This window comes from Catharus ustulatus, chromosome 2, assembly GCF_009819885.2.
Source record: "Catharus ustulatus isolate bCatUst1 chromosome 2, bCatUst1.pri.v2, whole genome shotgun sequence".
NCBI classification, from domain to species: Eukaryota; Metazoa; Chordata; class Aves; order Passeriformes; family Turdidae; genus Catharus; species Catharus ustulatus.
The window spans coordinates 57,368,096-57,601,902 of NC_046222.1; the positions used below are offsets into that span (position 1 = coordinate 57,368,096).

General features: G+C 42.4%; 9 protein-coding genes across 23 annotated transcripts; 6 read left to right on the forward strand and 3 right to left on the reverse strand.

The window, feature by feature from the left end:
* The first annotated feature begins 6,846 nt into the window (after positions 1-6,846).
* LOC116992561 (fibrinogen-like protein 1) lies at positions 6,847-17,003 on the forward strand. Of its 2 annotated transcripts, none has more exons than XM_033052323.2 (9): positions 6,847-6,966; positions 7,265-7,322; positions 8,574-8,658; positions 9,386-9,596; positions 10,554-10,713; positions 12,860-12,957; positions 13,039-13,127; positions 14,520-14,710; positions 15,658-17,003. In XM_033052323.2, the coding sequence occupies exons 3-9, from the start codon at positions 8,584-8,586 to the stop codon at positions 15,845-15,847; spliced, it is 1,014 nt and encodes a 337-aa protein (XP_032908214.1). In that variant the 5' UTR covers positions 6,847-6,966; positions 7,265-7,322; positions 8,574-8,583; the 3' UTR covers positions 15,848-17,003. The 2 variants fall into 2 exon arrangements, with proteins under 2 accessions (XP_032908214.1, XP_032908215.1); XM_033052324.2 differs by lacking the exon at positions 6,847-6,966 and adding an exon at positions 6,988-7,079.
* Positions 17,004-17,443: 440 nt separating this feature from the next.
* Positions 17,444-47,091, reverse strand: THSD1 (thrombospondin type 1 domain containing 1). 3 transcript variants are annotated; one of them, XM_033052320.2, is made up of 6 exons: positions 47,002-47,091; positions 46,586-46,744; positions 40,766-40,904; positions 34,536-35,501; positions 26,484-26,642; positions 17,444-22,182 (listed from the first exon to the last, which is right to left on the reverse strand). In XM_033052320.2, the coding sequence occupies exons 3-6, from the start codon at positions 40,821-40,823 to the stop codon at positions 20,807-20,809; spliced, it is 2,559 nt and encodes an 852-aa protein (XP_032908211.1). In that variant the 5' UTR covers positions 40,824-40,904; positions 46,586-46,744; positions 47,002-47,091; the 3' UTR covers positions 17,444-20,806. The 3 variants fall into 3 exon arrangements, with proteins under 3 accessions (XP_032908211.1, XP_032908212.1, XP_042634960.1); XM_033052321.2 differs by lacking the exon at positions 46,586-46,744; XM_042779026.1 differs by lacking the exon at positions 47,002-47,091 and having other exon boundaries at positions 46,586-46,803.
* Positions 47,092-55,750: 8,659 nt separating this feature from the next.
* Positions 55,751-75,993, reverse strand: VPS36 (vacuolar protein sorting 36 homolog). The gene is made up of 14 exons (XM_033052008.2): positions 75,841-75,993; positions 73,992-74,060; positions 70,574-70,644; positions 69,417-69,531; positions 67,933-68,022; positions 66,553-66,639; positions 63,996-64,028; positions 63,804-63,881; positions 63,272-63,406; positions 61,591-61,656; positions 60,978-61,042; positions 60,449-60,533; positions 57,987-58,063; positions 55,751-57,903 (listed from the first exon to the last, which is right to left on the reverse strand). The coding sequence occupies exons 1-14, from the start codon at positions 75,934-75,936 to the stop codon at positions 57,810-57,812; spliced, it is 1,161 nt and encodes a 386-aa protein (XP_032907899.1). The 5' UTR covers positions 75,937-75,993; the 3' UTR covers positions 55,751-57,809.
* Positions 75,994-76,144: 151 nt separating this feature from the next.
* Positions 76,145-86,351, forward strand: CKAP2 (cytoskeleton associated protein 2). Of its 6 annotated transcripts, none has more exons than XM_033052060.1 (9): positions 76,145-76,217; positions 77,777-77,864; positions 78,644-78,722; positions 80,426-81,237; positions 82,170-82,335; positions 82,840-83,007; positions 83,555-83,627; positions 84,344-84,734; positions 85,539-86,351. In XM_033052060.1, the coding sequence occupies exons 1-9, from the start codon at positions 76,157-76,159 to the stop codon at positions 85,768-85,770; spliced, it is 2,070 nt and encodes a 689-aa protein (XP_032907951.1). In that variant the 5' UTR covers positions 76,145-76,156; the 3' UTR covers positions 85,771-86,351. The 6 variants fall into 6 exon arrangements, with proteins under 6 accessions (XP_032907951.1, XP_032907953.1, XP_032907957.1 ...); XM_033052062.1 differs by having other exon boundaries at positions 78,647-78,722; XM_033052066.1 differs by lacking the exons at positions 76,145-76,217; positions 77,777-77,864 and adding an exon at positions 78,193-78,213 and having other exon boundaries at positions 78,647-78,722.
* A 371-nt stretch (positions 86,352-86,722) lies between these two features.
* NEK3 (NIMA related kinase 3) lies at positions 86,723-100,957 on the forward strand. 3 transcript variants are annotated; one of them, XM_033051803.2, is made up of 16 exons: positions 86,723-86,851; positions 88,051-88,267; positions 88,681-88,774; positions 89,010-89,107; positions 90,146-90,229; positions 90,865-90,932; positions 91,052-91,138; positions 93,830-93,884; positions 95,443-95,643; positions 95,990-96,059; positions 96,635-96,681; positions 97,573-97,672; positions 98,094-98,216; positions 99,243-99,377; positions 100,017-100,143; positions 100,719-100,957. In XM_033051803.2, exons 2-16 carry the CDS (start codon positions 88,151-88,153, stop codon positions 100,783-100,785), a joined length of 1,473 nt encoding a protein of 490 aa, XP_032907694.1. In that variant the 5' UTR covers positions 86,723-86,851; positions 88,051-88,150; the 3' UTR covers positions 100,786-100,957. The 3 variants fall into 3 exon arrangements, with proteins under 3 accessions (XP_032907694.1, XP_032907695.1, XP_032907696.1); XM_033051804.2 differs by having other exon boundaries at positions 88,078-88,267; XM_033051805.2 differs by lacking the exon at positions 91,052-91,138.
* An 835-nt stretch (positions 100,958-101,792) lies between these two features.
* Positions 101,793-129,365, forward strand: NEK5 (NIMA related kinase 5). 3 transcript variants are annotated; one of them, XM_033051801.2, is made up of 23 exons: positions 101,793-102,192; positions 103,452-103,592; positions 105,319-105,415; positions 106,806-106,903; positions 108,170-108,253; positions 108,362-108,432; positions 109,686-109,772; positions 110,809-110,863; positions 113,840-114,040; positions 114,128-114,209; positions 115,726-115,862; positions 120,091-120,290; positions 122,191-122,257; positions 122,595-122,714; positions 123,001-123,084; positions 123,185-123,286; positions 124,151-124,231; positions 125,040-125,108; positions 125,882-126,005; positions 126,200-126,325; positions 127,332-127,469; positions 128,131-128,242; positions 128,621-129,365. In XM_033051801.2, exons 2-23 carry the CDS (start codon positions 103,476-103,478, stop codon positions 128,814-128,816), a joined length of 2,448 nt encoding a protein of 815 aa, XP_032907692.1. In that variant the 5' UTR covers positions 101,793-102,192; positions 103,452-103,475; the 3' UTR covers positions 128,817-129,365. The 3 variants fall into 3 exon arrangements, with proteins under 3 accessions (XP_032907692.1, XP_032907691.1, XP_032907693.1); XM_033051800.1 differs by lacking the exon at positions 101,793-102,192 and adding an exon at positions 102,279-102,342; XM_033051802.1 differs by lacking the exons at positions 101,793-102,192; positions 127,332-127,469 and adding an exon at positions 102,279-102,342.
* An 812-nt stretch (positions 129,366-130,177) lies between these two features.
* On the reverse strand, positions 130,178-135,210 carry ALG11 (ALG11 alpha-1,2-mannosyltransferase). Its single transcript, XM_033051806.2, has 4 exons — positions 135,118-135,210; positions 133,977-134,207; positions 132,345-133,276; positions 130,178-130,572 (listed from the first exon to the last, which is right to left on the reverse strand). The coding sequence occupies exons 1-4, from the start codon at positions 135,153-135,155 to the stop codon at positions 130,301-130,303; spliced, it is 1,473 nt and encodes a 490-aa protein (XP_032907697.1). The 5' UTR covers positions 135,156-135,210; the 3' UTR covers positions 130,178-130,300.
* A 5,048-nt stretch (positions 135,211-140,258) lies between these two features.
* Positions 140,259-180,262, forward strand: ATP7B (ATPase copper transporting beta). Of its 2 annotated transcripts, none has more exons than XM_033052528.1 (21): positions 140,259-140,322; positions 157,594-158,821; positions 160,321-160,557; positions 161,640-161,803; positions 162,631-162,792; positions 164,190-164,266; positions 164,629-164,803; positions 165,351-165,584; positions 165,772-165,863; positions 165,979-166,106; positions 167,180-167,334; positions 167,519-167,653; positions 168,516-168,710; positions 170,181-170,363; positions 171,903-172,101; positions 173,280-173,426; positions 174,535-174,677; positions 176,209-176,412; positions 176,528-176,645; positions 177,420-177,522; positions 178,824-180,262. In XM_033052528.1, the coding sequence occupies exons 2-21, from the start codon at positions 157,642-157,644 to the stop codon at positions 179,086-179,088; spliced, it is 4,296 nt and encodes a 1,431-aa protein (XP_032908419.1). In that variant the 5' UTR covers positions 140,259-140,322; positions 157,594-157,641; the 3' UTR covers positions 179,089-180,262. The 2 variants fall into 2 exon arrangements, with proteins under 2 accessions (XP_032908419.1, XP_032908418.1); XM_033052527.1 differs by lacking the exon at positions 140,259-140,322 and adding an exon at positions 150,306-150,847.
* Positions 180,263-191,665: 11,403 nt separating this feature from the next.
* TMEM272 (transmembrane protein 272) lies at positions 191,666-233,532 on the forward strand. 2 transcript variants are annotated; one of them, XM_033053387.1, is made up of 5 exons: positions 191,666-191,711; positions 212,153-212,232; positions 219,733-219,792; positions 225,164-225,246; positions 228,407-233,532. In XM_033053387.1, exons 2-5 carry the CDS (start codon positions 212,175-212,177, stop codon positions 228,767-228,769), a joined length of 564 nt encoding a protein of 187 aa, XP_032909278.1. In that variant the 5' UTR covers positions 191,666-191,711; positions 212,153-212,174; the 3' UTR covers positions 228,770-233,532. The 2 variants fall into 2 exon arrangements, with proteins under 2 accessions (XP_032909278.1, XP_032909277.1); XM_033053386.1 differs by lacking the exon at positions 191,666-191,711 and adding an exon at positions 208,442-208,704.
* Positions 233,533-233,807: the final 275 nt, after the last annotated feature.

The window sequence follows — 233,807 nt, forward strand, 5'->3', positions numbered from 1 at the left end:
GTGTTTCCCATGCATTTCTTGAACTCTGTCAGGCTTGGTGCTGTGACCACTTCCCTGAGGAACCTGTTCCAGTGCCCAGCCATGTTCTGGGTGAAGAACCATTTTCCAGTATCCAGCCTAGACCTTCTCAGACACCTTCAGATCATCCCATCAGATCCTGTCACTGGGCATCACAGAGAAGAGATCAGTGCCTGCCTCACCCCTTCCCCTCATGAGGAACCTATAGACAGCATTGTGGTGTCCCCTCAGTCTCCTCCAGGCTGAACAGACCGAGTCCCCTCAGCCACTCCTCATGTGGCTTCCCCTCAAGGCCCTTCACCATCCTTGTCCCTCCTTTGGACACTAACAGTTTAATGTCTTTCTTATATTATGTCACCCCAAACTGCCCCCAGCACTGGAGGTGAGGCTGCCCCAGCTCAGAGCAGAGCAGGACAATCCCCTCCCCTGCCCAGCTGTGATGCTGTGCCTGAGGCACCCCAGGATAGGGTTGGCCCTCCTGGCTGCCAGGGCACTGCTGGCTCATGTTCAACTTGCCATCGAGCAGGACCCATCCCCTGTGTAGACTTTGACAACTTGTCTTTGTTAAACTTCATGAGGTTGGTGCAAATATGCTTGGTATAATCAGATAATTATGTATTTGAGAAGCAGCTAAATGAGGATGGAAACCAAGTTTGATGATGAGAAAAAACATTCAATTAATTTTCTTTTAGTTATTAAAAAAAATTACACGTGCAGTGATGTGTAGGGAAAGAAAACAAAGGGAACTTGTAATTGAGAGAACAAGAGCATTTAGGTAGAAAGAAAAACTATTCAGTCAAGGCAGGAAATATGTAATAAAGTTTTAAAAAATGTAACAAGTAGTAGCGGCACAGTAATTTATAGAAAGAACTATTATATAACCGTCTATCTTTGAGAGAAAAGTCTGATGTTTCTAGGGAATTGATCACGAATATTATTGGTTAGCAAGCTTATTAATACTATTGGCTCTCCAGACTCATGCTATTCTAACCCAACAATGAAAATATTATAAAAGCTATGTAAACTTTTAATAAACTGGTTATACCACGACTGAGGACTGTGTTTCTTTCATGCACTTGCTGTGCAGGTTACTTAGAACAGGCTTGATCCCGTGGACTGGGTGGGGATCCTTTGAATTATTCTCAGCAGAAGTTTATGCCTGTGGAGCACCTTCGAGGTGGAAGCGAGAGGGAGGAATACCCACATCAGAGAAGAGTGTAGACGAAAGTCCAGTTCCCCCTGTCCTGGGCTCTGGAAGCACCAAGGTGTGAAGGCAGTTTAGGTATTGAAGTGGACTTCTCACAGAACAACCTGTAAAACCACCCACAGGAGGGGCTGGAGATGGGAAGCTTCCAGTTTGGCCCGGGTTGAGTTCCAGGAGTGGCCTGCTGAAGGTTGCAGGTGCACTTTAAAAGGAAGAACAGCTCTTCCCAGTTTTCATCAAATAGATAGATGCTGCATTGCCAGTGATACTGATTGGTGCTGACTGCTTCTTTCAATGTTGCTCATCTTACAGCATTGGTGATGCTGTAGAATCACCAGCTGTTGCCAGCTGTCATGTGTCATCATGAGTTTCCTAGTGGTTGATCTATTTTCTTAAGACCCTAACTTCTGGACTCAGATGACTAAAATAAAAATGTTACCTTTTTACTAATAAAATTAAATTTCTATCTCTCAGCTGGTAGAGAAAATTATAGGAACAAGATCCATAAAGTTAAAAGTAAAAAGGAAGCATTGAAAATGTTCTGTTTTTTAAATTCAAGACTTGTAAATATTTTTCATTATATTTTGCTGGTTAAGTCATGATATTGATATTTAATAACCCTTGAGAATCCAGTTCTGATCCTCTGACAATATTTCATCAGTATAAAATAGCTGAATTGTCATAAAATGCAAAAAAGATTTAAATATTTAGTAAATAATCCAGTTACATACTGGCTAAAGAGCAGGATTAAGTATGCATTTCTCAGAGGGGTGATGACATACTTTGCATTCCAAAAATAACAGAGGAGGTGGTAAACAGAATCTCTTGACAGATTTTAAAATTTGTGGGTATTGCTCTTCTATATCTGATTTTTTAAAGACAGACCAGAAAAATAATTACATTTTTATTACATCTTGAGATAGCAGAAGTATGAAGATAAATGGGTAAAAAATTAATTATCAGCCAGTATTAAAACCAGGTAGATGAGAAGACCTGATGGTGATAGTTTATTAGCTTGGCTCTGCTCCCTGAGAAATGAGAGCAGATTAGACTGAGGGTTTCAACTAATAAAACATTAAAGAAGCTTAATAGTGGAAGCAATAATAATAATATTAATAATAATTGTAAATCAACATGCGATTAAGGAAAATAATTGTGTCAAATATATTTCTAAAGCAAGATTGTAAGTTTTACTGCTAAAATAAAAGTATTTTGTTGCTTCTGTAGGCAACTTGCTGGCTAGAAAATAACTTTGATTAAAAAGGTTCAATCAATCTGTTTCACATTGATGTAAGCACAGTGCACTAGTCTTAAAATAACTAAAAGAGAAACCATCCTTAAGCAATCCTTTTCCTGAGAGATTCTGCAAGGATTGGGTGTTGTCTTGCACTGTTTAATGTCATGTTGTTTTGTTTTAAATTACGGCCTGGATAAAATCCTGAGTGATGAAGTTTGCAGCTGACACAGAGTTTGTAACCGTGGTCAGATAGAGTAAGAGCAACTGCCTGGCACTGAGTGAATTGCGACTTACATCCACTGTCAATCTCAGAACACAAGACCTCAGGACGATGTTTGGTACCCTTGGTACTCAAAGGACCGTGCAACCTGTGTTAAGAACATTCTTGGTCTGCTTACAATCCCTCTAACTCCCAGCAAGGCTCCAGCCAGCTGCATGGCCTGTGCGCATGTTGAAAAGCTGTCAGGCATTTCTGGACTAACTTCTCAGGTGTTGTGTATCACAGTCATCCTGACTGCACCGGGAAACACCATGCAGGTCAGACTTGGAGCATCAGTGACAGGACGTCAGGTAACACTGACAAGTCCTGGAGCAGCAGTGGGGATTAGCACAGTGACAGATGATTGTGGCATGTAGCTCTGTGACAAAAGGAGTGAGAGCCTTGGAACCACAAACAGGAAGGATTTTGGAAATATTGCCTGAGCTCTTTATATGGCTCTTAAAGTAAGTGACTTAATCACAGTCAGACAGGGCTGGATCTGGAAAAAGGACAAGGTGCCCCAGAAGGGCACCATCAACACTTAAGTCTAGGAAGGGACTTGTTCAGCAATTGCCTAATGTTTGAGGCAGTTAAATTGTTTTGGCACCTCTCTGTTGGGCTGAAGAGATCCTTCCAGAACCTGCAGTTCTGTTCCTGTCCTGACCACATACCTCTGCTGCTTGCCCCTGCCTGGGGCAGATCAGGCTCCCAAATCTAGGCAGAGTATTGCAGTTCCTGGAGTCCCCTTAACATGCCCAGTGAGACCAACTCTACCACACCCTGTCATACACCATCCACAGCTCTTCTCACCTCTGTGTACTTGTTCTACATTAAACTGCCCTGACTGAAATCTCTCCAGGAGCAAAACTTGTTCCTGCCCTTCCTCTCCGTGCCAGTCAAGTGCCCTACTCAGGAGTGTGATGTGTTTGTGCTGTGTTCTTCAGCCCTACCTAGGAAAAGCTCTAAGGAGCCCCTTGCTCCATGACCCTGCTGGGTTTCCTGCACACACACCCACAGCCAAAGCAGATGGTGGAGGTTTGGATTCCCAGCCAGGAGCAAGCACACAGCTTCTGTGTTTGCACCTAGCCTTTAACAGGGAAAAAGGCATTTGGCAGCACAGGGCTCTTCCCCTTCTCAGAATAAGGCATCATGAAATTAAAAGGCTGCAGGATGAGACCTGGAAGATTCAGACTCAAGGCAAAAAAACCAAATTAACAATGCAAGTAATTAAAAAGTGGAAGAACATGCTAAGGTTTGTGACTGGTTCTTCTGCATTAAGTATTTTACAGCAAAGCATGTTTTTCTCAAAGGGATGTTCCAGTTCAAATTGGGAGTGAATTGGGTCAGGGAAGTTCTCTGACCTGAGGTAGGTAGAAGATCATGGAATCCACATGCTCCCTCTGGTCTCAGGATTAATTAATTGGTACAGCTATTCTGACATGGGATTGCTGGGACTTGTGTTTGCCCTCAGGAACTTATAAACTAATTACATTTGTTGTGTCAACCCGTTAGATACTCATAGGCTGCATGCAGACTCATTAGTTAAACTAAATTATGTATTTGCTCTTTGAACGTTATCAAAATATTCAGATCTAGCATGTTTCATGGTCTGCCACCATTGCTGCTTCTTTGTACACAGATTTCTGTGGTTACTCCTTGCTTACCAACCACAGACTTTTCATAAGCAAATGCCGGTTTCGGTTATTTCACAGGTTGAAACTATGGTGGCTGATGTAATCCTTCCAAATTTGTCTTACTTTTGATGAAACCCTTTATTGTTAGATTAAAAAACAATAAATATTTGTTTCAGATCTCATATATTAACTTTGTTTTTAAAAACCTGGCAGCCCAGATTCCTGCAGAGATATATACTAGCTCAAACATCAAGCCTGCAGGCCCCTGGTAGGTACCTGTAGTGCCTGCAAAGGAGTCTGATCTGCAGTCTCTCCCAGTGAGCAGGGTGTTCATGGAAGGTGGGATGTGGTAGGAAAGTATAGAAATAAGGTAAATGCATAGAGCGCCTGGATTCACTGCAAGTCATCTCTTTGGCTTTGAGCTGGGCCCAGACTACCCTGTATTTCCCTGGAGCACAGGCAGGCAGTCAGACTTGCTGTGAAATTCTCAGGTCTCTCTACCTCCTTTGGAGCCTGAAGCAGTCTGCCTCATTTCTTGCTTTTCACCTTTAAGAACAATCAACAAGAAACTGGTCTTGGAAGAGTTTTGAGATCCCACTACTGTCTTCCAGCTGCAGTGATGTTCCTTTGGGCTCTAAAGGTGTTAATATCCATCAGGTGTCATGCTCCTGTCTTCATCCCAAGCCATTTTTTCGCCATAACTGTAGGAATATCAAGAGCTACCCCAAAGCCATACTCTTCAGTCACATTTATGCACCAGTTTGCATGTGATGGTACTTAATTTGTGAATAATTATTTTTTGTGACAACTATTCAGCACCTACATACTTTTCCTGGAAGGAAGGTAGAGGACAGCAGGGTAGGAAGGTTTTTAGTTAATGAGACTGTTATTTTTTGCTGACAAGATCACTGAGTATCTTAAGAAAAGGGAATCTGATCTCCTTCCAAGTAACTAAACAGGAATTTGCCTTCCAGAATATTTGTGGAGCATATGTATTCCAGGAAAAAGCCCAACCCAGCATTTATTGTCACGCTGCCTAGGGATTTCAACATCTGGGAGGAAACATTGGTGATCACACAGTGTCCACATTCCTTATGATGACTTGATTATTTTAGCTCTGAGCCAGTGGAGCAGTACCTGAAGACACTCTCCTGCTGGACCCACCTCATGTGAACTCAACCTCGCGGCAACCCCGCTGTTGTGCTTCACATATTCCTAAAGCTTTCTCTAGCCTGGGAAAATAAGTTAATCATGAAACAGGTATGCAAGAGCCATGTTCCAGTTGAGTGGGATTTTCACATGCAGATGTTGCTGAGACGAACATTGGTGGAGGCTAGAGGCAGTGTGAGAGTGCTCCAGATGTCGTGGCTCTGAGAGATGTTTTGGCAGCCACTGAACGAGGGTTGGAGATTGAGCCCTGTTCCTGCAAAGCTGCAGTGATAAAGCACACGTGTGAGTTTCACACACTGCAGTTTCACTGCTGCCTTCTGCCCTGGCACCAGCAGAACTTAATGTTATGAGGCCTGATGCTGCCCAATCACACAGCCCTGCAGAGAGCTGCAGGCACTGACTCTGCCACCCACACCATGACTCTAACACTGACACCACAGCCCTGTCTCTGATCCCACATGGGATGGCTCACAGGCCAAGGAGATTTTTGGCCACCTAGACAAGAGCATAATATTGTTGCTCAGCATCTTGAGCACTGCCTGGATGGGTCCAGCTGAGAAAGAGTTGCTGCTGCCAGTGAAATCCCCAGGGGATGATGTGCAGCCTCCCTGTGCTCCAGTGCGTGGCAGCTGAGCACCCTGCTGCCAGCTGCAGTTCCTGGCCAAAGGGGCAGAAAAAAGGGCCAAGTACCCACTGGGGAGAAGAGGAAACATTTCACTCCATTTCATAGCTGTCAAACCAGTCTTAAACTGGGGCTAGAAAACAAGTGAGAAGAAAAGCACTGCTTACATAATCCTTTGGCACTGAAATGAATCTGGGTTCTTGCGGGAGAAGAGGAATGCAGTTTTTAAGGAATAAACAGCATTGCTGTAGTTGGTAGTAGCTGGATAGTCCTGCTTTCCTGAAGAGTAGGACAGACATTTACCATGGGTTTATGTGCTTTGTCTTTTGTGCCCATGGTTTCTTCACTGAATAAAGCTCTGTAAAATGGAACATTCCTGCTGTTTTCTTTAAAATAATCTGTAATTCCTTGGCCATAATGCAAAGGGAGGCACCCATCTGTTTGGTTTTGTGGGTTTTTTTCTCTTTTCCACAAATGTCCTTGTTTGTGTTAACTAGCAAATCTAATCATACAGCTCACAGGAGAGTTACACAACCCTCCTGAGATTTCAGTCTAACAGCAAATCTTGCTTAATACCCCCACATTCGCTTCTTGCTTCAGATTTGCAGCATTACAGCTGTGCTCTTATAAAACAGATTAAGCAGCAAAAGGAATGCTGAATGGAAAAGCTGGGTTATTTCCACCTTGCAGAACTTACTGAAATGATCTTGGCTGTGTTAAAACACGAGCCAAAACTCCCACTAATGCTCCCAGGGAGCATTAGTCTGAGTGATTCACATAAACACTCAAAGAAGTCAGTCTTGGTTGAGCTTCCTAGTCAAGGTAGGTAATAGTACACAAGCAGCAGAGCCCCTCTTCCCTCTCCTTTAGAGAGCACTGTTGATAGAAACCTCCTGTTGTTTATTCTCACTGGGAAGCAGCAAGATGAGTACCGGGTAACAACAGAAAACTTGGGGATTGGGTAACTTTCACACAAGGAATTGCAAATACCTTTTCTGTGAAACTGCCTAGTGCTGTGAAACATTATTCCTCTGTGTCCTTGATGTGGGTCATCTGGGGAGGAAAATCTCATCAACCTCTTGAAATGCAGCCAGGTTGACTGCATCACTTTCTTTTGCAGTTGACTTTTAAGGGAGACAATCTTTCCAGGAGGAGGTCTGAAGAAAGGCAAGTTACAGGTATGTGCATTTCATGTGTCTTGGTAAAGGTGTAGATGGAGTTGCTTTCTTTTTCTCTGCTCTGCACTGTCTGGTTTCCAGGAGCTGTCACTCATCCCACCCTTCCTGGTAGCTTTTTGCCATCATCCATGGGCACCGTGTGGGGTCTGACTCTGACCTCAGCACCAGTGCTGCAGCTGCCAGCACCACTGTGGGGTGGTGTGAACAGCACCACTGGTCCTGGGCTCCCCGGGTTCCCCTGCTGCAATATTGAACTCTTCTCTCTATGAGCTGAAAAATTTCCAGAGACCAGGACACCTACCTGCTCATCATCTTTTATGGGCAACTTCTGTGGAGATCTTCTTCCCTTGGTTTGCTTTGAGCCCTGCCTGCCCATCTTGACAGAGGACTCCTCTGTTGCAGCAGCTTTGGTGGTTTGGAAGCAGCTCTAGCATCAGCTGCTGAGGGGATGCTGATAGAGCCATAGCTGGAACAAAGCACATCACTCAGAGCACAGAGCTGCGGAGCCAAGTTTGTGCAGCACTTCCAGATGTGAAGAAGGGAAGTTTGGTTTAGCCTATTTTTCATACTTTTTCTTTCCGGTTTTGTTTTTTTTTTTTTTTAAAGCACCATGCAAGCACACTGCAAACAATTTGTACTGTTCACATTCAGCTGCATGTTCCCAGTGGCAGTCACTTAGCACGTTTTCTAGCTAAGACTCTCCAATCAAAACCACATCTACGTGTTGGGGCAGATTGCCAGTAAACATCTTTTCCCCTGAAACCCAAGGAAAAACTATCTCATGTCCACTCTGTCACACGTGTAACTTGGCCTCCAAAGTAATCCCATCCTCACAGACCATTCCAAGGACTGAGGAGAGGCAAGGTCTACAGTCACTTAACCAGGAGACAAATTCCTCTTAATTCCACTTTGACAAAAAAATCCTCAAGGAGACATGATTCCTGAGCAACAACCTATCTGTGTGGATATCTGTGAAGGAGAAAGAGGCTGCTGGAAAGTCACATAGAGTATTTATTTCAGTGGGAAATCAGGAGCAGATCTAAGTCTTTATCTCTGTCAGCATACTGCATTGGTGCTTCAGCTTCTCCTTAATATACATCTTACCCTGATTTTGTCCTGCCTGTAGTTTCAAGCAACCTCCTTAACAAATTCTGCAGCATCTCCTGGGAAATTAAACTTAAGTGTGAGGGGAGATTAAGTTGTGAGAGGAAGTAAAAGCTTCCATTACAGTTTGTCCATGCCTCTTTTCAGGTGATTAGAAATGAGTGTGATGATGCACTGGTTGCTACTGGTCCTTCTCCTGGTCAGCTTTGGCTCACCTGCACCCAGGTTTTCGGTGTGTATCTTTTAGTTATGTTTGTACACTCTCTCAAGGGTTCACCATTCCCAGTCATGCAGAGATAGATACTCCACCACAGGAGGGATGGAGTCCTGCAAGAGCAGAGCAAAAAGGCATCTGGCTGCAGCTAAAGGAATGTCATCCTGATAATACAGGATTTTCATAGCATTAAGGGCTGTGCAGCTGTCTGGGAGACTGGACTGACATTACTAAGAATTCAAAACAACAACAAAAGCAACAACAAAAATCTATTTTTTAAAAAATGTATTTACATAGCTAAAATATGAGCTCTTTTTCAGTTTTATACAAAGCGAATTCTGGAACCTTGCTGGTTTTGCCCATCTGCAGTGCAAGAGCCATGTTTTCCCTCTCTTACCAGCCTGAGCACTTTCATAGTTTGCAAACCTTCCCTTTGAGCTCATCAAGACAAGGGGAGTCAAGACAAATTATTTTTGTCCGAAGTAAATTTTTGTGCATCTGATCATATTCTGGCATGCTGTGATCTATGCCAAGTTGTTGCAGAAACCCCTTTTCCACTGGATTCAATTCAACAGCTCATGCTGTGCAGGATTTGGACATCTTAGGAAGAGATCACCACGAAATCATGTTGATCCACATAGGGAGTGTGAAATGTTAGGGTAAAGAGGAAACAGATACTCCTTTCTCTGTGTCTCTCCTTACCACTAACTGAAGTGTGGGGGGTTTTGTTTTATTTTCTCCATAGGACAAAGATATCTGCCTCCTAGACAACAATAAATTAAGACAAAGGGTAAAATATCTTCAAGACTCGCTTTACTTATATGAATTGCAGCTGAAGGACATACTGGAGAACACTTACCACAAAACAAAAAGTGAACTGTTCTCAGGCAACAGGAGCGTGCAGCATGAGACGCTTTTACCCACCACCAGTGGAAATTTGATAGTGTATGACCAAGGTACAGTTTGCAGTAGTGTGCCACAATGATTATTTTCCCCTGCAGTGTCCCATTTTATTTCAGTGTCGTATTTTATTTCTGCTAAAAGTTTTAGATTTTTTTAAAGTGGATTGTGATATAAAATATAGATACATGGGAAGGAGAAGAGCTGACTGGTTGCCATGAAGAGCTGACTGTAAGATATCCCTTGGGGCTAGAGTCACTTATCCCAGCTGTAGGCAGCTATTACCCAGATACAAAATTGACATCTTCAGCTGGGCTTCTTACCTGCAGAGATGAACAGTCACCTTGCATGTTTTCCATCAGATTTACTTTAGGTGTCTGCTTTAGGAAGAGATGGGTCCTGTTCTTGAAGAGCCCATATTCTCTGAGTGACTTAGGGGAGCCCAGAGTGCCTGGCTCAGCTGCAGGCACTGAGACTGTTTGGATGAGCCAAGCCTCCCTGTTCCTCAGCTTCCTCATTACTTCTAGAGGGGAGGAATAGGCATCCATACTTTGTTCCTTAGTGTTACTTTGAGAATATGGTAATGAATGACATCATTTCCTGTGGCCAAGATTTTAGCCTTTGGGCATTACATTGAAAGTGTGAAGTACTGAGATCCTGAAAGGCTGTCTCCTGATACAGCCCTGGTAGAGCTGGACACAAGAGTTTAGCCTGTTATTTTAGGAATATTGTTCCCTGATCTTATCAGAAGTACAGCTGAGGTTACCTTACCTTCCACATGGAAATTAGCTTCTCTGCAAATGATCTTGCTGACAGATAAAGTTTTGTCCCAGACTGGTGTGGCTACTACATTGCTGCGCCACTTCCTTGACTTTACAGGGCTTGCAGAGTTATGCACAGGCTGGCCAAGTGTCCTTATCCCATAGACCCTCTCAGTGGTGTCTTCTCTTGGTGGCACACAGCCCTTGGCTTTGCCCCCAGCCCATTTAACAAACCAATACTGTTCTGCCCAGATTGCTCTGCAGTGTATAGCAGGAAGAGCACCACAAGTGGCTACTACCGGATCAGGCCCCGAGCAGACCGAGAGCCTTTCCTGGTGTTCTGTGACATGTCTGGCGGCGGGGGCTGGACTGTCATTCAGCGGCGGAGTAATGGCAAGGAGAATTTCAACAGGTGGGTGCCTTGTTCTTGCATCAACAGGGCCTGCAGTCAGACCACCAGCTCCTATGCCTGTCCTGCTGCCAGGCAAAACCCCACCCTTGAGAAGCAGGATATGCAAGACTATATATTAGTGATGATAATTTAGGATTAGGACAATCTGGTGGTACCTATTGGCAGCAGGGCACCATTTTCAAAATGGATCTATAACTTCTTTTCCATGGGTTGTCTCCATTTGAATATATATTTTATCATTATTGAAGACTGCCAAAGGCTCCGAATTGGCAGGTATCTGCTACCAGTGCACAGACTGAGACCTGTTGAACAGATCTGTTCTTATATCAGGAATTATGTTCAGCATGTTGTAACATTTATTATCGTATTCATTTATGATCGTATATCATTCTAAAACATGCCAAACCAGATTGTCCTTTTCCTAGGCAAAATCCCAGAGAGGTGACTTTCATACTAAAATTTGCAGGAGAGATGCTCTGGTAGCACAGCTAAGAGGAAATGTCCCCAAAAAGGTAAATTCACTATCATAGCACACACAATTTCAGGGCATATCTAATGCCTCCTAAAGTCTATGCAGTGCATTGCAAAGTTACCTTAACTGACTCTAAACCAGCTTGCCCAGAGAGTGGTAGCTATGTAGCCATGGTAGTTCATCCTGAAAAGGAGCGTTGACTAGTATGTAGGTCAGGCAGAATGAATATCCATAAAAACAACATGAGAGAGGGAATAAACACAGGGTAATTAAAACTGGAAATGATGACACACAAGGAAGTACATGAGAATATCAAAGGTAATACATAGATCATGTGAATTATGACTTGCTGAAGAGCAATATCAGATGTTTTGCTGAAGACCAACGTGACGACTGCTGCTTTCCCTTTCCATTTAACTGGAAATGCCAGTCTGCGAGCACTGCCTCTGGCAGTTGGAAGGTTTGACCCCCATATAGGTGTGTGCACAGGTTTAGCAGGGGAAAAAGTAAACTCTGAGTTGTATTTACAGTAATTTCACGAATACAAGCCGCACCAATTTGACCAAAATTTTGGTGGAAACCCGGAAGTGCGGCCAATATTCCGGGGCGGCTAATACATTAACAAAATTCTAAAAGCTGCCAACACGGAAGTGAGAGCCCGCGGCAGCCCCAAGCCAAGCTGGAGCCCGGCCGGCCCCGGCAGAGGTGGGAAAGCCTGGCAGAGGCGGGGCCTGCAGTGTGGGGGGCGGGCGGCAGAGCCTGAGCCAGCAGGGCGGGGCAGGGGGGGCGGCAGAGCCCGGGCCAGCAGGGTGGGGGAGGGGGGGCGGCAGAGCCCGGTCCAGCAGGGCGGGGGAGCCCGGGAGAACTGGGGCTAGCAGTGCAGGGGAGCATGGCAGAAGCAGGAAGGACGACGGGTGGGGCTGCCTGGCAGCGGGGGAAGCCCAGCAGAATCGGGGCCAGCAGCGTGGGGGAGCCCGGCGGTGCGGGGGCCTGCAGTGCCGGCCAGGGCGAGGAAACGCGGCGGCGGTGCAGACGGGAGGGGGCGGCCGGCGAGCCCAGCGGCGGCGGCGGCAGCCCTGCCGGCAGGGCTAGCAAACGCGGCGCGGGGTGGCCGGCGAGCCCGGCGGCGGCAGCCCGCCGGCCGGGCGAGTGAATGTGGCAGCGGGGCGGTGCTGACGGGAGAGGGGGGCGAGCGAGCCCGGCAGCGGTGGCAGCACCACCCGGCCAGCCCCGCCGAGCCGTGGCGCTGAGCTGGGCCACCCGGCCCCGTCGGCAACCATGAGCGGGCCGAGCCTTCCTGGCCCCGCCCCGAGCCAGTAAAGCCCGCTATGCCGTGATCCTGTTACTAATTGGCCAATTTGTGAAAGCTGTGCATGGATTCTCGCGATGAACGAAAGTGCGGCTAATATTCGGGGTGCGGCTTATCTATTGACAAAGACAGCAACATTGTCGAGGCACCGGAAGTGCGGCTTATACTCCGTGCGGCTTGTATTCGTGAAACTACTGTACTTCTAAGATAGAGTGACAATTCTCAGCTCAGTTTGGGATGAGTTGGATACTTTTAGGAAAGGGTGTCTAGAGATACAGGTGGAGTTTTACTTGTTACCATACTCTACTGTCACAAACTGTCTAATCCCCGCTCATGATGAAATTGATATTTATATCTCTCTGCAGAAAATGGGATGATTACAAACTGGGATTTGGAAAATTCCAGGGCAAGAATGATGAATACTGGCTGGGCAATGATCACATCCATGACCTGCTTGCTAGAGGTTTGAGTATTTTTTTCTCTATAGATTTCTTTCTAATTTGCATGAGGTTGTTCATCTAACATGACACAACTTTATGTTTAGGAGAGAACTCATTAAAGATTGACCTGATGGACTGGCATGGGGAAAGACGTTATGCAATCTATGAAAATTTCCAGCTTGCAAATGAGCAGGTAAGAAATGGGGAGAGCAGTGATTTCCTTGCTTTGGTCTGTGAGGGTGGGGCAGCTGCACACATAGCATCAGACCGGTATCAGGGTTGTATCTACAGCTCTGCAAAATGTACCTCCTCTGGTTTCCTGGGCTTTGTAGTTTGTCTGACTGACAAACAGCCCTGGGGTCAGGGGCATAATCCTGGGACTTTTTCCTTATGACTGAGTGCCCAGATCAGTGGGTGACAGGATCATGTATTTGTGCCCTCTTGCTAACTCTGCTGCTAAACAGGGGTTCAGGGGTTCCCACATGTATTTGTGCCACAGGGCACAGGGATTCCCATGTATTTTGCCTCTGGCCTCATGATTAAGAGTCTTCTGTGAGCGAGAAGACCCTTAGAGTTTGAACCTCTGCAACTACATGGAACCCTGTTCTGCTTCCTAAGAGAGTGTTTCTGACTGTCACAAAGAAGGCAAGTGCCAGAGCAAATCCTTTCCATTTCATTTTAAAATAAAACAGGGAATTCTAATCAAAGCTTTGAAAGAGCAGTTGTAAGTTTCTGTCTTGAAGAGAGGTACCTGTAGCACTACACCTACTGCTACAGACACAGAAAGCCCAGAGACAGACACATCCTGTATTTTCATACTGTGCTTTCTAACTGTAGACAGTGTCGGGCTGCATACAGGTGCTGTTCTTTGCAGGCTTGCCTTCCTGAGCACCACATGTAAGTAGCCCAAATAACTAAGGATATTGCATGGGCCAGTCCTAGATCCAACTCCATCACCACTCCAGAAATGTGCACATTACACCCAGTTTTCAATTAGAGGTTTCTTATGAAAAGTTTGAACAGCTTCATTTTAATACCTTACTGACATTTTTCATTAAAAAATGAGGACAATGATGACAGCAGAAAGCCCACAACATAAAAGTGATCATCCATTTAATATCAAATATCTCTTAGACCTATCAGCTGTGCATAATGGAACTATTATTCTAAGTATTCCTACCAAGATCAGACCATAGAAATCAGATGGCTTCTAGTCCTTGGAAGAGCAAAATGCCTAAGCATTTATTCTAGCTGAAGAACTGATCTGTTTATGAAGGCAATTGACATTTGGCAGTTTTCTGCTAAGTTGTTCTTGATTGGCTAGAGTTTTCCATCTTGCTGTAAAATGTATTAAATAAACCTGAAGCCCTTTGTAGCAGCAGCAGTAATTACCACTTCCTTCTGGAAGTTTAAATCCTACATTGACCAACACTAGGATCATTAAACATGGAGACGAAAGTCACCCTTGGGTTCAACAGTCATGCCTTTGACAGTGGATGAAATGTCCAGAGCTAATTTGACCTCAAAAATGGGAGGAAAGGCAGAAAGAATGGATATAAAATAAAGGTTTCACATATTCTTGCAGGACAATTACAGGTTATGGTTTGGCACCTATTCTGGTAATGCTGGCGACGCTCTGTCTGGTGGGAGCAATTTTGAAGATCAGTGGTCAGCCTCTCACAGAGGGATGCAGTTCACCACATCTGATAAGGATCATGATCGATTCCTGGCAGGCAACTGCGCGTCAGAGAACAAGGGTGGCTGGTGGTTTAACAGGTATGGAAAACAGTTGATTCCTCTTGAATGTGAAGGGTGTGGGTGGCTGTACAGCCGAGAGGACTTGCCTGGACTTACAGCAGCTGGAGGTTGCTGTGTGCACTTGCCACCTCGCACAGCCAAACCTAAGATGTTCACACCTATAGATCCTCAAAGGAAAAGAATTTGCTTCTTTTGTTATAGCAAAGCAAGTAAGTTTAATTCACTTTAAGAAAATGGGTCAGAACGAATGCACAGGGGACAATGACCTGGAAGGAAAAGAGGCCAGTTAAAATTCCTGACAGTGCTTTGTGTTATACTCCAGTGAAGAAAACAACTGCAGCCATGGTAAGGTGAAGTGTGTACAAAGGACATTTCCCTAGAGTGGAGCATGTCAAAGGGCAGAGCTACCCCATAACAGTTATGATGGTATATTTACTGTTTCGGCATATGCCACACATCAATGGACAGGGACTCATGTGCAACAGCTCTGGAAACAGGGATATAACACTCTCAGATTTTCTCTGCTTTAGTGCAGGATGAGCCTCTTAGACCAGATTCTCATCAGATGTCAATTGAAATTGGTAGAGATACAAAAATGTACATCAGTAGTAGGATTTAGCTCGATAATAAGACATCTGCATTTTTAGATGTCAATATGGAGCTGCCAACACTTGAGCTAGAGTGTACCAAATGGCACTACACCCCTTTGTTCCTGCCATGTAGTTCTAATGCCCATAGTTAATACACCTGAAGGAGTCAACAGGCGGAATTATCCGACCAGTGTGGTGTCTGCTTTAGGACAATCCTCATATTCCTCTGTGTTTCACTAAATGCATAAACCATTTAGACCATTCTGCCCTGGTATATCTAAATATGTTGTGTGAGAATGCTACTTCACTGCAATGATGCAACATCTTCTTATGCTAGACAGAATTCCCTTTTTGTCTTTCCTGCATTGTTTCAAGGTGCCATGCTGTGAACCTCAATGGGCGATACTACAAAAGAGGGAAGTACGATGGATCCCATGATGACGGCTTGGTTTGGTCTACATGGCACGGGATGTGGTACTCACTGAAATACTCAGCCATGAAAATCAGGGCTCCGTTCTTTATCGACAGTGAGAGTGGAGATGGTGAGAACAGTCAGACCAGCTGAAACTTGCTGCTTTGGAAAAAGAATGGTGTAAGTTGATAGCCAGTGCTCTGCTGCTGCCAATCGCCATACCTGCACTTGATGGCTGGAGTTGCACCTGCTTCTGCTACCTGAAGCTAACAGCATGAGTTGTTTGAGCACAGCCAGACAACATTTAAATAAAAAACATATGGATCTCAGTCATGGCATAACTAGAGATTTCTTTTTCAGCAGCTTTCAAGACTTTGTTGGAGAATGTTTACTGAAAGTTCTCTGGACTTCGAAGGATAAAGCATGTCCTTTAATCAATCTATACTTTTAAAAATCAAAACCTTTCTCATACTGATTTTAGCTATCAGTGTTTCAGTCATGAGAACATCAGGACAGAAAGAACAAGGGAATGGGGAATTGGACTTTATCTGGTGTGCCTCTGTTAGTGCTTTGTTCTGCATCAGGAGAATGTTTTTAAGCAACTTTCCCTATGGTTCTAATAGCCACACTTCAGTTGGAGAGTGCTTCTGGAGTGTGTGAACCCAAACCTGTGGATGGACATGCTCCAACTGCTAATGTGCATCCAGACTGAGGCTGCTTCAAAGTAAACACCCACAATACAGACAGTGTGGGTTCCATTCCAACAGCTTCCCACTGCAGATCCACTGCTAGAGTATACCACAAGGCATTAAAGCAGACAAAGACAATCCTGCCAACCAGATTTAAGCTCCAGACTAAAATTAGGCATATTTTATTAAAATTAAGGTGAGCACAGGTATTCCTAGGAGTTCCTAAAATGCTGTCACAATTCATTTGTACATTCTCCTGTAATTTATCAGATGATTTTGCATTAGTGAAGGGGAATCAGAAAGTGGTTGAACTACAATCACATTGCCTTCATTGTCTCACTGGGGTGAAATGAAAGAGCAACACAAATGACTGAAAGAAGTGGAATACTGAAAATTTATTTTCTACAGCTGTTAATAACAACAGTTAAAAATGACGAGCGGTATCAGCTTGATGGAAATCATTTAACTACCACGCTATAGAATAAACCCGTTTCCTTTTTTTCTGATTTATAATAATTTTTTAACTGGTATTTCTTTTCCATTTACTTGCTTTTATATCCATACATATTGTAATTCATATGCATATCAAGAAAGAGTGAAATAAAACCATCTGAGTAGGACTTAATATTTTTCTCTGGTTTTCAACAATAGGATTGGGAACAGAAATCTGGATCAAAATCTTGGAAAGCTCATAATATGAGAAATTTATTCTTTCAGTGTTGGCTCTGGTGCTTTTTCACCTTTGTCCTGGGTAGTTTAATGGGTCTGCAAGGTAAGTTTAATTTTCACAGCTCAAGCTTTCCCAGAGACAATGCAGAGGCATGAGGTGAAGGTTCAGTTTAAAACTTGACTGCAAACACAAACATCCCAGTGTAATGGACTCAGGGAACTGTGCTCCTAAAGCCTGTGCCTTTGGCCAGACTGCTCTCCTGCCCTCTTCTCAAGCTCACTCTTGTGGAATGAAATGTGCACCTACATATCTGAAACAAGATTGCCCTTCTGAAGAAAGGACTGCAAAAAGGCAACGCTTACTCTTTCCCTTCTGATCCTTACTTCTGTATTTTGATATGGTAAAATCTTAGTACAAGGTTGTAACTGCATGTTGGGACATAAGGAAGAACTTTGCAGACATTATAACTGTACTGAAGGCAGAAAGGATAATTTTTGTCTGGGTGGAAGACACTGAGAAATGTGAATGAAATAAATTCATGTCTTCTGGTAGGTGATGCTCAATCCCATTCTTCACTGAAGAGAGAGCTAAGGAAGTAGGATAAAGGCCGTGCAAACGACAGCACTTAGGGGACAGCATTTGTGGTCTGGCAGTTCATTAAGCAGCTGGTAATCCACCTGATAATGGAATACCAAGCTGGAGATGAAGTCAGCAGGGCTTAATCAGACAACCAGCACCCAGTCCAGTTCCCCAGCAAGTGAGCAATGAGCGATGTAAAGTCCAGACTACGTAACCTGTTTCCTTGTGTGTCAGTATGGAGGGGTAGGCATTACAGCTGGACTGCCTTCAGCCAGCATCAATGTTAGAGTGCCTTTTCCTGTCTCCAAGAGAGAAAGAGGAGGCCAAGGTATGCCAAGCTGGCAGGGAAGGGGTCTGTCCTGTTGCCTTTGACGTAAAATGTACCTAAGAACATCTAATGCATAAGACAACCCAACACTGGGACAACTTTGCAGAAAGCAGCATCTGATTTAGAGCAATGTTTCCCCCTTTTCTGTCCTCCTGTGGTAAAGGAAACTCCCTCTGAGATGCAAGGGTCACAGGGCTTTGTGCAGAAGCCTGCAAATCCCACAGCAAACCCCAGGAAGCATTTCAGAACCTTTAATCTTAATAAACAGGGTAGCATGCCACTAGCTGAGTACTTATTGGATCTGAGGGCTACCGCCAAGCTCAATTCACTCCCGCTGAAGCTCAGGGGAATGCTTGCTGAATGCTGCTGCACTGCACATTTGATCTGCCAGGGTCTCTCTCCCATGCTGAGAGACTCTATAAAGCTTAAACAGATACTGTTGCCCTGCAGCTCCAATGTTGATGGATTGCGGCTTCAGGGCGAAGGTACTTACACCACAGACCTTGCCTTAGTCCAGGAAGGGTGAGTAACCTGAGCAGCAATTGTTTCAGAGGTCTGGTTTCCAGCTCATTTAAGTCAATTTAAAGACTCATTACATTTGATTGCCTTTGGATAACTCTTCAAGCATCAACATGTCCTGAAACGCTTTGAACAGCTTTTCAAGCTGACAGTTTATGGGAATGCATGGCTGGTACCAGCACCACACTGGGCCAAGGGCTGAACATCGGCATCTTGGCACGGCTCCTGGGAAGCAGGGAGCTCACATCACCCTGTGAGACGGATCCCTCACTGCAGCAGCAGCTGCAAAATGTTACCCATTAAAAAGGCCATTCAAACAGCCAGATTTGACTCTGGTGGCCAAATGCTGAGGCTTGCTCCCCCTGTGTTGTCACAGCAGGTAACACTGTGTGCCTGTTAAGCCACCTGTGCCAGCTTTGGACACTGCAGTGGGGTGCCATCAGAAACCGGCAGCTAACACAGCAATGCTGCTCTTCCTTTAAAATTGCTGTTGGTTTGTGGAGGAGCAGGGAGGAGGAAGAAGTGTGGGATTGGGAAATCTCTCTCTCTCTGCTCAGGAAGCCAGTTTTGAGAAAGATAGCAGCCTACTTCCTGAGAATGGAGCATATGCTAATTTTGGCTTCACACCCACAAGGCAGGTTAAAGGGCATGTAAGGTTGGGCTCCTTAGGGAAGAATTGATTTAAGACTAATAGTCCACTGCCTAAACCCTTCTTCTTTTACACCAACCTCCATGGGCAACATCTCCTCTTGTTTTTGCCCACTAGCACTCTCCTGGTCTTTGCAAAGTCCTCAGAGAGATGGTTATCCTAATGGCAAGAAAAGTCTCCGTCATTCACAAAGGCCTGAGCTCTGCTTCTGCGGTTAATTGGGGCTCCAACCCAACTCTGAACACTTACAGCAGAATCTAATGCCAAATTTGTGATATCTGGTTTTAAAACACAGCAAAAAAGCCCACCATGAGTTTTGTAGTTCACTGTTACTGCTCTCTACAATTCCCTGAAAGGAGGTTGTAGCAAGGTGGGGGTTGGTTGGGCCCTTCTTCCAGGTAACAAGTGACAGGACCAGAGAAATGGCCCCAAGTTGTGCCAGTGGAGATTAAGATTTGATATGAGGGAAAATTTCTTCACTGAAAGAGTGGTCAGGCATTGGAACAGACATCCCAGGGTAGCAGTGGAATCACTGTCCTTGGAAGTGTTCAAAAGGTGTGTGGATGTGGCAGTTAAGGGATATGGTTTAGTGGTGAACACAGTGGTGTCATGTTAATGGTTGGACTCAATGATTTTAGAGGTCCTTCCCAATGTAAAGAATTCTATAAGACTCTCTGTGAATCACCAGATATTGTCAAGTAATTTTATTCCTTGTTTCCAGAACAGGTATTAATCAATCTTGTTGTTTGCTGGTTTTGTTCATAATTTATTTTGAGCTTGCTGTAGTATTATTGTCAATATATTTACACTTAAAATTTTTAATAAAGGAAAAGATGACTATGGATAGGATGCATAATTCAACAGTTCTCTCACTGCTTTTTACAGGTAACATGGAGTAACATTTGAATGTAAATGCAGTAACATTTCTGTGAGGACTAAAATCTGATCATCTGTTTCCTTTGCCCTCCCCAGAGCACGCCTTTGGTACTAATTTCCTGCAAATATTTTTACATTGTTTTCTTGATATAAATATTGACAGTAAGAAAATACCAAAGTCTTAAATGATGAAAATGCCTCCTCAATTTTAAATTCACTCAGGAATTCAGCATCAGCTGAATTTAGCACTAGCTAAAACCCTCCTACCATATGAGTTATCTGAGCAACAATGACAAATCACCACAGTTCACTGATGACTATCAGAAAAATGATGAAAACTGCTCACAGCTTGAGCTTTGTGCTTTCTAGATGGGAAATAATTCACTAATCAGGGCAGATGATTGAAGGTGCTGGACAGTGGATGCTTCAGTATCTAACAGTCTACCAGTACTGAGTCCACAAGGTGGGAAATGTCAGTGGCACTCATCATGTATGATGCACAAAACATGACTGCTTTACACAATAAAATCTATTGGCTATTCCTGTGCCACACCTTAACTCACACGTTCTTTCCCAGGGTACTTTGTGTGCCTTTTACACACATACATACCAAAAATAATTATATGAAAGAACTTTTAAGTAATTAGAAAGGAATATGTTCCCACAAGCCAGACCTGGGGCATTATCCCCTCCTGCTGTGTATGGAGGTAACGTGATTCCTGCTCTTTGCTCCACCAGAAGCCAACTGATCCCACAGATCCTCTCCCACGCACGCCACTCCTGCAGGGCCGCAATGAGTCACTCAGATCACCAGCTTCTCAATGCTCAGAGTGCTTGTTTCATCTTCTTCATTTGAGCCAAAATACCCAGGGAGGTCGATCATCTGCTGCTCTGCCTCCGTTAAGCCAAAAGTAGAATTGTCATAAAAGGCAAACTCAGGGTCCAAGGGGAAGCTCTGGCACTTGTCCCTTCGATACTGGCTAGGGCTGACACTTAGGCCTCTCTGGGAATTATCTTTGCCATTTGGGCCTGTTTCTTTCCGCCACACACCTTTGGGGTTAGGTGAAGGGCCCCTCTTACTTCGGCTGGGCTCAGGCTTCTCAGCTGCCTTCTCCTGACCAGCAGGCTGCCGGTCTGTGATCAGGTCCAGCTTCCTCACCGGGGGCCCTGCCCTGTGGTGCGGCTTTGTGCCATGGCCCTGTGGTTCACAGCCCAGCACAGTGCTGTGGGGCTGATCCAGCTTTTCACAAGCTGGATTAGCGTTTCTTGATTTTGGCCGTGTCCTCTCCTCTAGACCCTGGTCCCACGTCCTGGTCCTGGATTTGTAGAGAGGAGTCTGTCGGGGTGTGAGAGTGGACATGCTTCTCTCTCTGAAAGGCCTGGCCTTTTTAGTTTCATGGAAACTGGCTGTTCTTCTGAACTGCGAGTTTCTGTGACAGCCCCTCTCAGGCAAGTCCACTCTGTTATCCTGGTGCTTGGAATGACCTCTTCTTACCAAGGTTTGCGTAGGGCTCATTGCAGGATTGGCCTGTGAGAATGGAAAATCCAGCCTAGGGTGAGAGCCTTCTCCCTGGAACTTGGGCTGACTGGTTGGCTGGTCCAGAAATGGAGATTTGATCCGAAATTTGTTTGCCGCTGCCTCCTCTTGGTTTTCCCCGCTCAGGGGAAGCACTGTGGTGGCACCAAGAACCGTGTCCGTGAGAGGATTCTGAGAGACATGGTACACCTTAGTGGTTTCTGTCAGGCCTTTCTTCTTCATCTCTTTCAGCTGCTGCTGTGCCAGGCGGTAGCTGAAAATTGGAGGGATTATTTTTTGGGCATTTGGCTGAAAGTTTTCACTTCCAGAGACATCATCTTCTTGGGCAAATTGGAGGCTTCGCCTGTAGGTCAGGGGAATGTTAACAGGGGCATCCCCTCCTTCAGCAAAGCTGTCCCGTTGCTTGTTGCCTTGGCAGATGTTCTCCTCGTCAGAGTTTTTCCGGAAGCCAGGGGAATGAACAGAATTTCGTCGGACAGTGGTGCTGCATTTCTGAGCTCTGCAGAGCTTCCTCCAGAGGGTGATAAGAACAGTGGCAAAGATGATGAACAAACATAGTGAGATGCCTGTGATGGTAACGATATTATTTGCTTTCTGGTCCTCTCCTGGCTGAACAGAAGGTGGGGTGGGAGGCTGGACAGCTGTAAGAAAGAGCACGCACATCTGTCAGAGTTGCACTGGCAGTAACATTTTGGTATTTGAGGATGGATACTTTACTACCAAGGAAAAGAAGCCATTAATACAGAATAGGAAGCTGTCTGCCATTAAAATTTGCTCATTGGAGATGACTTACTACTCAGTGACTTCAAACTGGCACAAATACATACTTACTTTTAAATGTAAACATTGTTTTTCCCTGCTTTGCCATTTCCATAAGGTATTCCTAAATCCCTGTAAAATGGAGGAACTCTGTTTGCCTTTCTTTATGAAGTACATTTAGATTCCCTGTTGAAAAGTGACATAAAGGGGGTAAAAATAATTCAACCCAGGCTAGTACTTCAGGTATCACTTTAAAACTATTTTTAGGAGAGCTCAAGTGGGTGTGAGAATTGAAATGAGTTTGAAGAGAGAGGCAGCATGAGGAGAGGCAATGTAACTTTTTCAAGCAATCCTCTGAGGATGCTTCTACCATTGTCTGGTGCCACAGTCCCAGAGGACAAAACTTTTCCATGCCACAGCAAGCTTTCGAAGTGCCATTGCTCTTTCTCCAGCATTCTACTATTGATACCCTTCTGTTGTGGAATGGAGATGGGACTTCAAACACAGAAGAATACTTGCAAACCTTTCTTCATTGACAGGATAATTAGCCACTGGGACAGGTGTACTAGGGAAGTCTTCATGGCCAGAATTCACAGACTGTCTGGACAATGCTCTCGGTCACATGGTTTAGCTTTAGTAGTCCTGGGGGAGCAGGGAGTTGGATTCAATGCTCCTTATGGGCCACTTCAAATTTGAGATATTCTATGATTCTAACCTGTAATGTGACAATCTCAGAGCTGTTCACAGCCTTGTTTAAACCTCTCACTTGCCCATTCCATCCCATTACAGATGGCTGAACCAATGACAAATTGGTAATTCCTTTTTTGAATGAGGTCTCAAGCATTTCAGGTGCAATCTTGAGCAGAACACAGCATGGTTGAAAGTGGATTAATTGGTCCAGTAGCTAATTTTAGCAACTGTTAGTACTGCCCAAATTCTTCTGGTCAGACATCAGCTCCATAAAGCCATGAAGATTGTGTTGGAGGACAAGGCTGATTAGTAGCAGTTGATAAGAGCTGGCCATGGAGTTGTGAGTTCAGATGAAACCACCGAACAACCTTGCCCTAGTCTCCAGTTTTATCCAGAACCCAAAGCCTTCCATCAGACTGACAGTCAGCTGTAAGACTTGGCAGGTGCTCCTGCCTTCACCACAGTGACTGTGCAGGAATAGGAAATGTGACTGCAGAATAACAAGAACTGGACACTATGTACTTCCCATAATTCAGAAGAATACACACTCAACAGCAAGCTGGTAGTGCAGCTGTTAGGTGGGCAGGATGTACAAATGCACTGATGAACACAGGCCAGAAGGTCTTGGGCTGCTACAGAACAGACATGCAGGGTGCTGCACTGGAGATCCACTTCCCTATTTCAGGGCTACCTAATCCCAAATCCTCTAAAAATCCTAAAAAGCCATTGGATTAACTTTGATCTTTGTGTCACTCTGGGAGCTTGAAACCAGCTTAAAGCAAGACCACTGCCTGTTGAACCTTATAGGAGGATCTCTAAAACTCGCATTCAGTCCAATAACCCCATGCCAGAGCCCAGAGCACTGCTCTTCTGGATACCTGGGCAGGGAGCGAACAAGCTGACCTCAGGGAACCAGGCAGGGCCGCTGTTAGGCACCACTGCAGCAGAGCAATTCATTAATTTCTCATCCTCGTCTCAGTCATGTTTGCTTATGGATATTTTCCAAATACTCCATTCTCTATTTGTAATGCATGCTGTGCTGCATTGTTTGGGGTACACAGCAAACAGCAAGGAACTGCAAGCTTCTAAACAAGACTGGGTCCCTATGGTTTGCTTCTCCCTGCACCTCTTTGGCCCCTGCACCACATGCTGGCCTTGCTCACTCAGCCATTTGCTCCATCTGCTGGACTAATGACTGCAGAGTTATGCTGGAAACAGAACTTGTCTTCTTCCGAAAGCTGCAGACAGCCGGAGTAGGAAGGGTGAGGGTAACACTCCCAGCTTGAGATCAGACAGTGGTTGAACACTATAAAGTCACAGTGTCAAATCACTTCTCGAGCAAGTTGAGATTCGATGGGATGAAATCATGTATGTGATTCTGTAAAGGAAGCTGCCCCATGTGGGAGCAGGAGGATTAGAAGCCATGTACAAGACAAAAGGGAGGTATTTCCTCCAGATGATCCCACAGCAATGGGTGCAGATGCAGGGCTCTTCTGCATCTGTGCTCTCTATGTATCAACCTTCCTTATTAACCCAGAGACCTCACTGGAATCTAGGGATTGTGCAGACCTGCTGAGTCCAACCAGACTGCCACAGGTGTGTGCACAGTCTATGCGTAGGATGGCTGGAAACCATCATACACCTTTTACAGCCGCACACCTGCACAGGAGGAGTGACCCCTCCGAGAAGTACCAGAAGCCTGTCACCTCCTTGCATGCAAAGCAAGGTCCACACACAAACTATGTTTCCAGCACCTGCTCTTCCCGCAGGGAACCTCCTCCAATGACCTCCCTGCACCTGGAGTGCTCTCTGAGCTCCAGAGGTGGGGAGTGAAACTGGCTAGCAAGGAGCCAAAACAGATTATATACTTACAGACATACCTCTCCAGCAGATAGTCAGAAGGCATGGGATACCTCAGCTCAACAGTAGCTTTGGAAAAATGCTAACAACCCCCCACTGCGTTTTGGTGGTGGCATTACTGTCTACAGCAGCCTCAGAGAGTCTGGCATAGAAAAGACAACTAGAGCAGGGCTGTTTTAAGCTGGGGGCCCAAAGCATCTAAGTTGTTCCTCTCTGCTTTCACTCACAGCTTTACTAAACAAGCAACATGGTCAGCATTTTCAAGTCATTAAAGACATTAGACCTATTAAAACATTCCCAGTGCTTCATGAACACTGACAACATGCAATACCTGGCTTGATGGAATATAATTTTTAGCATTTTCCATTCACCCAAACTTTGGCTAAATACAACCCACTTCCTGCTGTGTTCCACAACACATTTCAGTCCTGCCAGTATACTTCTGAGGCCTTCATCCTCAGACACCCTGAAGCTGGTTCAAGCCAACATTTCTATAAAAAACATAGTTCTCCCCTCTTCCTGCTCCAGCTGCACGTTCTCTCCCCCTACTGTCTTTTCCTTTTCAGTGGCATAAGTACTGCAGTGACCATGTACTAAAAAACTCGCCACATCCTCTAATCATCCGTTTTTTCGCTGCCTCCATTCCAGTTCTACACACTGCACTTTTGCAAGCAGAAACCAGTGCCTGCAAGCAGCCAAGGCAAGGAATAAGGCATTGGTCACTATGTAATAGCTTAAAATACCTGTTAAATTATAGTCTGAGATCCTAGGAGCCTGCACAGTTCCTGGGCATCTTTCCTTCCCCATCCCTGCCCCCTGTGGCACCTGTGGGACACAAAGGCACTGCAGCATGTAGCTTTTTGGTCTCTGTGGTCCCTTGGGATCAGCATGGAGTTTGCAAGAAGCAAAAGTTTTGCACATGCTAAGGACCAGCACCCTGCTAAAAGAGGGCACTTCGCACACCCCCTCAATGGTGGCTGTCAGCACCCACTTATGGTGCTGGCACAGCCTCATCCAGCCTCACTGGGAGCCATGTGGCTGTTGTAATCCACCTATCATTTTACAGAAGGCTCAAGTCTCTTGTATCTGCACCCACCAGCCACCAGTGGCCAGTTGTTACCAATAGGTAAGGGTTTACAAAGGTTCTATAATAGCCAGCCTGCCCTGTCACAGGCCAGCCGCAGTGGCAGGCTGGAGCAAGGGGAGATTTGGCACTGCCAGCTCAAAAAACTCACACCACAACAACAACCTCACACCACAGGTCCCAGATGGAACCAGCATCCTTTTTAAACTGACTTTAACTTTTTAATAGGTTTCCACTGGAATCTATTGCTTTTACTACTGAACATGTTCTGATAGTCCCAAGACCTCTCTCTCCACTCCCTGACCTTCCTGAGATTTTAAACTGCTTTTATTGCACCCACAGCATTCAAAAACATTATGCCTTGGAGTCCTATCTCCAGTGTCTCATAATCAAAGACGCAGAGGTTCCTGCCCTACTCCATCCACCACAGGACTGTGACAGCCCCCCAAATCAGTATGACTGATAGAGAGATGGGATGTTTCCATTTTACACTTTGCTTTTGCCAGGGCAGTCACACAGCCAGGGGAAGAGAACAGCAGAGCTACATACACACACACTCCTCCAGCGAGCACAGGGAAGTCTCCCTCGGCGATCCAGTGCAGCCTGATTTTGCCGGCAAGGAGCTGAGGCACTCGCGGAAGCGCTCCCGGATGCCGTCTCCACAGGTGACACTGCACGGGCTCCAGGGCTGCCACCGGCTCCACACTTCTACAAATACACAAGATCACAGCAATGAGGAATGTCTGCCTCCTTACCTTTAAAGACACAGCCATTTGTCTTATTTTTGATAAAAACAGCAATAAATAAGCAAACAATGCAAACAGCAAGACCGCAAAAGCAAGTGGCATCCAGGGATGAGCCAAAGCTTCCATTTGTTGTTTACCTTTTTTCACCCCAGTGTCAGCCTGCAACACAGTGGTCAGTCAACCGGCAGGCAGGTTCTGCCTGGAACAACAGCCAAAGGAAATGAATCCACAGATTTGTGAAGTGGACTGGTAATTTATATATTAATCCAATTCCTGCCTGACAAACAGTGCATTTACAGCAGGATAACTCGATTGACCAAAGTGCAGTTACTGCTGATTTATATGACTGTGACAGGATGATAAGCCTATAAGGCCTAATGAAATAGCAACACTGGTTTACTCTATTTTCTTCTCAGCACACAAGCATGTTATTGAATTCATTCATCTGACAACTTACAGGTCTCTATTGTTTTGTTGCTTATGATTAGGCAATTAACTCAGGATGAAATTTATTTAAGTGGAGGTAGACTTCGGTTCTAACACTATAATTTTTAAAAGTGTAATCAAATCTTTCTTTTTCTTAGACAACATCCTCATCCAGTGACCTCGACATTAGAGTTTTACAGCAGTGAGAACCCAGAGAGAGAAAGATGGGACCATTCCTGACCCTATCTGACTGCTGTGACACTGACGCAGGGCCACAACTTTAAATTCCAAACTAATGCATGAGTTCAGGTCCAATCTTAGAAAATAAATGCCCTGGGGATGCTCCTATAAGTCAGCTGACTTTGACAGAAAGAAGAACAACAGACTACTTAACTCCATTTCACTGCTCACAGAGAAAGTAGAAAAACAGCCAAATATTTTTAAAAATATGTTATTAATTAAATAATAAATTAGTATTATTAAACTTTGCTCTTTTAGATAATCTATGGTGTTGCTACTGTCAGCACCAGCCATGATTTTTAACTTTATTACTGCTACTAGCATGCCCCAAGCCCTTAACCAAATTATGTCAAAGCACTAGAGAGTGTTGCATGACTGAAAACAGCTTTATGATTTCATGTTTTATTGATTGCTGTATTGTTCCTAGTGTGTTATTATTTTTAAATGTCTCTAACAAGAATAAATACAGCTGTGTTTCAATAAACATGAAATTGTAACTGCTTTGGGCCTTGTCCCACACAGTTTTGTGAGCATGTCAGCATTAATGTGAGCAGCCTAAGAGGACCAGTGGGGCTGCCCTCCCAGTGCAGGTCCCCACCTGCACTGCAGGATGAGGCCTCACAGTTTGAGCTGACACTCATTCTGCCAGCCATATATGTGTGGGCACACACTCACACACATTTGTGTGCCTGCCTGCCCCAGGACATCTGCCTGGCCTAACACAGATGAGAGATGAGCATGGCAAGACACCCAGGTGCTGCTGCGGTTCTAAGCACACAAATCATCAAGTGACCACCCGGGCTGTCTGTCACTGACTGCACCACAATACTGCAACATCCAAGATGCCAGGCTGTATTTCACTTTGTGCTCTTCGTGCACCTCTCCACTTTCACCCCTCTGTCTCTGGAGCTGGTATTGAGCCCAAAGGCAGGCTGAGCCTTCAGACTCCTCCTTCAGTTTGCAGCCCTGTCAGCTCCCAGTGAAGTGCAAAATGGGGCAAGTGGATGGTGTCATGGGAAAAGAGAATCAGGGGATGCCAAAAAGCAGGTAACTGAGGAAGTTTGTTGGGATAAGGAGCTTCACAAAGACCATGGACAGCTTGCAAAACCACATCAGTTAGTGAGCAAAGCTATTACTGAGGGCAGGAAGAAAAAATATTCATAATCAATAGTCAGTCAAGGGCTCACTGATGCCTGCTCAAAAAGACTTAATGGCATCATAGTATCATATACATCATAGGATTTCACAACAGTTTTCTTCATATTAGGATCATGAAGGACTCCAGCAGCGTCCCTCACCACTAGCTGAAGGGCTAGTTGAAGGACCTACCTCCTTGTAGACCTAGAGACTCTTTGTGTGAGCAGCTTGGTGAGTTCCTGTCATAATTTCCAGTACATGAGCTAACTTGTTTCCCTCTCTCCACACTTCCTGCTCATTTAAACTTCTGTTAATTACAGTCAGATGCAGAGCCAGACTCAGGAAGGTTCTGGTTGCCTCCAGTGCTAATACTGGTGATAGCAGAAGGTGCTCAACAGTCTCCACATTGATGCCTGTGGGTTTCAACATACAAGAACATTTAGGACAAGTAATTTTCCAACACTGACGTCAAACCTAAGATGTGCCCATTGCTCCAGGATACTTTTCACTGACTTGGACTTTGGCTAAAGGTATAGAGTTCCTTAGTAAAAACACTTGGCATCCATAGCTTTGGGGCTAAGAAATGTGGCTCAAACAGCAGGAGACCAAGAAATGTTCCAGTTCCCATGAAAGATGGGAGATTTAAACTCCTGCATCTTGCTCTGCAATCTCCTGCAATTGCCAGAATGTAAAAGAAAATGAAGTATAGTTTATTCTCCCCCAAGGAAAGGAAATTATTAACCTCCATTTAAGACAAACAGATTGAAAGTGCCAGGGGAAAAACCAGAAGGTACGCACTACAAACTAGCTCTAATAAGTGTGAGGTTTCTTCACACACAATTGAGGAATCAATTATCAACGTGAAAACATCTAACTGATGAGTTATTTTGAAAGAGCTGACAGTTGGCAGATCTGCCAACATGAAAGATAAATGCAATTAACTGTGTTAGTTATTGCTTTGCATAAATTTCTCCCCTCAGATTTCCATGTTCACAAGATTTTGCGCACGCAGTGCTGTCCATCAGCACAGTCAGCAAGGGACACTCAGCATCATCGTTCCAGCCTGACACACATGACAGTCCTGAACACTTCAACCAGGCAGTGGTGTGGGACAAAATCACTGATTACTGACAGGTTCATGCAAATACCTGTGCTAGCCTAGAGGACTTCAGGATATTTTTGGAAGCGGAGATCAGCTTTTAGGTCCTGAGAATGTATTTACACACATTGTATTAGTGTTTAGACAAGATCTTGGAGAACAACCTCTCATCTTTCCAAGGACAAGGAAGCCTAGGTGCACTGAAATGAAATGGTGACATGTTTCAACAGGTGACTAATTTGGACAATGAAAGGACAAGGATTCCTTTAAAGAAAGAAATCCTAGACTCTGGGAAAATTGGAGTCTTTTCCCCACTAACAGGCATTGTTAAGAAATGGGGAGACACAGCCTAAAAATATTTTTTTTTCCAGAAGCTGATTCTGTAAGTGTGTTAAACCTGATTTATTCCTAATGTGTGGAGATGAAGCATTTACTGACACAGGAAAAGTGGATGGCGTGCAAACCAGCCCTGGCATATCCAGATCCCCTGCATATGCATATTTCTAAATAAACACCCAACCCAGGTACACATTCAGACAACAGAGCTAATTGGTTCCCAGACTTTCTTACCAACAAGCTGATCTGTTTCACGCAGTCTTATTCAAGAAGCAAAAAATTTGATAGAAATAGTACATCCCTTCCTGACCTCTAGATGCTCCATTTACTCCTCTCCTCCCTTACTGACCACTTTTCCCTCTAGAAGGTCATCCCACACCTTCCTCTTTCCCTTTTCAGGCAATGGATGCATTTCTTATGCCCTGCCAACATCCCGATATTTTTTTTTGACAGCTAGCAAAAGTCAGGTGAACAAAATTCATTTGTGCTGTAGGCAGCTGCAAGAGACTTCACTGTAAGTCTCACCGAAGTTGAAATTGGTCTCTGGAGTGTAACTAAGAACTGGAAAATAAAGTAAATTAACACCAGAAATATGGCAGGAAAGTGCCTTTTTTATGCTTTAGCATTACTGATTAATATTATCAGTCTTGTCCTGAATGTTTCAGGCAGGATACAGGCTACAACATGGGACAACCTTCTAAGGAGAGCAGAAGTCTTACTACTGGGGACACTTAAATCCCAGATGAGCAAAGCACAGGATTAAGCATGGAAAAGAAGGAGCCTGCAACGCATCTGCTGCTGTATAAGACGATCAAACAGTTTCCTACCTCAGACATGCCAATAATCCAGTCAAACACTGGAGAAAAAATGAGCTGTATATTCCTCTGTCAAACAGTAAAGAGTCCACGAAGATGAATGAAGTGACTCACATCTCACTATTAATTTTTTCACAGATTCTCCAGTTAGGGTCTACAGAAAACTGCACACATGCTGTCTCACAATTAACAGATGTATTCCTCACCTTTAATAGATATATTCAATCTTGGATACCATAAGTTTTTTGTGACACTTTCCGAAGCTGATGGCCTGGGCTCAAAGAGCAGCTGACCTGGCCCCTTCAGGGCCACTAGGAGCTTTCTCCTTCCTACTCCAAACACAAATCAGATTCCCGTTCCAAAAGGTTGTACTAAACTTGGCCTGAATGAGGAGTAAAGAGCAGGATTGCCAAAGCATCAGGAATATAACTCATGTCTGATTTATGGAAAATAGGTATGGCAAAATCATTTTTTATCTCATCATCTGTGGTTTGGATCAAGACCATTTTAATGATTTAGGAACTTTGATCTTTCACAAAACAGTATCTCTGCTTCATAACAATAGAGCATATGCTAAATGAAGTAAGAACTGGCTGAGTGACAGATTGGATATGCAACTGTCAACAGAAAACCATCACTGAGTGAGAATGCACTTGGAAAGATTCCAAAGGGATTAGTATAAGGCTCAGTGCTTCCCTAGTTGACATGAAAATAAATATAAACCATTACTGAGAAAATATGTCACTCCTGTAATGACATACGCAGATAGTGCAGTTGTATAGAGCAACACAAGGTACTTGCTAAGTTAGGATAATTAAAGGAAAATAGATCCTAAATCAGCAAAGTGAAAAATGTAGGAAGAAGGAATGAAAATTGCACCTGCAGGATGGCAAACGCCATACTGAAACAGCTCAAGAGGAGTTTACAGGGCAAAAGCTATGGAAAATTGCATAATGCAATCAGTGGAATGAAAGCAGAGGTAGGGATTGGGTTGGGGTAGGGAGAGTGCTACTGACCCAGTAGCATCAGTGAGAAGGATGTCTGAAGGCAGCACACAAAGCTGGTACCCTGGCCATCAAATAAATATGAGTGTTTAAAATAACAGAAAGGGAGCCAAACAGAATCAGTAAATTAATCAAATCCTGAAGAAAATGCCTTCCAATCAAAGACTCAATCTTTTCAGTTTGTTAAAAAGAACACTGAGAAAATCTGATAGAAATGAGATGACCTGGATGTGCAAATGTCTTTATAAGGCAAAGACAGTACATAGGAGACAGCTATCAGAAAGCAGCAGAGTAAAATTCAGTCACCAGAGGGTGAAGCTAAATTAGCTTTAGTTATGAAACACACAAAGTTTCCCTTTTCAAAAGAATAAATAAAACAGAGCATAGTAATGAGAGAAATTACCAGAAAAGTCTGTTGTTGTTTTGTTGTGTCTTCAGCAGAAGACTGGATTACTCTTTGGTGGGTAAGTCGCAGTCAGATGCAAAGATTAGCTATGGGGCTCCACACCAGGGTAACTGAATGAAAAATGATGGCTCACATGCACAGGAGCCTAGACTAGAGGTTTACCAGCTCTCCATGCCTTAAACTTCAGGAAGTCCAAAGCAGAAATTAGGAGACTTGAGGAGAGGCACCTGTTCTGCAGCAGTCACAAGCAGTTTTACACAAGCAGATATTGGGGTCTGCCATAAGCAGGGCACCTCACAGTACCCTGCAGCAAGATGAAGGGCTCAGAGGAGCCCCTTCTGAAGGAGCCAGGAGGCTGATGGCCATCACAAGCAGCGCAGGTTCACTCTGTCTGTTGTGGCTTCAAGGCTGATGTGCCCCTCCCAGAACACCCTGCTCCTTTCAAACGCTGCCTGCAGGCTTTGAAGTCTCACAGATACAGGCACAAAGTCAGATGTGCTGCAGTCTAATTAATTTCAGGTTGACATTTTATTTACGACTTCACGGTGTGGCTTCGCTTTCATCGCTTTGTAGATGCGACACTCTTAACTTGGCAGCTATTGACCTAACTCTGCTCTTCAAGAGGCATAGCCTGATTCTTTTGAATGTGGTTGTAAGGATGGGGCTACTGAGGAACCCAGGAAAACAGAGAAGACCGCAGGGAACCATTGCTTAATGCCGATCTCATCAATTAAAACAGTTAAATATTGGGCACAGAGTCATATCTATATCATATGCTATGATTTATCTGTCAAGGTAATTACCTAGATCTTATCAGTGTAACATACCACCCAGGTACAGATGAAAAACTAGAATTCTCTCTTCCTTTTTCCTTGAGAATTACCTCCATTCTTTTTTAGATAGACTTTCTTATGCCAAAGGAAGAGAGGGAGTGCCAACAGAGAATGCAGATGGGAAGTTAAGATGAAGAGACCTACGCACTGGATTTGGCATGTGTTGAAAATAGAGGGCTTTTTTACTACAGAGAGTTAATTAAATAGCTAACAGTTTTAGAATTTCTGAAATAGCACAAAGTAAGACCACATGATGCTAGGAACCTCATTAAGGTAGGCTGTGTCTCCAGGCTGTGTGCTCTGGAGCATGTCCTACACTCCTGGTTTCGTCATGATCCCTCTCAGATATCTGTCCATGAAGCACAACGGCTGTTTTTTGGCTAGAGTTCCTGCACTTTGTTTTCGGGGGAACCAAAGTGGGAAGATGAGGAAAATGATGCACATCTTAAACCATTCAATCCGAACTCTTTGAAGTGTGCAGTTGGAAAAGACAAATTCATTACCTACAGACACAAGTCTGCTTCAAATGAGAACATTGACCTTGCAGGGTGTAGGCAGCGCAACCTAACCCTGTCCCAATTCCCTTGTGCACATAGGGCCCATCCCTCTCTGTGGCTGCCTTCCACAAATGAGCAATGAGAAGGGTATTTGGTTCATCTGCTTCCTCTGCCATGCAACTGTTTGTAGACTGTCAAACTATGGACTGCCACTTCTAAAGCTATAGCTGCATAACACATACATGGTTTTGGCTTCTGCCAACCAGCACTCTCTCAGACCATGATTGATCATGGTCCAAAGTTGCCAGTTGGCAGATTGTACTATTCTAATATTTCCTATAAGGAGAGGTTTGGCTATATGAATATGACCCGTGATCTGCCAGAAAGCTTCATGGGTCAGAAAACGCACCCTGATCTGTTTTAAGCAGCAGACACATCTCTCAAAACACTACTTAGAAAACCTGCCAGATGTTCAAGTGGCACAGCTTTGCCTTTCACTGTAGCAAATCCTGACTTATCTCCCCAGAGTTTGTGCATCTAACAGGTAGAGCTCTAAACGTCTACACCAAATGGGTAGAGAAAAAAACACCTATGTGAGGTTTCAGCCCCTGTATGTTCAACACCCATGAATCACCCTGGTAAGATGCCTCTCAAAGAGCTACACAACTACTTAATGTTGGGCCCCTGGCTTTTAGACACTTAAATGCAAGTAAGACTAATCCTACCTTTAGAGTCTCTAGTGGGCCAGACCTACTGCAGTAGCTTCTTACCTCACTGAGAGGGACACTTTTCATTTTCAGCCTAACTAGATAGGTACATCATTGAGAATGCCCTAAGTGGTTTTAGTTGGTACCTACAGTTAACACAGTGCAGCCCTAAGCTACCACAGTAGCACTTCTTACCAAATGTCATTGCATATTCCTGCACATAACAGTCTCTCTTGTTCCCACCTCCATATGATATTATAACTATTTTGTCTGGTGCAGGAGACCCAAAATCATTACCCATGCTGGCTGGGAACAGTGCTGATTTAGACTAAAAAGGAAAAACATCAGTACAAACCCATATTCCTTTGGATCAGCATACACTCCTTAACTCTTGCTGGAAAATAGCTTCGGTTTGAGAAATTGAGGAGGTCAAAGCAGTATTTGTTCTTCCCCACATCAAACAAAGTGCAGTTAAATTCTGTCCTGTTGTCTCCTGGGTGAAGGATGTTTTCATACAGCCAAGTTGTTCTTTGACTTGAATGCTTGAGAGCCTCTTTATAAACAACGATTTTCCCACTGACAGAAGTGCATGGTGGAGAGATTACGAAGACCTGAACCAAAGTTTTGCATGTAGGTTCTGCTGCCACAACAAGTCTGTATCCAAATTTGTGGAGGAGATCTACAGGTCCTATGGAGGCAATGATGGAATGTGTTTCTAATGATTTCAGTAACACAGTGATGTATATTTCTTGACTAACGGGTGGGCAATCAAACTCTACCCACTGGGACCTAGACAGGGGGATTCCTTTGCTAGTTCTAACACCTAGAGTCTCATCAGAGCTTACTCTTCTGAATTCATAAAGGGTGCTCGTGAATATCACATCCAGTGAAATCACAGTCTTGTTCATGGCACATAATTGCTCATTTGTAAAAAGTCCAACCTGAAGAGAGCTCCCAAGCACCTCTGAACTCCTGTTCAAATCAATGTGAAATACAGGCCATTCCACATGGAGGGTGGACACACTGCTTCTGCTCCACTGGGCAGCACTGCTATTGTCACTGGGAGAGACCATTCTGAACAAGTAATCACCAGCACTCTTGAAATGGAAACACTCAAACACCACCATCCCCTGGGACTGATTTCCTGGAAGCATTTTCCTTGCAATGATCTCACTGGTGCTGGCATCCAGTAAAAGGATGGACACAGGCTCTGCTGTCACATTACCACCACTGTAGTACTGATATTCCACAGACACTGTGTCATTGCTGAAGGCTACATGATCTGGGTGCTCCAACAGGAGATACTCCACTTCACCGAGAACTGAAAGGAAAAGTTCCACAACAGTATTAAGAAACAGATAAGTGATCACTCCTATGGAAGAAAAAAAAATATTTTAAAAATTGATATTAAAAGTGGTTCTCAATCTTTTTCAAGTGAACCAGGTCACAAAAAAGTAAAGGTCCTAGCTATAGCAGCTAGAGCTCAACAGCTCTGTTCTGTGGAGGGATGGGATTTAGAGCAGCTCAAAGTCCACTGCAGTAACATGTTCAGAAAGATAAAAACCAGTATTTTAAAGTGAACCACAAACCACCCGAAAGATTAACAGAAAATTTATCAGAATAGATTCTCAAATTTTCCAACTTCTTTCACTTACAGGTTCTTAAACTCCACTTCAGAGGACAGCTGTTTTTCAGCTTCAGCTGTAATTTAGCAAAAAAAGGACAGTGGTTTCTTATACAGACAGATGAAAAATATCCCCCAAGTTAGACAGAATAGGAAGTCTGTATGATGCTTTTTGAAGCCTTTTCTCTTGCTCTGTCTTATGAATCTTTCATTTTGCTCATTTGCATCGCAGACATTTGAGTGAAAGAGCTGAAAATAACAGTGATGGTGACTGCAGCACTTTTCTTGTCTCAGATGTGGTGCAACATGTCTAAATGACATCATTTCATTATAAATGGCGCAGTCTTTTCAAATTCACTTCTTGCATGACCATGTTTGTGCAAGTTGCCAAATTATCCTGAGACATGCTGTAACTAGTGATGATATCTAAAGCAATAAATTGGGAAGATCACATTTCCGTTCTTAGCTCAGCTACTTTCTCTGTGTTATTTGAACCTTAAGGATTTCAGACACAGAAAGGTTATCTAAAAAATGGGAACTGCATACATCTATTCTAGATACAGAATGTGCTGTAAGACATCTTTATTTAATTAATTATCTGGAGAAAGGCTTCTGAGTCTTGGATGGAAGGTGCCACAGAAGTGTAAAACTTCAGTTAAAGCAATCCTTTCATAAGTAGTATCAACTAACAATACTTTGACTTGTTAAATCTGTTACACATGTCTTAAGATTACCTCAAAGAAAGCATTGCTAGAAAAACACTGCAACTGCCAAGGCAAGCACTCAGCAGTCAGGAGTAGCAGGACTCATCTCATATAATATTAGACTCCTACTACTCTAAGCTTCAATTTGAGTTAGTCACCTTGGATTCACTTTCTTCTCAGCAGGAAAAATTTTCAGGAAGAAATTCATCTGACTGGGTATAGACATTTACATCTGGGCGGGGTGCAGTATGCAGTAGAAAAAAAAGAGTCTATTACTTGCCACCAGCTATAACATGTCCTTAAAATAACCAGCTCCAACCACATACATAAAGTCCAAGTAAAGGTGGCATGCACAGCCTTACACATATAAATCATACATATACCCTCCTTACACGTATATACTATAACTTGAGTCTTTCATTTGCATTTCCACGAGACACGGCTTCATTTGCCAGATGGACAGTGCTCATTACCAGAGGGTTCTTTTGTTCTCATTCTTCTGTTGGTGGTCCTATGTATTATTGACTGCACACCATCCAAAATCCATCCTGATAACATAGAATTATTCATTTCCCCTATGGACTCTTCTATTATGCTCTTAATGTAGTGTTTTGGTGCATTAGAAATATTAAGGACTTTATCCTTCTAATATCCCTCAAATATGAGAGGAGGTCACTATTCTTATTTAGTATGTTAGAAACCAAGGCACAGGCACGAAGGTAAAAACTGTCAAGTATCAACTAATTGTGGTGCCCTGTGAAAGCCAGGATCTGATTTTAAGTACAATGGTCCTTCAGACATTCAAAGCAGGATCCCGTTCATCGCAGTTGTGGTGAGCACATAGCACTGCAGCAAACCTCATCTCAAACCCAGAGAGTAAGAGACACACCCTAAACACCTGTGAAAAATATTTCCCTGAACTCCCCAACAACACATTGTCTTTGCTCTTCATGTTTTGGCTCTGTCTCATGTGCCTGCCCATATTTTACAGTCCTGTTTCTATCACCATCTACTTTCAGTATTTCTTGGGTACTAGCCTTACTCCATTACTGTTACCACACTTCTTCAAACTCCTCCCCTCATCTCTTTACCTTATAGCTCTTCCATCTTCTGCTGTTCCTCGGGCCTGCAATTAACTCCGGCACATTCCCACCTTCCTTGCTCAGTACTAGAATTCCATCAGAGAGCACAGGACAATCAACTCTTACGTCCAATAGTATTGGGGAGTTCTTGCCCTGGGCTGGAGCACACACTGTTGTGTAGGGCTGGCAAGAAGAGCCAGCGTGGGGAGTTGGGGCACACCTAACCCCTCAGAGAATCTCATCACTAAGTCATCTGCAAGGATTTAGATCTGCACCAGGTCTAGGCAATGCTTTAAAAGGACAGCAGAAAGCATGTTCCAGGCCACTGTGAGCACTCTAACAAAGGTAAAGTTCCCACAGCTGTGTCAGAGTTTCCCAGTGAAATGGCTGTGAGTTGCTGGGGCTTTGTTTCTTTGATAGTGGGCAAAACCATGCATTTCTCTACATGGGAATCAGCTAGATTCAATGTAGCTGAAACATTAAAGGAAAAGGAGATCCGACCATGGCAAAAATCCAGTACAAAAAATTTCAATTTTAAGCTTTAAACATAAAACATTCAAGTGATAGCAACGAAAAGCACTGATGTTTGTACCTACTGCTTTATTGTCCTTACCCTCTTTTACAACTATCTCGACCTTCTTGCAGAGTTTTTTATTTGGAATGGCAGAGACAAAGAGTAACACCACTCTGTGTGTTGGGAGGAAGGACAGGAGGGAGGGCAGGGGACTGCTGTGGAGCAGTCCATCAACCCTAAGTGCAGATCACTCAGGAAGTGAGGGAAGTGAGCTCTTACAGCACTGCAGAGCTCTGACTGGTACACGCCAGTTCACAGCATCCTTTCCCTCAGTTTGGTAAACAAGAACTTTGCACTTTTGGATAGCCCACATAGCAGTTTTTCATAATGCTCCAAAAAACACCTGTCAGAAGGAGCCAGCTTCCACTGCAAGCTCCTTTAGCTGCCCTCCAGCCTACTATGTGCCCATGACTCTGCCAGGTGCCAAAGTTTGGTCCCAATCATTTGGACAGCCAATCAGGGGCATCTTTCAAGGCGTTTGTGTCATTTTCGTTGTCTCCCACTAAAAGAAGTCTGGCTGCGGTACCAATGACCTGCCAGAGGAGTCTTTGTAAGAATTCACACTTTAAAAGACTAAAAGAAAATCCTTGTTTTCACTGAAGAGCAAGAATTACTTGAGGGTGCTATTCAGATATTTATTTTTAAGTTGGGTTGTGTTGTTGTCTTGTCAGCCATCAGTAATACAGAACTAAGTAGAACAAAAACATCAGTAAAACTGGTAAGAAATGAGAATACAGTTTAGTTGGATGCTAGGGCTTTTTATAGCACTTCAGTAATTTTCCAGAGCATACTGGATCACTTAAAAATAGTGAGAGAACTGTATAAGTGAAATAGCCATCTAAAATCAATGTACATAGTAATATTCAAAGATACATATATGCACAACTGTTTGGAAGCAATTTTCTGAATTATGGGCTGCCCTTTAACTTGAAATAAGGTGAAAGCTGATGCACTTGAAGTTTGCTCATTAACTGCACCTCATAATTACTTGCTGTGCCATATTCTATAAAGTTCATGAATAATAGCTTTTACCTCTGAGTCAACCTGTTGTGAATGGCTACGGGACTGGCTCACCAAGAACCAGTGGATATTGTAATCATCGCACGTCTTGGCTCCAGTGAATTCAATATTTACCTTCACTGTGTTACCCACTCAGTGCAGTGCTTCTACGTGGACTGCTCAGCTGTCTTATTAAAATAAGAAATGGTACTAAAAGCCATAGACAAGAGTCTTTACTTCCACTAGAACCAAATTCATCTAAAAGATGGCAATTCTAGATTCTCTACATCTTTTAGGGATCCCTTGTTCTGCAGCAGAGATGGAGGACGCACGGAGGAATGAGTAGCGTATTTACTATTCAGTCATTACTATAATCAGATTTTTCTCACTTATCCCAGGACAGCAAACTGCATAGGTTTTTGTCCATTTTTCTCTTTTGTAAGACATCTTCAACTGTTTGATGCAAGAACTATCTGCTACAGCTCATTCCATAAGTGGGGATTAACCACTTCTTTTTCCATGTTTTCCACATTGTACTTATTTCTGCAGTGCACAGCTTAATCCTTCAGCATGGTTTTACAATGTACTGCAGCTGTCAGAACAACGCTGACTTTTAAAGTAGAAATGAAATTTTCTGAAACATATTAATAGCTTAGGAATTAGAAGTCCCATTTTCAGAATTTCTAATTCACTCAGCATTAAGAAAGTAATTTGCAGACCTACTTCCTACTTAGTACATTTTTGGAAAGGATAAGACACCATATATATGATGCTCCCCAGCTTGTAGACATCTTGCAGGTTTCTGACTTGAACTCAGGATGTCTAACTTCCCTCTTTGACAGCTGATGGTGAGAAGGAGGTGCACTTTTTCATTCTACACATCTCAGTTGCAGATGGTTAAGAGCTGCTTTCAGTATGGATTTGTGCAAGGACTACTCAAACAAGACTGATTGTCTCTGACTACATGACTAATTTTATGTGACTAAGATTGAATGAGTATGAACATCATCCTCATCCTGTGGCTTCCTATAAAATCAGAGGAAAGAACATTTCTGTTGTACTCAAAAGTTCTCTGGGTGGCAGCTTAGATCCTTCAGATGGGGCCTCACTCAGCCATAAGAGGTTGGTTGTACTGTAGATGCTTACATATGAGCCAACCACCCAGGTTCCTTTCCTAGCAATGGAGAAAAACAGTAGTTCTGTGCACATTTCCACCTATCCTACTAGGGATACCTAAACCAGGCCTATCATCCATGATGTTCATTAAATATCATGAAATGTAAGTCTTACAAGAGAGCAGAGTTCCAGTTACTGCTTCTAGCGCAGCCAGTTCCTTGATGCTCATGGAAATTTGTTCATTTATCTCATTTATTTCTCTGAGCAAATTTGTATCAGGAAAAGGTCCTGACACTGATCTAAAGGAGCAGTTCATGCAAGTTGTATTTTGCACTCAACTATTGCATAAGATCTAGACTAAATTCTGTGCCTATCAGTGGTGGCTTCTGTAGCATTTCATCTCCACAGACCACCATGAAACATCACCATTCAAAACCACCTTGTGAATGCACATCACAGTTTTTCCTTGACAGCTCTAATACTCACCATAGTCACAGAGCACTACTAACAATAGATTTGAAAAATCTTTCAACATCTGTTTCATTCTGACCAGTGAGATCCTGGGTCCTTTTACTCCTCATGTCCTTTTTCAGCTCCAAAGTGCCAGCACCTTTTCCAAGAACACCTAAAAGTTAAAAAAATTACAGCTGTGTCAGCTTCGCTTCATAAAATACAAGAAGACATACCATTAATAAGTTAAAAAAATAATAAACTATTAATTAACATTTCTCTCATTTACCTAACATTGTATCAATGCATCTGAATAAGTACAGCTACAACTCACTGTACAATAATTTTCCATCCTGAAATGCAACTCCTGAGCCAGAACAACAAAGGCAGATAGCAACAATTTTATCTTTGCACTGCAGGAAGTGCTGCTGCGGATATATTACGACTAAGGTTCACAATAACAAAATAAAGAATATTTTATACAAAATATATCTCTGAGCTCAGCACATACTGATATTAGAGATTTATTGCTGGTACACAATTCATATCATTTATCAGCTGCTTTCAAGTAGGAAAGCAGCTCAACAACAAACTACATTTGTGGTCACTGAACTCCTCTGTTATTCAGGTCTAGTAATACACTTAGCTCTCTTACCAGATTTATAAAAGATCTATAACTGCTTTTTATGTCATTCTGACTGATCAGATGGAGAAGGTGCTAACTTCCACTTTTTCCTTCATAGTTTTTTTAAGTTTGCACTCACTACAGCCTTTGCTAAGCCAATAGAAATATACTTCTTTTTGGCAAGTTCCCCAGTTTTATGTCCACGTGGTTTAAACTAGCCTTTATGAGTCTCGTAACAATTAGATAAAACAGGTTGGAAGCACAATGATAGCAGCAAAACAAAACGGTTTCCCTCAGAAAGTAAGAAGAAGGGAATCTAAAAAAAAATTCTACTTAGAGGCCATTTCAAAATAGAAGAATTGCTCTCCTGTGTTTCACAGGAGCACCTGTAGGTCCGTGTCGCTGTGCTTACTGTCACACAAATATGGTAGAAAGGTCTCGATCCATTAAGTTTACAACCTAATTTTATGAGAGAAATCTGGCACTGGAGCAGGCAGAAGTTAGGAATGAGCAAAACTGTGGAGGACAATGGTAAAACATGGGAACCAAGTACGGCAAAGATCATGTATCTCTTTAGGAATCACAAATAAGATATTTCAACAATTACACTGCCTGACTTGTTGAACTAAGAGGCAGCAGATGTGTTACTTGAAAGCTTTTTGAACGGCTCTCTGTGCCAAGTGGCTGGAGAGAATAATTTCTAAGAAGAGACTAGGAGCACAGCCTTGCTCAGTAAAAGCCCATTACAATAATAGCTGCACATATCTGAAAGGAATAATCATCATCTGGCCCAGGAACTTGACAGGGTTCCAGAAAGCACTAGATAGGGACAAGTGATACCGCCACCACCCTCAATTTCACTTGATACGCTGTAAATTACAGGAAGACAAACCTTGTGCCTCAGGAGAGGGGCGGCTGCTGACGGAGGGCGGCAGGGAGCCAGCCTGCCTCCAGGGACAGCCGCTCCCGAACTCCCCCGGCTGCCGGCAGCAGGCGCAGCATCATAGCAGGAACATCGTTCCTTGCCTGTGTCGTTATTGATCACTAACCACTTAATTGAAACAAGGAATCAAAGTAGTCCGGAGAAGAAAAAGCAGGTTTTGTTTAAATAAAAATAATTGTGATAGATGTCTTGGCCTCTCTCGTTAACTGCTCAAAGAAAATAGAAGATACGTGGCATTGCTGTAAACTGCCCTGGAATAAAGTGGGGGAAAATTGATTAGTGTGCCACTACTGTGATTGTGCTGGATGACTTTAATGGGTCCTTTCTATTCCTAGCTTTCCTAGCTGCAGATTTTTCAAATGGCTTATATAAATACTTCTTTCAGAAAGTCACACACTGATGGATGATATTCAAATAATCCTAATCTCAGTCTAATGAGCGACACACTGCACAGAGGAAATGAAGCTATGGAAGGGAGAATAAATTCTCAGGAAAAAAGAAAAAAGCCTGTGTAGGAGAGCACTCTTGAGGTAGTTGCCTTGTATCTTAATTTGCACCTCAGCCCAACCGAGGAAAAAGCAGCGTGGTTCATGAGACAGCGCACCAGCGGGAGGCACAGGGACCAGACCTGACTTCTGTTCCTATTCCTGCCACTGCCAGACATAATGTCAGCAAACTGCAGCATTAATCTGTTCTCCTCCTTTCCACCCCATCTTTCACACTCTGTATTTATAGCAAAGACTTTTCAGGACAGAGACTCTTTCTAACCAAGCCTGTGGATGGAGCCCAGCGCCAGAGAGCCCTTGGGTGTTTCGGTAACACCAATCATTCGTCACACCAAAATCTCCTTCCCTCTCACCCTTCCTTCTGCATTATCTTGGCTCACTTGGGAAAAGATTCCGGCATGCAGTGCGGGTAACACCCAGGCTAGAACTGGAGTATTTGAAACTGTACCAAAACTAACTTCCAATTAGTGAGACCAGGTACCTCTGGAAGCCTAGCCCGGGGCTACTTCACCCTCTACACGCCTCTGCAGCAACTGGATTGCAGCAGGAGCCCTCCCACCTCACACACATACAGCTACTTCAGGCTGCCGGCTGCAGTACAGCCCTACCTTTGAACAAAGCTCCAATTAAAGTGCTCCATGAAGCCTCCCTGAGCTTTTGCACCTTTGCTAGCTGAATTCCAACAACACCTCTAAATGCAAGGATTGCCAGCCCATTTCTGGTGTAGCAGTGCCCCCGTAATCATCTCTTTCTGCACAGATTTGTTCCTTTCCCATCCACTTTTCCTTCCTTTTGCCTCATCTCAGTTTTTGGACAGGCCTTACACTGACCTCTAGGTTCAGTTCAGAATTTTCCTCTCTGTCTTCTCTAAGCCAATTTCCTTCTAGATTTCTTCTCATTTTTAGGTCTTCTTCCTAATTCTCTGTATATTTGACCCCGCTCAAATATTTTTCCTCTTTTTGCACTCACATAAAATTTTGCTTTTTGAAGCAGACAGTACATTTAAATGGTTTCTACTCTATTCAGATCTTCTACCTCAAGTTCATTAACTTAATGAGATGAAAAATGATGGAACGGAGAAAGCTATCAGACTTCAAATAATTGGCTTTTTTAATTTATTGCTTTCGTGGACAAGCATGAACTGAGGCTCTATTGTGCAAAATGCAGCAGAAGCACAGCAACATAAAAAGATGCTTTCTTCTTCCAAGAGACAGTGTAATGGGCTGATTGGAAGTAGAAGACTTCCTCTCCAAAGGGAATTTAAAAATGACAGATGAGGAGGGCATAAGCCATAAAGCGCTTTGGAAGCAAAGACCAAGAGGCTTGTGTGAAACGCAAATGACACAGGAAAACTTTGAGTCCCTGCTCTGCAGCAGATTTCCTGTGCTATCTTGGTCACATCTCTTAGTTTTCCTGTGGCATAGCTCTCCATTGGAGACTGTATCTCCCTATCTGCTGTGGGTCTACAAGAATAAATCCTCATCAGCTGTGAGATTTGCAGGCACCACAGTGTCATGAACCATGTAAGAGCTGGTCGTGAAATCTGAAGTTGTACTTAGAATATTTTTGCAAATAAGTTACAGAATAGGCTATAATACTGCCTATTAGAATCACATATATTAATCTATTTAAAAAGTCCCTATTTCCCTGCATCATTAATACCATAAAGTATATTTGGATCATTTTGGTTTTACAAAAAAACCCTAAAATAAACCAAACCAACAAAAAACTACAAGCCAACTGGATTCATGACTCCTAGTATTTTTGCAGCAGTATCCAAGGCTGCAGCGCAGACACGACATTTCAGACAACAGCCACCTCTTCTGAGAGCTGTCACCTGCTGATTTAGCAGTTACCACCTTCACCAACTGCAACAGCACAGCATTCAGTGCCTACTCCCCTTCATTAGGGAGATGAGAGACAAATAACCCTAGCAGTTAAGAAAGGGCCATCAGGAATTAATCAGACACTCCTTGGCCAAGCATGGAATTTAATGAGAACACAAATCCATGGCACTCCAAATCTCTGTCCTCTGGAGCCTCAATCATGCAAAGGAAGTGCCACTGATGGATCCCATATTTCACCTACCCACAAGTACCCTCAGTCCTCTTCCTCTCTGCAAATCCCCACCAAGAGCTGAGCCCTCCCCTGCCCTACCTGCCACCCTCCTTCAGTAACACACCTGTTCTTGCTCATCTCTCCTCTGAGCACAGCCCTGCTCTCTCCTTGTCCCACCAACCCCACAGCTGCAGGTGAAGACCCAGCCATGGCACAGAACCGCCCTGACTTAGGGCACGTGTGAGAGCAGGGTGGGAGAAGGGCTTGGGGGAAGGAGTGAGTATGTGAGGGGGCAGTATGGTGTGAGGCTGAGGAGCGATCCTCTTGGAACCAGCAGCACCTACCCCAGGCACTCTGATGGACCAGACAGGGTCTGGATACTTATTGGAATTAGGGAGAAAAAAAAATCCTTTACAACTGTTCACTAGTAAACATTTTTCAATTGTATTTACAACCCAAAATCTGCACAGTTCTGGCTCTGTATGAGAGGCTGACAGCAAAAGAGGCTACAGACAGAAAAAGCCTGAAAGTCCCTAAATCCTCCCTACATTTCACAAGCAGCACTAACAGCAAAAAGAAATGTGTATCTGCAACATTTCCTCAGATTTAAGGATTTCTTCATATTTTATCTGTATGTTGGAAAAGAGATTAATTATTTTCAACCATCATATGCTTATTGCAGTGGGATTAGGCAGCTATTGAAGCATTACCACCTGCTGGGAATTTCAAAACCTCCCATATAATCTCTCCACTGTGACAGTAAAGAGAGAACACCCCAACTATGCATCACATTTTATCAAAATCTAATCACTGTTGGCCAGCCAGAGTGGTCAGGGCCAAAAATATGCCACTTCTCAGAAGATATTTAGTTTAGCCAGGAAAGTGTCTATGTGATGTATGCCACAGCAGGGGGCTGGAGCTGACATCCTCAAAGGCATCTTTCATTCTTATTTACACATCCGACAATTTTACATTGCTATCAGATAATGACTTTATTAAAATTATGCATCTAAATTCACTAGGCTAAAGCTGACAGCACCAGATTCTCTGCGTGCAAGAAAAAACAATTAGCTGGTAAAGCCTATTTTCACTGCTATTTAGTGTCAGATCTCACAAAATCCTGGGATTTCTCAGCTCCTTTTGATATTAACAGCAATTCAAGAGCAGGCTGGCCAGCAACATCTGTCCTTTGAAACCGAAGGGCTTACAATAGACAGAGTATAGGGATGATATTTACTTTGGAAAATGTACAGAGAAAATAACTTTATTAAGCATAAGGAGATTTGGGAAGGTGTTCGAGCAATAATAAATAAAGAATGCAAAGAATTAAATACATTACATGAGAGCTTATGGCATAAGGGAAAGAATGCAGTCATCCATTCTTTCCTTCCCCCTTCAGAGTTACTTAAAAAAAAAAAGAGAATATATATATATATATATATATATATATACTGTCCACTGTTCCTGGAATTCCCCTTTTGATGGAGTTTATAACGAAGATCATCGAATGGAGAACATATATGGCACAGCTGATAAAATCAGAAGTTTTTTAGAGAAGCAGGTCTGAAATACCACGAAGCATCAGTATTAAAAAGAGAATTAGGAAGCTTTCTCCTACGCTTTACCCTGGGTTTGCCGTGTACTCACACTGCTTCGACCGGTCTAGCGACTGACATAAAGAAGGAATCACCAAACATAGTAAAAAAAACTAAAATTATTCCTACCTATTGCGCACTCGGGTGAGGAACCCGAGCAGTCGCTCCCCGTGCCAATGTTCCAACAGCTTCGAGAGCGCTGGAGCACCGGGGCTCCGGGCGGGACGGCCGCTGCCTCCGGGGCGGAGGCGACCACAGGGAATGCCTGGGCAGGGGCAAACCCGGGACCTGCCGGCACACGGGTGCTTTAAAACACCTCCAGGACCGCGCGTCACGGCGACCGCGGTGCGATCCCGCGGCACCGCTCGCTCCGACCGACGGCTCTCCCCGCCCGTGCCGCCGGCTCCGCGCCGACAGCCGCCCTCCGGCCGGCTCCGAGCCCAGGGCAGCTCAGGGTCCTCACCGCCCCATCCCTCGGCACCCAGCGACCGCCCGCACCCCGGCACCCCCGGGCTCAGCTCCCCCTCCGCCCGCCCCGCGCTCACCTCCACGCCGCGGGCGGAGCGGCCGGCGGGTCGGGGATAGAGCGCGGTCCTTCCCGTGGAGGAGACGGCGCCGGCGCTGCCCGGGGCTGCGGGCGGGCGCTCACTGCCCGGGGCGGCGGCGGCAGCAGGGTTAAATGGCGGCTGCGGGCGGCTGTCAGCGGGCGCGGGGCGGCGGCGGGCGCCGAGCGAGGGCAGCCCGCGCCCCTGGCGGTGAGGCGCTCCCGGCCCGGCCCAGCCCGGCCCAGCCCTGCCCCGCCGCGGCCGCGCCGCCCTCACACGCCCGCCCGCCGGGCTGCGGCCGCCCCGCGGGAGGGGAGACCCGTGAGGGGCGCGCCCGACCCGTGTGCGCCCCCGGGCCTGGCCCGCGGCCCGGTGAGGGCCCTGGGGCAGCTCCGCAGCTCCCCTCACCGGGCGTGCGGCTTGTGTGGCAGCCGTGCGAGGAGTGACTGAGGGCTGCTGGTCTGTTCAGCCTGGAGGAGACTGAGACACCTCATCGCAGTCTACAGCTTACTCACGATGGGATGCAGAGGCGGGCAGTGATATCTGCTGTGTGATGTCCAGTGATAGGACCCGTGGGAATGGCCTGAGGTTGTGTCAGGGGAGGTTTAGGTAGGATGTCAGGATTAGGCTTGTCACCCAGAACGTGGCTGGGCACTGGAACAGCTCCCCAGGGCAGTGGTCACAGCACCAGCCTGACAGAGTTCAGGAAGCATTTGGACAATGCTCTCAGACATGTGGCGTGACTCTCGGGGTGTCCTGTGCAGGGCCAGGAGCTGGACTCGATGATCCTTGTGGGTCTCTTCCAGCTCAGCACACTCGGTGAAAATCACTCCTCTCCCGCTGGGCGTTTGTAAGGGCAACCTGCCCAGGCACGGGCTGGCACGTCGGAGCCAGGCTGGTTGATGACTTATGGAGAGAGCGGCAGGCAGGCAGGAGGCCACTCTCCAGAGTCAGCGAGTCTGCTTGCAGCAGTGGAGACGGAGCATCGAACAGCAAAGAGCAGGACCAGGTTCTTAATGGGCCTGTCTGCAGCTGGGGGTCGCATAGATGTGGGTATTTGTCATGTCCAGTGTTCATGGATAATGTTCAGGGACTGTTGTTACATGATCAAACTGTCCTCGTGCAGAGACTTCTCTAAGAAAAGCCTTTTACTTCCGTTTTTATGCACCAGACTAATTTATCTCAAACTGCTGTTACATTTATTTGCATGACATGAAGTCTGTGATTTAAATACAGACTGATGGTAACCTACATGGCCACACAGGTAGGAAAGGATTTCAAGGAGTGTTTACATCAGACACTGTTACATGTAATGAATTTTCCTGCTTGCCCTTATTTATTTATGGTAAGTGTGGGCACGACATAAAGGCCCAAGAGGAAGGAACTGTCAGCTTTTGGTATTCAGAATTAAAAACGGACTAAAAGGTGCCTCTTAGTTAACTTGTATCTTCTATATGACTGAGAAAATACAATTTCCACACAACATCGGTACCTTTGCCCCAAGTGAGTGTTGAGACCAAATAGCTGCTCAGGATTGTTGCCCATCCCTGTGGCTGGACTCTGATCAACCTGCTGCTAAACCCCATTTCCCCTTTCCCTTATGTTGGGGTCTGTGGTGGTAAATGCTTCACAGGCACACTGCCATCTGTAGTACTGACAAAGCCTTTGGGAGAGCAAGATAAACCCTTGCTGAGGAACTCAGACTATATTCTGGACAGCAAAAAGGGAACTAATTGTGTGTCATAAAGATTTTCTGGACTGTTTTTAAACATTTTATTTTGAACAATGCAAATTCTATTCTTGTTTGTTTTAATAGAATTGTGTGCAATTGGGATTTTTAAACTTGCCTGTCTTTTATTGTAGGTAAGATTTTGTTTAATGTTTTGGAGGATACAGTTGTGTGTATTCAGTATGCTGCATTTTCCCACCAGACACTTGCAGCTACCTGCCCTGTTACATGTTACATGTGCTGAGACTGGGCAATGCTTCCTTTGGATGATGAGGAGCTTCCTATGTCCTTGTCTGGTCCTGGTCTGTGTGACTCTGGCAGCAAGATTTCAGATTCAGGCAGTGCAGCTGTAGAGGTGCTAAAGTGTAGAGGTGCATAGCCGTGCCAGGAGCATCTTTCCCATTGATCATGAAAGGAACTAGCTGGCACAAGTGAATGCACTGTGGCACTGGGTCTGGTTTGAATGAAACAGGAAATAAATCACACATGGTAATAATGAAAACAATACTGTAAGTAGATTCCAGATGATGGAGAAGCTCAGAGAAGAAAAAAGAGTGAGGTGAATGAAACGTCTGCTCCGAAACGTCTGCTCAAGTCCAAAACTGAAACTCCAGTCTCACTTGCTGCCTGTATTTAACATCTGAAAAATTTTACATGGGTGAAATCTATTGCCAGGTTATTTTTCCACTATGAGCACAATCTTTTGAAGATTTAATCACTAGGAAAAAAACCTCTTTCCTCTGTTGTAATGTAGAGGAGAAAGTAGAGAAATCCATGCAGCAGGACAGAGTCTGGAACACATGGCAAGATGTTTTACTTGTATCACAGTATTTTGCACTTATTATAGTGCCTTTGATCCGATGGCTTTGCAGCATTTTATGAGTTACAAGTGATCTTTGATCTTTTGTTTCCCTATGCTGATGAAAAAGGCTTTAGCTTATTTTTTTTTTTCTGCCACAGTAAATGGATTTGCTGACATTATGCTCAAGCTGTAAAGTCAGAAACAAAGCCAAGACAGCAGCTTAGGTCACTGCACTCCGCCTCAGTGCCTTCTTTGAGACCTGTATTGCCTTTGTGTCAACACTTCCAAAAGCGGACAGAGTCCAAAAAATGGTGATTAGAAATCACAAGTTGCTGCTGTGATTGTATGGTAGAAATTGTAAGGATCCAGATAATAGGAGGATGCGCACAGCATAAATGGACAGGCTACTTTATTAAACCCTTTGAAGCACAGTTGATTATGTTTGCACATAATACACCTGCTGTGATGCTGAGGACTAAGATCTGTCTTTGTTAACATGCCATCTAAATTTCGTCAGGAACATATTTTTCATTAAAATACTTCAACGGAGCTGGTCTCTGAGGCATCTGGCTAGCGGTGGATAAAATCCTTGCCATTAAAGTTGGTCTCCCTGGAGAGCAAGAAACCAATAACAGAAGGGATGGGAGAACAAGGGAGCAGACGAGTGCCCATTTAGCCCACAGCCAAAACGTTGAGATCTAAATTAAGTTGGACACTGAAGGATACAAAGAGAGAGTAACCTTTAATTGCAGATCTCTAGCACCAGCTGCCGGCGTGATAAGCAAGTGGGGAGTGCAGATGGATCCCACCTGCGCACAGATCCCAGGTAGCTGCTGGGCTGAGGCAGCCCGTGTGGCCGAAATGTTGAAGACAGCCATGGCAGGAAGGTCAGACAGGAAAAAGCTTCATGGCCTGTAAAAATGGCATTATGTGTTTTCCAGCTGCTGGCAGCTGTGCAGAAATCACTTGCACCTGTGGTGATGGGTGGTGCTGGAGGCTGTGGGCAGCTGGCTCTGCTCAGCCAGGCCAGAGCAGCCACCTTGAACTGCAGCCAGGAACTGAAACCAGTCTGCTTGATTTTACCCAAACCAGATTAAGAGTACTTGCATGAAGGGCACAATCACCAGATTGTCTGTGTTGGTGGTTTTCAGTGGGCACAAGGTGTTGTGTTGGTTTCTGGCTCTGTCCCCACTGCCGGCACAGTTGGGCCGGGAAGAAAATGTCTTCTTCTTATGTTGGCATAAAAACAAGATCGTGTAGTAGCACATATTGTCCAGAGACCACCAAGTGTGAAAGCAGAATGGCTGGCTACTAAATTCCCTCTCTGCTCTGTGTAGTGGGGAGAGATGTGACATTGTATGTGATTTCTATCTGTGCAAAATATGCTAAAAACCTTCTCTTGCTGATACTAAATTGACCTCAAGCTTCCTTGGGGGAGCAGTCATAACAAGCAGGCAAGCCAGAGAAATCTGTTTGCCCTCATCCACACTGGCGAAAGAGATTTGATTGTGAAACCTGCAAGCAGGACTGGCTGGGATACAAGAGTCATCTGTTACAGAAAATCAAGGTAAGGGCCAAAAGGGTAATATAAATACTTGGTGGTTTAGGGTGAAGAGTCAAAAAGCTGGAAAGAGTGAGAAACTGAAACATGTCCTTTTGGAAGTGATACCTCTGCATTGTTCAAGAAAATTTCTCAAAAAAAAAAAAGAAGGGGAAAAATAAAGGAGAGAAAGGTTGCACTGCAATCTTGGTTGGAAAGCTGACAAGAATATGAATAATTTTATGACCAAAGGCTGAAATTAATTTAAATTTAATAAAAAAATAAATTTAATAAAATAAAATCAGATATTCTTAATAAAATAAGAATTTAGATTAATAAAAATAAGTAGGAAAAAGTGCTAAAATTGTCAGAAATCAGAATCATAAAGCTGGTAAAGAATGTAAAAGAAGGTGAGATCTCCAGTCAGCAATGCTGAGTGACAAGGATTTGCCTAATTTTAATATAAATTTGAAACAAAAGAATGGTTGCTATTCTACTGTTATGTGAAAAATTTGACTAATCAAGTGGGGTGCAAAAGAAACACTGATGTTCAATAAATATTTCTATTCTGTTTTGTGGTTAAAAATAGATGATAAAGCCATGTTCCAGATTGGTATTAAAATACTTCTTGTACCAATACAAGCCTGAGAATGTAAAATAAGAGCAGCTCCAGTAAAAGAACTTAAAATCAGCAGCTCTGGATAAACTTTCATCCAACAGTTTTTAATATTATTTTCCCAATCAGTTGGTCTGGAGATTCTGTGGAGGTTTCAGACCACTGGATGACTTATCATGCGTGGGTTTTCATTGATTTGGTTGGTTTGCAAAGAGGGAACAGCCCTGATTCCAGATACAGGGATGGAAAAGCTGATAATAAACTGAGAGTAGCATCACCAATACCACTTGACAGAAGTTGGTAGAAAATGTATTTTAAATAATTTACAAGTTTGGTGAATAAAGGAAGTAATGCCATAATATAATAATACTTAACATTTCCCTAGAATATTTGGATTGGTAAGATCTGATATTTCCATGAAGGATGCTTGTGTAGAATTAGCACATTATGCTTTAAAAGAATTAGACGTTGACTAATTGATTCCAAAAATGTCCTTTTAATGTGTAATTTTCGTGGAGGACATAGTAACCTAAAGATTTAAATACACATTAGACTTTAGCAATTTCAAAATTTTTCAGCAACCTAAAAGAGGCTATAACATCATTACGATAACACACAGATTGGGAGAATGTTGAGTGATAGTGACTTGTCTTCAGAATTTACCAATCTCTGAGTAAGCTGGGCTTAAACCAACAATACCTGTTTTAATATAGCTCCCATAAAACGACACATCTAGGAACAAGGCTTTGGAACTTTGTAGGATGCACAGCTCCCTCCCGGGAGTTGTTACTTTACAAAGATCTGGAGATGAGACTGAGTTGTTAGCTAATCTTGAGCTCCCACTGTCACATCCGTGAATCTGTGCTGCTGCCCACAGGTTTGGAGCAGAGAATGATGTCACCTTACTTTGACAAGTCTGAGCTTTGTGCATGGGGAGTGAACTGTGCACGAGCACAGGTTCAAGCACGTGTTTGATAGTGCAGGAATGCCCTCTCTGGGCGTGGCTGGGGGTATAAAAACTGGAGCAACAAATTACCTCTGCAATTAACACTTTTACTGTAGCTTTCCTTGGCCCAGTGGTGCTGTTCACAGTTTATGGGGGCTATTAGGTAACTACGACAAGCCTTTGGAAGAACAAAAAAAGGAACAAGGTGGAAAAAAGACCCCAAATGATCAATGTTTAAGAAACTGTTATATTCTAGGAGACTGAGCATGATAGGAACTCATGCTTCATAAAGCACTTGCTATTAGGTCTAGTGGTTAGAAAACAAAACTAAACACATTGTGATTGTGTACATCAAAATCATTTCTCCAACAGGTAATAGTAACTGGAATAATCTGCCAAGGGCTACAGTGGGATTTCCCAGAAAATGCTATCTCTTGTTGTTCCTAAAGAGGAGTTCTACCTCAAACACAAATTAAGTAAGCGAAGTCCTACAGCTTCAGCTACCCAAGTGGTCAAGCAGAATGCTCATTAGTCTCTTTTGGCCTTTAAACTTATAAATAGGTTAGAGGCCTGATGGAAATCTAATCTTGGACTTTCCCAAAACACTGTGGATAAAACAGTAAGAATGCAAGATCAGAAACAGTCACTTTGTAACAGTTTGCCTAGTTTGTGCCTAGTTTGATACATCCACTAAAAAGACCAAAACATTTTTATTTTCACTCCAGAATGTGTTTTAAGCTCTTCCTTCTCCCTGACAGAGCTCAGCCATACTCAATACACCCCTTTCCAGAGCTGCTAACTAGTCAACATTTGATAATCACAACAATGCCTGGGTTTGAAGTTGGTGGGAGTTTTGCCATTCTCATCTAATGGGTGGATCAAACCAGATCTTTGCAATTTAAGGACACATCTCAAATTCTCTGTTCAGTGCTAAGTGAATCTTGGGGGAATTATGCCCCCCACACACAACTGCTGAGCCTGACTAAAACAACACGTTTCTCATACACTGTGTCCAATACTGTTATATTTAGGCAACATTTAGAAAGAATTCTACCTACATGATGTGTCACTAAGCAGCCACAGTAAAAACGCCATACCTGCAACAGACACAAATGTATTCTCTGCAACTGTGCTTGCTTTCGTTCTTTACAAAAAGAGAGTGCTTTATACAGAATGTATCCTCCTGCAAGTTTTGTTTTGTTTTTGTTTAAAGAAAATAACTCCTGTCTTTTAGTTTCTGGGTGTGTTCTGCATATATGAAGCAAGTGACACAGGAACACTGACTGATCTTTGGCTTGAAAAAATACAATGAAAGAGCATTTAGATTAAATCAGTCCCCACCTTTACAACTTCCTGAGATAATACTGATTATAATACAAGTACTTAAAATACTTGGAATTGTATTCCAATGCAGAAAGTCTAGTCTGAGCCTTGTGGCCAGAGCAGGACTACATTCTTATTCACTATTCCATCAGTACCAACCTGTTTTACCTAGAACTTGCTGTCTGTCCATCTATGCTGTGAGCATTGTAGAGCAGGGTTTAATGTGATCTTTCATCAATAGAAAACTTGAAGTCACAGCATTCAGAGTCCAGTGGGAAAGCAGCAAATCCCAGGTCCTACCCGGTCTTTGGTGTGGAACAGGGATATGAAGCAGTGCCGTTTCTGTCAGGCCTGCCTCTCCACGAGCATGTGCTAACTAGCAGGCTGTGGTGTTTTCTGAAACTTAAGACGTCTCAGTCACTCCTGGAATCTTTGTTTTGATGTGTGGTTTTTTGTTACTTTTTAATAATACCTTAATTCTAAACCACAAAGAAAAATTACTCTCAAGCCTGCTGGACAGGACAGCTACCTGGGAGGTGTCTGGAAGGACAGATACTTGGACTTCTGCTCCAATAAAAGTATTTAAATACATCTTTAAAATACAGACAAATGGTGCCAAGAGATGTGTCTAGAATATTTTCTCAGCATGAATACTTGCAGCTCATGCTTCGGAGAACAAAATGATAGTTAAGTCTTCCCAGCAGGTGGCTTGGAACTACAGGGTCTTGCATTTCACATGAATACCTGAAGGGCTGAGAGGTAGGATGAAATGGGAACTGCCGGCATAGGAGAAGGAACATAATTGCCAGATTTGTCAGTCAAACTCAACAGAAAATACATTGGTGAGGGAGTTCATCCCAGAGAAAACAATGACTTCTTATCAAATCCGCAAATAATATTGCCTTTTCAGTATGTATTTTCAAAGAACTGTCCAGCTGCAAATGAGTGCCTCCCAGGCTTCAGGAAGCAGGAACCTCTACTGTTGGCAACAGGCTCCTACTGTCTCCCACTACTGTACTCGTGAATTCAGGGACAATACTTGCACTAATTTTAGAAGCACAGTCAGGCTCTTTGGACAAACCAGAAAGTCCTGTTACAAGAACTGAGCATCAAAGAGTTCAGCTAATCAATATGCACCCATTCATGATTATGAAAGATACATTTCTGAGGACAAATGCATGTCCACATATACTTCTCAGAAGAAAAAAAATTTGCATTTCAGATTAGATCCATGTTTCCATAGGCTGAATATAATTTTCCTGAAAACAAAGGCAAAGGAGAAACGGAAAAGACGTACAGATTCCTGAGGAGAGTTTTCCTGTCTGAGGTATAGAAAGGCCCATGTTTTCAAATGAAAAACATAATCATCATTTAAGATTGCTCCATAAAGACAAGCATTATTTGTGGAGGCAGCCCTGGCACAATGAGGTAATGGTCATATATTGTGATACAAATATCCTAGGAATAATCAAAACAGGAAAGGTCCAAAAATGCACCTTCTGTATTAAACTAGTGTGATCTCATGAAAGCAGTGCTTATGTAGACACCTATAGTTTGACTGTTCTGGCTGGGATGGGTTACTGGCTACTCAGCAACAGAAGCAAGACCTAATTACATTTAATTCTGCCCTTAAAATCAAAACTATATTGTACCTTTTTAGGTACAAAGGGAGACAGCAAAAATATGATGTGCTTTAAAAACCTGCCTCATGGAACCTTAAGATTTTAATGTGTAAAGACTTTAAAGCATTTAAAACATTTAGAAGGAAAAAACCCAAAAACTCAGCAGAACAATCTATTTAAGAAAATGTTTTAATTTTTCTTATTTTCTAGTAGCCATTTTCTCATGTATCTGTTTAAATTCTAAACCAGCAATACAATTTACCATACAGACTTCTTGCCTGGAGGAAAAACAAAGTCAAGGAAAAATCTTGGAAAATAAAAGCTTGACAAGGTACCATTATTCTAAATAGGCTGTATTATTATTGCTTAATTAAGATAATGAAACACTCGGGGTTGGAGGAACAGAGACTGGCATTTGACACCCAGCATTTCCTCTCAGGTTTTGTTCTTCCTGCACACGACGTGCCCCCTTGTGGGGAGAGATTCAGGCCCACAAACCACTGGCCTTCCATGACAGGTTTTTACTGGGCCAAAGAGACAGTTGTAACAAACAGCTTTTTGCTTCCAAATTTCTCACTTTTCAGTCCCTCCTTAGATGTGTGATGTTTGGTGTACTTCATATGGATCTCTCCTGTGGGTTGTGAGGAGGATGAACGAAAGCAGCAAGCTGTAAGGCTCCTGAAGAGATGACACCAGGTGACTAACACAGTAATAATAGTGTGGAACTCATTCCCTTCAGCTGTGTTGAAGACCTAAGTTTTAGCACCCTCATGGAGCAGCGGAAAACTGCCTTAAAGAAAGCACTGCATGAAAAGTTTGGTTGTGACAAGAGTAAGAGGACACAATTCCCTGGATAAAAAGGCATCATACAAGCCACAAGCATAATCTCTATAGGAATCTCTGCACAGAACTATTGGCTCTTAACTCATGTCTTAACTCATGCTATGGTAACACTGAAATAGTTCTGAAAATATCTTCAGGCTCATATTAAAATTTTTGTCCTTTCTTGTAAAGTTGATCTGGCCATCACAACCACAATGCAGTTATCTGTATGCTGTCCTTGCCCATATCTTGAATTAACTTTATTTATTAAAAATAGTCACTTCAAAATGCCAAAAATTCAGGTAATGTGGATCATAAACATCCACTTAACTGTTATTATCATGACAGATCTTCAAGTAGTGTAGCAACTCCACTGGAGTTATGAAAACTGAGGCTATTATATTGCATTCAGTGTGAACACAGGGTGAGGAATACCAAACAATGATACCTTGTGATTATTAAACACAGGGTGATAGTCTTCTTCCTCCCTTCAATATAGGAAGCATGTTAATTTTCACATATGAGAGGTAAGCAAATGAACTATTCCCCCAAAACAGGTAATAGGCTGATGAAACAAACAAATGATCTTTTTTTAGAAGTACAAGATAAAATACAAGCACATTAAAGCCCAGAGTCTGGTAAAGTGACAGGAGGCTGCTCCACTCTGCTGCAGAGAGGACAGAGAAAGGGCACCCAAAGTGCAACATAAATGGACAGGAAGGAAGATGGCAAGGAAAGAGAAGGGAGGAAGTCTGTGCTAACAATGCTTCTATCTGAGATACTTGCATGAGATGTGACAAAATAAACACAGCAATTTCTAGATTCACATGACATACAAAAATCTTTCTTGCAGCAGGTTCTGTCTCAAATTTCAGAACCCCAAGATCTTCCCTTAAAAAACTGCTCATCAGTTCTGGGAGAAGGGGTTATTCTACACTAGTTTGTTCCATATACCTCAGTACACACCTAAGTCCTGTTTCTTATCACTGTGGATATATCTGTCTGCTTTGTTGCTCCACACATAAACAAACTGGAATTGGAGTATGCAGTAACCTGGCTTCTGGGCGCTGACCCTCACAGCACTCTACGGATGATATTTTCTCCATTTTCACTGGTGTGGAATCTTCTCTTGAAATGAGAAACTACACAGCACATCAAATAAAACTTGAAAAATGAGTGAGTTGTCTTGAGACAATAGTCATGCTTCTGACTTTGTGATTTCTATTTCCTTTCAGTTCCATGTAAGAGGATTCAGCACTTGAAATACCTGAGAACTGTAAAAGCATTGCAATGTTCATGTCTGTTGCAGTCAACTAATGAAATAAAAATTTTAAAGTCAGTTCTTGGAAGGATTTTGCCCTCTGCTCTCTTGCTCAGCTATTACATAACAAGTTGTACACAAACAGTATTAGCTTTGTGTCAGAAATAAATTTGGGTAGAATCTCAAGCCTTCCACTGAATCATCTCTGCAAAGATGGCCCATCTTTTCAGCAAGAAGCAGCCTAGAGAAAGCAAAAGAAGATGTCCTGTGTTACTTGAGGACAACATGATAACTGAAGTATTAAATACAGCAATTATTACTTACCTTTCTTTGGCTAAGAGAACAGACATCCCCACCAGCTTAGCAAACTCATCAGCTGTGAGAGAACCCTTTTCAGATACCTATCAAAAACCAAATACACAAATAAACAAACTATGGCATTAAAACAAAGTTCGCTCAGCTACTGAATTAGATCTAGCCTTGAGAAGTGATAAAATGATAGCAAATCCCTGAGAAGAAAATTAGTTTGTTTGCCTTTTAAGAAGTACAACTATTGCCCCTTAAAAACACCTCTTCTGTGTCCTGGGAAAATTGCCAAGTATAAAAAAGGAAGAGAGAAAAAGAGTTAAATCTGTAAAAAAACCCCTATGGTACCCTTTCCTTTAGATTTTTTTAAAAAAGATGTCTTGGAACCAAATGAACTGAAAAACTAGACTAGCTCGGACAGCAGAATAGAGTCTCCATTAGTATTTACACAGGAGAACAATTCTAAGTGATTCTCCAAACACTGAATCCTACACGAGGAAATAAAAGACCTGTTCAGTGCAGTTCATCAGTGCAGAAATATAAATCATCTCAGGCGGAAGAGAAGAATTTGAGTTTCATGGCATTTAAAATACAGCCACTCCCTACAGGAAAATCCCCAAACCTTAGTACTTCATATGATATTATTGCATACTAGAGGAGCAACTAAAAGCCACCATCACATTCAGCTGACACAAAAAACAGGTTCACTCTTGGGATTCAAAACTTTGGCCCTTTTGTCTCAGCTGTGCTACTTAATAAAATGAAACCTTAGCACCCACATTGGACATGTGCACGTTTAAAATACTAAAATACTACATATGAAGTCTAGACTTATTATTGCATCGAATTTCCCAGATAAACATGTTTTATTCCCTAAAAATTAATAATTCTTCCATTACTCCATTGCTTTAGATTCAAGCAAAGTTGTAAATCCGGACGTAGTTACCATTTCCTGCTTCCCACATAACTGGGTGGGGAGAGGTCTATTCTGCATCATTCTCAGCAGTTGTCCTTTTACAGAAACTCAGATTAAATTAGTCTTAACATGAGATTTTCGGAAGCTAAGAGATCAAATCTGAGTAATGGATGTCAGCTATACAATTGGTGATTAATTATCTTTCCTTCCCAAACCACTACCCTCATCAAGGGTGATTCGGATTCCTTTGATGTCCGTGTCATTTCCTGTCTTCACCAGCCATTCAAAACCACATCTCTCTCCTGCCTGAAACCCTATGGCTTCCTTTTACTTCTCAGAACTTAATGTATAATGTGCAGTAACATTAAAGTATGGAGTGTTTTGGCCACAAGTCTGATCTCATCTTCCCTTTCCCACACAAGCTAGCCTTCCCCAGTTGAAGCCTCTCCCTTCTATTCTTCTATGGAGCCAAAGTCTTCATATTATGAAAATAATAGAAAAAAGCCATCTTGGTAATAAATCCACCATCTGCTACTTTTTGCACTTGACCTCCTTTGTTAGCAAGAAAGGTTCTTCCTTTCTTTTCAATGATGTCAGCACTCTTACTAAAGACAAAAAAGTCCCTAGAAACCAAAAATTATCAGAAAAAGCCCTAAAATGGTCTTGGTATTTTTCTATAAATTTAAGAAAATACTCTGAAAATATTAACATATACTGGAAGACTTAATAATTTTAGTGTTGTTGATTTAGAATGGAATCTTTTAAATGTCTGTAAACATTTCTCTTACCTAAAAATCTTTCTGATGAGCCAAAGCTGTATGATGACAATCATGCAAAGTGCACTAAGCAGTCTACCTTGTGACAAGCGACGAGGTGTCTGTGATAGCTCTACTTTTTCTTGAGTGCCCCCTCTTTGATTTTCTCAAATGTATGAAAATAAAAAAATTACATTCCCCTCAAAGACATGTAACAAGTAATGGGATAACAGGACTGTAAAGTATCCAGAGGCAGCAAGACCACAAAGGTTTATGACACTCAGCAATTCATACTACCTTTTTCCCTGATGAAGCTGGCTGAATTCTATACACACCACTCTCCTACTGAGTACTCTTCACAGCAGCAAACTCAGCACACATACGATGTACTGTTCTATGAAATAAACCAAATGACTAACTATATCAACATTTAAGAGCTGTTTACACTGCCTTCAAGCACATCATGTGCAGTGTCTGAAGCCCACTTCTGTTAAATTAGGTGTTCAATACATGCCATGAATTTTAGCCTACAGTGCAAAAGATTTGGAGGAAGGCTGAAGGTTAATGAAGTTTGAAAAGAGACAGAAAAGAGATTTATTCCTTAAAGAGAAAGTAATGACTAAGATTACTGCCTGCACAGAACTTTGAAGATGAGAAGTGTTATTTAAATATTTCTCTTAGAAGATATGAAGTGGAATGCTTTGTATTTTGAAACCTCAAGAGGAAATCCCATACCTCAAGTTTTTTACCTAGTGTGTTTAAATTTCTCTAGCATGGTCAGAACACTGAAGGAAATGAAGTACACTTACTGTCTCCAAAGCAGCAGCCACCATTTCCTCTTCATTATGAGACTGGAGTTCAATCACCATCACACCACTATCAAATATGCGAAGTCTAAAATCAAAAAAGAGAGGCAAAGTAAAAACCTTGTGCACATCACTTATGGTCACATTTCTAATGCATCCACACCTATAACCACTTTACAAAAGGGGGAAAAATTCCCCCCGAATCCAAACAAGCTCTCTAAGATGAACTTAAGCTTAACAGCATATTCAAAATCTGAAGAGACAGTAAAGACCAGGGCATATGGTCTTGGTTAACCCTTTTCCAGTCTAAAAAAAATTCTAAGCGAGAAAAGTAATGTCTTCCTAAACTAAAAATTAGTGTTCTAATGTAAAGTAGATGTTGGTGCCTATGGCAGCATCCTTTGAGCAAAGAATGACTTTGTTGAAAATACTCACAACAACCACAAAAAAATCTACTTCAAGTAAAATATTAAATCATCATGGTCTGACCTTTGAGTGCCATGCTTCATAAATAAATCTGTAAAGCTCTTACCTTAGTGGCAATTTCAGTGATTCCAACATCTTACAAGCATTTACTAAATCTTCTGGTGACAGCAACTATTAAAACAGTAAAACATGTTTATTCACAGCTCGCATTTCGGGTATACAGTATAACATCAAAACAAAGTTTTAGTAGCTGCAGCTACAAAATACACCAGGCTACACTTATTGTTAATTCTTTTTCCTTTCTATTGTGCAGTCTATTTTCTTGGCTTCCATGCTTTCTGTTCCTTCACTATGTGTTCTATAACAATCCTCCTTGCCTTGTTTACAGAAAGAATTGCTGTATTTTGTTAAAAACAATTCCCAGAACATTCACCTCTCTTTAGTAGTCTCTAACCTTTAAGTTTTGTTTCCAGATAAGTATGGATTTTCCCTTTTACACGGTATCATAAAAGCAGCATATATTATTACTACTTGTTAAGGATACATAAGTATTGTAAGGAAGAATGAGAAAGGTAAAAACCCTCTAATTTTAATAAAGAGCTGATCACATCGTGTTGTAGACAAGTAGAATGAGCAATTGGTAGGGAACATTTTTCCCTTTTTAATTTCCTTTTGACTGAAGTCCTGTTATAACATACTGACCCAAAGCAGTGTCTCACCTCCAGCCCCCGAGCACGATTCACCAGGCAGTACACTTCCGTAAGAGACATGATTCCCCCTCTCTCCTGTGGTAATAAGCACAGGACTGATAAGAGAAAAAACACTCACCCAGTAAAAACAGCATCTCTACTTGCAGGTGGCTGAGTAAACAGGTGAAACAGAGGGGCTAAAGGATGGGCCCTAATGGGAAAAAAACTAAAGAGCTAAATTACACATTTCACTAATCCTTTTAAAATGCAAAACAATGACATTACACCCAAGGACTGTGAATTACAGTAATTTCACAATTACAAGCCGCACCGTTTTGACTAAAATTTTGCTCCCACACCGGAAATGCGGCTTACACTCAGGAGTGGCTAATATGTGAATAATTTTCTGACATCTCCAACCCTGGAAGTGAAAACTGAGGCGCCGAGTCTAGCAACCTGCCAGTAAAACCCAGGACTGTGTGATTGTTACAAATTGGTTACTCTGTTGCGCCGCGGGTGGGGCTGGTTCAGTGTCAGCAGCATGGGGGGTGGGGAAGGCGGGGGAGCTCCCTCCTTCAGGCAGAGCAGCCCGGGGAAGGCAGGGCGCTCCCATCCCCTCCTGCCGCCGTGGGAGTGAGGGGGTTCCATCCCCGCCTCCCACCACCGCCACAGGTGCCGGTGGGCTCTGTGCCCCCCCTGTCACCGCAGGGCAGCGCCGGGCCAGGGCGAGTGAGCCCAGTGGTGGCAGCCGGCCCCGAGCGGCCCCGCCGAGCGGCAGTGCCGAGTTGGGCTACCTGACCCCGCCCCGAGCCCTCACAGCCTAAGCTGAGCCGGTAAACCCCGCCCTGCCGCGATTCTGTTACTATTTGGCAACTTTGTTGCACGCGGGTCCTCCCTGCGAACGACAGAGCGGCTTATAATTGGGTGTGGCTTGTGTATGGCCAAAGAACAAAATATTTGCCAACACCCAGTGATGCGGCTTATAGTCACTGCGGCTTGTAATCGTGAAATTACTGTACTTTGATTTTAAAGCAGAGAATAAATCACAGGAACAAGAAATTTCAATAGAGTAAATCTATCAATCAATTTACCGTTTCTACCTTTCAGAAAAACTCAGTTTTTCATTCTGATCACAGTAGGTAGCACATACCATTCACAAAAACACTGTAGTATATATGCTTTTTAGGAGGAACATAACCTTATAATTTGCAAAATGAAATTTAACTTTCTGATGAGAAACCCCTAATCTGTAATCGCTTAAGATAAATTAAAACAGGAGATATTACAATGGGCTGGTAATCTAATAATTCTGCTCTGTATTTGCAAAATATATAATTTTGAAGCAGCTTAAAAAGACTCATTACTTTTATTTTCAGTCAGTATCATTTCATTCTTTCTTTAAAAAAAAATAAATATTCTACAGAATGGGATGAATACAGGGCTGTTCAAACAGAAGGAAGACCACCTGAATAATTTTCTAAATCTCATCAACATTTTGCAAATCAGAAGTTCATGCCATTAGTCCAAAGAAAAATTTAAACTGAACTTTTTTATTCAAAAAGGCAATATATATTCCTTCCATTACCATTGAACAGGAGGCTGTGCTGCTAAATCTGCTTCAAAAAGAGGAAGACTACTACGCCAAAACACACATCAAAAATCAGCAACACATGGAAAATGCTGGAAATGCAAGATGTGGTTGGTGTTTTACCTCCAAGGGTGTCTGCAGGATTCCAGCCAATTGCTTTGCCAGTTGCATGTGGTACTGTGTACCAGATCCATACGTTTCCCTCGTAACTGGGTTAGCTATACCCATACTCAGTAGATAGGACTTGAACCTAATGGTCTGAACAAGCAAACAAACAAATAAATTTAAAGGTACATCAGCTAATAAGTGATTCTGGTTTGTAAAAATCTTTGATTTTATTACCATAAAATGATGAATAAATGGTGAATAAATCCTTCAGTTTTCTACCAATAAAGTCAATTACTAGGCAGTGAGTAGGCAAGACTTAGTACCATTTATTTTTGACCAGCACAGGAAAAAAATATAAAAAAATATATAAAAGCAGTAAAATCATTGCTTTTAAAAAGGGTTTAAAGAAGAATTAATACTAAGCAAGTGAACTGTATACCAACAAAACCAACCAGTAAGGGATTTTATTAACATCACATTATTAACAGATAACTTCTTGCTTTTCATAGGAACATTTTTGTAGAATTTAGAAACAAAATTAATTTACCTCATCCTCAGTGATGTCACCTTGTTTTTCTTTAATCTTGTTAGCTATTGACTTGGATAATTCCACCATTTCCTTAGCCTATCAAGAAACACAGATAAATCAATGTCCAGCTCAAGAGAGAAAAGCATGCTTAAAACTGAGAAAACAAGCATAAGTCTACTTGGACAAGTGACACATGCCATCCATCCATACCTTCTCCATTAGTTTGCTAAGATCCTCAAAAGCCTGAAATGAAAAGCAGACAATGCAGATTAGTATAATTACAGCACTGTTTTATGGACACTAGGAGCTGCCTTTGTCCACCTACCCATGCTGTTCAGGAGCTGCTACCCCTTTAGATGAGTATGTTATGATATGAGATACCATACCTTATTTGTTGATACAACTGTTTTACAGCCTGTCTTATAATTAAAATAAACCACAAAGAGTGAAGAAGAGAATCAAACAATCACATACTTTTCCAGTATATGAACAGAATTTCGGTAGATTTATGATGTCCATGTGATAGGAAGGAACAATGAGATACTGAGTAGTAGAAAAGATAAAACTGTCCACATTTATTATGCACTCTGTAAGGTGGGGGAAGGTTTCTGGATGGTGATGGTAGGTTTTATTCCAACAGTTAACCCTCACTCAAGGAGATCTGTTGTATACTGTACTTCCAAACTTTTAGTAATGATAAACTAGCATTGAAAAAATAATGTTAAAAAAGAGAGCTCTAGCAACTACATTAATGCAACCATATTAAAAAGCAACTTTCTTTTCTCCCACTCTCATCAACACACATTCATTCAGCCTCCTCACTTCTCTCCAAATACATGGCAACAGGTCCAGGTGGTCAGCCTTTTCAACCAACCTTTTTTGAATAACTGGTATGAGAAAAATTCCTGAATCTTTTAATCTAAAGTTTGCCTGACAGCAGCACCCAAGCCCTCCAGCCACAAGTAAAGAAGGTTCAGTTACACTGTCAAATGGACAGAGAGACTACAAATTCTAGTCACTGCCTTTACGTAATTTCTGATTTACTCTGACTAATGCCCCACTAGAAAGACATACTTCAGCAGTATTTGTGCAGGAAGACCCCACTGTTCCCATCTACATTTAGGTGCCTTATGTAAAAGCTTATTGGTCAGAGATCCAATGTGCAAAGAACAAAAGGAGATGCTTCTAGAAAGAGACAGTGTTTGCTTTTCACCTCCTGAAAGTGCCAGTGTTTCTCCACTAACTGGACAAGCTTAGCCCCTGACACTTGGTACTTCAATTAGATATCCAAAATTCAGTGGTCCACAGGGAGAAAATAAAACACACCACTGTAGAACAATAATTTACCATAAGAAAACAAAAGCTTCTCTCTGGAATACTTCTTAGTCCCTAATCTGCCAAACTGAATAATTTACAATAGACTTCCTAATCTCCAGTGTAAATCAAAGTCCTGCTACTCTACTTGTATATGATAACAACAAGAAGTTTTCTGACAGGGCTTTTCCCAGCTTATTTCTAATCTCTATACCTGCATGAAAACAACATTCATCAAAAGAACCCCTGATTTAGCTAAATAAACAGCATGCTGTGTCTAACTCCTCCTCTGCCTGACTCACCCAGGGCAGGCCTGGAAACAAAGGGGAATGTGCACACACCTAACAGGAACTTCCTCAGATAAACAAAAGGCTAAAGAACTGGATTCTTATCAGCACTGAACAGCAGATGCAGGAAGCCTTTTCCTGGAAGCCAGGGCACCATGTTATAAATTAAGTCATTTATAACATTTAAAGCTGGAGGAAGGCAGGATTTTACAAGTCATGGTTTTCCTCTGCTCATACAACATGTATAAATGGATTTCTTTTACTCTCTGGCAAAGCTACTAAAGGAAAAAATAAGCAGACAATGCCTTTTGAACTATATACCCACGCACGTAACCACAATACCTTTTGAACTACACACAAAACTTCATTCATTACGTATCTCACAGAGAGAAACCAAAAAAGTTTAATGCTCCCAGTATCTGAAACAGCACATGGCCTGCAAGGGCACTTTAATTTTCCTAAGTTTTAGAGTGGGGAATGCCTTTTTCTTGTGGCATACTGAATCCCACAAAGCTTTGTAACAAGAACAAATCTGCTGCATGTAGTTTATAAGTACTTTTGTAGCAATCTCTACTACCAAGAGAGAATCAGACTATTTTTAAAGGTACTGCTCTCAGGTATATATGAAGAAATTAAATGCCTCCACTGTCCATCAGTATTGATATCTGGAATTCAACTATTGTGCTGGTTCTATGGAAAAGGGAGGTCTCCATCTAACCTAGGTATTTTGCAAAATACTTGTAATATCTTGTTGATGCCTGGACTGCAAATAATTTTACTGTAATTAAAAGCCTAAATGTAACATTTAAAAACCTGACTGTAAGAGGAAAATTTAGCTTCATCACAGTTATGTGCAGACACTTGGATCAGCATATTACGCTTAATATACATTCAATTTTCAATTGAAACCAAAATGAGTTTAATAAATACACACTGTTAGTTTCAAAGAACAATCTTCTTGAAAGGAACTGTTTAAATGCAGTATCCTTGCATATATTGATAAACCAGTTAAACAAAATAAATAATAACTGCAAACTGTACACTCTTAATCAATTCAGACTTCTCAACAAAAACAATAAATAGTCTCAGCTGTCCCTAAAAGAAAGTGTGAATGAATGTAAATAGTTCAGACAGGTGGTTGACCTTGAAACTTAAAAAGTACTTACCTCAGAAATGTTTTTGTCAGTCTCTTTTCTTTTTTCTTCTAATTTCCTTTCAATACCTACAATTCCTACGGCCCTTATTCTTCCCGGCTGGAAAAAAAAAAACAATGAAAAAACCCCAAAAAACAACAAAACAAAACAAAAAAAAGGAAAGAATCAAAATAGGAAGTTTTCTCATTTGCATCCCTGTGAAAATCAGAGGACCGGAAATATTTCCCCAAACAGCAGAAGATATCATTCATACAATATTGCATGCATTTCTTGACAGTAATTTTTAAACCACTGTAAAAAAAACTAAACAAGAAATGTGAACCATGTATCAATTTGTTGTACTAGACAAATAATGATATTGATAGTATATTGAAGCTATTAATACGGCTTAATATCCAGACTGAGTATTCCAGCTCATCTCAATTCTAGCTCTCAAGTCCATGTGAGCATCCATGAGCTGTGGAATTGCTGGAGTATATTCAAGAAATCCAGCTTGAAGAAACAGAAACATAGAAATACAATGCTAAGTGCAGTCTAATTTACCTTCTTCAGAGGTATTAGAATAAGAGCGATGGTGAAACTTTTGCCAGATGCCAAATGTGTTCTAGAAGGGTTGGTACCTAAGTGGCAGCAGTGTCAGGCCTCTCACCTCTGGCCGCAAAGCTTAGCACCGGCATTAATGAGTTGCTACGCCTTAAGTACATTTTGATTAGATTCTTCATGCATTACTCCAAATGCAATTGTGCTTATAGTGCTACATTTACCAAAGGGGACCTACTGGATTTCATGTTGAACAATCTTTAAATTATCCTATTTCACTCATACAATACTGTATATTCATATATTCAGCACATTAATATATAGAAACAACACCTACATGTTCATAGAGTTTATAACCTAGAAGTATGAAGGCAGATAAAGGTCATCTAACATATGACATTCTCTCTAACAACTGTCCATTTAGAATATACATTTAAATCAAACATATAAAAGTCACGTGTTATGTATTTGACTTCCAGCCACAAAAAAAATAAACCATGGATTACAATTAAGACAAAAAAATTTCCAGCATCATTGGACCTCACATGCTGAATAAAAGTATATGCAAATAAATATTGTAGTTGCAGAATTATATGTGTGTGTGTCTAACTAAAACAAAAAAAGGAGCTCATTATCTAAGCACACTCAAGGAGAGGCTACTGTGTTCTATCATGTGAAAAATGCAAAGGAGAAGCAAATTTATGCCAGTGAAATAACAGGCAAACTAAAGTTGAATTCCTGCACATGCCCATGATATTGGTTAGAGTCACATGCTCGATGTCGTATATGGGGGTGGCAACAAGTGGCAATAAGAGATTACACACAGATCCTACTCAGAAGCTCTGTACATACCCGTGAATCCTTGTTAACTTGCATGGCCTGACCAGTGGGCATGCTCTCCCATCTCCTTTGTGTGATTTCTTCTGATAATCGTCTGTAGAACTGCAAACATTAAAGAGTGACAACAGATGAACTGTGCAGAGTACCTCTGTGTATTTTTAGCATCTTGGTGATGAAATAAACTTCACAAAGCTAGGAGAAAAAACATGATAATACCTACACAATCATGGTGCAGAATTCATTATATGGAGATTCTTAATGTCCAGTCTTCAAAACTATTCACATTAGATGAGAAGCCATGTAGTCACTAAGTACTTCTATTGTAAAATATTTCTTCAGATATTCAAAATGTCCTAAACCATGGTAAATGTTGAGGTATACTCAAAGGCATGTTTTTAAAGGAAGGAAAGTTGAGCGATCCAATTGCTACTGATCTGCTAATTCAACAGTTTAAAAACAACCACACAGATCAGTTAAGCAATAATTTGTTTATTGCTTATACCAGAAGGTGGCATAAGTTAACATGAAGTGTTAACCACTGATCAACAGGCAGAAAGAAAATCTATTCCATCCTTTTCATTGTTCAAGTTCACAGGAAAGCATTCTGAAGTCATAGAGGCTGTGGTTTAACTGATGTGCTAGGCAACCAGTAAGCACAGTAAGTTTAATTTTCAGACACAACATTAAAATAAATATGATTATGATTGCGAAAAACACAGATTTATGAATCTACGGTCATCATAATCTGAAAACTGCTCACAAAGAAATGAAAGTGAGTCTGATCAAGCACATGCATTTTTAAGACTTTTCTAACTAATTTGAGTTGCAAATCTGATTTTCTGCAGTGAACAGGTACAGTTTTTTCCACAGTCCAAAGTTAAAGTTCTCAGTCTCATCAAATGAGGATCTTCCATGTGGAATTTCTTTACAGAATACACTTTCTTTGGTTTTTAGGATAAGTTTTACTTTAAGAATATTTTTCTTAGAATCCACAAAGCCTTTGAGATTTGGCATAGGTTAAAAAAATCGTACAGTGTAAATGAACAAAAGTTCTGAGGCAACAAAAGATCTTCAGCAACAAAATTAGAGAGATAATTAGGAATAAGTTGTATGATTCCTGTTCAATAGAGGGTTAGGTACAAAGAAACATCTTTTACTCTGTTAAACATTTAACAGATTTCAGAGATGTCATTTTCAAAAAACCCATGTTCAATTTAGTAGATTATAAAAGGAAGTATAAGATTATATTAAACCCCCTAAAATAAGGACTAGCCTAGTAACATCTCTTGGCATTTTTGGAACTCTATTTGCAGTATTTAATGAAAGTACAGAACATGGGAGGCTCATAGTGTTTGTCTCCCAAAAGGATATATTGAAAAAGCTCCACCTCAAAAGTAAATACAGAAAGATCATGGGAAATTATCACTAACACAACAAGAGGAGAAAAGCATGTCCAAAGACCTGATTGTGCTTGACATCCATGGTACAAGACTTACCTCAATCTGCCCATGTTCTTTGAAAGAAAGCTTGACATAGGAATATTTGCTGCTTTGGAATGGACCAGGGTCTTTGTTTGAAGATGCAGGATGAAGATGAACTACTATTTTGGCACTAAGGAAAAGGTAAAGGAAAGAGAAAATATTTCTGTAATATCGAAATAAACTATTTCTGCATCAACGTTAATAATTTCATCAAAACCTCTATTAATTATCTCACATAAGAGCTAAAGATCATCAAATAATGCTTTCCATTTACGCATCAACATTTAAATACTTTGATGGAGTAGATCTCGTATAAAAACTACTACAGCCTCTAAAGCAGAAACATTTTACAAATTAAAAATGTACCTACCACCAATTCTTAAGAAATGAACATAACAAATTTTAAAATTTCAAGCAATAATTTCTAAAAACCCTTTTAGTTAGGATTAAAAGTGATTGCCAAGTTGTCATTTAATTTGGCAGTAGTTATCACAGGTCAAAAGCCAAAACATGCTATCTTTGACATAGGAAAACAAAAGGTGTCAGTATTATGTGTAACTTATCCCACTTTTATATATCACTTGTGGACACTGCACGTGAACTTATCCAAAACCAACATTCAAAGGCAACATGCATGAAAATAGCAGTCTAAAAGGACACCTATTACCGAAAAAAAAGCTTGGGAGAACATGATTTTAGGAAAATTAAAAGACTGCTATCACAACATGACTGCAAGTCCTCCATTCCCATCTCATTTTACTGATAATCTTTGGTCTTTACCTACTTCTCCAGCATTAGTGAATGAACTGATTTCTTCTGAATACCTCCAGCGTATTACCTTACCAACCTGACTGCAGGCTGCAAGCAGATATTAAATGTGTATATTTTCTTCAGCCAAAATTTCTTCTCTATTTAGAAACTCAGAATCATATAATGATTTATATTGGAAAAGACCTCTAAAATCATCACTAGAGATTATATGGCAGTTACTTAACAAATCACATCAGTCATGACTCTCTTACACATTTGACCGCCATGGTCCTTGTGACTGTCTGTACAAAAACTTAAGACTGCAAACAGAACCTACCATGAATTAATTTATAATACTGGGTATCTCACATAACATGCATGTGAAAGGATCCATATGAAAAAGACAATGAGGATGGCCATACCTCTTTCCTATCCCAGCTGCTTGCTCTTCAATAAACACAATCTGAGACAGAGGTACAGCAATGCAGCACTCCTGGAACAAACACCACAAACACAGGTGAATTAAACTATATCCTGTCTATTCACTCTCAAACCCAAGTGCTCTCTTTCCCCATTTCACAAACAGTATGGATATCTACAGGTGCTGCCTGAAGCACTCTATGTGAAATATGATGGTAACAACAGAAACCATGTATAACAGTGAAATATATGTAGAAAACTAACACAAAATTTAATCTGAGTTCCAGTTAATTAAACAACCTCAAGAAACTTAAGCATCAATACAACCTCAAGAAACTTAAGCATCAATGTGTCAACTTTAAAAACCTCAGGCTAGATTCATACGATGGACTATGAGATTTAACAGATCTTTAGATTTAAGGTCGAAATTTAAACACTAAAATTTGCACACTTCTGCACCTTATCTCTGTAGGTGCACAATATTCACAGGTTCTTGACATTTTTGGATTTATATTACTTTGGGAGCTAAAATTCTTTTTAAATGCTGAATATCTAAAATCTACACTATTGTCTGAGTGCATTAGGAATTTTTCCACCCATCCTACAGTGAAGGAATTAATCCAGCAGTTGATGCATCTCACCACACATTTCTTGGACTGTGCTTTAAACAAAACAAAGGGCAAGAAACCAGGCTGTCTCCATCTGTTGGAAACTAACCTATCCGAGGCTAAACTCTTTCTACATGCATTTGAGACAGAAATGGCAACGGGAATGATTCAAAACATCTAACAAGGTGCCTGGTCTTGTTTTGGTGAACATCCTCTGAGGAACATCATCTCCCACACAATACCTTGGTGACTGACACAGTCACACAGAATGCAGGAAACAGGTTGTATTCCACCTCTGAACTTCTCTCTTCCACCTGTCACTGCCTGGCACCAGTTTCCAATAGACACTGTTACAGGGCCCTCTCAATCCCTACTACCAAAATTGTTCCTCTGTGTATGGAATAATGAAATACCCATTAAATTTGAGAGCAGCGAAGTATACACGCAGGAACTCCAACTAGTAAGTAAATCTCTTATTGGGAAAAAACCTTGGTTGTACTTTATTTTCTAAAAACTCTTAATGCAAGCTATACAGGCTCTTCTATGACTCTAGTTTCTAAAGCCGTTACAAACAGTTAATGTTTGTAGAACAGCCACAAAGTTCTGGACACTTTAAAAGATAGGCAAGATTATACATAGTATGTGCACTGTCAAAATGACTTATTAGTTTAGCTCCAAGATAGAAAGTTATGAACTTATTTTAAGTACAAGGACTTAGAATCACCCTTTCCTGATGAGAGAAGCTACAGGAAGGGATACAAAAACAGGAATGTGTTAAATATGCTGTGTGTTTATTTGAATTTTGTCTTCTAATGCCTCATGCTCATATTATGCATGATTTTGTAATTTAAAAAATTGTACAAATCTAGCTATGTAACAAACTTTACAGAATTCCCTTTTTTGTTTAAACACTGTTCAACTGCAGATGGCATGTAAAAACAGCAGCTATAGGACCTGGCTGTCTGTTTATGTAAGAAGGTTTGCTATGTTAACCTAATGATATGTGTCCCATTAATTATTATACATTTCTGACACAATAAGAAAGGGACTCTCTACGAATTTATTCTAGGTAAGCTAGCTAAGATTTCTAAGTCTGATGTTAAACCACAGCTGAGCTTAGACAACTCACCAAGACAACAAAAGGGCACCATGCTCCCAACGTTTCAGTACTGAGAGCTTGAAAATGAATCAGCTTTATTTATCCCACTAACAAAGTTAATTACAACTCCCAATCAGAACTGAGTAATTTTTGCCCATCTCTGGGCCACATTTCTGCCCCTTATGTTAATCAAGCCTGAGCTTGATTATTATTTTTCTTCTTCTCCAAGGTTTTCCTCTGCTGATTTAGCGAATTCAATGACCTTGGAAGAGTACAAGAAATCACATGGCCAATGAGATGGAGAAATTGGGAAAAGAGATAAATGTAATCTTTTTGTTGGAAAGGAGAAAATGGATGGGAGTATGCCCAACATTACTGCAAGCATGCAAAAAGTCCAAGTGAGAAGATTAGGTGCAGTGGTTGTTGCAGTACATGCTGAGTTTTCAAAAAAAGATGCAAAAAGAAATAAAAAGTGATTAACACAAGAGTTTAGCACATTTATCTCATGTGATAATGTGATGACTGTGCAAAAAAGCCCCATGTTAATTTATACAGCTCAGCTCATGGTGTGGACATCAAGCTCTAACTTATATAACAGTAACCCTACCATGGGTAACAGCTCTTAAACCATTTTGAAAAAAATTATATTAAAAATTGGTCTACTCTTCCTGCAAACAATCCCTAAAGAAAAAAATCATACTGCTCTTCCAAATTAAGAACATCCTTGGTGACATTACCTTCAGAACACTCTTAGTAGCTTCCTGCTTTGAAGCGAGGATGTGATATTTGCTAGGGATCATCCTTTGAACATGAAAGGTACTTCAGCTTCCCTTGCACAAAAGCCCAGTGGAACATAATTTGATCTTGAAAAGTTGTCATCTAAACATACTCTTTGGCTTTCAGGATTAAAATTCTCACTGTGTCCAAAATAAGCATAATCCAACCTGGTCTCAGGAAGACTTCTCCTTCAACCGTATCTGTGGAGTGGTGCACATTGTCACAGTCTATGCTTAGAGCTTTATGTGTTTGTGGTCTCCTTCTCCCACCTCCAGCCTGCATTCCCAGGCTGTGGTTGATGACACAAAGCATTTAGCAGCTTTGCTACAGTTAGCACACTGCAGTTCTGGCAGTGCCACTTAATCTGTCCACAGCAGTACAGTAAATGTTCTGGCTGACTGAAGGGACGGCTCATGGCAGGATAGGCAGCTGGGAGGGCAAGATGTGTGCAAAACAATACTGCCACCAAACACATCCTATTATCAAGTCATGGTCTGGTGCTATATGGTAGGGTAACTTGGACTTGAAACCCACAAGTAAGAAAAGGCTCTCCTATACAAGGAGCATGGGAGAGAACTTCACATTATGATTTGCCTGACACATTCAACTTGAGTTCAAAATCAATGTTTTTTAGTGCGTGATGCCAGTCTCTTTTCTCCTTTATTTCTATGCAGTAGAAAAGAAAAAATTATAGGACACATTCCTATCCCTTCTCATCTCTGCATGATTATTTTATTAAAGCAGGACTGGGTGAAAGAACACTACATAATCTTCTTTCTGTTGAGAGCCAAAAAGTGGACTATACTTGTACAACAGAACACACACAAAGGCAAGAATAATCCCTTCTCTTTGTACAGGCTTTTCAACACAAGCTACTTGTTGTTTATTACAGAATTTACAACTGAATGACATACAGGAGACAAAAGTAGGACTTACATGATTCTTCTGATCCCTCCAGATCAGTCTGTGTGTGCTCAGCAGTAAAACTCCACTATCAAATTTCACCTGGGTAGGAAAAATAAAACAGATCAACAACAAATTGAACCAGTAAGTTACATAAATACTGGTCTTGGAAACATTACACCTTACCACAACATAGCAATCAGATTTAACAAGCCAGTATTTTGAGAACACTCCCTTTTTTCCAGAAAACAAAATAAATGAAGTTTAGGAAACGATGGAGAAAAATAGGATAAAAGGATTAGATGAATAAACACAAACTTCCTTTTTCAAGTGTATAAACTTTCCCCCCGGAAATCCTGAGGGATCCTCCCTCCATATACTCTGCAAGGTATACAAAAGTTCTTACATGTATTTTAAATAGGGCTATTGGCTTGGAACTATTCACTATATGCTGACAAAGAAGGTAGAAGTTATGCAAAAAAAAAAGCAAAGCAACCTAATAAAAAGATGTTGCACACAGTCTGAAATCTTCCACCCTATCACACAGGAGCATTACTTCTATCTGTGTTGCTGTTGAAAAGCTCTTTACTTATCAGACAGTAAAACAGTACCTGGAAAATCTGCATTAGCAAGTTGCTTTCTAAAATGCTTTGTAAAAACGGAGGCACGTTTTCACAGCTTTTTGTGAGCACATGCAATTACCATGGTATAGAAAAAATGGTCAAGAGCCAGTCCAGCAGTGAAGTGAAGCAATAGGCAGGATGGCTCAGAAAAGAGAAGAGGCCATGTCAGCACCCAGGATGAGTCAAGTGTGAATTGTGCATCATGCCCTGTACCACACCAAAGCCAGGGCTCAGCCCTGCACAGGAGCAACAGCCCGAGCAGTGGGCAGTGCTTTGTGACAGCGACATTGCCTACCCACACCCTGTGGGGGTCCCAACCCTCACCCCACGTCACACACACTGTTCAAGGCCTTTCTCACAGATTCAATTAAGTTGGAAAAGCCATCTGAGATCATCGGGTCCAACCTATGACTCAACATCCCCGTGTCAATCAGACCACGGCACTGAGTGCCATGTCCAGTCTTTCATTAAACAGCTCCAGGGACGGTGACTCCACCACTTCCCAGGGCAGTCCATTCCCATGCCTAATTACCCTTTCTGTCAAGAAATTCTTCCTAATGGCCAACCTAAACTCCCCCTAGCACATCTTAAGGCTACTTCCTCTTTTCCCATCACTTGTTGCCTGGGGGAAGAGCCTGACCCCGACCTGGCTCCACCCTCCTTTCAGGCAATTACAGAGAGCACTGAGTGCCCACAGAGTCTGCTCTTCTTCAGGCTAAACAATCCCAGCCCCTTCAGCTGCTCTTCTTAAAACTTGTGCTCCAGAGCCTTCCCCAGCTCCACTGCCCTTCTCTGGATCCTCTCCAGTGTCTGTCCTAAGCTGAGGGGCCCGGAACTAAACACAGGATTCGGGGCGCGGCCTCACCAGTGCTACTGCCCTGCTCCTCATGGCCACACTACTGCTGATACAGGCCAGGATGCCACTGGCCTTCTTGCCCACCTGGGCACACTCTGCCTCATGATCAGCTGCTGTCCACCAGCATAGCCCCTCGAAGCCTGCAACTCCGCCCTCATCTCCCCAGAGAGGGAAACCCTGCCAGACCCTGGCGCAGAACGTCCTCCCACACCCCCGATCGATGCTCCGCCTGCAGCCCAAGCCCTTCACACCCTCCATGTCGCATCTCTCGCCCGACACTGCCCGCACTCCCAGGCCTACCACCCCCCTTGCCTCCTGGGGCCCACAGGCGAGTCCTTTACCCTCCTCCCCTGCCCCGACCGCGCCGCCAGGCCCCGCGCGGGGCTGCTCCAGCTCCCGTCACCTTCTCCTCTCCGTCGCTGAGGCGCACACCGCGCTGCTGGACCACCAGCGTCTCTCCCAGCTCCAGCAGCCCGGTTGTCCAGGAGAACCTGTCCATGGCTGCCCTTCCCCTCCCGCACCGGGCCGCGGCCGCCGGGTGCGCAGGCACCGTGTGCGGCTGCCGCACGCCCTCTAGCGGCGGCCCGCGCAGCGCCCGCCATGTTCTCTCCCGGGGAGCGGCGGGAGGGCAGCGCCGCCCGCCATTGGCCAGTTCAAGCCCCGCGGCCGGGCCAATCGGGGCGGCGCCCGGCCGTTCAAACGCCCGTGGCGCGGCGGTCATGGCGGTGCGCGCGGCTCCGCGGCTCCCGGCTACCCGCAGGTCCGAGCCTGCATTCCGCGGTAAGGCCGAGACACTGGGCGGGGATCGGGGCACGGGCACTTGGGCACCGAGGGGCAGAGCCGCTCCCCGCCGCGGGCCGCCTGCTCGCTCGCCCGCGCGGGGCTGAGCGTTACCGGCCGCCGTTGCAGCCTCGCGCGTCGCCGCGGTGGGTGTAGGAGAGCCGGTGCGAGAGAGGAGTCCCTCGGTCCCTCCGGACAGAGGAAGGGGAGGGCAGGCCCTTTAGGCGAGGTCGGAGACGGGGCAGGTCTTGGTAGCAGCGCTGTTGTAGTCTTAGGGCTTGCGAGCGGGCGTACGAGACTTCACCTTCCTCTGGCAGGGCTGGTGCTGGTACGGACCCCACCCCATCCTATCCCATCTCCTGCCCCAGGTAGGGCTCCTGGGCTGGACGCCTTCCCTCGTGACAAACGGGACGCCCTGGCGTTAAGAGCATCCTCTTGAAAGCCACAAGTGCTGCGCCGACCCAGATGCGCGCTCTTGTGCTTATTTGCTTTCTGACCAGTTCGGCTTCTGCAAGTTAAGCAAAGGACTTGCCTTGGTGGGGCTTTGCTGTTTGTGCGGGGGGCGCTGAGCGGCGCTTTTGAAACAGAAGGTGCTGGGGAGCTCTGGGATGCCCGCCAGGCTCTCTGCCGTGCAGCAGCCCTTGGCAGAGGCACGGCTGCTGTACGAGCTGTGACAGCTCCCCCAGGAGCAGGCGATGGACACCGCCTTCTGCACGCTTCGTCCCGAGAAGGGGAGGGGCTGGGGAAGGGGCTGGAGCACAAGCCGTCTGCGGCTCGGGGTGTTTAGCCAGGAGAAAAGGCTGGGGGAGATCTTACACCCCCCCCGACTGCCAGAAAGGAGGGTGGAGGCAGGTGGGGACCGGCCTCTTTTCCCGGGTGACATGCGACAGGACAAGAGGACACAGTCTCAGGCAGTATCAGCGGAGGTTTAGGTTGGACGTTAGGAGGAATGTCGTGACGGAAAAGGTGATTAGGCATGGGAATGGACTGTCCAGGGAGATGGTGGAGTCACCATGCCTGGAGGGACAGTGACAGCTGTTCTTAGGGCCTTTTCATGCTGGCAGTAACACTCCCGGTGGTCTAACATTTGCACAGAGGTCTGAGTGACAGTGGAAGAGAAGCAAGTGACTTTACAGATGGTCACTTGTGTTCACATGCATGGTGCTTTTCATGTGTGCTATACTGCTACTGCCACAAGTGAAAAGTGTGCTTGCTGAACCAACAAGCACTATATGAAATACTGGACAGGCATACAGAAGATAACAGCAAGCCTGACTTCTTCATGTCACAAAATTGTGTTTCTTTTAGCTTAATACAGCAAACCAGCCATTTTGTGTAACTGTCAAGTTAGATTCAACCATCTCTTGAATATTGCCTTTCTCAAGAAATGCAACAATGTGTAAGGCATTGAGATATGAAAATGAAAGATTTCTTAATCCTTAGTGTCTATCTTTTGTAGTGTCTTCATGCTTTTCTAACTGTATTTCCTTCTAGACTAAGAAAGTTTAGCACATATATTTTAGCTGAAAATGTAACAAGTCTTTCTTAAAACCTGCTAGAACAAAGACGACAGAAAGTCGAAGAATATCTATCAAGAAAGAAGACTTTTTCTGGTGTGCCCATTCAAGAAAACCAGGCATCGATCAGGTAGTATTTCTGCTATGGATTACATTCTCATATTTTCATATTTACTAATGTTCCTTCTGTTTCATCTCAGCTGGCTTCTGTAAGATCCTCTGATGCAAAGATACTGTTTGCTAACTACAGTATTCATTTTCAGTCACATGCAATAGTGCCACATCTCTTATATAACACATCACAAAGCACCTGAGGAAGAATTTGGATTTGTAACTTCAAACTGAGATGTTTTTCTTCTGAGTTGTTAATACATTTTCATAGTTGCTAGGAGACAATACTGGTCTTGGTGGTTTTGTAACTTTCTGGGTAGTCTGATGCCAGCTCTGCCTGACTGAAGGTTTTAGAACCTGTCAGTGTGGTAGGAACTTCATGTCCTTGTCCAGACTTGCCTCAGAATGGCCTGGACTCTCATGATTGCAGTGGCTGAGCTTTAGCTTCTTGTGCTATTCCCCCTTTCCCCTCAACTGCAGCATTTAGAGACTTGGCCTTCTGTACCAGATGCATCAGATCTGACAAGTTGGTACTCATTCTTAAACATGAGAAGCTACACCTGCAGTGAACTCTGTTAGACAGCTCTTTATGGTGCAAGAAGGGATGCTTTGCACCCTGGATTCTGATCAGTGGTTGCTTAACCATTTGTTTTCCTTGGAGAAGTAGTGGAAGCTAAACAGAAATGCTTCAGTATGGGTACATTCTGCAGACTGCCAACTGAAATGTATGAGCATCCTCTAAAAATACATTTGTTTGTTGCATGATTTAAGATGTCTTTTTTTTTTTTCCTTTTTAAGCAGTAGCAGAACTAGGAGAGCAACTGCCAGTAAACTGCAAGATAAGTTGCAGCTCCCAACATCTCCCAAGCCAGAAATGGTAAGTTTTTGACTGATACTTAAATACTGATGTCACTCTTGTTTCTATGGTGACAACATTCCACTCTTTTAAATCTATTTATGTTGTATGACTTCCAGAGCATGAGAAATTTGCAAGTGCAGAGGTGTGGTTTGTTAGAACTTTATTAAGTCACTGCTTATTATATGTTTTTTTTGGAATTGTGTCATATTATAGTAGGAAATGGATCATATTTATATTCAGTTTGTACCCAACAGGAGAGAGTTAAAGAGGATGCCATTATCACTGAAATAACGCTTAAATTTTAACAACCTTTCACGAGAAAGAGGGGTTTTTGATACATTTTGAGTCTTTGGGGAAGACTTGAAATCTGAGTAAGGTCCTCTGTCAGAGTAAAAAATTTACTGTTACTTGAAATAAATCCAAAACAAAACGCACTGTTGAGTGTGTATGTTTTTTTCAGTGGAGTGCTGGCAAAACTAATGTAATCACAAGTAGATGCCAACATCTAATCAGAGTTTAAGGGAATGTATTCCCTGTATCGTTTCACATCAACTTTCCTGGAATTAAGATGCAAATAGTTGTGCTGCTTAGAAATAGCAAAATAGAGATTCTTCTCCAGTACTGTTCTCAGGGAAAGGTGAGGAAAAAATAGACATAAGACCTGTGTTCGTGTTAGACAGTTTAGAGTGTGGGTTTCAGAGGATTTGAGATGTGGAGTTATTTGAGGAGGAAAAGCAAAAAACTTCAAAACTGAATGTTAAGGAGAAAAATTGAAATAGTAAGAACAAGTGTTTTTTTCAGAAATTTCCTGAATGAACGTATATTTTTCTGTGTGTCTTGTGTCATTTAAACTATGTAGTTTCTTGAAATAACAGTCCCGGACTCAATTGTTAGTTATGCAGGCTCTGTCAAATCTAACTACTAAGCCTCAATGACAGACCAGGAAATGAGACACTGTAATTTTCTTTCAGATGGCATCTTAACTTTAAGGAAGATGTATTTGAAGTCTGCTCCTTCAGACTTCCATGTGTCGTTCACATGTTTTTTTCCCTGCCTTTGGATATTTCACTCTTCCAAAAGCTGCTGCTTGGACAATGCTGAATTAGTTGCTGTAGAGCAACACTTTTGGAGGAAAAGGCTAAATTCCATTTTTTGTGAGAGGTTATGCTGAGAACATATGGCTGAGAGTTTCAGTAAGGCCATGTAAAAACTGATGTAACTATTCTCAACTTGCAACATCCTATATCTCAGTAGTAAGAAAAATTCTCTTCTGGTAACATCTCCTAGTGTCCTAATTACTATTTTACTCACTACCTTGTGTTAGTAGATTATTTACACTAAGTGGAGGAATGGTGCTGCCATTAAGTGATGAGGTATGGAGATACTACTCTTGACTATATACAGCTTAAAGCAAGTTTTTCCTTTATAACCCTTCTAAGGAGGTAATTTGGGCAGCTTAAAGCCAGCAGTTGCTTTTAAGAGTTGTATTTCTTACTTCCAAGGCAGAATTTAAGCAATTTTTGATTTTTGATGTGAATTCTGCAGTAATAGTTGACAAATAATCTACTCAATATTTATGCATTACTTCCGTAGGCACCTTTCAACTGGCATTCACCATTAAACACTTTAGTCCTGTAAATCACTGGAAACCTCTTTAGAAACAAGTAACTTGCAGCATGAACATACCTCTAAACATTTCCAAAATTTGCTTTTGATTTCAGGAAAATAAAGAGAATGCTGATAAAGTGTCATGGGACCAATCAATTGCAAACTCGGAAACAAATGTTACTTTAAATGTTTCTACAATTGCACTGACAAATGACATATCAGGGACAAACTGTAATCTTGAAAATCAAGCTCCAAAGAATAAAGTTGTTGATATAAAATCTCAGCATGCATCACTTAGCAAGGCTTTCTTGGAAATTAAAAGAATTAAAGAGAGGCATTTGGCAGCAGAAAAGCAAAATACAACTATTGGTGTACCAAAGAAACCAGCTCTTGGCAGGTATCGTGGCAAAGTTATCCAATCCAAGATAAATTCTTTCTGGAAAGCAGTAAAAACTGAGGAGGAAAAGAGTTCTTTGCCAGACAAGAAGCATTTTCCTTCTGCCACCAAACAAACAGCAAATCTTTTGTCCACGAAAAGCTGTAATGCAGTTCTGAAGACCGTCAAAGTCTCAAACAACACTAAGTCTGTAAAATCAAATGATGTTCTGCCATTTCACAGCAAACCATCTGACAAAGCTGCTATTAACTCACAGTCTGGTCTGAAGAAACAGCTGACGTTTGCTGTGGCACCAAAGAAAGTAACAGTCCCAAAAGTGGTTGGTGGAAGGGGACCACAGCCACTGAAGGCTGCTTTTAGCAATCCTGATGGCAAAGTGCGGGCTGTGAAGAAACGTACAGATTTTTGTAAAGATGCAAGACCAGAAGCTCCAGCAAAATCATCTTCTGGTACAAAATTGGGACAGAATTCTAAAACAAATGATGACAGAAAATCTATTCTGCCAAAAGAGTCAGCAGAAGAAAGAAGGTAACTAAATTGCTGTTGTAGCTTACTCTTGGAAGTTATTCAGGCCTTTTTCCCAAGAATAAAGACAGCATATTAGAACTTAAGGTTTAAACTGAGAAATCAGGATTCAAACTAATTGCAGGAGCTCTCCAGGCTTACAACTTTTCCTGTGCAGTTAAAAGACAGATGTTGCTGGAGCTGTGTTTTTTTACTCTAAGTGTTGTGATAGCCTCAAGGATGACAGATAATCCTGTAAATTCACATGCATGTCACAGTTAAAAAAAAAAAAAAAAAATCGAGGCAGGATGTATATAGGTAGGAGCATCTTTACAGACTGGAGGAGATAACTTATCAATGACACTTTTCAGTTTGGTGAGTGCAGCTTAGATAATGGATGGGATTATGATTCACAGTCTAGAAATTACTTAATATTCTTTATAGAGCTCCTTGCAGTAAGTCACATTTACTAAAAATTGGTGGTCTCTGGGGTGGTGTTGAGACGCAACATTAAAACTGAATTTCTCTTCATGTTGTTTTCAGATTTTATAAATTGTGTGATAGGGTTGTTTTGGGCTGTTCTCTACACTTTGTCTTAAGATACTAGCTTTTAGTTTTCTGGTTTGGAGGGGAATGGTGACACAGATGAATAGAAGTAATTTTACCTTCTTTTGAGAAGGTAACCTTAGGTAAAGTAAGTCTCTTGTTACAGCTGGAAGGGAAGAGAATTGAAGTGTTTTAACCTGGTAGATAACTAAAGCAGACAGTAATATGCATAGTTCTGAAATTTCCATGCAGGTCTAAAAGGCACCTTTATTCCTCTTGGAATTAAAGAAAGAAGACTCAGACTACCTGGCATGTCTATCTTGTCATGACTTAACCTAATTAGTGTCAGTCAATGTAAAAAGAAACGATAAAACATCTGTCACTTCAGCTAATAATGTTCCTAAATGCAGAGCTCGCCTGGATGAATGGAGGGCATCTAGAGGAAAAGTGATGAGACGACCTCCTATACATGCGCTTCTGGGACCCCATTCTAAAAGTGAAGAACAGGAATTCTCTGCTGCTGAAACAGAAAAGGTCAACAAGACACTAAGTGAATGCCTGCAGTTAACAGAACAGGTACTTGGACCCCTGCCTGAGTTCTGATCATGTAGGTCCTGACAACATGAAAATCCTCTGGGTATGTTGCACCCCTGTGAATCAGATACAGGAGACTAATTGTTCCCCAAGTTAAGCTATATTATAGCTTTTGCCAACAGCTGAAGAAATTACTCTTTACTAACTTACTGAGCTACTAAATAAGTATAGGTGATAATGGTAATAATACTAATTGAACTATAATGTAATGAGAGTAGCTAGAAAAAATTAACCTAAAACAAGTTTGCATTTGCAGAAACTTGTCCGTACTTCTGAAAAAGTCTGTTTCAAGTAGTTCTGAAGATGCCTGTACATCTTGCTACCCCTTCTACTTATAATACCATATAAATAACTATAATTTTGAAGTATAGGTGAATGACAGTTCTGCCAAAGAAAAAACCCTTGCTTTCTAGTTCAAAAGCAGCAAAACTACAGCACCTCAGTGTGTCAAATGCACTTAAATCTCTATTTTTGTGTTGATATTAGGGACAACAAGGTGATGAAGTACGTGCCATGTTGGAAGATCTGATGCTGAGCATTCCTGGGGTTAAAAAGCTTGCAAAATATTGGATCTGCTGCATGCGTCTTGAACAGATGGGTCATCTTGGAAAGCTTATCGCTGTCTATGAGGATGCCATTTTGGCAGGAGCAATGGTAAGCAACTCTTCTTAAAATTTGAGATTAACAATTAAAAAGGCATAAAAGTATGGCATGTAAAATACAACTGCTGCTTTTATTAAATACCTTTATAGTAGGAGAGCCACATGACCTACCTGACCATAAAAATAATAGGTTTGGTTTGCTCTGTAACAACTGTAGGTCCTACTTTGAAGAAGAAAGGTTTAGGATCATCAAATTACCATATGATGCTCTGCCTAGAAGGAATTAAGGACTGAGATTTCTAGTACCACTAGAAATCTAAAATAGAACTTAATTTTACACTTAATGTTGGACTTCATTTCTATGCTTTAACATCAGCAAGATTTCAGAGCATCAAATACATCTTTAGCACACCAAATACTGAAAATACAGGATTCACTTGTGTTCTGACTTAAGTCTGAACAGCATTTAATAAAGGATTTGTAATGTGAACATCATGTGGTCTGCTCCATTTTCCCTGTAACTGTTACAACAATCAAATAAGCTGAGATGATATTCATTTTGGAATTGTTTTTCTAAAACAGTACAACTTTTTTTTCAGCCCAAAGAGGAACTGCGACACACACTAATAGATACAATCAAAAATACTGAAGGTCTTCTTAACTCTGTCAATGGTAAGTCTGTCTTTTCTAGTTATATGTCTGACTTGACAGGCAACACAAGCTGTTTAAGCTATTTGTACTGATATTAAATTTTAATTAATGGAAAATTTTCCATTATTTTATACTTGATTGTCTTTTTGAAAACAGTCTTCGTTAACCAAATCCTTTTCAACAGTGGGCATGTTAAAATGATTGGAGATGCTCTTGTATTCAGACTTGTTACTTTATCAAAGCTGTCGTCCAGCTGTTTCAGCCTGATAATCAAAGAGTAAGTAAAGATACTCTTGTGATCTAAAAATCAGTGCCTCTGACACAAACTCCTTCACTGCCAGAAGCCTAGTTGTGTTATGGCATAGTGTCAATTGAAGGTAATTTTGGAAGTGAAGTAGCTATAAATATTTCCCTTCAATGTAACATAAGCTGGTAAGTATCTGAATCCAGAAACTGGCTGAAACACCTCTTGAGAGTTCCTGCATTTGAAAAGGAAGAGTATGACTTCTCAGTCATACTGAGGATACTCAGTATGTCTACTTAGCGTGAGCCTTCAGGCTGCAGGTTCTTGAAGGTGGCTAAAATAATCAACAACTTAAATTGCTGTGGCTCAAAATCCAATGCCTACTTAATTTTTATTATCATGTAAAGCTCTAAGATTTCAGATAACTCTCTAAAAATGTTTTTTTTATTTGTAGCTAATTGCAAGTGTACTTTCTTCAATGTTTCATTTTTAGGGGGATCAGTGATAGAAGCTCATTTAAGTGAGGTAGTGGAAGTCAGCAAGGAACCAAATTTGTCTGTAGAGCCAGTTCAGGAAACCTTCAAAGATCTCTGCCTTGATGATGACAAAAAAGAAGAAAGTGATAATAAGAAGGAAGAGACAAGCAGTGAAGTTACCAAAGGAGAAGAAATTGATTTAGACTTAAAACCAGGAGGAGAGACCTTGCCAAAAAAGAATAAAAAGCACAAGGCGAAAGAACGGGCAAAAAAGAAAGCAAAATGTGAAAGAGAACAGAACAAGGATGGGATAAAAAATACAACCCAAGCAATTAATTCTCCTGAGAAGGAGAATGACACATCTTATTCAATGGGATGCAACCCTCCTACCACACCATATTTGGAAAGGTAAGATTACTTCAGGTAACCATGGAAAGACTGTTGTGTCTAAAATAACTGTTTGTGTCCTGTTAAAATAGGGAGGCACTGCATTTATGAATAGTTAATTAAAGCTCTTAAGAACCACATTTTTAGGATTGCTTCCTGTTCCTTCAGAAGGAAGTATTTTTAAGTAAGCTTCTCTGTTTAGTCTGTTTTGCTTTTTGAATGGCTCACTACAGAGTAACCAGACTTTTGTGGCAGAGACCTAAATTTCTGAGTTAGGATTCCCTCAGTTCTGCAGTGAGCTACATAAAGAGAAAGATGTCTCCATTCCTCTCCTTGTCAAATGTAGGTAAGGTGGTATGTCATATAACACAGAATCAGCGAACAAGATGTAAGTGGCCTGTAAAGATTATTTTAACTGTATCTTGAGGTAAAAACCTGGATAGTAACCTCACTACAAACCAACTAATATTTATGGCCAAAAGCTTTTTTTTTCTTCTAAGATGGTAGACTTAGGGAAGTTGTCCTCAGCTTTGACATCTGATGGAGATGTAGTCGTGGCAGCTGTCTACTGTCCCTCAAAGTGGGAAGAAGCTTTTCTTGAGAACCCTTTTCAGGAGGTTTTCTGGGTTAAAATATTTTGCCCAAGAAAAGATTTCAACATCTGTTTTGAAATGAATGAATGGGAAGGGACCTGTTTCCTTTGGCTATGGGAATGGGAAAGAGTTGATTAGGAATCCTGATTTGCTGTTTCTGCTGGTTGCTGCAGAGGCAATTTGTATGATGGTGTGCCTATGTTTAGTGTTTTTGTTTTTTTCTTTTCCTAAGTGTGAAGACACATCCTGAGGCAAATGACAGTGCTAAAGATCTGAGCATTGTAACTCCTTTGCGATATTCTCAACGCATTCGGGAGAAGATGTGCAAGCTGTCTGATGCTGTTAAAGATCAAGATCCATGTGTCTCTTCACTTGAGCAGCTGGGAGACTTGGAATCAAAAGCTGTGTTTATCCACATACAGAGCCATGCCCTCCAAGAAACAAGTGCTGAAATAGAAGAGTAAAAGTAGTGCTACTGCTACAGGGGGCTGTTTAAGATTTGATAGCTTTTAGGGAGAGTTGAAGGGTACTTGTTTTATATAGCTTTGAGAAAGGAGCTGTCTAAAACTTTAAGTCTGCCTGAATCACTAAAACTTTTAAGTTTCTGCCTTTTCAAAATTGTAATAAGTCTGTCCTGGTTTAAGTACTAGGCTAAGCACTGTCTTTATGTTGACTGTGTTTCATTAAATTCTTGATTAAGGCCTAGGTATAATCCTTCATGTTAGTAGTTTAAAGGAGTATATTGCTAGTACCTACTGTTTTCTTGTTGCAATTCCTATGGATTCCTTAGAAACACACACTCTTTTAGTTTAAGAAACCAAAGTTATGTAGGTGTTTCAGTAATGCAGTGTCTACTCTGACAAGCCTTTAGCTTTGAAAACTGAAGCCAGCTAATAAGGTGTGTTGCTGAATTTAAACTGTTCTATATATTTTAGGACTGTTTTAATAAGACTAGTTACTGAGATTTGTTCATTATCAAGTAATCGTAGATAAGGTCTGATACACTACTTACTATGTGACAGTTTTTATGTTGGTTTTTATTAGTCTGTACTGTGCTATACTTATTAAACTCCTCACTTGAGTTGCGTTTGTTCGTTATTTCAAGGTCAAAGCTCTTTAGTCCGTTCTTGAAAGTGAGCTGTCAAAGCGGAACGCTGCCGTGTTTCCCATGTTTCCCGTGTGCCTGGCCCCTGTAGCGCAGCAGCAGCAGCGCCGGGTTCTCCATGAGCACCCTCCCGCCAGTGCCGTGGGGCGGGCGGGGCCAGCGCTCCCGCCGTCCGGCCTGGGATTCAGCGCCGCCTCCCTGCCCCATCCTCCGGCCGGGCGTGGGCAGCCCGGTGCCAGCGCCGCCTCCCTGTCCCATCCTCCGGCCGGGCGTGGGCAGCCGGGTGCCAGCGCCGCCTCCCTGCCCCGTCCTCCGGCCGGGCGCGGGCAGCCCGGAGCCCGCATCCCCTCCCTGCCCCATCCTCCGCCCCGGTCGGGCGCGGGCACCCTGGAGGCAGCGGTGCCGCGGCCTTTCCGCTGCTCACGGCCCGGCCCGCCGAGGTGAGTTCCCCAGCGGGGCTTGAGGGGACCGGGGCGGACTTGGGCTGCTCCTCTTCAGTGTAAAGGAGCCGGAGAAAGCAAAGAGCTCATCATCCCCTTAGAACACCGTGTTTGAATGATAGATATCGTCTTAAAAGCATCAAGGTTTTGAAAAAAAAAGGACAACAGCCCCCTGCTGGATGAGAGAACCTGCAGGAGCTGTGATTTTAGCAGGAAAGGGGATCGTGTGTGAGTTCCAGCCGCTGTGGGAGCTCTGACGAGGGCTGGGACTAGGCTCAGTATGGGAGGGGAGGACACAGCCTCAGACTGTGCCGTGGGACTTGCAGGTTGGACATCAGGAAGATTTTCTTCACGGAAGAGGTGGTTACACATTGGTATGGGCCACCCAGGCAGCTTGTACAGTCACCATCCCTGGAGGTGTTTAACTGGATGTGGCACTTTAGTGCCATGGTCTCGTTGACATGGTGCTTGGTCCTGGGCTGGGCTTAATGTTCTCAGGTCTTTTCCAACCTCATTGATTCCATGATCTCATGATAGACCCTAAATGTAGTGATAGGAAAGCTGGGAATATTTCAAAAGTACACGAGGGAAGGCTTACACTAGACATTAGGAAGCACTTATTTACCGAAATGTTGAACATTGGAACAGAATTCTTAGAGTAGTGGTCAATGCCCTAAACCTGTTAGTGTTAAAGAAACATTATCATGCTAATTTAATTGGTCACCCCTGGAGTGGTCCGGCAGTTGCTCCAGTTGACCATTGTAGGTCCCTTGCAACTAAAATACTATATTCCATATCTTCCAGTTCTTGAGTCTTTGCACAGTATCTTTTGCCAGTTTGATCCTGCTTATGCTGTTTTAGGTGAAAATTGTCACTGGAAGCTTTAAACTTGTTGTTTCTATTATTAGGCCTGTGAGTTGTCTTTAGTGTTATGAAACCACCTGCAGGAGTGCAGGTAACAAAGAGAAGATACGAAGTTGTAAGTCTATAACTGATGTTTTTTAAGAGCTTTGGCATTTTAAGTTTTAAAATGCAGAAATAGCTCTATAATGTTTCAAGCTGTACTTTCTGGAGGCCTCATCTTCAGTCAAATCAATGTACCAGTGCAGGGAGATGTGTCATGGTAATGCTGGACAGTTAGGTACCCACACTTATCAACCCTTCTTGTTATTTTTGTTTTTGGGTCTTTTCTCATGCAGATTATATTAAGAGAATTTTTTTTAAAGTGTTAAAGTCTTGATAAAATTTAGAAGATAATGCTGTGAATGAAGAAAAGTGTTGGAACTGGATTTATAAAGAATGGAAGGATACAACGTGTTGAAAGTACTAGGAGAGGGATCCTTTGGCAGAGCTCTCCTAGTTCATCATGGAATCAGTGACCAGAAGTATGTCATGAAGGAAATAAGGCTTCCCATGGTAAGTGTGACAGAAACATCACCCCACCTACCACTTAAAAATCCTAATTTTTAGTGTATTTTTGAAACAGATTTCGTCTTCAGTGTCTAATGAGGAAATTAATGTCATACTGCTGGTAATCAGCTATTTGGGTTACGTTCTCTGCACTTAACTAAGCTAAAAGTTATAAAATGAGAGGCACTGGCTTTCTGAGGCCAAAGCTCAGCTAAGACCTGGACACTTGGCTTTATATTGAGTTCATGCCAGACTATCAACTGTTTCGAAGTTAGTATGTGCTGTTTTGTTATATAGTTCTGCAGTTTTAAAATAGAAAAAGTCATTAATTGAAATAGGAAAAGATTCTCTGAAATTACAAAAAAATCAAACAAAATACTAAATGCCCAAAAAAATCATAAGGGTATTTATATTTTCAGTCTTCCTCTGGTGTAGAGAATTCTAGGAAAGAAGCTGTCCTTTTGGCTAAAATGAAACATCCAAATATCGTTGCCTTTAAAGAATCATTTGAAGGTAAGTATAAAAATTTTAATTCCTTCATTTGTTTGAAGTTGCATACTCCTCAGGGACTGCAATAATTTTATTTTTTGCTTATAGTACATATTATAAACAAAATACATATTTATTGTAATGTAACGCATATCATGTAGTTGGAGCTTTCTAGTAAAAAGCATTACATATAGTAAAAAAATCAATACATATCCTGCTAATGAAAATACTAATTATTCTTAAATTACCAAAACTTTAGCTGATGGACATCTGTATATAGTGATGGAATATTGTGATGATGGAGATCTAATGCAAAAGATTAAACACCAAGGAGGAAATTTTTTCCCCGAAGACATGGTAAGAAAAGATATTGTTTTGAGCCAAGGGGGCTGGGAATCTTTTTCCATGTAAACTGAAGCATGTTGCATAAACCCAATTAGATATATGCAAGCATCTTGATGAAACAAAGTAACTTACAGATAGAATTGGAGCATTACTTCTTTTATAATTTCCAGCAGATCAAGACAAGAATTGGACTGAAAGGAATATAAAAAGAAATTGCTACTTGTATCTGAAAATTGTTCAGGTAGTGTGAAAACCAGCCAAGTTTGTATGCAGTTAAGTAGGAATTTTACACAACCTTCAGGCAGAATTTAAAGCATAGTAAGAGCACTGCAAATGAAAAGTGAACAAACCAATCTGGTAAGATAAATTAAACTAACCAGGAGAATAAATGCCTGCTTTTTATGTAGCAATTAAATGTTTAAACCATTCAGTTTGTGCTAAATCCTTTTACCAGACAAACCAGAGAAGGTATAGAATTACTTCGGAGAAGGTTCAAAGGGACATTGTAGTGAATAGAAGCTACTTCCTGCTACAGTTAGGAGCATCACCTTCATTAAAATGAAAGGACCACAAACCTCAGCTAATTGAATATTTAGATTTTCTATGCACCTTTAAGAGTTTTCTTTTGTGGTTAGAAAGGGACACGTCCTTTTAGAAACAGTATGTTACTTCCATTTTGAGTTTTGTTTTTATTTGTTACTTGGTGGCTTGAAGTTTTTTTCTATTTGCTAATTTACTGTGTAACTTTAGTTAGCTTGTATATAAAATGACCATCAGCTAAAGCACTAAGTAGTGATTCCCCAGCTTCATTATTGCTATATATTATTAGAACTTTTTGGACACAGGTAATAAACATTCCTTCTGCCATGTTAAAATATAATCTGTGTTGAAGAACTCAGTCATGCTGGTTGGAGGCTGTTATGTTGGACTTACTTTTAACTCCCAAATGTTCTGAATTCTTTGTTCTCCTAATTTTTAAAAAATTCTATCAGTAAAGTATTCATTATATTGAGCACTGAACTGTTAGAACTCTTGGCTGCTCTTTTTCAGATCCTTCACTGGTTTGTGCAGATGTGCCTGGCTGTGAAGCACATCCATGATAAACGTGTGCTGCACAGGGATATAAAATCCAAGGTGAACAGAGCAAGTTTTGCTGCCATTAACAAAACTCTCCTGCATGCAAAAGTTAAACCCCCTCTTTCATAATTTCCTGTGACTGCTAAGTTCTATGGTTTTTATTTAGGCCTAAGAATATTATGTAAATGAAATAGTTGAGTGCATGGAATAATGTAATACTGTGAGTGTAAACATCATCTAAATATAGCTATGTCCTTCATATCCATGCTGCTGATAGCACAATTGCTTGTGATACTGATATAATCTAGAGGAATTGCAGAACTATAAAAGAGTGTATGGATTATGCAGTTTACAAATATCTTGCCTCACAATTTTTTTTTAAAAACTCTACCCTGTCAGAAAGAGGGAAATTTAGAAGAAAGTGGCCTCTTGGTTTGAGTATAGCATAGAGATTAAGGCAACATAGAGATTAAGGCAATTCTAAGTCCTGATTCTTCCTCTGCTACTAATGCTGGGGCCTTAGGCCTATAAAGCCTTTCTGTTTTGGTAGAAGTATTATGAGAAACAAGTAAAAGGAAATACCAAGACAAAATATTAGAAGTGGTTATTGCTGTGTTTTCTGTATATCCAAACTGCAGAAATTATTCATAGAGGAATATTTAAGTGTGTTAATCTTTGCTCTTAAAATGCAGAATGTCTTCCTCACTCAAAGTGGAAAAGTCAAATTGGGAGATTTTGGATCTGCACGCCTTCTTGCACAGTATGTGGACATCCCAACTGATCTGAGTGGTGTCAAGTTTTATTTTACCATTGAAAAACAGTACAGAGTTCATAAATCATTCGTTTTCACCTGGCATTTCTTCTTTGTTGTTTCATTAGTCCAATGTCCTATGCTTGCACCTATGTGGGAACTCCTTATTATGTACCTCCAGAAATATGGGAAAACCTGCCATACAACAACAAAAGGTACTTGTGCTTTCAGTGGTCACAAATAATGCCTGACCAATGGATGGAGTTTTCTTTTTTGCTGTCTCAATCTGGCATTATGGCTTATCCATATTTGTTTCAGAGAAGATACTGAGCTGAAGAATATTTACAAAGAGGTAATTACAGTAATTTCATGAATACAAGCCGCACAGATTATAAGCCGCATTTCCAGGGTGTGGGCAATGTTTAGGTCCTCGTCCGTACATAACGGACTATTAGCCGCACTTTCGTTCGTAGTGAGGATCCATGTGCAACTTTCACAAATTGGCCAATTAGTAACAGGATCACGGCATAGCGGGGTTTACTGGCTCGGGGCGGGGCCAGGCAGGTTCGGCCCGCTCATGGTTGCTGACGGGGCCGGGTGGCCCAGCTCGGTGCCACGGCTCAGCGGGGCCACTCGGGGCCGGACGGGCAGTGCTGTCGCCGCCGCCGGGCTCGCTCATCCCCCCCTCCCGCCTGCACCACCGCCGCCGCGTTTGCTTGCCCTGGCCAGCACTGCTGCCCCCGCGCCGCCGGCCTCCCCCACGCTGTTGGCCCCAGTTCTGCTGGGCTCCCCTGCACTGCTAGCCCCAGTTCTGCTGGGCTTCCCCACGCTGCTAGCCCTGGTTCTACTGGGCTCCTCTGCACTGCTAGCCCCGGTTCTGCTGGGCTTCCCCGTGCTGCTGGGCTCCCCCGCACTGCCATGCTTCCCTGCACCGCCGGGTTCCCCCACGCTGCTAGCCCCGGTTCTGCTGGGCTTCTCCGCGCTGACGGGCAGCCCCCCGCCGCCGGGCTCCCCCACGCTGCTGGCCCGGGCTCTGCCACCTGCCCCCCGCACCGCTGGCCCCGCCTCTGCCAGACTTTCCCACCTCTGCCGGGGCTGGCCCCGCTCCAGCTTGGCTTGGGGCTGCCGCGGGCTCTCACTTCTGTGTTGGCAGCTTTTAGAATATTGTTCATATATTAAGCCGCTCCGGACTACAGGCCACACTTCCAGATACGGACCAAAACTGTAGTCAAAATGGTGCAGCTTGCAATCGTGAAATTACTGTACATCTTTTTTTAAGATTATAATATAATCTCAAAAAAATATACATAAATTCCTCTTCACTTAAGTAGCTGAGAGCACAGTATCTTTAGTCCTAGAAGTCTGGAAAACAGTGTGCAGACCTCTGTTTGTCTGGGAGAGTATATACAGTAATTTCACAATTATAAGCCTCACCATTTTGACTCAAGTTTTGGTCCAAATCTGGAGTGCGGCTTGTAATCTGGAGTGGCTAATATGTGATAAAAAATTCTGAAATTTGCCAGCTGGAAATGTGAACCGGCAGCAGCCCCAAGCCGAGCCGAGCCTGCGTGGCCCTGGCGGGGCAGTGCCAGGCCGGGGGAAGCGAATGCAGCGGGGGCTGGGCGGGCAGTGCCAGGCTGGGGGGAGCAGATGCGGCAGGGGCTGGGCGGAGCAAACGTGGCGGTGGTGGGACCGGCGCCGGGCCAGGGCCAGCCCGCCCAGTGGGGGCGGGGCCGGCAGCACCAGGCCCCGGGTCGGGGGGAGCGAACACAGAGCAGCAGCGGGACCAGCAGTGCTGGGCCAGGGCTCGCCCAGGGCCAGCCTGCCTGATGCCGGCAGTTCAGGCGGGGGCGAGTGAGCCCGGCAGTAGCAGCTGGCCCCGAGCGGCCCCGCCGAGTGGCAGCACCAAGCTGGTTCTCTCGGCCCCGATGGCAGCCCCAAGCGGGCCAAGCCTGCGTGGCCCCAAGCCGAGCCAGTAAACCCCGCGGTCCTGTGATTCTGTTACCGCTTGGCAACTTTGTGAAAGTTGCACGCGGGTCCTCGCTGCGAACGACAGATCGGCTAATAATCTGGTGCAGCTTATGTATGGACAAAGAACGAAATGTTGCTGGCACCCGGATGTGCGGTTTATAATCAGTGCAGCTTGTAATCGTGAAATTACTGTACGTACTTGTTTGTAAGTGTGTATATATGCACAAACATAGGTATGTGTTGGCATCTTTTTACTGGTCTTATTTTTTGGGGCATGGTTGTTTGGATGATGGTTGACAGATGATTTTTTAACCTCTTGATGCCAGTCTTGATAATGTAAGGATTATGGATTACTTAGACTTACAGAGCCCAGTTATTCTGGTCCTTATGCAAAAACTGTGATTGATTTTTCAGGGGAGGTAAGAAACCTTCTACAGTTCAAATTGTTTCCTGCTCTTCTTGCAATAAAGGCTTCAGTTGCTTCTTGTGCAAATGGCAGTACTCACTTTTGGTGGAAAATGGTGGGGTTTTTTTTCTCATTAGGAGAATTCTTTTTGTCAGGACCAGAATTCCAGCTCTCAGAATTAGGATTGTGCGGCTGCCATTTGATGTTAAGGGCCATAGAATGCAAAGGCTTTTAAGTGCAGGAGGATAAATATTGTTGGAGCAAATTGTTTAAGAGTCATCCTAGAAATAAAAAGCCAGCTACAACTGTGTGACAGTCATCTTTTTTTACATCAGAATAGGATGAAATAAGCAAGAACATTTCCTTATGAGAGATTAAATACATAATTGTATTGTCTTTTATGGTTACTTATATTTATTTTTGGGTTATTGAGCTCAGTTATATACACAGATTAAATATCACAATTTTAAGCAAGATATTAAATTGTAATTTCTGGCTCAACATTTTTCATCTCTTTCTATATCTACAGTGATGTATGGTCTCTTGGGTGTATTCTGTATGAGCTGTGCACTCTCAAACACCCGGTAAGTACAGCTTTACTGGTATTAGAAAAGTTTTGGAATTCTTTCAAACTTAATTAGCAATTAGGTGTGCAGTAGAGTTGACTGAAGTGCTTGCTGCTGCTTCCAAAAGAGGGAAGTATTGCTCCACCCTTCCTATGCCTCCTCCACTATATGCTTCTGTTTCAGCAGTTCTTGGGACCTACTGGACCCTTCTGTAGAAGAATAAATTTCCAAATTTGTTAGAAAACAATTGTTTTTTTGAATGGTTAATTTTCCTCAATATAAGGGAGGTGATCTGGGCATATTGAGTCCAGCAGCTGCCAGGCTGGTTCCAGATATCTGCAGTTGCCAAGAGCATTGCATTTTGCAGGATCTAGCTAAACCTGGGACATTGTAACAAAGACACTCAAAACCTTCGCTGATGAAAATACATTGTGTGCAAGTACAGCAAAATGTAGTAAGCAATAAGCATTTTTGTAGCTTGTATCTGTGATACACCTTTGCTTATTCAAATCAAGCAAGTCACTGTCCTAGCACCATTCTCCTGTTGGAACAGTGGGGACCTTGATGAGTGATTCTGTCTTTGTGTCATTTCTGGGACACTGTCTTTTACAGTGTTGTTGCTATGTTTCTTATGTGTTAACTTCCTCTGGCTTCTATATACAGACACATAGGTAAGATGAGAGCCCTTACTAGGATATGTTTGCTTTGCAGGAAAATGAGCTCCTAATTGAGGGTTATTTTATCTTGGTTTTTTATAAGCAGCAGTTTCGGTGAGCTAATACTCTATCTTGAAATCACAGAACTACAGAATGTTCTGAGTTGGAAAGGACCCACAAGGATCATCAAAGTACCAGGCTCCCTGACCCTGTGAAGCACAGGCACAAGAATCACACATATGCCTGAGGGCATTGTTCAAATCCTGTGGATCAGCAAAAGATTCTCCACAGCTGCAAGCTGTGCAGTTTATACTGATGTGACTGAGTGATAAGGGAGCCTGTGCGTAGATTGTGTTAGCCTAAGTAGGCCTGTGGCAAGTCTTTGGCAGTGTCATGGTATTGAGGCAGAGCTCAGAGCTGGGATTCCAAGGAGGGGAGTATTCTTCCCTTATTAGCAGTGTTGAAAAGTTAGGTGTCTGGTTTGATGTGATGGTCACATATGTTCTTGCATAATCTATCAGATATGAAAAGGGGACATTCCTTGGGTGCTTGGCACCCTGCAGCCAAGCCAGTAGGGTGTAATCCAAGGAAACTTCCTGCATGGGAGCTGGAAGTTCTCAGACATTAGATTTGCAAGAGGATGTTTGTGCTTTTACAGGCTACTTTTGATGATTTTTTTTTTCTTTAATCAAAGTCTCCACATTTCTGAGCTTACTATTTCACTCTTGCAGTTTGAGTCTGATCTCAAGTATATGAATTGATGAATTTGATGTCTATAAAAATAAAATTCGAAAAATCATACATTTATAGGAGTAAACGCTATCTGCTTTTCAGTTGTAGAAGTTATTTTCAATTATGTTGGCTACTTTTTACCTTATGCTTAAACTCTGTGCTCTAATACTAATTTATTTTTAATGCAGTTTCAAGCCAAGAGCTGGAAACATCTCATCCTGAAGATATGCAAAGGGTCCTATGATCCACTTCCATCTCACTATTCATATGAACTTCATTACTTAATAAAACAGATGTTTAAGAGAAATCCCCAGAATCGTCCCTCAGCCAGTACTATTCTTGCAAGAGGTTGCCTAACCAAACTTGTGAAAAATAGTTTGCCTTCTGAGGTATGGTATATTCCTTGTCTCTAGATTTAAGCAATACTATCTACATTTTAGATACTCAGTCCTTTTCATTTGTAGTTTGTTAGTGTATAGTTAACTATAAAATGTAGTGTTGTGTAAGTCTTTCTCTAAAATCCATACAGTTCTAGACTTGTCAGAAAAGTTGAGTTTTTAAAAGTGTCTCTTTTGAAACTTAAAGTTGTATATTGACCTGATGCTGATTAAATTAGATATTGTTAGCTGGAGCAGTGCACTTATATAGTGAGTATATTTTTAACAAATAGTATATTTAATAATATGTAGAAGTTTAAAATGATACAGTACTTGCATCTCTTCATACGCATTTCAGATGGCAAATGAGTTTGAGCAGGTATTAAAGGAAACCAAGAAACATGAAGGCAATGCAACAAGACAAAAGGGTAAGTCAGTAATATTTTTGTTGATGTAAAGAATGACAAAATGAGTAGGCAATATAAGGTCTTAAATACAGCTATGAAACATTAGTATTAGAAGTCCAAATCTACTTTAAATTAACTTACATGGAAAAATGCTTGAAGGGTGTAAATTATATTCCAACATAAGTAGAGTGCAGAGCTACCATATATGTAATGTAACTCTTAAGACTTGTGCTAGAAATAAACTTTTCAGTTTTAGAATCAGGAAAACTTTTAACAGTGGCACGTATTTTTAAGTATGACAGTTCCTTCTTTCCCAGAATATGGTGAAGCAAGTTACATTTATGATTTAATTTTCAGAGAGAGAATGTTGGACTTTTTTCTTCTGCTTAAATTTAGCTACACCACAATTAGTGTCCATTTGGAACAGAATGGTAGCAGGATATGAGAATGAGCTCTGTTTTAAGAAGTGTGGAGAAGCTGTCACATAATTGTCATTGCTTGATTCAGTGGCATTGCTGTCATACCTCTGGAATACCACTTTACTACAAATGTTTGCTAAAGGTGTTAACTCTTGGATCTGTTTGTTAATGTATCAGGTAGTGTCATGGCTGGTGGAAGCTCAAACAATAAGACAGAAAATATAGTAAGTATTCAAATATACATATAACATTTGTATTTTAGTAATTTAGAATATTCTGTGTTAGAGAAGATTTTACAGAAAATTATTCCTATGCTAAACCATAAATCAGCCTATTAGTGTTAAAATTGCAGTTTTCCTGTGCATTTCCCACAACTCTTTGATTCTTCCCATGCTTAGTTTAGTTCCAAACTGGGTTTTCTTATAACCCTGTCAAAACAAAACCCAAACAAAAAAACTTGTGTTTCTAACTTTTTTTTTTTTTTATACTGCAGAAGATTATCCATGTTCTTTGCTTTTGGGACACATTTAGAACTGGCTGCTGTGGAACAGTCTAGTTCTCACCAGATTTTAGGACCCATATGAGATTTCAGGAGAGGAGAATTAAGTCACAGTCACAGATGGCCAAGATGTTCCCTATGGATACATTACCATAGCCTGATTCAGCCATATTCTGTATATTTTTAAAAAGCATGTTGCTCTGGAGCTTGTTTTTTTTTTGTTTTATTTTTTCTTTTCATAGACCTGTCAATCTGAGAAGTTTAATATTTGAGTGTATCTTGTTTTCTCTGGGAACATAAATAATTTATATTGCTATAATTTATATTGTGTTCTTAACAAAGCCACAAACAAAAAATTACATCAAATAACTGCATGTGTACTTATCTTCAGAAACTGAAGTTGTCTGTCATGGGCACGCAGTGTGAAATACAGTGCAATAATAGATAGTGTGCAATTGCAGTTGGCTTCACAATGTTAGTAGTTTAGTTTTCCAGTCTTCCAGTCTGTAGGCCAGGTATTTTACAGCAAAACTGAAATAATTAACGCCGTGTAAATGTGACTGCTTTGTCTTTCTTGACAACAAGAGTAATTAATACAGTCTTTATTCTTTTAAAGCGAAGGAAAAATGGAAGTAGCAAGCATAGCCCCTTAGAAAGGAAAAATGCTGAGGATTTGAGTAAAGGCACAAGGGAACAAAGGAAGTCTTATCAAGAAGGTAAGTTTTACAGTTTTAAGGTTGATGCATTTCCTTCTGTGTACTGGTATCTACATGTCAGTGATACTACAGCCATTTAAATAGGTGGCTCAAACTAGTCTCGGGTGACTCAAGACAAGAAAACTGTGCCACCATCAGTTACTTCTGCAAGTACATTGATTCATAGTGCTCATCTTAGATAAAAAAAATTCTTTTGTCAAAGTAATAAAAAATACTGTTTGAAAACATTTGGAATAGAATAAATGTATGGGGAACACTTTCCCATACTTGCACCCATAGAATCAAGCGTCACTGCTGGTTAAGTGATTCTTAGTACTGCTTTGCCTGAACAGGGCAGTCTGGACATGGAGTCAAGCTAGATACTGGTTATCACGGGGTTTTTTTGTTACAATTACAATATCAGCTTCTGCTGTCCTCCCAGGAAGTACTGATCTGTCACCCACCCACAGGAGGCAATGGGAAAAGAGGATATCTAATACTGTGCTGGATGTCCTGGAAAATGCGTCCTTGCTTTCTTCCAGTTTCACACCTGAAGAGACTGAAAGTAAGATTTAATTAAATGTTCTTTTAATTCAAATAATGTCAGCGATTCTTTACAGATTTTAAAAGCCAAAACTTTACACAGCATGTTTGAAGTTTTGTTAAAATAATTTGAAAGTATTTCATTAACGAACACTGAAAAAGTTCACTGTGCTGAAGAGAATTTCTTCGCATTTTTGTGTGACAGGAGGATTGCAAAGAGTGATGAAACTGACAGGTAATATTAGCAGCCCTAAAATTATAATCATTGCTAAGAAATTATCCTACAATCCTCCTTTTATACACCATTTGTGGAGGTAGCAGTGAGGAATTCATTTGGTGCAGAATGCAACCACCTGTTTTTCAAGTACAGCATATTATTGGGAGCATAAAACATCCACACCTCTACTTTTGTTGTGATTTAACATACAGGTTAAGGCCAGTGACAATTATCTATCTCAGATGTGAGGCAGAGATTTTATTTCTTTTGATTAAAAGCTTTTGATTAAAACGCTGATCATCAGGTTTCTTCTGAGAAAGGTTTCAATTTGAAAATCCCCCTCAGTGATGCAATTGCTATAATTATTTAATGTGATTCTGGATATGTGTTCTAGGTAAATGGGAATAAATGCTGTGGAAATAAATAATCAAGATATGAGTAGTCAGAAAATTCCTAATCTGTGGTAGAAATGTTACATGACAGTTATGCACAGGGCAAAGGAAGTGGACAGAGGAATGCATGTTTTTAGGTGTTCTGCTATTTAAAGGCACAGAAACAACCTCAGGCTTCATTTTGTGAGACTAGCAGAGCCAGCACATAAGTTTGCAAAGACTCTGCCTCCTCACACCCCTCAGTTCCTGCAGGCTCCCTTACCACATGGAGGTTCTATTGTTTCCTCAGATTGTTGAGAGGACAGTGGTGCCACAGATGGAGTTATCTAGACTCTTTTCTTCCTGTTTCTCATTTCTCTCTTGAATGTGACCTTGAATGTAATTCATACTGCTAATGCAATTTTATTTAAATAGCATTTATGAATTATTTTATACCCAGGTGGTGGTGTTATAAACTACAGTGAAAATAAGCCACGGAAGCAGTGGAACAAGGAACCCCCTCAGACCCTGATGGACATGCTCAGCAATGCAGATGTCAACTTAGCATTTAAAACGTACACAATTTATAAACCAGGTAAATCCCCATTTTCTGGGCAAACATTTTTGCAAATGGGTTTATTAATAAAGGCTTTTTTTTTTCCATACATGGCTCCTATGTATACAGATCATGCACCTGTATTCTTATCACAACAGGCTAGTGTTTGGGTTTTTTTTAAGTTTACCAAATTAAACATGGACTTTAAAAAGCCAGGTTTGGAATTAGTGAGTGATTGTACATCTCCACTACAGCTCTTCATGACAGACTTTGATTTGCAGCTCAAGAGCTGATTGAGGCTGTGACAAACACAGATTCCTGCTATGTCCTCCCTCCCACTGAGCTGTGTGCTCTGTGTGTGTTAGGGAGGTGCAGGAAATGCACTGCAGCCCCATCAGGTAAGGCAGTGGTGCCCTGGTTTGAGGGCACGATGATCAGGTGGCACTGCTGAAGACAGCTGCAGTCTACAGATGTTCACAGCCACAGTCACAAATACTTGTTCTGCACTTCAGTTGCCTTACTGGTTTATCTTCTCACCTAATATAGGTAACAACTTATCCTGGAATCTGCTACAAACTGGGGATGAACTAGAAAGATTATTTTGTATTTATATTCTTAATAGTTTTACTTTAAAAAGTAAAATATTTTGATGAAATTTTATTTTTTTTACTTTCAAAGCTTCTGAAAACATATTAAGAGGTCCACTTCCTGATGCAAGCGAAGCATCTGATGAAGTAGATGGTGAACATGAAGCTGTTGTCATAGATTCTGAGAGACTTGAACCTAGATCTGATGAAGATGACACGTATGTCCAAATTATGTCCTTGCATTTATGTTTTCTTTGGTTCCTCAAAAGAGATTTTTCCATAACAACATTCCCCTGAAAAAGGAAACATAATAGTATTTTTCTCAGCATCTAAATCCATCCCTCTCTTACATATTGAAATTTAGTAGCATTTGATATCTTACAACGTATGAACAAAAATGCTGTGATTTTTGGATGTGTGTATGTTTTGGGGGTTGTTCTTTGATTCTCAGAATCTCAGTTTGTGTCACTGTTTATTTTTGTGTGGCACCTGGAGATGACTGTATGGGCCTGTATTGCTGCAGTTCAGCTGCAGGCTGTCAGTTACCACCACATTTGCAGTCTCTTAATATATTGTCTTTGCTTTTGATGAAAAGTTTTACTTTTGTAAATTCCATAGACAACATCTATTGGTTCTTTTATCTCAGTGGGGCAGGAAGTAAGTCTCTTGTGCTGATATTGTTAACATAATTGATCCTAATTACAGGGTAATTTCTTATGGGGAAAAAAGCAGTTAAAATTTATAAAGTTGTATTTTGCTTTTCGAAGTAACATTTTTTGAACTCTATTTTTAGGGACTTTGAGGAAGATGACCCAGACTGGGTGTCAGAACTGAAAATGGTTTTGAAACAGAGTGACTGAAAACCTGAATTTACCTGCAATGAGTGAAGTTAAGTGTGCTGGTATCCAAGTTGTTGTTAATAATTGGTTATTCATTAAATAATTTCAGTCAAAAAAATCTGAGTGGGCATGTTTTCTGTATCACAAAATCGAGGATGGAAAATGCACAATAAACTTTTTTAGAACACGTTCAGATAGCTAAACATGTCCATGTATTAAGTATATTTGGAGTTGGTAATAGCTTTGAAGAAAAGTTCAGTCAAATTATCGCATTGTTCAAATTGTCCTCTTGTATCTCAAGGAGATGGTGTAGCACTCTCAGAAGGTGTAAAGGTATTTTTCCTGAGTACATAATGAAATGCAGCATTGTGGTGGATTGATGCTGGGTGGATATCAGGTGCCACCAAAGCCTCTGTCACTCCCCTCCTCAGCTGGGCAGGGGAGAGAAAATTTAAGGAAAGGCTCAAGGGTCAATGTGAGCACAGGGAGAGATGACTCACAGTTACTGTCACAGGCAAAACAGACTTGAGGAAACTGATTTATTACCAACCAAATCAGAGCAGAGTAATGAAATACCATAAACCCAAATCTTGGAACACTTTTCTCCCTACCTCCCTTGTTCCTGGACTAAATTTCACTTCACTGGTTAAAGCCAAGCCTATCAGCGCTGGTGGTGGTGTCTCTGGGCTAACAGATCAGAGAAAGAGGGGGGCATTGATGGGGACAGAGGAGGGTGGGTCTGTCTGGAGCTGAATGGCATTGGTTCTGTCAAACACGTGGGAAGCTTCTGGCGATCCACCCCTGTAGCTCCTCTCTGCTACCGACACCCAGCCACACAAACCCAATGCATACATACATACGTAACTGATGTTGGAAGGGCAGGCTATGGGAAACAGCTGTGGTAAATAGTTGGGGCTTTAGCTTCTGCTATTATTAATCCCCTGAAAACCCTTTGAGACTGAACTTTTGCCTTGATTCAATGAAAAGAGGTTTTTATATGCTACTGCATGTGTGAAAGGAAGGAAATGTATTCATGAGTAAGAGCAAATTTTCCGAAATTGATTAGAGACACACTTTTGCTGCAAGAGAGCACTATGGGCAAGGTCAAGTTTGGGCTATGTTCTGGTGACTGGGTAATACATAGACACTTTACAAGAAAAATGTAGCAAGGGAGAGCACAAATGCTCTTGGCAGAGTTCTCCTGGGGATGCTGTCCTGGACTATATCCCTGTAGAAAATAATACTAGTAACAATACACAAGGAAAGCATTAGGCAATCTCTAGTTCTGGTATGTAGCCAGTTAGTACCTCACCTCCCCTATTGCACACAGGCTGATAGGTGAATTTCCACCAAGGATTCAAGACCTTGAGGCAGTCGAGGTTTCCTTTCGGGCCGCCCCACTGCTATCCCTGACCACGCAAACCGCAAGTGCGTGTCCATGGGAGGGAGGGGGCGGTTTGCCAGAGGAACAAGGCTGGTGCCGCTCCCGCAGGGCGCTGCCAGCGCCACTCTCCCGGCGGAGCGGGGGCGGCTCCTCCCCGCGGCCGGGCGGCTCCGGAGGCGGCTGAGCGCACGCAGGTACCGCGGCACCCGGCTGCTGCCAGGCCGGGCCGGGCCGGGCCGGGCCGGGCCGGGCCGGGCCGGGCCGGGCCGGGCAGGTCCGCAGGGCAAGGAGGCTCCGGCTGGGCAGGGAGGCCCCGGCAGGGCAGCCCGGCGGCGCGTCCCGTCGCCATGGGGACGCAGGGCGGCCCGAGACTGCGCCCCCACGGGCGGCCCTGCCCGGCACACCGCGGGGTGTCTGCCCCAGCACACCGCGGGGTGTCTGCCCAGCCCGGCAGCGCTCGGGGCCCGCGGAGGCAGGCCGGGCCTCGCCGCCCTCCCCACTGCCCCTGTGCCGATGGGTGCAGGGCTGAGCCCGGGCGGGGTATCTGCCCCCAGTGCCGCTCCTCACCCGGCTGCCAGCAGGAATGGCTCTGATCCAGAGCCCGAAATCCCAAAAGTCCCATAGTCACCCTGCTGGGACTACCAAGTGGCCCTCGGAGGCCGCCAGCGAGGGAGCGTGCTGCAGAGCTTGCCTGGCGGGGAGCTAATCTCCCTCGCTAAAACTCAGGAAAACTAATAGGAACAGTTTCGTAGCGTTTGCTAATATTTAGATGTGCAGCTTTGCCTGTGGAACCACTGCAAACGCCCCGGGACTTCAGTGTTCCTCAGGGAGCTTTCCAGACTACCGCTGGTGCCTGGCTTCACTTGCCGTGGTCTCCTACGGCTTTTCATTTTGCTGCCAACGTTAGATCACGCTAGTATAAACTACATCAATATGGAATAGATGATTTTTTTTCCATTAAAAGATCAATTCCGCAATATTGTTCCATTCATGAAATAATGTCATATTTTACAAAGTCATATTATAATCCTACACAGTACTCTGTACTTCTTTCCCATGCATTAACTTTAGGATGCACTGTGCTTTTCTTTATGAGACACTCATCAACTTGCTGCTTATTAAAAGTTAAGGTCTGCAATAATTTGCATACTTCCAGGACATGATATTTTTAGGAAGAATCAACCACAGTAATGTTACAAAAAATAATAAAAATGACAGTCTTAAAAGTGTTTATTTCAGTAGCACCAACTCATATTGAAGCACTGACTGTGTGCAGTACTAATTTGGGGAAATTTTATTTTAGCCACTACTCTAAGACGAATACATCATGGATAAATATGAAATCATTAAACAAATTGGAGAAGGATCTTTTGGCAAAATATTCTTGGCAAAAGGAAAAATGGATAATGAGCCGTGTGTGATCAAAGAGATCAATTTAACCAAGGTAAAAAACCAAAACCTGAATGCCATTTACCAGATAATGCTTCTTGCTTTTAGCTGGGTATGAACTTAGGTTGTTTTATCTCCTTTGTAGTTCCATCTCAATTATATAGAGTAAGCTTTCCTAAGACTGTATTCTGCTAATTTATTATTTTCAAAGCATAGATTAGGTACATATTTTGATAGTAATTCTTTTTTTTTTACTGCATTTTTGTTCTTTTCAAAGCTTCTTTCTGCCTACAATGTGTGGCACTGCCTAATACAAATTCTGTAATAGTTGATTCAACTACAATGAAAATATTACCACTGAAATCACAATTCTGTTGTAAATTTCTCTGAGTTCTCTAAGTTCCTTGTTTCCCACATCCATATTTTCAGACATGAGTAATTCACAATGGAGTCTTTCCAATGCTCATTTATGTTTATGGCAGTTCCATTCATCTCATCTGATTTTAAGTTTCCATTCTGTTGCTGTCAGCATTTAAGCTGCTTGGCCAGATACCCTTTCAAGGAGAATAAGAGAATTAAGTCTTTTTAGGAAGCTGTTGATCACATTTGTTTTAGATTTCTGATTTAGGAGCTCAGTTGGGCTATGAAACTTCTCTCTTCCTTCCCACTGACTGTAAAGGCAGTTTAGGGCTGCTTGCTCGAGTGTTGAGGGACTATCACAGCAGTATCTGGTTCCATAAAGGCAATTGAAATCTCTGTGATTTCAATACAGAGGTTTTAACAGTCAGTTTCAATGAGTGCCTACATGCTTTTGACAGGTCTGATGCTATTCTGGGCCGCCCCAGTGAATTTCTAATATATTAGAAAATTACAGTAGAAGAATGAGTTCTAGAGAGAGCTGTATGTCTTCCAGATTCAAGCCTGGAAAAGCTGACACATGAGTAATGACAGCTAAATGAAAAGATGGATAGTTTCTCTCTCTGCTCGTGACTAATAAACCCCATGCATTTCTAATCTTAGATTTTGATGTGCAACTAGAAGAATGGCTGCTAATGAAATATTACTGTGAATCCTACTTGTTCAAAAAGCAGAAGCTGGAAACAGAAAGTTGCTACTTTGAAGTCAAAAGATTTTCTTAATATGATAGAGTGTGTTTTATTCAATTACTGATTTTTGAATCTTTAAGCCTTACATTTAAAAAATATTTCCTCAGAATGAGGGTAAGAAACTTTATAAATACAAAAGAACATTTTGAAGGATAGATACTCAGAGAAATGATTTTTTAAGTGTATTTGTGGAAATGTGGTCGTAATAAAATAAATAGAAGTTTTCTATTAATATAACAGGGCAAAGAGCTTGCCTGAAATGTTTCAACAGCAAGTAACACAGGTAAAATTAAGGATTTTTTTTTTATTTTTACTTTGATCTTTCAACATCACCCCTATTAGCATTACCGAGTCATTTACATCCATACTCTTCAAATTCTTAAAGAACTTCTTTAACTTTAGAGTTGAAATTCTTTAACTTAAGTTTAAAGGTATACATTTGCCTGTTTGTAAAATGTCAGAATTGGGTTTGACTTCAGTAATGTTCCAATACACTTTCAGACATACACTGCAAATTTATTTTTTGTTATACATACATCATATTTTATGATATTTCTACATTGTCTTGGTACACGGCATTTTTGTATTACTGGGAATAGTTTGATAATGATGTAACTGTTTTTGAAAAGTGTTAAATATATTATTGCTAGCATTTAGTTTCTTAATCCTTTGTAGATGCCTGTGAAAGAAAAAGAAGCCTCTGAGAAAGAAGTCATTCTGCTGGCCAAGATGAAGCATGCAAATATTGTAACCTTCTATGCTTCTTTGCAAGGTTTATTTTTAACATTTCTGTTTTAATTGTGGTGAAAGGAGTGGAAGGCAGAAAGTCTACCTTGCTAGTGTTGATCACCCTTAGCCCTGTCCCTAATGCCTTAATTAAACGTGGGTGAAGGTCTCAACTCCTAGAAATGGACACAAAGCATCAAATTCAGGCATCACTTGCATTTTTCACATGTGTGAGTGGGTACTTGGCATGGACCATAGATCCTGAGGTGTCTGTACTGTATGAGTTGAACTTTAGTCTTGATTTTTTTATGGGAGTCCAGAGTTTAATGGGAATTTTCAAGGAGTTTCAACAGAAAAGATCTTTTGAGTATAGCAAGAAATAGACTGATTAAATAGGATGAAAGGCTGATGAAATAGGCAAGAAATAGAATGATCATTTCATCTGATCTCACCTCGGGTTCCTCTTTTTTCTTTTTATCCATATCACGTTCATTCTTTTTATCCATATCATGGCATTATATGGTTATGATACATGCATCACATATGATGCACAAATATATACATGCTTATGTATGCATATACATAGACAAAACAGGCAATCACAAAAAGACACCATTAAATAGAAGTGCAATCTGTTAGTGCATCTGAAAATGTCTTTCAGCATCTGGAATGTAAAAACAGTACTGACATTTCATACCTTGATACAGAACTGTCTTTCCAGTGATCCAATATCAATATCATAATGCTGTGTTAGTCTTTTTCCTTCGGATGTATTCTGAATTATCATTCAAGCATAAAGAATTCTTCAGGACTGAAATAGACAGAAGGAATTCTATTTTAAAAAAGCAAATTCCCTGTATTTATTTTTTCCCTGACATCTATCATAAGCAGTACCTTATGTAATAAAAGCTATAGTTGCAGCTTCTGTTCAAATTGTTCTCTGTGACCAGGATTGTAAATGTTTTAGGGGGCATGTACATCAGATGGTCTTCTGACCCCAGAGAAGTAAGAATAGGTTGACTTTTTCTATTAAGCAGGCCCTACTGTGTATTTTTCCTTTTTGGAATATTATCTACTTTTAACCTTTTCCCTAAGCCTTACTAGATACTTGGTTATTGAGAAAAAAAACCTGAACTTTGAAAACTTTGAAGCATTCTGCTAAGTTGTCTGTGAGAACATCTGTCAGTGGGGTGTCTTGAGGATTTCCTCATGTATTTAATATTTTGCTGAATCACTGTTTAAATATATTTTCACATCTTATTTTTTCATCAGGTTTCACTGGAAGTATTCATTTTTTCTCAATTAGTCTTTGAAATGGAGGAGTAGTAGAGTTTAACTGCTACCTTTTGACAGAAGGACTGTAAAAATAAAAATCAGTTGTGGCTGTGTTAATGAATAATACAGGAATAAAGGCAAAATTATGCTTTTCCTTTCAGAAAATAACAAGCTATATATTGTGATGGAATACTGTGATGGTGGAGATTTAATGAAGAGGATAAATATGCAGCATGGAGTGCTGTTTGATGAGGACCAGGTGAAAGACATTTTCTTTAGAGGAAAGAACATGTGTGAAACACGTGGTTTGAATTATTCAGTAATAACTGAACTCTTAAAGTTACTCTTTGGTAATTTTAGTTGGAGTGTAGGAAGATTTTTTACCACTCTAAGATCTCAATATAATTCATTAGCAGTATGATCATGACTTTTTAAATGCCCCCTTTCTCCTATTGTTCTTTGCATTGTAGATGTACTTTTTCTTTATATTACTAAAATACCCATTAAACCATGAAGACCTGCTTTTAAATAGTACTTTCAATTATGGGGAGGATGTATTATATATGAATTCTTGATTTCTTGGTGTTATTTGCATCATGGCATATCCTCCTTTATACTGAAGTCTTTCGTAAATCTCTCATTCATTTCATTTTGGTCAAAACTTCTGTGATGGCATTTAAATTGTTAAACCAGCATAGAGAAACAAGTCCAGATATCTGACTGATTCTGGGCCATGTTCATGTACATTTTATTTTGTAAATAGGTGAGTGTGGTAAGTATTGCAATTCATAGAAGTAGAATTTCCCACTATTCCTTACTTATTCCTTTATTTTTTTACTAACTCTTAGCTTTCTGAAGGAAATTAGTGGACTGAACTCTGGGGTTGTTTAGTCATAAATAAAATATACTTCTGCAGGTACAATGAAATTTTGCTTAGAAACCAAGTAGATAGTATCCAGCTTGCTAGTGGAAATGTACTCTAAGGCATCAAACTGAAGAAAAAAAAAGTATTGTGACTTTTCTTTTTGCTTTAGTAGTAAAAGAGAAGCTTCTTAGTGGAGAAGTCAGTTGAAAGTGAATTACTAGTTCAGTAATAATGAATTTTAAGATCCTATTGGGAGTCATACTAGAGTCAGAGGGAACATGAAAGGAAATAAAGAGAGGACAAACGCACAGATCATGAAAGCACACAAACCCCTTGACAATGACACAGAATAATACATGTCCAAAGCAAGGCAAAAGAAATACAGACAGAAGAATGAATTATACAAACTAAAGATATATCTGCTGATCAAAGAAACTGAAGTAAATTTTCCCAATTTAACATAATACTATTAAAATATCTTTATATTTTCAAATGTACTTCTGAGAAAGCCTCATTTGTGGCATCAGCCCTAATCAGGAAATCATCTATTTAATGCCAAACATTGCTAAATAGTAGGTTATGTATTATATATTTCAGTAAGATGCCCCATTAGAGTCACAGAAATTTATAGGTACCTGTTCTCTGTAACTTTCATTGCAGATTCTCAGTTGGTTTGTGCAGATTTCCTTGGGCTTGAAGTATATTCATGACAAGAAGATTTTACACAGAGATGTAAAAGCACAGGTAGTAAAACTGTTACTGAAGAGGGGTTTTTTTTTTTCCTGTGAAACATGTACTTAAGAAGTTCTGCCATCTTTCATTATCACATATTATTTTTGGGTTTATTTGCAGAACGTTTTTCTTAGCAACAATGGGAAGGTAGCAAAGCTTGGGGACTTTGGCATAGCAAGACAGTTGAACAGGTAAGCACAGTTTTTAATCAGTCTGTGACCTGCACAGAACAGGAATGTTTGTAAATGTCCAGAATGCAGTCTGAACATGCAAATTGTTTGTGGATTGTACTTGCTCAAGAGGTCTGGGATACAAAGGGTCTGATGCTACATTTTCTCCTGTTATCCTAAAACATGTCATGCTGCATGGAACCACGGATGTATCTAGCCTAGTAACTGGACTTCTGCTAGGCATAGGACATAGAATGGAGAAGCTACAGCCTTTGCCTGTTCCCTGTGGAACTGACATAAAGAGATTCTGGAGGCACAGTTGCTACCCATGCAGCTATTGGTAATAACTTCTGTTACCTCATAAAAACAATAGCGAAGATCATTTCAAACTAAAGAGAGAGTAAAGGAAGAGAGTTTGGATGTATGTTATGTGTTCTCCAAGATGGAGCCTATGTTAATTTTTAAAAAATACCCAGAATGACCACCTGGACCCAAGAACATGGCATGGTTGGCCTTGCATCTGTGTTCTTCTCCAAAAAGAGAGGCTTTATTTTTAATGACTTTGGGGACAAGGTTGGCCTGCCCTGTGTAATGGCCAGGTGTGGCTAAAACACACCAGGGGGCATGATAACAACAGGAAAATGCTTAGATTTGATCTCTTTTTGTGCTTTTTTATTACCTTTGGCAGAACTCAACTCTCAACATGTAAACTACTGATGCCCGAAGTGATTTCCTTTGGAAGTGTTCTGGGCATAGTTGCTGTAAGGATTGCTTCTACACAGCAGAACAGTACCTAGCAGATAGGAAGTAGACCTCAGAATTTGAATGTCCAACTACAGACATTTAAAAAAGCATATAATAGGCTTGAACAACAATATAATTGGAGCTTGATAATACTTGTCCTGTAACTAGTAATTAAGTTTCTGTGGTGAGTTGACACTGTCTGCACACCAGGTGCCCACAAAAGCTCTGTCATTCCCCTCCTCAGCTACACAGAAGAGAGAAAATACAGTGGAAGGCTCATGGGCCAGGATAAGGACAAGGAATTGCTGTACTTTCTGTTGGAATGCAAACACTCTCCACTATTAAATTAGTGGGTCATTTTACACAGAACTGGGAAATTATGTAGTTTTTCATAGGATGTTCCATTATTCAGCTGTTAGGAGGGCATAATGTCCCACATAAGCTTTTAACCTGGGGCAGAGAAGTCTCTAGTTCGGTTGTTTGTAAACTGTTTCAGTGTGTAAGCCTTTTTGTTTATTGTGTTTCGTTAGTACTACAGAGTTTGCCCATACCTGTGTAGGGACCCCCTATTACCTTTCACCTGAGATATGTGAAAACCGACCATACAACAACAAAACGTGAGTCTCTGTCTTTCATTCCTACATGTGTGAGCATGTGCTAAAATGAAAGAACTCATTTTAGTAATATGGTTTAAATCAGTATTTGTCCAGAGCATGGAAATTTCTCATAGTCACTCTTTGTGAAGTTTTGTATTATTGTGTACAATAATCGGGTGCATCGTTGTACACAACTACCTTATACTATACAACTATGTCAGTAATATTTTGACTTACAATGTCCAACATATAGCAATCTTGACTTTGCTGTGATGAATCTACAGGCCTAATATAATTATATGTTTTGGCTTTATAAAATTACTTATACTTTAAACTCTTTTTTAATACTTCCTGTTAGTAGTGGTGGAAAATGTAAACCAGTGTTTTTCCCTTTGCTTAATCTGCTTCTTCATCAATTACTAAATTTCTCTCATTTCCAAAATGTGATAACCACTGCATCTTCACAGTTCTAAGTTCGTGATTTTTTTCTACACTCATTTATCATTTATAAAAATACACTAAAATGAAAGCTGCTAGTTTGGCTACTTTGGAAATTTGAAGTAGCCACTTGCAGGAAAGACAAATAGGTCTGAGGCTTACCACAAAATACCAGATGAGAAGCACTGCAAAAGCAGGAGGTGGGTGGACCTAGACCCCCTTCACTGTGTGGGAAATATGATCAACACCAAGTGTTCTGGAGCTCAGAGTAGCATCCCAGCTCTGAGGTGCTATTCAGACAAATTTACTCCCTTATTTTCTCCTCAGCTATCAAATCAGCTTTGTCCTTCATACTGCTAGAAATATTAGACAGACTTCCTGTATCATGTGCCTTCTCCAATTATAATGATAAAGCCTACTTAGATACCATAGAAACATTGGTGCCACAATTAAAAATAAATGTCTAGTTGTTCTTTTTAGTGCGTCTTAAGAAAAAAAAATTGCACTGGTCTGTGACAGAGTAATGGTAATAAATTTGGGAGCTGAGAAGAGGTAGTGATTATATGAATGAAAATAATATAGACTTTTCACTGAAACTTTTATTACTTCTTATTCACAGAGATATTTGGTCTCTTGGCTGTGTGCTTTATGAGCTGTGTGCACTAAAGCATCCTGTAAGTACTGTACAATCAGCTCATTATCATATTATTAGAAAATACAGTGGTCACCTTGCAAAGCCTGTAGTAGTAATAGTATTCACAGTCACTTACATGAGGAATTTTCATCTTATTTATTGATATTAAAGAATGACTGAAAGTTTAACTTCATATTGTATCTGTTTTGTGCATGATAAAATAGCATTATAGTAATTTCACGACTGTAAGGTGCACCCTTTCAACTAAAATTTCCCCCGAATCCGGAAGTGCGCCTTATAGTCTGGTGCGCCTTATATGATGGACAAAGTTGTGAAATTTGCCAAACTGGAAATGTGAGCCGCCATGGGGGGGGGCGGAGCCACGGGAGCGCCGAGTCGCGAGGGGTGGGGCGGGAATGGGCGGCCACGGCCGGCAGGAGCCACGCGGGGAGGGAGGTTGCTGCCGCCCGCCCAGGCGCGGTGGAACAAGAAGCCGGGTGGCACCACCCTGGGCACGGGGGCGGGGGGAACAAGAACCCAGGCGGCCCCAGCCCAGGTGTGGGGGGAACGAGAAGTGCGAGCCCGCAACAGCCCTGAGCAGAGCCTGCCTGGCGATGGCATCGGGGCAGCGCCACAGCAAAGCGCCGCGGCGGCGGCGAAGCCCAGGCGGCTGTGGGAAAGCGCCACGGCATCGGCGGCACGGCCCGAGTGGCCGGGGGAAAGCCGCCGGCATCGGGGCAGCAACACTGCGGGGGAAAAGCCTGGGGAGCCACGGGCCTCTCAGAGCAGCACGGGGCACCCAGAGCGCTGGGGCAGCGCAGGGCTCCCGGAGCTGCACGGGGCTGCCGGAGTGCTGGGGTGGCCACGGGGAGGGAGGGAGCGGGCTGCCACAGAAGCTGCGAGCCGTGGCAGCCCCGAGCCCTGCCTTGCCAGCTGGCACCGGGGGCGGGCAGGAGTGCCGGGTCCCGCGCATGGGGGGGGTGCTTGGGGCTGCGTTTAAAGGCTACGCCAATCTGTGAAAAATGTTTGCAAATTGAGCACTTGCCAGTAAACTCCTTTCGCGGGATTCCGTTACTAATTTGTTACTTTGTTGCGCGCGGCACGGATCTTTGCGGAAAAAAAAAAAGTGCACCTTATTGTCCAGTGCGCCTTATGGTCGTGAAATTACTGTACATTGTATTCCTATAACTTACACATATGCGTATGTGTATACATACTTTGAACATATATTTGCTCTTTAAAAATTACTTTTTCAGCACAGATGAACAATGGAAAGAATTAAAGACAGGCTTCAAGATTAGGCTTAGGGGTATCATTTTACTCATTTCTGTTTGAAAATACCTATTTTGAAAGTCTAAACGTCTAAAGTTTGAAAGTCTATACTTCTTTAAAAACGTAAACCTTACAATTCCCCAGAAAGTGAGTACCTGGAAGGATTTTCCTAAGAAAATGTATTTTGTTTGAAAGCACATTTATGTCAGAAAATAACTGAGATAACATCTTCAGGAAGTTGTGTTGTCCTCAGCCTAGTCTGAGCCTTAGGTAATCCTCAGCCTGTGACTATTACATGGAGAAGGGAATACAGCAGAAACTAATCTTGACAACAGGAAAAAGATCAGATTGCTGGAACCAGCAGATGTTGACTTTTTGCTGAGCTTGGATGTGGGAAAAGGTAGAGCAGCACTAATGGAGCAATTCTGCTGAGCTAGGAGCAAGCGGGATACTGCTGAGGAAAACTGCTGATTTCACAAAGTGGCAAATTGTGAAATATTACTTTGTATGAATATTAGGTGCTTTATTCTGTATTGCTGCCCACTATTTCAGTGTGAGGGCAGTGACTCAATGCAGACATAGACAGGAAATGCAAGTGAAGCTAAGGTAAATTTAATTCTACCACCTTCAAAATAGCCACATAAATAAAAGGGTGATTTTAGGAAGAACTTGGGTTTTTTTTGCCTAAGGCCCTAAAAACGACATTGATGCTGGCCTCTTAAGAGATCTAGTGAACTGAGAGGACTGAATTACCTGACTGGCATCACTTGTTAAAAAGTCAGGATTGTGTCTTCATTCTGGAGGGAGCATAGAATGCAGAAGTTGTTAGGTGAAGTGAGGTTTGAAGGTGAACCCTTTGGAGACAGTGTCTAAGTAGATCTCTGCTGGACAGATTTTGGCAAAACACATGTTTCATTCAGGAAAGATGGGCTTCTGTTTTACTGTCTGACAGCAGAAGATGAATAAAACTCTTTCTGGTAGAGAAGTCATTAGACCTTTTAGTTGTGCAGCTGAAACCAGAAAGCACAATCAGACAGTGGTTATATTAATTTTCCACAGCAAACCATGGTTGGCAAGGAAGGGTTTGTGGAGGGACTCCACAGCACAGGGGTTCTTCCCCCTACTCTACTCTGTGAGACCCCACCTGGAGTGCTGCATCCAGCTCTGCAGCTCCCAACAAAGGAAGGACATGGAACTATTGGAATGAGCCCAGAGGAGGGCCACAAAAATGATCAGAGGGCTGAAGCACCTCTCCTACAAAGACAGACAAGAGAGCTGGGGTTGTTCAGCCTGGAGAAGAGAAGGTTCCAGGGAGACTTAGAGCAATTTTCCTGTGCCTGAAGGGGCCTGAAAGAGATGAAGAAGGACTTTTGACAAGGGTATGTAGTGATAGGACAAGGGAGAATGACTTTAAACTGAAAGATGGTGAACATAGATTTTAGGAAGAAATTCTCTGCTGTGAGGGTGGGAGGCACTGGCACAGGTTACCCAGAGAAGCTGTGGATGCCCCATCCCTGGCAGTGTACAAGGCCAGGCTGGATGGGGCTCTGAGCAACCCAGTCTAGTGAAAGGTGCCCCTGCCCATGGCAGGGAGGTTGGAATGAGATGATCTTTGAGGTCCCTTCCAACCCAAACCATTCTATGACTGTATCAACAAGTACCTGTTTTGAAGTTACAGTGTCTAGTCCATCATTCTGAACCAGCAATATTTACTATCCTCTTTTAATTGTTTTCCTTAATTAAGTTTCAGGGTAATAGTTTGCATGAACTGGTGCTGAAGATTTGCAGAGGACGTTTTCAGCCAGTGTCTCCTAACTATTCTTACGATCTGAGGATATTAATTTCCCAGTTGTTTAAAATATCTCCAAGAGATCGACCATCCATCAATTCTATTCTAAGGAAACCCTTCTTGCAGAAACTTGTTCTCAGGTATCTCCCCCCTGAGGTAAGTGACTGTACTGCTGCCTGCTGAGAGAAAATAAATATGAAAGTAGTATGAACAGTTCTATCAGGTACTGTTTTTTTCTGATAGGTAGCACAGGAAGAACACAGTCACACTGTGGTACACAGAAAAAGGCCCTCAGCATCTCACTCAAGAGCCAAGCAGATACAAGGTAATGATAATATTATGTATCATTAGTTCTATAGTAGCATTTGTTAGTTATGATACAACAATTGGCTGCAACTTTTTCCAGTAGTCTCTACTGCACATCTGGATAAAGGGTTTCACCCAAAGCTAAAATTAAATAGAGGAGATAACTGCAACAGCAGAACCATTCACCCAGGCAATGCACTGGTGTTCTGTCCAGGGAAAGACAGCATTAAAACTAGCTCATTAGCTCCAGTCATCTAGAAAAGCTGCCATAGAAAAGTGCTGAAACGTTAATCTTAGCTCTTTAAAAACCAGATTTCCATACGTGAGAGGCTTTGATCTAGTTTATGTCTATCACATGGAAAACGTGTGTGAAAAATGCATAAATCTTGCAAAACATGCTCCATAGTATTTTACGAAACAATAAAAAAGTATTTTACAAAGTCTTATAAATTTGATTAAATTGTGAGACAGTGAACTCAATTTTGATTTATTGCCCATTGACAGACCAGATTATGTACGCAGAAAGAAAACATAAATGAGACTAAATGTATGTCTATGAATTGTTGAATATCTGGAGTGTTTCTGGCAGTGTAACTTTGTTCTAATTCTATGTCCTTCATTATATCACAATGAGTCTTCAAATTTATCTTTGGAATATCAAAACAGTTAAAACAGTTCTGTGAAAATAACCTATGTAGTTACTTAACTACACTTTGAACTCCCCTTCTCCACCCTCCTTCAAAAATATTCATCAGTAGTGTAGGAACCTATGTTATTTTGAAAATGACTTTCAATTAGGTTTATCTGCCTGCACAACCAATGCAGTTTGGATAGAAGCCTGAACAACTCAATAATTTAGGCTCTTTAAAAAAAATTTTGGTCATTTAATCATATTTTTAATACATTTTATCTACCGAACATGATACTCTAACAGTCAATACTCATGAAAGATTTAAAACTAACTTAGAAACTACTTAATCCAAGAAAGGATACTGCTTTTCATTGCTGCATCTAAGATATTTGCAAAATACTGACTGGAATGGTCTGTACTTGTATTCTCCTACATGGGAAACTGATAAGGTAGTTTTATCACTTTTCAGCCTTTCTTTTCAAATTTCATAAGTACTACATTACCTAGCAATTTGTAGAGTATGGAGGGCTGGGATTAGAAAGGGAGTGCCTAAGCAGAGGCATCTGTGAATTAGACCTCCTGCATTCTGTTCTCAGAACTAGCATGAAATCAGCACTAGTTTATTAAGGTCTCCATCTTATTCAGTGGGCAAAACTAATCAAAAAGGTTCTCTTTACGTGAATGTGACAAACCGCATTTTCAAAGCATGTCATTCTCAGAATGAAAAGCAGAATGCCTAGGAAGTGAGAAGTATGGTGATGATGGTGAAAGGATGTAAGGAATGTTTATTAACCCAACCTGTCAATGTTAGGTGTGGGCATCCTATGATTGGTTTGCAATCATATGATCATTAATCACGTAGGGAGCACACAATGCGATTTTTTAATCTCTTATTGTTAAAAAGCATATAAACTTCAGAAAACAAGAGTCCAGGACCCAGTTTCTCTGGAATCTGGAATAGTGATGGCTTTCAAGAAACAAGAATTATTTCAAAGAAATGAATGGAAGCCTCCTTCAAGAGTACAACAGCCTATTATTCAGGTACTGTGTATCCACATTCTCATTTATATATATCTACGCACACACACACATAAATATATATACAGACATACATAATCACCTTCAGAATTATACATTATTACACACACACACATTCACAAAGCAAATATCTGCACTTAAAAAAGATACTTTAAGAGGCTTAAGACATGAACATGTATATTTAGCTTAATACCTATACTAAGGCAGTAGAGACAGTTAAACATGACTGAATCTTCAGAAGAGATGTTTTGAAAGCCTAAATGGTAAATGCTGAATCTAGGCTGCTTTGGTATGGTCCTTTGTAACAAAAGAATTGAGGCATACTTTGCATTTATGTTTGCACAAAAGCAAATAAGCTCCATGTTTGAATTTTTTGCTATAGAAGCAAATACACCGATCCTGTTACTTCAGCCTTTCTGACAGCTCATTCATGGGCAAAATCACCAGCACTCGCTGCCATTGCCTCAGATGCTTGTTACTGCCTTCACCCAAATGCAAGCCCAGTTTTAAACAACCACTTTGTCTCTCACTTGTTTTCCACCCTCTCCTTTCCTCAGGCAAGGTATCAGCTGAATGCTATGCCCTGCCTCTTTCTTAACATCACTGCACACATTTATAACTATCTTTAAGAGAATGCAGTAGTACCTTGAATGCTGGTGAACATAAGCACAGCGCATTTAGGATCTGGAAGCCCCCGGATCTGCACACTGCAGTTCCGTGAGCTTAACTGCTGATAGGGAACATGGAATTCCCAGAACTTCATCCATCATGCAATCACTAACACTATGAATAGTAGGACTTTGTTTTCCTCACAGTTACATTTGTGCCAATGCAAATCCAGAGATGGATTAAGTTGGAAAGGTAGGTTCCTTTCACCGTGCACTGCTATAATCAAAGGCAGAATTTTGCCCACAGTGTTTTGACCTACACTGGGAACGTTTCCATATTCTTTCAACATCCAAATAAACAGTGTAGAGGGTTTCAGGGATACTTGCATAGTGCCATACTTTGAAGGTGTTGCTTCAGGATTCACAGAATCACAGAATGGTTGAGGCTGAAAAGGGCTTGTGGTCATCAACTTGTTCACACCCCTGCTTAGGCAGGGTCGTCTAGATCTTGTCCAGGACTATGTCTAACTGGCTATTGAATAGCTTCAAAGGTGGAGACTCTAAATACTGTTTGGGCAACCTGTGCCCCACCCTCAGGCACCCTCTCCCTCAGTGAAAAAAATGTTTTCTGATGTTCAGAGGGAACTCTCTGTGTTTCAATTTGTGCCCATTGCCTCTGGTTCTGCCACTGGGTACTGGCAGAAAGAGTCTGGCTCCATTCTCTTTCCACCCTCCCTTCAGGTAGCTATAACCATTTATAAGATCCCACCTTCAGGCTAAACAGTCTGAGCTCTTTTAGCCTTTCCTCATAGGAATAATGTTCCAGGCCTTTCGCTGGATTTTTTCAAGCTTGTAACTATCTTTTGTTCTGTTCTGGAGAGCTCAGAATTAGACACAACACTTCATGTGTGGCCTCAAAAGTGCTGAGCCTTGCAAAAAGATCACCTCCCTTGACCTGCTGGGAATACTTTTACTAATGCAGGCCAGGATGTCATTCACCTTTCCAGCAAGAGCACATTGTTGGCTAATGGTCAACTTGTTGTCCACCAGGCCCCCCCCTTCTTCTCTGCCAAGCTGCTTCCCAACTGGATGGCTCCCAGCATATACTGATGCAGAGTGTATTTGGCACTTCCATTGCTGAACTCCATGAAGTTTCTGTCATTCCATTTCTCCAGCCCTTTGTGGTCCTTTGGATAGCAGTACACCCTCTGGTGTATCAGCCACTCCTCCCAGTTTGTATTATCAGCAGACTTGCTGAGATGCCCTCTCCCCTGTGATCTAAATCATTAGTGAAGATGTTGAACTCTAGTTACTGGCCTTCAGCTATGCTTCATCCTGTGATCACTACCCTCTGAGCCACTTTTCAAGCAATTTCACTGCCTGCTCATCCACCCTCAATTCATCAGCTTCTCTGTGAGGATTTTAAAGCAGACGGGAAGGCAAAAGCCTCCATGAAGGCAGTTGTCTGGTAGGAAATGTCCCCTTGCTCTCCTCTTGCTGTCAAGACAGTAATTTAATTGTAGAACATTAGTGAGTTGGTCAGGCATGATTTTCTGGTGCCTGCTTCACTAGTCATAGTTCTCAGTCCTCTGGCATTTATTTGGATAGACTAATTTGTTCTCTCTACTGCTTGGGATTGCTGTACTTCTGGATACCATACTGTAAAACCTACTTCACTGAGGAACAAGATAAACACTCTTTGAGGTTACTTCTTACTTGGGAACTTTTCTGACAGTTGGGAACTTTCTTCTTATACAGATATTAATTTGTATTTTGCCATAATCTGGACTGTACCACAGGTATATGAGCCTATTTTCAGTGTATCTAAGAAGGAAAATGGGGAGGAATTGTTAATGTATTTGCCATCTATGAAAGTGATACTTAGATGCATTTACATTTATGTAAGAAAGTACAGTAATTTCACGAATACAAGCCACAGCAAGAAGACTAAAATTTTGGTGGAAACCCGGAAATGCAGCCAATATTCTGGTGCGGCTAATCTATGGACAAAAATGTGATATCTGCCCTTACCTAGTATCATGCTGGTCCAGTCCCGAGCCAAAACAGTCTGAAATCCATGGTTTCCCGTTGTTCCGACGATGAACCAATCAGAGAACAGCTTATTGCCTGCCTGTGGATGGCGGCGTTACTGAGGGGCGGGGGTTGTTATCGGGGTGAGTTACCTCGGCAAGTTACCTCGGCAGTTCGATAAAAGTGTGTGATATTTCTCTGTACTTTTTAAAGTGTTTTCAGTCTTGTGCGACTACAGGGCTGGCTGGGCTCGCAGGGAGAGGGCTGGGGGAGCCTCTCTCCCCGCAGGGAGAGGGATGAAGTGGGCAATCGGCTCGCAGGGAGAGGGCTGGGGGAGCCGCTCAGCCCGCAGGGAGAGGGGTAGAACGGCCACTCGGCTCGCAAGGAGAGGGCTAAAACGGCCGCTCGCCCTGCGGGCCACGAGGGCTACAACGGCCGCTTGCCCCGCGGGGCTGCGAGGGCTACAATGGCTGCTCCCCCCGCGGGGCTGCGAGGGCTACAACGGCCGCTTGCCCCGCGGGCCGCGAGGGCTACAACGGCCGCTCCTGTGCCAGCACAGAGATGTGGCTCCGCTCGGAGCTCAGCTGCCTGCCCGCGCGGCTGAGCGGCTGTTTAAAGGCAACGCGGATCCATTGGGAATGCTCGCAAAATGACCACACTATTGTTCCTGTCTTTTTCGGCTTGTAAATAAAGGGTGTGTCTTTTTTCACTTGGAAACAATGTTTCCGAGGTCGGCAGTAAGCCAGTAAGCCCCGGCGATCCCGCGATTGTGTTACTAAATGACGATTTTGTGAAAGTTCGCGGCGAACTAAAGTGCGGCTAATATTCCGGGTGCGGCTTATCTATTGACAAAGACATCAATGTTGCCAACACACCGGATATGCGGCTTATACTCCGTGCGGCTTGTATTCGTGAATTTACTGTAAGCAAAATTTAGGTTTTTTGCATGCACCATATAGTCTCCCACAATAGAAAGTTTCTGGATATCTGACCACAGTATTATCATGCAGTGGCAGCTAGGTGATAATCTTCTCTCCATTGTTCTTATGAGAAATGGAAATGACAATCTTGTCTCAAAGAAGAAATACAGGGGTGTTTCATCACAGTAAGGGCTTTGCGAAATGAAAGTCCAACTCGCACATGTGTAATCAGAGACATGAAATGAAGCAGCACAGTGCTCCATTAATGCCTGTACTGTCCAGAACTACATCGCAGGTTCCCCTTGCTATCACATGTCAAAATGAGGCTCTCCTGGAAATAAGCCTTAGGCTCCAGAAAAATGAAGTAACTCTAGGACAAGGACACTACAGAGTACAAAGGCCCATGCTGACTCACTCACACAAGTGTGGGCTCCTGCTTAATGACAGGAGCTGATGGAACAGGGGAAAAGGAAAAGGCAATGGTGAGATCACATAAGCCTTGAGAAATTTGGAAGTTTCTGGGTTATATTTGAAAGGATTTGGAAAACTATCCATGCCATAGACAGTTGTATTACCATGCACTCTGACTGAGGAGAAGTACAGGAGGTGAATTCAAACTTGTGCTGATACAAATGACTACAGGTAAAATAACATCTTTTATTATCTTTTCAGCCACAGACCTCCAGATTTAATATGGCAGAGAGGCCAGAAAGCATTAGAGTATGTAGCCATTATGGTAATTACTATGAGAAGCTTGACAAATTGCAAAGGAAAGCTAATGCACATTATGACCTTTCTCATATAAGCCAAAGAGTTGAAGATTACTATAAACTAAAAGGAGAAGTTGCACCTCCACCTCCACCACCTGACTGGTAAACATTTAACTTTATTTATGTCTGTCTTGTGTATTTTGAGCTATCAGCTTTCCTGAGTAAGTAATGCTAGGCACAACTGATTTAGTGGAATGTCTTCTCTGCTTCGTTTTTGGTAATTTTTTTTTTAAATGTAAGTTTGTTACACAACACCACAATTCCTGTTCATCCAGAAATTACATGTGAATTGACCTGGTATGTGACATTTCATTGTCAAAATGTCTCCCAAGTCTCAGCCCAGTCTTTTATTGGGCAAAAATAAAACATAAGCGTTCTGTAGAATCTCTGATTATACCAAAGGTAAACACTCTGTGTCTTTCACACCAGGAGGAGAATAATACCAAGATCAGAAACAGTTCTGCACTGACAGGAACAGAGTGAGAGGCAGGCCATGAAAGTGGTTTTTTTTCCATGCAGCACTTACATTTCTGTTTCATATATAAAGACCCTTTCTCTAGCAGTTTATTTACTTCAAAGCTCTTCTGTTGCAAACTAGAGGTACAACCTTAGGAGATTTCCTGTCCATTCTGTGACTGGCCATTTTAGGTGTGGGTGAACATTGAAAATATTGAGAAAAAAATCTTGAATACTTCAAAGCTTTCCTCTAATGTTGACAGAATCATTAATTTTCATTCAGCAACAACAGTGTTTAGAATGTTATGGATCTTCAGATTTAGAACATCTTTCCTGACCTGAATTCTGGTTCCTTATTTAAGGACAGAGTCAATTCAGTTTTGCTCCCTGTGGCACAAGTGAATTCCCAAGGTAGGAAATTAAATACAGTAATTTCACGACTATAAGGCGCACCCTTTTGACTAAAATTTTCCCTGGAACCCAGAAGTGCGCCTTATAGTCCAATGTGCCTTATTATGATGGAGAAAGTTCAGAAATTTGCCTACCCGGAAGTGAGAGCTGCGAGCGGCGGGGGGAGCCGGCAGGGCCGTGGCTACCAGGTGGAGGTGGGGCGGAGCGGCGGCGGGCACCCCCCGGCCCCGTGGAGGCAGGACGGCCCCTCCATAGGCACCCTCCGGCCCCATGCAGGCGGAGCCGCCCCTCCACAGGCACGCCCCGGCCCCGTGCAGGCAGGACGGCCCCTCCACAGACACATCCCGGCCACGTGGAGGGGGCACAGAGGGGCGGCAGCCATAGCCCAGCCCTGCGAGGCGGCACGGAGCGGCGGCGAGAATAGCCCGGCCCTGCTGGGTACCGGTGGGCCTGGGGCCAATGGCTGCCGGGTTGAGGCGGGGCCTCGGCCAGCAACTGTGTGGGGGGAGCTGGGGGCGGGGCCTCGCTGCAAAAAAAAAGTGCCCTATAGTCCGGTGCGCCTTATCTGATCTACAAAGTTGTGAATTTTACCAACTCCCAGGAGGTGAGCCTTATAGTCTGGTGCGCCTTATGGTCGTGAAATTACTGTAAATGGGAAACAGGGAGCTTACAAGTGACTGATGTTTATTTTATATAAAAATACAAGGGAAAAGTTTAGAAACTACACAAAGTTTCACTGATAGAATTAGGCACAGAGGAGAAAGACAATTAAAAGGTTGCTGAATATACAGCCTCCATTCTGACAATTTTCACTCATTTTGAGGACTAGGGAAATCAATTTTGTTTTCATTAATATTTTCAATACTGTTTATGAAATAAAAGGTGGAAGGGCTTTGCTGTGCTCTTCAAACAGCGTAAGTAACTGAAGTAGTAGGAAAGGGAATGCTTGGAGGAATGTTTCCTTATTTTACTGTTGTGCCTTATATATATATATTTATCCATATTTATATATTCATGTAGTACAAAGAAAGCTCTGTTTGTCATATGTGGTAGAAGCTATAGAGAATTTTTTGTGCAAAGGTAGCAAAGTCTGTGAAATAAAACGTAATATACATACATAACTTTCTTCTCTCAGGACTGCAGAATTTCTTCAAAGGCGGTTTGAAGCCCAGCAGTACAAGATTAAAGTGGAAAAACAGATGGTAGGTAAATACTGAACCACAGAATAAAATCTGTTAAAGGAGAATGAAAGTCCAAAGATGAATTGATGTCTTTTGAACAGCAAACTGTAACACTGTCAGGTAGAACATTTTGCTGTAGCAAATTCCCTGATCTGCTCTGCAATGTTCATACTGAGGTTTTATTTTCTCATACAAAACTGTAACAGTGTAAAATTGTACTGTGACTTTTTCCTCCAAAAATGTGTACTTGCCTTACTGCATTCTTCAGTGGAACAGGGAGAGTGAATTGAGTGAGCACTGAAGGAGAGGATTCTAAATGAAAACTCATTTGCTCTGGGATTCATTTGTACATCCATAGGGACTGCGACCATGCTCTGCTGACCCATATCATGACCAAATACAGCAGCAGAAAACAAAGGAAGAGCATCTCAAAAACCATCAGCAAAACATGTCTAGAAAGAATGAAATGAAAGAACAGGTAAATGAATCTCTTCCTTAATTGCCTAAAACTCTTTTCTTATACTTCTTGACAGTAGTATTCCTGGCATAAGAATTCTTTTTCATCAGTTTCTCTTTTCCATCATCAATTCTTTTCCATTCTTTCTCCATCTTTTAATAGAGAAGCAATACACTTTTATAGTTTTGCTTTTGGGAGACAGAGAAAACAAATGATACTTCTATCATATGTGAACATATATAAATACATTTAATCTTTCTATTTTTGGTTTATTAAAAACATATTCTACTCTACTGTTTTCGAATAGGAATATTTGAAACAATTGCAGAAAATTCGGGAAGAATACCACAGTGACATAAAAGAACTCAGATTTAGAGCAGGAGTACTCCAGGTAACAAAGCTCAAACATATGGGTACTCTACTTAATTATTTATGCTAGAATACTTTACTAAGAATTGAAATGAATTGAATTTTTTTTAAATGTTCCCTAGGAGAACCAGAAAATACAAGATAAAACCTATCTTGTGAGGCAAGGGAAAGCTGAGCACCGGTCTGAAAACAAAGATATATCTGGAACAGAAGAATCCCTTCAGGTATCAGTACCGTCCCATCTAAGTAGATTTTTCTGAGCAAGTCCCACACTGTCTTTGATTCATCTTTTGTGATGATATGAGTAGTGTCCTCCTCAGTGATCCTGGATCTGACTTTTACGAAAATGAATTCACACCACTTTATGAAATAAAGTGGGTTATAGGCAGCCAGAACCACATTAGGGAGAATTTGTATTCCCAGTGATTTAATGGGAAATGTGTGGTAATGAAAAAGAAACACTAGATTTTGGGCCTGCCTGGTGTCACTTTGTTTCACAGGCTCTCCATCTTTTGGAGAAACTGCATAAAAGTAAAATCTGTAAATTGTTGTGGTTTCTCCTGAGGCTGAAGGCATGCATAGATTGCCACAGATCACTGAAGAACCTGTATACTATTATTTACTTTGCTTTTCTCTGACACATTCTTACAGGAGACAGAATAATATGAAAAGGACTAATTAAATATTTTTAGGTGTTGCCAGGAAACAAGATACTGCAAAACAGGGCTATACTTTCTAGAGGCATAGGTTTCCACTAAAATCTTGATTTTAATCACTTCCAGAGTTTTCCAGAATGAAATGAGACTGAGTCATCTTGCATGCAATCATAAAAAACAAAAGACGTATTATATCTTGACACAGTACTGTATCTTTCTAACATGGGCTTTTGAAACATCAGAGGCTTGCATTTTATGCAAGAATTTCTGTTTTTCTTTTTGCCAGGATAAGCCAGAATTGGCAATGAATGGAATATTCTTACAGATCTATGTAAAGGAAATTTATTTTTATATTTGTTACTTAAAGAAGTCTCTTTCTTTATGTAGTATACACATATTAATTAAAACTGGTATTTTTTTCTCTCCTTCCAGGATATGGAGGAAAACTTTAAACAAGTCAGCCTCCAGGATAAGCAAGATCAAACAATATTAGAAAAGAGACATACCACAAAAGTATTTATCTTTACTGTTGTATTTTGTTTTAAATTTTCTTATTTTGACTGTACATTTCAAATTACCATGTTACTATGGTAGGTCTAGAAATGAAGATATTTGAGAGTGTTGGCTTTCTGGTGTTTAAAAGTTTATATCAGAAGAAAATAAACGAGCTTTTCTGATCATTTGAGGGAGATTCTCTTTAGATATTCCCACTAGTAATCAATCTCTACCTCCTCCTTCTTATATCAAACTGCATTAGTAGTGCATGGGAACTCGTGTTTATTCAAAGTCTAAGTAAAGTCAAGTCAGATTGCTAGTTTTAAAATATTTTGTTAGAAAATATGTTTCTCTATACTGCTTTTTAAATCATAGAAGGAGATGGGAATTGAATTAGAAATGCATATAAGATACCAAGGATGTTTCTGACCATAAAATCACTGTGAAGTGGACTAAAAGTCTTTTGTGAAATATTGCATGGAAGCAGTACAGTATTCAGTTTTAGTTCTGGTTGACAACCAGCTGTCTGAACCAACTCTGTTTTGCAATGATCTGAATTAAATGTTTGTCAAAGGCCCTTAAAATCAAAAGTGGATGTAGTAATTTAAAAATATCACTAAAGGAAAAGGAAATCTGTTTAAGGAAATCTATTTTTGTCCAATGTGCTCAACTTTGATCTTCTTAAATAGAAGAAAAATGTTGGTAAATAGAAGCTATTTGCAATAGAAGAATAATTTTCAAATTTGTAGTTCCATATAATCTGTGTACTCTTAATTAAATGCTTTTATTTATTAAAACAAATTAATAACATGTGAATTTTCTTTAGGGAGGTGTAAAATTTGAAATTAATTTAGATGTATGTTTTCCTGAGGAAGACAGCATTCAAGAAGCAGAGGTATGTTTTAGTGATATTCAAAGCATTTACATTAGAAATTGGAAACAATTGCAGCTGCCTAATCGAAGATTTGTTTCCATTACCATCATCCTCTGTCTTTGTTATAATCCTGTTGAGAATTTGTTGTCATGTTGCATATGTCTGCCCTTCCACAAGAGGATAATTGCTCAGAAGAAAATTGGGTGATACTTGGGTCAGTCTTTCACATGGTAAAATATGAAGAAGTGCAGATATTTACATTTCCTAAAATGGGCTTGAGAGGAAGAACTTAACTAACTCAAACTGAGTTAGTTTGCAAATGCTACATTTGATTTGTAGATTGTTTTAGTACATTTCTGTTTCTTTTCAGAAATGAAACAGTATTGTACTGTATCACAAAGCAAGAACAACTACAGACAATATTATGTTTTCATTTGTAAAATTATAATTGTGGGTTATCTACTTGTAATAACTACCTATTAATGTTTTTATTAGTATATTAAAATTTTAAAAAAATATTCCTAACAACAACAAAAAAATTATTTATAGTACATATATTTTTGATTTATAAAGCACTATTTTGTCATTCTGTTGCTTCCCATTTTTGTGGAGCCCCATGCAACCATCTGATGCACAAATCATAGTATGGCTTCTGAGTCCTGCTGTGTCACTTTTTGTTACACAATTTTCCTGTGCATACATGAGGTTGGCTGGCAAACACAGTAAAAGGAGAAGGGGTTAGCTATTACACCTTATTTGTTTACTGTTTCCAGAGTAACTTACTGTTTTTTCAGGTGCTAGATAAACTCAATGAGACTTTAACCTTTGTCGATGGTGAGAATCTTAAGGAGAAATTGGTGGAAGTTTATGAAAATCATACAGACAGAGCTTTGGAAAAACTGTCTGACTACCCATCAGGTATTTATTGGGGAAATGCAATGCTGAATATTAATCCTGAAAATTACATAGGAGTTAGGTAAATCCAGTAACTCAATGTTATGGCAAGTTTATCTTATGAGCTCTTTCTTTATATCACATAATATATAATCACATGGACATCTACTTTACAAAAAAATCCAAAGAACTTTTCCTCTTCTTTTTTTTCCCCTTAGAGTCCATACATGATATGAAAAAACCCAGAAAACATTGGCAACCTGGAGCCCCTCAGACACTACTGAATTTTTTAGCTGGTGCCGATGTCACATCTGCATGTCCTACCATGGCTGGAAATGAACTCGGTGAGAAAGTTTTGGCTTTCAGTGAAAGCAGTGAAAATTCAGCCAGACTGAATTAATCCATACCTGAATGTTCACATGATCCAGCAGGCTTTTAATTGCAGGATTTTGTAACAGCAGAGGTTATTGTACATGCTAAGCTGTAGAAAACAGTTGTCACTTTCCCCTCTGACACTGCAACGGTGTTGTGTTGCTCATACATATCAAAAGCACTGCCAATCTATTCAATTAATCATCACCACTTTCTCAGGCCTTGAGCTGCTGACACACAGGAGCTAGGGCAGTGAGTGCCAGTGCCATCTTGGAGTGTGGTGGAGTTCTGTTTTCCCTCTGCACACAGTGGCAGTGCCACCACTGTCATGAGTGCCACCTCACCCAGCGGTGGCTGTGGTGATGCTCCACTTTAGAAAAGTCCTTAGGCTTCTTACAGTACCTCTGCATATATTCCCAGGCAGACAAGTATCTCCAGTGACTGGTTTCTGCAAACAAGGAGCTCTTCCAGCATTCCAGCATGCTCCGCACACCTGAGATAGACAAAAAATAACCTGAAGAGTATGCACAGATAGTAAAGACAAAGCAGAATATTATTAATACACCACCTTTTGTTCATTCTGCCTTAGATGAAAGACCACAGGGCACAAAAGAAACAGGAACTTTTTTTAAGCTCTTTCAAACCAAGAAGGCAACAAGTTTCAGAGCAAGGACTGCTCAGTGAAGCTGCACCTGCTTATTCCAGGTTTAATAAGAAATTCCTTTAGCACTAAAACCAGTGTTAAACATTTTTAGTGATTACTAGTCCAGACTATTTTTTCCCTATCCATCAGATCAAGTACTTATAAAAAAAAAAAAACCCCAGGAGTATTCCATAAAGGGAAAAAAAATAGATTCCAGAATTACACAAAAGGAAGAAATTAGTGTTGAGACTAGGAAGTCTGAATCTGACAAAAGACAGTGCCGAGTCTACACAACAGTCATGCTTTAGTGCCCTGAGAACCTTGCTGTTCTTCAGATGACCATGTTATTCTACCTGAAGACATCACAGAAAACAGGAAGCAATGGAAACAGACACCACCAGAGACACTCCTGAGCATCTTAGCAAAAGCAGAGCTGTCTGATGATTCCTTTATGTGTTTTGAGGAAGACAAAGGTAGGGTTTTTTTTTCCCTGTAAATTCTGCATGTTTTTCTTGAGAGTAATATTTCTTTTACCCTTGAAAGAGGGTCTGTGATGAGAAACAACATTTTGAAGCAGCTGGCAACTTATAAAAGCAGAGACAGAACCTCTGCTCTGTCTCTGAAGCACTGAGAGGCCTCTTCCAGAATATTGCTGTTTTCAAAAGCAGGGAAAAGGGCAAGCCCTACTTACTGGCTATTATGTTTATATGTAATTCTTTCATTTGCTTGGGTGTACAGAGGAAAGCTACTACTGCCAGCAGGCTGGTAGGTACCACAAACCTGGAGCTAGCCCCTGCAAGTCTTGAGGTTGAAGAACCCTGTAAAAAGCATTTATTCAAATACATACATGGTGACTTAAATGACAGGAGTGACTTTACAACAGGGTCCATACTGATACAGCTGACACTGCAATTGATTCAAACTCACCTACACAGCAGCCCACCTTCCTAAGGTTACAGACTGTTTAACAAAATTACATTTACTTTGTATCAACAGAAGTGTGACATTTATATTGTTGTAATTTGAACAACAACATAACACTTCAAGCATTTATTTATTTATTTGCTGTTCCTTTACACATACATTTATAGTTTTCTACTATACAACTGAAGGAAAATTTCTCTTTCTTTGCAGCAGGGAGATTAACTCTGTTGCTTCCAAAAGAAAATAAGGAAGATGATTCAGAAACATACTCTGTTGCTGTTGATGAAGGTAGACTTGAGCCAAGATCAGATGATGAAGACACGTAAGTCAAGCACATCAGAAGAAAAATCCAAACAACTGGACATTTTTTTAGGTTGCATTGCCTAAAGCTTTTCTGTGTTCTTAAAAATTCATAAAGAAAACTTACAGAGTCTGCTAATGTAACTTTTAATTCTGGAATTTGTCACAGCCAATGCTGTCATTAAAAATTACAGCAGAAATATTAACATGGCCTTGCAGCTCTTTTCTCTTGCCTTTTAAGTACAGGTAAACAATCTGACAGAGACAGAAGAAATAGGTGTGTCGCTTGTATATTATTTATAAAGTCTTTAAAAAAACCCTAAGAGTCCTTGAACTGAGAAAGGTTTGTAATAAAGTTGTATTTATTTTATTAATATAATTATCTTGTTTTACTGTGCAGGAATTTTGAAGATTCTGAAGATGAACTCAGACGTGAGCTGGAGGAATCTCTGGAAAAATTGTCAACTTCTCCAGCAGAGAGAACCATGGAGTCTCACAACTTCTCAATAAATAAAGGTCAAACAGATGAAGAAAAGATGAGTTTACCTCACAAACCTGGAAAACCTAATGATGATTTAGAAAATAATCATGGGTAATTTGATGTTGATGCACATCATGAAAAAGAAAATTAATAGAGGGCTGCAATTCTTTTGCTTTAAAAGAAAAATAAATCAGGGTACTTTCCACATGTCTCAACATTGAAAAATCCTCATCCAGAAATGCTGTTTCATCTAGTATTCTGAACTACCTGGACATGCCTGACAAGTTTTGCTTGAGCAAGTTTCTGATTGTGTACTCTGTTTAACCATTTTTATATCACGTAAGATATAGTTTGTGTATTTTATTTCCCTAGATGAATCAACTCTTTGTTTTAAAAATCTCTTCCAGCTTTTCATAATCAATGTGTACTGCCAGTACAACTTTGTAATCTACAGTTTCATTTACACAGTACTGACCCTATATAGAACATCAGCTGCTCAGGAGTTCTAATAGTAGCAGTAAAGTGTTTATTAGCGCCATGAGAATTGTGCATTCCCCAGTTCCTAATAAAACATGTAGGTATGTAGATCCTTCCAACCATATTTTTTCACATTAAAAATTTAATACAGTCCAAGTGAATCTTAAATAAAGGGAAAACTACAGTCTATATTCTGATTTTAGCAGTTTTTTCAAAGAATCATTTATGTTGGAAAAGATCACTGAGTTCAACTGTTAACCTAACACTGCCACGTCCACCCGTAAACTGTGTCCCTATGTGCCATGTCTTTTAAATACCTCCAGGGATAGTGAGTACACACCTTCCCAGGGCAATTCCAATGCTTGACAACCTTTCCCATGTCAAAATTTCTCTTAATATCAATATAAACCTCCCCTGGTGCAACTTGAGGCCATTTTCTCCTGTCACTTGTTACCTGGGAGAAGAGACTGACCCCCACCTGGCTGCACCCTCCTTTCAGGCAGTTGTGGAAAGTGATAAGGTCCCCCCCAAGCCTCCTTTTCTCCAGGCTGAACACCTCCACCACCCTCAGATGCTCCCCACAGGACCTGTGCTCCAGACCCTTCACCAGCTCTGTAGCCCTTCTCTGAACATGCTCCAGCATCTTCACATCCTTCCTGAACTGAGAGGCCCAAAAGTGATGACAGGATTTGAGGTGCAGATTCTAGGGAAAAAAAATAAATTCTTGGTACAAAGGCTACAAAACAAAAATGTTGACTTCAAAAAGTATGAATGCGGGTGGACAGTCATGAAACAGGTGAAGAGTGAAAATACTCAATAAATAAAAGGGGTTCCTGATAAATAAAAAGAACTTAACTGATGTAGTTGTGTTACCAAAGCACTATCATGGTTTGTGAAGCCAGCTGGTTTTCAAGTGCACCATACTCTCATGTAGTTAACATAGAAACATTTCTTTCTCAGGAAAAAAAGTCTCTGTTACATAAAGCAGACAGCCTGACAGAAAGAAGAACAATCTTTTTATTGAATGGAACCAAGGGAACATAGTTTAGATATATTTACACGAGCCTCACAGTCAAATATAAAAAGTTCATTTTACTCATGTTCATTTTTACTTAAATACACTTATTTAAATAACGGCTCCACAGATAACAGGAATGTCTCTTCAAAATGCTGGTCAGAAAACCTGTGCACAGAGCGACGAGCATTTTCTCTGATCTCCAGTCTTTTCTCAGGAGACAAAGAAAAGATACAAGCCATTGTCTCAGCATAACTGTCCTCATCTTCTGCTAGGAAGCCTGTCACACGTCCTTCATGAGGTACCACGATGTCTAGTTTGGGGCCACCAGAATTGTGAGCCAGGATAACTGTGCCTGCTGCCATACACTCAACTACTCCTGTAAAGATACAAAAAATGCTGATGTGAGTCTGCACATCATGTGCTTTGACCTTCTGTAAAATACTGGAAAGTTAAACCAACAGCAAAATTCACTACAGACTGCCATTCCAAATCAGCTGGAAAAATATAGTAAAAATGGTCCCATAAGAAACACAAATTTAAATTTTTCAGTTCTAAGGACTGAAATGACAGTTTCTCTTAAGCACATGAAATTGAAACGAGATATCATATATAACTGGGTAATTTGTGGGTCTTGTAACATACCTGATTTTAAACATTTGGAAAGATACTGAGAAAAAAAAAAGTTCTACACACATTTCAATCAAAATATTCAGAAGTTCAGTATTTTGCAGACTAACATATCTTACAGCTTACGACAATTCAGCAAGACACTAGTAAAAATTATTACCTCTACATATGTGTTTTTGATGGAAGAAATTTTAATGAAATGGGAATCAGTGAGCTTTCCTCAGCCAAAAGCTGTGGGATAGGAACAACATATAATGTACACAGCAACTTCAGTTCTCCTCCATGGTTCCAAAGCAGACTTCAGAAATGCTGATTCTTCTCAGTTCTGATTTGATTGTTATAAATTCACTCAGCTCAAACATTGCCTAGTATAAATAATATTCCGAAGTTTTGAAATACGGGTTTTTTTCACATAAAAAGCCTGTGAGATGAAGGTTAAATACTGCTCAAATCCAAAATCATAATGTGATTATATCACTTTTAAAATAGTATTTAAATATTTAGTGGGAGAAAAACAAAAAGGGGAAGACATAATTTCCAATATTTTGCTGTTGCTTCTGAGAGACACTTTAGTGTCAATTTTTTTATACAAAGCTCCTGAAGACCATAAACTACTATTCCTAATACATACTGTTTTCTAATGAAGTCTGAGGAGATTAACTGCAGTTTAGTCACATTATAGCAGAGAATGGCATCCATCTGCTTGGCTACTAACTTACCTGATTGCTGTAGATTTATATAGATGGGCAATCTGGCATTCCCTTTCAAGGTCAGGACTATCTAATCCAAACAAACTGAGCCCCATACCTTAGTTCTGGGTCCCAGCTCCTCTCTGGCAGTCTGCTCCAAGCTACACCCACCAATTTAAGGGGTTCATACATTTGTCTCAGCAGAGATGCCTAATGCAATGACCAAAGGTACCTGGTGGCATCTCCACGGGGCTTATTTGTACCAGACAGGATCTGTGGGAGACTCACACCCCTGAAACAGCAGCTGGAGCCCCATGACATACACTGTATATTTCAAATGGCATTTGAGGCAGTTGAAACACAGCCAAAATCTCTTAACATGGATGTCTACATATGAACTGTTTCTAAGCTCCCCTTGTAGTCAATGGAGCCACCAGGGCACAATTAAAGGTGCTCAAAGGGAAGCACCTGCAGCCTCTTGAAGCTCTGGAAGGTTGGCAAACGTAACCCAAGGGCAATAGGGTGAGCCATGACCTTGCAGGGCGATAGCTGGAGGTCAGCAGGACATCCTGGGCAGCACACAGACTAGTTCTGTGTTCAGGTGACCAGAGGATGCACAGAATTAACAGCCTGTGACTACAGCCCTTCAGCTTCCACTACAGTAGCACCTACTGGTGCATCATCTGCACCACATCTGCACTGATCCTGTGGGCTTTACAGCAGCTACACTGCCTCCAACAAGGACAGGAGCTGGACACCTGCTTGACATGCAGACCTCTATTCTTGGACACCTAGGGACAAGCAGCTGAACACTCAAGAAAACTGTACTGACCGATCCCAAAGTGCTCATTCCACATGGTGTGCAAGCCGATGGTGGCCTCGGCCAGGTGTCTCTTCAGCTCCTCAAAGGGAATGTTAATCCTGAATATAACATCATCACTAACACCCAGCTCTTCACACAGACATTTCAGCTTATTTACACGCTCTTCATCTTGCTGGTTACGACAGCCACCGATTAAGATCAGCTTCAGTGATGGCTGCTGCCCCACCCTCTTCTCTTTCAGCAATTTAGCAAAGGCTCTGATTTGCAAAGGATGATCTTTTTCAGGCCGGAACTGGCCGACAGAAACAATGGAATATTCACTGGTGCTCTTTTCCACTTCCAGTGGAATGTCCAGGAAAGTCTGAACATCGCATGGTGGATACACAACACTGGTGCAAGCCCCAGATCTCCAGAGGGAAAGGATGTGATTCAATGTCCAAGAAGAATTCACCATAACCACATCGCTGCAGGAACCAACCAACCCATACATGAAAGCGAAAAAGTAGTAGTAGACAAGTTTAAATTTGCTGAAGAGAGGACTGCTTGTAATGAAGGCAGCATTGTTAAACCTGGTATCCTGATTCCTCACGACAGAGAGCATATCAGTGCTGATAGTGGGATAATGGACGTAGCATCCGACCCGACAACCTCCCAGGTACTTGAAGAGGGGAATTGTGAAGGCATAACCCATTGAGTCAATATAAATGTCAGGAACACACTTGAGAAGAGCTTCCCAGCCAAGGAACACTGATCCTAAACTTTGTCCCAGCAAAGTGAAGTGAGGATAAAGAGATGCTTCCACAAGGAAGCGTTTTTCTAGAAATACAAACTTCACAGGATGGATTAACTTAATATTGAATCTTCTGAAAGCACCTTCTACTATTTCTTCTCCAGTGGCATCTTTATCACCAGTGTAAACAACACACGTTACATTTTTGTACCTGTAAGAATAAAGCAAAAGAATTTAATAAATTCTTCGTATTTTTCAGCAAGAAACTAAAATATAATCCACTTAAAAGTACTCAAGAAGAATGTGAGAACAAATGTCTGGCCCAGAAATGATTTTAACTAAATTATACTTTTCCTTATACTTCCACAGGTTTTTTTCTAATCTGCAGAAAAACATATGGCTGAGAACTTGGGGAATATTTTGAGTAAAACATAAAAGGAGCTCAGTATTATTCTACAGACTTCAGAACACCTTGCTCTGCATTAGGAGGTATCTGTCTGGTGCACAGCATGAGCAAAATGCAAATTATGGCAAATCAATGTATGTGCCTATGTTAAATCCACTTTAGGTATTAATTTGTTTTGCCTCCTGCACCAAGAGGCAAGTGTAAAGATGATCTGTTATCTACTGAGGAGTTATGACTATACAAGTTTCATGGCACTAGTGGAAAACTGAGGAGGAAAGAGAGGTTTTGTCAAGGAAAGAAAGGCAAAAAGTGAGACGTGCCACAGCAGGAAATATCAAAATCTAAAGGGATGAAGTAGAATGCAACCACATGAAACTCAGACATAAAATGTAAGACCAGTAGATTAATGACACCTACTGAAATATGTAAAATGCCAACATGTGCATAAAGAATAGCAACAGAAGCTGAGAATGAAAGATGGTGTTTGATAAACACATAAACTTACTTTTTCTGGAGCGTTCTTATGGCACACCACAAGACTCTCTCCCCTCCACCTCCTGCATTGCAATACGGGTGAAAAAAGGCCACCAGCAGTGGCCGCTTCCCATCTCTTCCTGCTGAGCTCAACTGTTTCTTCCTTTGTATCCAGAGCCGTACTCCCCACAGCAGTACCACCAAGCAGATGCACAAAATTCCACTTAGAAATAATGCAGGGAGTAACAATGAGCACAGCAATCTGAAACAAGCCAGAAATTTTAACACGTAATTGTTTTAAAGAATTACTGTGTATGGCATTGAACGAGAAGGACTTAAAAATAGAGCTACAGGGAGTTTGACAACTTTTTGAGTTCTTTTAATCTCAGAAATCATCAGTGTGTATGACTGACAACTACACAAATGAAATCACTACTCTGCATTGTTTATCCAAAGATCTCTTTTCCCCCTGCTTCTACCTTGCAATCATTTATCATTGTTTATTCATGCCCTATATGTGTTATCTATCTACACGTGCTCTACACACTTTGTACAAGCTACATGCCCTTAGCAACCTGGCAATACACAAACAGCAGAGTGACTTCCTGGTGGATTTTTAAAGAGGTTTTTTCAGCCCAGTCTCCTGTTTGGCTCGCTCTACTGTGAACTGTTTCAGTGCCGGGTTACTGGCTCCTATTCCAACCTGCACATCCCACTCCCCGGAGGCAGGAGCAGCTCTGCCAGCTGTCCCGAGCAGCTCCGTGCACTCTCCCTGCGCAGACAGCCTTTTCCTCTCAGTCACTGACAGGGTGTTCCCTCCGCTCTGCTGACAGCTCTGCTAACCCTGCAGGGGAGGCTTCCCGGCCCAGGAGCCCCACAGGGACAGCGCCCGGTTCCTCCCGCTGCCCTGCTAAGCCTTGCACAAACAGCACTTAGTCCGCCGCTCCCGCTCAGCAAGGGAGCGACACGACTGACACATAAGGAAGCGCTTTGATTTCGGGCCGGGAGCGGCGGAAAAGCGCATTAACCCATGGCAGCCCACGGCACAGCGCGGAGCACAAGCGGCCGGGCCGGGGCCGGGGCCGCCTCCTGCCCTGCCCTGCCCTGCCCTGGCTGCCCTGCCCGGGCCGGCCCTGCCCGCCGCCAGGACGCGCCGCCCCCGCCCCCGGTACCTGAGGAGCCCGCACAGGCACAGCCCTCCCGCCACCATCTTGGGCAGCGCCGCGTCGCGCTCCCGGCGGAAAGGGAGGTTCCCGGGCAGCGGGGCGGGCAGCGGGGCGGGCAGCGGGGCGGGCAGCGGGGCGGGCAGCGGGGCGGGCAGCGGGGCGGGCAGCGGGGCGGGCAGCGGGGCGGGCAGCGGGGCGGACTGCTCCCACCCCTCCGGGGCGCTGCCCGCCCGGAGCCGCTGCCTCCCTCTTCCTTTACCTCCTCCTCCTTCACCTCCACCTCCTTCACCTCCTCCTCCTTCACCTCCTCCTCGCCTTCACCCCACCCCGGACGTGCACCCCGTGAGGGCAGTACTTGTTGTGAGCTCCGTGCTGCTGCGTGGAGCGTTTTTCCCAGCGATGCTGGAAGAGAGTGGACAGCAGCACATCCCTGGCGCAGTGTAGTCAGACCTTACACGTGCTGCTCCTTGGATGGCATCGCGTCCTCCGCAAGTGATGTGCTCGGATTCCCTGGGCAGGATGGAAGGGAGGGCGCTGTGGGCAGGCCGAGGCCTCCCCGGCACACGGGCTTCGTTCTGCCTCCCACACTCCCCCAGGTTCAGCCTGTGGAAGTGCTGGCCCTTCTCGTTGGCCAGGAGAGGATGTCCGCCATGAGGTCCACGTCCTGCATCCCTTGCAGCCGTGGTCTCCTGCTTGTCACTGAATCCTCATCCAGAGGGAGCTGCCAGCGGCGCTGTGCAGGTTCATGTTGTGAGGCCGAGGGCAGGTTGTGCAACACAGGCTGCGCCTGGCGCCGTCTCCAAAAGGATCCCATCAACACGATCTGGGGACAGTTGCCACTGAAGTTATCTCTATCTAACATACTTCTTGCCCTATTTTGTCTTGATTGGAGAGTATATGCGCAGACCAGAGGGTCGGTGTAGCAGTAAGACTGAATGATGCTGGTTTTTCAAAATACTATTAATCATGTGCCAGTCCACGTCAAGACTTCATGTTCCTAAAATCTCATCCTTGGAACAACATAAGGAACTCATCCTGATCTCCAAGGTCCTGGGAAGCACTGAGTGAAATTAACAGACTTTGACAGAACAATCCGAAACATTTCTGATCTCCTGTCACATTGCTACATGCTTGTTTTCCCACCCACATTCTCAATTTTAAAATAATAAAATGCTTTATGTGTGACATTTGATCTAGATAACTCATTCTTCAGTCTCTTGCAGAGTTGAGGCTGTCCAAAATTTGAGGGAGTTTCAAACCTTGTTTCTTTAAACAAGACCTTTCCAGGACTTGTGATCCTTCAACCTCTTTGAGGTCAGCATGATCTAATTCATGTTCTAAGCCACCTCTGCATTTTATAGGTGATAGGGATGTCTCTGGAAGTCAGTGTCTTTTGCGTGAGAAGAGTGCAGGTTGGAAAATGATGAATCATTAAGTTATGTGACCATAAATTAATTCTATAACCAGAAGCAGAGAGACAAAGGCTCTCTTCTAGTGTGAGTGGCAAAAATCCAGCTTAAATGATAGTTATTTGGTTCTGACCTGCCTGGATTGAGTTTTCCATTTTGGAAATGGAAAACCCTGTGAGAATAAAGCTGGAAATGTGGAAACTCAGAAATGTATTGGTTATTTTACTGATGTTTTTATTTCAATATTTTGAGATACTGTCCTGAGTACCTCAGTGCCACTGACTGTAGGTTTTACCAGGATGTCTCTATGTAAGCAGGTAAATTGGAAGAGGTCTGTGGGAGTCCAGCAAGCATGACCTAACATTTCATTTCTGAATCAACAACTCTCATAAGGAGGATGCAACAGGTATTGGTTTCTGTCCCTTAATCTTTTTCCTCTTCCCTGACAGCGCAGTTGCCTTAAAAGCATGTGGAATGTTTAAAGAATAGATCTCTGCTGGATTTTCTTCTCTGAACTCAAAGCACCTTTCTTTCTTCAACATTTGAAGATTATTGTCTGAGTTCAGAGGAAGAGGCAAGTTATTCTAAGGAACAGGAAGTCCAGACTATTTTAGATGATGAAATTTATGTTTCTCCCCACTGACTTGGAAAGGAGTCCATAGTCACTCCCTTGGAAGGTATGAATCTTACACAGAGTCTTTAAGAAGTTGAAGGACCACAGGTCACAGCTTAATTAAGATGAGACTTAAGTAATAATGGTGAAGAGTTCCTGGAAGCAAGAGGACTAATTAATGAGGGAGACACCTACATGCCTGGCTTTTGAGTTTCACTTGCTTGTTTAGGGATAAATCTGCATGATGGTGGGAGTGTTAAATAGTTTTCTCAGCTCTAATAATTTACAGTTCACAGAATCACAGAATGTCTGAGGTGGGGAGGAATTGGTTGGATGGATGCAACCAGAGAGTTGTGGTCAATGGCTTAATGTCTGGGTGCTGGACCTGGATCTGGGCAATCCCAGACATGACTACAGAGTAGAGGAACTCTTTGAGAGAAGCCCTGGAAGTGTTCAAGATCAGGTTGAACAGGGTCCTGAGCATCCTGATCTGGTGGGTAGCATCCTTGACCACAATAGAGGGGTTGGAACTAATGATCTTCAATGTCCCTTCCAACTCAAACCTTTCTATGATTCTGTGGCCTCTGGAGGCCATTTTCTCTAGCCCCTCTGCCCAAAGTGAGTACCTAGAGCAGATTGTCCATGACTGAGTCCAGGTGAGTTTTGAATACCTCCAAGGATACCTCCAACCTCCCTGTGTAACCTGTGCCAGTGCTTGGTCACCCTCACAGTGAAGAAGTGTTTCCTGATGTTTAGAGGGAACTTCCCATATTCCATTGCCTCTGGTCCTGTCACTGGACCCCAGTGAAAAGAGCTTAGCTGCTCTTTTCATCCTCCCTTCACACATTGAAGGCCTTGTCATGCCTTGTCAAGGCTTGAGCAATCCCAATTCCCTCAGCCTTTCCTCACAGAAAAACAGTCCCACACTTTTAATCATATTAGTTGTTTGGTTTTTTTCTTAGTCCCTCTAGTGGTAATTAAAAACAGATGTAATAATACTTTCAAAGTTCTTCTGTTAGCTTTTCATTAATCACAGAGTTTTCAGCTGCTGATGTGAGCAGTATGAAACCTGTGTTGCTGACAGACTTGCAGACTGCAAAACTTACCTTTAATTTGGAATATCCAACACCGGCTAATTAATTGAGTCATCAACACTTCACATTCATATGTAGCAGAGGATATTGCATGCATGAATTTAGGGTACTGATGAACTTTAGCAGGAGTAGTGATGAGCTCTCTATGGTGTCCCCACTCCAGCAGTGAGAATGATATTCAAAACCTTGTCTGTAGAAATTCCACAAAGCTGACATGCCAGGGAAAGTAAACTACCCTTGTTATGAAGTCAGTTTTGTTTTCGCCTTCCCAGAGATGTACCAAGTTTTTAATCTTTTGTTACCTCTGTAAGCTTTTTTTGGTCCTATTTTGATTGCTTTCCTTATCAAGCTCCTTATTCTAAAGAAAGCCCATGCAAATGGACTTTTTAAAGTGAAGAGTATTTAGAATAAATAGCAGACTCCACTCACTGTGTGTTTGCCCCAAGCCTGCAAGGCATTTGAGACAGTTTTAAAGTATATTTTTGTATCTCTCATTCTTGCTGAGTAGTCCATGTATGAGTAACTTAGTAAGATAAAACCGCTGGCAAGTAATAATAGCAAGAAACTGGATTAATATTGTGTAAGGATATTCATATGACAGTCATGTGGTCTGTTATACTTTCTTGTGCAGTTAGTTACTTCTTTCAGAAATATTCACTGTGTAGCACCAAGTCTCTTGTTTAATGCTGCTGTCTGAGCTACGAAAATGCCTGGGACTGTTTTTAGTAGGTGGAATCTCAGATCATTCATGTACAGAGTAAGTTTTTTCCCTTTTGTGTGTGTCTTGTGATAGGTTGTTGAACATTACAGTACATTTTCTCTTCATTGCATAGTAACAGGAGCAGAAATAAAGTTGCACCAGTTCTATGCTAAATATTTATGAAACAAAGCCCAAGCATTGGTAAGAAATTGTGGCATTGATATAGCTATGGAAAAACACTATGGGGTTGTTTTCACTGATATCTTGTAATAATGAAGTCGCTAAATATAAACAATTCTAGTAATTTCTTTTTCACTGTCATCCTTAATTCTGAGTTACATGTTCTAGGGCATAGGTGTTCACAACATGTTTCTGTGAGCAAAAGTTGCTCTGTTATTTTTTTTTGACAGAAGCAATGAAGAATTAAGAAGCTTGGATCTACTAATTATATTTGCATGAGAGCCCATAAGGCACATTTATTTGTAATTTATTTAGGTTGAACCCATATCTTTTGATAAACAGAATATTATTTTCACACAAATTGTCCCAGTTGGGTAAGGACCATGAAGGAAAACAAATCAGTTCATGTAGATAGTGACAGTGCTTTAAATCCCATGGATTCTAAACATCTGACATTTTTTAGGGTGGCTGAAGGAAACATTTCCAAGCAACTTTGAGCACTGGCAGAAATGAGATGACAAATGATGTACCTTTAATGACAACATCACGGAGTGTGCAAAAGAACATTTGGGCTCATCTTAAGTCCCAGCTTTTTCAGGTGGAAGCTTAGGATTCTTGAGGAGCTAGGGATCTTCTTTGAGGGTCTGTGATTGCACACCCAAGCCTTTTTTGCTTGTAATTCTCCTTTCTGCAGATAGATAGTAATATATCTGTGGCCCTCTGCATCCGTTTAGAACATGAAGAGGATCAGGAAGGACCACCTATTTCACTATCTTACCTTAACACCTGCTCAGATCAACTATGGATCCACAGGGAGGTGTAAAATTTCACTGTAATTTTTTTTTCCTGAGTGAGGTGCTTTCCTTTTCAAACTTTAAAGGGTTCACATAACTTGTTCACTGCACTGACTCATTCAATGTGCATTTTGCCAAATGTATTTCTGCCTGTTTTAGGAAGCAAGGAAGAGTGCTATTCAGATGAAAATCCAAGTTGTTTCACATAGAGCCAGGATGAAGCAGGATTTGCATTCTGTGCTCGTGTCTGGCTCCTTGGCACTGATTAGGAAAGAGAAAGGAGCCAAAAATGGCCTGCAGAGCAGGACAGAAGGGAATTGAAGGAGACTGTTTGGCTAGTCCAGGCATGAGAGTTGTGGATACTGTGCCTCATCACCTCCTCTGACTTATTTCTATTCCAAGGATGAAGAAAGCTTGAAAGGTTGGTGATTTTCCCATGAAGTAGATTCAATCAAAGATTCTCTTTCAGAGGGTGTACCAGGGCTGCTAAAAAGTAGTTACCTGCTGCACTGTGTTTTCTTTCAGTAAGCAGAGCTACCAGGAGAGAATGGTAAATGAATCAAGCCTGAATTTCCATGGCTAACATTTATGCTTTCCAGGAATTGAGGGCAGTTAATAAATCTCAGATGGTTGCTCAGTGACTCCCAGGGTTGGTACCTTCTTTTATGCTGAGCTTTGGAATGCATTGGTTTTGGCTAAATGTGTCCTTGGAAGAAACATTCTCTGCCTTTGAGAACAGGCTGACGTGACCTCTGGAAATGAGAGTATTGCTGAGAGCTGAATAAACTCAGTTTTAGAGTTAGAAAGCTTTTTTGTGTTTTCATTTTCTCACAGCTTCAGGCTCCCAGGAACTCTTTCTTTAGGAGTCAGATGTCTCCAGTTTCCTCTGTGTCTTCATGCAATAAATGAATGCTGTTTTTACAGTGAGTTTGAGTTGTGATGAGGCAGTGTGTATGTTGCAGGAAACAGCGTGAGACAGCATGTCTGCTTTTGAAAACAGGATTTTAACTGTATTTCAATCCAGGTGTTAAATATTTCAGATAAAATACTTGTAAACAGAAAGAGGTTTACTCTGTATTGCGATTTCCCTTAGATGTTTTTTCAAAGCAACTGTTTGTATGGAAGAGATTGCATAAAATTAGCAGCAGTTTCCTGTGTTCATACTTTCATTCCTGTCTGCTGCTTTAGTTCTGGCATTTGTACCTGACTTCTTACCGAATTAGTGTAGGCTGTCAGTGTGACGTTATTCAATAGAGAATTACTATTAGGTATTCCAGCAGAAAAAACCAAACAAATATTAAAAAAAAAAACCAACCAAATATATTTTCATTTTTAGTTTTTATTTCTGTTTTTAGTTTCTGTAAGGCTCTGCAATGAATCAGTATGTCTCTATCCAGGCAAGTTCTACTTAACTTTCGTGGTCATTTGAAGTATGTTTTTTCCACTGATAGAAACTGGCAGCTCCGTGCCTTTGGCTGTGAGTTAACTATAAGTTTATGTGAGGTATTAGACCTGGACAGGGCACTGTTGTGAAGTTCTTAGCCCTGGATAGCAAATAATTGACAGGACTTTTGTGGAAATTTAAGTTAGCTAAGCAGCAACTCACATACGTTACAATTTTGGACTCTTGGCAACTGGAAACAGAAAAGCCTCTACTTCATGTTCTCAGCAGAGGTTCCCCTCCACTCTTCTTGCCTGCTGTGGCACAGCAGGTCAGCCAGAGAGCTGGCACATCTTCTTCCCTCTCTAAATTGGGAAGAAGGATGTTCCTAAGGACAGCACTGTATTTGGGGAGGCCCTGGCTGCTGCCCCTCATGTTCCTTCGGTCCCAGCATGAGCGCGGTGACGTGTGTGAGCAGCGCTGTGGTTTGTTCGCTCGTGGAACAAACCTCGCCTTGTCTTGGCAGCACGTGGCACAGTCCAAAAGGGCAAGAGGTGGAAGGCAGGTGAGAAGGGCCCTCGTGCCAGCCTGATGGGGCTGTACCCAAGCCCTGTGACACAGAGTCACAGATTGTGTTCTCTACAAGGGTGGCACCACAGAGAAGGCTCTGACACCGTCTTGCCTTTTCCTACCCGATAACTGCAACCGCTTCACAGGAAGAACAGGGAAAAAAGAAGTAAAAGAACCAAACAAAAAGTGGAAACCCTTTTTCCCAGACAGAGTTTTGCCTGGACCACCAAGAAAGCAGACAGGACTTTGCTCCAGGCACTATGTGGGAGGAGCTCAGGTGCTGTGGTGAGGAGTGCAGCATTCAGGCTTACTTAGGGATTTGTGTGTTTCTGGAAACTCCTCTGTGTGTGTATGTAGGTGGTTCCTGCCAGTCTGAGATAAACAGAAACCATTGTTAAGAAAAACTAAATTTGGTCTTGCCTTTACATATCTGCCCTAACAAAGGAGGTATGTTTGTATTTTAGATGTGGCATCTGTAATGCAAACACGAGATACTGTTTTGTCTTTTTTTTCCTTGAATTCAGAGGCTGAGCAGTTTACTGACCATAGAACCTGAAATACAAACTTAAATCAGAGTTATCAGTTTCTGGGGTGTGTGTGAGTTTGTTTGCATTTTTGTTTGCTTTTGTTTTTGTTTATCTTTTTTGATATACTCTACGAATATGATGTGCTTTATGATGTTTACGTAGTCCCAGGTGCCTCATCGTAGTTTGCCTGCTACAGGGTGAATGGCTGCTTACTTTGGGAAAAAAATAATAATTTAAAAAATCAGTTCTCTTATTTACTTAAATCACAATTCAGAGACTTATGACTTCATATAATCAAAGTAAGTGTAGAAGATATTTCTTAAATGGTACAGCAAATACTGAGAAATTTACAAATTTTAAGAAGTAACACTAATTATTTCTTATTTCTAAATGTGCACATCAAATATTAGTTCACAAGTAATAGCTCTTTCTGTTAGTCATTCTCAGGTTGTATTTTAAATATTGCAGTTAAAATAGGTAATATGCAGGCCCCTTTTCTCTGCATGGAATTCTAAAAAGCTTTTGCACAAGCTATGTGAGACAAAACCAGCTTTGGGCAAGAGCAAATCAAGCAAATTACAGTAATTTCACGATTATAAGCCACATTGAGTATAAGCCGCACTTCCGGGTGCCAGAACTTTTCGTTCTTTGTCCATACATAAACCACACCTGATTATAAGCTGCATGTTACAATACAGAGTGTGATAAAAGGTATCTATTCTATCACCATCTGTTGAGGGTGGGGGCAGTGATCCGTATCTCAACGGCAGATGTTCTGCTAATGGGCCATCCATTGAAACCAGGCAGGGCATTGTTCTTTATCTTTTCACAGCCCATCCTTCCTCCAACAAGCCATTTTCTGCTAATGGCCCATTGAGTCCCACTGTGTGACTGATAAAATTACTGCATCCCACTGGAAGTTGCTCCAGCCAGGGGGAAGAGCCCAACATTTCTTACCAAGATAAAAACAGAGGTTTTGGGACAATAAGGGAGGCCCTTTCTCCACTGGACTCCAGAGGAAAACTGGATTTCTCCACATCACCACTGGACCTTTAGAGGGAAACTGCACCTTCTACAGGAGCACAGCTTCAACTGAATTACTGTAATTTTGAAATCAAGGGGCTTTCAGGCAAAAATATGGAAATTAGGAATAACAGTTCTTTTCTAGGGAAATCAAAATAGAAATACAGTACTACAAAGAAACAAACTCCAAACCCTGACAAAGTCAGAGTACAACCTGACACCCTGTCAGGCAGGGTGTTGGCAGCAGTCCCATTAAATGGTGACTGCATCCTCCTGCAGTGACAGATGTGGCTCAGTTGGAGCTGTGCTCCTGTAGAAGGTGCAGTTTCCCTCTAAAGGTCCAGTGGTGATGTGGAGAAATCCAGTTTTCCACTGGAGTCCAGTGGAGAAAGGGGCTACCTTAGTGTCCCAAAACCTCTGTTTTTATCTTGGTAAGAAATGTTGGGCTCTTCCCCCTGGCTGGAGCAACTTCCAATGGGATGCAGTAATTTTATCAGTCACACAGTGGGACTCAATGGCCATTAGCAGAAAATGACTGGCTGGAGGAAGGATGGGTTGTGAAAAGATAAAGAACAATGCCCTGCCTGGTTTCAATGGAAGGCCCATTAGCAGAATATCTGCCATTGAGATAAGGATCACTGTCCCCACCCTGAACAGATGGTGATAGAATAGATACCTTTTATCACACTCTGTATTGTAACATGCGGCTTATAATCAGGTGCGGCTTATGTATGGACAAAAAAACCAAAAAGTTGCTGAAACCCAGAAGTGCGGCTTATACTCAGTGCGGCTTATAATCGTGAAATTACTGTATAATAATTTGGAGGGAGAGGGTTTACATTCTCCATTTCAAAGAGAAGTTCCTGCCTTTCTCAGCAGACACCTGTCCTCCAAACTAAAACAGCAACTTTTTGTTCTTTGTCCGTATAAAAGCTGCACCTGATTATAAGCCACACTTTGGGTTCGGACCAAAATTTTAGTCAAAATGGTACGGATTATAATTGTGAAATTACTGTAAGTTGGAAACAGAGAAGCAAAAATGCTGGGTTTGTTGTGGCACTGCCTGACACGTTCTGCCAGCCTTCTTAAACTACTTGGTGCGTAAGCAGTAGTGGAAATCCTGACTCAAATTAATTCATGCAGATTGCAATTGTTCTTTGCACTTAAACCTTGACCCAAAAGGTGTGCCTTTTTGTGTGATCAGCCTCATGGTTCCTTGAAAACAAATTTCTGCAGGATAAACAGATAACAGAAATTATTATACTGAAACCAGCACTTTTAAAAGCAGACAAAGTACAAAGTCCACACATTTTTTGATCATACAAAAAGCTGTGGAATGAAAAAGATCAGTACATGTTTTGGGACCCTGTTAAAAGCAAGGTGCTTCATTGAGTTTTGCTGGTTTTGAGCAAACAAACCTTTTATAAATATTTGGAGAAGATTGAGTCTGCTTCCTGAAAAGCTGAAGCCAAAGTCTGAGCTGATTTGAAATTAAGTCATCAACTCTTAAGCAATTTTAATCATAGCAGGTAGGAATTTGTTTCCTTGTATTCCAGATTTCTGAAGTTACCTTTTTTCCTTATAATGTAAGAAAATGATTGTGCTTTTTCATCTTTTAAAAGAAATATCTACAGCTTTTATGCTGTAGAAAAACTTGTGTATCTGGTTGCTACCACTTTTCTTATGACTGTGACCAAAGAGTTCTTTCTGATTTTGTGGCTCAAAATAGGTGTAAATGTAGGTAAGAGAGAGTTATGTTGCTTCTTCAATAAAAATGAAGTGTGGCCTTTTTCTTTGTGTTCAGTCAGAAGTGTATCAGTTAGGAGGATAAAGCACATGCTTCTGTACCATGAATATGACCGAGCTTCCACTGAACTTTCAGGTGCGACTAATTGATCCATGGGGAAAATGGGAGGCTTGAGTTGCTTAATACGACTGAAAAATGAATGTGGAGCAATCAGAGGGATTTGTTTGAAGAAAAAGTGGATACCTTTACTAACTACTTCACTTTTGGCTTAAAGAGGGCCCTGACAGAGGAGAAATAGCTGTTTCACACAAGAGCTGGGTGTTTCCCAGGTTCACTCTTGAGCAATGTTTAAACAATTTGTTGATACCTGGTGAGTTGCCAGCACTGTTGTGATATTGCTATGAGTTTTGCAGTACTTTACTCCCCGCCTCCTTGCTTTTTTTTTTTTTTTTTTTTTTTAAACTCAATGCTCGATTTCCTGCAGTTGCATTGTATGTGTTAAAACCAAATACAATCTAACTCTGTTAAGATTAGGAGAGGGGGTGGAATTTAAGCATTTTAGCTGACTGCATCCTGAAGACAAATTAGGAATAACTCAAAATACTGTCAAATACGACATGACTTGTGGTTTAGCCTTGTATCATTGTATTCCTCATTGTATTTTGCTGATGGTTCTATGATTGTATTTTGGTGGTTTAAAATTATGTCTGAAGAGGAGAGTAGGAAGATTATTAATATTCAAAGGCAGACTGGATTTCTAGGGTGATGAATTAATACCAATACATCCCTCTTTGCACTGACATGAAGTCCACATAACTGAACTGATTCTTGTCTGTCTGATGGATTGTTGCCTTAAGAGTAAGTCTAACTTTTCTGTTGGATTAAGAAGAAGGAGATTTGGCACAAAATAACCCCACTTTTGGTCCAACTGGATCCCAGGTATCACAGGAACTTGGGACAGCTGAGTGATGGTCAATTCGGCTCTAAGCATCAGAAGTGCAGAGCCAGTATGGCACTACAAGTCCAGCTGTGCTCAGTAAGAAGCACCACAGTTACAGACGCACAAACAGTGCAATTCACCACAGGTCTGGTTGTGCCCTATGAGCTTTTGCAGCCAGATCTGAAGTCTGGTGGCATTCAGTAACTCTCAGGACCAAGTACAAGATAGTGTCATTTATAGAGCAACAGAAATGCAGATTGTTACTGGATTGCTGTTGATAAATACACCATCTGAGAATGCACAAAATGTGTACACACAAAATGTGTGAATACACAAAATATGAATAATACAGTTGGTGACAAAGACACTAAATTGCCAGATGGCTCTGTAGGGCTAACAAGATTGTTTTTTAAATTTCCCAAAGAAACACTCAGTATAGCTGAGTGTTCAAGTCCCGCTTCTTAGGCATTCACAAAGATGGAGTCTCCTTCAGCCTCCTGCTCCACTTAAACCATATCTATATTGTTTTCTTTGAAGGAGGGGAAAAAGGGAAAGGTTGAAGTTGATGTCATTGCATGTTTAAGAGAAACTACAGTTATACATCTAAAGCAGTACAGGTTTTAGTCTGTTAGCATGTACAGAGGCATGAAAAGTAGTATGTATTTTGAGTTAGTGAAGCAAAGGCCAGCTTTTGCTCACCAGTTGGGTCATTCCTGTGGCTTAGCTCCTGTTAACTGCACTATTTTAAACAGGGCATGACCGCAACACCTCCGTGCTTCTCCACCCTTTGTTTCATGCCTCTCTTAGAGTGATACATCAAGCTTCTTCAGTGTTTCTGCTCCTAAGGGGTGCAGCACTTTGTTCCTGGTGAACTATAGCCAACACAGGTGCTCCTTCTCACTGAACTTTGTTTTTCATTCCTTTTTCCTACTAAAGAAATATGACCCTCTAACCTCCCAGTCCCCATTTTTTCCCCTTCAACCCAAGCATCTCATCTTTCAAGTCATTGTTAAGACTATTTAAGATGCTTTCTTTGGCCATGGAAGCAGAGGGATTAGACACAGGCCAGGATATCCTATAAAGCCAAGGATGAATGTACCACCTGGGAAACAAAATTTATATGAGAGTACGTTGTTCCTTTGTGTTTATCATGTAGTCTGATCATGCAGGTAATATAAAGGAAAAAATCCATGTTTGATCAGCTTTGAGCCTTTAAATCAAAGGGATTTGATTTTCTTGGAACGTCCTGTGTTTTCTGACATGAAAATGCAGCCGTTGCCAGACACTAGCAGAAAGCTGCAAAGGCAGCATGCGTGTTTTCTATTTGCCATCAGAATTTCATACTATCAAGCCAGGATGATTCCTCCTGGTGAAAATCCTAGGCTCTGCAAAATTCTGCCTTAAACCAGAGTGGCACTTTTATCAGATGAGAAGGGCAATATTGCCTTTCCTATTTCAGCCTTAAGTAAAATACTCACCCTCAGTCTACAGCTGACACAATTAGCTTAGACTCTAAAGGGGCAATTGATTGAGGTGGAATGGAGAAAATTATTTAGAAACCAGTAGCAATCTGTTGGAGTGCAGCAGCAGCGGACAATCACAAAGGTTCATTCCAAGCATCTGCCTCACTTCCCTGGCAGACGTTGCCAACTTTGAGGTGCCAGTACTGGATCCCTTCCTGAAATGTTTCCTGAAGCATAAGAGAGTTGTGCAGTGATTGAGGTGGGGCAGAACCTCTGAGCTTTCAGTCTCATGTATTAATGTAAATAGAAATTACTTAGCTTTAAAAGATTCTCAGTGTTTTCTGCCTCTTCTCCAAGAGCTTCTTGAGACTGTCAGTTGTGCCGGTTTCTTTTGCCACTGCTCTGCTCCAGCCCACAGCTAAACTAGGCACTTAAAGTTGTTAAAATTTATCTTATGTCCCTTTTGTTTGAAGAACTATATTAAGCTTTTTTTTTTTCCCCCAGCCAAATCCTTCTTTTTAATGTGAATGAATGTCTTGTAAACAGAATGTGCTCAAAGCACAACTCCATGTGTTTCTTCTCTATCTAAAAATCAGTATTCAGGACTCTGCTGAAGGCAAAGGACTGTGGGGCACTAAGCAAAAATTTCTCTCCACTGCTGTTAGAAACAAACAGATTTTTATCTTAGGGTTGCTCAGAAGTTGTGGGGGGAAACAAAAGTGATTGAGGGGGAATTGGAGAGAAGATACTTATTCAACATATTCTGTCAGTCTAAGCTGAGCTTTGCTGGTTAACCTGAAATTGAAGATAAAAACCGAACCCTAAGTTGTTTTTACAGTCATTTTCATCACAGTATACTTTTGAATATTAGTTACCTGTAGAAAGATGCTCAGTAGGGTTTGGAATGTTTTTAATAGCAAAGATACTGTCACAGATGAGTGGATCAAATATATGCTTTATTGATTGCCAGAAACTGGAATTCCTGTTCCCTTAGAAAATCAAGAATTTGAAATTGTCATTATTTGGAATTAGAACACAGAGCTGAATTTCTGAATACCTTTGGCTTGGGATGAGATGCCTGTTTTGTTTTAGAAGTATGAATATTAGTTTTTAACTCTATATATGTATTTAGCATGTAGACTTAGCTTTGGCATTTAAACATATTGTACTGAAATTTTTCACATAAATTGTCAAATTTATGGTTTTTAATTGCTTATTTCAAAACCAGTTAAAACCAGTAATTCATAAAATTATTTCAACTATAGTAGAATTTTCTTTTTCAGTAAAGTGTTTGAACTGAAGTCAGGTGTGGCTTTAATTGATTTGATAAATGCTGAACAAACAGAGGCACTTTAGCCTTTGTAGTAATTCTCTTTAGAAGGACCATTTCTCAAAATGTTTTCAAAATAGCCCTTTACAAAAGTTTGATATTATCACTGATTTTTTAATATTAAGACAATGGTACAGAATAGTGCTGCAACAGTATTTGGAGTTTCATTTCTCTGACAGAAGATCTTCTTTTTCCAAGAACTGAGGATCCAGAGTTGTGGGGAAGTTATGGCAGGGAGACAAGCTAGGATGCCAGTGTCCTGCATGATGGCTTTCTGGACCACTCTCTATGTGACAGGAGTTTGAGGGGTGTGCCTCTGCCTTTGGAAGTAAGAAGAATCTGAATTTGTCTTGTCATTGTTTTTTGGTAAAGTTAGCTGATGGTAAAGAGGCACATTATAGAAATTATAAATGTTATACTGATTCTTTCAGCAGGCGGAGTAATTTATCCCTCAGGTCATTTATCCCTCAGACATTTATCTCCTGGATTTTTGTGACGTGACAGAAATATGCTGAGATTTTGATCCTGTGTGCTAACCTCTGCATAGGAGTAAAGTTGTTACTTTTCCCAACAAGTCCGAGAGATTCTGATTAAATTGAAAACAGTTCTTTTAAGGCTTGCATGTGCAGTAATGTCACTGGATAGGCATGGGGGATGGAAATTGCTAATAAATAAATAAATAAACAAACAAACAAATAAATAAAAACATCTGTTATATTTTATAAATTTTATAAATGCATAACTGCATGGCCCTGTTCAGCAGTGCCTTCAGAAGTGGACTGCATTACTGTGGAGTTGGTAACAGGAGCTTCCACTTACTGCATTAGCACAGTGCTGTGAATTTACTGTGGGAAATCCCACAGAAATATATCCAGGCTTGGCTCAAGGCACTTGTAGTGGTGGTACCTGTTATGTGTCTGGCTGTCTAAATTAGATGTTCCTGTTGCTGCCCAGAGAATTTAAGCAGAATATATTTTATTTCTTGCCTTTCTGGCACTAATTGCTCATTTAATTTTGTTTGGTTCATTGGTTTTTAGTAAAACTTGCTGATGGTAAAGAGGCACATTTAGAAAGTGTAAGTATTGTACTCACTCTTTTGTTTTCCCTCTTGAAACAAAGAATGAATGTTCTTGTGCTCCGAATGAGTGAAAGACCTTTGGTGTAGGAGCTTTATCTAATTATGTAATTGTGGGCATGTTTTCACTGTCAGAAGGGAATTCATTTTATCCAAGAAACTCCCAGTATTTCATAGAAGGAGGAAATGGAGCAGCATTTTCCTTGTGTGGGAGCTGGGATTGTGCACATGGCCACAAGAAGCTAATGCCTGTCTGTGTGGGCTGGTTATGTGCTGGCTGCCGCACACAGGTCATGTTTGAGCAGCTTGTGAAAGGCAGCCTTGGCTGATCCTGCTGCAACACCGTGTGCAGAGATCAGCAGTGCCGAACGCAGTTTGGAAAGCACGAGGGATGCAATTGGTGGGAAACATTTGAACTGGCAGGGAGAACAGGTAGCTGAGTGCAGCAAGCAGCCTACATAAGGATCACAGGTTCCATCTGGGATTTTGTGATGAATGCCTAATAAGTACATGGATTATACGGGCAGAACTCTTCAAGCTGTTGTAAATGTAGCTGAAAGAAGCGTGGCTTGTGGGACAACAAATAACTGCTCTCGTAAAACTTTTGTTTGGTGTTGCAATATTTAAAGTCCAGAAAAATAATGGAGAGAAAACTGGACAATAAAAGGAAAAGGGAACTGTCCTACTTAGCTTCTTTAAATGACAGAAACATATCCTTGGTGTCTATTCGCAAGCAGCAGGCAGCTTGTGATGTGCCTGAACTACTGATTATTGGTGAAAAGCCCAAGACAGCGTCGCCGGTAAAAGCAAGAAGTAACTTGCAGAAAGAAGAGAAACTTTTGCAGAGTTACTCCATGGGAAAGACAGAAGTCAATACAGTTGAAAGACAGGTCAGTGAGGACTGGTGTTGGGGGGTGTGTGTATGTGTTGGGAGGGAAACGGTGTTTTTGAACTGGTGAATTTGAAACAAAGTATGTTGGACATGGGTTGTATATTAAAGGAGGTTAAACCTTCTTTATCTAAATTGTCTCGATCCGCAGCATGGATGCCAGCCCCATAACAAGCAGTACAAATGCAAAGTCCTCTGGGGAGCCTCTGAAAATAATCTTTGAAACTAGATGTTTATGATGACTTATGCTGTAGAAGCTAATGAGCATTGTTTCAGCTCCACCTCTCATAATAGAGTGGTGATTCTTAGGAAGGAAACATAATAGTATTTCTCCTTTTGAACTCCAATTGCTCCAGTAGTTTTACAGAAGCTCATACTAGTTTGGAATAACAGAAATTGCAGAAACAATAAAAGGTCCTTATTGTAGGTAAGTAGTTTATTTCCATCTACTAAGTGGGTGCTAGTGAATTTCTTGATAAATACATCTGTGTAACTTTTTATTTTTAATTCAGTGTTGTATATAACTGGTGTATTTTTGGAGATTAAGTGCTGTGGTGAAGAGATGTAGAGCGATGGTAATAGAAACATGATGTGGTTGATTATTTTAGAAGAGTTTTGCTGTTTAAAATGTATGTACACTGCAGTAATGTAGTTTGGATCAGTGAATATTGTGATTATTTAAGGAAAAGTTACTTTCAGAACAAAGCTCAGTTGGTTGGAGCATGGTACTAGTAATGCCAGGGCTGCAGGTTTGTTTCCTCTGTGAGTCATTTGCTGAAGAACTGGACTTGACGAACCTTGTGGGTCCCTTCCAACTCAGAATGTTCTGTGGTTCTGTGTTTTCACGTTCTTTGAGTGCTTAGAATGGCTCAAATAGTGTCAGACTGAAATGAAATAAAAGCCAGAAGAGATCAAATATACCCAAAGGTTTTTTCTGCCTCAAGTTACTTCTTGTATTATAAATGCTTGTAAGAAAAGAATCATGACAAAATGACTTGTTCTACCAAAAGATCGCTTCTCTGTATTCAGTTCACTGGGATATATATGTTGCTTGTACTGATGCTGTGAAGAACATCATGAAGAGATTTGCTTTATTTTAATTCTCAATTAGAAACGTTTCGTTTACAGTAAACCTTTTCACTTTCCCATAACCAAAGTTGGTTTGCGCAGCTCCCTTTAAATGGAAAGTGCCTGTTTAGATCTCTGAGGTTTGTTGACTGCAGTGTAGGTGTCATTTCACTAAGGCTGGCTGCAACTGCCTAAATCTTTCCCTATAATCGGTACTGTTAGAGAAACCTGATCCCAGATGGGGAATAGCAGTCCCTTGGCAGAAGCATTAGTATTATTAACTTAGTATTTTGGAAACAGAAGCCTCATAAAGGCGGCTTTGTAGTAATATTCTCTTTGAATCTTGATATTCAGGTTTAGAAGGTGGTTTTTTTCATTGTTTAAGACTCAGGAACTGTTTGAAAAATAGCAAAATGTGTTGTAAGTAGTTACTGAATTTAGTAGCTACTGACATTTGTTAATCTTCGTTTGGGAGATGAGGGGAAAAAAACTGACTGGTTATGATTTAATACATTTAAACTGTATGTTCTAACGAGATGCACTGAAAAATGTTAAGGAGGATGAGAATTGAATTTCTGGCTACTCCATGTGCCAGAGTGCTGCTGTTACAGGCACAAAATTGAAAACTCGTGACCTTTGATGTTTTTGTGGCTGCTCTGCCCTCATTTTGTTGTTCACTGTCTGCGTAAAATGAACTGGGAAACATCTGAAGCGTTTAATTATTAGTGGGTGGCTTTTCAGTTGTGTGCTGCTGCCGTCTGAATCCAAAGCCATGAATCAGGAGGTTGTGAAAGAAGGAAGCAGGGAAGGTAAAACACAGATAAGATTATTCTTCGGCGATGGTGCGCTCAAAGGTAAGAGGGCAATAAGTGATTTCAGCCCACAGAGGTACAGGGAAAAGAGCAGCCCAAAACTTCAGGACATAGTGGTTGAGAGGTTCAGTGACCTCCAGCATTTCTGGATGAGCATGCAGGGAGAGGCAGAGGGGGAGATGCTGAGGGACTGGGCCCCATCTCCTCCCCAGCTGATTGCCTGGCATCACTTTGAGGAGCCTGGTGCTTGAGTTTTAGGATGTGATAGTTCCCATGCCTGCAGGGCAGGAGGGCAGGAGAGCCAAGGGGGGAAAGCCTTGCTGGATGAACAGAAAAGAGAGGTACTGTGCTGGATCTTGGTGTGAGCGATGCTCAGGGAGCTGTGGAGTGCGCCTGTCACAACCTCAGCGCTGTGCTGCAGAGGCCAGGAGTGTTATACTGCCATTTGGCTGCAGCTCTTGGGGAGGGGAAACGAGTAGAGGGATGGCTCTCCTGGTGACAGGCCACCTCGTGAGTTGACCATGAAACACAGCAATGGAGGCAGCATGAGGACAGGGATGGCTGGTGGCTGGATTGTGAAGCTAAGGAAGGCACAAACCTTGTTGAGTTCACAGTCATGGTGTTGCATCCATTCTCAACATGGGTGTCCATGTGTGCATGTGTGAGTGTCTCACTCAGTGCTGTGGTTTCCTTGTCTTTGGGGTTTTTTTCTGAGTTCAGTTGTTTTTCTCAGATTTATTACGTATCCCTCCACTGCTTGGACACTCAGCCTTTGCGTATTTCAATGGGTATATCCAAAAGAAGGAGCCTGTTTTGGGGAACCGTGGGTCAGGATGATGCTGGGCCTCTCAGGGCAGCCCTCAATGGGGTGGGTTTGCCCCACCAGTCATACAGACCATGTGCAAAGACTACCATCCCCAAATGGACCTGCCATGAGCTGGATGCTATGATACCAAGGGCTCTGCGCCAAACCAGGGCTCGAGACTTGGTGCTTCCCATGCAGCAGCATCTCCCTGTCCTTTTCCTCCTCCATACTTTCACAAAAAGTTAGTCCAGCCCCAGGGCATATTCCTGTTGGATGATCTTCCTGCTGGCTGGAGGCAGTCAGAAAGGGGAACATGAGCCTCTGCCTTTTCCAGCTGTTCCCAAGCTCTGCTTTGCCCCAGGACAGGCATGAGGGCTACAGCTCCTGTCTGGGACATCAAGGGTTGTTCTTCATGCCTTGTTTCTTGCTTTTAAATCCTCATAGAGGGACTTGGGCTTTAGATGCCACACTCCTGCACATTTGCTATTCATCTTGGGTCTGGTTCAGAGCTTCTCCTGTAGGTGCAAGTGTTTTTCAGCCAGTTCTGGTACTTTCTTTAAAGCTCTCTCAATTTACTACTGATTCTGAGTCAATGATTACTCAAATTTGTTCAATTTTTTGTTCATATGAGCTTCATAACTTCTTTGTGTCAGGATTCTTAGCTTTGAGAGTAGAGACTCACTCCCTGTGCACTTTCAGTTCCAACTTTTACATGCATAACAAAGGAGGAAAAGAATTGTCATCATTTCATGTGTAATTATTTGCATATTCTTCACATACATCCTGTGAAAATATACATGAGACTGGTAGAGCAAACAGACTTGATGTAAACATGCCCTTAAAAGTGAGCCATTCTCCTTTGGTGTGAAAGACAAAAGAGTAACTTGAGCCAGTTCTTTTACACATTACCTTCTGGATGTAGAGCCAGATGCATTTCTGTTATTTTGTTTGTATTTCTCTCTGGACAGAAAAAAAGCATAAGGGGCAAGCATCTTTGTCATAATTTTTGGTGGTGGTTGCTTCTCTGGTCCTCTTGCAGATAGTGTCACTGAATTACTACACAGCCTCATAGGTGCCATTTTATGTGTAGATGTTAGCTGGTACCAGGGAACCCTTTTCTAAGACCCAGCATGTGCCTGAGGAAAACTATGGACACATTTCTGTATGCCTCATCTTTGTGTACTTACATGAATCTGCTGTTTTCCTCTTGTCTGGTATAGAAACACCCTTCTTGCCAATTCACACAGAGGTATTTCTGTCTATTTGATTTTGGGGAATTTTTTTAAGCTGTTAAAAACAACACTAAAGGCTTTGTAAATGCTTTATTTGCACATCTGCACATTTCTTGGTTTTGGCGGGAAATTCTTCAGTGTTTTGGCACTTGTGTGATTTTGGTTTTTTTTTAAGGGAAACTTTTTAGTTTTCTTATATCCACATCCACTCTCTATTTTTTTCCTTGTAATTTAAAATTTGTGTATAAGGATTTTTCTCTTACAGAGCATAAGCATCTGGTTTTGACAAATAGCAAACAAAATATTTTTGCCAATTCTTCTGAATGTTGGGATAGCTTTTTATGCAAAACAAAAAGCAGTGGCGGCCAAGTTTTGAAGTTTCTGTGGCTTACAATGCATGGAAATAGTAGAATCAGTCCTTGCTTTTATGTTTTTCAAAAGACTGGATAGTGAGAAATACCCTCTAATCTTTTACAAGATTAATTTGAATTGCTTTCATGTCACCTAGGAAAAGTGAGACAGTGAGTGTGGGGGTGGAGGGAACACAGTGGAGGACATAAGGCTGTGATGGTTCCTGAGTTTCATCTCCAAGTGGTGGCCAGACAGGCAGTGAAGCAGAGAGTGGAGAATGCTCGTCTCCTCCAGTTGTGCTCTGTTTCACCAAAGGATGCAGAAGGCAAAATACCTTTGTCCTGTGAGCCAAAGAACATGCACAGGGTGAGCTTCTGTAAGTGTCACACAGATCTCACCAAGTGTTTTTGATAAGAGCAGGAAGTGTCCTTGGGGAACTGGGGACAGGGAAGAGGGGATGATAGGCAATATCCACATAATGCTTCTTGAGGCAGAATTTGCAATAAATGCAAGTTTGAGTTTAGGCTGCATTTGAAATGTAGTGGTTGGGAGTCTGTTTTCAGATGGGGCTTTTTCCCATACACAAGGCCAGGTTATTATTTCAAATTGTGGGAAATCACAACAATAGGACACAAGAATAGGGTGTGTCTTGGCTGTCTTTGTGCTGTGTTTAAAAAGGGCACCACCTTCACAGGGAAGTCTGACTAACTGTTAATGCTTTGTTTTGAAAGGAGGTGCTAGTGGCACATTTCCATGTATGTTGGGGATTTCACTAATTTATGGTAAGGGAAGTGCAAGGAGAGCAGTGTCCTGGGTGCTGCCAGGCTGTGGGAGGAGGAGACAAAAGGGGGATGCCAGAACTATGATATTCCTCTGACTCTTCTTCCCCAGCATCCCTGGAGTGCTGCCATGAGGCCAAGGAGAAGAGGGGGAACAGGAGGGAGAGTTTGCTGTCAGGATAGTTGAGGGGCGGCACCATAATATTGACGAGTTGAACTTGCTCATTCTCCTCCTGTTCTATTAAATGCAGTACAGAAAAGGCTGAAAGCAAATTTCTTGTCTTAATTTTTTGCTAGTTTGGTTGTGACCCCAGACCTTGTTATTCCCGAACTGTTTAAGCGTGAAACAAAATCAAATTAATGAACTTTGAATACTGCATCAAATGAACTGGATGTAGTCTAGTGTAACTAAGCAGCCTAAATGCTTCTCATCCATGCTGTGGTACTGAGGAGGGAGTTTTCTTGTGGGTCATAGGAATAGGATCTGCAGTACTGAGCCTGATCCAGTGGGCCCTTTTCCAGGGTCTTCCTGCTGTAATGCATAGTGTCAGGTGTTTTATTGAATGTCAGAGAGCCCAAGGCTTTTCAGGCAAGAGAATAGATTGACCCTAGTAGCTTTCATCTAGATCTTTAGTATTTCAAGTTACCTTAAATCATGGACATGAATTTTCATTTTCTTTCCATGAAATCTGTCAATCTAGGACTTGTCCCTGTCCATTTCAGTCTTTCTCATCACATGGTTTCAGCAATTGGAGGCAAAGTCTGTGCTGTCAATACTTGTTCTGTGAGAAGCATTAACACTTTTTAAAAGAAAAAAATTTCATTTTCAATTGAATTGAGTGCATTCAGCTGTAGAATTCCATTATTGCAGAGCCCGTGATCTGACTGAGAGATAGTTCATTTCTGGCTGGCATATCTCAGTACTGGCCATCCTGAAAATCAGTGTTGGATCAAATCAGTGAGTTACTGTAGCACAATTTATAGTCTTAGGTGCCTCACAAGTACGTGAATAAAAGTAAGACATAGTGAAAATATCTGCTTACAGTTCTGTCTTTCAAGGTCTTTGTTAGATTACAAGCTAAAAGGGTTATATATCAAATGCAGAGAGCACAGGCCTTTGTGTATGTGCATATAGCTCTTCAAATGTCACGCAGCTGACCCACTCTGCACCAACTCATTTCAGGCTTCTGGAAAAGTCAAGATTCTGTTTTCCTGGGCTTTTTTGTTTTCTTTGGTTTGAACTCCTCCTGAGAAGTAGTAGGTTGGCCAAACTGGGCCAGTTTATGACCTTTTTGGAGAGGCATTCAGCACACTCTCTAATGTGACCCACTGTGCCAGTGACAGTGTGCTCTGAAGAGCAGCTCATGCTGGGTGATGGAAGTGTCCTGTGGCTGCAGAGAACTCAAGTTTTAAAGTACTTGGTTGGGATAGGAATATTGAGTCAGCTCTGTTTTTATATCCCTAGTCAGTATTTTCTAAATTGCTGCTCAAGAGACTGTCAGAAGTCTGATTCATCATCTTGCACATAACTCACTGGTAATATATTCAAAGTGTAAAATAGTGTTGTAAAAAGGGTTTTGGCCATATAGACTAACTTGAGAGCACTTTTAGTATGTGCTTGAGAGCATATAAAGACTGTTGTTGCTTTTATGGGGCTGAAGATATATGCATTTATTTTTATATTTCCACTTTCTCCACAGGCTTTGTCCAACGTTGATTCTCCTCCTGGTTGTGAGCTGAAGCCTACAATGAAACATAATTTTGCTTTTGACAACATGGGCTATGAGGAGAGCTCTGAAACTGTGACCTCTCCACCTTCCCAAGAGCATACTGTGGTAGTTAACATTGTGGGAATGACTTGCCAATCATGTGTGCAGTCGATAGAAGGCCGAATTTCCAAGGTGAAGGGTGTTTTGAGAATTAAAATCTCCCTTGAACAGAACAATGCCATTATCAAGTATTTGCAGTCGGAAATAAACCCTGAACAAATTTGCCAGGAAATTCTGGGTATGGGCTTTGATGCCAACGTAGCAGAAGAGAAGTCAACAACAGCAACTGTAAATCTGCCGAGCTTGAAAGAAGCAGTAGTTAAGCTTCGGGTAGAAGGCATGACGTGCCAGTCCTGTGTCACCAACATTGAAGGAAAGATTAGGAAAATGCACGGTGTAGCAAAAATCAAGGTGTCACTTGATAACCAAGAAGCAATTATTGCTTACCATCCTTACATCATTCAGCCTGATGACCTCAAGAGACACATCAGTGACATGGGGTATGACTGCACCATTAAAAGTAAATCCGCCCCTTTGAAGCTGGGTGCCCTTGATCTCCAGCGCTTGCAGAATGCAAACTCCAGGGAGACACCTGCAAGTCTTGAGAGTGATGGACTGGATCCACTGGTCACCAAGTTGGGTAGCACAGCTACAGTGACTTTACAGATAGAGGGCATGCACTGCAAGTCCTGTGTCAGAAACATCGAAGGAAATATGTCAGATCTTCCTGGAGTAAAAAGTATTAAAGTGTCTTTGGAGCATAAATGTGCTGTGGTAGAGTATAGCCCAGATTTAATCACCCTGTCAGCTTTGCAGCAAGCCATCGAAGCCCTTCCACCTGGAAACTTTAAAGTAAGCCTCCTTAATGGTTCAGAAGCAAATAAAGCAGCATCTCCCTCGGGTGCTTTCACATGCAATGTCATCAGACAGCCGCCACAAGGCACGACACACATGGCTGTTATTAAGATTGGTGGCATGACCTGCAATTCTTGTGTACAGACCATAGAAGGGGCCGTGTCACAGAGACAAGGAGTGCGGGGTGTAGCAGTTTCTCTAGCTGGCAGTACTGGGACCATACACTATGATCCAGCTGTCACTACTGGAGAAGAGTTAAGAGCTGCCATAGAAGACATGGGATTCGATGCCTCTGTGCTGACAGGTAACAGTGATTTTTCTTCTGTGGGTAGTGAGCCAAGGTGGGTCATGCAACGTCTGCATTGAGATTCCTTTCTGGAGAGAAACTCTTAAAGCATCTCATTGCTATTGTCTCTTTTGAATGCCTGGCCTGATCCCACCTCACTTAGCAAGGGAGAGAGGTTTCAGCTGTAAAGCACCTTGTTTCAGCCCTTAATAATTGCAGCAGTGGGTGTAAGAAATGAGTTACATTGTGAAGCCAAAAGATCTGGGGTACAAGGCCTTTCAAATAGGTCATTCCCATACCCTCTGAAGTAGGTTTCTTCCTATGTCTACAGGCTGCTATAAGTAGATCTATCAAACCAAATGTTTGCCATTTATATTCCAGAACACTAAACCCTACAAACTTAATGAAGTGTCTTTAATTTAAAACCACTTTTTACTTAGATAAATCCTCTTTTTAGTGTCTTTAGCCTTTGACATTAATTTCTTGAGTATTTTTACCTGCCTTACTTCACTAAACTTTGCTTTAAGCAAGGTAAGTGGCAAAATGCAGGTACTCTTTGGTGGGAAGCTGCTTTTACATGTCAGCTGCAGCACTGTATGCATTTTGTATGTGTGCTCAAGGTTTAAAAAGTTATTTTGATGCACAATCTCCTCTCTCACAAATTTTGAACGTGGCAATTTTTGCCTGCTTCAACTAAACATATCTGCTTTGAAATACTGATGTAGTTTACTTGAAATTAAGTAGTTCGATCACAAAAACCCCACATCCTGTTCATTTCCCTCATGGGTCCAATCCCTCTGATTCTGTGGTGTTTAATCATAATTTGTTTGGCTTATAATTTGTTGGTGGAAGACCTTCCACTCCATCTGGAAAAGGAAGGAGCCCCCCTATGTTTAACATGTTCAGAAGCAGCTCCTGCTCCTTTACACAAGCCTCTCCCCAAGTGGGTTGTTTGTGTACACAGCTGGAGCTGTTGTGTGTCTGTTCAATATCTGGCAAAGAATAAAAATGCTTGCAAGGGACCTGTTTGTGTTCAGGTCTCTGGGGTGCTTCCAATACTCATTTTGCAGTACTTGCAGTATGAATATTGTGCTGTAGAGAAACCTGTTGAGAAGCTTGTTCTCAACCAGTGATGTGAGTGCTGCATAGACAGTGACAGAATTGTTACGACTGGACCACATTCTCTGTGCTGGATAAGGATCCTCTAGACACCAATGTATCTTTATCAAGTGGAGGTAGCTGACAGCTCTACGCATTGAAATTGGAGGGAATCATTTACCATCTGAATGTGGAAAGCTAGTTCTGTAGAGTTGGATGGTCATGCACGTGGGACTGGTTAATATGTATTTTTATAAGCATAGTAACAACTTGCATTATTTCCATATAGAGACCAAGGTTATCATGTCACCTTCTAAACAACTACAAGGGCTTGTGCGGTTGATAAATGTGACTTGTTTGTAGTTTTGCGTCATGCAATCACACTGTAAATAGTTCAGTGTATTGTGCATTTATTCAAGATACCGCCGCTGGAGAACTCAGGTGCCAGCCTGCTGCCAGCAAAGGTGCTGTGCAGCCTCAAGCTCCAGAGCCTCCTCGCCAAGGTCATGCCTCGGATGCTCTTCCAGACAGTTCTCACCCTGGTGGGTCAAACCAGCTCAGTGGAGCCACAGAAGAGAAGTGTGTTTTGCAAATTACAGGCATGACCTGTGCATCGTGTGTGTCTACCATTGAAAGAAATTTGCAGAAAGAAGATGGTAATAAATTTAAGATTCCTATAATGAGTCTAATAATAAGGGATGATGGGATGGAAAAGATATTCTAGGAGATTAATGGAGCATCTGGAAGTTAAATAGACATAATGCTCTTTCTTAGTGCTAGCGTAACTATGTCACTGTTTGGCTATTGCACTGGCAGGCAAACATGATGAACATACTTCTAACAGGTTGTAACAGGTTGTAATGTGATAAATAATTCAAATAAGTCTGAGGACAAGAACAGAGAAACAGTTGTCATTTACTTTTCAGGGCCTTGTTGGTTTACAAAGCAATTCATCTCTCCCAGAGCCGTTGAGAGCTCAGGCTTTCTTGGGCATATTTGCACAAGCAGGGGCAAACAAATGTATGGCTCCACTGCCAGGGTAAGCTTAGGCACATGGTGTTTACTGGTCTAGAAGTCTACAGGCTGGGGTTGCCTTTCTTCTGGCCATGTAGAAGATTAACAGATGAGGCTTAGCAATGTCTGATTTCCTTTGTGCCAGCATGCCTTTGGGAGGTTTTGCTTATTGATTTTTCTCTCACCAGTCTCCCAGTGGTGGTCTCACCGCCTTGATTTAGAAATCAAAAAAAGCACTAGCTCTTCAAAAGAAATGGTTTTAGCCTTGTGATCTGTATGTTTTGATTTTCAATTCTAAATGCAGATTTCTGTGGGCTTTTTATTTATTAAAAAAATAAGGAGGGGTGGAGAACAGGAAAATAAAAAGGTCATTGTGCTGCAGGGTTCATTCCAAACTAAAAGAGTCTAAGGTAGATCTTGCAGCAGTGGGTGTAAAGGTTTCTTCCAAACATCCTTTTTGTCTCATTAGATCGCAGCAAAACTCACCTCCTTCCATGCGTAAATCTTGCAATTCCTCTTGTTGCTAAAGGGAAACTCAGTGTGGCTGGGTTTCTGTAAAAACTTGCTGTTGTGAGTAGGGAACAACACTAGGAGGCAGAGAGAAATCATTAGGCTTATAATATCTCTAAGTTGTTAGAGTCCTCACTGAAGTAGTTGTAATATTATATTTTTCTTTCCCTCAGAAGAGCTACACTATCTAATGCTTCTGTTATTGCCGCTGCAGGAATTGTTTCAGTGTTGGTAGCACTAATGGCAGGTAAAGCAGACATAAAATACAAGCCAGATCTCATACAGCCTCTTGAAATAGCACAGCTGATCCAGAATTTGGGTTTTGAAGCTACCATCATGGAAAATAATGCAGAAACAGAAGGGCAAGTGGAACTTCTTGTAAGTAATGTGCATTTGAAATTATGTTTTTGTTTTGGAAAAGTCAGATTTGGAAGACTCATTTTCTTGCAAATAGCTTTGCTGAGCAGTTGTGCGTTCAGCGGCTCAGTTCTGGCTGGTGACACTATTTTTTAAATAATTGCTGAAAAGACAAAAATCAACTTTTCTTAGAAGAACCCCTCCAAAAGCACTGAAATAAAAAGTGATAGTTCTATGTACAGATTAGACTTTTCTTAGCAAGCAGAAATTAAACAGAAGTTTTCTGTTAAGGCAGTTTAGTACAGACTAACTGAGAATGTGTCAACAAATACGTATTGTTAATGTTAAGGGCTTTGCATAGAGGTCTAGGAACTTTGGATAAAATCAGTAAAATTAGTAAATTGCTTATATAAAGGACGGGTTCCTCAAATTCTTTTTTTTTTTTTTCTCTAACAGATGCTTACTGTAAGACAGAGAACAGCAGTCTGCTGCTGTCTTAATAGATCACAAAGTTGTAACATGCCTTATTGAAGCCACAGGAAAATTTAAGAGAGATGAGGTTACACATGCAGAGTTTAGCTTTGGCAATGTTAATATAGGTGTTGATAGAAACATATTAGTTATATTTCTACAGTTAATAGCATGTCTGAGAGCTACCATGCAAATACATGGCTGTGACTGTATCTGCTATCTGCACAATTTTATAATAAAAGTGGATAGTTATGGTCTCCGCTTTGTATCATTTAAGACAGCTCTATAAAACTACACTGAGACCTTGTCTCAAGTACACCACAAATATTGGGGCAATGTGGGGGATTGCTAACTACCCCAAATTGTCTTTTCTTTAGATTACAGGGATGACTTGTGCTTCTTGTGTTCACAACATTGAATCCAAACTCATGAGAACAAATGGGATATTCTCTGCCTCAGTTGCACTTGCGACTAGCAAAGCTCACATCCAGTTCGATCCTGAAATTATTGGACCTCGAGATATTATAAAAGTAATCAAGGTAGGCTTTGAAATTTTTTATGTATGGACAATCACATGGTGAAATTTAGAAGGAAATAAAGCAGCTGATATTTGAGAGGTTTCACTGATTTTGTGGATGCCATAGTTATTGCCATGTTTTTATGCTCCTGTGATGAGTCTGCTGTGCTTCGCAGGAGTGCAGAGGCTCCCCAGCTGTTCTCTAAAAACACACACTACAAAATGAACCTTTTTTATCTTTATCTGGCGAAAGTTTCATATATTCATTTCTTGCAATTCTGTGTGTAGAATTGCAGTAATTTCAATGAAGTGTTGCTAATTCAGAAAAAAAACCCCTTCTTTCTCTTGACAGACTGTAAAAGAAGTTCTGCCACAGCTCATGCCACAAGTATGACATATCTCTGTACATACTTGCACCTATTCCCACATCTTTTTGAATGGGCACAGCTTGTGATACAGCCTGGTATTAAACCAAAAAATCCTGGTTTACCAGTAATCACAAAGATCATAAAGTCTACTGTTATCACAGCCCAGATGTGGACATAACTTTCTTCTTTTTTTGTCCCACCAGAAGGGATCATACTCTATGAGGTGCATGCAGTGAGTAGTCAGGAGGACAGCAGAGACTGTTTGCCTTCCGTGCTCTAGAGTATGTACTCAGAAAAGATCTGCTAGACCACAGAACTGATGCAGCAGCAGTTATTAACATGTTAACTAGTAGAGTGTTCAGGCTGGCAGAGTAGTTCTGTAAAGCATACTTTGCCACAGAAGCATTTCATGGTGCAGGTAGGAAGTTAAGTGTATTGTTCTTGCAAGTGTGCGTTGGGTTTTTAGGGTGTTTGGGCAGGAGGCAGGAACTCACCCCAGTGTAACTCAAAGCTGGATTTTTGCGTGGGATCTTTTGCCCTGCAGTTTTTTATCCTACGAGTTTAAACTAACTTTGGACACTTTAATTTGCAACTTCAGGTGTATTTATTAAACTGTAGTGTTAGGGACTTGCTCACAAGGTAGTCTAGCTCCCAGTGGCCTGTGCATTTGGACTTCCTTTGTGGTATGTGCCATATCTCCCGATTATTCCAGTGGAGGTGAAAGGGCATGTATTTTCCTTTAGGAGGAGTGCAGTAGAATTCCACATGGCAATGTAAGCTCCCCATTCCAAAGAACTTGGACACTTTACTGCATCTATACACTATGTTCATGTACAGGTGCTAAAAGTCCTTTGCAGTCCAAATTTTGAGTACTGACTGAAATATCCTCTCATTTTGGCAGAATGTAAATATAAATAAGGGTCTGGAATTTATTAAACATTGAACAGAGTCCTTTTCTGACATTTCTTCTGAAAGTAGTGTCATTTAAATTTGTTGTAAGTAATATGGTTAGCTTCATCAAAACTAACTTCTCTTCCCTTTCAATAAAAAGGAAATTGGGTTTCATGCTTCTGTGGCAAAAAGAACTCCAAATGCACATAACCTGGATCATAAAAAGGAAATACAGCAGTAAGTATTTCTTTCCTCTCTTACTAATGAACATGTCTGGATCATATCTTGTAACTCTACTCCCCCTAGCACTCTTCCCAGTTAATTAGATTATTCTTGTGTAAAGCATATTTAAATTTACCATTTGCCATTTGATTCAAGTACTTTCATCGCTTTCATTAGCTTTAGTTTTTAACTGCCAGAAGTCTATAAAGTTAAACATGTTGCAGGCACTAAAGCTGTTCAACAAAATGCTGGATCTTTGTAAATATCCCAAAGCTGTGTCTTAGCACAGTTCTAGTAACACCAGCCCTGCACTACCAGCACAATTGGGCCTGAGTGGAGTGTAAAAAACCCATGGATTTACAGTTTTTCTTTTCCAGGTGGAGGAAATCTTTCTTGTACAGCCTAGTGTTTGGTATCCCTGTTGTAGTCATAATGATTTATATGCAAATACCCAGTGGTGATGACCATGGGTCTAAGGTGCTGGAACAGAACATCATTCCTGGATTATCTATTTTGAATCTTCTTTTCTTTATCCTGTGCACTTTTGTTCAGGTATGTCTATACTACTTTCTAGGGGTTTGCTTTCTATTTATTTCCCACTTATGTAATCTCATGTGATAAAGACAGGCTAATGGAAAGATTTAGTGGATTAGGCCTGCCCTCTTGTCTGTACCACCTATGCAGAACAAAGTGGCATAACTTTTCTGCAAGTTATCCATTCTGTATTTACTCAAAGCTCTTAATCCTGCCAAAGTTGCATCAGATAGTTTCTAAGTGGATAAGGTGATATTAAAATAAAGAGATACCTGCAAACTAATTAGGTAGCTGTAGGTAAATCCTTGTATTTTCTGTGCCTTGTTTACTTTGCATTGCTGAGGAAAAGGATGATATTTGCTGGTTTTGAGAACAAGGAAGTGCAAACAAGAGGATGTCAATGGAGTCAGTCTCCTAGTAGACCTGAAGTTATATCAGTATCAAATCTCTTGGGTTAGCAATGCATTCCCTTATGTACTACATGGTTTTAATTCTGCTGTGGCCAGTGTTTTGTACTCTCTGGTTACTGATCTTAATACGAGTCTGTCCCTGCTTGCACCAACAGTTCCTTGGTGGATGGTATTTTTATGTACAAGCTTACAAGTCACTGAGGCACAAGACAGCCAATATGGATGTGCTCATCGTACTGGCCACGACGATTGCTTATCTGTATTCCTGTGTGATCCTGCTAGTAGCAATCATTGAAAAGGCAGAGAAAAGCCCTGTCACTTTCTTCGACACTCCTCCGATGTTGTTTGTGTTCATTGCGCTTGGCAGATGGCTGGAACACATAGCCAAGGTAACTCATCTTCACACAAATGTTGTGTGTTTATGATAGGAGTAGAATAAACTGTTCAGAGGAATTTTGAGTCAGCTGTTTCTGATGTAGTCTATAATATGAAAGGTTGGTTAGAGTTCATTGTGTTAAGTACATATCAGGATTTACATATCTCAATGTATCTTAAATATTAATTTCTGTTTCTTAGGGTAAGACCTCAGAAGCTCTTGCTAAGCTTATGTCTCTTCAAGCCACTGAAGCCACCGTGGTGACCCTTGGACCTGGCCACTCTATTGTCAAGTATGTATTTATCAAAATCCCTTCAGCTTGCCTGGATCACAGGCTAGGCTTAATCCAGTTAACCTGAAAACTGATGGCATAAGTTATCTGCCTGTTCTACTTGTGTCTTTTGCAGGGAGGAGCAAGTACCTGTTGAACTGGTTCAAAGGGGTGATATTATAAAAGTTGTTCCTGGTGGAAAGTTCCCAGTGGATGGAAAGGTCATTGATGGCAGTTCTATGGCAGATGAGTCTCTCATTACTGGTAACTTCCTTTATCTTACACAAAGAAGTGAAGTCTTCTGGAACTCTTTATTACAAGGAAAACAGGGCAGACCGAACCCAAACACTGCTGTCTGAATAGCCTCCCACCTTAATGGATGCTGTGGCTTCATGAGCTTGAATTCAAATCCTGCATCTGTGCACACCCTAAAAAACTGAAGGTTTTCTTCTCAGTTTGGCCAGTTACTAACCTACTGATGGAATGGGTAGAGTCATAACAGTATTGTCATTATTCCAGCGTTCTGGTTGGAGTTTCCCCTGGAATGTATTTGTAGAGGTGGTATCTTCTCAGAAATAAGTGGAAATATTGATAAGATGCTGGAGTTTGTATGACAGGGCTCTCTCAATGAGCAAGGAGGGGGAAAGAAAGCTTCAAAATTTAATGTTTATTAAGGGTCACAGGACTTTTTTTACATTTTCTGAAATTTTCATTTCAGATTGTAAATATAGTAAGGATTCAATGCACTGTACAATTCTTTATAAATAAAGGATACAAAAAATTTATATTGACATTGGATTACTTGTTCCAGTTCTATTTTTACTTTACTTGGGAACAGGGACACCTTTAGCTTCAGGGAACCAGTTGTTATCACAACCACTAAAAACAGAGAAAATAAAGATGTTCTAGAGCTAGTATTCTGACAGAGGTAACAGGAGAACAGGAGCTTTTCCGCAGAAAAACCTTTCCAGCCTTTGAAAACTGAGGGTCATGGAGACAAAGAGAGATTTCTCAAACTTCAATTGCTATGCAAGGTGTTTAAGGAGAAATTCCTAGAAGTACCTTTTCCAACCGATTTACTCCTTGTCCTTTTGAGGCGTGGTACACTGAAAAGTTAAAACCAAGGAAACAGCATTTGCTTTGAAACTAATTCTATAAAAAGGTTTATGAAAGTATGACGCTACTTATCCATGTCTTCACCAGACAGAGATACACAGTATGTGGTTTCTGGTTATTATTGCATGGCATACTGATTTTGCTAACATAGAATGAGCTGTGTGCTAATGGATTATGCTGTTAGGAGTATTGGCTCATTTATTCTTACCTTTTCTTTTCAGGGGAACCTATGCCAGTCATTAAAAAGCCTGGGAGCACAGTGATTGCTGGTTCTATAAATGCACATGGCTCACTTCTTGTTAGTGCGACTCACGTTGGTAATGATACCACTCTGGCACAGATTGTGAAATTGGTGGAAGAAGCTCAAATGTCAAAGGTAGAAATCATGGAGAAGAAAGCCTTATTCACAGATTTTGATTGAATACTAAAAAGATTCTATGTTTTGATACTTACACACTTCAGCAAACTGTTTTTCCAGAACTATTGTGTATTTTCATGAACTCTGCATATTTATGTGTTTCGATCATGAACATACAAATAACTGGGTTTATTTTTTATAGGCACCCATCCAGCAACTGGCAGATAAATTTAGTGGATATTTTGTTCCATTTATCATCATCATTTCAACTGTGACATTGATAGTATGGATCACAATTGGTTTTGTAAATTTTGATATTATTAAAAAATATTTTCCTGTAAGTAGTTTTATTTTTATAACTAGATTTGTGTGTTTGTGTCATCCAATGTAATTAACATACTTTTTCTATATCGGGGTTGATTTTATAATCACCCTGAGAGGAGCTCTGTTGGTTAGATAATAACATCAAGGTTATGGGTTCAATCCTTGTATGGGCCTTTTACTTTAAGAGTTGGACTTGATGATCCTTGTGAGTCCCTTCCAACTCAGAATATTCTGTAAATACTAATGCAAAACATGGTATTTTCTGCTAACAGAACAGGTAATTGTGCTATTTAAAATCTCTCTGCAGGTATAAATATATCTGCATTTACATCTTAGCTCTGCATGGGGTTAATGGAAATTATTGACAGCATTTCTGGACTAAACATGATCTATAGCTGCATTGCAAGGAGCTGAGCCATTCCTGTTATGTCTGAAATTTTTGTGGCTATTCCTGTTTCTGATGGCAGATAGTGGCTTTGGCTTGAGAAAGTAGCTGGGCTTCTGTTGTCTTTAGGATGTGTATTTGCTATGCTCAGCAGCTGGGGGGATCTGTGTATCTTGAAATAACAGTCTCCTTTCCTAAGCTTTAAAGGAAATTCCAACAAGTGATGTTGATACCTGGGAGACTCAGAGCAGAGACAAGCATTTGTATGCTTGAGATGCAAAAAATCCAGAAAATACTGCCATAAACAATTCATAATACTGACCTTTCTTTAGCATTGCAATAACAATAACAGAAATTTCCTGTAGTGAAGTTTTCCAGATAAATGTGTTTTCTAAAATGACTGTGATTGATTGTTCACCTGTGTTATCTGCTGTTGACAATTTTACATATCTTTCTTTGTTTTTTTCCCCTCTCTTCCCTCTTTTTGCAGAATCAGAGCAAAAACATTTCAAAAGCTGAAATAATACTGAGGTTTGCATTTCAAACCTCAATCACTGTGCTGAGCATTGCATGCCCTTGCTCTTTAGGCCTGGCTACCCCCACAGCTGTAATGGTAGGCACAGGAGTGGCTGCGCAGAATGGTATTCTCATCAAAGGAGGAAAACCCCTGGAAATGGCACATCAGGTTAATAATTAATTCTGTACTTTTGTAGCTTACCCAGCTATTGCTACATGAAATATAATGCCGTGCAGGTCCAAAGAAAGACTGTGGAAAGTTGTTTCTTTTTTATTTTTATTAATTGACTGCTGCTTATTAAGGCTAAGAAGACAAATTGGACCTTCTTCAAAGTAGTCGCAGCAAAGTGTTGAGAGCCAACATATTCTACAATCGCATGACTGTGTGATTGCTAATCCACTTCATGGCCTCAGAGGTTTCTGATTTTGCACTTTGTTTACCTCTTCTGCAGAAGAACCCAATAATCCACTGGGCTTTTTCCTTTCCTTGGAGGCCTGTTGTGAAATGCATATTGTTCATGGTCATGATCAGTAGTTTAAAATGTAGAATGCAAGGAAAAAAAAATATTTGAAGTTGTTTTAGTGTATAGACAAGAAAGATAGAAGGGAGACAGAAAAAAGCCTTCAAAGGCAGAAAAATTATGCAAAGAGGAGGAAGAGGTTGAAGGAGAAAGAGGTTTGACGTCCACAGCTGCTGAAAAGAAAATTAATCAAAACCATGCTGTGATATCTGTATAAGACACATGCAGAACATTTTAAGGGAGAAGGATGGTAACATCAAGTTAATCAGATTGATAATTCTTGTTCTTACTTGACCAGAGGTTTTTCTGAGGCTCTGGGAAAATAAAAAAGACTGCTAAATAATGCTTGGATTTTTTACCTTTTGGATCCAAGCAAGGCTATGGTCAGGGCTTTGAAAATTATGTGGACTGTTGGACTCTGCAAGGTTGGTATGTTGGAATAGCTGTATGTGGAAAAAGTGCCTACTTTGCTAAGTTTTTGGCTTTTGTGTTTCTCTCTGCTGTGTTTATTTTCAGGATTAGAATTGGCTTTATCTTTGGCTTCCAGTATATGTGGGGCTGTGTTTTTTTGGTTCATTTCTGGTTCCTCAAGACCCACTGGCCTGGCTAACTAGTGATGGCTGAGTTTGATGTCAATTTTTCTTAGGTTGTTTTTTCTTGAACTTCTTGCACTTTTTACATCTTCTCTATCACCACACCACTTCCAGAGTCCTCTTTCCTCAGTGTTATTGTTAATTGCTTAGAACTGCATTCAAAAAAGCCCTCTTTGCATCACATACCTTGTGTTAAAGTGATTAAGGTGCCATTACATGAATCCTGCCTGTGAATGCATGTATGTCCTTTGTGTGCGTCTCAGTCCTACAATTACAGTGTTGTCTGGGATCCTGATATGGGCACAGGTGGATCTTGTAGCTTTATGAGGAATGAATAATAAAGTGTAAGGAGACCTGCTGTACAGATAGTTCAAGGTACCTACAAGAGTCCCTGCTTCTGTATTCTGTCTTTGTGTGGATATAGTCAGTTGTTTAATAAAGTCTTGACTGTATCTATGTGCCACAAACACACAAGCATCCCTGCACTTGCAGGGCTTAGGCAGTAACTGTGTTTTTTTCTTGCAGATCAAGACTGTGATGTTTGATAAAACTGGGACCATCACCTATGGAGTTCCTAAAGTCACGAGGGTGCTTTTGATGGGAGACACAGCTGTGCTCCCCCTGAAGAAGGTATTGGCTATTGTTGGTACAGCAGAAGCCAGCAGTGAGCATCCTTTAGGAATGGCCGTCACTAAATACTGCAAAGAGGTACTGAGCCTTCCTGTTTCATCCAGGGCCTGAAGGCATCTGTGAAAATGCAGCAATGCTGTACAAAAGGAACAGGTCCCAGAGGAAAAGGCCTGTCTAAACACTAGCAGGCTAGGAAGCTGGGAGATTGTATGGCTGTGCATCTTGGTCTGGACATCACCAGGCAGTGTATTTAAACTGTGCTTTTCTGGTAACAATGTGGAGTTCTGAAGGAAGATCTTGCTAAGTTTGTAATGAACTAATGAGAAAATAAGGAATATATGCAGGAGGAATACTTAAAATAACACCATGAAGCAAATGTGCATGATGACATTTTATATTACTTGACTATAGTCACTTCTATTAGTCACTTGCTCATTTGAATAAATTAGGCAAAAGGCTTTAAAGCTTGAATATTAAACTGTAATATTTGTGAGTTTCAGAAATGAATTAATAGATTACTCAAGTCTTTGCAAATTTTACATATCCTCAGAGATCATTTATATACGTCATGTGTTTCTCAAGCTTCAGGAAGAAGTAAAACACAAACCATAGTGAAAATAGGAAGCCTGTATAAAATAAAAAAAAATTATATCTGCTAAGAAAAATTGTTAATTGATTAAGGGGGAAAATAATTTTAAAAATAGATCAAATTTGCTAGATTTTTCAGTGATAAAATCTAGAATTAAAACCATAAATTTAGAAAGAAAAAGAGAATATAAGCAACAAACCAATTACCTTTCTTGTATTTTACATTTCTATTTAAAATTTGGTTTAGTACCCTGAAGTTCTGTAGTCATCCCATGCAGCAGTTATTACTGGATCATGACTTATATGGATTGTAATACTACACTGTTTGCAGATGCTCTTAACACCTGCCTTGTCATCCCCTGTGTTTTAAGATCACTGAAAGGTACATATAGTTCAAACTTTCAGAGGCAACCCAGAATAACTTGTTTATAAATTAGTATTTTCTCCGTTCTTTTTGTAACTCACAGGGTCCCGATAATCCCTTTATCTCGTCTTGAAGAGATGGCTTCTCTCTGGCTTCTCTCACTAACTCAACAGAAAAACCCAGTTTCCCTAACATCCAGACAGATCCCTCCAGGAATTAGAAACAGTTTTTCACTATATTCTTACATTTATACAAAAGTGCTGATCCACCACAGCCAATTGTCTGAGAGGTTAATTAGAAGTTGCATCTTTTAGAAGTTTAATGTTGAAATATTTCTCTTTCATTCCTAATCTTGGCTGAAGTAATAAACCGATTTAAGTTTTTCATCCTCAAACTACCAGAAAAAGCTGTTCCTTATGGTTTGCTTGTGCTAGGGCTGAGACCTGGCTGTGATCTGTATGGCTGCCCCTTCCTAGAAGTCTAAGCCACAGCACACCCAGAGCATCCTTATTTTTAGTTCTGTACTGCAGATACTCCAGGCTAGTTTTCAGTTGGTCAGTCATTGTCAAGAAGAGGAATGAGGCCCCTTTTTGGCAAGAGTTATCTCATATTTGTGCCCCACATGGGCAGCACAGATTGATCATGGCCTCTGGTTACATCTGCAGGAACTCAGCACGGAGAGCCTGGGATACTGCACCGACTTCCAGGCAGTCCCAGGCTGTGGTATCAGCTGCAAGGTCGAAGGAGTTGAGGCCATCCTTGGCACAGCTGAGGAAGGTCCCAATAAGCTGGATGCTAACAGGAGTGGGGACAGCAGTGCTGCTCTGGGAGATAACGCAGTGATCACGCTCTTGGAATCACAAGGTAAGTGATTATCTGCCCCTGTGCCAGCTGCAATGTGAGGGAGAATGAATCAACAGCACCAAACACCTACCAGACTATGTACAAGAGAAAGGTGGATATGGGGTAGGAGAAGGCAAAGAACAGGAGGGACAAAAATGCACCCTAAAAAAATTGAAGCTCTCTCCACAACTCTCTGCAATTCAGAAACTTAAATGAGAATTAGGTACAGTGATGGGTACTTGAAAATTCCATACAATACATAGACAATAAGGCATATCCAGCAATGTTCCCTTTGGACAGAAGAATGGTCCAGCAGACAGCAAAGTTTGCCATTTAGCATTATCTTCCCATTTAGAGCATTTACCTTTGACATGTATTATCTTACTGCAACTTTTTATATCCTACCCTTTAGTTCCATATTAACTTGGACCTTTTGTTTCCTGTTCATATAACTCTCAAGGCATTTAATTAAAAAAAACCACAAACCCAAACCCAGACCTATTCAGCATATGCAAAACAAAGTATGCTATATCTGAAAACTGATTTTACTGCTTGATGTTTTTGATTAGGCCAATACATTCAGGTTTGTTTCAAACTCTTGACACCACTTTGTTATTTTGTAGTGTAGGAGAGAAAGAAAAGATATTTAAAGCCTTCTTCAAGGAGCTCATCAATTCTCTTCAGAAGGCTTGGTGCTCTTGACCTTTTTGAGAAAACTATTAGAAGAATTAAATAGAATGAGAACTTCAATCATTAGAACTGTGCCATTTGTGAATGGTGCTAATGTAATACTTTCTCACCTGGTTATATGGTTCTTGTGAAGTTAGATTGAATTCATAATGAGGTGTGTTGTTTGTTAGAACTACACTACTTTTTTCTGTCAGAAATAGACTTTATATTTGAAAGTCATTAGTTGTGAGAACAAAGCAGGATGGCATTTACTAAATGCGCCTACTGTGCTTATTCAGAGAAACAATGCCAGCTGACAAAGGCAAACACCAGCAAGTACTTCCATTAAGTCCATGACACAGTTCTGTGTGTAAACAGGCACAGAGTGAGTCTTGAAAGAGAAAACTTGTATGAGGCTCTCCTCAGGCAGTGCCTCCACCTAACTTGTCTTCCTCAAACATCTCTGCCTGTGTGCGCTGCTTTTGAGGTACTCATTTTTATTTTTGTGTTTTTCTTTTTTTTGCACAAAGGTCCATCAGCTTCTCAGAAATACTCGGTGTTGATAGGAAATCGTGAGTGGATGCGACGCAATGGCTTGAATATTACAAATGATGTAAATGATGCTATGACAAACCATGAAATGAAAGGACAGACTGCCATACTCGTGGCTATAGATGGTAACTGCTCTTGCTTAGAGTGACTTAACAAATATGAGTCAATCCTACTGCAGAACGGATGAAAACATTCTAAAACAGTTGATCAGTAGTTTAGTGTCAAGAAACTACTAATCTTTTCGTGCAGAACTGCTTGTGAACTGTGAAGTATCAAGGTGTTCTTAAAGGAAGCTCTTGCCACAGAACAGTGTTTATAAGCTTTTGTTGTGTAGGTTTTAATTTAAGAATTAAATTAATTTAATTTAAGAGTTTCTGAACCCCCTGTTGTCTAGGATCATTGTTCAAACAAGCAGGGCCAATAAGGTGTTATGTCCAATCCTTAATTTATGTTAGTTAAGGATCATGGACCAACCTCTCACATCACTGGTTTCAAAACATGCAGTGAATAAACATGGTGATTCATTAGATCACTCATGTATGATAGATTAGACTGAATGAGTTTTACCAGTGGGATTCTGTTCTGTGCCATGCAGAAAGAGATCCCAGACAATGCCTTGATATGAGAAATGATTGCAATGGTGATAGACTGCCAGCACACCTTTAATCTTGAAATGAGGCCAATGATTCATTTACTGAACAAATATTCTTGGTGCTCCTAGAGAGCAGTTTTGAAAGGCATTTGCTTGTGAAGGAAGAGTGGATGCACCTTTGAACCAATGTACTGGAGGGAAGATGCAAGACTTCTCAATGAAAGTAATTAATTCTAGTAGAAATACAACCCTGACAGACTAGGGGACATAAAACAAGACTTTATATGCTGCTTCTTGGAGGAGTGGCTTCAACATCTGACCTGGGCACAAATACCAACACTTTCTCTGACCCATTATCACATACTCATATCATACCAAAAAACATAAAAGTCAGACTTGTTTAAAAGCTGCTCTCCTCCTCGTCTTCCTGGTCCCTAAATATCAAAGGTGTTTACTGTTTGATCTGAAACAGGCAAATGATAAAGAGACTGTAAGTGAGAAAGCTGCAGACATGAGTGTTGATATTGCTCAGCATGTGTTACTTCACAAGCTGCCGCAGTGCGATGGAGGGGGAGCTCTGCTCTCTTGCTGCCCCTTTGGCTCCCACAGCTCTCTGACAGAGGATGTTTTTATTTGTGCAGGTGTGTTGTGTGGAATGATTGCAATAGCAGACACTGTCAAGCAGGAGGCAGCCCTTGCTGTGCACACACTGCAGAGCATGGGAATAGACGTGGTGCTCCTAACAGGGGACAACAGGAAAACTGCAAAGGCCATTGCTACTCAGGTATCTGCTTCTCTGTGCTTCAAAAAGCTACATGATGAGATTCTGAAGCTGCTGTTTGCTCTGGTGAATTTGAAGCTGGAGCTTCAGTTTTGCTGGAACTGCAGTTTCCCTGGATACATTACATGAAGAGAAATTTTTCTTGAACTGGACTGAATCATGTCATGTCCTATGGCATAATAGAGGCCAGTGGCTGCATTAAGATCCCACTGAAGACATGCAGTCAGTACTTCAGAGTAATGGAGCTCCTTGCAGTAATTGGTTGCTGAACTGAAGTCTCCTGTTTCCCCTCGCTGAAAGACAGACCTCTTTGGTTAGTGATGAAGGAAAGTTCCTTGAAGGTCCAGTCCTGGTCATAGTTAGGGAATCCACAGTGTGGATTTGTCATTATCTTAAATGGTAACATAACAATATGAATTATTGTCAAGAAGCACAGCAGTCTAAAAGAGGTTTAGTTTATATGAGATTTTCCCTATCTCAAACTATACATGAAAAGTCAGATTCTCACTCTACCTTGCTATGTTTCCACCCTCTCATTCTTCATTTCCCTCCTTCCCTTTGCATTGGTCTACTTCTATTCTTACCATGTGCCACTTTGCTTTCCTCAGGTGTCCCACCACACAGGTGACTCAGCCAGCACTGTGGTATGCACATTCTTCTGTGCTGTGAGGTCTGTTCTGTTTCTCTGTGTGATGCTTTAATGCTCCTCCTTTTGGGTTTCACACTTTTGCTTTGTGTTCAGTTATGATAAAGTGCTTTCCCACCCAACTTTCTTTGTCAAGGAAAAAGAAATCTTTCAGAAACAGGCTTGAATTTATGGTTCCAGGAACACAGATGAATGTTTTAAACAAGCTTAGTTTGTGTCAACCTACATTTTCATTGAATTTTTGAAAGGTACTTTCCAATGGAAAGAAATGGTAAGCAGTTTTAAAAATGTTATAAAATGTTACTTTTTAAAAGGTTAAAAGAGAGCTTCTATCTTATGTGATGAAAAGCTGCTTCTTTCAAAAAGGTGAAGTGCCAGGTCCTGCACCTGGGTCACAACTATCCCATGCAGGGCTACAGGCTGGGGGCACAGTGCCTGAAAAACTACCCAGCAGAAAAGGACCTGGGGGTGCTGCTTGACAGTGGCTGAACATGAGCCAGGGTGTGCCCAGGTGGCCAAGAAGGCCGAAGGCACCCTGGCCTGTACCAGCAATAGTGTGGCCAACAGGACCAAGGGAAGTGGTGGACTCACCACCCCTGAAGGTATTTAAAAGACAAATCTTTATTGCTAGCTCCAGAAGCCATGCAGACGTGATGCTAAGGGCAGAGTATGGTTTTCCAGTATCTCTGCAGTAGGAGGGTGCTGTTATCAATCCTGTTCTTATGCCAAAGACGTATTGCTCTTCAGTTTTCTGTGTAGCTTGCAGGTGTTGCCTTCTCCAGAATCAGTTTGGTTGATATTCCTGTTTGCCCTTCACCTAGAAAAGCAAATGGCTCTTCCTTCCAGCATGAAGCATGTAACCAACAGTGTGTCTTTCTTTGTACGTAGGTTGGGATCAGAAAAGTCTTTGCAGAGGTTCTTCCTTCTCACAAGGTTGCAAAGGTCCAGGAGCTTCAGAATGGAAAGAAGAAGGTTGCAATGGTTGGTGATGGAGTCAACGATTCCCCTGCACTAGCCAGGGCCGATGTTGGAATTGCAATTGGAACTGGCACCGATGTTGCCATTGAAGCCGCAGATGTTGTTCTTATCCGAGTGAGCACTACCATTTTGGCCTATCCTCTTTTATCACTGACACCCTTCATTTTGTTTTCATTTAGTTTTCTGAAGACTGCATGTGGAAAACTTTCAGTGCTTTTCTGTCTTGCAGAATGATTTGCTGGATGTCGTTGCCAGTATTCACTTATCCAAGAGAACAGTTCAAAGAATACGAATAAATCTGATCCTTGCCTTAATTTATAATATGCTTGGAATACCCATAGCAGCAGGTATGTGACTGCCAGAGCTCAGCTTGTCAAAGAAAGCAGCACAGTTGATTTCTCTGGTACCTCTTGTAGGATTGACTCCCTGCTCAAGGAGCCAAAGACAGGTTCCTAGATTATTTAAAACTTGGTAGAAGGAGGGCAAAATAAATAAGCTGGGTTTTTTCCTCTTTTTTTTTTAATCCCCTCTTTGTTTGCCTCTTAGGAATAAATACTTCTAGATGAAATTAAAACTATGATCTTCATATAGCAGTACTTGGGGATTAGTTTCAGTATACTCAAACCCAGCTCCAATCAGATGTACCTACTTTTGGGTGCTCCCTCATTTATTTATCCTGAATCACACATTTCCTCTCCTACTGCTTGTATTCTTTATGCCTCTGTCACACATTTTCTTATGCTCTAAATTCCTACTTAAAACTTATTTCACGTGTTCCTTGTTTTGTTTATGAGTAACTTCTCCCTCCTTTTCCCGTACTATTGCCTTGTCTTTCTGTTGCCTTTGCTGTGTTTCATATGTGCAGAATATCTGGAAGGGGCAAATAGTCTCTGAACCCTTTGGCTTCAGTCTTGTACCTGTATTGGTGCAAAGGTCATCCCTTGCAGTGGAAGGGACATGCTTAGTAATAAGTGAATAAATACAAATATTGATCCAGTTGTGTTTATGGAGGTCTCAGCAGTTGTGTTGCAGAACTGCTGATCTGTTCTGTGACATGCAGGGGTGGAAATGCCCATGCTGGGACAAGCAGCTCTGGCTCATGTCCATATGTTTTTTTCTAGGTGTGTTCATGCCTGTTGGCCTCGTGCTTCAGCCTTGGATGGGATCAGCTGCAATGGCAGCTTCTTCTGTGTCTGTCCTGCTGTCTTCCCTGCAGCTGAAATGGCAAGTTGCCTTGTGTTTATCAGCTGGGGAGCTGTGGCAGTACTGGGGCTGGGACTCAAGTGAGACACTACTTTGTGCTTTTTACATCTTGAAGTACCTGAAAGTCCAACCTTCACATGTTTTTACTGTAGCTGGGGTCTTCTGTATCTTACAGTACAGTATAGTATAAACTAATTTAGGAAATCTGTTACTACATCATGTTTCTAATCCTGCTAGTGCTCAATATAAATACAAATGGCATCCATACATGTCTGTTTGCAGAATCAGCCCTACCACTATAGGATTTTCATCCTAAAAGGTTTCAGTGTATAGTTATCCAAAAGGTGAGAAATTCCTTTAAAGGGATTCCTTAATTCCTTAATTCCATTTCTTTTGACCTTGTGCTGATTGCATTAAGTGTCACACACCATTTTGAGTAGATATTGAGAACCCTCTAAAAATATTTGGCTAAAATATTTGGCTTTAGACTTATGGAAGCTGTATTACAGTATACACTTTAGGACAATAATCGTAATTGAAGCTTCAGATCAGGTGAATAGAACTTCAGATTCCAAAGATCACAATAGTGCATATGTATGTGAAGAAGACCACACATGCATGCCATTGTTGTGATCTGACTTAGGATACATTGAATCAGAAAGTGATTTTTGTGTCGAGTCCATTCACATGCAATTGTCTTCTATGAACCTTCTAATAATACAGCAAACTCGTAATTTTTATTAAAGAACCTCACTTTGAGAGTTCCTCTCTTTTACTATTGAAATGTTTTAATGCCATGTGATAAATACTTTTAGCTATTTAACACTGTGTCTGAAGTGCATGGAACCATAGAATCATTTGGGTTGGAAAAGACCTTTAATATAATTGAGTCCAACCATTAATCTGGCAGCACCCAAACCACCACTAAACTATGTCCCTAAATGCAAGAGTGCTCAATCAGTGGTATGTGGTCTTGAATGACTGGAAACTCAGATAAGAAACATCTTATCTGCATTTCTCTATTATCCTTCTGTGTTTGTCTTGGCTTGAGAGAATCGGCAGACTCAAAATTCAAGTATTAATAAAAGTTATTATTTTGTAACTGATTTTTGAGACCATTGCACTCTTGACACCACACATTTTAAATTGGTTGTTTGTGAGTTATTAGATAGGAAACTTAAACATACGTAATTAATCTATTTTTTTCTATATAAAGACTTTCAATACATGTAGGTTATCAGAAGTTTCTAATTTGTTCTAGTGCCAAATGCTTCTACACGTTGACCTCTAGTTGTTAATATCTTTTCTTTTTCTCCTCCTAGTTACAAGAAGCCAGACACGGAAAGTTACGAAGCACAAGCTCAAGGCCGCATGAAGCCACTCACTCCTTCTCAAATCAGTGTTCACGTTGGAATGGATGACAAGAGGAGGGATTCTTCCAAACCATCTCCTTGGGATCAGACTAGCCAAGTGTCCCTCTCTTCCTTGGCTTCAGACAAGCTGCCAAGACGCAATGGTTTCATTGAGGAGGAAAGAGCCAAGTGGTCATCGCTCCTAAATGGAGCAGATGAAGAACAGTACATCTGAAGCACTTAATACAGGGGAAAATGTTCCTGTTCTCCAGTCAGGGGAGGGACTGACTTATTTCATCAACAGCTTCAGTGTTGTACGTGAAGTATTCCTTCAGCTCATAAGACAATGGCAACTCAGCTCAGTGTTGGGTTGAATGGATTGTGGATTTTTTTCAGGTCACCAGTTATTTCTAGTTATGGAAATAATCTGTGGCACTACAATGAACTGGCTTGTTTGCACACAGCATTTAGTGAAATAGTGTAAAATTGAAATTTTCAGTCTAAAACTGTTTCTTCTGTGACTCTTTGCTAGGAACCAAATTTCTTATTTTTTACTCTTTCAAACTTCATTACTTCAAGACCACATGAAGCAAAAGTATTTTCAGAGCTGCCAAATAATAATTTGTGTCTAAATGAAATTAGTAATGGCATAAGGAACTCTGTGGTCAGAAGTTGAATTTTTACACAGAATCCTAACTAGCTGTACCACTGTGAGAACACTTTGTATTTAGGATTCATGGCATCTCCTGGGACCAAAAATGCTTTGTTGTTTCACCTGCTATAACTCTCTGAAAGCTCTTTTTCAAAGATTTTCACTTGCTTTGAAGTATTGCATCCTTTTGATGCACATTTCTACTGCTCTCTTTAATTTTCTCTTTTGCTCCATATGAGCCCTTTCCCCCTTCCTCTTGATCTATGAGTTATGATTATGTTTACAGATATTTCTATATGGGACAAACTCCTTTAAGTCGCCAGAAACCATTCCATTCCGATTGAAGTAGATAACGGTAGAATAGCTCCTGGTCCCAGTTATCCAAGATACTTTGCTAGACCCTAGGGAGCTCCTTAGAGTTGGGCAGTTGTCTGTCTTTCCTCTGACAGAGTGAAGAATTTATGCCAGTGTGAGCAAAGGTGGTACTTATCTTGGTGTGACTGAGAAGAACTAACACTGGTGTGGCTCCAGCATAGCTGAGGAGAGTGAGCTTACTGCATAACTTAACCCCAGCTTGCTGGTTGCTTAAAATGCAGCTAAAAGTTTAAATTATAAAGGTGGAAAAATGGCCTTAAAGTGGGCTTCTGTTTGCCACAGTACAAATAAATGACAGGACCTGAACTAATAAAATTAATACAGTAATTTCACGATTACAAGCCACACCATTTTGACTAAAATTTTGCTCCCACCCCAGAAATGCGGCTTATACTCAGGAGCGGCTAATATGTGAATAATTTTCTGACATTTACAACCCCAGAAGCGCCAGCCAGGTTGCCGAGCCGAGCAGCTGCCAGTAAAACCCAGGATTCCGCGATTGTTACAAATTGGTTACTGTGTTGCGCGGCGGGTGGGGTCAGCTCAGTGCAGGCAGTGCGGGGAGGCGGAGGGAGGCGGGGGAGCTCCCTCTTTCAGACGGGGGAGAGGCGGGGGGCTCTGTGCTGCCATCCTCACGGCCCGTGGGGGAAGCGGGAGGCTCCTGCCCCCGCCTGCCGCCGCAGGAGCAGGGGTGCTCCTTCCCCTCCTGCCGCCGCCGCTGCGGGAGCGGGGGGGCTCCTTCCCCTCCCACCACTGCCATCGTGGGTGCTGGCGGGCTCCGTGCCCCCCTGCCACCACGGGGCAGCGCCAGGGCGGGTGAGCGAGCCTGGTGGCAGCGGCAGCTGGCCCCGAGTGGCCCTGCCGAGCGGCCCCACCGAGCTGGGCCACATGGCCCCGTTGGCAGCCCCGAGCGGGCCGAGCCTGCACAGCCCGAGCCGAGCCAGTAAACTCTGTTTATTGTTACGATTTGGCAACTTTGTTGCACGCGGGTCCTTGCTGCGAACAACAGAACGGCTTATAATCAGATGCGGCTAATTTATGGACAAAGAACGAAATGTTTGCCAACACCCGGAGATGCGGCTTATAGTCCGTGTGGCTTGTAATCGTGAAATTACTGTAATTTAAATTTGTATTTATGTTTTGCATTGGTTTTAGTTACCCTCTTTACTTCAATGAGAAATCAAAGTGCTGGACAACCTTTTTTTGCTTTAACATCTTTACCAAAGCTTGCAGTAACTTCATCCCTGTGGATGTCAGATTCACCCCTTAACATTTTTTAGTGAGGACAGTAGGAATCAACAGCTTTGATGCACTGGTTCCAGTCCCAGAGCACCACAGCTGTCCAGCTGTGGGACTCTGATGAAAGCAGAGTTTTATAGTCTAATTTAGAAACTGAAAGAAGACGAAATACTTTGCTAAACAACACGAAATAACCACTTCTTTTCATTGACTGAAATATAGAGCTGTTTCAAACAAGGGCTCAAATCCTTCTTCTCCTAATGTAAAAATGGAAAACAAGACAGAGAGCAAAAGCATTGTTCTTAAAGCATTGGATGGGTCTTCCTATTTTCTCAGCACTATCTTAAATATAATTACAAATCAGTTTTAAAACTCTATATAAGTAGGGATTACTTCCACAGCACACACATTTCAAACATGCCATAGGTGCATGTCCCTGTGGGAGGGAGGGTCTGAAGTTTTTCTATACTGTGTTTTCTTACCAGTCCTTACAGTAAAAATGTGGTTTGTTAAAAAAAAAATCAAACAAATAACTGTGGGTCTTTTCCTTTTTTTTATTGAGGTGTTCAGAATAGAAAGAACATAAACAGAGATTGTTGGCTTGCAGTGTATATATGCACAGAGTTTTCTGACTGCTTTGTGATCTATTTCAGGCAGGATATATAGGAGGGAAAAAGAGACAGTGTTGTTTCGTGTTGAGGCAGGTGAGGTTGCAAGTATGTTAAAGGGTGGAAATAGGATTCAAAATCATCTTGGGAATGTGGACAGAACCAGGAAACTTTGCAAACAGACAAGAGGGGAATTAAAAGTCAACACAGCTGAAAAAAGGTCTGGTAGTTGTCTGGCATTCATTTTGTGACTCATTCTAACATCACAGTGATGCTGCAAAATGAAGAGAAACACAGAGAAGCACAAAGACTGCATCACCCATATGATGAAAAACCTCACTCTGTTCTGCTCTGGAAAGTCATCAGCTGAAATAGCAGGTCTAGTTTTATATGTCATGTTTGTTAGGAAAAAACAGTTCAGAGAAGAGCAATGAGATTTAACAGAAATCTAGAAAACATAAGAATATAAGTATATGAGAATGGGAAATATAAGAAGATTGAAGGAGTTTGAGTAGGTATGCCTACAGAATACCATAAGGAAATACAAAAAGAACAATTTATTCCTTTCATCTTTTCCATGTCTTTTATGTTCATGGTGACTGGGACAAGAAAATAATGGGCTTATTGAACCAAAGAATATTTAGATTAGTCACGAACTGTTGACAGGAAAGATTGTGGAGCACAGGAAGCGGTTTCTGATGGGGGCTCTTCAGATGCACATGGCAATCAGGCACGTGTTTGGTGATAATGTGTTAGCCAGAGCAGAATCCTGCCTTGGGGCGGGTAGCTGCCCTACACCAGCTCCTGACCTTCTCCCCAGATAGGCTTTCTCTTATTTCTGTGAAAGTAATACGAACTGAAAAACTATTGGAATAGAGGACTGACCACACTATCCTGCTCTCAAGAAGTGCTGAAGAACCAGAAGAAAGATTGACTTATTTCATACTTGAAATGAGCTGGGAAAGGTTTGCTCATCATGTTTGCATAATGTCTTAGGCTTTAAATGGCTGTGAAACTTGCATAAATCATAGAATCATGGAATGGTTTGGGTTGAAATTAATCTAGTCCAACTCCCCTGCCATGGGCAGGGACACCGTCCACTAGACTGGATTGCTCAGAGCTCTGTCCAACCTGTCTTCAAACACTGCCAGGGATGAGGCATCCACAACTTCTCTGGTCAGCTGGTGCCTGTGCCTCCCACCCTCACAGTAAAGAACTTCTTCATAGTATTTAATGTAAACCTACCCTCTGTCAGTTTAAAGCCATTTCCCCTTGTCTAATCACTACATGCTCTTGCCAAAAGTCCCTCTCCAGCTCTCTTGTAGCCCCCTTTAGGCACTAGAAGGTGCTCTAAAGTCTCCTTGGAGCCTTCTCTTCTCCAGGCTGAAGAGCCCCAACTCTCTAGCCTGTCTTCATGGGAGAGGTTCTCCAGCCCTCTGAGCAGCTTTATGGCCCTCCTCTGCAGTTGTTCCAGCAGGTCCAGGTCCTTCTTATGTTGGGGGCCCAACATAAGAGCTGGATGCAGCACTCCAGGTGAGGTCTCAGAAGGCAGCAGAGTGGCAGAATTCCCTTCCTCCCTGCTGGCCATGCTGTGTTGGATGAAGCCCAGCACACATTGTTGGGTCATGTTAGACTTCCTGTCAATCAACACCCCCAAGGCAAAAATGTCTATGAGAAAGTTAGGATAATTATACACAGTCAAGAAAAACAGGTGATAGTACTGACATTTGTGATCATGCATTTTGTTGAACTTGAGCTCCTAATGCACATCCCGTCACTGGAGGGGAGATGGGGGTCAGAGTTTGCATTTCTGCATAATGTAATTACCAAGTGTCCTTGTCCCCACCAGACCCACCTGCCTGCAGAGTGAGGTTCTGGTCTGGGACTGCCCTTACAGCAAAAGAGCTGGAGGAAGGTGCCTGAGAGGATGGACTCATGGACTCCCTAAGCTCGGTGCCCAAGGTGCTCAGCAGTGTGCCACAACTGTCCTCTTTCTTAGGACTGAGTATTTCGGTGGATTAGACAGTACGGAGCAACTTTTCAAATCCAATTTTAATCTTAGGTGTCTGCAAGGTGCATGTTCTCCCAGCACGACTCAGTTGCTGCCTATCTGATGGTAAGTGTTGATATATCTGATGATTTACAAGGGACATCCAGTTATTTTGCTCTGGGAAAAATTCGTGAGTCTTTTGTTGAAACTTTTAAATTATTTTTTAATGAACACAGAAGACATCTAATGAATCAGATCTTTGACTTTCGTGTTATTTTTAGTGCAATGGCGCAGGAGTACTGTTGCCTGTTAAGTTTTTCAACTATTTTTCTTCTCTGGTAATAGTTTATCCATACAATTTTTTGGTGCCCTAAGTTCGCAGGAAAGAAATTATTCCATTTAATTTCCTCATGCTTTCACCTTTTTTCAAGCAAATAAGCTGTCTGATTTCTATCCGAGATGATTACAACCTTTCTCTGACTAAGTATTCATTCAAGGATTGTATTTTCTCCAAATGCACTTGTGTGTGAAGAAAAAGAATGAGTAGGTGGTGAAATTATACAATGGTGTGCAGGGATGTGAAATCAGATAACACTGAAATGTTGGATTTAATTTCCTCTACGAAGATGCCAACAGTAAGCGTGTTGGTTTTCAGTGGGAAATTGTTTGAGAGTCACAACAAAAGAAGTGGTGAAGTGCAAAACATCCTGCTCACATGTGAGTCTCAGACAGACATAAGCACAGGACGAGACAGACAAGGCTTTGCAGGCACGTACAGCCCACCCACAGGGTCTCCGTGCAACGATCTGATTTTCATGACTGATTTACCTTCATGCTTAAAATGATGATTTCTGAAGTCTCCCCTGGTGCTGCAGGTGAAGATGAAGGGATGTGGCAGGGGGAGGTGTGTGTTGTTTTCTCCCCAGGGCATTCAGCCACCCCAGGGAGGTTTGTGCTGGTGAGCGCTGAGCAGTTCTGTGCTCTGGGGCGTCGGGGTGAGGTTTGGGTAGGAGGCTGTGCCACTCAGCAGCCTGCACCTCACCTCGTGGGGGACCACGAGATGTCACTGCAGGTCCAGTCCAAGCCACAGAAACCCCTTAATCTGCAAAGCATCTGAAGATCCAGTACATTCACTGGTGGTTGCCAGCAGGGGGAAAATTGTAAAGGGATAGTTTAATTCATGTCTAAAATTTTGGTCTGACAATATTTTAGGTTAGTGTATGTTTGCCTTGAACTCTGCATTGGTACTTTGTATTATTTGATGCTTAAGTAAATCCTGAGTTGCACAGATATGTCTGCTGAAATTACTTTCTTTTTCCTTTGATAAGCTGAGATTCAAGAAGAAAAGCTGCACTGCAGGAAATCAAAGCAAGGTGCCTGCATCCTCAGGACAAATCTGCACCTTGTGGTGTGAGTTTAAATTCCCCAGGGTGCAAGACTGCTTGTTTGGTGGGATTCTGTTTTAAGTAGACCTTAGAGGAAGTCACAGCAACCCTTGGTTTTCCTACAGGGCACCACATCAGACTCTGCAACACCAACCACTGTGGGCTGAGCCAGCGTAACCCAGGAGCAGATTGCCAGCAGGTCACATTCTGACAGTGCTCACCTCCACCACACCCAGCTCACTCAGGCAGCACTGGCAAAATTTTACCCCCCCAGGTGAATCTGAAGCCTGCCTGTGTGTCCCAGCCATACAGGGAAGGATGTGCAATGCCAGCCTCTGAGAGACTCTTTCATCCTTGCAGAAAGGGGCCTCACCTCCAAGGGTTAATTTTATTTTAAGATACCTCTGCATTGCAGTTGCAAATCTGAGCGGCTGGGAGCAACCTGCTGAACGAGAAAGGGCTCATTAAATATATACTGTCACTGATTTATAGAAGAGTGCAGAGACAATATAATTACAGTAATTATGTCAGAATCTTGCTGCAGAGTTGCCATTTGTGTTGGGAATTTTATCTTCTCGCTATGGCAGGAGGATTAAAAAAACCCATACATCTGCCAATATATTTGTGCCACAACTAACTTGCTGAGAAGCTTTTGTTTCATCATTCCCTTTACAGACCATGGAGCTTTTTAGGTGTATCATCATCTTAGGAATGAACAAGAGGTAGGCAAGGCTTTCTTCATGTCCATGGGGGAGGCAAATTTGGGCTCTGGAGAGGACCTGGCCAACACTACTCTGGCCAAGACCATGTTATAAAGGGAAAGTTTAAACCAGTAGCTCTGGATATAAGAATAATAAGAAGCTGCTGGAAGGGTGGTTTGGGTGCAAGATGCCTGTTCTCACCTGCCTCTGCTGGTGCAGGTAGCCACAGGTGGGAAATGTGGGTTGAGAAAGTCAGTGTGTGTAAAGTGAGGTGTAAGCTCTTCTCTGAACATTCTCCAGCACCTCAATGTCCTTCCTTAATGGGGAGCCCAGAACTGAGCAGGATTTGAGTTGTGGCCTCACCAGTGCCAAATATAGGGGCACAATCCGTGCCCTGGCCCTGCTGGCCCCACTGTTGCTGATACAGGCCAGGATGCCATCGGCCTTCTTGGCCACCTGGGCATGCTCTGCCTCATGTTCAGCTGCTGTCCGCCAGCACCCCAGGTCCTTTGCTGCTGGGCCAATTTCCAGCCACTCTTCCCCCAGCCTGTAGCACTGTTGTGACCCAAGTTCGGGGTTGAGAGAAACTAGGACACGAAGGTTGATTTTATAGTGGCGGGGGGACACCCCTATATTTTCAGGCCACCAGGGTACTTCACTGCAGGATGTCAGAGAGTGGAAAGCCTCAGTCATTCAGAGGGATGCCAAGGTCTGACCAGCACCCACCACAGCCTACAGATGGAGACATGAGTACCCCAAAACCTGCAAATCCAAGGTAGGTTTCACACAGCACCTCTGCACTGAAGAGATGTCACATCAGAACTCCTTTTCCCAAGGAAACCATTAACCAGTTATTAATGGTTACATCAACAAGTTTACAAGTTAAATAGAAGGGAGGAAATAGGAATTTGGCAGAAAGTTGTCCCTTCTGAACACACTAAGCTGTAGGAAAAAGTCCTCTTATGTAAACAAGTAGGTTGGACAAATATATGCTGAAAAATAGATTTGCTCTTAACATGTCTTTGAAGTAACAAGAAAAGCAACTTTGCTTGGAAAGTTTGGTTCCAGGATCTTAGGCCAGAAAGGGCAGGGGATGGGGAGGAAAGCAAGGCTGAGCCCAAAGCAGCCTCACTATTTTCCTCCTTTGAGAAGTGTTGAATTTTATGGAAAGCACAGGCTTGATGTACAAGCCCCATCTTTCTTTTCATGTAAGCATAACCTATATAATGGTCAGAGATATCAAATTCCATTTCTCACTTTTATTCTCCAGAGGAAAACAGCACAGCAGGCAAACAGTGCACCAGAAATCTGAGTCCTGAAGCTGATGGTACCTCTCACACTACACCTGCATAGCTAGCCTCAAAAAACCCTGAACTCCACTGATTTGATAATGCTGTAATTGCCGTTGTTAATGTTATTAAATAACTCCCTGTGCAGTTATTAACTGTAAGCCCTGAGATAAGGCTGATTTACAGCAATAAAATATCAATCCACTTCCACAAGGAAAGCTTTGATTGCATCTTACTCAAGGCTGAGCTAAGGCACAGGTGAAGTGACCTGAGCAGTGTCTGACCCCAGCAGAACAAGGGTGTTTTGCATTTCAGCTCTCACTTCATCACTGTCTTGCTTTGTTCTCCTGATTGCCTGACTTGTTTGCAAAAAAACTCAAAAGGTACCAATAAAATAAAAACTGAATTTGAAAAAACTAACTTCTGGCTTCATAATAACAAATGAACAAAAAACATAACTTGCCAGTAGACAGGCTATTGGTCTCTGATTCAGACACATATGACTGTTTTCCCAACATCTTCTTCACCCTCCCCATTCTCATAAGCTCTTCCATCATTTTCAGGATCTTGTATGAGTGAGTCAGAAAACAGATCTGTTGGATATCCCTGTAACAAGAGACCTGAAGAGTAATAAAACGAGCAGATTTAGGGTTCTGCCAAGGTAAGTGTATTTGTCCATCATGTTTACCCATCTGTGCTGATGACAGCACTTCCTCTGCCTGCTCTCTTTCTGCTTAGCTCTTTATCAATCACATTACACATTTAGGAGTGGCTGTGGGTGTGAAGATGACAGCACCTACACCAGCATTAACACTCTCCCTGTTTGATTTACTGTGTTGCACACACACATATCCTGTGCTGTGAACAGTGTTTTTGCAATGCATGCACTAGCTTCAGCAAAAAAGAACTTTTAACACACGAGAACCAAAAAAGCCAGAGACAGAAATGGCTTTTTCTGCATTTTCTTTGATCTGGTGAGATGTTCAGACAGATAGATGCTGGGGCACACAGCAAGCCACTAGACTCCAAAAGTTTTGTCTACCACTCACCCTGCCATCTATTCCCTGGCAGCTCCTTGTGATCAAGCAGTTCTCCCAGCCTTAGTTTATTGCTGCTCTTGCAGGTGGTTGTAGAGTCAAACCCATTAGCCCTCTCATTTATTTATCCTGTGACCAGTCATGACAGCACAACTTACAGTCCTGCATGCCCCCAGGTACTTGCATTTTTTTTTCAACCTGGGCTTTAAAAATATAAGGCAGTCCCTCTTGCACAGGTTTCTTTCCATTTTGCTTTTCTTCCCATGATATTTTCCACACGAAACAAGTTATTTCAGACAGTTTTCCAAAACCCCATTTTTTCATTCACTTCATTAATATTTTCAAGTACTGTTTTAGACTTTCCCACTGTATGGAAGTCTTTAACCTTAGTATTAAAATACTAGTGCAGTATTTAAGGGATACTGTTTGTAGCATGAATGGAAAATTCAAGTGTGAATAGTGAATGCAAAGGGCAGTATTGTCTGGTTTTGCGAATAAAATTATACAGCTCTTAAACTGCTGGTAAAACTTTCTTGTTTCTTCAGGAATGGCCCAGGTCCCATTTCTCTCTGGCTTCATTAGCATTTGGCTGAATCCCAGTTCATTTTCAAAATAATTAATTGCAGAAAAGCTATCTTTTATAGTGTTATTCAGCCCCAACCATACCACAAAAGCAATTACCAGGGATCTGGGAGATGGCTTTCCCACTCAGAAAGACTGGTTTGACTACAGGAAGAGCCAGGAATCAGGATTTCCCATGGCCTCAGAAAGCCAGGGAATGCATTTCAGCCCCAAAAGCCCATGTGGACATCCTGTCTGCCCACATCAGATACGCTGTTCGCACCATCGCTGGTCCTGTGCCAAGCATCGTGTGGCACCATTTTGGGACTATGCATTTCCTGTCACTGTACAGGAATGTGCTGCTTGTCCCTGCCTCCAGAAGCTGAGAACTGGAAAGAGGTCACGTTTTCTCCATATCACTTCATTGTGAATAAAGTTTTGATGTGAAAGAGCAATGTGCAAAGAGCACACAGTGGTGGGAGCGATTAAGTTCACAGAGCCACGGAATTGTTGAGGTTGAGAGGGACCTCTGGATGTCATCTGGGCCAACCTCCCATGCTCAGGCAGGGCCACCTAGACCCAATTGCTCAGGACCATTTTCAGACAGCTTTTGAAAACTGGCAACCTATGTCAGTGCTTGGTGACCCCCACAGTGGCAGCTTTTGGTTGTTCAGTTTGTGCCCACGGCCTCTGGTCCTCACACTGGGCACCAACAGGAAGAGCCCGGCTGTGTCCTCTTTGTACCCTCCCTTCAGGTGAGAGAATACACATTGATGACATCCCTCTGAGGGATTCTGAGGGTTCTCTTCTCCGGGTTGAACAGTCATGGCTCTCCAAGCATTTCCTCACAGGAGAGGTGCACCACAGCCTTCATCATCTTCACGGCCTTTGTTGGAGTCTCTCTTGTACTGGGGAGTCCAGGACTGGACCCAGCACTCCAGGAGTGGCCTCACCAGAGCTGAACAGAAAGAAAGGATCACCTCCCTCAATTTGTTGGCAACACCTCTCCTAATGCAGCCCAGGACACCATTCACTTTCTTTGCCTTAAGTGCACATTGTTGGATTATGATCAGCTTGGTGCCCACCAGGACCCCTGGGTGCTTTTCTGCCAAGACCTCAGCACAGATTTGTGCCTCAGATTGTTCTTCTCCAAGTTTGGGACTGCTCAATTCTTGTTGAACCTTATGGCATCCATTCCAGCCCATTTCCCCAGCCTGTTGTGTTCCCTCTGGATGCCAGCACAACCCTCTAGTGTATCAGCCACCTCCGCCTGTCATCAACAAACTTGCTGTGGGTGCACTCTGCCCCATCACCCAGGTTAACCCTTTGCAGAGTCAGTTCAGTGGCACAGACTTGGTGGTCTCAGCAAGTCTCTCAGTCTCTCTTTCCAGCACACTTGGAGGACTCTCTTGTATCAGAGACACTGCTTCCTGAAATCTTGGTGATCCTGAGCTTAGTTGTCATTCTCCACATAGTTTGTCAAACTCATTTAATAATAATTTTTAAAAAAGGACAATGCTGATAACTGCTTAACAAAAGAGATGCTTTTCTCCAGCTCCTTGTAGGCTGCAGCTGATATTTAAAAGCAACAAGAGGGTTATTTTGTCTCTCACTTCTGGTTTCTCCTGGCTGTTTCTGGAAAATGAGAAGACAGCCATACCATGGATGATCTCTAGCACTGATTGCAGTTGCAGTGCTGGACATTTAGCGACATGATTGCAACCACAGCAGAGTTGCTCAGTGAGTTAAACTGGCTGGGTACATTTTCATTACAAACTTTATCTGATAAACAAGGAGGACAGAATTACTGATGGTATCCAACACAAGAAATACTGGCACCAAATAGGTTGTTTAAAACATATAATAAACCAAATTATGAGAATTTACTGGTGTCAGTGTCTGCTTCTTCCATGTGAACCCATAAATTTGGTTTGGTTTTGCTGAGAGTGGGAATGCTTTTGCTGAGGCAGTAATAAGGCAATTGGGTGCAATTATCATTGTCCTAAGAACAGTATGTCTTCAGGGAGCCCAAGGGAGAAAATCAGCCCCATCCTAAGTACCTGTGAGTGAAATCATCCTGCAACCCCTGAGTAGCATGCCCTTGCTAGGGGGCATGGTAAAATGGGCAGAGTAATGAAAAATATTTCTAGCTGCCATCAAAAAATCTTTAACGTGGAAAGCAAAAGGAAATGTCTGTGAAGCCTCAGAATTGCTCTGGACTGAAAATAAAAAGAAAGTCCCTTGGCCTTTTTTTCCCCACTGGTCATTATATCCAGCCAGCTCAGGAAATCATCTTCATTCTTTCTGGAAAACATGTGAAAAAAATTATCAAGGCACTTTGAAAGGACTACAAACGCCTACAAGAGTCTAAAAATACACAGCACTGACAATGTGTGCAGCAGCAGCCATTGTCTCTGCGCTTGAGGCTGCAAACTGATAATTTCACATGGCAGCATTAAACTGAGGAGTCCAGCATCTTTACTCAAAATACAAATAATTTTACCAATGAAGCTTTACATGTATTTGTCACTGTTATTTTCTGGTCAGTGGGAACTGGCACACGATGAGGAGGGTTGTACTGGCCAGAGCTGCCACCCACTTGGGTTTTCCTGGCCGTGTCCTCTCTTTGCAGCCAGCCCCTCTGCCTTCTTTATTTTAGTTTATTTTCTCTATTCCTCAAAGCGTCTAGCTGTAGGTTATACCATAATCTGCTGCTTGCCTCCAGGTAGGCTGCCATGAACCAGGAAATCCCAAGTGGAGGAGGAAGGATTGGGGGTGAGCAGGGCTGGGCTGCTGCAACACAGGATTCAATGTGAGGGCTGAGATCTTGAAATGACAATTAAGATCACATGGAGGACAACCCAAAAGGAGGATAGTAAAGTCCTTGCGTGCTCTGTAGGGTCACTTTGGTGTGGGGATCTGAGACAGAGCACCACAAACTGCTCCTTGCCAGCCCCAAACATTCCCAGCCAAGGATTTATGTGAACTCCATGGTCCTCTCCACAGCTGGAGCTGCAGGAGGTAAGTGTCTTTACTCACTCAGGATCAAAAAAGCCATGTTCTGGAAAACAGGGCTGTCTAGAGGACTCCCCAGGGAAGCCACGGGCCATGACTCCAGGGAGTGCTGGAGTCAGCTGTCACCCATGGACTGACCAAAGCAAACTTCAGGTGTTGAAAAAACGACTTGTGAAAAAGTTGTATTTTGAATCAGTGGTAGTAAGTGGGCTGTTTAAATGGAACATAAGGATATATCAGAAGTAATGGTGTAAACAGGAGACTAAGGAGATAGAACATACCCACCTGAGATTAAGTGTACGCTCACAATTGATAAATATCTGCAGCAGAGTGGATCAAAAGTAAAAAAGCATCACGTTTTTATCTGTCACAGAGATATGTATGCCAGGAGCCATAAGAGACAGTGGTTTGGATTGGAATGTCCAGTTGTTATCCCACTTTTTGAAAGTTACTATCTGTGAGTGTTCTAAGTGCTGTTGGCAGGCTGGTGCCATGAATGGATAGACATTGCCACAAAATCATTTTTTAGCCTTAGCCTCTCAGCCTCTCTTTGTGTTCTGCTCCTTAAAATGGCAACAGCATCCTCTGCACAGCTCTCCAGAGAACAGCAGAGTACACACACCTATGTGTGGCACCCTGTGAGACCTCGTTATGGAAAATACCATGTGCCATATCAGAATACAATGCCTGGGGACAGGGGTTAGTGGCGAAAATGGCAGGTTTAGGTTAATTGTTGGACTCAGTTACCTTAGAGGTCTCTTCCAATCTATGATTCTATGTAAGTGTACTGCATAAGTACCATGTATGCAGAAAGCACCCTGCTGTGTTGCTGCTTCTGCTGCTTTCCAGCAGGCTGGAGCAGGGCTGATGGTTCCCTGTGGGGGGATCCTCTCAGGCTTTGTTGTTTATGCCTTCATTAGAAGGAAGATCAGTAACATAAATTCCCTCTCCCCATCCTTGGAAAGGATGCTTCAAGTGATATCTGCCCTGTTAATCAGTTCCACCTCTACCAGCTCTCAGTTGCATCTGCTGTCAGGGAAATGCTGCTCCTGAATGAGCAGTGCAAAAGCTCAGGTCACAGATAATTTCTTCAACTCTTGGTTTCACACTACTAAAACCTTTACATTAGGCTGCTACTTGGTTGGATTTTTAAATTAAATATCCTGTTAATTGTACAGATGCAAATCTGAGTGCCACAGAGAAGAAAATATTGTGTATCTTGGTAAGGCATAAAGGCAATGTAGGTCACTTCATACACACATTTGGGGCATGTATGACAGGCATGAAGCAACTGGGGTATGTATAGCTCTTTCTTCAGTGGATTTGGTGTGTTTGGGCTGCAGCTTGAAATTGCAATGGAGTATGCAGGGAGAGATGATTTTCTTGTTGTTAAGTCAGCAGAGAGAGAGCATGTTCACAGTAGAGGCACTCGCTGTGCTCCCAGAGAGACTTTACCTTGGTCCACATTTTTTTCTTCCCTCCTGCTGTACAACAGGCAAGCCACAAATCTTGAGGAACAGGACAGAAAATCCATACACGAACTGAAAATTTACCATCAGGTAAAGCAGCCAAATAACAGCTTTTCAACCCAATTTCCATTTAGGTGTTCTCAGGCTAGCTTAGCAGTGCTCTGGAAAGGTAACATTCACATGAAGATGAAGACTAATAACAGTAATTCTTCTTGAAAAGCTCCCACGCCAGAATGCTCAGAAAGCTGTACTTCAGGATAGCAAAGCCATGATGCTGTAACTGAAATTAAAAATGTGGAGGGTGAGCAGTCGTGTTGCCATTCACACCAAAAAATTACCATTCTAAACTAATTCATTCACGCTGTTTTTGAGAAGTGTGGTGAGGCACAGGCTGCTGATGAAGGTGGTGATGGCAGGGAAGGTGTCACTTGCTGAGGTTACCTGTTTCCAGGTAATTTGGTAATTTCGTAATCCGTGGCTGTATGGCTCCCACTCTTAGTCATTAACACAACACTTCTAATAGCAGGGGCAGTGCAGGGAGGTGGCAGTGTTTTGCCTACAGTGCACACACCGACTGGTTCCTGGCCACTTTTTCTCTCTTGCTTTGTGTCTGTGTCTGTGTACGCACACAGCAGTGCACACACAGCAATCACGAAGAAGAGAACAATTTGCACCCCAGGGAAACTGGTCGCTTGCTTGATGGTTCTGTATCATGTATTGCAAACCTGAAGAATCAACATACAACCTCTGCTTATCTGTACAACTCCCTGCCACAGTAGTTTTTTAAGATCCTGGGTGCAAACCTGTATTTTTTTTTCTTTTGTTTTTTTTTTCTTTTACAAAAGCCTATGTCATCAAGGGGAGGAGTGCTTGTGCTCAAATTCACCACTTCCTCTGAGTGCTCCCCTTGCCTGCTTCTCATACCCCCTGTGAACTAGCAATAGCAGAATCCCAGTTTTAATAGTGAATATGGATTTATATGGAATTTTGGATCCTCTGAGGGAGTGTATAGATTGAGTGAGTCACAGGATCAGGACAAAACCCCTCCCAAATATCCCCAGGCATCAAGAAGCTGGAATTCTCTCTGCAGATCATGCTCTTGGTTCAATCAATAAATAAAACATTTTTTAAAGTAGAAAACAGGAGAAAAGAGAGAGAAAGGGAGAAATAAAGAGATTTGCAGCATTATAGAATTGTTTTTAAAATACAGTTTCCTCGTGGTTCTTCTCTTTAACCCACTTTAGATGTTAATTTCTGAAGGATTCAAATGTGCTTATTTTTTCCTATCTGGTATTTTCAGTCACAGTATTCTATATTTCCCTTTAATTTCAGTGGAAAGTCTCTGCACTAACTTTTAACAATTCAGTCAGATTTACTGGAAGAACAGCAGCAGAATTTCTATATGTGGCTGGATGGGCTCCATACCTCCATTTTCTCAGGATTCACAGGACTGCCTTACAGGTTTTTGACATTCTTCCTATGCAGCGACTGACACATAGAGTCGATAATTACAGCTAAATATACACACATGTATACTGAATAAATTTAATTTTCTTCTGTCACTCTTACCATTCTGGTTTGTGACACATCTAGACGTGTCAGTTGACTTAAATGACTTCTTGCCACTTTGCATGTTGTCTCTCCCACGAGTTAGCTCCACAGTTGTGTCAGGATGACGCGCTGCATTTCAAATTTGTGCAGGTGAGCTCAGGAGCTATTTCTTACTCTCATTCAAATATTTAAGTTGATTTGTCACTACTGACTCAATCTCTTCATTGCTTTGTGTGGGAGTTGTCATCCCTCTGTAAGACACTTTGGGCTTCGGGATGTTCTGTTGTTTTAGAGTAACAAAGCTGTAGTCCATAATTTCCACTTTTGTTGTGGCCTGGAGAAGAAAATGTCCTGCTGGGAATTGCTTGAGCAGAACCTTTGAAAGAAAAAACTACATTACAATAATGTGAATAAAATCCTAGAGGTGAAGTGATGGTTCTGAAACACCAGTGCTGGGAATTAAATAAGAAAAACAGCTTAGAGAAGTGTTTACACAGAGCACTACTGGTACAGCTGCTTTTGAGGCACAAGTGGGCTTGGCAGGTTCTTTAGATCCTTCCACTCTAGGTGAGTTCTTCCTTCAGTAATCTTCAGTTCTTCAGACATCTACAATTTTTTTCTGATCTCTCCAGCCAACCTGTGCCAGATCAGCAGAGTTGCTCTTCCAAGAGAGATGTATTTTTTCACTCTGAATGTCACATCTTGACAGCCTCCACGTGCACGTTGCAGAGGTGATAAATGCAATTGTGCTTTTTCCTTTTTTTTTTTTTTAACATGGGATTTATTTTATCTGTTCCACTCATTACCACTCCAGAGAGTTAGCAGAGATCTCCTTCATGACTGAAATTCATCCTCAGTCCAGAGCTGCTTGACAGATCAGGTGCCTCCTCTAACTTCCCACTTCAAATTCCCAGCCCTTGAAAACCTTTTGCCTGTTGTCTCCCTAGCAATGCCACCCAAGCAACCACGTGGATGCAATATTTTGGGGGGAGCTACCAGCAGCCTATAACCGTACAGGTTTATGCTTTTCTCTGGCCAAACTTCTGGCTCCTCCATGCTGCACTGTGTAATGCCTGAAATTTCACCCCAGTTGTGTTGTCACCGACAGAGCCAGAGAAACATCGCTCTGCTCTGCCATGACAGAAGTGACTACCAGATCTCCTTAGAGTATTTCATGTGCTTCAAACTCTTTGCCAGAGAGAGCATACCTAATTTTAGTTTAAATGGATTTTAATTTGACATGTGCATTTGAATAACTGAGATAAATGCTTGGCTTTTCGACACTAGAATTTATCGAGTGACAAAAGCTTTTTAAATACTGTTATTTTCTGAAAGGTTATTTTTCTCTATAGCACCTAATAATAAAGCTCTAACACGTAAGAGTCCTGAATTTGTAGGAAGTTGCACTGAATGGTCTAATAGGTCATTTTCATCTCTGCCTTACATGGCAATAATAGAACAATAATAACCGAGGTAGCAAAACATTCCTACCCTAGTTGAATCAGCTGGCTTTTTTAATGAACTGGTTATTCATTGAACAATAAATATGCATGGATTTGACAGGAAAGACATAGTGCATAATTTAACTTGAGCAAAATGAAACAGGACAGGCAGTCTTATTCTTCAGTAGATCACAAAGCACTGAACTTGAGTGACAGCCTTGAGTGACAGCCTAAGAATGCCTGACAGCCACAGAAAGATCGGGTTCTTTAACAGCAATTGTAAAGGCTTCTTACATTGTGTCCTTGAGTCTATTCAGTGCTAAAATCCTGTATAGAAGGAGAATGAGCTACTAATGCTACCATTCCAGAGAAAAATTCAATACCTGGTACATTTCTCTAATACCTTTGGATGTACAGATGGTCAAATAGAGATTTGTCTCTAGAACAGCATGTACAGCTCAACCTTTGAAAGCATAAAACATCTGAGTTTGGTCTCTCAAGAAGAAATAAAAGCTGCAGTTACTGTGCCAAAGCTTGGCAGAAGGCTCTGGTACTTACATCACATAAAATCAGTGGTGGGGCAGTGGAACAGGTTGCCCAGAGGAGTGGTAGCTGCCCCAACTCTGGAAATACTCAAGGTCAGGTTGAGCAGGCATCTGCTCTTTGCAGAGAGGTTGGACTAGGTGAACTTTAAAGGTTCCTTCCAGCCCAAACTATTCTATGAAATATCACTAAATATTGACCACATATTGTGTTACAGTTGTTGAGGATTTTCTGTCAGAGGCTCCTGTATGTGCACTGGTAATACGAGCTCAGCAGATGAAAATGATCCCAGTCCCTGTGTGCACCCTCTCCTGCTCTTACACACACGCAAATATACACAAACTGATAAATTTGTTTCCCTCTTGCTGACGGACTTGCTGCCAACTTCTCCTCCAGCTTGTATTTTTTCCCACATAGTGCTGATTTCTATCATCCTTCACACTTCTTCCCTGCCCTCTGCCCATGGCAGCAAGGCTGATGCCAAAACTTCTCTCAGACAGACACCTGATGAGGGAGGCTCACCTGAGAGGGTAAATGTTCCCATCATGCTCCCAAGAGCAGTGGGACATTAAATATTCCACCAAACCTGGTGGAACAGCACAAGTTGCCTCAATAAGAATCAAGCATTAACTGTGACCCTTAAATATTGGGGATCTGACTGCTACCATTTATCAGTGTCTTATTTAGTTGATATATACTGCATTGAGTCAGGTGAGCTGAGTTCCAGATGATCTCAGCCATGAAGTTCTCACCTTCTTGTGGCTTTACCCACCCACAAATGTCTGTTGACAGGCCAGGAAACCAGAGGCGTACCTCATTCCTTAGGCTGCAGAACCTCAAAAGAATGAATGGTGTCCTGAAAACCTCAGTGCAATGGCTTTAAAGAAAATCACAGTAAAACTCCTCCTCTGATTTATACCAAGGATGACAGATGTTATTTTAGAGAACTGGTTGAAATTTATCACTACTTAAATAAAGTGTCCACTTCAGTATGCATGACTTTCAACTTGTTTCTGAGCTAGCAGAAAAATTCATGCTTTTTCCCTATGGAGATATCCCATCTCAGGACCAAAGGCCTCCACCCAGATCGACATTTTATAATCCTTAAGGCTATTTCATATTCCTGAAGGGCTTCCTTATCTTCTCCAGGAGAGTTGTTTAACTATCCACAGAATTTCTTTTTCTTCCCATAGAATGCTGTCCTTGTTCAGAAGGGCCCTGTCTTTCTCCCAGAGGAGCTAAATTTCGTTCCAGAAATTCTTATCCTGGGATTTCTCAGAGTCGTTTCCCACCATGATTCCAGGTGCTGCTGGTTTGGAGAGGGGGGATCAACCTTTTGCACTGCACTGCTCCCTGCATCCCAGATCAGCAGGTTCCCATCTGAGGGACAGACACCTCTGCCCTTTTCCCTGTGGTGCTCGAGGAACTTTTGTCTCTCTGACCCTTGGCAGTCTCCTGCCCCTTCACAGACTCCCCAAAATATTTACAGCTTCTGAAACCACATGAAACTTGAACAATGGAATGACCATGAAAATCTTATTTTCTGTTCACTAGTCTACCTCATAATTCTACAGCTAGGATTCAAAGGGCTTACAGTAATTTCACGACTATAAGGCGCACCCTTATGACTAAAATTTTTCCCTAAACCCGGAAGTGCGCCTTATAGTCCGGTGCGCCTTATCTGATCTACAAAGTTGCAAAATTTTCCACCCCGGAAGTGAGAGCCGCGAGGGGGGGCGGCGCCGCGGGAGCGCCGAGTAGCCATGGTGGGGCAGCCGCGGGCAGTCCCAGGCACAGGGAGCAGCGCGGGCTGGAAGGCGGGGGGCGGCCCCCGGCGGCCCTAGGCACAGGGAGCAGCGCAGGCTGGAAGGCAGGAGGCGGCCCCCGGCGGCCCCAGGCACCGGGAGCAGCGCGGGCTGGAAGGCGGGGCGCGGCCCCGGGCTGCCCTAGGCACAGGGAGCAGTGCGGGCTGGAAGGCAGGAGGCGGCCCCCGGCGGCCCCAGGCACCGGGAGCAGCGCGGGCTGGAAGGCGGGGGGCGGCCCCGGGCTGCCCTAGGCACAGGGAGCAGCGCGGGCTGGAAGGCGGGGCGCGGCCCCGGGCTGCCCTAGGCACAGGGAGCAGTGCGGGCTGGAAGGCAGGAGGCGGCCCCCGGCGGCCCCAGGCACCGGGAGCAGCGCGGGCTGGAAGGCGGGGCGCGGCCCCGGGCAGCCCCTGGCACGGGGAGCAGCAAGGGCAGGAAGGCAGGGGGCGGCCCTGGGTGCCCCAGGTACTGGGAGCAGCAAGGGCTGGGAGGTGTTACTGCTTTGTAACTTTGTTGTGCGCAGCGGCCTGAGCCGACGGGACCACAGTGCTGGGGGCAGTGGCGCCACAGCTGATAGGGGCAGGTGCAGCCAGCGGGGCTGCGGTGCTGGAGGCAGCGGGGCCACAGCCCGATAGGGGCCGACGGGGCCACAGTGCACCGAGCCGAGCGAGGGATGGGAGGCAGGGCAGTTGGCGCCGGCGAGCCGAGCGAGGGATGGGCGGCAGGGTAGTGGCGGCGCGGGGCAAGCCCGCCGACATGGGGGCACCCGGAGCACCAGGGAACTCTGGAGCAGCGGGGCCCTGGGGACGCTGCACGGAGTGGCAGCAGGCGTTCCCTGGCCCCGGGGACACCGCACGGAGTGGCGGAGGGCTTTCTCCGGCCCCGGGGACGCCGCACGGAGCGGCGGCGGGCATTTTCCAGCCCCGGGGACGCCGCACGGAGCGGCAGTGGGCATTTTCCGGTGCCGGGGATGCCGCACGGAGCGGCGGCGGGCATTTTCCGGCCCCGGGGACGCCGCACGGAGCGGCGGCAGGTGTTCCCTGGCCCCGGGGGTGCCGCACGGAATGGCGGATACAGGCAGGCCCGGGGGCCAATGGCTGCCGGGTTGGGGCGGGGCCTTGGCCAGCAACCGTGCGGGGGGAGCTGGGGGCGGAGCCTCGCTAAAAAAAAAAAAAAAAAAAAAAAAAAAGTGTGCCTTATAGTCAGGTGCGCCTTATCTGATCTGCAAAGCTGCAAAATTTACCAACTCCCGGGGGGTGCGCCTTATAGTCCGGTGCGCCTTATGGTCGTGAAATTACTGTAATTATTTATCCTGTTTCATTAGATTTATTACCACTTTTTGCACAGTGCCTCCAGCTCCACAGAGGGAATAGGCTGCATTATAAATAAAAACTTCCCTGTGCAGCAATTTCAGCCTGGTTTCTGTGCAAAAAAAGACTTGCTCCTGAAAGCATGGAAGAGGAGCAGCAACCCAAGGCGGGGAGAAAAAAAGGAGTAATTTCTTCTTCCCCCCTGCCCTTTCAGGGTTCAGCTGGAAAATTTCTTAGGAAAACAAAATCGCCTCTGACATGGAGGAAGCAGTCCAGGTGTTTGAACAGAAGCATTCAGTGACATTTTTAACACTGAACCCCTCTGCAGATGGTCTGTTAGAAGACAACACGTAGGAGACCCATGTCCTTTGGGAGCTGCAGGTGGAAGCTGAGGGAAATATCCCAACACACACTGGGCACAGGGCACCCAGGTGTATGAGTGAGTCCCACCTTGGAGTCTGCCTCCAATTCATGTGGCTAGGGTTTCCTTTGGATCAGAGAAAATCAGGAAATCATTTTGCTTTTATGAGGCTTCCATCACCTGAACATGTATGAAATGATACAAATAAGACTTTGAGAGCCTTTTCTCACACGGTACAATAAAAATATTGCCACTTGTTCTTTTACTGCACTCCTGGGGCAGGCTTATAAATATGTAGAGTAATTATATCAGAGTACATTTTTCAATTTAAATGCCGTTATTATCTCACAGAAAATGACTAAATTATATCATTTTGTTCCACAAGTCTGCAAGCACTCTTTTGGTTGCTATCAAAATAATTTTCTGCAGACAAATCTAAGAGTGCAGAACTAATGGCTAACAAGTCTGATGCTAGTTTAGATCTGTTCTCTGACTAGAGAGAGGCCTTATGTGAACAGATGTAAAATGAATTAGAAAAAAAATTATGTCTTTACTTGTCAAGATTCTTATTATTCCTTGCTGTTACCATCTCTTACCATCCAAAGAAATAAAGCCCCAAAGAATTGTGCCATGCTGCTGGAAAACTTACCATTCGGAAAACTCCAGAACAGAGGCACACAACACCTAGAGAAGTGCAGTCCTAATGGCAGCTGGGTCTCTGATACCCACTGGTATCAGACTACGAGCCATTGTTCACCCACAGTGACAGAATTTCACAGTTTGGAACCATTGGTTTGAAGTCCAGTGATGCTGGGTGGAGCTGGAAGGAGTCACTGAGCTCCTGGCAGGCTATGAGCCAAAATTAGTACTTAGCTCCATGCTCATACTGGTTGCTTCTGAAGCACAATAAAACCCATCTGTGGGTTTCATTACCCTCACTTAGGAAAGCTGTCTGGAAGACACAGATACACCTGAGAGGAAAGCTCTGTGGCAGGCTCTGCTCTGGCAGCACTAATCCACTGCTCCTCATGCTACATCTGTGAGTCCTAAGGTTGTTTCAGTTAAAGAGGACTTATGGAAGTGCTACTCTGAAGAGATAGCATGGTGGTAGATTGTATGGTGTTGCCATCTGGTGTGCTCCATGCATGGGACACGTTGCTTCCCAAGGTCTGTGCTGGAATCACTCGGAGCCCACCCGACACGCAAAGGAACATGACTTAGTGTCAACATAGTCCCCACTTCTGTGTGGAGTCTGATTTGAGGCATGCTAAGGTTGTGGAGTGGGAGCTGCAGCCCCCCAGCCGGGTCTGATGTATCTACACAGCACGTGAACACCTCCACGGGTTCTGCTTGGTCACTTGTCCAGCCCGGCTGTGTCCTGAGCCTGTGAGCACAGTGCCATCTGGTGAGATGCGTCTGCAGCCCAAATAAGCCTCGCCTCTAGCTCACAAACCCTTTTGGATGGGGAAACTTAAACCTAACACTCTGAGACATAATCTCATCTGGAGAAGCAACAATAGGCCTGGAATTTCACCAGAAATGGCTCATTTACATGAGTTTTCTTGCTCAGGTGTCAGCCAGAGGCTGGATTTACTACAGCCCCAACCTCAGCTGGCTCCTAATCCAGCCTTCATCCACTGCAACTAGGTCTAAAATTGAATGCTTTGGAACCTGAAGCCCAGGATATGAAGAGTCCTTGAACAGACTCAAAGGGACTCCAAAACATTGAATTTGGCATGCCATTGGATTTGTTATACTCTATCAGCTGCCTGGAGAACTGCTCCACCAAAGCTTTCCATTGCAGAGAAAGGTCTTGGGGTCCTCAGGGAATCCCCTTTGGCTCTTGCTCAAATAGAAACTGGCATGGAGGGAAATGTCTTCTTTACAAAGTGCTTAGGGCCTGCTCCAGATGCACTTTTGTCAAGCCGTGAGATATTCTGTGCATGGCAACACATGGCTGTGAGAAGTCATGACCCTGGCTGCCACCAAAAGATCCTTCTCATAAGCATCCCATGAGCACAAACTCCCACCTTGGGCCTCTCAGCTGCAGCTGACACCAGCCTTGTGGGCAGGCAATGATGATCAGGAATCAATGGGGTAATTTCTAGTTTATGGGACTTGGAGTGTCTGCATAAAGCAGGATTTTATCTTTCAAAATAGATATTTTAATGCATTACCTAAATATACACATGTCCAGATGCATAGAAAGGAGGGTTGTTTCTCCCTTGTATTAGGGACAGCACACCCCACCTCCCACCCCCAGCACAGCCCTATAGAAGCAAGAAACAAACTTCACCAACTCCTGTCTTTCCTGCCTGCACAGACCACAGGGATCACTTTAGAATCCAGCTGCAGATAACTAAACGAGGCTGTCAGCAATACGAGCATCTACACACGCTGCAGGTGTCCAGCCCCACATCACAGTGCAGGCAGAGCCAAAGCAGGAACCATTCAGGTAAATACAAATACTGGCTTCTGGAACTGCTTGAGGTGCCCTCAATTACCCCTCTTTTCAGGGCTAGCAAGACAAGACCTACATCTTTCTCTGTGGGCCAGGTGGGATGCACTTAGGGAACCACAGCAGACCATGCCTCTCAGCAGACCTTAATGAGAATTCCTGGGTAGACACCTCTATTTGAATCTCAGTTGATCCATTAGTGAGAAAGAACAAAATCCTGTTTCCCAGCTCAGCTGCACAGCAAATTTTTTTTTCCTCTTTCTCTCTTTTTCCCAGAAATCACATATTCAGACAACTGCAATGAAGACTCCTCACTCCACACACATGGATACTGCACTGAACTGCATCCTAGCTCATTTGTGGTCACTCAGCTGTTCTGTGGTATTCCTGCTTTTTCTCCTTATCATTCACATAATTACTCTACAGCAAACACATGGTTCTGTTTTCCATGAGTTAAGGCTGCAATTAGGGATTGTGCTCCTCCCTTTTGGAAGGTTAGAATTTTCAGTTCTGTTGAACAGATACGGTGTTAATTACGGTTCACTGTCCTCCAGCTGAGGAGGACGAATGCACTGAAAGGTGGCAAAAGGCATATTTCATGAGTGACAAAATGAAATTAAAAAAATGAAAATGCACAATGTTATCTTCTGCTGTCAATGGAACAGCACTTTTTATTATGTCTGTATGAAATGGGAATATTAACTCTGATATGCGGAAATGCAAATTAAACTGCTGATTTAGATTATCATATTTCAAGAATAGTAACTTTATAGGCTTTTTTTTTTTCACTCCATGTAAAACCTCTGTGAGTTATAAGCCTTTTTTGTCAACTATATCTTCTAAGTGAGAGGTTTATATTCCTGCTGTTATAGTAAAGAAGGCCTTTTGCTGCTAGGAGACTTCAGCATTTTATTCAGCTGTGGTAACTTTCCCTTATACTCTAGCACGAAGCACAATTAAGACAGAAATGTTCAGCAGCTTTATTATGCCCCTGTGTGTGGAGCTAATCTTTTTATCCCCCACTTCATTTTTCAGGGATTCCCAAAGGGTTTTGCAAACTCTACACATTTGTCTAGCACACTCTGTAGCAGCATAAACAAAGAATACATGGACTTCAAGAGGGGCATTGGCTTTTATATTTTTAGTACAGTAAATTCACGAATACAAGCCGCACTGACTATAAGCCGCATCTCTGGGTGTTGGCAAATATTTTGGTTTTTGTCCATAGATAAGCCGCACACGAATATAAGCCCCTCTGTCGTTCGCAGCGAGGACCCGCGTGCAATTAGTAACAGAACGGCGGGAGGGCGGGGTTTACTGGCTGAGCTAAGGCTGTGCAGGCTCGGCCCGCTAGGGGCCGCTGACGGGGCCAGGCGGGCCAGCACGGTGCTGCAGCTCGGGGCCGGCCGCCGCTGCCACTGGGCTCGGTCACCCCGGGTCGGCGCTGCCCTGCGGTGGCAGGCAGGGACGGAGCTTCCCCTGCTCCTACGGCAGCGGCGGCGGGCGGGGACGGAGCTTTCCCGCGCCCGTGGCGCCGGCGGCGGGCAGGGACGGAGTTTCCCCGCTCCTGCCGCGGCGGCGGCGGGCGGGGACAAAGCACCCCGTCGGCTCCCCGAGCCGCAGCAATGGCTGCGCGGGGCTCCCGTCGGCTCCCCGGGCCACAGCAATGGCGGCGCCGGCTTCCCCCCCCTTCCCCGGGCCGCAGCAATGGCGGCGCCGGCTTCCCCCCCCTTCCCCGGGCCGCAGCAATGGCGGCGCCGGCTTCCCCCCCCTCCCCGGGCCGCGGTAGGGGCGGCCCGGGTCCCCCCTCTCCTCCCCGGGCCGCGGTAGGGGCGGCCCGGGTCCCCCCTCTCCTCCCCGGGCCGCGGTAGGGGCGGCCCGGGTCCCCCCTCTCCTCCCCGGGCCGCGGTAGGGGCGGCCCGGGTCCCCCCCCCCTCCTCCCCGGGCCGCGGTAGGGGCGGCCCGGGTCCCCCCCCCCCCCTCCCCCGGCCGCGGTAGGGCCGGCCCGGGTCCCCCCTCTCCTCCCCGAGCTGCAGCAATGGCGGCGCCGGGCCCCCCCCCCCCGTCTCTCCCCTGGGCTGTGGCAGAGGAGGAAAGAGAGCTCTCCCGCCTCTCTCCCCGCCCCCCGTTCTGCCTACACGGAGCCAGGCTCCACCCGCGGTGCAACAAAGTAGCGATTTGTAACAATCGCAAAATGCCGACTTTGCAGCTGCTCGGCTCAGCACTCTGGCAGGCACTTCTGAGGTTGTATTAGCCGCTCCTGATTATTAGCCGCATTTCCGGTTTAGGAGCAAAATCTTAGTCAAATTGGTGCGGCTTGTATTCGTGAAATTACTGTAATTCCACTTCCTCTTACTGCAAGCTTCAAGAATACTGGAATTTCCCAGTTAATATTCTGGGCTTGTCAGTAAATTTTGCTCACAATTATTTGTGCTATTTGTTACTTTGGTGGATAAGCAGGGGAACAGAGGACTCAAAAATTTAAAGAAATTTATTTATTATTTAAAGGAATATTTTCTGTACAGAGAACAACACACAGGTTCACCTCCTGAACTAGCAGTGAGAGAAAATCTCTGATGAATGCCATTCAATAAAAATAAAATAAATTTTCATTTGTTTGTTTTTGTTTTTCTATAGGAAACCAGTAATCATTCATAAGCAATGGAATTAGTAACTTTTCAAACACTGTAGTTTTGATTTAGCCTGGCTTTCTATAGACACACACCGTGTGCATTTGTTGCCCTGGGTTCTGCTGTCTGTTTGTTCCCTCTAATATCTTGCAAATCTATTTGCCAATTTTGATTGAATTTGATGAAGTAATTGAAGACTCAGTGATAGAAGCAAATGAGGTGAGGACATCTGGCTCATTGCCATGCCTCAGATGGACATGGGCTATGGACCCAGGGAACATCTACTGTTACTTTCCCAGGATTATCCTCTGGTATCTGGGGCTGGAGGTTCACAGATATCCCAAGCCACAGCTGCTTCCTTTGTGTCTTGTAATCTTTCCTACAAAACCAAGGCAAATCTAGTCCTATTATTGTGTGATAAATATTTAAAGTAGAAAAAGAGACCCTTTCAATAACCTGACTGAGTGAAAGCTGCAACACGAGCAGTTATCCCTTACTAGACTTTACTAAAGTTACTCTCCATGGAGGTTATCCAGCACACTTTGTGTTTTGCCTCTCTATTCCTTAGGCCTTGATTACACTGTGATAAATTATCCTGAGTAAAGGAAAGTGTGAAGCAGACAGTCTGATATTTTCTCATTTTCTGCCTTACCTCTTGGGCCTTGCCAAGTAAACTGCCATGGAGACCAGCACATAAACATCCCTTCCCAAAGACAGTCTTGTGGGAAGAAACCAAGGAACTGAAACATCCACAGTAGCAGGTTTCACCTGGCACTGTAATTAACAGTAACAGCCACACAAAACATTTTCTCAGTGAAACACATGGAGGGAAAGTGCCTGGTCTGATCCTCTGTGTGTCAGTAGGCAGAAGTATTTCACAGCTTCTGCCCAGCATCAAGCTCTGCATCTTCCCAATAATCCCAGGGGATGGAAATGGTCACTTTGTGGTTCTCAGAGCCCAGGGGACTTCGGGCTGGGCACACAGTGACTCACTGCATCAGTAGCACTTCTAGTCCCAGTATCTGCCTAAGGCTGCCTTAAAATTTTCCTTTAAAAACACCAGAATCAAGCAATTTAATGGTACTACCAGATGTCTCTGTCAACACTGGCTACACTTGCCACAGGACCTCTTGGTCCCTGCTATTTTTTTCTATGATCTTCTTGTGATGGTTGAATGTTATAATTTCCAGGATTCCCACAGGCGATCATTAAAATGCTGGCAAGTTGGTATTGATGATTGGTTTCCACAGCACAAGCAGAGTATTTCTCAGCAGATAAGTACACATTTTTTGCCTTGAACAGTGAAAGAAATGTACACTGAATTTCTTTCCCACTGGCTGTTTATATTTCAATACACGAGGATAATTTATACAAGAAAATGTAACATTCATGAAAAAATTGTGCAGGAGATGGGGGGCTATTTCTATGTTGACTTTGATTTCTGAGTCATCAAGTTAGGAGAAGGTCCTGTGGCAAAAGTGTTCACCCTATACAGAGGGTGAAAATAAACTGAATATGAACAAACACTGGCATCTCTTCATGGCATCTCCACATGGCCCTTTCCCTCTCCATGCTAACCATTACGAACCTATGAAAATTCATGGTGAGGTGCAACCCCTTCCAAAAAGGCACCTGGTGAAAAAACCCCAGACATGTATTATGTGGGGATGCAAAAGTCCCTCCTGGTCTGAGGGGGGGGCTGTGTTTGAGGAGAGCATTCTCTGGCTTGTGCTTTGGTGGCAGCATCACAGAGTCCTTTGCTCAGCTCAGCCCGGGACCTCAGCAGTCACAAGGAGAGCAGCACACAAGCTGGAATGCCCTGGGTTAGGATGTGTGACCGTGGGGCATCACCTCAGCAGACACAGGCAACCCACACTTGCCTCAGAGCTCTGTGGAGGGTGAGAAAAAGCACCCCAAAAGCAGGCAGAGATATTGGACATAACTGAAATCCTTGCTGATGCCCAATGCCAGCCACTGGCCTGGAAATAACCACTGGAAAAAACGGCTTTCTCTGCTGGAAGAAGCTTTATTACACTGAAGGAAAGAAGAACTAGGAGCACAGAAAGCCCAGCTGTCCACTTGGATGGTGTGTCTCTTCCAGCACCAGTGGAGAGCACCAGAGCCTTCCAGAAGTGTCTCCCTGCTCCCTTCATTGCCTAGACAGAGTGCATGGCTTCCTTGTCTAAGTGCTCAAATAAATCCCTGCTTCAGTCCATGGATAAAGGCCAGAGGCTCACCTTCTGCTTCACTGCCAAACTTCCTCCACCAAAGTTTTCACTCTGCAAGGCTATGGCAGTCAGGCAGTCACACCACCATGAGGTCAGGGCTTTTTGGAGATTGGACCTTGCTGCAGGGAAAAGCACAGAGGGTTTAAGAACCAGCCCGTGGCTGTGGCTGTGTCTGTCCATGTGCTGGCTCAGCAGCATGCAGAGTTACCCATCAAACACGATCATTTGCTTTACCTTGGCTGACCCAGTGTGGACCCATTTTCTTAATGCAAAACGTGTAGCAGTGGGAGTTACATTGGTGGCAACTGTGCAAACCTGGCAGCTGAAGGCAGAACTGTTCCTTCTGAGCTAGAGCAGGCACTTTGCAGGCACTAATGCAGCAGGTAACCTTTTCCTTCTTGTGGGGCCTTCCTGAACGGACTCAAAACACACATCAATCTTTATTAATGCTGTCACTCCTCCTGCTGTCACTCCTCCTGCAGAGGTGCTCTCCCTCAAACCCACTTTTCCTTGTGCAGAAACAAGGGCTTTCCAGCAGATTATGCATACCTATAATTACACCTGAGATGCCAGATGGTCACCTGCTGATGGGAAGGCGATTTAGCAGGTAACCACCTAAAAAACAGATCTCTGCCAGAGTGACACAAGACATAAATGAGCCAGCAGCTAAGGTGATACCTCTGGCAGCTTGTGAAGAGCTCTGTCAGCTGTACTGATGGGGAAGGGGGAGAACTGCATGAAGAACAAACCAAGTACTTATCACTCTCTACTGAATAAATAATTTTTCCCCCTCTAATGTTGTTGGTTTGTTGGGGTTTTTTTCCCCCCCTCCTGTACAGTCACAGCTGTGTGGGGTCCTTTGCTTCCCCCTGCTGTCACCCTGAAACGGCACAGGGTGGGCTGTGGCTCCAGCCAGCCGTGGGAGTGGGGAAATAATGAGGATGGGCTCTGCCGGCAAGCGCTCCCGCATCCCGCAGCTCTCCCGGCGCTGCCGTCGAGAGCCGTGAGAGCGGGGGGCCAGCGGCAATAAAAGGCAGCGAGCCCCGCTCCGTGCCACGGGCACAGTCCCGGGGAGCCGAGCACAGCTCTGGGGTCCCGCCGACAGGGCTCTCTCAGCTGCCTTCCACCGCACGCTGCATCTTGAGGTTCCTCTGCCCCGTCTCCCTCTCGTGCAGGTGAAGGGATTTGGCAGCCACAGCACTCAGGTAAGAGGGGTTTGCTGGGAAGGGGACAGTGTGCTGGCATAAAAGCCAGCGTGGGGCTTTATGGTTTGTTAGGAAAGCGGATCTGGAAGAGGACTTTGCTCTGAATGTTTCGGAAAAATAAGAAGAAATCGTTCCCTCTAGCAGTCCTTAGGGAAGAGCCCTTGCTCCAGAGGGTTTTGCTGGCCCATGTGTACCTCCTGTGTCCCAGCAGGGACCCCCTGGCAGTCAGAAGCCATCAAGTGAGAACTGGGATCTTAGGAAGTCCCACCAGTTCTGCCTGCTGTGTCCACCAGCGCAGAGTGCAGCACCTGCATCTGGGAGAGGGAAGAGCTCAATTGGAACAGTCTGAACAACATAGCACAAGTGTGGACGTGGCTCTTGTTTGGGCTGACACATGGTAGGGCCAGCCTGAAGTTGTCTTTTGGCTTTGCTGTAGGGTAGTCAGACAGCGCTGACCTTCTTTTGACTCCTATTACCTAAAAATTTAGGATGAGAATAATGACCAGAAAAATAGTTTAAAACTAAAACTAGCTGAAATAACAAAGGAAACAGGCTGGAGGGTCTGTGCTACACACACTTCTCACTGCTGCTTGTGAGGAACAAGGAACTGGGTTACAGCAGGAGGTAGTAAACACACAGCATGTGCTCTGGGTGGGCAAACCTGGCTGCTGACCAGCAGCAGGGAGGGCACTCAGTGAGGAGCATTGGACAGCCTGGAAGAGGCACAGGGGTGCTGTGACACGTGTGGCTCAGTTGCAACCTGCCACCCTGAAAAGCAGCTGTATGGAGAGGCTCCAGCCTCCTACAAGGGCTTCAGAGGCTTGTCCCCACTGCTTGCTGTCCCTTCTTACCCAAGGGCAGGTCCCTTTGCACTGGGGACACCAACTCAGGGAAGGACTGATGGGAGGAGGTCCAGAAGTTGGCTTTGGTCTTTAACTTTTTTTCCTAGTTGTGGCTGAGTTTTATGTTTTGCATATGATTTTCCCAACTCACTATCAAACTGGGAGCAGGTGTGCAGTATGGGGCAGGACACCTTCCTGCCCTTGTATGCCACCAATCTTTGTGCTGTGCCAGTTTCAGGTTCCTGCGAGTTTCAGTGACAATTTCCCTGTTTCAGCTGCGAAACAAAACAGTTCTGCAGCTGCCTGGCTGCTGAATTTCACTTTAGAATGCTCATACATTGGCATGAAAGAAAATAATCCTTAATACTCACAGCAGCTTCTGCAGAATCACCAAAGGTGTGGGGGAAAGGGGCAACACCTTTTTATCTGGCAAATATAGTGACTTCTCTGAAGGATTTGTCACTCCCGGAGAAATCCAAGCCAACGTGTGAGGAAGGTCTGAAACCATTACCTGGTGTGTTGTGTCCTTGTGTGAACGTACTTTGTGCACAGCCATCATGAAATCTCCTTTATCTCACCTGTTAGAACTGCACACACAGAGCTCTGAGTCACTCCTGGACTCTGTCACTAGGTGGTGACATGCTTCCAGATACCGAGTCCTCCCTCAGTTTATCTTTCTTCTTTCAGTGTAAAAGACCAGTAAATAAAGACAAAACGTCCAGTTTATCCTCAGCTTATAGAAACACAGCATTCCCAGCCACAATTAATTCTGCTTAAGATAATTTTATATTTAACCGATTTTTAATATGGCATTGGATTGATTAATATTGTTACTGTAAGAATTACTGCTGTAAAAGTAATTTTAGTTATAAACAGTTACATAAAGATTAATATTCCTGATCTCTGCATAATTTAGAACATCTTTTTCAGTAGCTGTTGCAGATGCAAAATGAATGCCTGAATGCATCTTCTAGGAACAAACCTTTGAGAGTTTTAAAGTTAATGTGTTATTTGGTTGGGAAAAGTACTAGTTTCCCTTCCTTCTGTTTTCCCTGAGCATGCAACAGTGCTTACTTTTCCTTTAAATGCTCATCAATAGTTACAGCCTGTAAGCACAGTATTTGCTCTCCTGAAGAAGGTTTGGTGGCTGGTATGAGATGCATGCACTCACCAGAGGTCAGGCACTCATACATAATTTCCATTCCAGTCCATCGTTTAAAACTGATGGAGACATCCTCTGGGATATGAAGATGAGAGCTGGAAAAGGAGAGCTAAATTCCATGAGACATCTGATGAGATCAGGCACATTAGAAACCTGATTGTATTTGTTGGTGGCTGGCTGCAGCCTGCAAGGGTTACTGACCTGCTGAGATGTCTGGGAATGCCTCAGTCCCTGACTCTTGCTTGGTCCCTCACCCACAGATAAAACCACACCTGCCTCTATTAACTGCCAGGAAACACAATCTGCAATGCCATTATGCAAGGAGCAAATCCCATCCCCTTCCCCATGACAGCAAAGGGTCCTGTCTGGGCTTGGAGACAGCCTCCTCTGCTTAGCCATGACTAATAGGGCTTGGACAGACTTTGGAGAGGGGTATGGCCATAGATCAGCTGGTTGAACAAGTCTGTCTTTATCTTCAACACATGCCTGGGACCCTGTGGTCCCTAGTAGGCTCTGGGCCAAGCTGGACACAGCATTGCATGAGAAAGCCCTAGGGTGGATTTCATGTTAACTTAGAACACAATGAGGCTAAGCTTAAAATACTGCTCTTTAACCATTAAGAAATCTAGAGGCTATTTTGAGGCAGGCAGGAATGCAGCTTCCCTTACCCTGGCCTCCTCCACACACACCTTCCTCTGTCACACAGCTGCTGGTGGTGGCAGACTTGTGGTGACCCTGGCCAGAAGCTGAGGCTTGGAGCGTGTGTGTCTCTGTGTGTGTCTCTGTGTGTGTGTAAGAGCCTTCCCCACTCCCATTGATGTGGGATGCTACTTAACTGGCTGGTGCTGTCTGAGGGCCGACCTTGGATGCCTGGCTGCTTGCTCATCCCTCACACCACCTTTTCCAAGGAGCTACTTTCTAATCCAGCTACTTTTCAGTCAAAGGCATGTTGTTCTGGGCTCCCTGTGGTTTGCAGTTTTTATTCCATATTCTTCTTCAGAATCCTCTTTGACCTTAAAACTCTTTTCATCCTCTCTCCTCCTTTTTTTTTAATTAATTTTTGCTCACTAGTTAATTCATGCTGAGGTTTGTGTAGCAAACCCCACCTGTTTCCCTGGGTTTTCTCATAACAAATACTCTGCCCTGCCTGAAACCCAAAGTGAAGATAGGACCTTCCATAATTTTCAGGAAGATAGCATGAATACTTCTCCCCCAGCCTCCCTGTGACCCCAGAGCTTGAGCATCATCACCAGCAGGCAGCCTGGAGCTACTGGAAGGCGTGCCTACCTCTGGGTATGCCACACTGCTGGCTGGGTTTGTGCATGCTTGGAGTTCTTGAGGGTAGTGAAAGCCTGCCAGCATGTGTGAGTACTCTGAGTCAAGATACTTAGTAAGGTAAAGACACTTTTTTCTCATAGCCATATTAATTTTTCTGTCTCCACAGGCACCCCAAAAGGCTCACCACAATGGCTGCTGGCCTGGAGAAAGCCTGCCACCGATGCATATCCAAAATTGCCAGCAATGGTAAGGCAGTTCTGGTACCAATTGCCTCACGTATTTAGGCAGCTCTGTTGCTAAGCCAGATATATAAAGGAATCACGATGGTACCAAGTCCCACCTGAATCTTCCACTGAAATTTCCTTTCTTAAACAATTTTGGGTACTGATGGAGTGTGCAATAGCAACTTGACCCTAACGGCAGCTGCCTGTAGCAGTATTTGAAGTACAGCACCAGCATGAAATTTCAAAGAAATGCAAACACCACCACGAACCTAAATACGGGCAGCAACAGCCTAAGCACAATAATGTGTTTGCCTCCTTTTTGAAGTGTTACCTTACACACAGTGGAACAGAAGCATCCACAGGGAAAATCACTTTGTGAGGAGCAGCACAGCCAGCCTGGGAACAAACTCTCCTAGGAGCGATTCCTGCCAAGCAAAACTGCTGCCAGCCTGTGTGATGGCACAGGAATACAAGTCTGGGGATGGAATATTGTCAGAAATATCCCCCTTTCACCCAGTGAGATTTGGGACAGGTTATTCTTCCCTCTGCTTCCCTGGCACAAGGGCCACTGCAGGTGTGGGTATCCCCCATAAACAGCCCCTTGCTGTGGGTTGGAAGCACCAGTTATCTGGACAGAAATTCTTTTGCATGTCAACCTGGGCTTGCTCAGGTTTTAAAGCAACTGGTTCTTCCCACCCAGGGTGGAGGACACAGAGGGCTGTGATGAGCTGACAGCTGGTTGAACAGCCTGGTTCTTGCTGTCCGAGGAGCAACACAGCACAAAGTTGACCTGGGCTGGGGCTCTGCGAGCTGCACAGAGGCAGAGGAGAAATACACCTCAGAGTTGGGGTTTTGTAAGATCAGGGAAGCAGTGTCCTCGGCAGGAGGTTAAAATCCATGGGTTTTAAAGCAGCTTACTCCTGCTGACTGCATCTCCTTTTCACTCTGAGTTGCAAGTGCCTTTTGCTTTCACTTCTAGGCAGTAGCAATTACTAATTCCACTCAAATACAAGAAGTAGCAAACAAACACCTTGACCACTCATCATAGTTGATACTTTACCCACACTAATTGCTGCATTTGCCAGTCTAGGGTGTCATCTTGGGGTTTTCTATATTCCTGATCTCTGCTTTATTTGCAAGGCTCTCAAAATTCAGAATGAACTTTTATTAATGATTAAACCCCTCAACTCCTTGCTGCCTTACAACCTGGCAGAGAAAATCAGGCCAAAGGGACATAAAGATCAGTCCAGGCCTCCCTGCAGAAACCTGGCATAGGTAGGGAAGGAGAGGATATTTTCTGGCCCACTTTTTCATCATGCTCATCACTGCCCCAGGGGAAAGGACGACTGGGGAGTGATGGAAAACAAGGAGTGCAGAGCATATACCCTCATTACACCCTGACAAGCACCTGGGAGTGGAATTGGGATCCAACTGGTCCCTGTGGGATCCTTCACATCCTGCACAAAGGATATGCAGGGGGGATCTGGACCCATTGGTGAATATCACAATTTAGACGTCTAAAGTGGTATTTTCTCTGATTTTTATTCCTAGTGTCTACAAACAAAATGTTACTGCTCCCTGCTATTAAATTACCACTGGAACTTCAATGATGAGAGAGAAAATAATTAATCCTTCTGAATTTTTTTTGAAAGACTGGGATTAGTTCTGATCTCAGCTATGCTCTTCTACACCAGAAGCATCCTCTTGGGTACCTGAAAAGTTACCCACGAGTGAGGAACTCAGAAATACCATTCCAGAAAAGTATCTTCAGGTTCTTATCATGCTTAAGGTCAAAATAAGCTCAGCTTTAGCTATGGATCAGCTAGTGCATCCAAAATTGATTTTATTTTCATTAAAATGCAAGCCATCATGCTCATGAAGTGCAGTGATGCTTAATTTCACTTTTCCTCATCATCATGTATATATTTTTCAAAGAGCTTTTCAGCAAAACCCCACATTTGTACCTTTAGTCTCCTGGTATTTAAATAACTCCCAAGAGCCAACCCACCTGTAGTGCATCTTTTCGTTCTTGGTGTAGCAATTTAAGTTCAGTCTTCAATTTACTGACCAAAATAAAAAAGCCTAATCCACTACCCTGAGTCTACTGCAAAGCAAACTGAATGGCTCTACATGTAATGCCTAGATATTGTTTTAAAATTACTTCTGGAAATTATTCACAAGGGGCCAAATCCAGAATTTAGACCATGGCACAACTGTAGTTCAGTATCCAGAGGTATAACATAAAATTCAGGCCAGACACTCTGCAATATTGTTCAATCCCCAAAGCATCTACACCTACAACATAAATTTTAGGTGATGTGATGCTGATATCTGGGTACCAAAGTTCAATTCTGCAGTAATTAAACCTTGCCTAAGCAAAGAGTGGTGGAACACAGCAAACAGCTGGTGGCCCTGACCTGGGATTTGGTCAGTTTTGTCACACTTCCCCTGCCTCAAATGGTGGCTTTGCACTGGAACTAGAGGCCTCCATGGGAATGGCTGTTCCTTACCCTGAATCCTCCAGCTTCTGAGTATCTAATTTGGTCAAGGGATTAAATCACACCAGGATGGGATTCCATTCATCCCCAGAGACTAGTCCATCAATATATCTCCTTGCTATGATATTTAGCCTCATGAACAGAGCAGTCTTTGGTTTTGCTCAGGTTTGTGACATGTCTGTACTATTCAGATCACTCACAGGTCTGTTTTTGAGTGCTCAAACCTTGTTGTTATTTTCTCATTTGATGGTGGCTAGCCAAGCTAAACAGATTTAATTATTTTCCTTCGTGTTACTTCATTCAAGCCTTTTCTGCACATTCCATCTGAGGTAGTGACATTTTCCTGTGACTTGAAAGCACATAAAGACAGACAGTATCCACTGCTACCAAAATCATGGGCTCATCCCTGGTCTGTAAAACATACAGCCTTACTGGGGCTTCTTCCTCAGAAAGATCCATCAAGGCTTTGCCACCATGACACCCTCACAGGCTGCATTCTTTCTTTCTCCAAGTGCCTATCAGTCAGATACCTGCCTGCAGAGACCATGAAGGAATAAAACATGGACGAAAATACCTGCTCCCCATCTGCATTCCAGCCTGTTACACCACCCATGCTGCAGTGCAGCACACTGTGACACTGCTTGCTAAGCTACTGTACTACCATCTGCATCTGCCTCAGGGCATCAGCAGGCATGGGGCCCTGCCAACTGAATTTGACCCGAATTTCCTAACATCCAGACTGCTGGGAGTCAGGCCCTTCAGAGCAGCATTCCCACAGGGTGTCCAAAGGGCATACTGTGAATTTTCACACAGTTTTGCTCCTCAGCTGGTTCATGCAGATAAATCCTGGGGTAACTGCAGAATTGTTTGGAAGCTGGTAGCTTATTATTTTTTTATCCAGAACCTGACATGCTAGAGAACAAATAGCACTTGGGAATGATGGTAATGTAACCAACACTTCATTTATTACTGTATTTATTATCAGAGAGATTGTCACTCTTCTGAGCAGCTTGCACTACAGCTGTATTAACATAATATTGAGAAGAGCAAGCAGATTGAGATTTATATTCATAAATTGCTTCTGAAAATCATGTGAAGACTCTTACCTGAAAAGAAAGAAACTTTTCTCTCTCTTAAAAGTACAGTAATTTCATGACTATAAGGCGCACCCTTTTGACTAAAATTTTGGCCGAACCCAGAAGTGCGCCTTATAGTCCGGTGCGCCTTATATATGGACAAAGTTCGGAAATTTGCCAACCTGGAAGTGTGGGCTGCGAGCCACGGAGGAGCCGGCAGGGCCACGGCTGCCAGGTGGAGGCGGTGTCACAGCTGCTGGGTGGAGGTGGGGCCTCGGCCAGCAACCGCGTGGGGGGAGCCGGCGGCGGATCCTCGCTGCAAAAATAAAGTGCGCCTTATAATCCGGTGCGCCTTATATGTCAGCAAAACTTTGGAAATTTGCCGACACTCGTAAGTGCGCCTTATAATCCGGTGTGCCTTATAGTTGTGAAATTACTGTAAATAGAGACAGCCTGAGCTGACCTCAAACTTTCAAGTGCTTGGAAAACTTGTGGCAGTAAAGTAAAGTTTGAGGAGCCCATGGGAGAATTGGTGTCAGCACTAATACTGCTCCAGATCCCAAGCAAATTCCAGAGGGCAACAGGCTGTGTGTCCAGAGGCCAGGCACAACAAGGGAGTGGCAGAGGACTGGGAGGAGAGCTGCAGTGCAGGGGCATGGCTGTGGAAGATGCAAAGGTTCAGGCACCAGACAGGAGAGAGACCATGACATACAGCCAAAATGTCAACAGCGATCTCAAGTGCATTCACTTCTGTGCCGAAATCCTGGCAAGAGGAGCTTGGCCAAGCAGCACATTTGTATCAGCTGACTGTACTGCTGGGCAGGAGACACAAAACCTGCACCCACTGATCCAATTTTTGTGACCACAGGTTTCAAGGAATGTGCAAGATATTCAGACACTTGTTCTCTTCTTCCTCTGTTGTGACCCCAGACACGAGCTGTTCCCTTCATCCCTCTCCCGGCATGTGAGGATCCCACAGCAGGGCTTCACCAGTGCCCCAGCAGGCGCTGCCCTGCTGGTACAGAGCTGTGAGTTCTGCCTGCTGCCTGGCACCAGCTCCTTGGAACAGACACCCTTTTGAGGCCTGACTGGAACACTTCCCTAGCTGTGTGTGTTTTTACAGACTATCACTTTTTTGCTGCTTGTTCCGGGAGTGGGGCTCAGAGGCTTCTCTGAGCAGCCTGTGAGGCGATATCGCCGATATAAACACGCCACAAGCCCCACGTGCGGAGCTGCCCGCACAGCAGCATCCTCTCGGCTGAGCTGCGCTACCCTGCGGCAAGTGCCATTTGCTGGAGCAATTTGTCTTCGGACCAGAACGGGGCAGCACAGCCCAGACAAACCCAGGCAAAGAATGCATGTATCCCAGCTGAGCAGCATTTCTGTGAAACCCCCACACATCTAGGGAAAATCAGTTTTTAGTGCTGCTAGCGACACTGAGAGTGGCTGCAGAGCCCTGCCAGTTATGTAGGCAATTGCTGAAGAGTCTCACTTTGTTAAACATGGATCTGGAAGCCTTCCCAGACTATGCATCTGCCCCTCCAATTCGAGACCTAAGAGGCTGTAGCTGAATGGGGAGATAATGAGTAAATACATTCCCAGCTACTGCTTTGGGAGAGGAATTAATGAACCATTATCTTTTTCTCTTGAGCTCTGAGTGGTCTCTACCTCCCATTTCTCCCCTCCACAATCGGGCTGTTGGGTAGATGTCAGCCACGGGCAAACACGGACACCTGTGTGCCAGATGTGCAGCCTCTCCTGCACATGAGCTCCCTGAGCCTTTTCCAGAGCTTACTGCAGCATCCCTGCCCGGGGTCAGGCAGACCAGGCACTGCACAATTAACAAATGGCACCATGCCTCCTCCTCCTCCTCCTCTCGGGCTTCTGATCCCTTCCCGTGCAGCATGGGCAGGGACAGGAGGCAGCTACGAAATCACAGGCAGAGGGGTGACATCGCTTCCAGGGCTGTGCTGCAATCACAGCACTTGTGGCAACACCAGGCAGTCGGTGCAATGCCTGCAGAGCTGAGCTGCACCCCTTTGGGCACCAGACAAATGAGTTGCCCAGCCTGCGGGCACAGCTTGCCCACCAGTGATGTTGGGAGCCCAACTCATTTACAAAACCATTACTTCTTAATATGAAAGAATAGTCGAGATAACTCAACAGGCAAGAGGAGCTATCACAAAATGTGACATCTTGAAAAGGGAGGCTCTAGGCTGAGTTGTTCTAATGAGAGGCTGTCAGTGGTTGAAAGAGCTTAGTCAAGTGTAGGACACTATTCAAGCAGAGGAAGAATTTCTGTACTGTGCAGCATTCAAGAAATAGGAGTCTGAGGAAAAATGAGAGGGGGAGAGAGACAGGGAGACAGAGAGACAGGCCGACAGGGAAAGGAGGAGGGGGCTGCACAAAGGAACAGAAGCGCTTTCTTCAGCTCAAAATATCCTCAGTCTCTCCCAGTTCGTAGAGATAACAAACAAGGTACTTCTGAGAAAGATGTCTCCCAAGCACTGAAGTGTAAGATCCTGGTTCTCTGTGGAGAAAACACGAGCAGTATGTGGGGGATGGTGTGTTCCCATGAAAAGTGTCTGCGAGTCAGAAAGCCTGGTGGATCTGCTCTGAATTTTGATGCTGCTCCTATGTCCTCTCTCTGTTTCTCCTTCTGTAAAGCAGAGGCAGTGATGCTGCCGTTTTTCTCTAAGGCAGGCTGAGGGTCATTTTGGCAGTGCTGCAGAATTTCCAGAGCGGCACTGTCCGCAGGGTGCTGGCAGTGTCCCTGCTCCTGCCTGGCCACGGGGACACCATAAGCCTTGCAGAGATTGCAGCTCTCTGGCATGGGGAACTGTGGGACACAGTTTACCCGGGGAAAGGGCAGGTCCCAAGCCAACTCCAAATACTCGCTCCAAGATTTTTTTCACAAGCCTCCAAGGAGACAAGGAGACGTCCTATTCCTTTTCTAATCCGTGCCCTTCTCAGCCCCTCTGCAATCTATGCCCACCTGCGCTTTGGCACCCTTAGGCACCCACTTGAACCCTGAGCCATGTCTGGAAGGGCTCTGCAGGGACACTTGCCGCAGAATGTCCTCATTATATTTTACTCTCATTTGGCAGGGCATCGTTTCACTTTAATGTTGCCAAGTGTTCATGATTAGGCACAGAGGTGACAGCTCTTGTGAGACAGGCTGCTCACACTGTTCTTGACACCAGTGTTCCTCACACACTGTGAAGGTAAACATTCATCCTCTGCAGCACCTGGCTGTGCAGGGGAAATATCAGGGCTCAGATACACCAGCAGCTCTCCAGGGAGTAAGTAAGCACCTCAGGTCCACTCCTCCACCTGCAGGGACAGTTTATGTGCACGCCTAAGAGCATCCTTCCACACAGCTTCAGCTGATCTATCCCAATGACAAATCCCACTCCTTGCAGCAGGGCTGCTGCCTTTGCATTCATGAGCTAAGCTGGGTCAGGAGTTAGACCAGCCAGAAACTATTCATATCTGTGATAAAGACAGTTTATTTAGCTATCAGTGAAAACTAAGTGGAATGGCATTAAAGCTGCTATTTGCTTAGCAAACAGATACGGCTCATCAGTTGCCATGGATTAGCTGATGCAAAATTACTTGTTATTGCAAAGTCACTTAGCAGTGCCTCTGAAAAGGATGCAGGATAAGGCAGCAGTGGATGACTCCTTGCCCTTGCAATAAGACAAGCTGCAAGTAGTAGCTGCAAAAGCAGTTTGTGTCTCTCACTGCACCCTGGAAGTGATAAAAAGTGCTGGTCCCATCACCGCAGAAGCTGCACCACAGAGGTGATATTTCCACCCCATCAAGTGCGCTGCATTTCTTCCTACACAGTTGTGTGGATACAGAATATCTGTAAAGAACTGGATGGAAATGCTGGCCTCTAAACTTGAACTAGCCCAAATAACAGTGTCTTTCTTTTCTCCTTCACAGCATGCTTTATATTTGGGCTCCTCGCCTTCCTTGCCTTACCACTATCCATGACTTTTATAGGTAAGTTGACTACTAAAGCAAATTGAAAATAGAAACTTCCTGGCACTGTGTGGCAAGTTAACACATCTGGTGGAAGAAATGAGCTGGAAGATTCAGAGTTTCCAGCTATTAAACCTGTGTCTTGAAACTTTAGCTTCAGACAGCATCTCAGCCCACACTCCATATCAGGGAGGAAGGACTACTTGAATTGTGACCCTGTTTATCTTTAAAACCCCTCCAGTGTGTTTTACCTCAAAATCCAGCTTTGTCTGTGGGAGGAAGCTGAGAATCTGACACATGAGAAGATTTCATTACTCAGGATCTCTCTGTATTAACTACCTTGCAAAAAATTGCAGAAGCATAGTGCTGGAAGGGAAAAAGAGATGCTGTAGGCTGCTATTTCTCCATCCTTTTGAAACTCAGACCTGGTTTTTGGTTGATCTGTCTCTGTATAACCCCTTGAAGGCTGGATTTGTGAGTAGAATTTTAAGATCAAATATTTAAGAAATGAAAATCCTTTGAGCTGCAGAATTTTAAACATTTTTAAACTGCATAAGGCACCTCTTTTCTTAGGCATTACCTTTCCCTTACTATTAACATAGATTTTTATTTTTTCTTTAACACTTCAGTGCTCCCTTTGAGCCTTTCACATCCTCTATATGGGTTGTGAACCCCACTTGAGAAACATCAGTAGAGACACCAATCCACCTCTGCTTCTGGCAGGCTCACATGCTCACAGCATTCCTGATAGAGGTCTGACTTGCCCTTGCTCGAGGAAATTCCATGGCTTCCCAAGGAGGCTATTTCAACATTTTACTGCTCTCGAAGACAAAATATTTTTCCCCATATCCAACCTAAATCTTCCCCATGGCAAATTAAACAGATTACAGCCTGTCCTGCCCACTGTGGTCACAAAAACATATTGATCACTGTCCTACTCAAGAGATCCTTTGAACTGTTTGAAGGCTGTTATTATAACCCTGCTCCATCTTCTCTTTTGTTTTCCCAGAAGTCTTAAAAACCTAATTCTTTCATCCTGACCTCACAGGTCACTGTCTTTGTAGTTTTGGGGGTTTTTTTTCCCTTTTTTTCCCTTTAATTTATTTTTACCTTCCTCCTTTGACCTCTGGCCAATGTAAGTATTTTTCCTTATTAAAAAAAAAAAAAAAAAGATGTAACACAGGCCTCCAGCTGAGACCTGAGGAATGAGCAGTACAGAGTAATTAGCTCCTCTGTTTAACGTGCAGGATTTCTGTAAACACACCTCAAAATGAAACATGGTCTCTCTGCACCAACCCGTTTCCTCCAATTTAGTTTATGGCACATTGTAAGCCCAGATGGTTTTTGGCAGTGCTGCTCCCTACCAGATATATCTCATTTTTTATTTACATTGAAGTTGCCTCCCCTACACGCAGTGTTCAGCTCTATCAGTTTTCATCTCATAGGATTTGAATACATTTTCCCAGTGTATCCAGATCACTTTGGATTCAAAGTCCTCAAGAGCCCTTGTCTTTGAGATGCTGTTCACCTTGTGCCTCGTTATTTGTGAAGGATGGTCCAAAGGAGCTCTACGTGCAGATGCTGAGGACAAGCTGCATCCCACCGAGACTCAGACTGTGTGCATCCACAGCCAGGCTGAGCGCTGTGTGCTGTCCTTGCAGGCTGTTGAGGGAAATGGAGGTTCCTCACAGTGAAATTCTCACACCCTCTCTTAGGTGTCTGCCTTGAGATCAGGTGACTTTTAAGGCAGTTGGGACACGTGGCCTGGACATGGCATGGATAGTTATCCAAACCCACATAATAAGTGTTCAACTAAAGGTTGGTGCTATTCCCTTAATCCAGCGCTTTCAAAGTACCACTGATGACTATGGTGGGGTTCCATGGGGATATCCTAATTAGGAATTAGGGAGTTCTAATGAGGGATTAGGGAGCAATTAGGAAGTAGGGAAATGGACTGAACTGTTACATCTCAACACTTCTGCTCTTACACTTCTCCATGACTTAAGATTGCTATTCAACCCTGAAGAAGATTCTAGCTTTAGCTTTTCCCCAGGCTGAATATGCCTGAACTGTGAAATAGGGATGGGAAGGTATAATACAAAATGTGGCATGGCTTCCAGGCATGTTGACATCCTGCCTTCTGGAAATTAATCCAGGTCTGGAATCTGACCACTTATAAATAAAATTTCTCAGGAATAAGGAATATTTCACAGTATCTTTAAGATCAGTGAGAAGTGGAAAGTCTGTGGTAAGATATTAGCCTGGAGCTCTGGATATCTCCTGCATCAGATACAGAGCCCTTTTTTCTCCTACAACTTACTGAAATTAAGAGATAACGTCACTGTAATATAGTGTTGTCAGAGGATATTGGTTTCCTGCAGCTCCTTATCAGCAAAGGCATTTTTAGGAAAATGAAATGTCAAGGAAAATGCAGATATTTATTTTCCAAACAAAACCCTATGATTTTCTGATAATATTCTATTGCCATTATCCCAGACAAACCTTCCTGATGTGCTTCCAGTCAATTTTGCTCTTGTTTCCTAGAGGAAAACTGTGAGATACAACACTTGTTAAAACTCAGAGATGAATGACAGGCAGCCCTGGTAATAATTACACGCTAACATTATACACTCTTAAAATTTGATAATGTTGTAAATCACAGTATAATTCAAGATACATGTAAAGGACTCAGCATATTTTCCAAGCTGCAGACTTGTGACATCATTTAAGCCACAGATTGTTTAGCAGCTTTTTCACTTTTGCTGGGAGAGAAGAACCCTTTTTTCACTAAAAACTCCAAAGATATAGAGATTTATTTCAATTTTTTTTCATTTCCGGGACAATGAAGGATTACTCTCAATAACCCATTCTTGTATGTTGTCCAGAGTACCTTCATATACAGAATTCCCCAGGGGTAGCTAAATCACATTTGAAAGCTGATGACATGGTTTTTTTAATAAGCAGTCTAAACTGCTCCCTGTTCAAATTTAACCCATTCCATGTATCCCATCTCTAGCAGTCAAAGGAGAACATATCTGTTGCTTATAGGAAAGAAAAGCTAGCACTGATGCTTTCCTACTAATTTTGGTATTCCCAGATAAACCAAACACACGCTGCATGAGAACTGATTGGCACATTCACTGATTTCACTGTAATAAATACCAGTGCCCATCTGCCAACTGTAGGTCCATATTTCCTATTCACCCCTTAGGGTGTATTTTTAAAGTTACTACTGTATCACCTGCTTTGACCTGCTCTTTTGCTGTCATATCTGTCTGCAGTATTCTCCCAAAACCTACAGGGTGCCGCTGTCTGTCACTCAAATCCTTCCCAAGACTGATGTCATGTTATATATATGACAGGATTCCATAATAGATTTGTCTGGGAAATAGAATTGTAGCTGCATGAGAAAAAAAAAAAAAAAGACATTTTTTCTCCATTTTTTCCCCTCAAATTGAAATCTCAGTTAACACATTGGAAATTGCCTAGGTTCCTAAACTGAAATATATTCCCAGTGATCCCTGGCCAGCTGCTTTTGTGGCAGGCTATTAGATGACCAAGAACTCTGGAAATCTTGGCAGCAGCTTTCTGATGAACATGGTGCAATTTGTGACAATTTCCCTGCTCCCCACCCCTGTAAAGCTGGGAGTCTGAGCAGGTCTCAGCATTACAAAGTGGCAAAATGGACAAAAAAAATCACAGCTTTGTGGTAAGAATGAAAGGGGAGAGAGTCCAATCCAGCTGTTTTCATTTCCACAAAGATGGGTAACAAATACTTTGTATTGAAGAGTCCACTGGACTCCATGGCCCTTACACACAGGTGATCACAAAACTGCAGACCACAAAACATTGTCGCATGTCCTGTGACTGATGTCAGACCTGTACCAAGCAACCACAATCCAAAACACCTGCATTATGCCATGCAGAGTGTGCAGAAGAGGTTCAGGACATCAGCAATGTTCTGCACCAGCAATAGCAGTGGATTTGGTGGGCAAATTGACAAGCTAAAGAGGATTACAGTTATAGAAAAGAAAAAACAAAAACAAAACTCAAGAAAACCCCCAAAACAACCAAAAAAACCAAAAAACCAAAACCCACTGGTACTTTTTTCCTCATCCCTCCTATTCAGTGTAGTTCTGAAAATGGAGGCAAGACATTCCACCTGAGAGATGTTTAGCACTAAGACCAGCACCTTCCTTTCAGTATCCTGTGACTAGGTAACCCAAATGATTCAGAGAAAAGCTAGAATATCTCCTTGAAAACTGTTTATACAGCAAGAAGAAAACAGAAAATCCTTTCTACCTTGTGCAACTGATCAGTCAAAGCCCTGAAACATGGGATCAATACCAATAAAATTACAGTGTAATGAACTGTTTAAAAATTCTGAAGATGCCATTGGGTAAGAGTCTTGGGTGGGGGATTCATCCCAGCTAACTTTTAGGTGTGTACAGCTGGCTGTCTGGATCCCTTGGATAGTCATGGAGAGATAGAAGCACTTTCAGGGACCAATTGGACTGACCCATTTCAAGTGCCTACCTTAGGATAAATGAATTGAATTTTACAAGTGCCTATTTCTCCCTATTGACTACAGAGTGTAGAAAACCAGTTCACATATGGATGCCTGCATTGCAGACATCTATATTTGGTAAGATGAGTTGCACTGCCACAGACCTGTATCACAAGCTTCAGTCTCTACTGCCAGCAACATCCTCACACATCCATACACTCTCTTCCCTAAAACTTACCCTGCTTTCCCTTTCTTGCAGCAGATTTGAGGGTTACCAGAGTCCCTAGCTCCATAACAACCAATTCCTTTATCCTCCAGCAACCCAAACATCTTGAAAACTTGACTTCCTACAGCTCCTTATCAGCTGCCTGAAAAGTTAAAATGGTTCCCAGTGCTCTCACGGGTATTGGCTCCCAAGGTTCCAGGCATCTGACTCAGGAACATGCCACACTCATAGGAACTAATCACCAGGAAAATCCTTGGTGAAGCTTACCAGAATTGCTTCTTTTCATAGTTTAGCTTTTCAGTGAATATTCTACTGCTGATGAAAATTTCCTGTCCAGCTCAGTCAATGGTTCATTAACAAAGAGCTGTGGCTGAAAGTAATGACCTCTATATTCGGCTCCAATTAGTAATGCCAGAAAATAGTAATGTTGGTTTTACCTTTGCTCTCTCTCTTCCTTTTCCTTTTGCTTGTTCGTGGCCCACACTCCTGTAGTGGGAGGTGCAAACCCCTTTTAATTCAGCCCCCATTCCAACAGACATAGGATACAAGTCTTGGGTGTAAGCACTACACTTGACTTACAGCATCTGTAAGTTTTCACTGTACAGCTTGTTGCAATATCTGGTCACTTGAGATAACAAACATTACTTTTTGCCATTCAGGAATGAAGTTTTTGGAAGACTGCCCAGTTCAACCACTGATTCCCTTATATCTGTTGGTGGGTGGTGTGATTGGCAGCTTAAAGGTAATGTGCCTTCTGTGTGTGAAAAATATTTTGTGTGACTCAACTTTGACTTGCTAGTTAAGACATAATGATAGCTTCAGACAGCCACATGCACCCTGTACTGGAGAGCTACCAGGATTGGACTGTTCTTGTTCCAGCACCAAAAGCACCTGTCAGTCAAGTGAGCTCTAATGAGCTCAGCATTGTCCCACACATTGTGGTGTGACTTTCTCCGGCATCACAACATCTGTGCTACCATCCCTACTGAAGGAAATGACTACTTAACATGGATGCCAGTGATAAACGGGGTCCTTTTCCCAATCCAAGCAATCCTCCAAGCATGTCAAGTCTTTCTCCATTATTTTCATACAGACAGGACAAAAAAGTTAAGTTACTCTGCTTGCTTTGGGAATACTACAAAATCACTCGTGTTTCTACATAGTTCTTCACAAGGTCAATTTAGTCCCACTCTGACCTGGCCAGAAGTAAATGACTGCAGCAGAATCACTTCCTTCCAAAGAAAATATATTCCTGCAACACAACAGGGCTAATTAATCTAGATGCAGCATTTTCTAACCACAACTATCTATCTTCTAGTGGACTGTGCTCACTTGATCTTTGCTGAGCCACAGTCTGGCAGTTTGACAAATAAAGACGCCCTCATACCTGTGATAAACCCTGGTCACTATAAAGCTGCAACTCTGCATTGACTCTAAAAGATCACCCTGTTCTGACAGTCCCTTTGCAGGTGGTGTTAGCTGGCTGCTAGGGAGCACAAAGAGCCTTGCCACAATATTTCTAGCCTCTTTTCTTTGCCAGGACTGAAAGAAAGGGGAAAGAATACTCCTCTGCAGGTCTCTGCATTCACTGCACTCTTTCACAGCGGTGACCCAACCAAACCACAGGGCATATCACTGGTATATGAATCATGCCCTCCAAGGACCTTTGGTCAGTAAATAAGAAAATGGGGAAAAAAAGGAAGTGCTCAATCTTGTTACAAGGAATTTGCTATGCTGTGAATTCTACTGGCAAATGCTTAGTCATTCAATCACACCAGTGGACTTATCTGTATAATCAAAGGTTCATTTAATAATAGTTCAGAGAGGATTAGAGCAGAACTGAAAGGAAATTTTGAGGCTAGTGTATTGAAGTTTTCATAAAAAAATGTTGATTGGTTCTTAGCTATTTCTGTTTAAAGTCAGTTTTTCTCTCTATAAATAAGGCGGCAAATGGATCAGTTAATATTCATGCTGACATCAAATAATGGTTTGAATTTTACTGCTGTTGACAGCACTAGTGCTTATTTTGCAGTTTGGCAATGCATTTGGTCAGAACTTGATTAGCTTCTTTCTCAGGTCATCTCAGCTCTTGGTCTGCAGCCAAATTCAAGTCTCTCGCCTCTCTGAACTCTGGCCTCTGTTCTGTTCACTGGACTGCACTGACTTCATTGAGCTTGAGCTCTGAAAGTTAAAAGGTCAGAGAATGAGTGCAGGATGAAGACTGAACAGATGCTGTCCTGTGATGGACATCATTTAATGGCAAGTCATTCTAGCCCAGACCTGTGCAGTCCATAGGCTCCTAATCTATTTCTTTACTACCTCCAGTCTTTTAAAAAGCAATGGTAATTGTTCACCGAGGCAACTGAACCATTCTAGGGCACCCAGAGAGGCCTGTTGAATTCATGCCATGCTGCTCCATAAATGTATATTCAGCAGCTAGGAACAATGTGAGCGACTGCCAGCAATTTCTTCAATCACACTTGGCAAGGCAATATCCATAAGAATTAAATGCACTTTCCGTGAACTACTTAGGTGCAGTTGAGATTAATAAATCTACCTGGGAGGTTTCTCTGACTGCCTCAAACCCAGTACTCATCTGCCATTTAACCCCTTTCTCTCTACTGTGCATGATAGAACCTGAGTGCTGAGCTGAAAGGTAAATGGACTGCAGCAGGCTTCAGGTTCAGCCACAGGCACCGCCATGCAGAAACCTCAGAGCCACTGGCCAGGCAGGTTTATCCCTCCTGTGTCTCATGAGTCTGTGTAAAATAAACTCTCATATGAGAAAATGATGGTTTGAGCAAGCCTGTCACTTTAAGTGCTCAGCTGGATGCGAGGTATCAGTGGAAACATCATGGTTTTTTGCCTGTGTTGGTGCTGGGACTTTGAATTACATTTCTCAAAACCTGGTACCAACATCTGGGCTAGAAAACCAGTTGGTTTTGTGAACAAATATTTAATAATTTATATATAATCAAACAGTTTTACAGGGAAGAGTAACAATAGACGAAAACTCTGGATTCTCTTGCTACGCTTTTTCCCATTGAAAATGGTGCACATGGAATAAAACCTGAACCAGCAAAATATGTACCCAAACAGGTTTTCCTTGGTCAGTGTTCTGGAGAAAGATGAGTGTTAAATGAGGGGAGCTCTTCTCTTTCATTTCAAGCAGAAAAATGAGCACAGATTTTAACTCTGTGAAGGAGAACATGACTGAGAACCCTAGTGAATTTGCCTGTGTTCTTTATATTGCCAAGACTAAATGAGAAATCCAGGCATTACTGATGAGTCCTACTGCATTTCCTTGTATACCACACCTTCCTAACCACCTGGCATCATGGTATTCCACATTTCTCTGCTAGTTGCGACTGAAGGCAGGAATGGGGCAATCTGAGAAAATGGCACTTAATGGAAGAAAATTTGACAACAGTACATTGCAAGTATCTAAAGCAATTTCTTTGAGGTTTAAGTCATAGTCTACCTGCTTCATAATTTGATAGAAGCTGATCCAACTGTATAACCATAGAAAAATAGAGTTAGAAGAGAAAAATCTATCCACTACAAGGCAGGAAGTACACTACTTAAGTAATTTAGCAGTTACTCGAATCTGTTCTTAAAAGTCTCCAGCGTGGGAGCTGCTGCCATCTCCCTACACGATCTGTTCTCATGCCTTTCCATCAGTAATTTTTTTCCAAAGTATGACCTCCCACTGGTGAATAACCTACAAGGAAAAAATGCTTCATTCTCCAGCAGTACCTGCCTCATTTGTGGCTCCTTACCTTCCTCTTACACTATTTTCCCACATCCAGTTTTATTTGACCCAAAGACTGGCAGTGGCCAGAAGGTGTTCAGACGCTCTTCAGTCACTTTATTTATTCCCTTTTCTCCTCCAATGCCTCCAGGTGACTCTCCTGCTGTACGACTCAACCAGGATGAGGCAGCTGCTTTCCAAGTCGGTTGTGATTGATGATGATGACGATGATGAGTATCCCTGGAGGCAGAACGCTCACAAGTACTACATCCATCTAACCCTCAGCCTTTTCCTCTTTCTCTGGTTCATTCTTGGGAACTACTGGGTTTTTTCTGTGTATCTGCCAAATTTCATCCCGCCTTTTCATCAGCCTCAGGATTACTGTGACAAAACCCTGTATATTTTTGCTGTTGGTGTTCTCATTATTAGTCATACTGTTCTGTTTCTCCTTATCTTTTGTAGCTGCTGCATATACTGTTTTTCCAGGCAAAGATTCTCTTCTGAGGAAGACTAAATGCTACATAAATAAATCTCCAGATGTTTGGGAAAGTGTGTACAACAAAGAACAGGCAATAACTCACCCTTGTGTACATCTTTGTTGTACAATACATATGTGTGATAGCAGTCAACTTCAAGAGGAAATTAAAAAATACAGTACCATCTGGAAATAGCTATGCTGGAATACAGCATAGTCTATGCAAAAATGCTGCTGCAGGTGCCAGGGTGTACTCCTGCTAACTGTTACATCCCTTTTTAAACTCTGGATGTTTTATCAGGAGTGAGCTCTTGCAGATGGCAAATTCCTCTAAAACCTGGTCCCCCTTATGTTGTATATAGCACAATACATCTTTGCCTATAAAAGTAGCCATGTTGTCCTCTTCAGACTGGGATCTGAACATTTCCCCATAGTCTGGCTCAGGTTTGTTATTGTCCCTGCATTATAGATGAAGGAGCTGAGACAAAGGGTTGTATTCAGGCCACTTTGCATGGTGCATGGATTCTGAAAGCAGTTGAGATGCTCACTAGAGAGCTATTCAGACTGTCAGACTGGCCACTAAGTAGCTGTGATATCAATACAAGCATGTATAAAAGGCAGCCTGAATATGGCCCTCAGGTCTCTTCTGAACTTGGACTAGGAAACATCTATATCTAACCTTGTGGCTAAACCAGACAGTATGAATACATCCATACATATCAAATACATCCAAACTGAGCCAAGGCTGCTTTGCAGGTCTTTGGCAGAACAAGGAACCGAGCTACTGAGTGTCAGATTGGTGCTTCAACCAGGGCTCAGCATTCCCCAGTCGGGTGATACACTTTTTCTACAGCAGTAATTTGTCACTACAACACTAACACAAAGATGACTGTCAAACCATTGTGATCAAGTTCATAGAAAACTGATGATTGTACCTTGGTATTTTGAATATAAACCATAACAATAAGACATGGGCAGGGATGTGAGAATTTCAGGCAGATGTGTTCACTACAGCAGCTCTCTGGTTGTGGTGTGAGTGTGCATTTGATTTGTTCACCTTGGTGCTGTACATACAGAAATCTGTACTAAATGGACAGAGATAATGCAAACAGCTTTTCAGTCAGCAGCAGCAGCTTTAAAAGCGCCAGCATGAACAGAGACAATTTGTTTTTTTACATGTAATGGAACAACCCCAGAAGTGGTCCTGGTAGATTGGTTTTCTCATGTGTTGATGAATGCAGTGTAAAAGTGCTCTTTCTGCTTTTGCTCTTATGCATTTATGCTAATGTGGTCAAAATGGAGGGGCTCCCCTCTAGATGAGCTTGAGGGGGGCCCAAGACACAGGAAAAAGATGTGTTTTGTGTATTTTGTCTGTTAAAACCCATGCAGCTGAAACTTGCGTTTTGGAGAAACCCAAAAGGGTTATAAAACGCCTGTGAAAGGGTGAGATATGCAAAAGAGCTCAACAATATGCCACAGCTGAACAGGGTCTGTTCAACCATCCTTCCTGGGACTGAGGATGAAAGCAGTGTAACATCTGTGGGAACCACCTGTCTTCAAACATGAACATTTATCTTACCAGCTATTGTATAGATAAGTAAGCCTGCATTTGGTTTACAAGGATATTAATTCAGGCCCCAGATGTAAGGATTGTTTATTTCCAGAGAACTAATATTAGAAAGAAGGTAGGATAAAGACGAAATATTCTGACATGAGGGCAGTGTCAGTGAAGTGTTCCCCTGCTCTGCAGTATCTGCTCAGGAGAGGTCACAGCCAGGCTGCCCCATTCAGAAATCCATGGAATAGATCTATGGAACACTGCTGGCTGACTTAGGTCATGCACAGTTGTATGTAGGAAAATGTGACCAATGGAAATCTTTCCTTTTATTTGTGGGCCTCAGATTGGATCTGAGAAAAATCACTGTCTCTGTTTCCCAAAGAGCTGCTCCACCACAGGCTCTCCACTGCCCCTCACTTTTCTGAAACATAACTGCTACCAGTGGTGAAATACTAGAATTCCTCTTTCCCACCACAAACACTACAATGGCTCAGCACTTGGGCTTCTGGATTTTAAGGTCCAGTTCCGAACTGATCTACAGGATTTTACCTTCAGTGGAGAGCATCTTTCATTTGTTAAGAACCTGAAATGTTTAAGAAACTGCCTGTCAGAAGGCACAACTCCATCCATCACTCAAATGCAATAAAGCAGCTGTTTATGATTACACAGGAACTTTACCCAGTATCTTGGAACAGGCATAAAACCAGAAAATTATTACACAGATGATAATGCAAAAGAAATTTAACAAGAAAGTAGCTCCACCCACAGGGCTCCAGTACAAATTTCCCTGTTCTTGCAAAATACTGCTAGAATAATTCTTAATCACCAGGAATTAAGGGCTAATACTCCTGATTGAAGTCTGAATTGATTCCAGTGACCTCACAGCAGATGGATGTCCTCCTAATGGAGTAAATAAGAGGAGATTTTAGTTCAGCCCAGAGGAGAAGTGAGGTAAGTGACATTGCCTTGTGTTTGCTGTGTGCTTTCATGAGTGTGGTTACAGCAGCTCAGCAGATGTGCAATGACTTGCCAAACTTCAGCCACACAACAGTAAACCTGAGATCTATAACTCATTCATGGGAGGCTAAGACTGACTGATTATCTACAGTCTGACACGGAGGACTAATTCTTCAGATATGAGAACCCAGTGCATCCACTGACATCTTGGGAAAGTGCTGCCAAGTCGCTGTGCTAGCCTTCAATACCTGGATGGTACAAACACAAAATTATAGAAGTGGTATTAATGAGGCAAAAGACATTTGTGAAATATTTTGAAGTCATACAAAGTAAACAAAATGCTTTGCTACAAGCAAGAGAGAAAAATCCTGCACTATTTACCTTTACCTTGTGCACATCAATATGCTATGGCACATACAAGTGAGAACAACACCCCCAAAATTGTTGGAGCCATCAATTCTGTGCCCAAAGGGATCTAAGCATGCCTTCTGCACTTTCAGCAGACTGGAATCTTGCAGGACTCTAGCAGAGACACTTGGTTTGGGCATGTGAGTAGATACACCTGAGTCACAGTGACTCTTCTGACCCACCAGCAGCTGCATGGTTTCTCTCAAGTTGTCCCACTGGCTAAAAGAAGCACTCAAACCTAAATGAAAGTAGTTTAATTGAAGACACTTTATCTCACTGAGGGGCAAGCTATGAACATATGCATGGGCCACAGCACCCTAACTTGTAAGCAGCAGTATTTTGAACTGCCTCAAACTGATGGTGTCCCAGACAAATGCTCAGTCCCTGCAGAAGCAGGCATGGCTCTTCAGCAAACAGCTGCGGGGGAATTAAGTCATTACAGCCGAAATGTCAAGCGGCTGAAAATTCAGTCTACACCTTAAAATGTTAAATTTAAATTTTGCTACTAGGCTAAAATGACAAATTGAGAATGTTCATTTTCTTCCTGCAGTAATAATACATGTCTACTGAAAAACTGAACAAAATACACCCTTAAGCTAATTATTATGCACTCAGTGTTGACTACGATGCAGGAAACCAGCTCTGTTTCAGTTAAATCATCTCCCCTGCTTGAGAAGGAAAGGTCTATTTCCAGTATTTAAAGGAAAAAAATATACATTATTTCAATGGATTAGATAGCCTGCTCACTGCTAGTTGTTAGTACTACAGAAATCTAATATGAAGACCCAAAGACAATTCTGTATGCACACACTGACTCTATACACATTCATACAAGTGCACTGTCAGAAGCCATGAAATAAGTTACACTTATTACCGTTTATTGCCTACAGTATATTTGTCCTCCCACTACTCCACCTTCTTTAGCAATAGGCATAAGATTCCAAAGCTCTAGAGAGTAGCTTTCCACAGCTATTTTAGAAGCAGCAGACAGACAAGCAATCCTTCACTCCAAATGTTGAACACAGACAGCTCCTACCTGCTGGCCCAAAGAAGAGAGAAAAGAAGAGCATCAGACATGTCACAGACCTCATCTTCTCAGGACTGGAAACTGGAATGCTGTGCTGTCAGAGAAGATGATCTCTCTCACAGAGCACTTGCTCTGAGATTTATGAGGTCCCAAGACATCAGACTTTAAAGCTACAAGGTAACTGTGCAGAAAAAAAATAACCTAGAATAGCTTCTGCTTCTTTATGCCAAGAGCTGTTTCAAATGTCCCAGATCCTGAAATAGGAACAGTTGGTGTAAAAGATCCTAAAAGATCCTAAATTCTTTGACTTCACAGGCAAAGGGCTACAAAGATTAAACTGATGATTAAACATATATATTGTACAACATTTAAAACTAGACCAGTTTCTGTAAGTTATCTTGAATCTTTTCTCAGATAATTAATCTTCTCCAGATTCTAGCTGATAGAGACTTTGCATCACAAGGAGGACCCTTGTATGTTCTACATATAATACAGAAAGGATTGTTACATCAGAACTGCAATTTGAAACTGTTGCTTGTTGGCATAGGTTTCTTCAGGTTCCTGTTCACTGCTGGAGAAGATGTAAGTCCCACAGGTATTAGCCATAGGAGGAAACAGAAAATGTTTTTAGAAAGTATAGTACTTGAGGGAAAAGTACTATACTAAACGTTGTTAGAAAGTATAGTACTTGAGGCAAGTACCATCTGATATTGCACAGTACAAGGAAACTGCTGAAAAGAACAATGTCATATTGCAAGGTTTCTGAACAAATTGTATGAAATTCTGAGAAATTGTGTATATGTGTTTGTAACACTGAATTTCTACCAAATGTCTCATTTGAATAAAAATGAGTGTAAGTGCATAAGCCTATGTGACTGCAGTCTAAAAATTAAGGTACTTTACATTTACCAGTCATGATAATTTTAATCAAGCCTGCTGCAATTTCACTGAGATGAATAGTTATATCAGAGACTGATTTCGCCCACAGATTTGAATCTCAGCCATACTGACTCTTCTGTATGATTAGTAATAAGCAAAGGAAGAATCCATATTCCCTTCCCCATGCTGAAGTACAGCAGCTCAAAAGTGAGAGAGGCAAACTGTGGGCCTGCAAATCAACACACAAG

Excerpts from the sequence above, each read along its gene's own strand:
- TMEM272 (XM_033053387.1), top strand. The coding sequence starts at position 212,175 with ATGGCTGCTGGCCTGGAGAAAGCCTGCCACCGATGCATATCCAAAATT. Across the intron at positions 212,233-219,732 it reads ATCCAAAATTGCCAGCAATG|CATGCTTTATATTTGGGCTC; the intron begins GTAAGGCAGTTC and ends TCTCCTTCACAG. Across the intron at positions 219,793-225,163 it reads ACTATCCATGACTTTTATAG|GAATGAAGTTTTTGGAAGAC; the intron begins GTAAGTTGACTA and ends TTTGCCATTCAG.
- VPS36 (XM_033052008.2), bottom strand. The coding sequence starts at position 75,936 with ATGGACAGGTTCTCCTGGACAACCGGGCTGCTGGAGCTGGGAGAGACG. Across the intron at positions 70,645-73,991 it reads GGAGGGATCAGAAGAATCAT|GAGTGCTGCATTGCTGTACC; the intron begins GTAAGTCCTACT and ends TGTTTGTTCCAG. Across the intron at positions 63,882-63,995 it reads TTAGCAAACTAATGGAGAAG|GCTAAGGAAATGGTGGAATT; the intron begins GTATGGATGGAT and ends GTTTCTTGATAG.
- NEK5 (XM_033051801.2), top strand. The coding sequence starts at position 103,476 with ATGGATAAATATGAAATCATTAAACAAATTGGAGAAGGATCTTTTGGC. Across the intron at positions 115,863-120,090 it reads TACAACAGCCTATTATTCAG|CCACAGACCTCCAGATTTAA; the intron begins GTACTGTGTATC and ends TTATCTTTTCAG. Across the intron at positions 126,006-126,199 it reads ACTGTCTGACTACCCATCAG|AGTCCATACATGATATGAAA; the intron begins GTATTTATTGGG and ends TTTTCCCCTTAG.
- CKAP2 (XM_033052060.1), top strand. The coding sequence starts at position 76,157 with ATGGCGGTGCGCGCGGCTCCGCGGCTCCCGGCTACCCGCAGGTCCGAG. Across the intron at positions 76,218-77,776 it reads GTCCGAGCCTGCATTCCGCG|AACAAAGACGACAGAAAGTC; the intron begins GTAAGGCCGAGA and ends AAAACCTGCTAG. Across the intron at positions 83,008-83,554 it reads CCATTTTGGCAGGAGCAATG|CCCAAAGAGGAACTGCGACA; the intron begins GTAAGCAACTCT and ends CTTTTTTTTCAG.
- THSD1 (XM_033052321.2), bottom strand. The coding sequence starts at position 40,823 with ATGAAACAGATGTTGAAAGATTTTTCAAATCTATTGTTAGTAGTGCTC. Across the intron at positions 35,502-40,765 it reads AGTAGTGCTCTGTGACTATG|TTCTCGGTGAAGTGGAGTAT; the intron begins GTGAGTATTAGA and ends TTTTCCTTTCAG. Across the intron at positions 26,643-34,535 it reads GCTGATCCAAAGGAATATGG|AAGTGTGGAGCCGGTGGCAG; the intron begins GTTTGTACTGAT and ends GTGTATTTGTAG.
- ATP7B (XM_033052527.1), top strand. The coding sequence starts at position 150,599 with ATGGAGAGAAAACTGGACAATAAAAGGAAAAGGGAACTGTCCTACTTA. Across the intron at positions 170,364-171,902 it reads TCACTAAATACTGCAAAGAG|GAACTCAGCACGGAGAGCCT; the intron begins GTACTGAGCCTT and ends TTACATCTGCAG. Across the intron at positions 177,523-178,823 it reads TCTTCCCTGCAGCTGAAATG|TTACAAGAAGCCAGACACGG; the intron begins GCAAGTTGCCTT and ends TTCTCCTCCTAG.
- ALG11 (XM_033051806.2), bottom strand. The coding sequence starts at position 135,155 with ATGGTGGCGGGAGGGCTGTGCCTGTGCGGGCTCCTCAG. Across the intron at positions 134,208-135,117 it reads TGCCTGTGCGGGCTCCTCAG|ATTGCTGTGCTCATTGTTAC; the intron begins GTACCGGGGGCG and ends GGCTTGTTTCAG. Across the intron at positions 133,277-133,976 it reads ATAAGAACGCTCCAGAAAAA|GTACAAAAATGTAACGTGTG; the intron begins GTAAGTTTATGT and ends TTATTCTTACAG.
- LOC116992561 (XM_033052323.2), top strand. The coding sequence starts at position 8,584 with ATGAGTGTGATGATGCACTGGTTGCTACTGGTCCTTCTCCTGGTCAGC. Across the intron at positions 10,714-12,859 it reads GGCAAGGAGAATTTCAACAG|AAAATGGGATGATTACAAAC; the intron begins GTGGGTGCCTTG and ends ATCTCTCTGCAG. Across the intron at positions 12,958-13,038 it reads CCATGACCTGCTTGCTAGAG|GAGAGAACTCATTAAAGATT; the intron begins GTTTGAGTATTT and ends CTTTATGTTTAG.
- NEK3 (XM_033051803.2), top strand. The coding sequence starts at position 88,151 with ATGGAAGGATACAACGTGTTGAAAGTACTAGGAGAGGGATCCTTTGGC. Across the intron at positions 96,060-96,634 it reads CAATGCAACAAGACAAAAGG|GTAGTGTCATGGCTGGTGGA; the intron begins GTAAGTCAGTAA and ends TTAATGTATCAG. Across the intron at positions 96,682-97,572 it reads ACAATAAGACAGAAAATATA|CGAAGGAAAAATGGAAGTAG; the intron begins GTAAGTATTCAA and ends ATTCTTTTAAAG.